Raw genomic sequence first — 282,614 nt, 5'->3', positions numbered from 1 at the left:
CGCCATCGAACGAGCCGACGCGCCGATAGGTACCAAGCCACTCCACACCTCGTGTCAAGCAGCTATGTGGCCCCTATCAAGGAGTTCTGCGCCTCATATCAAGCAGCTTTGCGCCTCGTATTAAGTTGTCTCATGCCGCGTATCAAGTCGCTTCACGCCGCGTATCAAGTCGCTACATGCCCCGTATCAACCTCCATACCTCGTTCCAAGCCGCTCCATCGCGCCAAAGCCTTGAATATTTCACAACTCTCCAAATCAACAAGCCATCGCACAACGACCATCATCACGACGAGACGTCTGTACCTTCAACCATCTTCACACGTGACCGTGGATCCACGTGTACGCATAGAACCCTCAAAACTCTCGTTCAAAATCCACCACACCTAGAAAAACGTGCGCAACGACTATTCATCTAGGAACCTTCCGAGAGGTCTTCAAGTTCTTAAAAATCTTCTGTTCCTTCTGCAAGACGGAGCTAGAGACATAGAATTATACCCAACGAGCTCAAGCAAGCCATCGCTCATCAGAAGATTCTCAAGAAGTTTAGGGCCTAAAGTCATGAATTTGGCACATTTGGCCGTAGGGGCAAAATCGTCATTTATGGAAGAGACAGTGGGGACCCTAGGTCGATGGCTCACTATAAATACCAGAGGTCATTGTCAGAACTCTGGATCCGAAATCTTGGCAATTAGAGAGAAAAGAGCATTTATATTCGTATTAATTGTGCTTAGAACTTTGATTGCATTTTCTGTAAACCCTTCTCTTGAATTCTACGTTTATAAAATAATCAGTTCTGATTTATCTCCAACAAGATCCATATTATTTATATTGTGGATTTCATACATCAACATTTCCGATGTTTTTTTTGGTCTTTTTGTTAGATATTTTTTAATGTGTAAAGTTTTGTTTTAGCCAAAGAAACGAAAAAAATAGGTAGATTCTTTCAAAAAGAATTATCGTGTAACAGTGAGTTCCTAGCTTTCTCGATGTAAATATTTGATTATTTTATTCTTTCCAAATGGAATAGTTATAGTAATGGTAAAACAATGTTTCATATTTATCAACAATCCTACAATATTAATTAGAAAATATAAAACTAACCTTAAAATGTGTAAAAAATTACATTCAATTGTCGTTAGAAAATTTTCATTAAGCTTAATTAATTAATTAAATAAAGATAATTAATTAAAAAATAAAAACTGCTGACTGATCAAATATAAAAAAAAATCTAGATAAATAAAATAAAATATATTTTCTCTCTCTAATAAATTATGGACGGAAATTACCAAATATATTTTTAAAAAATATAAACCAATCAGACTTTCAAAAACTAAGATTTTATATCTAAAAACAAAATATAATTATTTTTAATAACTAAATTTTGAAGATTTTGTTAAGATTTCAAATTATGATTCTCCTATCATCTTTATTTTCTTTTATTTACAAAATTTTTGGAATTTTCATATAATATTTATGATTAATAAAATGCAGAATTTTTTCTAAATATGTTGTGATTTAATTTTTTTAAAACGAAGATATATTACTCAATCTATAAAATATGTGTGTTTTAATTTCCACATTGGCCGGTTGGTAAAACTAAATTTATATAGATGATAAATTGATAATTTTTTATTTGTTCACAATTATAATATTAAAATTACTACTTCATATTTCACAAAATAATAATGCAAATACAACAAACAAACAATTTAAAACTGTAATATTCATCAAAAATAAAATACTATAATATTCTAAAACAATTAGTATTCAAAAAGACTAATAGATCTACAGAAAAATTAAAAATAAATATTATCTCAAACAAAATAACTTTTAAAAAAATATAACAATAATTTTTATTATTATATTAGAATTTTTTTTTTAATGTTGACTTGTGCTTTAAGCACTGGATATCTCCTATTTCAGTTTTAAAGGAAACAGATGCATTTCCTAGTTGTGTATAAGAATTTGATACTAACTAGATTTTAACCCGCCGTACACCGTGGGACAATTTTTTAAAAAATAATAACATTTTATTTCTTTTTTATATATATTTAGTTTGTTTTTTTAATTAAATAATAATTTTGTTTGGATTGTCAATTATTAGAACAACAATAGGGGAAATAAATACATAAATATGTAATTTATAAGCTCTTGTCAGATTAAGTCATAATTTTATCAATGATTTAATTGTTTTACAAAGTTAAATTACCCTGATTTAATATGTCTAATATTTTTATATTAGTGGTATTGACCAAATAATTAAATGAAGATTTAACTCGTGTTTCAAAACCGAATTAATAATATTTTATATTTATACTAATGTTAATTCAAATCGTCATGTTAATAACATGTCCCGCTATATAACAACAAACCGTCATATTAGTGGTTTAACCCGTGTTTCAAAACCGTCATATTAGTGGTTTTGGTTGTGTGTTGTGTTTCGTTTGTGAAGTTGATATTTATACATGGAAAATGCTTGATGAGCAAGGAGTTTACGATCCGTAGCAATAAAAGAGAGATTTTAGTGTTTTCCTATTTGAGTTGATAACATTATCGCAGAATAATATTCAGTTTCTTAACACGGTATATACTATATTAAATGTTTTTCTTGATGCTAAAGTTAAATATACCCGATTATTGAGTTTCTAAAAGTTGGGTTCTCGTTTTTATGAACTTTATTAACGTTATAATAATTATTGCGATTGTAATCATTTGTTACTCAAACTCGGCTGTGTCATTTAAATTTAAGAGATCATACAGTCTCTAAAGATCTATTAAATAGGTTTGGAGATTTTTATGGGATTAAAAATTTAATGCGTAGAGTTGTGTTTGGAAACATCAGAAAGTATAGATGGTGTCAAGCTTATTATGGCAATAAGTATAAATAAATTTGTTCGATTAATATAATTCCATTAAATGAGTTTCCAGGAATTGTTATTTTAGGAAAATAGTTAGGGGTTAATGTTGTAAATTAAATAACCAAAATTTCAAGGGCATAACACAAAATGTACTTCAAAAATAATAATATAGATGTTAGAAATAAAAAATTTCGCGATTTTATAATTTAGTTATTGCTATTTTGATAAAATTGTAAGGATTAACTAAGCAAATATGGATAATTTTAAGAGTAAAGCCCAAAATATAATTCAAAAATGTATATATAGATTCGGTTGTGTCATTTAAATTGAAGATATCCTATAGTCTCTACAGTTCTATTAAAATAGATTTTGAAATTTTTATGAGATTAAAAATTGAATGCATAGAGTTGTTTTTGGAACAATGGACATGTATAGATTTTGTCAAGCTTTGTATGGCAATAAATGTATCAAATAATGTCAATTTTATTAGTTCCATTAAAAAAGTTTTCAGGAATTGTTATTTTAAGAAAATAGTTAGAGGTTAATATTGTAAATTAAATAACCAAAACTTCAAACTCATAACATAAAATGTACTTCAAAAATAATAATATAGATTAGTTCAAAATGTTTTTAAAACCGATATAGGTGTGCGCTTGTACAAATAATAGGCGGCTATAAATTTGTAAGGATTATCAATTTAAACATTAAAAACTAATCCATTCTGTTATCAAGCGGACTTAAACGATTTTTTTTTTTATACTCTATCGGTTGATCTGGTCAACTCTAGTCAAAACTAAAAACACACCGAAGTGTTTACGGAGTAAACTTCTCTACAATCTTAAAATTCAGAAAAAAAAAAAAAAAAAAAAAAAAAAAAAAAAAAAAAAAAAAAATCAACAACAATGTTTAGTCTACACGTCCCTCTTCTATTAGTGCTAGTAGCACTGTGCTACATATATATAATACTGCGTTGAAGTACTTTGTTAAGCCTCTCACGTTAACTAAAAGTAACTTTTTATAAAGATGAATACAAGTAAACTGTTTCTTTCGTATTCTTTGACTTGTTGTGAATGTCAAAAAAAAAAAAAATCAAACCAAAAAAATCAAAGGTGACACAAGTTGTGTCACACAACTAGTCGTGTTGTGAATGTCAACCATTCCTTTGATGTTTTTATTTTTAAGTTTTACTTTTCTGAGACTTTTTTCTTCTCACCAGTTGCTTCTCAATATTTCGGTGATTTTTTTTCAACTTCTTATGAAAGTCATAGAGTTCAACAAACAAATCTTTGTGGCCAAGCTGGTAGTTAGATAAACTCGTTATAATATGAATACACGTCAATTGTTTTGTTCATCTCTGAATTATATATAAACAGTAAAAGATTGAAAACAGGAAAGACTTCAATAAAATATGTCAAAACGCGATACACAAAATGACATAGTCAAACATTCTTGGTCAATAAATAAATGTCCTTCGCATAAACGCGCACATAACAATCGCATTTTATATATATACAAAAGATCACGAATCCAAACTACTTATTCTCAAAGAAAAAGATAACAAATATAATAGAGAGAGCCAAAGAAAGAATCTAGGGGAAAGAACTAAACAAAATTATACAAAAAATGGAGAAGAAGAATGTGTTTGTGCTATGTATGATTTTGGCATTAGTGGGATCGTCGTTGATGTTTGAAGGAGTTGATTGCTGCAGAGCTTTACCATCGAAGTCGTTGAGAAATATTAAAGGACATGAGCAATCCCCGGTGACCATGGAAGTGAATAACAACTGGGCAAGTCAACGTCCCTTGGTGAAGAGCTTTGTTTACCGGTTAGCGTCTGGGCCAAGCAGAAGAGGACCTGGTCACTGATAAACAACTACCGCTTTTGATCGATGGTGTTTTTGTTGTTGTAAGCTTGAAGTAGCTTGGAGACCAAGCAGAATATATTTAGGAGGATCTAAATATATATATCAAATTGTTAGTTTTACTTTCTTTAGGAGATATCTAAAATTAGTTTTCCAAAAGTGTTTTGGAAATAAAGTCTATATATAAGGAGGTCCTAATATGTAGCACAACTTATGAGATTAGAGAGATTAAGGTGTTTTAGTTTTGAAAAGTTTCTAAAGCAATAAACAAGAGTTATTTGTTTAAACTTTGTGTTTGATTCAATATTTGGTATCAAAGCTTTATTGAATCTTTGAAAAAAAACACAATTCGTTTGTCTTTGAACTAAGGCATCTTTTATCAAGAGAGATGGGAGATATCGTTGCCGTGACATCCGCACCTAAGGAGACCAGCACGTCAACCCTTCAATGTCCGATGCTTACCACCACTAATTATACGGTGTGGGCGATGAAGATGACCGTGATGTTAAGGGTGGACAAAGTATGGGAAACGGTTGAAACAGAGGAAGCTGATGTAGACAAGGTGGATCTTGCTAAGGCTCTTTTGTTCCAGTCTATTCCGGAGACACTAACCCTACAAGTCGGTACTCTAGCTACACCTAAAGAAGTCTAGGACGCAATCAAATCACGTTACGTTGGAGCTGAGAGGGTGAAAGAGGCGAGGCTACAAACTCTGATGTCGGAGTTTGAGAGGATGAGGATGAAAACTACTGATACAATCGACGATTTTGTGGGAAAATTGTCTGAACTTGTGTCAAAGTCAGGAGCCTTAGGCGTAAGTATAGAAGAACCTAAGTTGGTTAAAAAGTTTCTGAATAGCTTGCCAAGGAAGAAGTATATCCACATCATTGCAGCTTTGGAATAAGTCCTTGACCTTAACAAGACAAGCTTTGTGGATATAGTTGGTCGGCTTAAGACTTATGAAGAAAGAATTCGAGATGAGGAAGATCAAGAGGATGATCAAACCAAGCTTATGTATGCGAGTAATTACCAGGAGGGTTATGATCAAGGACGAAGCAGAGGTGCAAGAGGAGGACGTTTTACAGGTCGAAGTAGAGGACGAGGTCGTGGCAACTATCAGAACAGAGGCAAGTCCTTGATTGTCTGTTATCGATGCGACAAACATGGTCATTATGCCTTTAACTGCCCGTATAGGTTGCTTAAGCTTCAGGAGATTCAAGACACAACTGATTCAGAAAACCAAGACACTAAGGATTTGCTGATGCATGAGGTGGTTTTCCTCAATGAAAAGAAGGTTCATCCAAAGAAGTTTGAAACAAAAGTCGCTGGAGATGATGTGTGGTACCTCGACAACGGAGCCAGTAACCATATGACTAGGAACCAGAGCTACTTTACCAAACTCGATGAGACTGTTACAGATAAGGTCAGGTTTGGTGATGATTTGCGAGTCGACATTAAAGGGAGAGGATCAATTCTCTTTGTCACCAAGTCGGGTGACCAGAAGATTTTGGCTCAAGTTTATTGGATACCAGACCTCAAGAGCAATATTCTCAGTCTTGGACAAGCAACATAAACGGGGTGTGAAGTTAGAATGAAGGAAAATTATTTGACGCTACATGATCGTGATGGAAAACTTCTGGTAAAATCAATTAGATCGTAAAACAGGTTGTTCAAGGTTCGTATGGAAGCTGAGAGCAACTTACTGCAAGTTAGTGAAGAGGATCCTCCCACAAGGTGGCACGAGAGACTTGGTCATATCAATGTTAAGACAATGGAATCAATGGTTAGAAAGGAGCTCATCATCGGAATTCCAGATACGAATTTTGCTAAGAAGACTTGCTCATCATGCTTGCTTGGGAAGCAGACTAGGAAGACGTTTCCACAGGCAACACAGTTCCGAGCTGAACGACCACTTGACCTGATCCATGGAGATCTATGTGGTCCTATCTCGCCTGCAACAACAGCACAAAATAAGTATATTTTTGTGCTCATCGATGATCTCTTTCGTTATATGTGGTCTCTACTTTTAAAGGACAAGAGTGACGCCTTTGATGCTTTCCAAAGGTTCAAAGCTCTCGCTGAGCAAGAAAGTGGAACAACGATCAAGGTGTTCAGGACTGATAGGGGAGGTGGATTTGTGTCTTTCGAATTTATGAACTATTGTGCAGAACATGGAATTCAACGACATTTGACTGCTCCTTATTCACCAAAACAGAATGGGGTGGTGGAAAGAAGAAATAGAACCCTACTCGAGATGACAAGAAGCATTCTAAAACACATGGAGGTTCCAAATTACTTGTGGGGAGAGGCAGTGAAGCATTCTACCTATCTAATTAACAGAGTAGCTACGAGATCCTTGTATGACAAAACACCGTACGAGATGTTTAAGGGAAGAAAGCCAAACCTAGAGCACTTGCGTGTGTTCGGATGTATTGGCTATGCACGAGTGGATTCACAACATCTAAGGAAGTTAGATGATAGATCACGTGCATTGGTGCACCTTGGAACTGAACCAGGAAGCAAAACGTATCGTTTGTTCAATCCTTCAACGCGTAAGATTGCAGTAAGTTGAGATGTAACCTTTGATGAAGCTAAGAAGCGGAACTGGAGTGATACACATGAGACAATAGAAGTCTTTGGGTCCTTCACTGTAACGTTTGGAGATTTTGGTAACAATGGTTTAAGAGAAATTGAAGCAGATTGCGTACCAGCTAATAACTCTTGAGGATAGAGTCGAAGTAATAGTGGAGACTTCAGAACAAGAACCGGAAGCAGCTCCACCTATCTTAAGAAGATCAACTCGACCTAGTGTAAGACCGAGCTATTTGAATGATTATGTACTGTTTGCAGAAGAAGAAGCAGTACGACTCTTGTTAACCTTAGATGATGAACCAAGAAGCTATGAAGAAGCAAAAGAGCTAGATGTATGGAGAGAGGCTTGCAATGAGGAGTTGAGTTCAATTGAGAAAAACAAAACTTGGAACCTAGTAGAGTTACCAGCTGGTGTGAAACCAATTGGTTTAAAATGGGTGTTCAAAATTAAACGGAATTCAGATGGGAGCATCAACAAGTACAAGGCAAGATTAGTCGCCAAAGGATACGTACAGAAACATGGAATCGACTTCGATGAGGTTTTCGCTCTAGTAGCACGACTTGAGACAATTCGCTTCATCATCGCATTTGCTGCATCTAGAGGATGGGAAGTGCACCATCTAGATGTAAAGACTGCTTTTCTACATGGAGAACTTAGAGAGGAAGTTTTTGTTACCCAACCTGAAGTCTTTAAAAGGAAAGGAAGTGAAGGATTAGTGTTCAAGTTGAATAAAGCTCTTTATGGTCTGCGACAGGTTCCTCGAGCTTGGAATCATAAGCTCAATCAGATTCTTGTGGAATTGGAGTTTGTTCGTTGTGCTAAGGAGCCTGCTTTGTATCGAAAACAAGTAAAGGAGAATTTGTTGATTGTTGCGGTTTACGTTGATGATCTTCTTGTTACTGGAAGCAGCTTGAGCTTAATTCGTGAGTTTAAACATGGAATGTCATCTAGATTTGAGATGAGTGACCTTGGAAAGCTGACATATTACCTTGGCATTGAGGTTTTGCAAGAAAGTAGTGGAATTACATTGAAACAAGGGAGATATGCGGCTAGGATTCTTGAAGAAGCTGGTATGACAGAGTGTAATTCCGTACAAGTTCCAATGGATTCGGGTACGAAACTCTCTAAGTTGATGGCGGAACAATCTATTGATGAACAAGAGTTTAGAAGAAGCATCGGCTGTCTTAGATATCTAATTCATACCCGGCCTGATCTGTCGTTTGCTGTTGGAATCTTAAGTCGCTATATGCATTCTCCAAAGAAGAGTCATGGGGCTGCTTTAAAACATGTTTTGAGGTACTTACAAGGAACTACAGAGTATGGTCTCACATTTAATCGAGGAGATAACTCGTGCTTAGTCGGATATAGCGACAGTAGCTACAATGTCGATGAAGATGATGGCAAGAGTACTAGCGGACATATCTTTTATTTGAATGGCTGTCCTATTACTTGGTGTTCTCAGAAGCAGGAGACAGTGGCTTTGTCTTCTTGTGAAGCTGAATTCATGGCGGCTACTGAAGCAGCAAAGCAGGCTATTTGGTTGCAGGATTTACTCGCGGAAGTAACTGGTGAAGATCTTAAGAAGGTGACAGTTCGTATAGACAACAGGTCAGCTATTGCGATCACCAAGAATCCTGTTTTTCATGGTCGTAGTAAGCATATTCATAGGAAGTATCACTTCATTCGTGAATGTGTTGAGAATGAGAAGGTAGAGGTTGAACATGTTCCTGGTGTTGAGCAAAAGGCTGATATCTTGACAAAACCGCTTAGTAGAATCAAGATCAGCGAAATGAGAGGCTTCATTGGAGTTCAAGATGTGAGTGAGCATGGTGTCAAGCTTAAGGGGGAAAATGTTGTTGTTAGTTTGAAGTAGCTTGGAGACCAAGCAGGATATATTTAGGAGGATCTAAATATATATATCAAATTGTTAGTTTTACTTTCTTTAGGAGATATCTAAAGTTAGTTTTCCAAAAATGTTTTGGAAATAAAGTCTATATATAAGGAGGTGCTAATATGTAGCACAACTTATGAGATTAGAGAGATTAAGGTGTTTTAGTTTTAAGAAGTTTCTAAAGCAATAAACAAGAGTTATTTGTTTAAACTTTGTGTTTGATTCAATAGTTTTTTTGCGTTGTCTTAATTAGTTTTTTGTGTGTGTGTGTATAAAGGGAAAGCTTTTGTTTCAGCCACAAAAAAATGAGAAGAATATAATTATTCTTTCAAGTAGATTGTAACCCACGCATAACACAAAGTTCCTAGCTCCACCCAGTGTATGTAAATGTTTGGATTTTTTGCCTTGTATGTGCGAGTATCGGCTCACTAACTATAATCTTATTGCATGATCTGGAGAGGGCATTCAAAATTTCTTGTAGACCTTCTAAATTGGTTCTGTACATTAAAGACAAATGAGCTACCAACTGTTCTTGCAAGCCCACTGGGAGATTGTTCCTCTGAGCAAACGATATATGAGACAACATAAACAGAACTTACGAAGTTTCTGGTTCAACTGGTCATATGAACCACCAAGTTGGTCATATTACCAATTATGTATATAATTCTGCTAGCAATTATTGGCTTATATGCGTAATGTACAGCTATAGAAATAGTATATAATTTTATAATTTCTAATTTTACTGAAAAGATACATCTTAGAATTATCTTCTTACACTTTTTTAAAATTTAAAACATTATTTTTGTTTAAAAACATACTAGAATTGTCTTTTATAAATTTTAATTTTGTTAAAACAAATTTGTTATTATCTCATATCAATATAATTAATACATGTCACGATCACGTGAGTTACTAATTTTGCAAAACCAAACTTTATATAGTAAAATATAATATCAAATATTAGTTTAAAATTGTTGAATAATAGAAAACGAAATTTAATGTTTGTTCTTATTTAATTTCTCATTAATTTTTGTTGGAGAAACATTTTACTCTATCATTCTTTATTTTATGAAGTTGATAGAATAGTATAACCTCCACATTAACGGGATGTATTTAACTTGACATTTTTAGTGATTTGTGTAAAATTTACAAATCATATGTTATTCAATCATGAATTTTAAAAAGTATAATGAAATCCACTGTTATTGAAGTAATGATTTATTCAAAAAAGTTTATAGATTTAGATTTTATATATTGATTTTTAGTGATTCTGAAAGATTTGAGAAAAATTTTAAAGTTAAAAATACATAAATCCAAATCTAATGATTTTAGGTGAGATTTGAAAGAATTTTACTTTCATATCAACTTCCTTAAAATCTTCAAAATTATTTAAAATCTCTTGAAAACTCAAATTATTTGGAATATTAGATTGAATACACCCCGTAAGAAACTTTTGCTCTGAAATGATACGAAATGTTTTTGAAGAATCAAGAAAAAAAACATTCTTGCACATTTGTTATTTTAAACATGATATTACCAATCAAAGGCTAGCTGTGTTTTCAAAACAAAAGCAAAGTTGAAACATATTTAATTAAGAGCGTGCAGTGGTGAACACGTCCATCAGTCGTCACTCGTCAGCAGCTAAAATTTCACCGTTTTGATATTGTTCCCTTTTTGGCGAACCTAACGAACGTGAATCGGTTCTATATATTATGACTTCACACCGTGTTAATCCAAACCGACTACGAAGAAAATATAAAAGTAAAAAATTGACAGGTCACACTCAATATGAAAACCCATTTGGTCTCCTACTAACCAATAATATTTCGTCTTTTACAACGAAAAAATTGACAGGTCACACTCAATATGAAAACCCATTTGGTCTCCTACTAACCAATAATATTTCGTCTTTTACAACGTGTTTGCTAACTATTCTTTTCATGTGTTACTTATTATTTCTTAGGAAACAAATGTCTTTTTTCAACATTTTATGAAAGTCATATATAGAGACAGAGTTCAACAACATCTCTTGTGGAGAAGCAGGTGGTTGGAGAAACTCATTAGATATTCACTTGTAATATGAATACATATTCATATTAATTTGTTTTGTCTGGCTTATATAAATAGTAAACGATCAAAAACCTGAAGAGTAGGAGACCAAATGTAAAAACGCGATAATTAATGAAATAGTCGTTGATACTTGGTCAAGAATTGATGCTCCTTATTTAAAGTTTATGCACGCACACACAATCTCATATTTACACAAAAAAAATCACGAAGCATTCTTTGTGATCCAAAGAGAAAGAAAACCAAAAAAGAAAAAAAGTTTCAAAAATGGAGAAAAAGAATATGTTCATGCTGTGGTGTATGATCTTCTTATTGGTGGGTTCGTCGTTAATGTTTGAGAGAGTGGATTGCAGAGCCGTACGATCGGAGTCGTTTAGAGATATCAACGGCCATGATCAATCGACGGTGACCATCATGAAGGTGAAGAACAGCTCGTACAGTCGACGTCCTTTAATGAGGATCTTAGCGTCTGGACCGAGCGGGAGAGGAACTGGTCACTAATCCACAACTACCACATCTTACGACGTGTGTGTGTGTGTTTTTGTTTGTTGGATTATCTCAGTTTTTTTATTTTTCGGCCAAAAAAAGATAAAAGAAGAGTGGTTTTTTCCAAGGAGTTCCTACTTCCTAGCTTATATATTCATTGACTATTTATGTCAAAAAATAAAGATATATCCATGGAGTGTAAAAGCAAACCATATAATGTTTGATACAATTGGTCGTGTTGTGAATGTCAAGTTACTATCCCTTTGTTGCTAGTTAATAGTAATTTATTTCGTTTTTTTTTTAAATTGCTTTTTTTGTGAGACTTCGTTTCTTTTCATTTTCATTTTCATTTTCATTTTACCAATAAAATTTGAGAAATACTATTGAAAAAAGTACCAAATCTCATCACTATCATACAGTCACAGCATCACAATTGTTGATATCACGAGTCACGACCACTTGAATTTGATATAGTATTAACTTAGCTCTCTCTAGTGCGAGTCGTCTCCAGATTGTTTTCTTTTTATATCGGACTCTGAAGCATATAATAAACGAGGACTATCATATACATATAGTTTTTGACCTAAAAAAAAAAAAATCATATACATATAGCAAACTATCATATAATCGAAGAAAAACAGAAGATTACCAGGTATTACTACTACTAGTAGGGTTAAGTGTAATCATGTACCCTCCCCCAATTATGTATTTCTGAAGCATTTTATTGTGACTAGATTGTTTTTGCACTAAACTAATAAAAACACATGTTTAAATCGAACCTTCAAATTCAAAAACTAATATGGTTTCAAATTCCAAGTCTCCAAAACCAATAAAGAGTAAACGACAATGAGAGTCAGACAAATCAAAAAGGCTGATTTCTCTAATTCCAAGAACATAATAACTATTGAACTGCCCCCAATGCACACATAAACAACAACCGAATTCAAACTATCAAACTTCAAAACTATAAGATGATTTGATGATTTTGATGTCATAAAGGGCTTAGATGAACGAGTTCAAGCAAGCCACATATATAAATCTAATTAACGACGAATGCATGAACTAGTTAATAAACGATAAAGCAACCATAAACCATTCACTTAACTCGTTAATTACCATGATTAAGAAACCAAAAGCATCCAAATTGCGAAATCAACAAGTCATCACTACAAGAACTCTTGAGGTAATCTCATACGAACTCTAAGCAACAGAATAAAAAAGATAGTTAGAGAACACCAAACTCAAGCCTTGTCTTCATCAAGCTTCACCGAACCCAACTCTGCGGCTAATTCAGTTTCTTCTTCTTCTTCATCACCACCACCGGCCTTTGGTGCAGGGGTCTTCTTAGCTTTCATCGATTCAAGCATACGTTTACTAATCTCTTTAGAATAAACCTTAAGGATCTCGATCCCATCGTCATCACCTACCACGGCGGCGGAAGCGACGGCGTGAGCCTCGTCCTCGATTGATTTCGCCACGGAGGAGGCTTCTTCGGAGTCGAGAGTTCCGTATCTCTTGGATAGGATTGATTCGGTTGAGAGTGTTTCGGTCAGGCGTTTGACGACGGCGTCGCGAGTTTTCTGAGTCGGCGGCCAGATTCGGAGCGAGATGGTTCCCGGATTCGGATTCGGATTCTTCTCCGTCTCGTTGTTTGATTCTTTCTTCTCCGTTGTTGGTAATGTGGTGGAGTTTTCGGATTCTGGGATCTGCGGCGGGGATGTGGTGGTGGTGTCGGCTTCGGCCGCCATTTTTGAATTTGAAAAGCTTTTTTAGGGGTTTTTTGAATTTTTTCTGGGTGTGATTTGTTTGTTCTTGTGTGGCCTTGTGAGTTGATAGATGATTACTTTACTAATAAAGAGGGGTCTGGTACGATGTCGTTTAATGGATTGGGTGGTGCGTTGCGTTTCATTGATTTTTTTTTTTTTTTTTTTTTTTGGCTCAACATCAACTTATATTCACCAATGTCAAATTACACTTGGTTTATCCACCATTACATCATATGTTATCCAGGATGGCGCTAATGAGTATAACTTAGGATCATAATTCTGTAGAGAAAGAGATTCCCTTGCTACTCTATCAACCACTTTATTACAATCTCTAGGAGAAAAAACGATCTTGAAATCAGAAATGGTAAGGAGCTGCTCATGAATGTCCTGAAGAATTGGTGCAAGCGCTGGCCAGCATTCATCACTATGCACTAATTTGACTGCCCCCAATGAATCCGATTCAAAGATAATACGAGTATAGTTCAAACGTACCATTGATGCAATCGCCCTCCTTAATGCCTCCAATTCTACTTCCAAAACAGAGTGTGCTTTCCGGATAGCCTGCGCTCCTACCCACAAAACTTCACCATTATGGTCTCTAAGAACCCATCCTGTACCGCTGTGATTGGTCTCCCCCATCCAAGATCCGTCAGTGTTACATTTAACCCAACCGTACTGTGGGGGATCCCATTTATCAATGGCTCTGTTTCTCTCTGCAGTACGCTCCCCTTCATTTCCTTCCTGTTCTGTTCGTTGAGTCCATTCTTCCATATCCTCCAGAGCTTTCCTGACCGTATCCTGAGCAGTGTAATCCTTTCCCTGAAAAATGAGATTATTCCTTGCCTTCCAGATTCGCCACAGCATCCAGGGTATCACTTTGCTCAAACCTTCATATTAAGGCAGTATTGTCTGGAGATTTAGAACATGGTACATATTAGCATAGAATGAATCACTCCAATTGCCTCCGGGGGGAGCCGGAATAGGTGACAAAGCCCAGACTTGGCGGGCGTAGGTACAAGAGAACATCAAATGATTAATCGATTCTTCCAAGTTTGGGCACCTTGGACAAGCATTTTCTTTGGATAAATGACGATAATACATGTTCTTCGCCACTGAGATACTGTTAGTCATGCACTTCCAAAGAAAATGTTGGATCTTTGGGCTAGTTTCAGTTTTCCACACTTGTTGGATGAGAGGATTTAAGCTGGGTTGGTCCACCTCCTGTAATCGTTTTCTGGCATTAATAACCTGAGTGATGACCCAATACCCTGATTTCACCGAGTAGTGACCAGACCGTGCATAATCCCATGTATAACCGTCCCGTCTGTTCCTTCCCATCGGACGTAAATCCTCAATCCAATTCCGATCGTCATCAGTAAAGATCATATCCAGAAGGTCTCTCCGCCATTCTTTCCCATTGTCAAGGAGTAATTCGCTTACTTTGGTAAGTCTAGACACCGAGCTTCTTAGTGTAGATGGTATGTGATTGGTTCGTTGGATGCTCCTGGCAGGTTTCAGCTGAACCCAATGATCTTGCCATATGTTAGTTGAACCACCATCACCAATTACCATTCTCTCCCCTTCGTTTAAAAGCTCCTGTGCCTGGAATATGCTTCTCCACGCGAAAGATGGTCTGGAACCTAGTTTTGCTTGTAGAGGGTTGGTTTTATTGGAATATCTACTTTTATAGATTCTGGCCATCAACGTGTTTGGACAAGTTAACATCCTCCAAAGCTGCTTTCCGAGTAAAGCAATATTGAATGCTTCGATGTCTTTAAAACCCAACCCTCCGTCCTTCTTTGGTTTACTCAGTTGGTCCCAGGCTTTCCAATGCATACCCCTGGAATCTTGATTATTTCTCCACCAAAATTCAGCCATAACTGATGCCATTTGTTGACAAACCTTCTTTGGGAGCTTAAAGCATGCCATGGTGTATGTTGGCAACGCCATTGCCACCGCTTTCAGTAAGATTTCCTTTCCCCCAGGAGAAAGAAAGTTTGTTTGCCAACCTGAGATTTTTTGTTGAAGCCGCTCCTTTAAGTAATTCAGGATGGTGACTTTAGAACCACCAAAAGCTTTCGGGAGTCCTAGATAAAATCCTTCTCCTCCTTCTTCCGTGATCCCAGTTTTACTTTTGATTGCAGATCTTCTCTCCTGAGGAATATTCTTCCCAAAATAAATGCTTGATTTTTGATAGTTTATTCTCTGCCCAGAAGCTAGACTGTACTCATCAAGAATGCTTAATAGACTTTGAATCTCCTCCTCCTTCTCCCGACAATAGAATATACTGTCATCAGCAAAGAGAAGGTGAGAGACAGGAGGAGCTCCTCTTGCAACTGGAAGCCCTGTTATTGATCCTTCTTCTTCAGCTTTCTGTAACATTCTGACCAACATCTCCGTACATAGAACGAATAGGTACGGCGATAAAGGATCTCCTTGCCTCAATCCCCTTGTCGGGACAATCTCTCCATAGGGAGTACCATTGAGCAGAACTTGGTAGTTTACCGTGGTCACACAGCTCAATAGAAGACTAACCCATTGTTCAGAGAAGCCCAACAGCTTTAGTGAGTTCGCCAGGAAAGACCATTCAATTCTATCAAAAGCCTTGGATACATCTGTCTTGATCGCAATGAACTCTGAGGAGCATTTATTATTCGAATTGAGAGCATGAATGAGTTCATGTACCACCAAGATATTGTCTGAAATCAGTCTTCCTTGGATAAACGCTGCTTGAGTATCAGAGATAACATCCGGCAAAACTTTCTTAAGCCTATTCGCCAACACTTTTGCAATGATCTTATAGATCACATTGCTTAAACTGATTGGCCTGAATTCCGACAATTTCATCGACTTATGCTTCTTTGGGATCAGGCAGATGTGAGTTTTATTCATTTCTCTATCCATTTGCCTTGTTCTGAAAAATTCTCGGACCATCTCCAGCAAGTGATCTCCTAAGACATCCCAATGCTGCTGATAGAAGTGTCCTGTCATACCATCTGGCCCAGTGCTTTTGTTCGGATTAATGCTAAAGACCGCTCTTCGGACTTCTTCCCTTGTGACTGGTTTTAGAAGCTGCTCATTCTGCTCTGGGGATATCTGATTTCCTGCATTCACCCTCTCATCAATCTGGTGCCCTACATCCTCCGAGGCGAATAATAGTTGAAAATACTTTTCAGCAAGACGTCCTAAATCCCTGTCTGCAAACCATTCCTTTCCTTCGTCATCCACCAGACATTGGATTCGGTTTTGTGCTCGTCTATTTTTGGTTGCAGCGTGAAAGAATTTGGTGTTCCTATCCCCATTATTGCTCCTCATGTCGATACTCTTCATTCAACTCCTTTTTTAGTCTTGCAATCTCTTCTTTCCTGAAAGGGATTTGACGGGTAACTCTATCAATATGGAAGTGTAAGTCCTGAATCCTCCTTGCAGAGCTAGGGTGATTGTCTCTCTTCCATCTGGATATAACTTTTCTACATTGAGCAATTCTCGTCATCATTGAGTCATTATTTGAGTTTCCCACGCCTTTCCAGAAATCAGCAATCATCTCTTTAAAACCCTATCTAGCACACCATCTTTGATCATATTTGAATCCTGCCCAACTCTTCCACTGTTCACCCAAAAAACAGGTGATCAAAGGACTATGATCAGAACTTACTTTTTGCAGATATACCGCCTGTGCTTGAGGGAAAAGCTCCATCCAGAATTGGTTTGCAACTGTTCGATCCAGTCTGCATTGCACCAATTCATTGTTTCTATTGCCAAATCATGAGTATTGGTAGCCCATATGTTTGATTTCCCATAATCCACAAACTGAGAGCATCTGTCTGAACTCCTTACAGGAAGCGTCCTTTCTCATTGGGCCTCCAAGCTTCTCCGAAGGATTTATCAGCTCATTAAAGTCTCCTGTTAAAAGCCAGCATCCTCGTCTATTAATACCAATCCTCGAGAGCCTCTCCCAAAGCTCCCCTCTCTCACTTTGAACTGGTTCTTCATACACACAAGTTAGGTAGAATTCTTTTCCTTGCCAAGAGACCCAGACATCAATCATTCTCTTATCAGAGTGGATAATTTTCACAGACACTGAATTTTTCCACATCAAAGCAAGGCCTCCACTCTTACCAACGGGTTCTACCGTATGCAAATCAAAATAACCTAAATGATTCACTACATTCTCCAAGTAATCTCGCTTTTTCTTGGTCTCACAGAGGAATGTTACCTCGGGAAAATACCGACCTCGTATCTCCCTTAGGTGTCGAACTGTAGGGGTATTCCCCACCCCCTGACAGTTCCAGCTCAATATCCTCATATTGATCTCGAAGGGTTGGAATTAATCATCAACCCTTCTTTCTTGTTTGCTCTCCGTTTCCCATAATCAGGGATGTCGAGAGACTTTGCTGCTATAAAAGCAGAATGAGCTGCTACTGGAGCAGAGTGTTCCGATTGAGTAAAAGTCACTCCGTGTCTTGGACTAGAACTTGAGGTTTGGGAACCCAATCTTTCAAAGACTGTCGAAGCGCTCTTCCGGTTATCAGCAGGGGATCCTCCTTTCTTTCCATGATCCAGAGAGAGCAAGGGTAAGTCGTCTTGATTCCCCAGCCTTTCAAAAACAGAAGGAGACTGATCAGGAATGTCTAGGTCACCTAAGCGAGCCCTCTTTGTATTTTTGTCCCCACTATTACTTAATCGCCTTCTCTTTGAAGGCTGGGAAGGCGTGTATGCTGATTCTCCTGAGCTTTTTGAACCTTTTGGGTCATCCCCTTTTGTTGACCTTGGATCCTCAGCTCTAGTCACCATCTCCTTAGGTCGCCAACCTGAGCTACACGGGAGAAGGTTGTCTGATTGTCTTTCCTCGGCCACTGAAGTCGTTCTTGCAAGTCTTTCTTGTTTTTGGCCGACGGTTCAGAGTGTTCCGATTGAGACCCAAAAGATCTTTTTGCCTCGTTAGATTGTTCCTGATTTTCTACCACAACCCTCTTGCCTTTACTTTTGGATCTTCCAGGGTCCTTCCCTAAATCTTTTTTGGTGCTCCTTTTCTGGGATGCACATTTAGCGATTTCAAAGGGACAATTTGTCTGGTCATGAGTGAGTCTCATACATGAGAAACAGACCTTCAAAAGCTTTTCATATTCCAACTCCACCTTCACAATCTCCCCCGAAGAGAATTTCACATTCTTTACAAATTCCAGCGGATCCTCTGCCTTCAACCATGCTCTGGCCCGCACATATTCTAGCGAGGAGGAACTTTTTGCGTGTAGCTCCACCGCTTCAACCTGACCCCGAGGTTCGATAATGCTCTCCACTGCTTGTTTTTTCAGAAGGTGGATAGGGAGATTTCTAATACGAACCCAGAAGAGGATCCTATTAAGAAAATCTGGCCCTGGATTAGGTTTCCACTGGTCAAGTGATACTATCCAGCCATTCACAAACCATGGACCTCGAAACAATACATGGTGTAAATCTCCTTCGGATTCGAAGATAAATTGAACTCTATTATCTCCAACTCCTCTTCCTTTAACCCTATCTTCCATACCCCAGATGGGTGGCAGCGCTTTAACTAGACCTCCCACCTTATGAACCGAAGGGTTAAGACAACGCACTATAACACTCAGAGAGTTTTCTTCAATCAAATCTTCGTTCCCCAGATCCGGGACTTCCACCATTTCTCCTTCCCTTAATAGATTACGTTCTCTCAACTCATCCATGAGAGATAGTTCTTTCTTCTTCCTTAGTCTATTCATCTTAAAAGCACTTAGGACAGAAAGCTTCTCTTAAGAACAAATCTATCTCTCCGAAATATCCCTAAATCGACTCACTGCGAGAACTAACCAGAGAACTGAGGCCAAACTAGCCTAATGAGACAGCAAAATTGACAAGATTCAATTGCTGAAAGAGGTCGAGGGTTTTACTGACTAAAATCAGATTCGCCGCCACTAAGCTCTCGGGAGAAAACCCTAGACTCCATTCTTTTTTCTTTTCTTTTGCATCCCGTTGCGTTTCATTGATTTGTTTGTTGTAAACAAAAACTGTAAGCTATCGTTTTAGGCGTGATTTATATTTTAAAGATTTTTCCTTTTGTAATTTACATACTATTACATAAATTCTCCGGTATAAAAAGATGGAAAATGTTTATAATTTAAATTTTATATCCGGTATGGTTAGACTAAAAACAAAAATTCAATTAGATATAAATTTTTAAGTTCTGATGTTTGTTAAGTTATTTTTTTTTATTCTTTCATATTTAAATTTATTTTGATCTTATTCATAATGCGATTCTAAGGTAATGTCTAACAATTTTAACTGATATGGTATGTTAAACACATATTTTTATTATTTATAATACATTTTCGCTTTGAAAACTTAAAACCACAAGAAATACATAAATTAATCTACAATCTTATTAATTTTATGTGTTTATAAATTATGATGATTCAAGACAACTAAATATAAATGTTAAAGAAAAAGATAGAAAATCATAATTTTCAATCTTAATAAAATCTTTTAAATATCTATACTATTAAATTTTAGTTTTTTTAAGTGTTTGGTAAAATGGATAGAAGAAAAATTAATTGTAGAGGTTGTTTTTTTTTGATGGATAATTGTAGAGGTTGTTAGGATTACATATATATAAACTCATACTTACCTTTTATTTATCTTTCTAGTTTAGTTTTTAAATCAATAATATTAAGTACAATAAAAACTTCTCGTTCAAATGTATTTCAAAAATATTATACAATCAGCCGATAATTAGAAGACTAGGGATTGGACTCGCACATACATGCGGGATTAATTTTAAAAGAACTAAGTTTGCAATTAGGTTTGGATTATGCAGAGTTACATTTGTAATTATGAATGTTAAAAATGTTATTAACATTCATAATCCAACTTTGTACCAATTTATTTTCAGTTTGGTTTAGAAAAGAAGATGATTAGATTTAAGTACATTAAAAAATAGTAAGAGAAAGATAGTATATATGTTTATGTTGGTTTCGGGAACCTGTCCCATCCTTTATACGGTATGTTCTGGTTTTTTATCTTATAACCATAGTTTTAATAATATTTTATCAATTTGAGATTATATATTTTAGTCCAACAAATAAGGAAGTAGGTAAAAGATTCACATCCATATAACATTTTATTTGTAGATATAATTATCTGGTATAGCATTTATAACATAAACTTATATTGGTTTACCTTCATCAAATTTCTAAACGTTTGAAATAATAACCACTTCACCATAAATTTTGAATTCACATGCAATTTAATTTAACTATCGTAATTTTATAATCCCATCTTGATATATTTATTTCTTTTTTTTTCAATGAAAAATAGTTTATGTAATTTTTTTATTTTTTTTTAAATTACCCGTTCCCGTCTCATAATTGATCTTTCCAATACATTATATTTTTTAATTAATTATGTATTAGTAAAACTAAAAATATTTGGGGTTAATTTATGTGAACTAAACCTATGGTCTATGGATCAAAGCGCACTTTTGTGCAGGGTTTTTAATTTTTTCAATTTATTAAAATTTTTTATATTTTATTAAAAATAGTGAGAAGACCTATAATATATAAATTTTGACAGAACACATAAATTTGTCTAATTTAATTCAACCCAAAGTCTTAGGAGCCATAATTGTAGAAGTCCATTATAATAAGTATTGATAAAATAAAAAATGAAGTTAAAAATATTTAAAAATCAATATTATTATCAGTTTGGTAAAAATAAAAGAAAAATAAAAAAAATGATGAGTCAAAACAGTATATGTAATTCAATTTGACCATGTAGAAATAATAAAAAAAAAAACTTTTTCGAAGTTGTAAAGGTTGCATTCATAAAAATTACATATTCAAAATGAATGTTTGGACAGACTAACACAAAGAAACCCAAAGTAGGTTATATTAATGACAATTTTTAAATATGTAATAATACCAAGCAGTATATATTGTTTACATGTTCTGACCTGTTGCAAAATTACATATATCTCTATAAAAACGTATATGATTAACTACACCAATAAATGAGTAATATTTTTATTTGATCTACTTAGTACTTATGCAGTTTTTTCCCCTCAAATCTACTTATACATTTAATTAAAAATAATATTTAAATAGTATCGGATGTAGCTACGATTACATTTGTATTCTTTTGATTCTCTTGAATTTCCTGCAAGTGTATAAAAATAAAATATTAAAAAAAAACAGAAGAGAATAATATTATCTGTAATTGCATCTAGTAATCTACTTATAACATTAAAATATAACTTTGTAATTAATTATTTTAAATGAAACTTTCTGATTGTTTGGTGTTGATTTCGTTAAACATCAAATTGATCTTTGTGCAATATGATTAAATGATATATAAGAATCATACAAAATTTAATTTGTGTATGAAACTTTCAAACAAAAAACTTACCAAACATAAACCAACATCGAAAGTTTTTTAAAAGTATTTATCACAAATACATATATATATATATATATATAACGTTAGAATACTGAAAATAAGAAAAAGAAGTTAATTTTTCTTCCTACCCTAAAGAAATTAAAGTATAAAGAGAGCTTGTTACCCTACAAAAAAATCATTTATACACATAAAAATATCTTAACAAAATATTTGATATCACCATTCAATATCTTAATTGTTTGTCAAAATCTATTTATTGTTTGTTTCCAAATTCAAAAAGAATTATTTCTAGATATACATAATTCTGTAATTAATGATTAAATTACGCTAATATTATCAGATTTCTCCGTTTTTAGGTAATTCAAATTGATAAAGATATAGGAAAGTCTCGGAACAGCTTTCCATATTTTTTATTCTCATTAATCTTTTCATTTTATATATTAGAAAGATAACAAAATTGATGATAAATGTTTTAATATAATTATAGTGTTTTCGTTTTTGTATAACTATATATATATTAAAAAAATTTATATATTTTAAGAAAGATTTAATTAATTACAACTAATTAGCATCTCTCATCAATTTAATAAGTTATCATTTTAAATGAGATTTAATGTCATGTTTTAATTTGTAATCGTGTTTCACAAAAAAATTGTATAATTCTCTAACTATTTTTTTTTTTTGGCAACAATCTCTAACTTTAGTTATTAGAATATTTGTTAAAGATTGAGATCTATTATACTTAATCATTAATATAGTTTCCTAAAATATTTGAATTTATTATTTATACTGAATATAATTTTATAAAATATAATGTATCATTTATAGTTAATATAGTTTCCTAAATACTGGATTAATTTGAATCTAATTTAACACACGACTAACTGTTTTTAGAAAACTAGAAATGTTTAATATTTAATTTAGAAAACTATTTGGAAAACAATATATTAGAAATTATTTATTTATGGGTTATAACCATATCCAAAATTAGATCCAAAACTTAAGTATCCTTCGTTATAACCAATTATGAAAAGAGTTAATCATTTATTTCTTTATTAATTGTTGCCATTGTTTTAGGGAAGTTTAAGTTTTTTTTTTAATTATGTATCTAAGTTGGTCTATTTGGCATGGATATATGTCATGTTTTTTATTTTATTTTAATATCTAAGTGTGCTCCCATTTAATAGTATAGATTCGTCAACTATCGTAGAAAACAAAAGCAATTAATTTTGGTTTGAAAGACCAAATAGGTAAATACGACATCTGTATATCTTTTTGGGAAATATTACCGTCGTCTCTATACCAATATTATCGTCGTCTCTTTCTTCTACAGTATCTACATTTGGCTCGCAATATCGTTCTGGAACCGCTACAATGCTCCATCTTTGATCTTCAAGATCTTCTTCACGGTTACCTTCGTCTGCATACCTAACCTCATCACAGTTTTCATCACCAACAACCTCACAATCATCTCCACTCACTGCCTCACAATCATCTTCGATATCTTCAGCAATCTTCATTTTTCGTTTACGTTTAGGAACTGCCTTACTGTTTCAATCCTTGGTTGTCTCCTCTACGAATCGCTCAGCCGGACCATCCTTCGTAGTCTCCACTTCGATTTGATCCATCTCAGGACCATCCTTCTCAGTCTGCACTTCGATTCGTTCCGCCTCAAGTCCATCGTTCTCATTCTTCTCCTCTATGAATCGCTCAGCCTCAGGACAATCAGGACCATCCTTCTCGTTCTCCTCTTCGATTCGATCAGCCTCAGGTCCATCCTTCTCACTCATCTCTTCGATTCGATCCGCCACAGTATCAGACGGAATCTCAACCGTCTCGGCTTCAGATCTTGTTTGAATTGAGTCTTTCTCTGGAGTATTCATCGTCAATCGCAACGACCGCCGCGGCGGAACAAAAGTGTTCTTTCCTCCACGGGTCCTCACCATGAAGAGAACTCGAGAGAATTGGGAGAGAATTTGAGAGAATTGAGATTTTTTTTTTTAGGGTTAGGGATTATGATTTCGATTCGAGAATTGGATTCAATTTGGGAATTTTCTCGTTTATAAGTCGTCGTCGTTTTGGCTAAACGGTAGCCGTTAACGGTTTATTAACCCTGTCTATTAGCTTCTAGCGGAGATTTAACTGCGTGCCTAAAACGGAGAGGTCAAAGAATGACATCTCCAAAGTTGGGGATTATTTTGTCCCATTTTTGAAACTTTGGGATATCTATGGTATTTTTCCCATATCTTTTTAGTTTTTACAAAATCACTACCGGGCCGATTCAGAAAGCCCATTAATCTTTTGATTTTACATAGACAGTGACGAACGTTTAAAAATCATCTTCCTCGTTTACGATTTAGGTCTTCTTCATGTGACGGCCAAATTAGCATTTTCCCGGTGAAATTTTCTAAAGCTCAAAAACACACAACAAAACCATCGCGCCAAAAACAAACTCAGCTTAAAATTTTCGAAAAACTCGAAAATAATTACAGAGACCGCCAAAAATTTCAATCTTTATTCCAAAAAAATTCCAAAAAATGTCTCTTCGCTTATTCCCTTTTTCTCACCCATCTCTCTTCTTCCTTCTCATCCTCAACCAAATCTCATTGATCTCTCACCTGAATCCATGGCCGACGACGATAAGGAGAACTGCGTTAGAATGACAAGAGCAGCGACGAAACGAAAAGCAGCCATGGCGGCGGTGACCATAGACGGAGAACAAATCAGCAACAAGAAGAAGAGAGTCGTACTCGGAGAGCTTCCCAACTTATGCAACATCAAGAAGCCTCGTAGAAAAGCCGCTAAGGTTATTACAACGAAACAGAAGAAACCAGTTTCGATTCTGACACTCGCAAACTCAAACTCGGACATTGACACGAGATCTGATGATCCTCAGATGTGTGCTCCTTATGTTACTTCAATCTTTGAGTATCTTCGTCAATTAGAGGTAAATAAACAAAACTCATCTCTAAATTTTACAACTTTGGAAGAAAGAAAAAAAAAGCATTGAGTAGGTTTTGCTTTGATTCACAATTCAGGGGAAAGCAAAGTCAAGACCTTTGATTGATTACATTGAGAAGATTCAGAAAGATGTAACTTCGAGTATGAGAGGAGTTTTGGTTGATTGGTTAGTTGAAGTAGCTGAAGAATACAAACTTCTGTCGGAAACTCTTTACCTCGCTGTCTCTTACATTGATAGATTCTTGTCTCTCAAGACTGTTAATAGACAAAGGCTTCAGCTATTGGGAGTTGCTTCAATGCTTATTGCTTCGTAAGATTACTCTTTCTCTTGTCTGTTTTGTTTTGTTTTTGTTGGTTTGCTTATTTGTGTTTTGGGTTTTTGGATTTTGTAGAAAGTATGAAGAGATTACTCCTCCAAATGTGAATGACTTTTGTTACATCACGGACCATACTTACACGAAACAAGAGATTGTTAAGATGGAAGCTGATATACTTCTTGCTCTTGAGTTTGAATTAGGAAACCCAACAAGCAACACATTTCTAAGGTTGGGTTCTGATTATTTTTGTTTGTTTGTGTAGTTCATTGTCTAATTGGTCATGTATCTGAGGTTAGAATCTATTGCATAAGGCAGGTTTTGGTGTTCATTATCTCACTGTGTTTTTTGTTTTTGGTTATGTTTGTTTTGTGCAGACGGTTCACAAGGGTTGCACAAGAAGATTTCGAAGTAAGCTCTCTTTTTAAATTGTGTCGTTTGCAATGTATAGAGTATCAAATTGCTAAGACTCACTCCTTTTTTTTTTTTTTTTTTTTTTTAGATGTCACCTTTACAGATGGAGTTTCTTTGTAGCTATCTTTCAGAGTTAAGCATGTTAGACTATAACTCTCTGAAGTTTCTTCCATCTATTGTGGCTGCTTCAGCTGTTTTTCTCGCTAGGTTCATCATCCGTCCAAAGCAACATCCCTGGGTAAGGCATTTCTTGCAAAGCGGATCTCGTTCTAATTCTATGTACACTAGTTTTACATAAGAAACTAAAGCGCTGGTGTTTGGATGTAGCAGAATGTAATGTTAGAAGAATACACAAGATACAAAGCTGGTGATCTCAAAGAATGCGTGAGAATGATACATGACTTGTATCTGAGTAGAAAAGGTGGAGCTTTACAAGCTATAAGAGAGAAGTACAAGCAGCATAATATGATGATTTGAGTTGAATGTGAAAAACCAATGTTCTTTTGATTTACATGTTTTCTTTCTCTTTCTATTTTGTTCATCGCAGTTCAAGTGTGTGGCGACAATGCCTGTATCGCCAGAGCTGCCTCTTACGGTTTTTGAAGATGTCAACATTTAGTGAGAACTTTTGGTCATCGGCGAAGATTTGTTGGTCTCTTTTCTTTGTGGTTTTGGGGTTTGTACATATCCTAGGACTACTTTCTAGTTGTGATTAAGTATCTAAACTAATGTTTAAAGATTTTGGTTACATGGGTTCTATTTTTTACCATGATTTAGGAACGTTCCTCAAATTTTCAACCATTTAAAACTAATCTAGTTTATAATATCATTACTACTAATAAAAGGGACAATTTGAGCCATTTCCTTGTGTCCACCTCAGCAAACTTCAAATTCATCTTAGAGCATGGCACATCATCTAATTCTTTCTCAATGCAACAATTAACAGCTACAAATTAACAAGCGACATCTTGCAAAAAAAAGAAATCCGCTAAGCATATGAAACGTTAGCCTCAAAACCCATTGTCTCCCACATGGCCATGATCTCCGTTTCAAGCTTCTCTCATCTCCTATGGCTTTATGGTTTCTCAATTTAAATCCCACCAGATAAGTTACGACTTCACTAATCTCACTTTTAGTTATAACTTCTACGTACAATTTTTCTACGCTGGAAGTGGAAGACCACATGTACAAAGATATTGCCTTTCTTCTTCTTGATTCCTCTTCAGTTTATGGGCTTTTAAAATTCACGTCCTGTTTTCTCATGTTTATTGTTTTGTTGTCTCTCTAGCTCATGGAGAAACATTGGGTTGGAGGATAATCAACAATCTTAATTCATGTTTTCTAGATGCGTCAGAGAAGTTTTGGTTTTTGGATGATATGATGATGTTCAAACTCACACACTCAGACCATTGTTGATGATAGCTAGCTTTTTGACGCCGGATTCTCAAGCACACAAGACTACGTGGTAAGATCTTTTTAAAAAATTAGGTATCTTTCTTGCTATTGCATAAATCTAAGTCATACACCATAACTCTCACTGACTTCGTCTAATTGCATGATGATAAGTATAAAGATAAAAACAAAAAGTGTCGTCATATATTTTCTATAACGATATATAGAACTTTCTCAGCACTAAAAAGCACAAAGCCCTCAAGCCTTAACTGAAAGCAAGGTTCAAAGACTTAGTTTACCAATTCGGGGCAAACAATTTCAACGAGAGTTTATTGGTTCAATCAGCCACACTTGCTTAATTTAATCAGTTTAGGTGATTTTATCATAATCCTATTATTTGTCTACTTTTATTTTTTGAAACGGTTAACGGTTCATTTTTCTTCTAGAACTGTTCCACGTTAAAAGTTATCAATCAACTGGTAGTTGAGAGACGTCTCTACTCTAGATGCAAACAGAGGATGACAATAGCCATAACGTAATTAGCTTTGGTGTCATGGTTCCTTTCGTCTGAACTCTTAATATATATATATATATATATATATATGTGTGTGTGTGTTAAAAAAGCACACTTTATTTTTATTTTTGAAACTTAACACAAGCTAAAAACATAGCAGTTCCACAGTCTTTCTCGCAAAAAAAAAGTTTAGTTAGACCCTTTCCTAATATGCATGTAACATATGTTGCTTCAGGGGATAACATATGTTGTCAATGGGGTACATACTCAGAAATTAAAACGCACATGAATCTCCTTCTACTTCAAACCCCGGTAGTCGATACACAACCGAAAACTCTTGTCCTTCTTCTTAACGAACAACACCGGTGCTCCCCACGGTGAACAACTAGGACGGATAAAGCCTTTACTCAATAAATCCTCCAATTGCTTCTTTAGCTCCGCCATCTCTGCTGGAGCCATCCTGTAGGGCGCCTTAGACAACGGCGTTGTCCCCGGTTCCAACTCTATCGTGAAGGGATCAGACCGAGATAGTGGTAACCCCTGCAACGACTGGAACACATCCTCAAACTCTTCCACCACCCGAATACCACTGACAGAAGACTGCCCCACAGACTCCGGCATCGAGATTGTAACCAAATAGGCTTCACGCCCCTTCTCGATCATCCTCCCGACCTGCATAGACGAGATCACGAGACTCCCCGAAGTCGGTCTCACTCCCTCGAAAACCAAATTCCCTTCTGGGCGCTCAAAGACAACTCTGCCCCTATAACAGTCCAAATGCACCCTATGACGATGCAACCAATCCATACCCAAAATCACATCATACAACTCTACTGGACTGATGATCAAATCTGCCGGTCTCGACTCTCCTGCAATTCAGAATTTCCACATCTCTCGCACGACCGAAGACTCTTAGGAACTTCCCTCCTGCAACCCTGACAACACCCGTGCTCTCACCGGGATCTCCGCTGATACAAGTGCTCTCCGCGCACTCCGGCGTAATGAAGCAATGAGTTGCTCCAGAGTCAAACAAAACGTGGGACATAAACCCGCCCACCAACAAGGTCCTTATACAAACCTCATGTGTTGAGAACCTAACATTCAATCACAAGCAAAACAACAAGCATAAACTAAACTAATGAATTGACCAAGTTCGAATCTCAAAAGTTATACATGTGATCGCTCCCGCGCTAGTGCTACCGGTCTCGACAGTCGAGTACACCCGTGATGTCAGCTCGATCCAACCCACCGGCTGCACACCCTGTGGCACTCCTGGCTGATCCCCAGCCTGCACCGCTGCTACTGCCATCTGCTGCAACTTGGGATAACGAGGCTTGATATGCCCTGTCTCCCTGCAGTAGTAACACACCTGAGTATTTGTCCGCGGCTCCATCACTGTCCGCTGCTCCGTCACTGCCCGCTGCTCACCTCTCTGCGGACAGTTGGTCACCTTGTGGTTTCTGCTATCACACCCAAAGCATCTCGGAGCACTGTGCCTCGATCTCTGCATATCCTCAAACTTCTGCTTTTGCCCCTGCGCAGGCTTGCCGCCCTTGCTAGGAACAGAATACGGCTGGGACCGCTGTGGCTGCATTGAAGGACTGACCACAACCACCTGTGACCTCAAGTCGTCCTCTATCCCAGCTGCAACCTCCACCAGCTCCGCTCTCGTAGCATAGCTCCGCACTCTGCACCGAGTCCTCAGATCATCCCGCATAGCCAACATAAACCTCCGTACCTGAGCCGACTCTGGCTCCCAAGACCGACCTGCATACCCCACATCCAGCTCCCGCACTGTACGGTCACCCTGAGTCAACCCCAAGAACTGTGCCTCCATGCGGTCAAGAGCCTCCTGAGGAAAATACTTGGAGTTAAACTCCCTCAAAAAATCCTCCCAAGACATATCCCGCTGCACCCTATGTGCTATCACTGACCTCCACCACACACGTGCATCACCTAACAAGTAATGCACTGCCAAGTCCACCCTAAACTGGTCGGGACACCGAAGTGAACGGAAAAGATCCTCCATCCGCTCCCTCCGTACCTCTCTAGAAAGATCTCGCTCCCACTTGCTGCAGCTGCACCATCATCTGCACGTAATGAGCGTCCACTACCTCGGCCCCCGGCTGCAAACCCGCCACAGGCAGCACCGCTGGGACCTGCCCACCAACAGCTGGCGGTACTACTGGAACCTGCCAACCAACCACTGGCGGCACTACCGGAACCTGCTCACCAACCACTGGCGGCATTGCTTTTGGAAGCCGCGCCAAAACCTGAGTTAGCAAGCCCAACAAGACATCCTCCCTGCCTGGAGCACCCTGCTCTGCAGCCCTCACACCTGGGGCATCACCGTGACCGGCACCGGGCCCATTCGCCCCGCCGTTACCCAAACCAACCTGGTCTCCAGACATACTAAGATGAACCTGCGACTCCGCTATCTCCTCACTGGCCATACTCTGGGTCACACTCACATTGGCCTCGGGAACCTGACCTCGCCCCCGACCATGACCACGACCACGACCACGACCATGACCTCGACCACGCCCGCGACCAACATCATCCGCACCTCTAACCATCTGTATCACCAAGAACAGAAGGCTAAGCAACAATAAATCTAATTACACAATATCACAACTCAACGTGGAATCACGAAGTAGACTCGAAGGGGATTTTCTAGGACCTCATGCCAAACACAATTGACTAAATCACATAATCAACTCTAGCATGAAATCCCAAACATCAACAATAAAAGCACAGTGAACCCTAGTCCTAGAACCGTAAGGGCTCTGATACCAAAATGAAACAACCCTTCCCTTTTTTGTTTTTTGTTTTTTTTTAATTTACTAGTGGTCACATACCCACTAACAACCTAGCAACAATCAACAACAGCGGATAACCCAAACAATTCCAATAAACCAATAAAAATTCCAATATTAACAATCCAACGACAACAAAACAATACTCCAAAACTAACAAAGAAATAACCAAGTTTCAACATCCTCCAATGTTCTATCAGCTCAATTCTAGCAACCTAACAATGGCTAGACCACAATCAATCAAGCCTCTAGAACATCCTCCTCCTCATCGCCCTGATTCCACGATCACACTTTGCCTTTACCTGCACCACAAACACATATTGAGATACATGAGTATTATTAAAAATACACAGTGAGGCAATCCTCCCATCTACTGGGCTATACACACAAGCATTTGAGAATCTAATGTCAAGCAATCATCAACAGTAACAATCAAACTCGGAAACAAGCAATTGTCGACCAACAAAGGTTGGTGTCGACCGACACCATACCAGTGTCGATCGACACTAACAACCTGGTGTCGACCAACACCTGCTCGACACCTCCCGAAAACCCTAGTTGTGTCGACCGACACCTCCACATGGTGTCGATCGACACTCCCAAAGATTCTCGAGCCATCCTCGCACAAGTGTCGACCGACACACCGAAGGTGTCGATCGACATTGATGCCGAGCATCGTCTTCCTCAACGCTCTCTCGCAAATCCCCGCTTCCCAAAGACTCCCATTCATCTCAAACTCATCCATAAGCCATAAAAGGACGTAGAAACACCAAAACAACCACAAGCAAACAAGGAATCAATCAAACAACTCAAAATCACAAAGAAACATAGATTTCTCAAGCTTAGATAAGCCATGGTCATGCACTCACCTCTTTTGCAGGAGAATCTGACTCAAACACAGCTGTACCACACTCCTAGCAATCTTTTGATGCAATCCCAGCAATAGATCTCCCCAGAAACCACCACAATCTCTCCAAAACACAAGAACACTCATAAATCTCCTTTTCTCTCTCTCAAACACTTAAGCGGCGACAAAAGAGAACTTTTTTAATCCTTTTCGTCGACCCACCCTTAAATATGACGATTTAGGGATTTCATATTGAACCAAACCGAACCAAACAACAATTAAATCAAACCGGTCGAAACCGAAAAAGATGGTGTCGATCGACACACCCATGGTGTCGATCGACACTCAGACCAAAATTGCAGTTTCCGGTTCGCAGATGTTACACTCATGGACTAGAATTGGACATAGGGCCCATTAAGAGGTTGGCGGTCGGGACGTTACAAGTGGTATTAAAGCCGAAAGCAGACGAATATGGAGTCGAGTGGACTCATTATGCTATATATTGTGTATTATATGAAATATTTACAATTTTGCCTCCCACACAGAGACTCATGTATGTAGTAAGAACACATTATATACACACATATAAACTTTCCTCTTTCCCTTTCTTTGTTGGGTCTTTGTACTCACTTCGATTCTATTAGCCGTTAGCTTGATACATGACTTACACTAATAATGAATTTTGTAGTTGGTAAACCTGAAGTGTAATTATCATAAATACCAGTAAAATAGGTTTTCTTTCCAAAAATACCACACTTTATTTTTTTCCAAAAGTACCACTAAAATACATTATTTCCAAAATTACCACAAAATTGAATTAAAATTTTAATACTAAAATCTAATTACTATATCTTAAATACTAAACCTTACCTCATAAAATATATACCCTAACACTAAATTTTAGAGTCAAAATCTTCTTTGGCAAGGGTGAGTGCATGACCAGGACTTATCTAAGCTTGAGATTCTCTGACCTTTCTTGTTTATGCGTTATGTGGTTGATTCCTTGGCTTGTTAGAGTGTTTATGTGTCACGTGAGGCTTTGGGAAGCCTTTTTGTGGATTTGGATCGTGTTTTGATGATTTAGGAACAGAGATCCGGCGAGGAGCTTCGGGGAAGTAGATGCTCGGCATGTGCGTTGATCAATGCACTTTGTGTTTTGGTCGATGCAATGCGAGGACGGCGTGATTTGACCTAGGAGCATCGGTCGATGCCATTTGGAGGCATCGTTAGATGCAATTAGGGATTTCGTGCAATGTTGAGCATGCGTCAAGCAATGTTGTGCTGGTGTCTGTTGATGTAGGTGAACCTTGCATCGGTTGATGCAACCCAGTCGGTGTCGGCCGATGCATGGGTTGGTGTCGGTCGATGGAGTTATCATGGTTTGTTGTTTGGTTATTGATTGTTTTTTGATGGTTAGAGATATCTCAATTGTTTGTGTGTATAGCCTAGTAGATGAGAGGATTGCCTCACTGAGTGTTTATAAAATAATCACGCATCTCATATGTGTTGTGCTGCAGGTATAGGAAAAGTGTGATCGTAGAATCAAGGCGATGAAGAGGAGGATGTTATAGTGGCTCGTTGATATGTTTTCTGGCTTCTATTAGGTTGCTAGAGTTGAGTCACTGGAAAACTGCTAGGTTGCTGATTTTATGCTTTATGACTTATTGAATTATTACTGTTATTGGTTTATTAAATATTGGTTATTGGTTATAGATTATTGTATATGTTGGTTATTTTCCGCTGTTTGGTTTGGTTGTGGTTAGGTAGCTAGTGGGTATTTGACCCCTAGTTAATTAATTATTATTAACAAACGGGCCATGTCGTTTTAGGTTGGTATCAGAGCCCTTACGGTTCTAGGTTTGTGTTCACTAGGTTTCTGTCAATGATGTTGAGGATTTGCATCCTATGATTGATTATGTAAGTTAGTCAATTGTGTGTGACAAGAAATCCTAGAGAATCCTCTTCAAGCATACAGTGTGATTCCATGGTGTGTTTTGTTTTGTCTTCTGTTGAGATTGCTTGCTTAGCCTTTTGTTCATGGTAGTGCAGATGGTTAGGTGGTCGTCGATGTGGACGCGGACATAGCCGTGGTAGGGGTAGAGGCTCAACGGTTAGTGATGTCGTGGACCAGAGTATGGCAGTAATGGGCGTCGGTTAGTCGCAGGGCTTCCAGGAGGGGTCCATGAGTGTGGCCGGTGGGGGTACCGATAGGACCGTAGACGCTGAGAAAGTCAGTGTTGGTGGTGGAGGTGCAGCAGCCAGTGGCTGTGGATGTAGGAGCTCATTCTTGTTATGTCAGTATGTTGAGAGAGATGGTTAACATCGGTACTGACCGGTTTTTGGATACTACCGCTGCAAATGGGTGGAGGGCTAGAGTGGAACTTTACTTACAGTCTCTCAGGTGTCCTCAGGAGTTTTGGGCTGACATAGGGGTCCACAACCTGATTGGTGATGCTCACTTAAGGTGGACATCCGTAGCTTCCAGGAGGGTTAGAGGGAGATGACTTGAGCTGAATTCGTGGAGGAGTTCAACCGAAAGTATTTTCCTAGAGAGGCATTAGACCAGTTGGAGGTGCAGTTCTTACAGTTATCTCAGGGGACTCGATCAGTGTCGGAGCTAGGTGTGGAGTTCAGTCAACTTCTGATGTATGGGAGTTGGGCGATGGAGTCCGAGGAGGCTCAGATTAGGAGGTTTATTAGGGCCATGTGTGAGGTTTTGAGGGTCCATTGTGATGGCAGAGCTATGCTATGCGTACAGAGCTGGTTGAGACTGCGGCAGAGATTGAGGAGGACATCCAAGCACAGTCAGTGATGGTTAGACCATCAGGTCAGCCTAGGAAGGCTCAGCATCATGGAGGTTCTGGCAAAGGCGGCAATCCTGCGCAGGGAACCAAGAGGAAGTGGTAGGCTACATATAGGCCGAGTGGTGCAAGGTGCTACGGGTGTGGCAGCATGGAACGTAGGGTAGCTAACATTGTAGAAAACCTAGGCACATCAAGCCCAAATGACCCAAGTTACAGCAGATGGCAGTGGCAGCAGCGCAACATGTAGTGCAGCCGGGAGTGCAGCAGGTGGCATAGACTAAGTAGGCACCACGAGTGTAAACTACTATAGAGACAGGTGGAACCAGTGTCGGGGTGATCACATGTATAATTTTTGGTATCCAGACTTTCTGAATTTTAGTAGGTTCAGACCCCGATGTTTTGGCTATGATAAAGTGTTAGGTTCTTAGCACATGAGGTTTGTGTAGGGACTTTGTTGGTGAGCGGGTTTAGGTTCCTTGTTATGTTCGATTCTGGAGCTACCCATATCTTCATTACTCCAGAGTGCGCAGAGGGCGCTAATATCAGAGGAGATATCGGGGAGCGAGCGGGAGTTGCCAGAGTTGCGGAAGGCAAGTTTCTGAGAATCATTGGATGGACAAGAGGAGTTGATATTCAGATCGCAGGAGAATCGTGGCCAGCGGGTTTTCTTATCAGCCTAATAGAGTTGTATGATGATATCTTGGTGATGGATAGGTTGAATCTTCATATGGTTCATCTTGATTGTCATCTGTATATAGTGGAGTTTGAGCGTCCAGGAGGGAAGTTGGTTTTTGACGGAGTAATACCAACTTAGGGGAGTCTTATGATCTCGGCCATGCAGGCTAGGAAGATGATCGAGAAGGGATGAGATGCTTATCTGGATACTATATCGATGGTGGAGTTAGTGGGGCAGTCTACAATTAGTGGTATTCAGGTTGTTGAGGAGGTTGAGGATGTGTTTCAGTCGTTGCAGGGGTTACCACCTTCTCGGTCTGATCCTTCATGATTAAGCTGGAACCATGGACAACACCGTTATCCAAGGCTCCTTACATGATGGCTCCATTAGAGATGGTAGAGCTGAAGAAGCTGTTGGAGGATCTGTTGAACGAGGAATTCATTCATCCTAGTGTGTCACCGTGCAGAGCGCCGATGTTATTCGTTAAGAAGAAGGACGGAAGTTGTAACATCCATGAACCGCAATCACGGTTTAGGGAATGCATCGGTCGATGCACTATGTTTATCTGTCGATGAAAGGTTGATTTTTGCGGATGGTTTTAAGTTAAACGTTGCGTTTTGGGGTTAGGAAAACCTTGGAACTGTTTATATAAGCATAAACTCGAAGGTTTGGCTGAGTTTGCCGTTTTCTGGAGAATGAGAAAGAGAGGAGGAAGAGTTTGAGTGTTCTTGAGAATTCTTGGTGTTTTGGGGTTGTTCCTGTAGAGATCTGTAGTTGGGATCGTTGTAGGAGCTTCCTAGGAGCGTAGATCTTCCTGTTTAAGGTTCATAATCTTCTTGGCAAAAGTGAGTGAATGACCATGGCTTATCTAAGCTGGAGATTTCTTTGATCTGCTTGTTTCTAAGCGTGGCAAGAGGCTTTGGGAAGCTTTTTGTGGCATTGTTTATTGTTTCTTGGTGGTTTAGGGACAGAGATCTGGTGAGAAGCTTCGGGGAAAAACGGTGCTCGGCATGTGCGTCGGTCGATGCACTTTGTGCGTCGGTCGATGCAATGCGAGGACGGCGCGGATTGACCTAGGAGCATCGGTTGATACCATGTGGAGGCGTCGGTTGATGCAATTAGGGATTTCATGCAATGTCGAGCATGCGTCGGTCGATGCAGTGTGCGTGTCGGTTGATGCAAGTGAATCTTGCATCGCTCGATGCAATCTTGTGTCGGTCGATGAAACCCTAGTTGGTGTTAGTCGATGCATGGGTTGGCGTCGATCGATGCAGAGTCGTGGTTTGTTATTGTTTGGTTATTGATGGTTGTATGATGGTTAGAGATGTCTCTATTTCTTGTGTGTATAGCCTAGTAGATAGGAGGACTGCCTCACTGAGTGTTTATAAAATACTCATGCATCTCAATTTGTGTTTGTGGTGCAAGTAAAGGCAAAATGTAATCGTGTAATCAAGGCAATGAGGATGAGGATGTTCTAGTGACTCGATTGGTTGTTGTCTGGCTTCTGTAGATTGCTAGAGTTGAGACATTAAAATGTGGTTTAGGTTACTGGTTCTTTGATTCATGTTGTTGGATTATTGGTTAAATTGTTATGAATTAATATTGAATATTGGTATTGGATATTAATTGGTTTAATGGTATTGGTTTTTGTTGTCCGCTATTGTGTGTTTGTGGTTAGGAGGCTAGTGGGTATGGGACCACTAGTTTAGATTATTATTATTATTACTAGTATTATTATTTATTATAAAAAAAACAGGTCGGGTCGTTTCAAAATTTTCTGCTTGTGTATTGATTATCAAGGTTTGAACCGAGTCATTGTGAAGAACAAGTACCCTCTTCCCAGGGTCGGTGAGTTGTTGGATCAGCTGAGAGGTGCTACTTGGTTCTCCAAGATAGATGAGACAGATGTGAAGAAGACTGCATTCAGGACGAGGTATGGGCATTATGAGTTCGTGGTGATGCCGTTTAGGTTGACTAACGCGCCAACAGCATTTATGAGATTGATGAACAACGTGTTTCAGGAGTTTCTGGACGTGTCTGTCATCAATTTCATCGACGATATCCTGGTTTACTCCAAGAGTCTTGAGGAGCATGCAATGCATTTGAGAGCAGTTCTACCCCTACCACGACCACGTCCGCGTCCACGACTACGACCAGGAACAGAACCCTCTCTAGCCATATGCATTACCATGAACACAGAGCTAAGCAAGCAAATCCAAACCATACACAAAACATAACTTACCGTGGAATCACACTGTAGGCTCGAAGAAGATGTTCTAGGACTTCGTGCCACACACAATTGACTAACTCACACAATCAATCAAAGGCATGCAAACCCTAAACGCCAACAACAGAAACCTAGTGAAACCGAACCTAGAACCATAATAGCTCTGATACTAAACTGAAACGTCTTAACCCATTTTTTAAATATAATAATACTTTTCAACTAGTGGTGTCATACCCACTAGCCTCCTAACCACAATCAAACCAAACAACTGAAAATAACCAACAGATACCATTAAACCAATTACCAATAAATAATAAACCAAAAATTCAATAGCAGTAATAAACCAACCAACAGAATCATAAGATATCAGACCAGCAACCTAGCAATGTTCTAATGACTCAACTCTAACAACCTAACAGAAGTCAAACCACATCAACGAGCCACTAGAACATCCTCCTCTACATCGCCTGGATTCCACGATCGCACTTTACTTTTACCTGCACCACAACACATATGAGATGCATAAGTATTTTATAAACACTCAGTGAGGTAATACTCTCATCTACTGGGATATTGATAAAAGCAATTGAGATAACTCTAACCAACAAACAACAATCAACAAACAAACCAGGACAACTGCATCGACCGACACCAACCCATGCATCGACCAACACAAACTGGCGGTTACATCGACCGATGCAAGTCTGCATCAACCGAGGCAAGTCTCACCTGCATCGACCAACGCCAACACCGGATCGACCGATGCATGTTCTATTGCTTAGGGAACATTGCTTGGTTGAAGTTGTTTGAAACTCCATAATCCATCTCTTATTTCACTCCAAATCAATTACCTTGACCCATAGGTTCGCCTTTAGTTATTTTTGAGTGAATCGTTTATTTCTAGCTTTGTTGTTTGTTTGAACTTTTTACAATTTGTTTGATTTGCTTAGTAAAGTTTGTTACAAAAATCATCTCTTTGTTTAAGGTTAGATTAAGCAGCTTTGTGCATTATTAGTGTGTTAAGTTATTGCAAGCTTGTGGTTCGATAAAGTAATTGATTGAATTATACTAAATCATCATCTTTATTCAAAGTTTAAAACATTGTTTATCATTTGTAGAACAAATCAACAAAAAACAAAATCAAAAAGATAATGGTGGAAATCTTTCACAAATAAATACAGAGTTTTGGAGGGTTGTTGGTTCAATCAATTTTACCGGATTTCTCTATTTTACTGGTGTTTTAGGTATCTTATATTCTATAGATTCTGACGGTGAACCTAAAAACTGATATTCGATTTGCAATTGAACCGATTCAATCATCAATTCAGGTTTGGTTTATAAAGTAATGAAGTATGGTTAATTTTCAACTAATATTATATTATATTATATTTCATTTTTGTGAAAATATATTAGATTTTATATTTATTGTATTTGCTATTAAAGATTCTAAGTGTAGATTTAGATATATACAAAAGATTACGATAGATATACTGATGTAATTATCGTTAAAAAATGATTGAAATTGTGAGAAAAAGTACATCAAGACTTTGATTGCACCGAGTCACTTTGTTTTCCCGACTATTTAATGTGCATGGGAAATAAAAACTTAAGAAGAGGCAGAAGAAGTAATTGAAAGCGAAAGAGAAGGAGAGATTTCTCTAAAACATATTCAATCTCTCTTTCCGTTAGTTTGTCTTTTCAACTTTCTCATGTCTTTCTTCTCCCATTAATTGTCTCCACATCTCTAACAAAACTTCTCTCATTTGTTTTCTCATCTCTTTCTTCTTGCATTAATTATCTCTACATCTCTCTAAATTCACAAAAAAAAAAAAATTGTCTAATGTTTGCAACATCTCTTTCCACCTCTGTTTTCTTCCCCCATGTCATTCATTGTTGCCACCGCCAAAGTTATTAATTTGGTGGACCAATTAAACACACCAGGTTGTCCACTATTAATATTACGATGGACAAGTTATTTTACAAAGACAATATTTACTCGATAGATCAATTTTACACTTGTCTAAAATTTTCACTTATCCACTATTAATCATGTCATAACTACATGATTCACAAAACCCCCCGTAGATAACATATTTGAAAAATGGACAAGTACTTTAAACTAATATACAAGTTTGTACTCCTCAACTTGTCAAACCTTGTCCACATAACTAATATACAAGTTCAGATAAATTACATTAAATTTAATTGATAAAGAAAAAGTTAATGTCCATTCATGTTGCCAAAAAATCAAATATATATATATATATTAAATGGCATATTTGATTGACAAAAGAAAAAGAGAATTTAGTCAAGACTACCACATTGTGCTCAAAAAATTATATTTAAGCACAATTAATTAGAAATATTAAGGAATCAAAGATTTTTCTTTTGACTAGCAAACATTAAGTAGATATTATTTAACCATATATTTTATAATAGATATGGATAGTTTAAACATTTAAATATATAATATACAGATTCTTAAAATGAATCTTATAAATTTTGCAATTAACAAATTCATATTAAAAAAGAAATATGACAATAAAGAATTACTTCTAGACTGGTATTTTAATAATTTTGTATATCTTTGTTAACATTCTGAAATTTTTTGAGAATTTTTTACCTAAACGTATTTTTAATAAATATTGTCTAAAAGTAATTATTCCAAAGAGAACGGTTATAGGACATAATTTTTGGCAGTGTGAAATGGTCATGACGAGACAAGACGAGAAGGAACGGGATATGCCATGTAAAGAACTACTTTAAGATGAATTTTTTTGAGAATTATGATCTATATATATATATATATATATAAACTTTAAATCTATACTAAATAAAAGTAGAAGCTATAAGCTTCTTAAGCTATCCACATAGGATTTAAAACAACCAATAGGGGTTAGCCTTTTCACTAATTAACATTTTTACCTAAGTTGTCCACATATGATTTAAAAAAAACCCAATAGGTATTGATCATCTCACTTATTAACCTTTTGAAAATATAGTAGTTTTCTATATTATTAAGTTTTTTGAGAAAAGGGAAAAAGTTAATTCTATAAAAATAAAAGACATATGTTCAACGTCCCACATTGGGTAAAAAAATTTTAGAAATTGGTTCAGAACCATTATAAATAAGACTAATATGCTTCAAACTACGAATAAACAGGAAAGCTTGATTTATCAAGCGTCCAAATTTAAAAGTTTCATTATGTTTAATCTGATGTTTTATTTGAGCAAATAAACACTTAAAACGTTTCTAAATATTGTAATTTTTAAATTTTCAAAAAGTTTAAAATATTATAAATATATAAACTTTTAAAAGTTTTTAGCTTTTACAAAATTTTAAAAATGAGCAGGAATCTTGATTTATCATGCATCCACATTTAAAAGTTTTATTCGGTTTATTCAAGTTCTTTATTTTAGAGAATTTAAACAATTACAAAATTTCCAACAATTTATATTACATATACAATTGATTTTGGGTTCTTTATTTTAGTAGGAGGTATAAGTTTCAAAGGCGTCCACATAGGATTTTAAACAACTATTGGAAATTTGACACTTCATTATTTGATATTTTGAAAAATATAATATTTTTTATATTATTAAGATCTTTTAGAAAAAGTAAAATTTTAATTTATAGAAATAAGAAAAATATGTACATTATAAATAAGATTAATGTGCTTATAATTATAAATGAGCATGAAAGGTTGACTTATCAAGCATTCAAATTTGAAAGTTTTATTCAGTTTCATTGATGTTTTATTTGAGCAAATAAAAACTTAGTTTCAAACTATTATAATTAAAATATATATATATATATATATATATATCATAATTTTTAAATTTTTAAAATTTTATAATACTATAAATAATGAAATTTTTAAAAGGTTCAAATAATTTTCATTGTTTTCATACTCCATGAAAACAATGACAATTTGACATTAAAGATATTGAAAAAAATACGGAGAGTAAGAAAACAATGAATGTTTAAATTACTATAAATATTTAAACTAGAAAAAATGTATGTATCATTATTGGTTTGTGAAGTTTCAATACATGTGGATCTAAAACCGAATATATGGGTGAAAGTATCAATCAATAAATGAGTACATGTGGTGGCTATATTGGTCTTCATGAATTGCTAAAATCTTACTGATAACTCTCTAATTTACATGTTTTAGACACCATTTTTCATCTATGTTTTGCATTATATATACCCTAACCTTAACATTTTTAGGTCCTTAACCTTGGAAATTTGCATTTAGACCATTTAGGATGCTGCATTGTTGCATTTGTGCATTTTGGATGAAAACATGTGCTTTGGAGCCCAAAAAAGGGGAAGAATGAGGTAAAACCCAAACATGTACCCAAAGGAGTGGCCGTGCGAGAAGAATAGTCTGAACATCAACCCGATCAAAGAGGATCTGAGCGCAGGAAGAACAACCCGAAGCCCTACTCGAGGATCTACTCCACTCGAACCTCGTAGACAGCCTCGACCAGACCTTCAGGCAATACTGAGCAGCTAGGTCAAAGGAGTTTCCATATATAAACCCCCTGTCTTTTTCTCGACCTAGGACGCCGCAGACACTCAAAAACTAGAGAGCGAGAGCTTCTGAGATAGAGAGAGAGGGGGAGAGCGATTTACACATTTTCTTGCTTTGTTAGGATTCAATTTTATTTCTTTTGCTACTCTTTTCAGTTTCGATTATGTACTCTATCACTTTTATCTTATTTTCAATTCAATGCAACTTTCAATTGTTTGTGTGTTTTATGCTTTTCACCATGAAATCGGAGTAGTGAATCCAAGGTTTCTAAGGATGGGATAGGCTAGTATGTGTTCTTGATCGATTAGGATGTCTTAGCTTGAATGTTTATTTCATAAAAATTACTGTCTAGATTGATGTTCTTAATGCTATTTTCAGACCGAGAGGTTGAGATTAGATCTAAGGTGTTTTGCCATCGAGAGATGTTGTTGAAATGCTTGAATCAATCAATACAAGAGATTTACTCACTTAGCCTAAGAGATTAGATGTGTAAGGAGTTTATTGACAATAATGAATCGGATTTTAATGCCTTCTTAGTCATGTTTCTCCAATGAGAGTTGGGTAGGGGAGTGATTAAGGTTGATTGTTTCTATCACGAGCGTGTTTTAACAAGGTTTCGAGATTCATTGTCTAGGGAATATTTGCTTGATGCATGTAAGACACCCCAATTTGATCAGGAGCACTTATGAGTCGATTACCCCATCCTTAGGAGCTTTCGCATCTTGATTGTTTATGCAGGATCACTTCTACTGGCCGCATATGAAGAGAGATGTGGAAAGAATTTGCGGAAGGTGTGTCACTTGCAAGCAAGCCAAGTCTAAAGTACAACCCCATGGTTTGTATACTCCTTTACCCATTCCTACTGAACCTTGGACTGATCTATCAATGGATTTTGTGCTAGGACTGCCTATAACCAAGAGAGGTAGAGATTCTGTCTTTGTGGTTGTTGATAGATTTTCTAAGATGGCACACTTCATTCCATGTCACAAAATTGATGATGCTTTAAACGTTGCTGATTTGTTCTTTAGAGAAGTTGTTCGATTGCATGGCATGCCTAGAACTATTGTTTCTGATAGAGATTCTAAGTTCTTAAGCTATTTCTGAAAAACTTTGTGGTCTAAGTTAGGGACTAAATTTTTGTTTTCAACAACTTGTCATCCTCAAACTGATGGACAAACTGAAGTAGTGAATAGAACTTGGTCTACACTTTTGCGTGCTATCATTAAGAAGAACATCAAATCTTGGGAAGATTGTTTGCCTCATGTTGAGTTTGCACATAATCATTCGGTTCATTCTGCTACTAAGTATTCCCCTTTCCAAATTGTTAATGGTTTAACCCTTTAACACCTTTGGATCTAATTCCTTTACCTTTGAGTGAAAGAGTTAGTATGGATGGGAAAAAGAAATCTGAACTTGTCAAGCAGATTCATGAGAAAGCACGACTCAACGTTGAAGCAAGGACCAAGCAGTATGATAAGCAAGCAAACAAAGGAAAACGACAGCTGGTTTTCAAAGTGGGAGATCTAGTTTGGATACACTTGAGAAAGGAACGTTTCCCAGCTGAAAAAGAGTCTAAACTAATGCCAATGGTCGATGATCCATTCAAAGTGTTGACGAAAATCAGTGACAATGCTTACAAGCTTGATTTGTAAGGTAAGTACAAAGTGAGTTCTATTTTTAATTCTGATTTGGCTCCATTTGTTGCAGATGGTCCAGATTTGAGGACAAATCCTTTTGAAGAGGAGGGGCATGATATGATAATGGGAAGCAATGAGGATGATCAAGTGGAAGTTGAGCTTGTTCCTAAGGATATTATGCTTGTACCCGTTGGACCAATGACAAGGGCAAGGACCAAACAGCTTGTTGGAGCTGCTCAGTTGATATTTGAAGATATTTGGAGCAAAGAGAACATGGGAAATTGTATTGGGGATGATATCTATCAAGTCCAGCCCACTTTGAGTCTAATACAAGCCCAAGAAAGCCCAAAATAATCACTTTATTTTGTGGTCTAAGAAGAGTGACGAAAATAAGAGATACATGCACCAAAAGTCACTTTAGAGAAAGGAAACATGCACCAAGAGTTTGGTCTTCATTCAACTTAGTATCTTTAATGTTTTTAGTTTCAAGAATCAATACTTGGCTATATGACCAAGTTTTCTATCTCTTTATAAACACATGTAATCTCATTTGAGAAAAAATTTCAATCAAGAAGTCTTTTATCTTTTATTTGAGAGTGGTAAACTCCCTTTGTTCCTTTGGAACTTGTTCTTTCTCCTTGGTGGGTTACATCAAAGAATTTTCGGTATATCAAATGATTCCACATCACTTGTCGTTGCCATTCACTAGCTGAGGATTGAAGAGTCGTTACAAGAGAGTCTAGGGCACAAGGATTTTCGGGATTCGTCTAAAGCCTTGTCATCTGCCTTCGCGAAGCTTCTATCTAAAGTTCCACCGCCTTGCTTTGTTTGGTTTGTTTTAAGAGAGTTTGGGGCATAAGGATTTTCGAGTTTATCTCACGCCTTATCATCCAGCTTCGCGAGCCATCAGAGTTCTAGGATTATCAGTCTACCTACCTTAGAGCGTCGATTCCTTGGGAGAATCACATCAATGGCTGACCATGACAATTACGACATCCAAGTTCTTGGGGATCGATGTTTAAATCAAGCATCATTCTTGAGTGATCCTGAGATGTGATGTATTCATCTACATCATTAACCAGCGGCACTCGTAAATCCTCTTTTCCAAAAGAAAGATCTTGAAGTATAAAACCCTGCCTCGGGTCGTGCGTCCTCAATTCTTCAGCTAATTTCCAGTTTGCATAACCAGAACTAGATTGGTTTGGTTTCCTCACCATTTGAAACTTGAACTCTTTATGCCCGGTTTTTCCGATCACAGGATACGTCTCAGAAACTAGATAAAGACCATCGTAAATGTATACCTTACTAGTTTCATCATTGGGGTCGCCTCTGCCTCGGATGACTCTAACGTCATTTCCTATTCTTCTACTGGTATCTAGTGCAAGGTTTCCTCTGTCCATAGTTTGATCAAGAGGTAAACTGTTCTTATCCGCTCCACCATATCCAAAATAAATCAAGCATTCAAGATCTTCGGTTTCATCATCGTATTGTCCTGATGTAAGCACACTTGCTGCAAGAGGTTCTACTGTGCCATCATCAGTCGTCATATAATCAATGCCGCCAACCGTTTGTTTGTGAAGACCGACTAAGCACATTTCACCCCAGTAATAAAAAATATCACCTACTTGTACTCCAGAAACAAGACCAATCCTCCTTCTCATATTAGTTTGGACCCCCATAGTCCTACAATTAACTTTCGCTGTTGTAAGGATGTCTCTTTGGAGGTGTAGTTGGAAAAATCTCCGTCTTACCGCGTCCAACCGCTTCAAAACCAACTCAACTATCTTCTGGTTTCCGGTTTCCCTTTATGCTTTGGTTATCCCTGAATCAAGTTTCGGGGAGAGAGAACCTTTCTGTTTTTGGGATCTTCTGTTTTTGGCTTCTCCAACGGGGTCCTCAAGTTTTTGGAACCCTTTGGTCGACCACGTCCTTGTTTTTTTGGAGCAGTACTTGGACCATTACCATTGGAGTAGTTGTTGAAGTCATCAGATGGTCTAATGGTTCGTAGTGGTGTGACATCTAGAGGAAGAAGGCCGGAGTCCACTCACTATTAGTCCTCCGTAAAACTAAGATTTATGGGAACCTTCAAATAATAAACAACTATGTAGCACTCGATGATGCACTCAAGTTTTTTTTTTTTAATCACTCAAAGGTAAAATGTATTTGGAGACTCGATTCCGAGACTTGAAATTATTCTTATCAAACAACAAAAAAAAGAACGACTTGAGCTGATGTAAAAGGAGATGTTTAAAACTATTGTATGACGATATTCAAACCACATATTATAAGTCAATTGCATAATTCTATAGTGACGGCATCCCCTGGATTAAGAAGAACTCTTTAATCAAATTGGAGTCTTCACAAACAATGGGACAGAGAAAACATATATCGTGTAGAAATATCATACACATAAATATAAATATAATTTCATTATGACATCAACAAGAACAAAAAAAATAAAAATTAGAAAATTATCTTACTCTGATCTTTCCTCTCAACAAATTAATCAAATAAAATAAAACATAAAATAATCATAGCTTGAATATAAAATTAAAGTTATATATATATATATATATAATCTTCAACAAAAATTGTATATAAAACAGTTAAATAGTGACACTGCAAATCAAATCAGCATAATATACATTTACAATCAAAGAAATGAGATAGATGGTTTACAAAAACAAGTAGCAAAGAAGGGATAACAGGAAACAAACGGAAAGGAGAAAGTTAAGAATGAAAAATGGTTGAAGTAGCATACATAAATTTTTGTTTGGATATGTGAAATTGTGGTAGATAGAAAGGTAATCCTCTATTTATAATCATATAATGATATGGATTAATAACCGTCAGATGAATCTCCACCGTAGACATCAAGATTTAGTCATTAAAAAGTCCTAAATTTTTTTCTATTCAATGTATTCAAGATTATCCATTAATCTTTTGACTAATTTTTGAAAAACATAATTAACATAAATGTGAAATATTATTATTTTCTATTTTACATAATATTTTCTACATACGTATGGTTTATTCAACTATTTTAAGAAAAAAAAAAGTTGAATTGGTTGAATCAACATGCACCCATAAATATTGAATCATACATTTTTAAATGTTTGGTCATTTAAATTTGAATATGACTTCAGAAGAGATTTTCATTTGAATATGAAATATTATCTTATAAAAACCTTTAATTACTATTCAGACAAAAATTTTATTTCGAACACAAATTTTAAAAAATATATGTATATATATATATATATATCACATTATACTTAAACGTTATACTCTTTTAAAAATTCAAATCTGATAAAAATCATGAATTTATATTTAAACGTTATACTATTTTTCTTTCTCTTCTTCGTCAGATTCCTCACGTTCTTCCACTGAATAATTATTCAAAATATACTTTTTTAGACTACCACACAACTTGTTAACCAATCAAACTCCACTACCAAAATCATTGCCCCTTTTCTTGTTAAATTTGTGGAATTCATGAAAACCAACATAGTCACCAAATGCACTCAATTATTGATACTTTCACCGTATACTTACTCAGTTTTAGATTCGTACATATTGAAACTTCTCAAATCAAAATCTTTTATACTACAAAATTGTAAATTCTTAAACCAAAATCTTTAATACTACAAAATTATAAATTACTTGGAAAGAAAGTAATATGAACAAATGTATAGCTAAAATTGTGTGCTTGTCGTCGATTCTACTTTCTTAGACCCAGAAATACTGAAAGAATATCAAATCATCTATAAAGTCATACACAAAAACATGTATTAAGGCTCATAAGATATAAAAAGGGAGATAAATAAGATATTTTCAAGATATTTGAAGATTTAATATATAATATTTACTAATACTTAAACTTTTAAATTTTTAGTAGAGTTTAAATATTTATAATATTTTACACTTTAGATGTAGTTTAAATATTTATAACATTTTTATTTTTTAGAGTTAAATATTAATTATACTTCAACTTTTGATAATATTTTAAACTTTCTATGGAAGTATTTATAGAATTTTTAAAGCTTTCTAGGAGTGTAGATTTGTCGGTTTAGAGTCATAAACTTCTTTGGCAAAGGTGAGTGCAGGACCATGGCTTATCTAAGCTCGAGATTTCTCTATTTTCGTGTTTATGTGTTATATAGATGATTGGTTGGCTTGTTTGAGCGTTTTTGTGTTACTTGGGGCTTTGTGAGTCTTCTCTGTGGCTGTGAATCGTGTTTTGATGGTTTAGGAACGAAGATCTGGCAAAGAGCTTCGGGGAAGACGAAGCTCGACATGTGCGTCGATCGATGCACTTTGTGTGTCGGTTTAGGCAACGCGAGGACGACGCGATTTGACCTAAGAGCATCGGTTGATGCCATGTGGAGGTGTCGATCGATGCAATTAGGGATTTTGTGTAATCTCGAGCATGCAACGGTCGATACAATGTTGGTCTAGGTCAATGCGGGTGAGTATTGCATCGATCGATGCAATCCCTAGTTGGTGTCGGTCGATGCAGTTGTCCTGGTTTGTTTGTTGATAATTATTTTTTGGTTAGATTTACCTCAATTGCTTGTGTGTATAGCCCAATAGACGGGAGGATTGCCTCAGTGAGTGTTTATAATAATACTCACGCATCTCATATTTGTTGTGGTGAAGGTAAAGGTAAAGTGTGATCGTGGAATTCAGGCGATGAAGAGGAGGATGTTCTAGTGGCTCGTTGTTGTGTTGTCTGACTTATGTTAGGTTGCTAGAGTTGAGTAATTAGAATACTGCTAGGTTGATGGTTTGATGTTTTATGACTCTATTGGATTGAATCATTGATTGTTGGTCTATTATTTTATTGGTTATTAGTTTAATGGTATCTTTTGGTTATTTTCGCTATTTGGTGTGATTGTGGTTAGGTGGCTAGTGAGTTTGAGACCACTAGTTAAATAGTATTACATATTAAAAAAAAATGGATTTGGTCGTTTCTTCCTTTTATACAGCAGACACATAATAAAACATTTAATGTGGATAAAAGGAAAAAATCAAAGTGCAAAATGACAAATAGCTAAAAGATAAATTTTGTGGATAATAATTATTGTCTATCAAATTTAATAAAAAAAAATCAAATTTATGTTTGTCAATACAACTTGGGAGAGACTTGTCTCATATGTAAGAGTATTAAAGTTATCCATCGAAAATTTCAATGTTGTCGACCAAAAATTTCATTGTTGTGGATTTCTATATTGGTGGGCAAGATTTTTTTTTCTGCTAGAATTGTTTATATACATAGGATGTAAACTTGTCCACCACTAAAAAAACGGTCAATCGATTTCGGTGGGAGAAACATGTCTATGAATAAATAATAGATATTTGTCTATCAAAGTATAACACCTTGTCTACCGCGCGTTATATACATGAATAAGATAATAGACAATTTCAACACTCCAAAATTTAAGAAAATAATAAATAATTTTAACATAATTATTCCCAACAATTTATTTACTAGGGAGAACTCATATAACTTATTTAATTTGTAAGAGTATGAAAGTTGTCCACCGAAAATTTTAATGTTGTCTAGCAAAAACTTCAATATTGTGCATTTTCATATGCGTGGACTAAATTTATTTTTTTCTACAATTGTCTATATATATAGTGTAAACTTGTTTACCTTAATATTTAAAATTCCAGAGAAATTAACGAAGTTGTAATAAAAAACAAAGGTGAAGAAGTAGAGAAAGAAAAGAAAAGTGAAAAAAACAAAAAGTGTCAGAGAATTAAGAAAGAAAAAGACAAATGTGAGATGAGAGAGAAAGAGAATGAATAAAATAACAAATGTTTTTGGCTAAGGATATTATAGTCATTTTATTTAATACTTATGGTATTTTAGAAAAGAGTTTTGAGATGTGGTATTTTAGAAACTATAGTGATAAAGATGTGGTAGAATTGTTAGATTACTCAAAGTAAAATACATCAAATTGCAGCTCACAACTCTGAGGGCATTATCTTCTTCTTAAGTAGCCCTCGTGGTAGAGGAAAAAAATAGTTTTAACATGTGGTAAAATTGAAAAGTTTGTTAGCAAATGTAGTACTTTTGGCTAAATTCCATTTCTTTATTTGTGAAAATATATTAGATTTTATATTATTTTATTTGACATTAAAGATTCTAAATATAGATTTAGATATATACAAAAAATTAGGATGGATACTATGATGTAATTATCATTAAAAAAAAGTAATGATTGAAATGATGAGAGAATATACATCAAGACTTTGATGGTATGAATCCTTTAAAATTAAACAACAAGTTTGGAGGGTTATTGGTTTGATACTTTGATCCATTTTGCTGAATATCTCTATCTTTTCTCGGAATCGATGTTTTAAGTATTTTATCCTTTATAGATTTTGACGATGAACTTAAAGACTGATATCCAATTTAAAATCGAACCGATTCACTCATCTATCCTGGTTTGGTCTATAAAATATATTTTTAATCCTTTTTATTGTTAACAAAAATTATAAAAATATAGAAATAATTAAAATTACTAAGAATAAATTAAAAATAATTAGGTGGAATTAAACATCATAATTTAAAATTAAGATATTTTAAAAAAACCTAAACTCGTAACCCAAAAAATCTTATCTTATTTTCTCTCTTCCAAGCTCTACCACCTCCTTTCTTCCTCTTCTTTTGTGAATTTTCTTTATTTCTTATCATAGTTTTCTTCTTTTTTAATATTTGATTATTTTAATTTTCTCGTCATTTCTATTCCAAGTTCAAAACATTGTTTAACATTCATGAAACGAATCAACCAAAAAAATCCAGGAAATATAATTGTGTAAATCTTTCACAAATAAATATAGAGTTTCAGAGGGTTAGTGGTTTGATCAATTTTACCAAATTTTTCTATGTTTATTGGTGTTTAGGTATCATATCTTCCATAAATTATGAAAATGAACCTAAAAACTGATATCCGATTTCCAGTTCAATCATCTACTCAGGTTTGGTTTACAAAAGACGGTTTTCAAGTAATATTAGATTTTATTTTCTTTAATTTTTTATGTGAAAATAGTAGATTATATATATATATATTATGATAAAATATTTTAGGTGTAGGTTTAGGTATATTTATGAAAGATATGATAGATTCTATTATGTAATTTTTGTAAAAATAAAATATATAGTTTAATGATTGAAATTGTGAAATTTACATGGGACACATAAATTAAAAATAATTGAGTGGAATTAAATATTTTCATAAAAAATTAAGATATTTTAAAGGAAACCCTAGACTCTTAATCCCAACAATATTCTCATTTCTCTCTTTTACAAGCGCCACCACCTTTCTTTTTCCTCTTTTCTTTCGTTTTTTTTTGTGGTTTTCTTTTATTTCTCATCATTATATTTTTTCTTCTATAATATTGATTATTTTAATCTTCAGATTAATCTGGTTTTCTTACATACATAGGTGAAAACGCTGATGTGGGCAATAAAGCGTATAATTGTGGCAAACAAGCTATAAGTTTTATTTACAAACTACTCTGATTTGATGAAAACTGTGTCTTTTTCTGCTGAGTGGCCAAGTTTTTCAACATAACTCAAAGAGATGCAGAGAGATAAGGGAGAATTCTTTACCTTTTCTTTACTTTTATTACTTTGTAAAGCTAATATCAAAGTAGATAATTTGACACGTAAAATACGTATTGAACCGCTGTTGAATTTATATAAAAACAATGTTTTTTAAAATTGACTCGTTTGAGCTAATTTTATAAAGCTGTTGACAAAAAAGTGATTATTTTATTCTTCTCCTCATCTCTATTTTGAGTTCAAAACATTGTTTAAGCATTCATAAAAAAATCATCAAAAAGAAAAAAATTGGAAAAATAATGGTTTGAAACTTTTACAAATAAACACCACGTTTGGAGTGTTGTTAGTTAGATCCATTTTGCAGAATTTCTTTGTTTCTACTGAAGTTTTAGGTATTTTCTCTTCTATAAATTTTGACGATAAATTTAAAGACTAATACCCGATTTACAATTCAACCGGTTCACTCTACTTTCCCGGTTTGGTTTATAAAATGTTGTTTTTAATATCTTTTATAATCAACAAAAATTATAAAAATATAGGAACAGTTATAATTGCTAAGCATAATTTTAAAATAATTAGGTGGAACTAAATATTTTAATAAAAAATAAGATTTTTTAAAGAAACCCCTAGACTCGTAATTCTAAAAAACTTATTTTTCTTCCGTCCGCCACCTCCCTTGTATGATTTTTCTTTATTTCTCATCATTTATTTTTTCTTCTTTAATATTTGATAATTTTATTCTTCTCGTCGTCTTTATTCCAAGTTCAAAACATTGTTTATCATTCATCGAATAAATCAGCAAAAAAAAATCAAAAAAGATAATGGTCTAAATTTTTCACAAATAAATGTATAGTTATTGAGGGTTGGTGGTTCGATCAATTTCACCGAATTTCTCTATTGTTACTGTTGTTTTAGATATCTTTTATTCTACATATTCTAACGGTGAACCTAAAACTGATATTCGATTTGCAATTGAATCGATTCAATCATCAAATCAGGTTTGGTTTACACAGTATGGTTAATTTTCAAGTAATAATATATTATATTATATGATATTTTATTTTTGTGAAAATATATTAGATTTTATATTTATTTATTTGATTTTAAAGATTCTAAGTGTAGATTTAGATAGATACAAAAGATTACAATAGATATTCTGATGTAATTATCCTACAAATAAAAAAAATGATTGAAATTGTGAGAAAAAAATATATCAAGACTTTGACCTGGAATATATTTTTCCTTGACTATTTAATGTGCATGGGAAAGAAGAATTTAAGAAGACGGAGAACAAGCAACTGAAAGCTAAAGGTGAAAGAGAGATTTCTCAAAAAACGTATTCAATCTCTCTTTTCCTTAAGTTTTTCTTTTCTTTTTTACTTTTTTTCTTCTCTGCAATTAAGTTTACCGTAATCACGTCTTCCTCCATTAATCCCTAAATCCTCTTAAGTATCTCACCTTCCTTTTTTTCCCTTCGTATTAATTTTTTTTTACAGATAAAAAAAGTACTATTTCTTAGTTTTATTCCTAATATATATATATATATATATATATATATATATATTTTCTCTTTTCTCTCTCTCTTTTTTTTTTTTTTAATTTGCATAGATTTTTTCAGCTTCCTTGGAGAGTCATAGGTCATCATGGACAAGAAGTTTCGTGTCAACACTAACGGCGAACGCGACATCTGGTCAACGGCGGAGGAGACTCCGGAAACGGCAACGTTTAGGCGAGGTGGGTCTCAGTCACAACCACCACAGATGCAGCAGCAGCCGTCGTCTCAGTTTCATCAACAGGAGAGTTCTCACCAGAGGGTTTCTAATGGTTTCTTGAATGATCTGCAAACCCTAGAATCCTCTTTTGGTGGCCTCTCTTTCTCTGATTCAACTGTTCGTCAGAACGGTCAACCGATGCCCCCTAATCGGTACAATCAGGTGATCAACGGCGGCGGTAGTGGCGTTGTTGGTGGTGGTGGTAATGGGTATCTGAGTGCTGGTTACTACCAGCGTGAAGGGATGCAGAGGTTTAATCAGATGCAGCAGAGACTGTCTGTTGAGAACGATTGTTCTAATCGATCGTCGTATGATACTTATGGGTTGCTTAACAATGGTATCATGAATGGAGTTTCTTATTCTTCAAGAAACCATGTCTCAGATCAGAACCCTTGGGATTACAGTAATGGTTTTGGGACTGGAATGAACAATTCTTGGATGGGTTATGGTTATAAACATGATCAGGCGTTGGCTATGGCGAACTGGAGGGAGCCGCCATCGATACTTTCGATGGCTAAAGATAAAGATTTGAGAGACCATCTGCTGATGCTTCTCTTGGGTCCTCAGGAGAGCGTTGATGTGATCTACAACGCTCTCTTTCCTCATCTCTTTGACTTGATGGTGGATTCTCATGCTAATGATGTCGTTAGGAGGCTTATGGACAAATGCAGCCCCGAACAGCTCATTCAGATTCTTGATATGGTTACTCAGTCCCAGTCTCAGTTTGTTAACCTATGCTTTGATCCACTCGGGTACACACTTCTGAATCTTTTTTTTGACCTTTGATATATGATTAATGCATTGTTTAGGGTGAACCTTTGTTTTTGTGATTGCTATAGTTTGTAACTAGTAATGTCTTTGTTTTGGAGATATCAGAAGCAAGGCAATGAAATGGCTGGTGATTAATACAAGACTTCGTTGTGGGGAGGATCAAATTTTGCGCTTCCTGGGAGCTATAACCACGGTTGCACTTCCGTTGACAAGGAGCAGCAATGCTAAAGAAGTGATTCTGGAATGCTTTTGCCAGTTTACTTTCCTGCAGTGTAGGGTAAGCATCTCATTCGCAGTACGTAGTCTGCTTCAGTCTTGGAAGTATATTATGTTAGAGATGGTTGGTCCTTTGGTATGTGAATGTGAATGGATACTTCAAAATTTAAGTTGGTTAGTTATGAACCTTCTGTGGATAAACTTGAAATCTATTCATCTGATGAATCTTTGTTTCTGGTTGATCATAGAGTTGTTTAGTACTTTTGCTTACTAAGATGAGCCCTTCTTTATCAAGCTTCAAGTCACTTTCTTATACCATATAGTTGAAGAGAATCCACTGTAGCAGCTCAAGTAGATTAGTCGATTTGCTTGTTGTCGGTTAAATTTTGCAATGTCTGTTTTATTCAGGTTCAAGATTTGTTATAGAAGTCATGACTGAAACGTATCCTAGAATCTGCAGTATTGTCTAACCTTAGTAACTTTATTTCTTGTGGTACAAGTAAAATGAGCCATGGTAGACCCTGGATCATATTTTCCTATGCTAAGTATTCTTGAGGAAATTGACACTTTTTCTTCTCCATCTGTGTTTTGTCTTTTATCCTTCGCAGCATCTTGTTGAAGTTGTAGCTGGACATTGTTACCAGATAGCGATTGATCAACACGGCTGCTGCCTGATTCAGCAATGTTTTAGCAATAAACGTCCGATGCCTTTTCAAATAAGGCAGCGTTTTATTAACGAGATAATCACTCATGCGTTGAAACTCTGCTTGAACTGCTACGGGTAAGCATTAGATGATGAATGATACACAAATCTTCGTTAGTGTTTATTACTCACAAGTATGTTTTCCTTTCAGAAACTACGTGGTACAGTATGTCGTGGAGCTGGAAAACCAACAGGTGACAGAAGCGCTCGTGGTACAGCTGTTAGGGAGCTATGCATACCTCGCCCGTAACAAATATGGAAGTCATGCTGTCCAGAAGTTGCTGCAGCTAAAGAGTATCAACACTAGGTTGATCGTAAATGACTTGGTTCAAGAGATTGATACACTTCTTCTCGACCCGTTTGGGAACTATGTCATTCAAACCGCATGGTTTGTCTCTAAGGTAAAGGCCGCGTGTGCTTATACGTTTGTCTAAAACATTGGTCTCTGCTTAGAGGGTTGGCGAAGATAATGAGGAATCTTGTTTGGTGTGTTTGCAGGATGATGTGCGCCAAATGTTGAGGTGGCATATTGAGCGTAATATTCGGTTGATGAGGTGTAACAAGTTTGGGAACAAGATTCTGGAGAGGCTCAATATCTAGAGGAGAGAGGAGGAGCCCCATTGGTAGAAAAGAGAAACAATGTTGTTTGGTGTTTGTTAGTTGGCTTTGGTGTTGTTAGCTTTCTCTGTTTTGATTGATTCAGATTTTGTGTTGTTGCTGGTTACTAGTATTTGATTAGCCGTTGTTGATGTTTTCTAGGTGAGAGTGTTCTCTGTGGGTGTTTTCTTTTACTTTAACGTTTTGTTAAATCATAGGATAATTGTTAGACACAGCACCAAAAAACACACACCATGTCTTGTCTGTTTGAGATTTATGTGTGTTTTGTGTTGTGTTCTGAACTTTTTCTCTATGTAAAACTCTGAACTATTCTTTATTTTAGAGTCGTGATGTTTGTTGTCTTTTTTCTTCTTCTTTTCCATTATTGCTTACTTTGGTCAAAGCTCTTTGACTATCTCTGTTTCTGCTTGGTCCTAATTAGAGTGATACGTACTTTATATGTTCTGATGAAATTTTTAATTTCTATTCCAATGATTGAGCATTTTTTCTTTTTTGGAATATAAAACTTGGTTCAAATTGGAGTCATCCGTGGGCTTTTTATTAACATCATAATAAATATTGTGGGTTTTTTTCGTAAAATACAATGAGGCTGCTTTTGCTCTTTTATTATTTAGTGCTATAAATGTCAACTCTATAAAGAAAAAAAGTGATTATTGAGCTTTTACAAAAAACCGGACTGGTCGGCTGAACCGGTTGAACCATGAATCGGATACCAGTTTGCTTTGGTTGGCCAAAAAAACCCATGAAAAAACAAAACCTTAAAAGCGAATCACATTATTGTGGACCTTGTTGGTATATTGTAATTTACAGTCCAACCTTCATGTCCTGTGAACCTCTAACGTAAATGTGACAGCAGTGTGGTGGTCAATGTGAGTGTGGAGTGAAGAGGATGGTTTATCCATTTGGAATCCTCAAAATGAACGACATCAGTGCGGAAGTTAAGGAGAAGGGCACTTAGAATTGAGGCCCATTTGGAGAGGAGAACCCTTAACCCTTTACCTGCTTGTTCGCGTTTGGGCTCTCTCCCATATCATGACATGACTGACAACAATGAGGTTTCACAAAGGTTGCATATAAAAGTTCATTGATATGATTAAGGCGTCCTGTCCTGTGATAAACCAACACAAATTTGGTTTTGTATTGTAGTAAGTAAGATTTGTTGTAGTCATTAACTCGCTCTAAAGCAGGTAAAGGAGTTGTGATCGTTGACTTTAACAGACTTACTAAATCGCCACGTGTCAGTACGTTATTCGTTTTCAGAGTCACAAAACTAGAAAATAATAAAGAAGAGAAACCATTTCATTCTCTCGCTCTCTTCTCTTTTTTCATTTTGTCTCGACGACGGAGCCACGGTGGAGTTGACTCCGCTTAAACCCCCTCCGTCGCCACCGGCGTTCTTCAATTTAAATCCCAATCCACTGATCTCCTCAATCCACCACTCATGGATCGACCTTCGCTCCTCCTCATCCCCCTTCTCTTCATCACCACCGTCATCTCTATATTCGTCTTCGATCTGACCACCGCCGATGAGCTCGATTTAACAGCCGAATCGCCTATGATTTTCCCGCTTAGCTACTCCTCTTTGCCTCCGCGAGTGGAGGATATTCGCCGCCGTCGTCTCCATCAATCTCAGCTCCCTAACGCGCACATGAAACTCTACGATGACCTCCTCTCTAACGGGTTCGTCTTTTTCTCGATTTTTTGTTACCAATTTAGTCCTATAGTGTAAAAATCTAGGTTTATGACTCATCCTTTGTACAGCTACTACACTACACGATTATGGATTGGAACACCACCACAAGAGTTTGCTTTGATTGTAGATACTGGTAGTACTGTTACTTACGTTCCTTGCTCCACTTGTAAACAGTGTGGGAAGCATCAGGTGAAATTAAGTTTCCTAAAATCTTGTGGTTTGTGTGATTAGGCTTGGTTTGTAGTTTTCATTTGCCCTGAGGGATTTTGTTTTATAACTGTTTACAGGATCCGAAGTTTCAACCTGAGTTATCTAGTAGTTACCAGGCTTTGAAATGTAATCCTGACTGTAATTGTGATGATGAAGGGAAATTATGTGTTTACGAAAGACGGTATGCTGAGATGAGTTCGAGTAGTGGGGTTTTAAGTGAGGATTTGATATCTTTTGGTAACGAGAGTCAGCTTTCTCCGCAACGTGCTGTTTTTGGATGTGAGAATGTGGAAACTGGCGATCTTTTTAGCCAACGTGCTGATGGTATAATGGGGTTAGGTCGTGGTAAGCTTAGTGTTGTAGATCAGCTTGTTGATAAGGGTGTTATCGAGGATACTTTTTCGTTGTGTTATGGAGGCATGGAAGTTGGGGGTGGTGCTATGGTACTTGGTAAAATATATCCTCCAGCTGGGATGGTGTTTTCTCATTCGGATCCTTTCCGCAGGTAGAGTAACTTCATAATATTTGCAGTTCGTTTGTATTTTGAGAGTAGATTTCGAGCTTCTCACAACATCACTGTAGTTTCGGGTGTTTGCAGTCCGTATTATAACATTGACCTGAAACAAATGCATGTTGCTGGCAAGTCTCTAAAGCTAAACCCAAAGGTCTTTAATGGAAAGCATGGAACCGTTTTGGATAGTGGAACAACATATGCTTATTTCCCCAAGGAAGCGTTTATAGCCATTAAGGCTGCGGTAAGATATTTTAAGTCGTATAAATGTTTGCTCATCATCTCTCTGCTCTTTCCTCTTTACGAGTCTCTGTTCTGTATGTCTCCTACACAACATATGCTTGTTTTGGTCTCTGAAGCATTGGTTAAGAGATTCCTGTTTATGTTATTTTGTATCAGAGTATACTAGCACATGCATCACAATTACAATCTGTCAGACATTAAGAACTTAATGAGTTGCTGGAGCTATGTAAAATATTCCTGTCATGCCTAATGGATGACCTTCAACAAAAGATTGTGCTATTTGAGCTTATAGTGTAATTTGTATGAGACAAATGCTGATGTTTCCTCCTTATTGTAATCGCATGTGATTATGTGGTATTGCAGGTCATTAAGGAAATTCCATCTCTGAAACGGATCCATGGTCCAGACCCAAATTATGATGATGTTTGTTTCTCTGGCGCTGGAAGGTTTGTTAAACAACAGTATCACAGAATTTCAAATTTTATATCTTGTCTAAGGATACTATCTTTGGATACCAATCAGGGATGTGGCTGAGATACACAATTTTTTCCCTGAGATCGCTATGGAATTTGGAAATGGTCAGAACCTGATTCTTTCTCCTGAGAACTACTTATTCAGGGTAATAATTGGTAAAGTAAATTTGGCTAATCTTTTTCATATAATTACTTGTTTGATCCTTCAGCCAAGTATTAACAGTTTCCATTTGTCTTCTTGACGTGCTTATAGCACACTAAAGTTAGAGGCGCATACTGCCTTGGCATATTTCCTGATAGAGACTCAACAACACTCCTAGGAGGTACTGCATGCAGAATCGATTTACATATCTTGCATGCACTCCCATTTTCCATGAAAGCATTTTATCATGTAGGCTTTAGTGCCAAGGCAGACCATGTGTTTTCCTGTCTTTTCAAGTCAACTTCAGTTTCTGTGTTGATCTTGCTTTCATTTGACGCATATAAAGTTGGTACATCTGACATTGTGATCAGGAATTGTTGTCCGCAATACGCTTGTCACTTATGATCGTGAGAATGATAAGCTCGGGTTTCTGAAGACCAACTGTTCTGATCTATGGAGAAGGCTTGCGGCACCAGATTCCCCTGCGCCTACTTCACCAGTTTCCCAAAATAAAACTTCTAGTATTTCTCCAAGTCCCGCTACAAGCGAGTCTTCTACCACTGATCTTCCAGGTAGTTTAGCCTTGTATGTCTCTATGTTACTCGTCGCTGTCGTAGTCGCAGTCGTTGGTCGCTAGCCACTGCAAACGAGTAGGACCTATATCTGTCATTGTATGTATTGAGAAAATTATTCAGAAGTTTGCTGAATCGAAACATTTCTTGGACACGCCATTTTTTCTAAATTCTTTTGGAAGACTATCCACCTTGAAAGTCTGGTTTTCTGGTGATGAATAATTGCAATTACTCCTAAAATAAGTTAGTCGTTATAAACCAGAGCCTCATCAACATCATCCATATCACTGTCATTTAATTTTCTGTTTTGGCGTTAACTTGTTTGGCTATATCTTATGAACATGTAGGTGTTTTCCGAGTTGGAGTTATCACCTTCGAAGTGTCAATTAGCGTGAATAATTCTTCACAGAAGCCTGAGTTCTCAGAGATGGCTGATTTCATTGCCCATGAGTTAGACATTAAAAGTTCACAGGCATGGTTCTAAACATTCGTTTGACTAGTTTCTCTTTGTCTGAGGTGCTTTCGTTGTGATTAAATCGTCCCAATGGCTATTCTTTCTTTTTGTTAGGTTCACTTGCTGAATATCTCGTCCAGGGGAAATGAGTATCGCCTGAAATGGGGAATCTTTCCCGCACAATCATCTGAGTACATTTCCAATACTACGGCATTGGTAGTTTTCTTTTTCCTTACAAACGATGATGGTTTAAGTATCTTCATACGCAGATAAAAAGATGTGAGTTGTACTTTGTACGTGATTGCAGAACATAATGCTGCTTCTGAAGGAAAACCGATTACGCCTACCTGGACAATTTGGAAGCTACAAGTTGCTAGAATGGAAGGCTGAGCAAAAGCAGAAACAGTAAGTTTCATTGCTCTCATATCTGTCGTCACACTGGTTTAGTGGGTTTGATCTGTCTTATGGGTTTGTAGTGATGCTTTTGTCAGGAGCTGGTGGGAGACACACGTACTAGGGGTGGTTGCGGGGGTGGTGATATCATTGTTGGTTACTTCGGTGATGATCAAACTTGTATTGGTGTGGAGACGTAGAAAGCAAGAGGAAGCTACTTATGAGCCTGTAAGTGCTGCTGTTAAAGAACAAGAACTTCAGCCTCTCTCCTCTGATACATCTAATGCTTGAGCCTCCCCATCACTTATAGAGTTTCTATATCTCTCTCTTTCTTTATATATATTTTATATACGTTTGATAGAAAGATATTAAACACAGGAAACAAGATTCCTAATTAAAGACACTTTGATTTTAAGTAAATTGATGTAGTTATTACGTTATTTTTGATGTATAAGTTAAAGAAAGAAAATAGAGAAAAATGGTTGGAATGCTTTTTCGCTTCTTGCTTATTCTGATTTCGAGAGGTGTTTTGGTATTTGAAAGGTTTAGGACGTAAGGGTTTGTTTTGTGTGAGACAAAAGCTACTCAAGCTCATACTTCATCACTTAGGGTGTATTGATCTCACTATTTTGAGTTTTGATACGTTTCTGAATGATTTTATGATTTTGTGTAAAATTATCTGCAATCTCATTCAAGGCCTATAAAACTCTGATTATTTTTTCAAGGGTTTTGCCAAGTGATGATACACTCATTTTATCAAGAAGAGGAGCCGCTCTTATCTTCCTGAGAACAGAAGATCAGTTTGCCTTCTTTAGAAGGTTTTCGCATGTATCATTCACAATCCAGCCTAGGTTTTCTCTGTTACGACAATGGAAGAAATGCTACATTATGCAATCCGGTTTTAGGAAAGTGTATCGCCCTGCCAGAGTTTCCAGAGATTCCACTTGGTTGGACATGTAGTGATTGATTAATGAATGAATTCCTTTTGTGACAAAAACAAAAAAACTATGGTACATTTCTCTTTCGATATTTTTTTTATTATCTTACCAAATTGTTGAATGATTTTTTTATTTACGTCTCAAGTTGAGACTCTCAACCTCTATCTAAAGCCTTGTTTTCCAAAAGTCTTTCAAAAACTCGTGTAGAAATATGTAGGTGATGGTGTCAACCAACATTAGCCTCAAAAACGACTTTCAACTTCATCTCTTTGGTAAGAACTTTTATTTTGTTCCAAATTGTTCAAATACTTTCAAATAAGACTTATATCATAGGCCAAAACTTCTAAAAACCATGATATATCAGATATCATATTAAAAATATGGCTTAACTTATCCCAAAAGATAACTCAAAAATTTAAAAGCTACCACATTTTTTATATATTAACCAAAGATCTTTATTCCAACCAATGGGAGACATTAGACTCTTATAAGAACTCTTATAAAATTAGCAGACAAGGTGTTTCTGTTATGTGTTATGTTTTATCAATTTACAACTGGATTTTATATACAATGATACTAGTAGAAACTAGTGTACGTACTACAAAGTTACAAATTAAACCGTTCAATTTTTTTGAATTGTTTAATGGAAAACATTTGCATTTCGCTTTCTTATGCGGCCGCTAGATGTCATCACACTACTAGGCCACTTTAGTTCACTTTTGTATTAATAAACAAAAACCCACTTTGATCGTCATATCCACCTGGATCACATACAAAACCCTATTTTCCCTTTTTGTTTTTAACCTTCTTTAATCAGCAAGAACAGCCAAAAGATCAACAAAATCTCAGATCTTTCATGGACCACTTCCGTTGCAGTAGTACAAACAAGATGGCCAGGACCCACGTTGTTGTCGGTTCCAGACCGTGTTGCTTCATCTGTGCCATGGAGGAAAAAGACCCTTGTGTAAGAAAAGCATGGTTAGAGTTATCTCTGAGAGATTTGCACATGACAAGAGACGACACAGAGCTCGCTCTCACACTTAGTTTTATTTGGAGATACGCCATGGCCGACCCTGAGAACCCTGAGTTCCCGTCTCTTGGGGTCTTCGAGTGCATGACAAGGTTAATGAAGAAAGGTCTTGAGGATGTAGAATGGGTAATGACTGGCCAAAATGTGTATGTTCCTTACTATGCTGTTCATATCATTGGATCTTACACCATGAAGAAGCCTGAGTTTGCTGTAAAAGCTGTGGAGTCTGGAGTTATAGCTCCATTGCTTGAGCTTATGACTGGAAAGATGAGTTGGGTCGAGCAAAGAGTCGTTGTTAGGGCGTTAGGTCACTTGGCGAGCTACGAGAGGACGTTTGAGGCAGTGGCAGCTTACGAGAATGAAGTGGTGAGATTAGCCATGGAGATTGCAACGACATGTGTTGATGTTGTGTATGAAGAGTTTGTGAGTGTTCAAGCAAAAGAAGGAAGAGTGAGGTATCACTGTGACTTGCTTACTAGAGGACTTGGAGGGTTAGAGATGGAAGACCAAAAAGCTGAGGAATGGGCAAGTCAGCTCCAATGCTGGTCACTTCATTTACTCAATTGCTTTGCTTACAAGCAAAGGTCTATTTCTCTTATTTGCAACAAAAAATTTCTCAAGGAGCTTAGCCAAATGTGGGGTGGATTGGTTAACCACACGTCTCGTGCAGGCATCGGACTGATCCGGATTCTTTGTTATAGTAAACAAGGGCGAGCGCATGTCTCAGGATCAAGAGAAATGATATTGAGTCTATGCAACCTCTCTCGGTCTTCTGATGATTGGCAATACATGGGTATAGATTGTCTTTTGCTGCTTCTCAAAGACCAAGAAACAAGGTACAAAGTCATTGAGATGTCATTGTTTTATATAGTAGACCTAGTTGAGGTTAAAGCTCTTAACGTCAGACCAAACCTAGGAGATAGAATAACTAAGGTTCTTTTAATGCATTACAACACAAAGAAAGGTTGTCTCTACACTCAGAAAGTTCAAAAAGCCTTGAAAGAACTATGGAGGAACAAAGTAGAGAGGAGAAAGAGGGAGAAAAAGATGATGAGTGAGAATCAAGAATTGCTGGCAGAGACAAGTGTTGTTGTGAATTTGATTAAACAGCAAGCAAACCAATTGCTTTGTGTAGGAAACTTAGAGGGAGCTATTAGATGCTACAACGAAGCGATAGGCATATGCCCTTTGAAACTTAGGAGAAAGAGAATGAATCTATATAGCGACAGAGCAGATTGTTACTTACTCCTTGGAGATGTAGATGCGGCCATAAGTGATTGCACAAGAGCTCTTTGCTTGGCGGAACCAGTGAATTCGCATGGTAAAAGTCTTTGGACAAGATCAAGAGCTTATGACATCAAAGGGCTTTCAAGAGAAAGCTTGATGGACTGTATCATGTTTGTCAATGGCCGCTGCTTTCGTGGTAAAATCCCTTACTACGCTGCTCAAATGATCAGCAAACAGATGGAGGCTACGTGGCTGTTCGAAAAGGCTAGAGCAGCAAAGCTTAGCAGGTTGATGCTCAAGGAGAAAAATCACTTAACCGGTATATTGTCTTATACATATATGTATTAAAATAGGATTTTGGATGTCTTGATAACACTGTATTGTTTTTTTTCCCCTCTTAAGGCTTGTCGATGATCGCAGAAGAACCCGAGAAGAAGAAGAAGGAAGGAATGGTGATGGAAAGGAAGAAACCTGATCACTTACATTGAGCAATCTATTTAGCATCTCATTTGCTCCTCATTAGTTGTTTTCCTTTACATTTTAAATTAGACTGACTAGTACTTTTGTGATGGATTAGTATCTTTCTTTTTATTTCGAAACAATGTGAACTTGTTAACAAAAAAAAAATGAAAAACAAACACAAGAGCTGATTACAAAAAAAAAGCTTATGGCTAAGAAGTTGCAATGACCCAAGTTTTTTGGAAATGCTGGTTTTGAATGCCGCTTTTGAAATTTAAGCGTTACGGTGCTTGTATCGGATTGTCAAAAAGAGTTACGGTGTGCTACCTAGTTGACTGAAAATTAATTTGTAACTAGAAAATCTTATTCTTGTTTTTTTTTTTTTTTTTGTAGTTTATAAAATGATTTTATTTACTACTCATCCACATATTTACTAAAAATAAACCCTAGCTAGTAAAGACAATTTGCTCAAGTTCACCAAAATCACAACTATAATTAAGCCTATATAGTTTTTGGGGGTAACTTTTGGTTATTGTGTCATGTGATCACTTTTCCTAGTTGAGTTTTCTTCTACTTTGTCCTTACAATTTGAAATGAATTAAACTTCTATAGATAAGATCGAATCCTTAAACATTATGAACAAAAAACTAAAGTTACGATGATACACTAACACTAAAAACATATTTGAAAATTCGTATATATTTATGGGTTCTTCTTAGTAGTTACAACGTTGTTTTCTTGGCATTGGATAGAGTGGAAATGAGTATTTTTTTATGTGAAGAAGTAAATGGTGGAAAGGTGCGAGTCACATAGAAGGTGGGGAGGACCACAAAACCACAATAAGGTCCGCGTGATCTTTTTAACTCATTCTTTTACTTAAATATATGGTTTAGTGTCGAGTGTAGACAATAATTTCACGACTTTGCGTACATCATTTGGACTAGTTAAGCACTGTACTTTTTATAATTTATTTACCAGAAATGTCAATCAGAATAATAATGAAGTTGTGGAAAATCCTAAAACATTATACCCGGTTCCTGGCCTGGATCAGAATTATTTTTCATATAGATACCTTTTTCATTGCTTATAGACTTATAGTGAGAGGTGTCCAACACAATTCAAATCAAAGATGGGCAGTACAAAGATGAAGGGTCAATAACAATAAGTCGAGTAAATATTGAGAGGTATCTTGGGGAGGATTATTCGGTTTGGGCTTCACGGATTCACTATTAGACGGACTTTGACGGTCCCCAGTATACCTCCAATAGTAACCTACAAAAGAATATAATGCACAACCAGTGTAATGCCCATGTAAGATAGCAGACATGAACACGTACACACACATGTAACACTTAAATGTGCTCCAACCTTATCCTTATGTGCGAGGTATCCCTCTCTTTGGTTCAACTATACCAAGATCTCCTGATTGGGACCTAGTCTGCCCCAACCAGCCTAAGCAGTCCCAACGACGGGTCTAGTGAGAAGCTCTAAAACTTGATTTGGGCGTTTTATAGAAAAAATATCCAATCGATGATTGACATAAATTTTTTGGAACAGGCATTTAATAGGAGTAGGTTTGTATGATTTAATAGGAGCGGGTTTGTATTTCAATGAATTTGGAACATTTGAAGTCTCTAGCAGTAGATGCAAGTATTGAGTTTTGAATCTTTAGGGGTTGTATTATGAATTGACGTTTGAGGTTGAAATGGCCACACAACAGACACAATGGTATAAATCACTTGGGCCTTGACGATTAAATTATCATCAGAAGCTTATATAAATAATAATGATTCTGCTTTTCTATTGAATTAATCGATACATTAAAGTGGATTTGGACATCTGCGGCTCTCTCTCCAAAACAGCAACCACATCCTTCACAGTGATTGTCCGTACCACTTTTGGTTGAGGAGACGAACCTTGGTTTTTCCCTACTCTTCGACCACCTGAAAACATGAATCCAGAGCTTATTATCACAAACAAAACCACGAAGAACTCAATAGACAAAAGCCACATCACAACTAGACTCTTAGCATTTCTAACACTAGGAGCAATTCATGTATTCGAGGAGGGTTTTTGAGCTTTGTTCATTCCTGATTCTTTACTCTTACGTAAAAAGCGGTTATATAATGGACTTACCATTTCCAGAAAACCGTCGTCCACCATCTTGCCTGTCCTTAGAGTTATTTCCTCCACCTGAAGTAGCTTTCTGATTCCCATCTTTACCACCTTCAGACACAGATTTCTGACGAGCTTCAGCCATTAATTGCCATTTTAAAAATGTATCATCTCCTCCGACAGCAGCACGAGCAGCCACATTTGCAGCTGTCGTTCTCATTTTGTCATCATCCTCCTTGTTTACCTTCACATATCGAAACCACTAGTCTAAGAACAATGCAAAGATAATTTTGACGTGACTCTACAACTGCTACTAATTTCTCCATACCTTCACACCCTTTGAACGGTTATCGTCTTTCTCCTTCTCACTGTCAACTCCACCATCACCTTCTTCACTCTGCAGCAAGAAGAACAAATTTTGTCATGTCTGTGTGCTGTAGTAAATATAAGAACATAGGTAATGAGCTCAAAACCGACCTCACTCGGTTTCTTAAGCTTTTCAGCTTCAGCCTGTTTCTTCTCCCATTCTTCCTTCACCTTCTGGTTCATTTCATTAATTTGTAGGCGAATATCTGATGTGATAAAAGTCCGGTGTCTAGATTTCTCAGCATCAACCCGCTGAAGAAGAATTTTTACCTTGAGAAAGAATAGATACAAAAATGTTGAAGCAGGTCGTAAGAGAAAATTAGACTGACCTGCTTTGACAACCGAATTATATGGGATAATAATCCTCGCATCCTTTCCTCCACACACTGGGAGCACAAATACATGAGAAAAGGGTAAAAAAAAGAAAAAGAAGCTCAAGTACTGTAAGCAAATAATGCATAAGTTGAATTCTCACCAAAGACAAGCACCGTTCGACATCATTGCTTATCTGCTTTATACCCGCTTTCGCCACTGCCAGATATAAGAAACATTTGTAAGCTTCTTCTCCAAGTGATTCAATAACTAGAAATTAAAATAGAAGATATGGTAAGTATCCAAACTAATTTCCGCCAGTTTTCTCTGCAGCGGAGTTTTATGCAAGATTAATCTTTCTTCTTCTTCGTGCACAACTCTCCGAGATGCTTCGGAAACACGAGCATCCTCCTTGGCCCCAGAGAATAATTGTTCTTCCTCTTCCTAAACCAAATGCAGACAAAAAAAAAATGATTAATTCAGTAATCTACTTCCAGATTCAAATTTATAACTGAATCTACCAGGAAACGCACCCTGAGATTAACACCACTGACTGCAGTAACATCATTGAGCTGTTCAATACTTTGATCCATAGAATTCCCTGCTACTTTTTGCTTCTTACTGCAAGTAGATCCATGCAAAACAATTATGATTTTATTTTACTTGGGGACTCAAAAAGAAAAATGCTTTAAGCTTTAAAAATCCATACAACCGAAATCTCTTATTAAAATTTGGCTAACGGATAAAGAGTGACTCAAGAAAATCGTTCCCCATGTCTAAGCCTGAGCAGATCAATTACCTTGGTGGTGGAGGTGAAGAACCTAATGTCTCAAGAGGTTTTTTCTGACCAACAGAAGGCTTTTTGGGTGGCATCCTAGCATTAATTCCTCCTTGAGAGGTTCCTAATGGGCCACGAGAATTCATCTGATGGATACACAAACAATGTCAATAAGAGATTGTCCAACCGAAATACCGAGGTTGTTACAAATAACTAGGAAAATATGCAGGGGATGTTGACGCGCCATGGTTGCCACAGGAGCTCAAAAACAAGACAGTTGAGACTAAATTTTACAATGAGAAAATTACATATTAATAGATCTCTTACTGTTGTGCTAGCGTCTAGTTGAGTTGTCATGGAAGGAGAAACAGAGCTTGCAGGCGCCATGTTGTTAGGTGTGGATAAACCCATTCTAGAGGAATCCTTCTCTAAGTCCTCATTCGAAGTCACTGAGGCTGCATTATTCTTTTCAAAACTTTGATCAACTGATTCCTGCTTAACATGGGACACTAATGATCCTTGACCAGGTGCAGAATTTAGAGGTAATGATGAGCTGTTCTGGAAGTGTGATGTAACGCCACCTTGAACCCTATTTGGATCATTTACAGAACTTGGCCTCTCAAATTTGGGCATAGTCATCATGTTTGTGGTAGATTGGGGCGGTCCTCCAAGACCAGTTGATCCCATAGTCGGGTTATGTGCCCCATGTCTCATATGGGAATCATGAAGGTGCGGTCTCAACGCGGAACCAGAAGCATTGGTGTTTGGACCGGGGTATGTGTGAAAACTACCAGAGGTAGTATACATAGGAAAAGAACTTGGTGGATGCTGCATCTGGTGCTGCGGATGTTTGGTAAGTCCCTGCACCGTAGCTGAACTGCCTAAGGTGCCTGACGTTGAGGAAGGTAGTTGGTTAAGGTGGACTGCACGAGGATCAGACTGAGATTTTTGATTATTGATTTCTGCGATGGAATAGATTAGATCAGGTATGATACTGGCTCCAGCATGAAAATAATACATCTATCTAAGGAGAGTATAGAATATTATAAAAGTGAACGAAAAAAAAAAAAAAAAGCATCAGTAAATCATTTATACCAGTAGAAGGAGCTTGAATCCCAATTTTTCCTTGGTTATAGTTCATCTGAAAACAATTAGCACAGATTATAAGTAAAGAAGAATCTAGACCCACTTAATCACACCCATGATAAATTGCTCAGAAGCACAGATGCTTTAACGATTGACAATTTTGTTTGATGGAATTATGATCCCAGTTCAAAAAGCAAAACCTTTATTAAAATAGTGGAAAACAGAACAAAGTAAAAAACTCCCAAAGAGAAATGACTTTGGTTCTCTCGGATACACCAATAAACCCCAAATCCCTCCAAAGTCTTGGAAGAAGTTCATAAACGCGCGTCAACCTTATAAATATAGAAAAAGATAACTCCCAAACAAAAAAGGGAAAGAAAAGAAATAGAAATCCTATTGTTATCAGGAAATAACAAAAAATGGAAATCTTACTTAAAGTTGGAGTAAAACTTTTGTATCATATTACTGTTTGATATGGGAATAAGATAAAAATCATCTCATTTGGTATACTTAACGTCTTAAACTAGTCCCACTTTGCAGACGTTGACCACAAACTCTGGAAGTACATATTTAGCACCCTTTTAACATGTCCACTAAAAAAAATATCAGACATAGTGTGACCAAAATGTGGGACAAAGTCAGTAAAAATCATATATTTAATCATTCCAGGGATAAGTCTGATAACCTTAGAAGAATTATAATCGCTAAGATAGTGTTTAATAAAAAAAAAAGTAAATCTCGACTTTTTGGTTGTGAACAAAATAGAGGAAGATTTAAGGTTTTGCCTAATTCATGAAGCCACTGCAAGGTAGAGGAAAGAAGTGAAAGCGAGAAAAGATGCAGACAGTGCAAATACGACCTTCTGGTTAAGGATTTTGGAAAAGAGGCAACAGAGAGATACAAAAACGTTTCAAACATTGACGTATGAAAAAACCTAACAGCTGGAAACTGGAAAATCAACCAAACAAAGTTCCCATCAACTGGAATCTGGTAAAGAAAAAATCAGATCACAGAAATACGGTATCGTGAAGGATAATTAGATGGTGTGCCATAAAACCAATATCAGATTATCGTGAAGGATGCCAGCCTAGAAGTATATATTCTAAAAACCAGTTGAATGAAAGATCACCAGATGTAGCTCATGTCAGACTCAGACCATTCAAGCTAATAAAAAAAAAACAATAGTCTTTGGATCCAGCTAAATTTAAAGGACAAAAGTAAAAAATTTAGAGCCTCAAAAGCAGACTTAAATAGACAATTCGAACATGATTTCGTTCACAAGCTAATACTCTAAGTCGGTTTTCTGGTTTTATTTACTCATGACACAAAATATGGAAAATGGTAATACCTGCTGCAGTTTACTAACTGCCAACCTGAGCATCTGATCGCCTACAATATCCTTCATATGTCTTGTGAACCCCTCTTTGGGGATTTCATTTTTCTGCAAAAAGAAAGTATCAGAAGGAAAGCAATGACATTGCAATAGCTTTGGAACAGAATGTCAAATGATTCCACTAATAGACATACCTTAAGTCTAGCATATAAGGTACGGAGCTGCAGTGCTCTATCTTTATCGAGTTGGGCCATTAAGGTAGGAAGCAAAGCAGCAAATGGTACTTGCTTAGGGTTGCGGTTCATAGGGTTAGCAGACGGTTCCACTCCCCGAGCCTGTTGACTACTCATCTTTTGCAGTTTCACATACTGAGATTCACTCTCTTGAATATTATGTGATCTATCTGGTTCATTACCAGTAGGATTCTTTTCAGAAATCGGCAACCCAATTGCTTGGGGTACCTGCGATGGATTCTCCCACAGTTGACCTGCTCGATGAAGGTTTTGAGGCGGGTTGTGTTGTAAATGAGATTCATTGGCTCGTTTCAAATCATGTTGATGTTGATTTTCTAAAGTCGATCCTTGTTGCTCCTTCATCTGAGTACTTTCAAGGCTGTGCTGGGTCTGGACATTGATATTAGCATCTCCAATACCATTTTTCCATGGCGCAAACTGCTGGCTGGGAGGATGGTTGTTTCCTATAGAAATAATTCAAACAACTGGTTGATGAAACTAGAATCACAAGTTAAACTGGAGGAAAAATCAGATAATACCCAAAAAGGAAACCAGGACCATCACCCTACTCTCTATCCTAGATAATAAGTCCCATCACATTGATCATTTTCAATGACTCAACAAGCATATATACAGGCTCTTGCCGATAACAAAATATATGCCGCTATTAGCTACAACAGCACTTAAAAACTAGTCTTTCATGACCTTGATAATTGCTTTAATGTAGGATTGTAACTTTCTCACATGTCAGTAGATAAGAGAAGTTTACAATATAGCCTAACATAGACATCTTCTTTAGTTATCCATGTTCCAAGAGTAATAATAATGTAACAGAAACTACACTGTATATCGAAACAAGCACAACTTTGCTAACAAGCCAAAACTTCCCCATATACCTAATAGCTTCACAGAGACAAGTCATATTCTCATTACATTGGATCTAGCATCCACTCTAAGAGAAACCCACAACATAAAAATCCTATCTTTACTTTGACCAATAGTGCACCTAAATCAGTCCATACCCTCAGAAACTATACAAAAACGTTCAGCAAGTCGTATGCAATAAGTTTCAAACTATAGCTCTCATCACAAAGCAGGCGCACGCTACAATTACAATCTCAGACGTAGAATCTAACTAGCCCTATCTAAAAAACTCGAATTTTGTAGAGAGTTATACCAGGATTCGTCCCGAGTGGCATTGAAGTTGTCATAGAACCTTCAATATCTCGATTCAGAGCAGCTTGGAACGCATCTACGTCAGCTCCTGAATGCATCGATTCATCCTAACCAACACAATTCGACCGGAATCAAAAATCATCAACGACGCTTTCAAGCCACCGAGCAAGGGCATCACACAAAATTGGATTTTGAAAAAAAAACAAAATGAAATATAGAAACCTAACCTCGTCTTCTTCAAGGAGCTTGAAAATTGAAGGATCCATTGAAAAAAAAAAAAAAAAAAAGCTTACGCTGTGGAAGAAAAGGCAAAGAGACCTCTCGGCGGAGATGAATTAAAAGGAAACATGTGTTATAAAATCTCGATTGGTAAATTTCAGATTGAGTCCTTGCATAAAGATTAAATAACATATGAGTCCTAAACTAAACCTCATGTCGTTTCATTTGTTATGCAAAAGCACAGTCGTTTAATGCATGAGTCAAAATGGTGTCGTTTTCTCTGTTGCTAACTGCGAACTATCTGAAGGGACTTTTACTGGTTTGTTTAAGAACTGTATGTCGTTAAATATATGAAACTAAAACGCTGTCGTTTGATTTGTTACGGTACCAGGCGGATATGTAAAACGCTTCGTTTTTGGTTTTACAGCACTTGTATGTAGTTCTAATGAATCAGCAAAACGCGCCGTTTGATCTGTTGTAGCCTCTAGCCCTGGGCATTCGGGTACTCGGGTCAAGCTTAGATAGGAACCGTTCGGATTTGGATTTTCAGGTAGAGAAGTTTAGGAACCATTCGGGTAAATATAAAATTCGGTTCAGTTTCTGTTTGGATCTTTTCGAGTTCGGGTCAGATCGAATATGGATTTTCAGAACCGCTAAAAACCCAATTATTTTCAGATACATAAAAATCCGGAATTTTACCCGAATACCCGAAAATTTTTGGATAAATTCTCAGGTTTTTGGATAAAATACCTGAATTTTGGGGTAAAAATTTGATATTTCAGATATAATTTTAGGTATTCTAGATAAAAATCGGGTATTCAAGTCCTAAATTATTAATATCTATTTTTAATTGAATATTTTTGGATTCGGAGTCGGTTTGAGTTCGAATTCGGGTTTTTGGGTAGAGAAATTTAAAACCCAATAAGATAAATTCAAGATTCTGGGTTCGGATTCGGTTCGGATTTTCGGTTCAGGTTTTTTTTTGCCCATTGCTAGTAGCCTCCCGTGGGAGAGAGTTATTACATCAAACATCATGTCGTTTATTGGTTTTCTCTAAGCACTGTACGTCGGTTTATGTTATGTTGGAAACGCTGTCGTATTGTCCTGGTACGGAGGAGAGAGATACATCAATCAAAACAGTGTCAAGCTGCCGCCATTAACGAAACATCGGAGAGAGAGAAAATGAACATCGTTGGATTGAGCAAACGTTTCTTCTCCGATCGTCGTTCCCTTCACGGAATCAACAATGCTCTCGTCGGAACTATCTTCTCCGGTCGGAAACCAATTCTTGGATTCTCCGGCCGATCGTTTCACGAGCTGCGCAAGGCTGGGAGTTTCGTAGTCCCTCGCGTTTTCTCCGTTTCGCGAAATCTATCGACGAACGCTTCGTCTCCTTCCAAACAGCCTGCGTTTCTGCGATGGTATTTGAGAAAGCTCGAATCACACCCTTTCGTGACTAAGAGCGTCACTACTTCCCTTATTTATATGGCTGCGGATCTCACTTCTCAGGTTTGGCTCTCTCCCTTGTTCAATCTCTTTTTGGAGTCTTTGTGGTGTGGAATTAGGTTTTGAATCATTGCAGTTTTGGAATTCTCAGGGGATTTTGTATTTTCATTTAGGAAGAAAACACCAATCTTGCATTGTTTCATCATACCCTAGAGAATTCCAAATTGATGTGTATGTTCTTACTTTTGTGTGTGTAAAAGTACCTCTGAAACTAGATTAGAGTCTTAGTAGTCAGAAAAAATGTTATAGTTTAGTATAGAATAGCTAAGATTTTAGTGTTTGGTTTAGTGGTGTTGTTTTCTAATTTGTTTTACTTATCTTTGTTCCATTCTGTGTTCTCAACGACTGTTTCCTTTGGTATCTAAAGGCTGTATTTACAGTGTTTATTGAGACACTGGAAAAAATTATCTGTATTGGTAGTTCGGGTAACCAACTATGCCAATAGACTGATGTTTATATTGAAGTCGTTTTTTTCGTTTTTTACTGAATACTGGATGAGTTTGGTATTGGTGTGCTCAGAAAATTTTAGGTGTGTGTCTTGGGGTGCTTATAAACTCTCTTTATTAGTCATTCTATGATGATCATGTTGTTGTTAGCTTCCGCGGAAACTAGAGACTCTTTTTGTTGGTTTATTATTTGTGCTGACTCTATAAATTCTTCAACAGATGATCACAATGCCGCCTGCTGGTTCATTTGACCTGATAAGAACAGCTAGAATGGCTAGCTTTGGGTTGATATTTCTCGGGCCGTCACAGCATCTGTGGTTCAGTTATCTTTCTAAAATATTGCCAAAGCGCGACGTGTTGACTACCTTTAAGAAAATTATGATGGGGCAGGTTCTTTTCGGACCTTGTAGCAACACGGTCTTCTATTCTTATAATGCCATTTTACAAGGTATATATTATAATTAAGCTTATCGATTGAGTCTCTGTTTTAAATAGATTTAGTTTCTTACAATTCTACCTATAAATTATCATACTCATCATGTGTTTGGGTACCTGCATGTTGCTTGTCCAAATTAAGGTGAAAATTCTGACGAAATTTTGGCAAGATTGAAGCGAGATCTTCTGCCAACATTGAGAAATGGACTTATTTATTGGCCGGCCTGTGATTTTGTTACATTCAAGTATGTGCCAGTTCATCTACAGGTAAACCAAATATCTCTCTTACTACTTTTCCCATTGTTTGGTGTGATTTAAAAGTTTTTCCAACTTCAACATGTAATCTCTTGGTTGCAGCCACTGATGAATAGCTCGTGCGCTTATATATGGACGATTTATTTGACATATATGGCAAACCAGACGAAAGCTGACAGCTGAATAATGGACACTGTTATTGGTCACACGCAATTCGCAATCTCTTTTTTCCATTGAACCGTCAAGTAAACATCAGATATTAGTACTAGTAGGTTTGTTTTTTGTGTTTACATTTCAGCAACAGTATCTCATAGATATGGACCTAAAAATGTATTGATTTTGAATTTTTTTATCCAAGCATATATTTTTAAGGAAGTCCCAAAGTTCCATCACAAATATTGCCAACATGTGTTTTGCCATCTTCATTTTCTCTCCATCCAACACTAAGACCCTCTGTAGTCTCATCTATAGAGCGAGGTTCTGCATACCTTTCTGAAGTCCGAACAAGAACATCCCGACTATGCTCGGTGAACTCAGGAACCTCTGAACCTTTGGTGTTGGTGCATTTGGTGCAAACTTGAGGGGGGGGGGGGGGGGGGGGGGGGGGGGCTCTTACGCTTTCGACAACACTAACCTGATTAAAACCCTTAGTCATTCAAATTGTCTAGGTTTTAATCAGGTTTGTATGTCACAGGAATTGGGGCAAGGGAAATTACCTTGCACGCTAATTATGTTGTAGTTGACTATTAAGTATTACCTTGACCAAATGTCTTATCAGCAAAGTGTTTCAAATGAATAGGACGGTTTTAGAGGTTATTGGTCAACGAAATATGTATCTTACCATGGAACTAAACTTCATGATTAATCCAACTAGGACTGGATTCGGGTAAGACCAACCAGTTGTCTTTGGCCGAATTAAGACTAGTAAGTGATAAGGTTGGAACTCGAACAAATGAGCAAAGATAAATCATGTTGCTACCCATAAATCGAACCACTTCACCCACATTCATAAATAAACACAACGAACAATTTTTCAAGAAATTCAAACATTCTCGAAAATATCATAATTCGCTATGATTTAGGCCCCCAAAAAAAAAACTAGTACACCAATTCACTCTATTTTTATTTATTACATTCTTGTAACACTTACAAATTTCCAATATTTTTCTATTTTTAAAAAATCATGAATATATTTATATTTAGACAATTATTTGCCAAAATAAAACTAGGGTAGGTAGAACTAGTATGAGGCTAACCACATAATTCACATTGTCAAAACCAAACTTAGGCACGTTTTAGGTCATTTTGCATCTTTCAATCATAAAATAAAAACTTCATAGTAGACAAAATAAAACATCATTTTTCTTCCTAAATTAAAACTATATAATTGTCCTTATATTTTTTGTCCTACTCTCTTCTCTTATTTCCTTTATATTTAAAAAAAAAAAAAAAAAAAAAAACAATTGGCACGAGATATTTGCCGTCAGAAAAAAAAACACACGATATTTGTTTTTTTCCGCCATTTTCTTCTCCACAGAAAATGAATTTTTAAAAAGCCCAAATTGAAATCTAAAAGCCATCAAGAAATCAACACGTGGGAACAATTAAAGAGCTTACCGACAGTTTTTAATAGTTTCGCTCGTATTCAACGGCACTCGGACAAAAAGGTAGAACGACACTGAATCTTTTCATACGTGGCCCAAATCTAATTGGTGTGACGTCATCATGCCGAAAGGCAAAGGACCGCAGCTAGTAAGTAATATTCCTTTATTCTCCTTCTTGGAAACTTTTTTTTTTTTTTTTTAATTCGACAAAATAAACTAAAACGAACCGATCCAAATTAAACCGGAATTCATCATAGACACCATTAATCCAAATTTTATTTTTATTTCGAATTATCAAAACTGAATTCGAATAAACCTAATTGATTTTCTGCAACAAAGTTTATAGAAAAATGTTTGCTCCAAAAAAAAAAAGTGTATAGAATAATATGTTAAAAGAAAGTACATAGCAAATATTTCATTAGATTATTTTATTTCCAATATGATCAATCATTTATCTAAAACGGGAACAAATCTAAACAATTTACAAGTGTATTGATCAATTCAATATTTTAAATGGTTGAATTTTAGTAAGTTTTTATATGATATCATAGTTTTAGATATGTTGTTATGATTTATTGTAAAACATTCCCAATTACCACTTAAAAGATAAGCCATACACTTTTTTTAAATGATCTTTTGTGGATAACTACAGATCCTAAATTATATTTTCAAAATACTAGTTCAATAATAATAAATTTATTAGATTCTTTTAATAAATCATTTTAAATGTTTGACTGAAGATATCTTGTAATAGGGTAAAATAAAATAAAAAATCGAACTGGAATTATTAGAATCTAATGATTTGAACCAAATTGATTCGATACTAGTACTAATATCCGTATTAATCCAAATGCTCATGCCTGTTTTTTCTATCTTTAATTCGAATGTGCATGCCTATTTTTCCATTGATGAAAGGACCTAACAGTCTTTTCCGTATTTTATTTTATATTTATAAAATATTTGTTAACAATAAAACATAGAATATAATATACGGCTGATATTTCTTTCCTTATAAAAAAACATTTTTATAATAAATAAAATAGTATTTCCTCTCTATGAGTCTATTTAGTTCAAGTTATTGCTTGAAACGTCAGTTTTTTGGGGGTTGAGTTTTCTTCTCTCCCTTTCTACCTTCTCCCTCCTTCTCTGTTCTCTTCCCTTCTCTCTTCACTTTGCTCAAATGGCCGGCCTTAGATGGAGAGAGTGGTGGAACACGATGGCCTTCCCCACCCGACGCATCTGGAATCGTTTCACCGTTCGCGTTGGCTTCCGACACAGTGGTAAGCTCCGATCCCTCCACCGTCCCTTTCACCAGCCCCTTAAAACGTTTTCTCTGTTTCATGGCTTTGAGGGAAACCAACAAAAAAATACATAGTTAGTTTAGGTTTTTATCAATTTCTTTTGTGATTCTTGATCATATAATAGTAACTAGTTTAGATTCTATCAATTTATTTTGTGATTCTTGATGATCATATAATAGTTTAGATTTTATCATCTTCTTTTGTGATTCTTGATCAAATAATAGTAATTAGTTTAGATTCTATCAATTTATTTTGTGATTCTTGATCATATAATAGTTAGTTTAGATTTTATCATCTTCTTTTGTGATTCTTGATCATATATATAATAGTTATTTAGATTTTATCATTTTCTTTTTGTGAATCTTGATCATGTAAAGAAACTGTCGGTGGAAATTTTTAGCTATAGGATCCAAAAAGACTCTTGAGCTTTCAATATGCTTAAGGTCTTTGATTGAGGGTTTTATTGCTTTATCCGTGATGGGCTTGTGGTAAAATCCTTACTAAGTAGGATATATTCACCTTCCGGATTAGTAGGACGTCTCTATAAATCGGTGTTATATCTTAAAAAAAAAAGAAAAAACTAAATGATGGTCTTGTGTGTTGTAGGACTCCTGAGGCTACAACATGACGTGAGTTCTTGTGAGTACGAAGACATACACATAATGTGGAATCTGTTACACAAGAATGAAGATCTTAATCGCGGCGTACAGATCAAACCACAACAACAACAACAACAGAGGAAGAAACCTTGCTGGAATCTTCTTGGTTCATATCTTTGCCAAAGATTCTGATCGGTTTTATTATATATATAACCCAAGATGTTCCAAACCATCCTTGTATTTGAGAGAGCCTTGACGGGTCCCTTGCAGTGTGATGAGGTTCGCAAAATTTTAATAAACTCGAGGTTGCAGAGTTTTTAGCTGTTATATATTCCGTGGCATGCCTCTCATGTGTACTTATGAGTATTACCATCACGTGAGTGTTTGTAGATATAAAAATACACAAATGATTCACAAAGTTTGATACTACTAAGTTCATCTATTCTGGTTTCTCTGTTTTTGCCCAACTACATTAGAAAAAAACAATTAATAACCTATGTTGAGACATACACATGGCTCTAAATATTTCTTTGATCATTTAAATGGCTTACTTGCACTTCCATAATATACTGAGAAAACAAGTGTTTTCTCTAGCTTTTAGATTTACTACTCGTTATAATTCATCGAAATACAAAACTCTTGGATCCTTTAATGAGAAAAGATTTTGAAATAATGTTTTTTTATCTTCAATCGGAATGCGAAAAAAAATACGAGAAAGTTTTAGAACACTCTTTCTCCTTTGTCCAAAAAAAAAAAGAACACTCTTTCTCCATACACCCCTAAGAAAGAAAAAGATCAGTTTTTGATTTACTGATCAACTTTGGTAACTATGAATTATTCCAAAATATATAGCTAAATTACAAAATATATAACTAAAAGCTCCCAAGTTACATACACAAATGGATTTTCTAAAAGAAGAACACACTCTCTTATGAATAAATGGTAAATATATTTATTTTCAAAATCAAATGCTTTTTGAAGGGGGAAAAGAATGATAGTGGTATCATTAAATTGTTGTTCTCTTCGGAAAGAAAAAGAAAATCCTTATTCAATCAAACTAGACTTCCAATTTAGTGGTCATTATTAAAATATTTAGATTTCAACCAATGAATCCATGTAGAAAGATGAAATGTCAGAGTCAATTGGTTAAATACTGATGTCCAAACAAGTGTGTGTTTGTTGCATCCTTGTATATATATATATGTGTCGGCTGCTTCTGGGCTTATTTAAAGGCCGGTCTTCAAAAGAGTACTCAACAAGTATTGTGTGATGATGTGATAGCTTTTTTCTCTTTTTTTGGTTGGACATTTCACCTAACGACTCTTTGATTTTATTAAATGTAATGTAACTAACGCATTTTGATATTTATAGATCTCTTATTATGCCTTACTTTTTTCCCCAATGTCAAACTTACATATTTTTTTTTCGTGTGAATCTTTTTGTCCTTTTTACTTGCCTCAATTTTTTTTAATTATTAATTTCTTGGCTAAAGGTCAATATTGTTCGTAACTCCACTGCATATCTCTAATAATATTGATATATTTTCAGAATTTGATGATTGATTGTTACATCAGAATATATATCCATATTATAGAAGGAAGAACGTACGACGTACCAATTGGTTGAGTGTCTATCTAAATTTTGTAGTTTAGATGTTAGTAGGGAATGTCAGTATTATGCAACTAATACGTATTAGAGAGAAAGAAGAGAAGGAGAATCTTAGGCCGATCAAGAAGACAAGGCCGAGCTTCATGGTGTTTAAGTAAGTGTAACACTCAATTAGGCTGCTGTATCTTCAAGCTTAACCTCCGATATTTCTACACTTATGCTTGAAGGAAAACATTAGACCGGATGAAAGAAGTAACAAATGAGAAAAATGATGCAAAAAAGAGCTCAAGAGTACGAAGGCTTTATCTATGCTTCAAGTATCATAAAAGGCTGAACTGGTGTCCAATAAAGGTCTGAAGAAGAATGAATGATCTAGAAGGTCCATCAAAGTCCATGAAAAAATGAGAGGGAAATATGTTGTATATATATAAGTCAAATAAAGGCAAGTGGATAACAATAGTCACATGTGAGCTTAAGAGCATTTTCATTGGTCATTTTTTTGTGAGTGTCAAAAGAATAAAAAATATTAATAAAAAAAAAGGTTGAAGAGAGAGAGAAACACATCTGTCCAGACTTTCAGAGATACTCTCAGACCCCTCTCTCACTATATGTTAAAAGTTGATTGGTTGAATTTTTCAAAACAAACAAAAATTAAATGAAATAGTATTTATTAGATTTAAAATATGTTTGGAGAACCCATTTTCAGAGGTTTACCGATGGTGATGCTCTAAGAGGTCACATGAGACCCAAAGATCAGTTTAGGAGCTGTATGTATTTATATTGGGCGTCCACCAACATTCAAAGATCACATGTTGATGTTAGAGAAAAAAGGAACAAGTGGGAGAGTCATATGTTGGCTTAAGATGCTATTTTGGAGCTGTCGCCATCAACACTTGGGACCAGCTCACATCTCTCTTCATATCGCTATCTATACATGCTATTGTGTATATTTGTATGTATATATGACCGTTGGAGCTAGGGTAAAGAGACCACATATGGTTCTCATTCATTTATGTATAAATATGTAACTCATATGCTTATTAAAAATTCAGCTCTCCAATTGGGGATTTTTTCCCCTTACTAAAATCGTTTCTTATACACTCAAATGGGTAGATTCTAGTCTTTATAATCTCATGGAGAGACCAAGCTTTGGCGATGCTTGGTCTCTACCTTTGTTTCATTATATTCTCTACACCATTCTCTAAACTATTCTAAAGCATATTTGGGTTATCTTTGGTGTGAGAGAGTTGTTGTCTCTCATACTTATTCTTGAGTATACACAACTTATATTGGCGTGTATAACTCCTTATTTACCTTAAGAACACTCTCATTAAGTTGTATCTTAAAGGCTTTACACATGAACACACAAATTCCGCTTTAAGTGTTCTTGTGAGTTTATATTGGAGTAGAGTGTATCTTGCAGCTCACTCTCTCCAAATTTTAACAATACGAACATTATTACGATAATGCAAGAGTAAATTTTTGCTACTTTCTTGTTGTTAGATTGATTAAGTAAAGAGATCCTAAAACTAAATTAAGACTAATGCTTGGCAAGGCATAAATACATTGGTTTTCAGATTTGTCGACAGAATTATCAGGAAAAGTGTAAGGATTAGATTATATCAAATTAGGGTTCGCCTTAACTTGCTCTCTCAAACACGACTATTGAGGCACCGCTACCACCAAATCTCTCCAATGCCAGTGGAGTTCCTGCTCGCCGACATCGGGAAAACTCGACCTCTACTTCCTTTCGAAGCTTTCTCTCCCCCTTTTTAACGAATATTTTTTTTTCCTCCTTTTTGGCCCTTGTTGAATCTTTCCCAACTCTTATCAAAGAACCATGACTGCAGATAAGGTGTTTTATTCATCGTATTCAGAAGGGGGTGGAGCCCAGCAAACTCCATTATCTATTACATTGGGTAAGCCTCTCTAATGGCAGATCCAGAGTCCTCTTGCTCTTTACGCTTCGATCCGGAATGCGTGTCGTCTCCTCCAGTGATGCGACTAGTCTCCGTTATTTGACTCCCACCTCAAATTCAGGTCACCTCCTGAGCTTGGCAGAACCGATCTTGCTTCTACCAGAGACGATGAAGCCTCCTCACTCTCTCCGGTTAGTTGCTGCAAGATTCACCTTCTCGGGAAATTCACAGCAGCCTTTAGATCTCTATGGATGAGCTTTAGATCTCATTTTGGCCTGATAGCATCTCAAGTGTTCCTGCCCAATCCTCCAAAGCCCATGTCATCTTTATTTATTCTGTTTTTATTTGTAAGACATTGCCTAGGCTCATTTGTTGATCTCGTTGTTTGTAAAATGCATCTGAGACCCTCTGTAACTCCCGCGAACCAAAACTCTGCGTTTTGGGGGTAGGTGTCGATCGACACTCATGTGGAGTCGGTCGACACCACTTATTCTGGTTCGATCAGATCGATTTAATTATCGATTTGAACCGATTTGGTTTAGGGAAAACCATTGAACCGAACTATTTAGGTGTTTTGTCGCAGTAGAGGGTTTTGGCAAGTTGTGTTTGTCGCCGTATTCTTGTTTTTGAAAGAAAAGAGAGAAAAACCTTGTTCTTGAGATTATGGTGATTTTTGAGAAGATTGTTGGCTGTTCTTGGGAGATTTGAGGCTAAGGGGGAGATAGAAGGTTGCTAGGAGGGTTGGATTCATTGCTATTGGTCTGAATCTTCATGTAAAGAGGTGAGTGCATGACCATGGCTAATCTAAGCCCTTGATTTCCTTGTTCTTGCTTGTTAGTTGTTGTTTTTGTGTGTTTTCTTGCTGGGGATTGGATTATACAGGTTCCTAATGATGTTTCCGGCATGGGTTTTGAGGATTGAATGATTTGGAGGAGATTGGGAAGCCTGATTCGACTCTCGGCTTCGTGCGGATCGTAGTTGCAGGTGGAGTGTCGATCGACACCACTTGGTGTCGTTCAACATCAGCAAAAATGGGCATCGGTCGACACTAGGCTGGTGTCGGTCGACACCTCCCTTCCAGTGTGACGATGTTTGTTTTCCTGGTTTGTGTGTTTTGTTTGTTGATTGTTTGGAACATTGGAATCATTGTTGCTTGTGTGTATAGCCCAGTAGATGGGAGGATTGCCTCACTGAGTATTTATCAAATACTCATGCATCTCAATTTGTGTTTGTGGTGCAGGTAAAGGCAAAGTGTGATCGTGGAATCAAGGCAATTAAGAGAAAGATGTTCTAGGGACTCGATTGGATGTTGTCTGGCATTGCTAGGTTGCTAGAGTTGGGTCATTAGAAACATTGTTAGGATTGCCAGTTTGGTGTTTCTTGTTGTTTGACATTGAAATGGTTAGGATTGGTTATTGGTTATTTGATTATGGATTATTATTGGTTATTTAATTGGTATTGGTATTCCGCTGTTATTTTTGATTGTGGTTAGGTGGCTAGTGGGTATGGAACCACTAGTCGTAGTTAATTATTATCATTATTATTATTTATTATTAAAAAAAAACAGGTCAGGTCGTTTCAGTTTGGTATCAGAGCCCTTACGGTTCTAGGTTTGAGTTCACTAGGTTTCTATTGTGTTGTCCAGGATTGCATGTTTTGATTGATTATGTGAGTTAGTCAATTGTGTGTGGCATGGAGTCCTAGAACATCTTCTTCGAGCCTACAGTGTGATTCCACGGTGAGTTTTTGTGTTTTTGTGTTATGTTAAGATTGCTTGTTAGCCTTGTTCTTGGAAGTGCAATGGTTAAAGGTGTTTGAGTTGTTGGTCGTGGACATGGGCGTTGTCGTTGTCGTGGTCGGGCGGGTTGCCAAGGCCAGCGAGTGTGTGGTCCAGAGTTCCACGAGGAGGTACATCGTAGGATCGCAAGGGTATCAGGAGGTCCCAGAGGGGGGTTAGCCGGTGAGCGTGCTTGGGGTGCTGGGAACCCAGGTGTGGGGTTGCAGCTAGTGGAGTCCAGGGTCGAGATGATCACTTTGCAGATCTGTTGGCGTGCTGTGGGAGCGGTTACCGAGAAGGTTACCAGTGCAGGCTCCAGTGTACCGCATGAGGCGAGGTGCAACCGAGGGCTGCGAATGTTGAGGACTATCCATCTTTTGTTAGGAGGATGGAGCAGTTGTAGATGACCGGTACGAGATTCTTCTCGAGAGGTATCGAGCCTAGAGGGGCAGATATGTGTTCATATGCAGTTGGATCAGATACTTCTCTGTTTGATGGGTAATCTAGGTTGATATGAGAAGTTGAGTGGGAAGGTGTAACATTGCAATGTTATACTCGGACCACAGGAGGAACTTTTGGTTGGGATATGTTTGTAGTCGTTAAGGATTGTTGCTCCTGAGGGGATGGTGAGGGGAATACCGATAGCTCGAGGGGCTGGGGCTCCGAGAGTGGCAAAGGGGATTATGTTCCCCTAAGGGGATGAGTAGTTCCCCTGATACCGAGATCTTGCGGATTGTGTTCCAAGATTGAGACGATATAACTCGAAGACGCTGGTCTGAGAGTGAGATCGGTATGGCTTAAAGGTTGCAACCTAAGGGTGGAGGAGTTGGGAGCAAGAAATTCCTAGGACGTGAGTATAAACATAAGGATTTATTGTAGACCTTGAGAGATTGACAGTGGTTTAATCTCGGGTTTTAGATGTGTTGACCAATGGGCCAGGGTTTTATTGACCGGACCAATTATGAATGTGTGGCTGTTGCGCCAGGATTATGAGGCCGGTGGTGCTGGAGTCCCGGGAAGGGGAATTGCAGCAGGTTTGAGCTGGGAAAGGCATGTTTGCCAGATACATAAGTTCACGAGAAGCCTTCAAGGCAGGATAGTCTAATCGTTGCGACGATTTGGATTACGTTCATTGGAGATGGACAAGGTTGGTAGATTCAAGGTTTTGGTAAGCTTGCCGAGGGAAATAAGGCAAGTGGTTTGAGTTGGCGGCTTGCAAAACATTTGATGCGGTGAATCAGAATGTGCGAATGTATGGTACTTGTTTGTTTTATTACGCTCGTATTGATGATTTGTTGTGGAGAATTGCTAAGCGAAAAGCTAACTTTCTAATAAGCTATCTTGTGGAAGTTTCCCTAAAAGGCAAGTTACTAGAGGTTCTTGGATGGAAAAGAGGTGTGGATATCCGGGTGGTGGTGAATTGATGTCAGCATACTGGATTATTAGTCTAGTAGAGCTGAGGAAGAAAATTGGGGATTCTTACATCTTATTACTTCACCGTGGGGAGCATCAGTGTTGTTCGTCAAGTAAAAGGACGTGGTATGGGTATGAGTTCGTGGCGATGCCGTTTGGGTTGACTAACGCACCAGCTGCGTTTATGAGATTGATGAACAACGTGTTTCAGGAGTTTCTGGACGTGTCTGTTATCATTTTCATCGATGACATCCTGGTTTATTCTAAGAGTCCTGAAGAGCATGCAGTGCATTTGAAGGCAGTTCTGGAGAAGCTGCGGGAGCAGAAGTTGTTTGCTAAGTTGAGCAAGTGTAGTTTCTGGCAGCGTGAGATGGGTTTTCTGGGTCACATTGTATCTGCAGATGGAGTTTCCGTAGATCCGAAGAAGATTCAGGCTATCAGGGATTGGCCTAGACCGCAGAACGCCACGGAGATCAGGAGTTTTCTCGGGTTTGCAGGGTATTACAGGAGATTTGTGCAGGGGTTTGCGAGCAGAGCACGTCCTATGACTAAGTTGACGGGGAAGGATGTTTCTTTTGTCTGGTCAAAGGAGTGTGAGGAGGGCTTTGCAAGCCTGAAGGAGATGTTGACTACTGCTCCGATGTTGGCCTTGCCTGAGCAGGGAGAACCCTATGTGGTTTATACAGATGCATCTAGAGTAGGTTTGGGATTTGTGTTGATGCAGCATGGGAAGGTGATTGCCTATGCTTCGCGGCAGTTGCGTAAGCATGAGGAAAACTATCCTACTCATGACTTCGAGATGGGTGTTGTAGTTTTTGCCCTGAAGATTTGGAGATCTTATATTTATGGTGCAAAAGTACAGGTGTTTACAGATCATAAGAGCCTGAAGTATATATTCATTCAGCCCGAGCTGAATTTGAGGCAGAGGCGGTGGATGGAGCTGGTGGCGGATTATGATTTGGAGATAGCCTACCACCCTGGTAAGGCTAACTTAGTTGCAGATGCTTTGAGTCGGAAGCGGGCGGCTTCGGCTCAGGAGCAGGATATGGATTCTCTGGTAGGAGAGATCAGTGCGTTGAGCTTGTGTGCGGTTTCTCAGGAGCCGTTGGGTTTGGTTGCACCTGATAGGGCAGATCTGTTGAGCAGAGTGCGGTTGGCTCAGGAGTCGGATTTAGGGCTGGTGAATGCCTCAAAGGATGTTGACTCAGAGTATCAGGTTTCGGCTAATGGTACTATTCTGGTGCATGGGCGGATCTGTGTGCCCAAGGATGAGGAGTTGAGGCAGGAGATTCTGAGAGAGGCTCATGCGAGCATGTTCTCTATTCATCCAGGAGCGACTAAGATGTACCGTGATCTCAAGAGGTACTATCACTGGGTCGAGATGAAGAAGGACGTGGCTAGTTGGGTTGCGAGGTGCGATGTGTGTCAGCTAGTGAAGGCTGAGCATCAGGTACCAAGTGGATTACTGAAGAGTCTTCCCATTCCAGAGTGGAAGTGGGATATGATTACTATGGACTTCGTGGTGGGTTTGCCAGTGTCCAGGACGTTTGATGCTATTTGGGTCATTGTGGACCGGTTGACTAAGTCGGCACATTTTCTGGCCATTAAGAAGACTGATGGAGTAACAGTCTTGGCTAAGAAGTATGTGAAGGAGATAGTCATGTTGTATTGGGTGCCAGCGAGTATTGTGTCTGATAGGAATTCCAAGTTCACTTTGGTGTTCTGGAGGGCATTTCATGCAGAGATGGGCACTAAGGTGCATATGATTACAACTTATCATCCCCAGACAGATGGACAGTCAGAGAGGACGATCCAGACGTTGGAGGATTTGCTGAGGATGTGTTTGTTGGATTGGGGTGGCCATTGGGCAGATCACTTGAGCTTGGTAGAGTTTGCTTATAATAACAGTTACCAGGCGAGTATTAGCATGGCTACTTATGAGGCTTTGTATGGGAGGCCATGTCGTACACCGTAATGCTGGACTTAGGAGGGGGAGAGGATCATGTACGGGGCAGATTTTGTTCAGGAGACCTCAAAGAAGATTCGGGTTCTCAAGCTAAACATGAAGGAAGCTCAGAATCGACAGAGGAGTTATGCCTATAGGAGGAGGAGAGATCTTGAGTTTCAGGTTGGAGATAGAGTGTACCTCAAGATGGCCATGTTGCAGGGTCCAACCAGGTCATTGATTGAGACTAAGTTGAGTCTGAGGTATATGGGTCCGTTCAGAGTGATTGAGCGAGTTGGACCAGTGGCATATAGGCTGGAGTTACCTGAGGTTATGCGTGCATTCCATAAGGTTTTCCATGTGTCTATGTTGCGGAAGTGTCTCCGTGAGGATGACTAGTTGTTGGCTAAGATCCCTGAGGATCTTCAGCCCAACATGACTTTGGAGGCGAGACCAGTGAGGGTTCTCGAGAGGAGGATCAACGAACTTCGGAAGAAGAAGATTCCTTTGATGAGCGTCCTGTGGGACTGTGATGGTGTGGAGGAGCAGACTTGGGAGCCTGAGGCGAGGATGAAGGCAAGGTTTAAGAAGTGGTATGAGAAGCAAGCCACGACTTGAGCTTGCCTAGCCTGGTCCCATATGTAGTCTGTGGCTGGAGCGGGAATGGAGTATTCCAGCCCATCTCTCTTGTTACTCGGTCGCTTGGGGTGGTTGGTTGTGTGACTCAGTAACAAGATGAGATGGTGTTTGGGGTACAAAATTTCCGCAAGGCAGTATTTGGAGGGAAGTTCCTTGAATTAGAAGTTGCTATAAGTGGAAAGTTTCCAAAAGTGGTAAGTGCTAAAAATGGAAAGTTTTATGTGAGTTAGTATTTGTCCATTTTTTGTGGCAGAGAGCCTGGGGGAGGGCTTGTGTGGCCTTTGTGGCGGGCTGTTTAGCCGTTGTGTGGCCTTTGTGGCGGGCTGTTTAGCCATTGTGTGACCTTCGTGGCGGGCTGTTTAGCCATTGTGTGGCCTTCGTGGCGGGCTGTTTAGCCAGAGTGCCTGTTGAGGTGGTTTTTCGGGACAGATGGTCTTCGTGACGGTCCTTCGGGACGAGTGGCCTTGGTGGCGGTCATGTTGAGGACATTTGTTTGGCCTTTGTGGCGGTCTTGTTTAGGACATTTGTATGGCCTTTGTGGCGGTCATGTTTAGGACATTTTTTTGGACTTTGTGGCGGTCATGTTTAGGACATTTGTTAGGCCTTCGTGGCGGCCCGTGGGACAGTGAGATGATCCTTGTGTGGTCATGGGGTATTCTAGTGAGGGGATATGTGGTTGGTAGGACATTGTGTTGTCTTACGCGAGCCACAGAAAGGAAACCTGGATAGGGATAAGACTCAGACGTGTTCAGAATTGTTTGCTCGACTCTTGGGGAACTTAGGTTCTCCTAGTACCGTCATATTCTAAGACTTTGTGGCTTCGGAGTATGGCTGGTATATCGACTTCGGATGACGATCCGAGGGCGCGCTGTAGGGTGGCAACCCGAGAGACGAGTATTGGACTCCCTTACATACATTATGGCATGCGGGTTTAGGCCCGATGAGGAGCCAATATTATGGCATGCAGACTTCAGTCTGATGAGGAGCCAATAAAAACTCAAGGTTTGGGCCTATGAGTAAAAAAAGGTGAGTCCAAAATTCGAGAGCAAATAACGCCTGGAGCGTGAGTCTATCACCTAGAGGTGACCTTTCGTATATCAGTCGGAGGAGTGTGGGCTGTGGAGTCGGTAGCACATGAGTCCTTGATTGGGAGTTGTTCGAGATTCGAGGACGAATCTATTTTGGTGGGGGAGAATTGTAACGCCCGCGAACCAAAACTCTGCGTTTTGGGGGTGGGTGTCGGTCGACACCACTTATTCTGGTTCGATCAGATCGATTAAATTATCGATTTGAACCGGTTTGGTTTAGGTAAAACCATTGAACCAAGCTATTTAGGTGTTTTGTCGCAGTAGAGGGTTTTGGCAAGTTGTGTTTGTCGTCGTTCTCTTGTTTTTGAGAGAAAAGAGAGAAAAACCTTGTTCTTGAGATTTTGGTGATTTTTGAGAAGATTGTTGGCTGTTCTTGGGAGATTTGAGGCTAAGGGGGAGATAAAAGCTTGCTAGGAGGGTTGGATTTGTTGCTATTGGTCTGAATCTTCGTGCAAAGAGGTGAGTGCATGACCATGGCTAATCTAAGCCCTTGATTTCCTTGTTCTTGCTTGTTTGTTGTTGTTTTTGTGTGTTTTTTTGCTGGAGATTGGATTATACAGGTTCCTAATGATGTTTCCGGCATGGGTTTTGAGTATTGGATGATTTGGAGGAGATTGGGAAGCCAGATTCGACTCTCGGCTTCGTGCGGATCGCAGTTGTAGGTGGAGTGTCGATCGACACCAGCAAAAATGGGCATCGATCGACACTGTGGGGTAGTGTCGGTCGACACCAATGCCAGTGTTGGTCGACACTAGGCTGTGTCGGTCGACACTAGGCTGTGTCGGTCGACACCTCCCTTCCAGTGTGACGATGTTCGCTTTCCTGGTTTGTGTGTTTTGTTTGTTGATTGTTTGGAACATTGGAGTCATTGTTGCTTGTGTGTATAGCCCAGTAGATGGGAGGATTGCCTCACTGAGTATTTATCAAATACTCATGCATCTCAATTTGTGTTTGTGGTGCAGGTAAAGGCAAAGTGTGATCGTGGAATCAAGGCAATGAAGAGGAAGATGTTCTAGGGACTCGATTGGATGTTGTCTGGCATTGCTAGGTTACTAGAGTTGGGTCATTAGAAACATTGTTAGGATTGCCGGTTTGGTTTTTCTTGTTGTTTGACATTGAAATGGTTAGGATTGGTTATTGGTTATTGGTTATTTGATTATGGATTATTATTGGTTATTTAATTGGTATTGGTATTCCGCTGTTATTTTTGATTGTGGTTAGGTGGCTAGTGGGTATGGGACCACTAGTCGTAGTTAATTATTATTATTATTATTATTATTAAAAAAAACGGGTCAGGTCACTTCACCCTCATTACCTAGAATGTTTTGGATCCACATAGGTTATGCTAGAACCCTGGTTAATGCTCAAATTGTGACATTGTTTGCGGTATCCCACAACTGGAAGAACCATATCTATCATTGATAAACCGACTACATGCTTTGTGCGGATTTCTAAATATCTTTGGCAAAAGGCACCATATGAGAGAGAACTCACCTGCATTGTTACGGTTTGCCATACTTGGGTGGCTTGTTTTATGTCATACTCCCCTGGTATGGTCTGATTATATTGTAAAGTTTTGCAGCTTTATGGTCTATTGCCCTGGACTCCAATGCTCTCATCCGACGAAGCAAAGCAATCATCCTTCAGCATCCGCCAACAAAATCCTATCCATGTCACTAACAATCCAAAAGCTCAAGCCTGCTCCTTATATCCTATTGGCAATCCGACTACATGCTTTGTGTGAATTTTTTAATCTCTTTAGTAAAGAACGCCAAACAAGAGAGAACCCACCTTCATTGTTATACCTTACTATATCTCTTTAGCAATCTCTGGCTTTTGTTCCCTTTGTATGGTCTGAGTATAATAGTCTGCACCTCTTTGGTTTTGTATGACATTTGAGAAATTTTAAAGCTCTATGATCCTAAAAAAAAAACTGGAAAAAATTAATATGAAGAGAAAAATATAGAGGAGAAGAGATGAAAGGAAAATGATGAGAGAGTACACATGGCATAATATGTGCTGCTGACATGGCATTTTGAAGGAGAAAGTTAGGCAACTTTCATAGTATGGATTATATTTGATTATTTTATTTGTATGTTGTAATCAAACACTATTTACTATTATAAATAATTTATTTTGCGAGTTTAAAATTTTAATCATGTTGAACACAAAAAATCTATTTTTTCTAAAACTATTACAAAATTTAATTAATTAATTTCATATCATTAATTCAACATTTTAAATTATCTAGGGTAATATATCATGTCATCGTTATCTTATTTTTAAAAATATCCATCACCAGATCTTCTTTCTTCACTCATTTCATATATAGTCTTTTCACATCAACATATGGCGATTAAATTAATTTCTAACTTTAATGTATTATATTCTTTATTACTTTAGTGATTTTGGCTACTAGCAAATTACCCTTTAAAATAATATACATTTTTTAACGAAGCCATGGAAGATGGATTGATGACGGAAGCGGGTTCAAGATATGTGGGTTTTGCCGTTCCTCGAGAAAAAGTGGAAGCCATGGAAAATGGTTAACGTAGATAAGATGTGAGATTGACTAACTCTTTTCTTGCTCACAGTCACTGGAACACCCTTACTCAACCAGATCGAAGGAAATTGTGATTATCCAAGCCAAATCTTGGCAGTAGCAGCAACGACAACAACTAACTAGCTAACCATGGTTTTGGATTGTTTAGTTAATCTATCATCTTAAATTAATTAATTAGTTCATAGTAAATCCTTTGAACAATATATTTATTATGTTTCTTTCTTTGTCAACCATTTGAGCACAACATACTGGTCCATCAGCCAAATCCCTATATTCGTAAGGAGCGGGAATTTGATCGGTGTGATATTATCTTGTGCATTAAAGACTTACCATTGACCACTACACTAAAGTCACTTCACGATTTATTTATGTTTTTTTTTTCAAATAATATTTTTATTAATTTATTTATTTTTATATTTAATTAATTATTTTATATGAATTTAAAAATACTGATATTTAATATTAATATATGTATTAGTAATTTGTAAGTGATGAAAGTGTTTATATTAAAATCACTTACATAACCTGATTTTGAACAAGTAACATCATGTTTTGTAATGGACACAAGATAAACATGATGCCAATATTATGTATAATTGCATCACTTTTTAATAAAAATATTTAAATTATTTGCATCAACACATTTTACATTAATTAAATATGATTAATTTTTTTTCATCATTTATAAGTAATACAAAAACTCAAAATAACCTTAGTGAAGTGATCTTAGTGCAGTGCCCAATGGTAAGTCCTTAATGCATCAGGCACCATCACACCAGGGATCGAGTTCCGCTCTCTACGAATGTAGAGATTTGGCTAATGGGCCAGCCTGTTCTGGCCCAATGGTTGACAAAAAAAAGTAATATAAAAACTCAAAATAAGTCATACAAAATGATATTTTTTCTTAGTGTTTCATTCACTTTTAGTTGAACTCTTTGATAATAAAAGATATAACAAATTTAAATATCTAATAAGTATTAAATATTATTATTGATATATTTCAACTTAATCAATTTAAAATATTATTAATATTATAACTTATAAAACATTTAAATTATCATGGGACATGTTTGGATTAAAATCTATACTAGTATTTTTGCTGCAGTTTTTGCTCAAAAATAGGTTTTGGAAAGTTTTTAAATTTAATGCATTGACTTTAATATTAGTTACCAAAATTTTCTAAATTAATTATAGGTAAAATTTTTAAAAATAAGGAAATCTTTCTACCTCATTCAAACATAAATATATGATTCATTTTAATTTATATTTGAATTATTTTATAATACATTTAGTTAATAAAAATTATGATTTTTCTGCATATGATGTAATACAAATTTTTTAAAACAGACATATATTACTCAATTTACGGGTACAATATCCCACATCGCCTAAAAAAGTTGGATAATGGTTCAGGGTCATACTATAAAAGAGACTAAAATGATTCATAATACAAAATGCTTGATTTATCAGGTATTTAAACTTAATTTTTTTTTTGGTTTATTCCGGTTCATTATTTTTGAAAATTTAAATATTATAAATATTTCTATTTTTTAGAAAGTTAAACTTTATAAAATGTTAAAAATATTTATACATTTATGAAGTTTCAAATTTATAAAGTTTAAATATTGTAAATAGTTCAACTTTAAAAAAAGTTAGAAGACCTTTAAATTATTAATCATATATTTAAACTTTTACAAAACTTCAAATTTGAGAAATACTCAAACGATTTAAGAATCTAAGTATTATAATATTTAAACTTTATAAGAAGGGCCAATCTTATATAATGTAAATGGTTACAATCTTAATAAATAACATATAAACTCAATATAATATTATAATACAAAACAATAAATATTAAAAATTAAGACGATATAGTGCAAGTTAAAATATCTCGGGACGGAGTTATATAGCGGGACGGATTTGTCGATATTTATATAAATTTTAAACATCATTTTTGGTCATTATTTTGTTAACTATACCAGTATAAGAGAATAGACATATCTAATTAAATTGATTAAATAAATATTATGTAAAAATAAATTATATTGCGTTATTATATGGTTTAAATTTTAAACTATAAAAACATAATATTAAAAATTATTATATAATTATAACATATTTAACCAACAAATAAAATTTATAATTTAAATATTTTAGTTAAAATAATTTACCGCGGGTTCTAATCTAGTTAATATAATATATTCTTTACTCGCACTTAGCTACGGTTTATTTCCTCATTTGTTTAGTTCCTCATTTATATGTTAAAACAGATTTGTTTAACTAAAAGTGTATGAAATACAAATTATATTGTAGTACCACATATTATTTTTTTTGTAATTAGTATAAAGAAAAACATGAAAGGATTGATGAAAACCCCCACAACCGGACTGTCTTAAAGTGGAATCCATAAGAAGCAGAAGCCTAGGCAAAATAACAAAGACATAATCATAAGTTGTAGAATCTCCAAAAACAAAAAAAAATAAATAAAAAACCTAAACTCACATTTAAGTTTGACTAGGATAAGAATAAGACATCTCTGGTGTAACAATAAAATTCTTAAAATGGTGTTTCTTCAATAAGAAAATTTGGAGGTAACAAAAAAACATGCACTTATGTTCTCGAACAGATAAAATTCTACAGTTGATGATTACTAATTTTAATATATATATATACCAAAATGTTTTTAATATAAAATGCATTATACGTTGCATTTACATTTTTATAAATAATACATAGTTTAATTATGTTAATAAAATTGTATATGTTATCTCTCCGCTTTATCATTCATTAGAATTAAATATTTGTTTTTCTATTTTACATTTATAATTGGAAGATGAATGATTTTCAAAATAATTATCAAACCTAATTAATCAGTCAAGAAAAACTATAAATGCTAAAAACATGTGTTCAAAATCTAAGAAGATTAGAATGGTAAAATTTAATACTGAATTTACAATTCAAACCATAATACTAAATTATACTAACTAGTCAACAAAATTAAATAATCCGCCAAATAAGTTATTCATAGTCATAAATAACGCGCCAAATTTGAAATTAACCAAATAATAAAATATGTTGACTTTGAATTGAAAATTTTCATTTCATTACCTTTTTTTATTACTTAAAATTGTATAAAAGGATATGTAGACAAATGGTGTAAACACACACTTAAAGTTTCAATATGTCTTCTAATCCAAATATGTTCAATATATACGGTGATGATATCGTAAACCATCGTGCAATGTCTTCCATCAAAATGAATCAAAACTCCAACATGGTTCAATCGATGTTCACAACATCTAATTATCATCATATGAACCATGCAAATTTGTTTGCTTCTACTCCTTCTTTTTCTTCTTATCAAAATTCACATCTATCTTCATCTTCTTTTCTATTTAATATGATGAGGAGAAACTCTGATTCTGCTTCTAGTGTTGAATATTTTCCTATCAATACACTTAATAGTACCAAATATGAAATTGAACGTGTCAATAGTGTCATGGATTCTAACCCCAATATTTGGATTCCTGTTTCTCTTCCTCCAGATTTTCTTGGTAATCAGGGCAAAGTTTTGAATCCAACACCTCTTAATATCGTTTATCCGGACCATGATCATGATGTTCCTCATCATTATGCTGATCCTCCTCATCATCATCCTGCTCCTCTTCATCATAATGTTGCCTTTCCTCATCAGCGCAAAGATTTGAATCCAACACCTCTTCGTGTTGTTTATCCCGGTCAAGATTATGCTTCTCCTTGTCATTCTGCTGATCCTTCTCATCATTATGATGCTCCTCCTCATCATGCTGATTTTCTTCCTCAACAACGTAAAGCTTTGAATGTGACACCTATTAGTGTCATTTATCCATACGATTATGTTGCCCCTCCTCATCATTCTGCTGCTCCTCCTAATCGTCCTACTACTCATCCTCATCATTCTGGTGCTCCTCCTAATCATCCTACTACTCATCCTCATCATTCTGCTGCTCCTTCTCATAATTCTGATATGTTTGCCTCTTCATCAAAGCAAAATCATGTTCCTCAAGATCGTCGATCTTTGAAGAAAATTCTCAAACCAACCAATAATTTTGATTCTGAAGAAGATAAGAAAAGTGGTGATGGTGAGTATGATGGTCGTACACATAGTATACCACGTGAAAAAAATGGTCCATATACATGTCCCAAGTGCAATGAGGTGTTTGATACTTCTCAAAAATTTGCTTCACATATGTCTCTACACTATAAGAGTGAGACAAATAAAGAAAGAGCTCGGAGACTTCGTGCAAGAAACAAAAGCAAATATCGGAAGTTCATGGCGACTCTCAGATGATGAAATTGGTAGTAGTGGAATAAGTAACGAATAATGTTTCCAATATATTTTGCTCTTAAAAGAAAAGCTTATTTATAATTTTATTTCCATTGTATCTTTTTCAACTTATTTTATTTTCAGCGAAGAAATGCAAATCTTATTTATTTATAGAATGTCATCTTATTTGTTATTGCTAGATCTAGGTATTTTGTAATCTTAGATTGCTCTTTAATTTTTTAAGTTTGGTTATTCCTTTATAAAGTAATTTCTTAAATTTCAATAAATCATATGCATTCACAATTACGGTGGTTAAGCCCTATTACACTTTTAAGTTAAATTACATAAGTTCTTTATTCATTTGAAATAGCAAACGTAATTTTTTTGATGGTATAAATACTTCTATTGTTCAACCACCTCTGCGACCGATCCCACAAGAGTTTGACTCCACTAAGTCGCGTTACCCCGCATAGTAGAGATTGACTATAATTCAGGTCTTGTCGATTCAATGATGACAAAAAAATGCTTCTAATGTTTTTTTTATTTCTTTCTTGATATAGTTTCATATTTACAGTAATTATAATATATAATGATTTTTTTTACCTTTACAATTTTTGACAATAATTCTCCAGATGTAACCAATGTTTGATTAAGATTACATTTTCTTGTTGTGATAAAAATAGAAAATAAAGATTTAAATCATAATCCCCACTTCAAATTTTAATTTTTGAATTGTACAAAAGATATATAGTTTATATTTTTCTCTAATACAACATAATGAAAGTACAAAATTAAAAAGAAACAAAAAAATATTTTTAAATATATATATATATATATATATATATATATGAATTTTATAAAAAATAATGGATCAGCTGATAATTGAGTATATTAAAAGAAAATGAAATTAACATATAATGATTTGTAGCAAAAATACTAGTTTCTTAGGAATACAAGTTGTACTAGTTATAAAACTTTAACAATTATACTTCTTTACTGCCAGTTATACCAGTTCTAATAGTTATACCACTTTTCTTAGTTATACCAGTTATATCACTTGTAATAGTTATATTCAGTTTTTTTGTTCTACTATAGTTGAAAATTGATTCTTAAACCGAAAACAATTACCTACTTACTACTCACTATGAATAAACCACTAACACCCATTGTGTAGAAATGTTTTGACTGTAACATTTTAATATAGAAATGTTAATTTGATAAATATTACAATAAATGGTAACTGTTGGGTCAAAATTAGCATATATATTTGCAGTAATATATTATAGGAGATATGGTCAAAGATCCTTTTTTTTTGTAACCATATCTATAGAAACATTTTTAAGTACATTTAAAAGTAACCTCTGATTAAATTTATAGTTATAAAAAATGTCATTACTTAGTAGAGAAAATAAGTTAGCACACATAGGGTATTATGGACTGTATATCAATACTTATCTATACATCCAAAAAAACCCTTTACAATTAATTTTCTATAAAGGTTTTGAGAAAATTAATTTAAAATGATTATAATGCACAATTCTTATCGTTTTAAGTTAAAAAGATTTTAAACGGTTTTATAGAGATTTCAAAATTTTCTTAAAATTTTTAATTAAAACGAAAATAAAACATAAGTATATTGTTTGATAAGGTTATATAGGATTTTAATAGGTGTTAAGAAAATATAAAAAGGTTTTAAATTTTTGTAAGATGTTTTTTAAGTATATATATGATTGACACACTTTTTACTATCTTACATGATTTTAAAAGGTTTTAATTGTAAAAAAATGAAATGAGTTGTAAAAACATGAAACAACCTGAAACAGTCTTAAGCATACACTTTATGATTCCTCGTTTTATTCCTCTATGAATCTAACAAACAAGTTGTGGAAATCTGTAACATCCGCGAACCGAAATCCCGGTTTGGGATGTGCATCGACCGATGTAAGGATGGTGTCGGTCGATGCAAGGTCAATTTTGTGCGGTTCGAGTTTAAGTCAAACACAGCGTTTTGGGTTAGGAAACCCTGAAGTCGTGTTTAAAAGGGAGTTATGTTGTCATTAAGCATGTTTAGCCGTTTTTGAGAGAAAAGAAGAGAGCAGAGAAGTTCTCAGAGTTCTTAAGCTTTTGGGTGAGTTTTTGGGAGATTCGTAGCTGTTCCTGTAGAGATCTGTAGCTGGGATCGTGGTAGGAGCTTTCTAGGAGCGTAGATCTTCCTGTTTGTGGTTAAGAATCTTCTTGGCAAAGGTGAGTACATGACCATGACTTATCTATGCTGGAGATTCCTTTGATCTGCTTGTTTTGTGTGTTTTATTGGCTAGTTAGAATGTTGTTGCGTCGTAAGAGACTTTGGGAAGCTTTTTGTGGCACTGGTTTTGTGTTCTTGGTGATTAGGGACGGAGATCCGGCGAGACGCTTTGGGGAAGAATTATGCTCAGCATGTGCATCGGTCGATGTATCGGTCGATGCAATGCAAGGATGACACGTTTGACCTAGGAGCATCGGTCGATGCCATGTGGAGGCGTCGGTCAATGCAATTAGGGAATTCGTGCAATGTCGAGCATGCGTCGGTCGATGCAGTGTGAGTGTCGGTCGATGCAAGTGAACCTTGTGTCGGTTGATGCAAGCTTGTGTCAATCGATGCGTACCCTGTTGGTGTCGGTCGATGCGGATGTCTAGTTTGTTGTTGGTTATTGATTGTTGTTTGATGGTTAGAGTTATCTCTATTGCTTGTGTGTATAGCCCAGTAGATGGGAGGATTGCCTCATTGAGTGTTTAGAAAATACTCATGCATCTCAATTTGTTTTTGTGGTGCAGGTAAAGGCAAAGTGTGATCGTGGAATCAAGGAAATGAAGAGGAAGATGTTCTAGTGGCTCGATTGGTTGTTGTCTGGATTCTGTTAGGTTACTAGAGTTGGGTCAATAGAACATTGTTAGGTTGCTGGTTCTTTGTTCCATGTTGTTTGGATTATTGGTTTAATTGTTATGGTTTAATATTGGTTATTGAATGTTGGTTATTTAATGATTTATTGGTATTGAATATTTTTCACTGTTTGGTTTGATTGTGGTTAGGTGGCTATTGGGTATGTGTCAATAGAACATTGCTAGGTTGCTAGTTATTTGTTCCATGTTGTATGGGCTATTGGTTTAATTGTTATGGTTAAATACTGTTTATGGAATGTTGGTTATTTAATGGTTTATTGGTATAGACAAGCCAAAATTTTACTAAAAATTGGAACGATTACAAGATGAACGAGCATGTAAAACAATCTAAGAATTGGTCGAGTTGCTTAGATGATCTTGCCATTAACTTTGCTTTATAAAGAATTGTGGATCCCTTTATTACGTCAACCCTTCGGTATTTATATAGAGTATCATATTGATTCGGCTGGTGGAATCCCAAAAATGCCCTTCGCCGATATGGCTTAGTTTGTGGGCTTTTTTTGATGGGCTCATCCATTGATTTGGGTCAGACCCCTTTTTTTGGGAAGAGATGAAACTTAACCCTAACAAGTCTCCAATTTCGTCTTCTCATATTCTTCTTATAGAACTGATCTTGAATGCTAAAGTGCTCATCCACCATGATTTCCTTCTCCTTTGTTATTATCTTAACGACCATCCAACACGTTCACGAAAAAACACATCCAATCAATTTATTTGTTATTATCTTTGCCTTTGTAATTCCCATGTAATGTTACAATTTACAAATAAAAAATAGGACCAAATTGATTTACTGAAGTGTCGAATACTATGTGAATTATTTTTTACTTCTTGAAAGTACGAGAACACTCAAGTTGTCATCAAGACAAGCAAGAGTCATGAATTAATCAACTGATGTACATAGGAGCGTCATTTAGAATTTAAGAATCTACATATGCCTTGTAATGATATATTCACTTGGTAGCAACAACGTAGAGTTAGGGCAACAAATCCTCCAGAATTCAAAATATTCATAATAAGCTTAATAAATCAAACTTACAATTTAAAATTTCAATTGTCTAATACATACTCACGAGTATCCCAACTTCTCTCCTTAGGCCATCATTAATGGGAGAACACCAAGGGTGTTCTAAGCCCAAAAAAATTATAAAAATAATGAATAGTGGCTTTGAACACTTTTTTTAGTTCTTAATGTAGAACTGATTTAAGCCCAGTTCTTATTTGACGTGGCTTCATGTGATTGGACGAGATTTTTTGGAAAAAAAGAAAATATTTCATTTATATAAGTAAGCAATTTAAATGTTAATTTATAAGTTTTTATAATTGTAATATGTTTAAGAATATTATATTAACTTATAAGTATATAATTGCTTTTATATAAGTATGCAATTTTAATGTTAATTTATAAGTTTTTATAATTGTAATATGTTTAAGAATATTATATTAATTTATAAGTATACAATTGCTTTTATATAAGTAAGCAATTTAAATGTTATTTTATAAGTTTTTATAATTTGTAAAATGTTTAAGAATATTATATTAATTTATAAGTATACAATTGTATTTATATAAGTAAGCAATTTAAATGTTAATTTATAAGTTTTTATAATTGTAATATGTTTAATAATATTATATTAATTTATAAGTATACAATTGCTTTTATATAAGTAAGCAATTTAAATGTTATTTTATAAGTTTTTATAATTTGTAAAATGCTTAAGAATATTATATTAATTTATAAGTATACAATTGCTTTTATATAAGTAAGCAATTTAAATGTTATTTTATTAAGTTTTTATAATTTGTAAAATGTTTATGAATATTATATTAATTTATAAGTATAAAATTGCTTTTATATAAGTAAGCAATTTAAATGTTATTTTATAAGTTTTTATAATTTGTAAAATGTTTATGAATATTATATTAATTTATAAGTATACAATGGCTTTTATATAAGTAAGCAATTTAAATGTTATTTTATAAGTTTTTATAATTTGTAAAATGTTTATGAATATTATTTCACTATATCTTTATTCTAAGAACACCATAATTAGTTCTCCCATTTTTTTACCTATGATCTTAACAACTGATCTAACATTATTTTCACTATATATTTAATCTAAGAACACAAAAAAAAGTTCTCCCATTAATGATGCCCTTATAACTTTCATAGAAAACTATATTGAATTTGTAATGCATTACTCCAAAGAAAACTCTTTCAGACATTCTAGAAGACCCAAAACAAACTTAAGCTATGAAAAGGTTTGAAAATAGTTTTTAGAAAAAAATATTCAGTTGTTATAGAAAAATAGGTTTATTCCTGATATATTATACATTTTTAAAAGATTACTCAGATATTTAGTGTTTTGGGTGTAATTACAATTAACACCCTATGTTTATTTTTTTTAATTCCAAAATATTAAAAAAGTACACATCAGCAAACGATTCCACGTCATTCTTGACAATAAACGTCTGATTTATACTTCAAGGCTGAGTTTTAATATTTAAAGGAAAACGAAAGGTCTCGTAGATTCATATGACGGCTGAGTTATAATGCTTGGTGGCTGACTTATAACAAGAAATAAACTGAAAGTAAACGCCTGATTTATATTTACTTCACGACTAAGTTATAATACATAAGGGAAACCGAAATGTTTCATAGATTCATATGACAGCTGAGTTAAAATGTTTCGTGGCTGACTTATAACAATAAATAAAAGTAAACAGCTGAATTTTATTACTTGAGGGCTGAGTTATAATACTTAAGAGAAAACGAAATGTCTCTTAGATTCATATGATGGCTGAGTTATAATGTTTGGTGGTTGACTTATAACAAGCAATAAACTTAAAGTAAACTTGTCGTGCGTTGTTTCCGCATCTATCTGCACAACTCTACACCCTGTATCATCGGTGTTAAATACATATTTGTGTTTCTTTACCCAACTACCAGAAACAACAATTAACGGAATTGGATCCATTAAAGAAAATGAAGAAGAATAAGGAAAATTAATAAGAATGAGTGTAATTAAGAAGTGAAAACAAGGGGAAAAACAAGGCGAAGAAGAAGGTAAAAACATGTAAATCCTTCACTTTTGAAGGGACGACGTTTCGTATTTCCGGAGAAGATGATGACATGGAATGATGACATGGATGATGCGTCCGAAGTGGCAAGTCAGCCACCAAACGAACATGTAAATCATCCTAATTAAATCAGCCATCAAACAGAATTATAATTAAAAAGCAAAAAAATGGCTGTCAAATTCAGCCGCTTAATGTCATAACTAAACTGAAATTTTTTAATTCAACCGTATCGTTTAATAAGTGAGCCGTAACTGAATGATATTCTAGTAATTAATCTTTTGCTACTAAGTCAGCCGTAAAATGACCGAGTTTTCCGATAAGTCAGCTCATGCCGGCTGAGTTATAATACTTAACCATAACTCAGTCATAACCATATCTCATAAGTCATCTATTGTTCATAACTCAGCCAGATTCAGAAAGTTAATTTAGCTGTGTCATAGTGATAACTCAGCCAAAATTTTGACAATTCAACCACTAGATTAAAACTCTGTTATAAGAGCGGTTGTGTTATGCTTATAACTCAGTCAGATTTTATTAAGCCAGCAATAACTCTTGAGTGAGTTATGCTCTAAGTTAGCCGTCCGCTCATAACTTAGATATTTTCCCATAAATCAGTCGCAATATACTGTAATTCAGCCGACATTACCTCTATAACTCATTACGGCTCAGTTATTTAATATACTTCAGCGAAGATATGTTCCAACAAATGAGAGCCCTTCCGATGTGATACCTAAATTAAAGGCAAACTTGACTTGGTACTAATTACCATTTGACTCATGTTTCATAATACAAACATCATCTAACTAATGGTACTGCATAAAAAGTTGAAACTACTATATATATATATATACAAAAAAAAAAAAATTAACTACTAAGAATGGTAGGGACTGCGCGAACCCAAACCCCCTCTGCCACAAATAATGACATAGGCTCTTCCTCATGGGCAATGGAGGTCACTAGCCTAGGCCACTCGTCTTCTTGATCACGAGTTGACCCCGTCCAGGTAAGTAATCTGCTCGTACACACCGCCTCTATATTTATACCCTTGCTTCCATAGTCATCTCTTTGGGTCTGAGCGATGTGGGACCTTTTTATAGATTTGGATTTGCGCATTTGATAAAATTAAGAAAGTAAAGAGACGACGACAGTTATGAGTTATGGTCTCACGTAATTATCTCCTCGTCCCCACTCTCTATTCTCTCGCCGGAGATTTATACTTTACAGTGCTAAACTGACTCACATTTCAATTAAATTCAAACCCTAGTTTCGCCGGAAATCTCTCAAAACCCGATGGAGAAACCATCCACTATATAAATCTCTCCTCACTGCTCACACATTTCGCAATGTTGATTTCTCAATGTCGGAGATGACAGCTGCAATTTCGGCTTCGTTCAACGCCGGTAAACAGAACAAACCGCCGTCGTTTCCGTCAGAAACACCGCATCGCCGTCCTAAATCACGAGATGTACCGTCGCGTTACCTTAACGGCGCTTCCTCTTTTTCGTCGTCATCGGTTTTCCACCAATCGTCGTCACCGTCCTCCGCGGCGAAGAGATGTCAATCGCCGATTGTTACTCGGCCGGTGACTCCGTCTGTTGCTATAAATCGGCCGATATCAACACCACGTCGTGACTCTTCGGATCGACGAGGTAGTGGTAGTGGTGGTGGTGGAGAGGTTTCTTCAGCGCAGAGAATGTTGTTGACTTCTGGGAGAAGCTTGTTTGCGTCGTTTCAGGCGGATTCGTTCACAGGGAGTGAGTTTAGATCAAAGCTAAACTCATCGCCGGGGAGAGGAACTGTAGAGAAGAAGAAGAAGACGACGATTCCGACGGCAGCAACATCTAGGAGTTGTGGAGCTCAGCAAGAGAAGACAAAGTTCAATGAGCAGTGGCCTAGGTCTCTGCAACCGAGTTGTTTGAGTAGAAGTGTAGACTTCACTGATACTAGGAAGAAACTGAACGGATCTGGTAATGGTGTGGCTAGAGCTCTTCAGAATTCCATGGTGAATAATAACAGACCGCGGATAACGAGAGATTCATTGAGTGTTGAATTAGAGACTGAGAGTGTTTCTTCTGGAAGCTCTAATGGAAGAGGGAAGTTGTTACCAGCTCGTGGCAATGTGGTTAAGGGGAGAGTTCCGCAATTGGCTAGTAATCTGTCGCAGCATCGGTTAGAGCCTGGCTCACAGGTTGCTAAATCTAATGGACTGAGGAAGGTATCGGTGGATGGTCATGTGTTGTCCCCAAAAGGAAGCCAATTGTTTCCAAAGAGTGAGCAGATTCGACCTGCTTCACCTAGCAAGTTTGGTATGACTGCAGCTTCCTCGAGAGGAACCAGCATTGCTAGAGGAATAAGCCCTTCGAGAGGCGTGGTTCCTCCAAGAGGGATTAGTCCTTCAGGCAGGATGAGCCCACTAAGAGTGAGAAGCTCCCTGACTAAAAACATGCCTTTGGTTCTGAATTTTCCTGTGGATGTTAAAGAGAAGACCAGAGATAATGGGGTTGCTGATGCTCACTTGTTAAAGCTATTACACAATAGGTTGCTGCAGTGGCGATTTGCTAATGCACGAGCAAATGCTGTTATCTCTTCACAAAAGTTGATAGCGGAGGTTAGTAAATCCTTTTCGTCCTGAATGCTTTAGAACCTTTATTATTAGCACAATAAGTGTTTCCAATCCATTTCGGATTTTAACATTCGGTCACTTTGAATGTGGCAATAGCTAATGGTTTTAGAAAATCAGTTAGTTTCAATGAAAACAAAATCGTAGGCACGTCTCTCTTGTGTTAAAAAAGTTAAATCTGTTATGTTGTACAGGCTTGTCTATTCCAACTATGTCCAAGTGGCTAAGTTTTAAGTGGTTAGTTTTCAGTTGGTTTTCAGTTAGAGGCCACAAACTCTGATGAAGCCTTGTTTTCATTGCAGAAAAGATTGTACAATGCATGGATAAGTATCTCTATGCTGTATGATTCTGTCAGAGCGAAAAGAATTGAATTGCAGCACCTGAAGCAGAACTTGAAACTGATATCTATTCTCAATAAGCAGGTAAGTTAATCCACTTTTTTTTTATATATCTTGAACCGCCTTAGCCCCCTGTGCTCTTTAAGTAACACTTTTATATGAGTGATTTTCCCTTTTGGATTCCTTTGTATGTTCTGCCTCTTATAGCTTTGTGACCTTCTCCAAATTGGATCTTACTTAGCAAGAAAGTTAATTTTTTTTTCATGCAAATATATAGATGGGACATCTAGAAGAGTGGTTGGTTATGGAACGGGATTATATGGGTTCTTTGGTAGGAGCTGCTGAAGCGTTGAAAGGCAGCACGCTTTGTCTACCTGTTGATTGCGGGGCAATGGTTTGACACTTACTCACACGTATTGCCTATAGTACTGTATTGAGAAAACATGTGTTATGCTTGCTGATGATGATACCATATGCAGGTAAACGTACAAAGTGTTAAGGATGCCATTTGCTCAGCAGTTGATGTTATGCAAGCAATGGCATCTTCCATATGCTTGTTGCTGCCAAAGGTGACCCAATCTTTTCCCTCGTCGTGTTTAGTTTTTTTTACTGCCGTACTCAATAGTGTGTAGCTGCAATTTTTAACACCTAATTGTTAAGACAAATAGAGAGTAAGCAATGTACTGAGTTGACAGAGCACATCCCTTCTTGTTTAATTGCGCCCATCTCCTCTTGCAGTCAAGTGAATAGTCCACTATCTTCGCTTACGCATTATTCTCTGATTATGATTAGTGTCTTAATATCTGGTCTAAAGTACTTTGTTCCATAATTTTTATCAGCACTACGTGATTGTGAGAAGAGGACTTGCGTCGATAAGTTATTCAAATTTATATACTAAAAAGTGAATCCCATTTTCTCAGGTTGGGAAGATAAGCAGCTTGGCAGCAGAACTTGGCAGTGTAAGTGTCAAGGAGGAAAGGATGCTCGACGTGTGCCGGGACCTCCTAAACACAATCTCAGCTCTGCAGGTACGATATCTATATTTGATCCATTCTGTAACTAGAGATTTGGGGATTTATCTTTAAACTATGCAGGTTACGGAATGCAGTTTGAAGACACAGATTACACAGCTACGATAGTAAAAGTGACAAAAGTTAACAGAATGTTAGTTCGAAAGCCACTCAATATGGTCAATTTTTGGAGTTATGAGAATGTAAGGAGATCATCTGATTCAAATAGAGGGGCCAATTCAGTTTGATAGTTTAACTTTAACAACAAGAAGTCTGGTTGTAAATATACAAGTCGTGGTTTAAATCAAATTTAATTTGCTGTTGCTACTTCTGTTCTGCAGATATTAATGTTTAGTGTGTCCTTTTAGAAACAGAGGAACTGAAACATATATAGCTAATCATCCAAACAATTCAGGTTAGATCATGAACATCTTTTAGACTACTTTTGTAGGTAACTCAACAAAATTGTTTTATATATATGTAGAAATATCAACATAATTTATGGGAATTTGTCTGAGTTTATAAATAATATTTTATCAGTTGTAACTTGTAGAAAACGTAAACATCAAAAAAAAATTGAATATTTTGTTTGCAAAATTGGATTCTTTGAAATTGAAAATTTGGTATTTACAGTTTATAGTAAACTTCACCAAACTTCACTTCAGGCAAGGCTTCTTCGCCGCCATCGGACTCATCACTTCGTCGTCCGGCGAAATTTCCCGTACCTGCCTAATATTAAGGTCAAACCCACGGTGGCTATTACTGCTGACGTGGCTAGTAGATCCCACACCTTCCGAATTCGAAACGCCTCCGTTTCCATTCCCTTCGTAATGGCACCGCTTGTGGCCGCCAAGAGCTTGACCGGTGGCGAAAGATTTCAAACAGATCGAACAAACGTGAGATTTGACGGCGGCGGAAACTGCCATCGACTTATCTTTGTCTCCACCTCCGTTTAAACTCCGGTGGCTCGCCTTGTGACCGCCGAGAGCTTGGTAAGACGAAAACGTCTTGTCACATACGCCACACTTATAACCAGGCTTCTTGGCGGCCGTTACAGCATCAAGATCGCCGCGGTCGCTAGCAAGAAGCATGAGACAGAAAGCTAGATACTCTTCTTCAGTGAGACCGTGGTCGTGATGACCAGATCTAGAACGTTTTGATCGTTTCTTGCCTCTGGTCCATTGCTCAAAACCATGGAATCTTGTTGCCTCTTCGACCAGTCTTGGTGAATTCAGAGCTTCAAGGGCCATTGTTACAAGAATTGTTAAAAAGCTAAGTAAAAGAGCAGAGAAAGATATATAGAATAAGGTGAAGTGTGGAGAAGAATCTTGAGAGGAGAGGAAGTTGCGTGAGAAGAAGAGTGAGAGTGGGTGGCCAAATTGGGCCGATTAAATTATTTTAGTTGAAACGAGATATGTGCGGAGCAAGTTGTTGTAAGTTGTAAGTTGTAACCAAAGTATGTTAATAAAATATGATTTTGAAATTTGGTGAGAGTGGAATATATATTTATTTTGGCACGTTTGTGTGGGGAGTAGTGATAAAGAGGCACACAAGTCGGGCTATGTACTCTTCTTCTGATTAGTTGAGAGTTGACATTTGAATCCAACTACATGATAATGAGATAATGATTGCTTCTTTTAAAACTTATAAAGACCATGTCTCTAAACCTAGACCGTATTTTATAATTACATCTACCTTTTCATTTAATGTTTTAAGACACTTTGCATATACTGTATACATTGTGATTTATCAAGGTTTGTATCATGTTTAAAGTATTTGTTAATCGCACTGATCTTTCATTTTAAGTGGGTGAGCGCCTAATGCGAAAAATCAGAAGTTATACGGGTTTTATTCATGAACTAATTTCTTTTTATTTTTATGTCATTTTTGGTTTATAATGTTATTCACTGATCTTTCGTTTTATACCAAAAAATGTTTAAAGAATTTTTCCCCTCAAATATATCAAATCAAGATTGGTCACTACTCAATACATAAATGTTCTCAAAGCCACGGTAGCTGAGTTACATAATAACATTGTTGAAGAAAGCGCTAGGCGGTATCTGGGCGGTGACCCAACGCCTAGCGTCTAAAACGCTTAGTCAGGGCCTATACGGCTTTTAGGCGGTTTAGACGTTTACAACATAAAACATTATATATATATAATTATATTAAAATATATGTTGTAAAAATAAAAAATTTATAAATTATAAACAACGGTAAGAAAAATACATTTATTTAAGTTATATTAACAACATATAAATGTTTATAATTACGTATATAGATATAAAACATAATAATTTAATTATATGTAATTTAAAAATCAAAAATAAATATTAAAATAAAATGTATGTAATTTTAAGCGGGTTAGGCGGTCATCTAGGCGTCTGCTGAGCGCCTAGCGTCTAGACGGCGCCTAGACCGCTTTCTTGAACACTGCATAATAAAAATAAATAAATTTATCAATACAACCAAACTTTGCCACATTATTATGAGCTACACCATTATATTCTTTTCTTGTAAAAGAAAACGAATAAAAGTAAATTTTGAAACCCAAAAGTGAATGTCGTGAATTGAGTTTGTAAGAAAACCATTTTCCGAATAGTCATTGACGAGATTAATAAGTATTTCACAATAGCTCCTAAAGTTTTTCTTCTCTCAAAATATTTACTCAATTTTTTATTTCAGCTTGCGCTTTTAAAACAGTTTTAGAAACACTTTCTTCTAATCCATTAAACACAAAATTATTTAGGGCCTTCCAAATATGCAAAAGAAGCCAGAAGAGTAACAAGGTCTGAGTATTCGTGTAATCATGATGAAGTGAAAGGGAAATGATATTGGAGAGGGGTTATTGTCAAAATAGGCATTTATTGGGTCAAAACTTTTAAAATAGGCTTTTTGTCGATACTCTCAATTTTAGGCATTTTTTTTTGTCGATACTCTCAATTTTAGGCTATTGAAGCGTTTTAAGGACAATCAAGCGGCCATCATCGTTAGCGCCGTTCATTAATCCGACCCGTTTTTTTTAAATAGCATAATACATGTTGATCTCATACTCACTAACAACCTTTCCCAAACAATACAATCAACGGATAACAACCAACATAATAATTAATGTCAATAAACGAATAAACCAATGTCAACAATCTAGCAATGCCAATAACATAAACCCAGACAAATAACCAGCAATCTAAACATCCATTCTAGACAACATCGTTCCATTCTAGCAACCTAACAACATCATAGAACAAAAAACAATCCTTTAGAACATTCTCCTCTTCATCGCCTTGATTCCACGATCACATTTTGTATTTACCTGCACCGCAACACAAAAGAGATGAATAAATATTTTCAGAAATACTAAGTGAGGTAATCCTCCTATCTACTGGACTATAAACACAAACAATAAGATCTCCAGATGCCACAATCAACAAACAATAAACAAAAGAGACAATACACAAATGAAAACAAACATTAGTTGCCTGCTAAGGAAGGTGTTGACCGATGGACACTGGTCACCTTGTGTCCAACAAGACCAAACTGGTGTCGACCGACACCTGTTCGACATCCCCCAAAATCCTAGCAATGTCGACCGACCCCTCCACATGGTGTCAACCGACAGTTACCAAAGCCCTCGTGCCTTCTTCGCCTTTGTGTCAATCGACACCGATGCCGAGCATCGATCTTCAGCTCCGAATTCTGCCTCTCACCGCACCAAGATCAGCCAAGGCTCCTCCAGATGTCTCACCAAGCAGTATAAAGCACAAAATCACACATACAGGTAAGGAATCAATCCAGAGCTCACAGAAAACTCATAGTCATGCACTCACCTTAGATTAGGAAGATTCTGACCAACAATGGCGAAAAACACTCCAACACAAGCTTCTCCCACGTCCTCAGCCTTAGATCTCCAACCATAAGGACATAACTCACAAGAACACAGACAAAAGCTTGGGAAAACCTTCACGAACTCTCAGGAAATATTGGAAATCATTTCGTTCTTTTTTCACAAAAGGGAGGCGACAATAGGTTCACTAAACCTAAAAACGTCGATTTCACACTTTAAATATGATCCCAAAACAAACCAACTCAAATCGAGAATCTTAAAATCGAACCAAACACCCGTAAGTTGATGGTGTCGAGCGACACATTTGCTGGTGTCGGTCAACACCCAAACCAATTTTCAATATTTGATTCGCGGATATTACAATTTAAATATATATAATAAACCCATGAAAGTATTTTATATATATATAAATAAATATTTAATTGTAAAAAAATTAATATTTGTTCCTTATCATTCCTTTACAATTGGTATGAAGATGAATAACGCAGGTCCCATAAGTCAGAAAATTAGAAAACTCTGTTTTGTGAATGGTAACAAAAATTGAGTAACAAAGAAGAATAAGACATTTTCCTCACTCATTTCCTGAAAAGTGGTAACTAATTGGAGCCTTTATGTTATAATGCGAAATTAAAGTTTTAGTTTTTCTGATATTATTTTGATTTTATGGTTTTCTTTTTTCAATGTTGGGTTGATTGGTGCATGTTTTCTTTTTACGTTTAGGTTTTTAGAATCCCTAAATAACTTTACCGAGGTCAAAATTTTATATAAACTATTAATTTTTTTTTTGGGTTTGAAAATTGAAATAGGAACCAAACAAAATATATCCATTTTTAATAGTATTATTGTGTTAATATTAAAGTGCATATTGCCAATATAATAGTTTCTTCTTGATAAATAATTTACAAAAAAAAACATAATTATTTATGTATATAGTATAAACCAACATGGAAAGTAGAGTAAATTACATGAAAATAAATCATGAACAAGATGAAAAATAATTTTAAAATTATAATAATAAAATTTGAAAATAGAGAAGAAAAAAATCATTTGTTGACGAAAAAGCCACTTATAAAAAATAAGAAACATGAAAAAATAACTATGTACACAACTTTAGGAAGCTAGAAAGAAACAAATATTATAGACATGTACGATGGGTGGGCAAAAAACCGTAATCCAAAAAAACAAACCGAAATAAATGGTTTGGTTTGGTTATGGTCTCGTCTAAAAATCCATTTGATTGTCATATTTATTAACCAAATGGTTTATGTCTGGTTTGGTTAAAAACCGTAAAACTGAATGGTCTTTTTGGTTTTGATGAATATGTTAAATATCTATATATAATTATTATATATGTGCCACTTTATATTGTATTTAATAATATTCTTACGAATTTTTTTATTGGATTTATATTTATTTGAATGAATTTCTTTGGATTTTACTTACAAGCTTTGAGTTTCTGAAACTATATTTAGATTCTATTATTTTAAATTATGTATAACTTATTTGTTGATATATTTCTGTTATAATATTTTATGTAACAAATTAAATTTTTATGTAAAATATGAAATAACCTATAAAAAAACCATAACCAAACCGAAACCAAACTGAATGAGATATTTATGGTTTTTATATGGTTTCACTTTTAATAAAACTAGTAAACCGTAAAACTGTAAAAACCGAACTATAACCAAACCGATATACATATGGTTTCTATATGGTTTTAAATTTATGAAACAAAAAAAACCGTAAACCAAAAAACCGAAACGAAACCAAACCGAAAAATCGAACACCCACCCTTTTTGCCTTTACTACAAAAGAAATTAAAGGGGACAAAAAAAACAATGTTGTTAAAATATGGACTTGAACACATGATAAGAGGGTCATTTCTGCTTATCAATTAGCTTACAAATCTAGTTTTTCATATCTAACCCCTTTTCTAACCTGACTTCGAGTAAGAAACTTGGCCAAGAGGAAGTTTTGTTAATTTCTCTATTTTCTCACGTTACGAGATCCAAAACAAAATTAGTGGCACACATTATGTTAAATGCAATGATATGAAGCTGATATGAAGCTGATATGAAGCTGGCACACATTAGATCCAAAACCCATACATTTTAGAATGCTTAACAATTTTAAGTCAAGATTAATATCTTCAATTGCAATGATATGAAGCTGGTGGGGTCAAGAACATGAAATGAGATTTTACAACCGAGAGTTAAACTACCACAACTAGGATAGGCTCAATTAAACAGGTTGGGCTCAATAATAAACAAAAATTAAGGGTGCTAAATTAATAAATTATAACGGGACCTTCTCCGTTTCTTGGTGATCAACAATAATACGATGATGGCAAATCATTTCGTTGTGATTAAGCTATTTTGTTTGAATGATTCCGCTGACTATGCGTGGAAATCTATACTATCAAAGCAAAGGTACTCACTAGATTCAAATTGGACTATGACTTTGCTTTGGTACGTTTTTTTATTAAAAATGGTTAGAGAATCGCCTAATTTAATTAGATTAGCCTATAGTTTTAGTTTATCTAAATGACGTTTATACCCTTTGCTCGACACCTTATTTACCACCGGGTTGGGACGTGGATCCTGTTTAATCCAACAATAGAAGATATAAAACGCGCGGATCTGTTTGTACTACGGGTTGATAATATTCGGATCCTGTATTTTGTTTGATTTATGATTAGTTATTCACACAACCAAACAAAGTTATTCTTATCACGCAAACACTCGGACTTCAATCAAACCATATATTTTAATATATTAGTAAACTATATATTATCAACATTGATCTTAACTGATAATCTTTCGGTATAATCTTTTTAAATATAATATTTTTAAATAAATATTTCCCTTTTCAGTTATAATAATTTGAAAGGAATATTCATCTTACCAAATCTTACTAAATTGTTTGATTTCCGATATGATAATTATTCTGTAATCTTTAACGATAAACTTTAAGGAATATTCATCTTTCGGTTATAACGAATAAGGTAAGTAAATATATTTGCGTATATTGGATATATCAAAACTTAACTTCTAAATGATAACCTAAATGTACCTAATTTGACTATAAATATATTGAGAGTTACTGACTGAAATATTATACTAAAAGAAGACATTTTAAAATCGTTAGTCAAAATGATGGCTCTCTCCCTTTCATACAGTCTCTTGAAAGATCTGAAACTATACAAAAATACTTGGCGTATTCAAGTTAAAATTCTCCATAGTTGGAGAATGAATACCGCTAAACTTGGTGAATCAATCGAGTTGATTATGGCTGCCGAAACAGTTTGTTTATTAAATATAAAATTAAGTTCTATTCCAGAAAACGGTGTTTTTTTCTTTTGTTTATATAGGGTGACAAATCGGAGCTTCTGTGAGAAAGGATCATATCCAGAAGTTTGAAGCTGATTTGGAGCCTGGAACTTGGAAAATTATAACAACTTTTGGTTTGAATCTCTGTACAGGCTACTTTCGTCCTTCTCTTATAAAGTATAAGATCAGTACCAAATATGGTACCAATATTGTTCCTTCTGAAAATGTATCTGATGATCACTACCTATCATTCATATCGTTTGATAGTATACTTACTGGAAATCTAAACAAAAATCTGTTGCTAGGTAATTTAGTAAATTAATATAGATTTTTACTACTTTATAAGGATTAATTTATTGACCGTTTAACACGTTTGTATTATTAAATTTATAGACGTTATTGTTCAAGTAGTTAGTTCTGGAGGGATTGAAGAAATCACAAGCCGTAACAACATTACCAGGAAGAAAATCGAGTTTGAGATAAGAGACATTGAGTAATATTATAGATCTATTGAAATAATTTTATATGTCATCGTCTATACGTTAAACTATATTTTATATCATCTATACATTTTATATTCTTAACATAGGGATAATCGATTATCATGTACTCTATGGGAAACCTACGCTGAAGCTTTAGATCGTGATGGTATGGTCATGTGTACATACCATCAATGAGTCAAGTGATGGTATGGTCATGTGTTTCCTACGCTTTGTTAAACAAAACAGCTTCAAAGGTAACAACAATGAAAATATTTTGATATGTCATATATTTTGTATTTATATTTACACTGACAATATAAATATTTTCATTACAGCTGTGCCTAATATATCATATTTATATTTTATTTCAGATAAACGATACATTGAAAATGTTTTCAATTCTTCTATCTTGATGATCAATCCTCAGCTACCAGAGATAGAGGCTTTTAAGAACATGTATATTTAAAGAGAGTTGAAATTATTATAATATTTTGTTCCATTGTTATTTACTATTTCTCTATATTTTCAGTCTTCCTGGAGATTGCTTGGCTTTATCAATCACCAATTATGGCGGAAAGAGAGTTTATAACTCTTCTGCCAGTAAGAGAGGTCTTGATTTTCCATTGCAAATGATCGATGATGTACTTGCTGAAACACAGGTAATTTACATTTATTTCATAGTGAAACAATATATAAAAATATTACTAAATTATTAACCAACATGATAGATGCTTAAGGGTGTCATATGATTTTCATAGGTAGGGAAATGTAGAATTGCATGTACTATATCAGAAATCGATACAGATTGGGGTTGGTTCTATATTAGCTGTCGAAAGTGTAATCAGAAGGTTGATAAAGAGGATTTGACAATTAAATTGGAAGGGGTAAAAAAAACAAACAAACCAAGGTGGAGGTGTGAAACCTGTAACGAGTGGGCCACGTTGATTGAACCTAAGTAAGTCTTCTAATTAAGCTAGATTATGATCTACTTTGAAATATGAATATTTGTTTTGATATATTCAATGATTTTTCCCTCTTTAGGTATAAATTACATGTCCACGTGTGGGATAAAAGTGGTGAAACCAAATGTTTTCTGTTTGATAGTTGGGCATCAAAAATTGTTGGTGTTTCCGCAGCTGAAATACTAAATGGTTCAATTGAAGAGGTAGTTTTATATATTACAGATACATGTTTTAACCAAATACGGAATCGAACAATAAATATTAAATATGCAGATTATGGATCCTACTCTAATACCTGATCCAATTAAGGCTGTCTGTTGCAAGACATTTCAATTTCTCATATGTATTACTGGGGACAATATTTCTGGTGCTAATGATACTTACAAGGTTGCTAATGTTTGGGAAGGCAATAACTTCATGGAAATTGCTGATGAAGAATCGGAAAATACTATAGAAAGAATTAGTCTCACCCCTTCTGAACAGGTTTTTATTTGAAATTATATGTATAATACTATATATATTAGAGAACTAAAGCATAATTCTAATGTATATACTATTTATGTACGTGCATCACTAATGATTACTAATGGCACTGAGCCATATGAAACTGATCATTCTTCCATTTCAACTCCTTTGCCAAAGCGCAAAACAGAATCGATCCACCATACCATTGATCAATCATCTACAAGTAAGAAACAATGTTCCAATCTCTCTACTGATTTCACCGAAGATAACGGAGATTATCCTACCAAGGATTTGAATGAAGTCACTAGCTGTGAAGATGTTCATAACAGAAAAGCATAGTCCGACTCCATTTTCTTTGCTTTCCAAATATTTTCACATTTTTCATGTTGAACAATAACAAGCATTTTTTAAATTCATATTTTGGTATTTCATTTTGATATTTCGATTAATATTACCTATAAGATTGTTTTATTATCAATAAATCACTATGGTATTTTTCAATAATGTTGTTGATTTTTTCTCATCTGATTTTTGTACTGTTAAGATTATTGGGTTTAGTTTATTTCCATTACTTTTTGATATTGTTGTAAATTATTAATTTACTAATATATAAATCTTTAAATTATTAAATTCAGGAACTCTTTCAACAGAGACAATGATGATGACTTAGACTTCTAAGAACCATATCTTTCAAGGGAGTATATGATGAAGAAATCTACTTTCAAGTAGCAGCAGTTTCATCATGCATCTACCAGTTAAGAGAAATTTTATACTGAGTCAAATTTTTATTTTTCATATATTCCATCATTTAACGGTTTTATGCTTCCTCAAAACGTAATCTTTCCTTATGGTTCTCTTTTCATTTAAATATAGGTTTCAGTTTCGAATTTATAATTTAATTATTATTTTAAATTAAACCAATGCATGGAGGTATACAAGTCAATAATAAAACATTTACATACTTCCAAAGTCTTTCCTTTGATTATGTAAATTTTCAACATTCCATTAAGAAAAGACATAAATTTTGGAAGTAACTTCACATCACTATGCATTGGTTTTTCTTTTCTATATATATCCATCAAACAACATTTACTATAACCTTTCTATACAACTATTATAGAACTATTGTAACTTCTCACCTTTCATCTTCTTTCTTCTATCCAACTTATTACCATAAAAAAACATGGTTGCATACATAGAGGATTTCAATCCGACAACAGATAGGTTAAGTGTTGCTGTTAAAATACTCAGGTTGTGGACACCCCATATAATTTTAAGACAGCCTATTTACAAATGTTTGATCTTGGTTGATGAGAAGGTAAAACCCATTTATATTTTCCAAAACTTGTATGTATATGTTTTTAAAATGCATGTTATCCATCATCTTCTTAACATTTTAATTTCAATTGTGTTTCTTTTTATATTTAGGGAAAAAAATTGAAGCTAGAATCCGAGGTCGGCTTTACTTTGATAAGTTCAGAGACGAGTTGCAAGAAGGACAATGGTTTTATCTTTACAATTTCGAAGTTATTGAAAATCATCAAACTTTCAGGAACTGTAACAATCCTTTCCAAATATTAATCACAATCCAAACGGGCATCACCCCAATACCTCCCAGATGTCCAGAAAACTTTCTTCATCTAACAGTTGCACTATCACTTGAAAATGCTATAGAGGATGAGAGAAACTACTGTGCTGGTAAATTTTCTCAAATCTTACTGTTTAATCCTTTTTTATAAAACAATAGTTTGATGAAATTCCTTCTCCTAAGTACCTTATTAATTTTTCCCTCTTTTAAAATAATTTTAGATTTTTGTGGAACGGTGGTTAGAGTCGCACCACATCGTAATATTTATTTTCTAGATTATGAAAATGGATACAATGGTCTGAAACAGGTTGCTCCCTTTACTGTAATTGACATCAAGTGAGTACATTGTTTTAAAACAACTATTTAAAATTACTATCTCAATTTTGAATTTTTTGCCAATATTTGTATTGCATAAATATATTTATTGACTTTGTTATTTTCCCCTGTAAAGTGGCAAAGAGATTGAATTTATTGCCGTATGTAGTACATGTTTGGAATTTGTTCATAAATGGGAACAAAATGTTGCAAGTCCTTCCAATGAAAGTGAACCAGTAATGTGTCTGATTATGTTTTGGAGAATCTCTGTCTTTGAAGGTATTAAGAAATCGTAAGAATTGGTTTTAGAGAACCCAAGAGTTCAATATATATTTTTTAACTTACCTTTTTTTTTGGGTTAGGTGTTCATTGTCTAATGTCTCAATTAAGATGTTCTCATCTTATATTTGGTAAAGAAGCAAGATCGTTCACTACAGATCCGACACTGTAAGTTCATAAAATTTATATACTATGACATATTTTTAATATGGAATTCATTTCTATAAGACATTTACACTATTTGTTTTCTTTATCTTTCGCAGTCTTTGTTTTCATGATACATCAGATGATGAAGATTATAACAGGTCAGAAGAAAGAAAGTGATTCAAATGAATAGATGTAACGACCAGATTTGCTACCTTAAAATTTATTACGTAGTAATCTTTAATTTCCTTCTTATTAGAATAAGTTGTTCAATTAGTTGTTGTAATTTTGAACCTTTAATTGCGGTAATATTTTGTCACTAAATCTTCTGTTTAGCTACATTTCTGTTTAATTATCTTTATTACCAATTTCAATAAATTTTTGTAAGATACTTTCGACAGAAACGGATTATGAATGACAGATGCATGCCATTTTAAAGTGAACAACATTCACTAAAACCAATGCCATGCCATTTATAAAACAGTAAGATTTGGATTCCCGTTCTATACCAAATCTTATAAGGTTAACATATTAATCTGGAATTTATCTATAGATTCTCATTCTAAGATATGTCCATTAGGTATTCAACAGCTTTAAACACTTCTATATAAAGTTAACATATAAATTTATATATATATATTATATTTACTGGAAAGCTTTTGTAAATATTCTCCAATATATATGAGTATATTTACTGTTACGTAATATAGGAACTTAATATATATATTTTCTGAATATATATCTTCTCCATAATATATAGATTTTCCATCTACTGTCCAAAAGAGGCTGATAATTTGATTTCTATCATAATCAGATCAAATCAAAATCTATCTTCTGAAATCTGCATATCTATACAATATTTATAAAATATTTTAAAATATAGTGGAAACAAATAAAAAATAGTGGAAGCATCGTGACGTTAAACATATGTACCTGAAGGGACTCTTCCAATTCAATGCACTTCAAAAAAGCTATAACAATCTTTACAATTTCCTATCACCAAAAAAACATACTTCCAATCTCTCCAAAAACAAAAAAAAAATTCATTCGAGAAAATGATAATCACAAGAATTGCTGATCTCCGTCCGGGAAGGTCCGATTGGAGGATCATCGCTAAGGTTTTGAGTACTTGGAAGACTAATGATTTTTTCGAAAAAAGGGTGATGCTCTTGGCCAATAAAGAGGTAATCTCAACTTTCTATATTCGCTATACCGATTTTATAGCCAAATACTCTGTTTACTTAATTAAAAGAGACTCTAATACAATTTCCATTTTGGACATGCAAGGGTCAAACGATTGAAGCAACTATAATCTATGATCCGCGATTGAAGAAAGTTCCAAGATATATCAACGGCGGTGAATGGTATTGGATTGATAAATTTAAGGTCATCAATCCAACACTCAGAGAGAGAAACACAACACATCCTTACCAGATCAAAATTATCGAGGAAACTAAGATGATCATAAAAGCAGATGAGGGGGAGGGTGACTTCTATCGCTTCAAAAACTTTGAAGACATAAAAAATGGCAGATCGTTGGACGGTTCATATTTTTGTTAGTCCATTCACTTTGACAATTTTCTAATTCTTTTTTATGATCATATATACATATATTAATTTTTACATATATTTATTTGTATTATTGCATCATAGATGTATGTGGCTGTATAATTGATGTGAAGCATAAACCTAACGATGGGAGTGAAAATGGTTATGATGAAGTAGTCTTTACTCTCCTTAATGGCAGGTACTAAATTTTGCCAAAACTTCTTAGTATGTGTTGTTTGATTTACAAGTGTTCTTTTTGATTTTTACTCCATCAATTAGAATTAGTATATTTAGATACTAATAAGATAATAACCTTAGTTTTTTTTTTTTTTAAATAGGAATGACAATCAAGTGTTGTGCAAAAAGGTTGTATGCTGAGTATTTTATGTATTATTAGAGATTAAAAGGATGCCATCTTACATACAAAACCGAGCCAGTGTTTTGTATTTTACGTTTTTGGAATCTTGGTGTTATTGAAGGTATGTTTCGGTCTCAGACTTTATTGTATTAAAATTATATTAAATTCTCTTATCAAATTTAATAGAACTTTTTGTTTGGTAGGGAAACCATGCATTGTCAATTGCAATGACTCATCAAGGACCTCCATAAAACCAAACATTGCTGGTTTGGAAAATCACAAAACCAAGGAAGTTTAAACGCAAATATTTATAATTTCTTCTTAATACCAATATAACTTACATTCTTCATATATCCAGCTCTGAATTTGCAGCGTGGTATTACATAAGGAACCGGATGAGACATCAAGATGAAGCCACAAGAACAATTGCATAAGGAGATCAAGGATAAAGTCATTATTTAAAATGTCTTCTTATTCATCTATCCTTTTATGTATTAAAACCTATGTGTTGTTGAACTATGACTCTTATTTGGTTTGTTTGTACTTGGTAATTCACATCTATTTAGATAATTATGTTTGGTTTGTTTTTAAAACGAAACCATTGAAAGTGGAAAAACCATTAAGTGTATAAGGAAATGCATATATCCATTAAACTTATACTTACCACAATTGAGTATAAAATTTATCTAATATATAAACTCTCATGATTTTAGATATGAAAGGTGAATTCTATCTAAGAAACTAAATTAGGAATAAATATCTTTTTAATTACTATTTTAATTAAACGCAATCACAACAACTAACAAAATTATTCTTCTTCATCTCATTTTTTGTAGACAGGGTTTTTAGACCTTCTACTATCCAGAATTTTTCTAAACATACTGATAAATCATTGAATATGAAACGGAGGAAAGATGAATCTGAGAACAAAACTCCACATTTTTCAAACAAAGAGAAGAAATCTCGGATAACTCCATCTTCTGAAAACGAAAATCCAACACAGCCATTCGTTGGATCAAATAATACAGATCCTATGAAATTTGTACTTCGTCGAGTGTTGAAGGATATAACAAATAGCACTGATAGTAATAAAAATGTTAGCAAATCTACAGAGCAGTCAAAAAGGAGGTCAACATGTGAAAAAATGGAATAATCACTGCACTACCACCATCCACTTCAAGGAAAGTCCTCCATGGTATGTAGCTCTTTAGTATATATTATAGATAATCATATAACTCAATCAATTCATAGCATTTCTTATTTTGGTCAGGCTATTGATGCACCTCCTACAAATATTGGATCTAATACTAACGTCCCTATGAAATCTGTATTTCGTCGAGTGTTGAATGATATAACAGATATCAGTAATAGTAATACAAGTGTTATCAAATCTATAGAGCGGTCATAAAGGAGGTCAACATGTGAAAATATTAGCAGAATCAATACATTAACACCATCGACTTCAAGAAAAATCCTACATGGTATGTACCTCTTTAGTATAGATTATAGATAATTATTTAACTCCATCAATTCATAGTATTTTTTTATGTTGGTAAGGTCCTGAATATGCACCTCCTACAAATATAAATTTTGCAGATTGTGATACACCTAATGTATGCATTTCTCCAATCCGGCGTTTGTCTTCTCTTACAAAAAATTCAAGTATCATTCCATATTCAAAAGGTTATATTTTTACGTATATTTATATTATATTTATTATATATTGCATACATTATAATTTAGTTCTAATACTTTTTTTCTCAAAATATATATACAGGAAATGAATCAAATATGTCAGAAATCATTGACACTCCAAGTAGACATTCTGTAAATACTAATCAACCAGGCAATATGAATAAAGGAGATAACTTGAATGTCTTTACTCAAAAAACATCTCAATCGGTGCTAACAAGTATCATAGATCCAAGTGACGACAAGAGTAAAAAACAACAAACTAGATTCGGGATACAATTTATTTTCAATTATGTAGTTTATTTAGTAATATAGTCTATTAAAAATCTTGAAAAAGTGTTTATTTTACTAACCTCCTATTTTTCAAACCAGGCAAATTAGGTGTTTCTTTATCTTATCCTTTTGTGGATAACAATAGTATCAGTAAATTCAAAGATTTGGATAACATATCTGACCAAGAAGACAACTCAGAAATTGGTGATTTTGTTAGTGGTATAGTTCTTATTTTGTCTACTAATTAATAAACAATACTTATTCTACTAATTATATATATCTAATAATGTTGTTTGTCAGATGATTCAGAAGCTGAATATGAACAACAAGTCTTTGACTGTAGTAGTAGAGAAGATGAACCTGATGACCCATCTGATGCTAATGATTCTGACTCTTGATTCAGAAACGATTACAAAAACTATTGAACAAAAAAAACAAAGAAACTAAAGGTCGTTATGAGTTTCTAACCCTTTCTGATGAGGATTTCAAAAGGTTTTTGGTCAACCTATATCAACTGTAAAGCACAATTTAAGTTGCACGGAGAAACAAAAGACCACGAACCCAAAAGACGGTATTGTCAACAAAATTATTTTTTTTCAATATCGGATATTCAGTTTCGATCATATTTAATTAACAGAATTTTTACCAAATTCAGCTTATGATGATGACATGATCCTATCCACACATGTAAAGATTGTGGTGCTATTTTCTGGTATGGTGAAAAATTAAATAGGAGGAAGAATACAAAAACACCAATATACAGTGGATGTTGCATGCATGGACAAATTCAACTACTATCGTTGACAGAATCTTCACCTTTATTGTTGTGGTTATTAACATCTGATGATGACTTAGCCAAACATTTCCGAGAAAATATCAAAGCTTATAACATGATATTCTCATTTACCTCTATAGAAGGTAAAGTCGATCGTTCAGTAAAAAAAGGTCGAGGACCTTCTATGTTTGCACTGCAACATGAAAATTATCATCTAAGGAGTTCTTTGAAACCCAAACCTGGCGACTATCCAAAGTTTCAACAGTTGTATATTGTTGATACAGAAAATGAAGTTCCAAACCGAATGAATATAATGAGGTAATTATAAATCCAATATTTTTTTGGTCAAATTATTTTACAATTTATTCCATTTACACTATTTGATCTTTTCTTATCCTTCTTTTGTTCTCAGTAAAGGTAAAGATGATGAGAATCCATCCGTAAAGAAAAAGTTCAGAGAGGAAATTGTTGAAAAACTACAGAAGATGTTATATGAAATAAATCCTTACGTACAACATTTTCGTTATGCAAGAGATATGTTTGCTTTGGAAAAGGAAAAAACAAATTTCCATATGTGAATCGTGTCTACACGTGAGAAAGATGGCACCAAATATAACTTGTCTACTGCTTCTGAAGTTGCAGCATTGATACCTGGAGATTTTAATGACGAAATGAATAAGCGTGATATAGTTATTGAAATGCAATCTGGTAAGTTGAAAAAATTCATGAGTGTGATATCTCTTATCTTGCTTTGTAATATCCTCTTTTATTTTCACTGGGAGAAGATGGATACACATTGGGTTTTAAAAAGACAATTAATAAAGGATCAAAGAAGAAGATGAGAAAGTATATCATCGCGTATAGGCTACCCGAAAGGAAAGATGAGAAACATATACTATTCTGGTGTAAGTGTTTATTTCAGCAGTTCTTGGTTGATACATATACTATGATTAAGTCTAATCGTCTCTGGTATCTAAAAAAAAAACAGAAGAAATTAAGGAGTTCAAACATAGAGTAGGTCCAACAAGCAGCGGATGATGCAGAAAATAATCTAACATATCATGGTAACAGAGTTGTTATTCCACTTTCTTTCACCAATGGACCAAGTTATATGAGGCAAAATTATTTGGATGCTATGTGTACATGTAAACAACAAAGAAATAGTGATATATGGGTGACTCTAGGGTTTTAGCTACCGGTGAACCGGATGCGACTATGGTTGATGTGGGTGACCGAGGTCAACCACCGGGTGATCCTCCAGATGGTGTTGGTCGGTGGGTACATAAGGTGAAAGGTAGTAACGTAGGGGGAATGTTGAAACCGGAGAGTGTGCTGGAATACTCATTTGTTTCGGAGAGGTTACGATTGGACTTTCCTGATGGTGAGGATGGAGAGCCAGTGGTGACAATTGCGGCGGAGGTCTTGGAGGCGATGAATGGGTTATGGAAAAGGTGTATGATTGTAAAAGTTTTGGGTCGGAATGTTGCTCTTCCGGTGTTGACTCGTAAGCTTACGGAGTTATGGAGACCGAGCGGGGAGATGTATGTGATGGATCTTCCTCGTCAGTTTTTCATGATACGATTTGAGTTGGAGGATGAGTATATGGCGGCACTGACAGGGGGTACGTGGAGGGCTTTTGGTAGTTACCTGATGGTAAGAGACTGGGCGCTGGAATTTGATCCCTTGCGGGATGAGATTGTGACAACTCCGGTATGGGTTAGGTTCTCTAATCTACCTTTTAAATTTTATCATGAAGCTATTCTGATGGGGATAGCTGGGGGATTGGGTATACCACTTCGCGTTGATGGAACGACGCTTACTCTGGAGAGAGCTCGGTGTGCTAGGGTTTGGAAGTGAATATGTGGAACCCGTTAAAAGGGACTATAATGGTCAATGGGGAGCGGTACTTTGTATCCTTTGAAGGGTTAGGGGAAACTTGTTCAGCTTGTGGTTTGTACGGGCATATGGTCCATGCATAACTTCAGAAGGGGGTTGAGCACCAGGTAAAGCAAGTGGTTGATGGTGGAGTCAGTAGGGACACACCAATTGCTCAAGAAGGGACGAATGCAAGCAATGTATCAGATGATGGATTTACGGAGGTTAGGAGGTCTGGTCGGACTACTGGGTCACCGCCGAGCAGGGTCAATTTTACGGCGGGTGGGTCGCAAGTCGATCATGGCCGGAATCTTCGTGAGATTCAAGGACATAAGGAAACTAGAGATATTGCGATATCAAATTGGTTTGGTCGGCTAGAATCAGAGATTCTTACAACAAATTTAAGGGAAGTTACGATATCCTCGGCTGAGGATAAAGAAAATGCAATATCCTCCAATGTGCTTAGCGGAGATGTGAGGCCGAAGCATGGGAAGGGTTTGATTTTGGAAGGTGACGTGGTGGAGGGGAAAAGAAGGTTTAACGAGGGACCGAATTATAGGCCAGTGGGGGGTATAGGCCCACGAGAGGGCTGGTTTATGGCCTGACAAGAAAGGAGATTGAGCTAGCGGAGTCGGTAAAACGCATGAGAGTAGATTCGGAGGTCGTGGGAAGATCAGGAGGGTGTTTTGTAACGGAGAGTGAAGGGACGGTGGATCTTGTCTCAGTTCCCCGGCTTCCTGACAGCGGGTTCGAGAATACCCAGAATGGCTTGGCGACAAGCGAACCTATTAGGGATATTGCTGTGCAGCTTCGTTCGCCGGAGGAAGAGGCGTCAGCGATGGTGGCGTGATGGGACGCCCCGGTGATTCTTATTATTTATTATCCTTCTATGATGAATTGCTTATTCTGGAATTGTCGGGGGGCGAATAAACCCAACTTTCGGAGGTCAGTTCGATATCTATTGAAGAAATTCAAAACGGATATTCTAGCCTTGTTTGAGACACATGCGAGTGGGGACACAGCTGGTCGAATTTGTCAAGGACTTGGGTTTGATAACTCATTCCGAGTTGATACGGTGGGGCCGAGTGGAGGCTTATGGCTGTTATGGAGGTCGGAAGTAGGAGAGGTGACTATAGTTGCATCTTCGGATCATTTTATTCACGCCTTGGTTGATGATGGGGTTGAGATTAATGTCATTGCTGTGTATGCAGCTCCGACTGTCTCATGGCGAAGTGGATTATGGGGTTGCTTGAAAGATGTTATAGCAGATGTGCAAGGACCGCTTATCATCGGGGGAGATTTCAATACCATCTTGTGTGTTGATGAACGAACTGGGGGGAGTAGACGTCTGTCCCCTGACTCACTGGCGTTTGGAGAGTGGTTCAATGAGCTGTCATTGGTGGATATGGGATTCAAGGGAAACCGGTTCACGTGGAGTAGGGGTCGGGTTGAGAGTACGTATGTGGCTAAATTGTTAGACCGAATATTGTGTTGTGCTCACGCACGTCTGAAGTGGCAAGAGGCGATGGTAACTCATTTACCGGTTTTAGCGTCTGATCATGCGCCCCTCTACTTGCAGTTAGCACCTAAAATGGATTACGAACCAGGTTGGCGACCATTCCGCTTTCAGGCTGCCTGGCATAAACACATGAGTTTTAAAGAGTTGGTCTTGACATCCTAGAATGGTGCGTTTCGGACCCCGGAAGCATTGCTTGAACTGCAGAGGAAGTTAAAGAAGCGGAACAAGGAGGTATTTGGTGATGTTCAACTGAAAAAAGACAAGCTTGTGGCAGAAATTTAAGTAGTGCAAGATTTGTTAGACTTGCAGCAGACAAATGCTCTTTTACAACAGGAGGATGATATGTTTAAAGAATTAGAGATGGTAATGGAGCAGGAGGAATTGATTTGCTTTCAGAAGTCAAGAGAGAAGTGGATTGCTCTGGGGGACAGGAACACAACATATTTTCATACCTCTACTGTTATTAGAAGGCGGAGAAACATAATTGAGATGTTGAAAAATAATGAGGGGGTCTGGATCACAGATAAAAAGGAGTTAGAAGCTTTAGCTGTCGCTTACTATAAGAGATTGTACTCTATGGAGGATGTTGAATCCATAGCTCCAAAATTACCGCAGCTTGGGTTCACGTGTTTACCGAGGGAAGAGCTTACTCAGTTGAATCAAGTTGTGCTATCATTGGAAATAGATAAGTCTGTTAGAAGCATGGGGAGCTTCAAAGCTTCTGGTTTAGACGGATACCAGCCAATTTTCTATCAGTAATGTTGGGAGACCGTTGGGGAGTCAGTGAACCGGTTTGCACTTGAATTTTTTGAGACGGGTTGTTTGTTGGTTGGTACGAATGATGCACTGCTTATTCTGATAGCTAAAGTAGCTCAACCGGAGAGGATTATGCAGTTTTGTCCCATTAGTCTGTGTAATGTCTTATTTAAGATAATCACAAAAACTATGGGTGTGCAACTTAAGGCGGTGATGCAACAGTTGATTGGGCCTGCTCAAGCTAGTTTCATTCCCGCGAGGTTGAGTACGGACAACATCATTGTTGTTCAAGAGGTTGTGCACTCAATGAGACGAAATAAAGGGAAGAAAGGTTGGATGTTACTCAATCTTGACTTAGAGAAGGCGTATGATCGTGTTTGTTGGGACTTCCTTGAGGACACTCTATATGCAGCAAAACTCCCAGTGGCTTGGATCAGGTATATAATGCAGTGTGTCACTAGCCATCAATGACTCTGTTGTGGAATGGAGAAAAAACAGAGCAGTTCAAACCTTCACGGGGACTACGACAAGGGGATCCTTTGTCCCCGTATCTTTTTGTACTTTGCCTAGAGAGATTGTGCCATATGATTGTGTTGTTTGTTGCTTCTAAAGATTGGAAGACGATTCAATTATCTCGGGGTGGTCCGGCTTTGTCTCACATATGTTTTGCTGACGACCTCATTCTTTTTGCGGAGGCGTCTCTGGCTCAGGTTCGCGTGACAAGGAAGATATTGGAGAGGTTTTGTTCTACCTTCGGACAGAAGGTTGACCTGGAGAAATCCAAATTTTTTTTTTCAGAGAATGTTCATCGTGATCTGGTGCAACGCATTAGAGAGGAGAGTGGGATAAAAGCCACTAAGGAGCTTGGGAAGTATTTAGGCATGCCAATACTTAATAAACGTATCAATAAAGATGCGTTCAGTGATGTTATGGAGAGGGTATCGTCCCGTTTAGCAGGTTGGAAGAGTCGCTTCCTTAGCTTGGCTGGGAGGATTACCCTCACAAAGGCAGTACTATCATCTATTCCCGTTCATTCCATGAGCATGATCCTGTTGCCAGCAAGTACTCTCAAAAAATTAGATAGCCTTTCAAGATATTTTTTGTGGGGGAGCACAATTGAGAAACAGTGAATTCATTTGCTGTCTTGGGATCGAGTTTGTCTCCCTAAATCGGAAGGAGGGTTGGGGATTAGGCAGTCAAAAAATATGAACAAAGCTCTACTTGCGAAGATAGGGTGGAGAATACTTCATGACATGAGAGGTTTATGGGCACAAGTGTTGCGAAGCAAATATCGGATTGGTGATATCCATGACCCGTCTTGGTTGGTGGTAAAGAGTCATTGGTCCTCTACTTGGAGGAGTGTGGGAGTCGGGTTACATGAGGGTGTGATTCCTGGGTTGATTTGGGGTATTGGGGATGGTCGAATGATTAAGTTTTGGAAGGATAAATGGTTGCTAGGGACTCCCCTATGTGATTTGGTTTCACATGGCCTACCGGATGGGTATGGCTCTATTACCGTACGAGATGTTTGGGTGAATGGGGCAGGATGGAACTGGGCTTATGTGGGACAGTTTGTGTCTGAGAATATAAGGTTGCGCTTGGCAGGGGTGGTATTAGATGATGTCACAGGCGCCAAAGATAGAATGTCATGGGAAGCCAGTGCGAATGGTCACTTTACAGTCAAATCCACATATTGGATCCTTACTCGCAATGAGGCACCCTGACAGAACATGGAGAAGTTTTTCACTCGTATATGAAAGTGGTGGCTCCTGAGAGAGTTTGAGTGTTTTTTGGTTGGTCGCACATCAGGTAGTCCTGACTAATGTTGAGAGGTGTCGGCGCCATATGAGCGAGACAGGGCTATGCTCGGTTTGTCATGGTAGTGAAGAGTCTTTGTTACATGTTCTTCATGACTGTCCGGTTATGATGGGGGTTTGGTCTAGACTGGTACCTCCGGGGAGGCTTCAGAGGTTTGGTTCTCAATCAATTCTCGAATGGATATATGAAAACTTAAGCCAGAATGAAGAGACCGATGTCTGCGCATGGTCAACAATGTTTGCTTTGAGTGTTTGGTGGGGATGGAAGTGGCGTTGTGCTACGGTTTTTAACACACAAGACGGTTGTCGGGACAGAGTGATGTTTTTGACAGAGATGGGACATGAGGTTGCTCGAGCACATGCAGCTCTGCTGGGAAATCTGAATCTAGCTGGTAGGGCAGAACAAATGATTAAGTGGACACCACCTGGGGAGGGTTAGGTAAAGCTGAACATGGATGGGGCGTCTCGTGGGAACCCGGGGTTAGCTGCGGTGGGCGGGATTGTACGGGATCATGATGGCAACTGGTGTGTTGGATTCTCGTTGAACATCGGTATATGTTCAGCACCGTTAGCAAGGTTATGTGGGTGTATTATGGGCTGTATGTGGCTTGGGAAAGACGGTATAGGTGGGTGGAACTGGAGATAGACTCCGAGATAGTGATGGGTTTTTTAACGGCAGGGATCAATGATTCACATCCTCTTTCCTTCCTAGTACGTTTGTGCTATGGCTTGATGTCGCGTGACTGGATAGTCTGCATTTCTCACGTGTATAGGGAAGCAAACCGTTTGGCGGATGGTTTGGCTAACTATGCTTTCACATTGCTTCCGGGTTTTCACTTGTTTGAGTCCAGAGTTGATGTGGTTACTTTTGTGCTTTTCAATGATGCTCGCGGGACTGCGTTCCCACGCTGTTGCGAGTGTAGGTTGTTGTTTCATTTTGTTTTTTTTGTTTAATAAATTCAGGGGTGTAACCCCTTCTTCCGACCAAATACAAATGTGTACATGTAAACATTTTGGATTCTCAGACCTTTTTATAACCTTCACTTGCAACGCGAAGTGGCCAGAAATCACGAGATTCGTCAACAAGAGGAATTTAAAAGTTGATGATCGGCCTGACATCATTTGCAGGATTTTTAAGATGAAACTAGAGAAATTTCAGGTAAATCACTTTGACTAATATCTTACATTTTAAACTTATATTTATATGTGTAATTGAATTTGCTTAAATTAATTGACATAATCTATTTTGCAGCTATTTATCAGATTGAGTTTCAGAAAAGAGGTCTTCCTCATGCTCATATTATTGTTTGGATAGAAAAAAAACATAAGTTCCCAACAGCCGATCATATCGACAAGATAATTTGTGCTGAAATTCCAGATAAAGAGAAAGATCCAGAACTCTACGAAGTTGTCAAAGAATGATTCATGGTCCATGTGGAAGTGCGAATATTAACTGTTCGTGTATGGTGGGAGGAAAATGTTCAAAGTTTTATCCTAAGGAGTTTGTTGATAAAACAAACGTAGCCAGAGATGGATATCCAATTTACAAAGATGGCGATAACCCAACTACAGTATTAAATCACCCAAGTATTGATCACACAATGTTTACCGCTTGGTTTGAGTTGTGTCTAAGGGATGAGGAAGCAAGAAGCTTATATATGAACAGATTCCAAATAAATACATCTATGATAAAAAGGAGAAAGAGTTTCGTTAGAGAGGTATAAAGGGTTATGCTATTGGGTGAATCAATTATGTGGCACCATCTTCGAATTCTCATCAACAGTAAAAAAAAAGGTCCTACCAGTTTCAATGACATAAAAACTGTCAAAGGAGTTGTTCATAAAACCTATAAAGAGGCATGATTTGCTCTAGGTTTGCTAGATGATGGCAAAGAGTATATTGAAGGCATAAAGGAAGCTAATTTTTTGTGTTCACCAAAGTTTTGTCGTAGACTTTTTATGATAATGCTTATATCTGAGAGTTTAACTTCTCCTAAAACTGTAAGGGAAGAAACATAGAAAATCCTATCAGAAGACATTGAGAGAAAATAAAAACAGAGGAGACAACGTCCATGTATATTTTTACTTATATAGCTTAATGTAATTTTACTATATAACAGCCATAAATATATGATAGCTTAATTTAATTTCTCTAACCATATTACTAATTTTGTTTTTGGTAGACTTTTGTTTGTCAGACCATGAAAACCAGAAATTGCTACTAAGAGAGTTACAGAAACTATTGAAAAGAAATGGATGTTCACTGAAAAAATACAACCTTATGCCACAAATATCTCTTGAAGATGCAACATTGCCTAATCAGTTTATAATGGATGAACTCAATTACAACCGTGAGGATCTAACAAAGAAACATGTTGGTTGGAAAAAGATGCTAATAGAAGAACATAAGAAGATCTATGATGAGATAATGGAAGTTTTATCAATGACAAAGGTGGTGTCTTTTTTTATATGGATTTGGAGGAACAGGGAAAACATTTTTGTGGAAAGTATTGTCTGCAGCAATAAGATCAAACTGTTATATTGTTCTCAATTCAGCATCTAGCGGTATTGCCTCTCTACTGCTGGAAGGAGGAAGAACAGCTCACTCTAGGTTTTCTCTTCCTTTAAATCCAAATGAAACTTCTACTTGCAAAATGTCACGGAGCTCAGAACTTGGTGCATTGGTTGGAGGAAAAGTTGTCCTTTTTGGAGGTGATTTCAGACAAATATTGTTGGCGCAGGAAGGGAAGCGATTGTCATTGCATCATTAAACTCTTCATACTTATGGAATCAGTTCAAAGTTTTAAGACTGACAAAGAACATGAGGTTGCTTCAAGACATTGGTAAAAAAGAGGCCAGCGAGATAGAAGAGTTTTCAAAATGGATATTGGCAGTTGGAGAAGGAAAAATTAATGAGCCTAATGATGGTGTTTGTGAAATAGATATCCCACAAGAGTTACTTATTCCAGAGGGATCCTCTCTGTTAGAGTCAATCATTGAAGCTGTTTACGGGAAAAAATTTTCCACCCAAAAGGATCCTAAATGTTTCCAAGAACGAGCTATTCTTTGCCCTACCAATGAAGATGTCAATTCTATCAATGATGTCATGTTATCAAGTCTAAACGGTTAGTTCATCTTTAATCGTCCTTTATTTGTTCGAAGTAATCCTTTAGACATAATTCATCGTATTAATTTATTTTGGTATTGTTTTTTGCTTATATTTTTAGCTGAAGAAAGAATTTATCTAATTTCTGATTCAATTGACCCTCAAGATAAACTTGCCCTGAAAAATAAGGTTTACTCACCCGATTTCCTAAAAACAATTAAGGTTTCAGGTATACCTTATCATCGGCTTTGTTTGAAAATAGGTTGTCCAATTATGTTGATGAGAAATATTGATCTGCATGGTTGTTTGATGAATGGTACAAGACTGCAGATCACCCAAATGGCGGACCATGTTTTACAAGCTCGGATTTTAACTGGTACGCGAGTTAGAAAGATAGTTCTCATACCTAGGATGTTGATATCACCATCAGATGCTAGGTTGCCTTTTAAAATGCGTCGAAGACAGTTCCCAGTGTCAGTTGCTTTTGCAATGACTATCAATAAGAGTCAAGAGCAGTCTCTTGAAAATGTTGGAATATACTTGCCTAGACCCATTTTCTCACATGGTCAGTTATATGTAGCAATGTCAAGGGTTAAATCAAGGTCAGGATTGAAGATGTTAATAACATATAGTGAGGGAAAACCTCAAACGAAGACAACCAATGTTGTTTTTAAAGAAGATTTCCAAAATCTTCATTAGGAAATGGAATGGTAACTACTCCTAATTTTTGGGTTTATGATAATTTCGATTAACTTATAGCTATACTATATTATTAACTCTATATTTGTTCAATTTGACAAACAAGTTAAATACAACAAATGGTTCAAGGGGTTAAGAAAGAAGCATGATACCTCCCTGAGTTTATTACTTTTGTCTAATATTACTATTATTTAGTTTTTATTCTTTTCTTATTGTTTACTTTGGATATTAAAGATTCATAAATACAAATTATTATTATTTCTTTGAATTAATCTTAAAACACAAACCAACAAAACTATACTCCAATATTTCTGTGTGTGTAATCTCTTACGAACCTACTATTCGATATTGTGGAAGATATATCCTTTTACATAGATACAATTCAATATTGTGGTGTGTCTGTTTCCGTAAAAAGCTATATTCTGCAAAGTACTTACTCAATCAAGATTTCCAATCTACTGTATAACCACAAATCTATAAGTAAACACTATATAAACTTTGAAAATAAGTTGAAATACCAAAGTAAGACTACAAAAATGAAAATTACAAAAACAAATTACCTCACAATAAATATAATCATGTGTTGTAACACGGGTTATCCCCTAGTTTTTTATTAACCACAAAAAGTACTACTTAGTATATTGAATTATATCCTTGAAGATTGCTATTGAGATTAAATCATCTCAATATGTTGCAACTTTCTCATTCACTTAACTGTTTAATATAAAGTATATTTGTAATTTGTACATATTCTCCTAGGTTTACATTTAAGGTTATTGAGTCCTTGCTAGGATCTAACCGCCACTTGGCAAGCCCAAATGCCCAATGAAGTGTAATTATTTGTAGGGGTGGTGGAACTACCAAAAGTTTAATTCACGCTACCAAAACAGGTTTAGCAGCAGGGTTGGTGGCATGAGCAACGATGACTTACATACGCAAAATCTTGGAAAACATATGGGTCATGCATGTCCTTTTCACACGTATAATAATTTGTGGTTATCTCTAAACCTTTGGTTTTTCCTTTCACTAGCGGAAGGGGTACGTACCTTTGGGGTGATGTTGCAAGAGGAAAACCGTTGGAAAGATATTATCCATGCATGGTTATTTTGACAACATGTCATGGAACTGAGTCATCAATAGAATAACAACAGCTAGTATATATTTTTTTAATGTTTAAAAAGAAAAGAAAACTTTATAATCTAGTAAATGGAGGTTAAAAGAAAAACGTCTAACCACCTATGAACAGCTAATCCGTAAGATTGAATGCATTGTACCTTGATTGAACTTATACACAACAAAACATTTCCGAGCTGTGTTTATTTGTTTATATAATGGGCAATGACTTTTGACATATTAGATTTTATTTGTTTGTGTATGTAAGGGTGATCTTAAGACACGCAAACGAGTGTGAATCTCATCTTGTCGGAATCTCAAATAATATTGTGCCGTCCTTTGGTCTTTTCAGTATCTCTATGTTTATTATCTTATTATTGTAGGAATTTGAATCAAGCTGATTACAGTTACACAACGTCAACATTAGCATTAACCCATTAAACTTGCTCTAAGCACGAGTAACTTCGTTGTTTAAACTAGAAAGTAGCTCTTCTATATTGTATACCATCCTCTTTACGAATTCAATTAAATTAGTTTTAAGTAATTCGTGTATAGCTAAATCTTGATTTGGACACACACGAACCCCCAACGTTTGTAAGATTCATCCATGTATTGCGGAAAAGAAACTTACATTTGGATTAATGGACTATTTTTTCCCCAAAAGGTAGAAAACTAAAAAAACAAGTTCATTGTCACAAGACGCTTTTTGTACAATATCGTGGGGCGCCCCATATATTCTTTCTTTTTTTTTTTGGTAAAACCATATATTCTTTCTTTATTCTCTTTTTGATCTTTCACATAAAAATGTTTGACATTCATTGAGAAACATGAATCTTTCTATATATATAAAATTTATAATGTACTCGATCGTCATGCAATGGAGTGGCATTTTTCATTGACTCTGTCTAAACTTGGCTTTTATCGACCCCACAAGTTGACTAATTGTAGTCGATCATGGTACGTTATGAACCTTAAGACTTGTTCAAGACACAGTGACTAAGATTTTGTAACCAACCATAATATATTTATTATATTTCTTACAAAAGTTTATTTTCCTCAAGCCTCTGATATGAGCTGGTACGCTGCTATATATAAATGTATAGACGCACGCCTAAGAAAAGAAAAGATAAAAACTGAGCACTGAAATTTGCACTCAAAAAAAAAAAAAAAAAGCATGGCTATGGAGAATGGAGCTTTGGTTGATGGTGAATTTGAGTCTCTTTTAGGGATATTCAACTTTGATCAATGTTCATCTGACGATACAATTTTTTACAATGCTCCTAGTGAGATTGATGCTTTCTCTTCCGATGAGTTCTTCCCATTTGGTACGAGTCTGCAAAGGAACTATCCGGCTGTTCTTGATGGTTCCAGTTACCAAATGAACCTCTATGTCGACTCAAGACAAGTAAGCTTTAATTGAAAACGTTGTTTTTTCGATTTTTTTTTTTTTTTTGGTCAAATCCTAAGCCACTACCTGTACCTCCCGGTATCAATGAGCTAACGATAATGGTTACCACAAAGCAGGAGCTGATGAAACCGATGAAGAAGCAAAAGTTAAGCTCGGAAAATAATTTGGTCACCGAGCCTAACACTGCTTGGAGAGATGGTCAGAGCCTAAGCAGTTTCAATAGTTCAGATGATGAGAAATCTTTAGGTTTAACAGCTAATACATCAAAAAGCCTTACACGCAAAGCAAAACCCAACAAACGGATAGCATCCGATCCTCAGAGCCTATATGCTCGGGTAATTCAAGAAACTAAACAAATCATTGCTGATTTGAGTTGTTAGGTTTTGTGGAATAATAATGTTGATGTATGTTGCAGAAACGAAGAGAAAGAATAAACGATAGGCTAAAGACATTGCAAAGCCTAGTTCCTAATGGTCGATATAAGCACAATGCTTGAAGACGCCGTCTATTACGTGAAGTTCTTGCAGCTGCAAATCAAGGTAACACAACTCTTTGTCTTGCTTGAGTCTTGGTCGTTTCTTGTACTTCAAGAAACCATGTAACACTCTTTCCTTAACTCTGTTTATAATATTTCTCCTAACCAAGCACTTTTGTTTCTTGCCGTTTTTGCAATGTAGCTGTTGAGTTCGGATGATCTATGGATGTATGCACCTCTTGCTCACAATGGCCTGAATATGGGACTACATCATAGTCTTTTGTCTCGGCGTATGTAAGACAATATCACTGGAATAACATAACTTACTTGCTGTTTTTTTTTTTTTTTTTTTGCTCTGTGTTCATGATTATCGTTATTTTTGTTCGAGCTGTTCAATTTTTCTGTCTGTTCCGTTCTATGAAATTGATGACACTCTTCTTGTAATTATTATATATGCTCAAGTCAATTTGGAGTAATTGATAGCATTTTAAATTTAATTTTTGGTTTTTATATGTACCTGAATGGGGGGGGGGGGGCATATATGTGTATCAAATGCAACAAAATTATGGGGATGTCTAAGCAATACTCACACAGCTAATTTAAACCGGATTAATAAAACAGAGAAAGATTCAAAAAGAAAAAAGATTTTTTTTATTTGATCAAGAACCGCTAAAAGATTACAAGAGAGATCTAACTAGTTTTATTCGCAAGTTAGGGGTTTTCTAAAGTAAACTTGAGCCTAAGGTTCTTATGGGATTCGATCTTATCTCTCGGTATCTTCTTTTCTAGGTTGGTTTCCAGACCAATAGATGTCGAGCTAGGCCCAAAATGTCAAATAGTTTATTTTTGGTTTAAATCGGGTTAACCGGGTGATACTAAACCACTCTGGACTACAATACAACCAAATTTTCAATGTACTCTATGGTTTACAAACAGAAATTTTAGCGTTCGCTGAAAAATCAAACTGATACAATACCCAAACAAGGCCTAACGAAGACGCAAGCACCGGTAACGGTCCAAACATCCAAAGCAACAACGGTACAGAAACGCACATAACTCTGTTCCCAACCATAGCCATTAAAAACCCTCTCTCCAGCACCAATCTTGTATACTCCCTAAACGACGTTGTCCCCGTGATATCAAAACCGCAGTCGCAGTCTCCTTCAGTCTTCTTAGCAATCGCGTTGATTAGGAAAATCGCATCCATAAAATAACTCAGAGCAATTGAGCTAAAGAAGAAGCTCGCCGCAAGAAGCAACGAGGCAGAGGCATATTTTAGGACGAAGATTTTAGCGTTTTGTGAGCCGAAGAAGATGTCATCGGCCGCGGTGATGAGATGACTCGCTTTAAACGCGTTGTTAGTTACCGCGGCTAGAGAAAGGAAGATAAGTATGGCGATGGAAGCGGTGAGAATTGTCACCATTTTTTTGTTCCTCAAGCTTTGTACAGCCAACATTCCAGTCTTATCATCACCCTGCGTTTTCATTATGATCAACAACAAAAAAAAACTACAAAGACATTAGGGATTTAATTGTTTTACTCGTAAAAGCAGAATTTTGTCTTTGCGTTTACAACTTTACATGTGACTTTTTTGTAAAACGTAAAAGCTAATGTTTTTGTAAAAAATGTAAACAGAAACGCTTAATTATTCTGTTTGCGTTGAACATTTTTTTTTTTCTTTTTAAACTAAAACCTATTGTTCAACGTAAAACTAATGAGTAGTATGTTTACCCTTGCATATTTATACTCTAATAGTTATTAATAATGACAAAGACATAAGGGGTTTGATTGTTTCATATGAAAAAGAAACAAGTGAATTATTTTCTGATTTTTCACTGAAGATATGTGTTACATGTAAACACTAAAGCCATTTATTCCGTTTGCGTTTTACAACTAATTTTATTTTTTTGGTAAAGAAATTAATGTGCTTACATTTGCAATATATACATACTTCAATCATCTTTTGAAAACTTTAGGAAGAAACGAAAAAAACAAGATAAAAGTTTGTAAAAAAAAAATCATAGTTGCCTAAATATTTTGGTTTAGTTCAAATTTGAAAAGAAAATAATTTTTTTTATGATAACATATAAGCGCAAAACAAAGTCTACATAGAACAAACATCTAAAAAAAAAAAAAAAAGAAGAACCTCTTTGATGTCACGGAACCAAGCTTTGCGTTTGGAGGAATCAATGCCAAGGGAAGTACGAGAAGGGTTGTGCTTGAAGGTGCTCCACAGAAAGACATGGTATCCCACTGCTATCAACAAACTTAATGGCACAACTATGCTGTCTGTGTCGATCTTCATTCTCATTCCTCTCCTTTTTTTGTTTTTTCAGTTTTGGACTAATTACACTGATTCTAATTTGCATTAGCAAAGGAATATACCAATATATAAAGATAAAAAGTTAGTGGACAAATGGGATTCATAGTCAGATATCAAAACGAAAATAGTGGACATCTCTCCATTGTCTTGCCGGTGTTATTTTGGACGTATACGCAACTAATTCTTGGTCGGACTATTAAACAAAAGTTAAATATTTCATGGGATAAAGTAGGACATATTAACATCTGACAATGCACACTCACTTTACCCACTAGCTAATAGAGTTTGGTATCATGTAACAACACACATTCAATAAAATGTCTAAATATGTACAAATGTATTTCTATTTTATTTTTATGTACAAGTGCGTTTACTTACATATAAAACATTTAAGCTTGACTTAAGAGATTTTCTTATAGACTTGCTCGCACTATCGAGCAACTATCTTATTGAAGAGGAATATAAATTAAATATTAAGATTAAGATTGACATGTGTAAGTTTTGCCTTGAGCACTCGACTTTTGGTTGGTTGGCCCCAAAGGATCTCTAGCTCATATTTGAGGAATTGCTGCCAAAGACTGAATCAGAGCCGGTCCGAATAAGAAGCCTAGTGAAACAATGGCTTTGGCGTCCAAAATTAAACAACCCCATTTAGAAGTTAAATTTTATATATATTGTATATAGCTTATATAGAAAATGTTAAATGATAAGAAGGGAAACAATATGGCCAAAATATTGAAAGTAAAACAAGGCCAATATTTTGAAACTACATTAAAAAAATTATGTAATTAGTTACAAAAACAAAAATATGTTCGACGAAATGTTGAACTTAAATCTTAGATCCCATAATTTATTTTATTATTTTGAGCTTCAGACACCTTAGGAAAACCATCATCTTCTTGTGGTGTGTTGTATTTATATTATGTTCTGAATTGCATTGAGATTAATCATAAATAAAGAAAAATTCCTTTTCATATCCTTCATCTTGTACTGTTATTTTCCCGCATTGTTTATCCTTAGTTTTGTCATATTTTTTTTGCGTGTCTTTCATTAGATTAAAATGATAAGAAATTGATACGGCCAAACTGTAAAATGTATATTTCACCAACAATGATTTACATTTTATCAAAAGAAAAAAAAAACAAAGAGTCTAAATAATTAGGTGATAGGATGGATACTGGGAGAATTTTCGCCTCGACGACAATTGTGACAACGTCGACAAATTCCTACAATAGAAAAGACAAAGAGAACGAAAATCATCATAACAGGAACCATTCATGGCTTGAACCATGGAGGATCTTTTGGGAAGATCAACGCAGCTTCTTCTTCTTTAAGTTGGTATCGTTTCAAAGATTTAATGTGTATTATATTATTGTTTAAAAACAACCACCAAAATTTTTTTCTCATCTCCTGAGTTTCCTTCTCTTAGGAGATGAGAAGAATGAGAACAATGTGAAAATTTGTTATTCTCAAAAAAATTGTGTATGATATCTTGTGTTTTGTTTAAACATTTATTTTTAGTGTTTTTGCTATATTTTATCTAGATGTTTTGGAGCATTTGCTATTTTTAGTGAAAAACAAAATCTATTTTCTATTATTAAGTTTCAAATTAAATTCTTAATTATTTAAAAAATATTTAAGATTTTTCATTTGTCACGAGATTTTCCCAAAAAATTGTGTAACGGTCGACAAACTCTAAGATCAAAGTCTCAATCTTCGTCCCACTGGCCATTTTTGGTCATCAGGGATGATGGAATCCCTTCTTCAAAGCCACATCTTTGGTCAGAGACAAAATCTTCGAACTCAACTGAGTTGGTAACTCCAAACGTACTTTCCTACATGAGTCATGTATGCCTCTCCGATAACATGTTTTAGTCGCCTGTTGGAATGACCCGCAGAAACAACACGACATTCATTATATTGATTTTTTATAAATTTTTTAGTCTATTTGAAAATGGAAAAAATGTCGTTTTAACTATGAACTTGCACAAAAACGCCATTTAAACCATCAACTTTGCCTCCGGCCATTTAAAACATACAGTTGCAGTTGACTCTCTGTTTAAACATGAAACATCATTGACCAGGCTAAAAACCCCAGGTCGTAATTTCGGGTGACAGAGCAATTAACACCCGTTAGCTTCTCTGTTACGCTGTCGTTAACAGATCCGTTAAGGATAAAAACGACTCTGATTCAGAATCCTAAATTTTCATCTTCGTCTTCTCTTCACAATTACAGCCCCAATTCTTCTTTTTTCATCTTCACCTCTACACTAACGAATCGAGTATGAGTTGCAATTCAGGACAATCGAGTGGTGAGAACAGAGGACGTTGGTGCCATGGTTTTCCTTGAAAATGTCATTGCGGCTTAGACATCGCCATCAACACATCAAGCTCGAAACAGAACTCATGAAGACCTTATTTCCGTTTCCAACCAGAGGAGATGTAAGTGATTTAAATATGATTCTGTGTGTGTTTTTATAATTATGTGATAATCAAAAATATTTCGTAAAAGCAGGACCATTTGTTTAAATGGGTCGAAGATGGTGTTTATGAGGAGGTTGTTGAGGCTTTACCTAAACTGACCAACATTGAGAGCGAGTTAAGCAGTGCCAAATCTGAGGTTGCCGTCGAGATTGATGAGTTAAAGGCTCGGATTAAAGTGTTGATGGATGATGCAATGTAGAGCAAAAGAGAAATTAAGAATTGGAAATTGATTAGCAAATTGTGCTTGGTGTGTCTTTGTAACAATGCATCTTGGTTACAAGTGTGTTTGATGTTGTTGATATGTATATATTTTACACTCTTTCATCATGCATTTGTTATTCATTTTGTTCTCTTAACTCATTGTTTTGCATTGTTTTTATTGCATTTGTCTTGCATACATCTTGCATATTGGAGTTATTTCAGGTGTTTAGGAGATGTCCAGACTGTTGAAACTGAATGGAGGTTGAGACATGCGGCTCGACCAAGCATGCTCGGAATGGACGTCATGTGACTCGACCGACATTCAACTTTGACGCGCTCCCAGGAAGAAGCACCAGTATCCCACTCGATCCATCATGCCTGGAATGGATGTCATCAACACTCCCGGAACCGTCTCTCGAGCCATTCTCACAACACTCCCGGAACCGTCGATCGAGCCACCCCGTTCGAGCCGTTCCACTCGAGTGGGATTTAGCTTTCGACGTCTTCATCAAAGTTATAGAGAATTGAGTCTTCTTTCCAATGCCGTTTGTTTCAAGCCAATAGGAGGTGTGGTTCAGGAGTAATCATCGTTTTAGTGGATGCGTATTCACCCAGCTCGAGCCGCTGCCCGTCGACTCGACCCTCCAGCTCGAACCGCTGCCCGTCGACTCGACCCTCCAACTCGAGCCGCTGCCCGTCGACTCGACCCTCCACCACTCGAGCCACCCGCTCGAGCCAACACCATCACCCACTCGAGCCACCACTTGTTCGCACATGTCAGGAAGATTTTCCGTCTCACACGCTTCAGGAGATTCCCGAACCGACGCTCTATCTTGTCGTTTTAAGTTTTAGGGATTCACATGTTTTTACTACATATACATTTTGTTAAGTCTTCGTTTGGGGACATCTCATCTTTTATTCTCGTTTTGTTCTTAAGGTTCTACCTAGCCACCTAAAACGTTTTAAGACTTTGTATCCAGATATCTTTTAATCCGTTTAGTTTTTGCATTTGATTTCTTCTACAAAGTTTTTCAACTCATTCTTGTCTATCTTATTATCTTTGTTTAATGTTTTCTGGATTTGTGTTTTTGGTGATGATTTCCGGATCTGAGTAGTGCTAGAGTTCTTAGGGATGGGATAGACTAGGTGGAGGATCTTAGGATGTAGAGTGTTTAAGCTTTGATTTTTATGATTCCCTTCTGGACTAGTGTTAGAAATGCTAGTTTCTCTCTGATCAATTGGAACTAGGTTCGAGACATTTCCACACCCAAAAGGTGTTTGATGAAATGTCTGACCAACTAGTGCCAAAGACTTATGTTCCTAGCCTAAGAGATTAGTTATCTAGGATGTTTGTTGACGTGAATGAACTTGTTTGTCATGCCTGCTCAACCATGTTTCTCTAGCGAGAGCTGGGTATGGAAGTATTTGAGTCTGAGTAGCTTTTGCAAAGAGAAAATATTAGCTAAGTTGTGATGTTCATTGTTTAGGGATAGATCGCTTGTGGCATGTTAAACACTCTGTAGACTAGGATACTCCACCGACATCAATTACTCCCATCCTTAGGACTTCTATCTTTTTTATTGATATTACATTCCTGAGACTGTTTCGTTTCTAGTTATGTGATTCATTTTCGTTTTGCATTCTTATCACTCTAGGATTGTTAGACATAAAAACACTCTTTTTGATTTGGCTTAACTTATGATTTCTTGATTGCATCTTGATTGCTAGCAACATCCCATTTAGATTGACACTTTAAGTACTATAACACATAAGGTTAATTGAACCTGCTAGGATAGACAGACAAAAAACCTAGTATCAATTTGGCGCCGTTGCCATTTGGAAATATCTTTGCTACATTTAAGATTTCAAGTTTTACAAGATTAATATCTGTTACACTTTTCATTCTGAGTACTGACTTGTTTTGGTTGTCTACTTGTTTGTTTTGCATCACTGGAACATGTTGATTGCAACCTTGCATGCACACCAGATCAAGAGGACATCAGAATCTCCTTCCTGCTATCGACGACATTAATCGATTACAAAGACCAAGACAAGCTCGTCATATCACTGATCATCCCGCACCAGTCACTATGGAACAACAGAATGGACCAAATCCGCGACCGCAAAACATTGGTGTTGGGGATGCACCGAACACTCATACTCAACGTGCTAGGATCGTCCCTCCCGCCGTGCAAAACAACAACTTCGAGATCAAAAGTGGTCTGATCTCCATGATCCAAGGAAACAAGTTTCACGGTTTGCCTAAGGAGGACCCACTCGACCACTTGGATGAATTCGACCGTCTGTGCAGTCTCACCAAGATCAATGGAGTGAGTGAGGATGGTTTCAAGTTGCGCCTCTTCCCATTCTCCCTAGGAGATAAGGCTCATCAATGGGAGAAAAACATTCCCAAGGGATCCATCACCACTTGGGATGACTGCAAGAAAGAATTCTTGGCGAAGTTCTTCTCCATTGCCAGAACTGAACGTCTTAGGAATGACATCTCTGGTTTTACTCAGAAGAGCTCAAAAACATTATGTGAAGCCTGGGAGCGTTTCAAGGGTTACCAGAGCCAGTGTCCTCACCATGGGTTCAGCAACGAGTCACTGCTGAGCATTCTATACCGTGGTGTACTCCCAAAAATACGCATGCTGCTTGACACTGCCTCTAATGGTAATTTCCTGAACAAAGAAGTTGATGAAGGATGGCAACTAGTTGAGAATCTCGCCGAGTCTGACGGCAACTACAATGAAGATTATGACCGCACAATTAGAGGTGACACTGGGTCTGAGGAGAAGTACAAGAGGGACCTTAAGAATGTCAATGACAAGCTTGACCGCCTCTTGCTAAGTCAGCAGCAGACCATCCATTTCGTAACTGAGGATGACCCTTTCCAAGTTCAAGATGGGGAGGGTGAGCAATCTGAGGAGATCAACTACGTCCAGAATCAAGGTGGTTACAACAAGGGTTACAACCCCTATAAGGCAAATTCCAATTTGTCTTACAGGAGTACCAACGTTGCAAATCCCCAGGATCAAGTGTACCCTCCTCAGCAGCAACAACAAGGTAACCAACAACCTTTTGTGCCTTATAATCCAGGATTCGTGCCTAAACAACAGCTCCATCAAGGTTACCAAGCTTCTTCAGGACCACCGTCAGGGTTTGCACCTCAACAAGTTCAGCCTACTCACGCTCCTGATCAAGAAATGAAGCACATGATGCAACTACTTCTTCAGGGTCAAGCTAGCGGTTCTCTGGAAACTGCCAAGAAGTTTGCTGAACTCAATCAGCTAATGGAGTGTTCATACAATGATCTGAATGTCAAGTTTGAAGCTCTTAACTCCAAGATGAAGTATATGGAAGGCAAGACTACTTCTAGTTCTACCCCAACACCTGGCCAACAACCTGGAAAAGCAGTTCAAAACCCCAAGGACTATGCTACTATCCATGCCATCACCACCCAAGCTGTAGATGTACGGCTCACTGAGGACAATGAGAGTTTAGATGGGGAGGATTTTGTTCAAGATGAAGTTCAGATAAAGGATCCCGTCGAGGTGCTTAAGGATCCAATTGAGTCAGCCAAGCAATCTGATCCTCAAGCTACTAACCAACCCGCTGCTCCCAAGGATAAACCTGTGAGATTCATTCCTCCACCATACAAGCCACCTCTACCATTTCCAGTCAGGTTTAAGAAGCAGCTTACTGAGAAGTATAAAGCTTTGTTAGAAAAACAAGTCAAGGAGATTGAACTTAGGATGCCTTTTCTTGATGCATTTGCACTTGTGCCCCAATATCAAAAGTTTTTAACTGATTTGGTAAAAGAAAGGACCAAAGAGAAGGAGGAGATAGATAAAGGAGCTCAAGCTAAGGCTCTGGAAGATGAGAGAGTAGTACATGTCATAGGTGGAGTTATTCATGAATGCAAGGTTGTTACTCAGAAGATGATTATCCCAAAGAAGCTAGAGGACCCTGGTTCTTTCACTTTGCCTTGTTCTCTAGGTCCATTGGCCTTCACAAAGTGCCTATGTGACCTTGGTGCTTCAGTCAGCCTCATGCCACTCTCTGTAGCTCAGAGGCTAGGATTCAACAAATACAAGTCATGCAACCTCTTCTTAATATTGGCTGATAGGACAAATAGACTTCATCATGGTCTACTAGAGAACCTGCCCATCAAAATTGGACAAGCTGAGATTCCTACTGACTTTGTGGTGCTGGAAATGGATGAAGAACCTAAAGATCCACTAATCCTGGGAAGACCTTTCTTAGCTACAGCTGGAGCAGTCATTTATGTCAAGAAGGGGATAATTGATCTTAATCTGGGCAAAAACTTCAAGATGAAGTTTGATATCAAGGATTCTAAGAAGAAACCAACTATTGATGGGCAGACCTTCGTGATTGAAGAGAAAGATCATAAAGCTGGGTTTGACATCTTTGAGAGTGTGAATGAGGCAGACACTGAGGTTTTGGTAACCAAAGAGAAAACTCAAAGTGTCACTCGACCATTCTCCAACTCGAGCGCAGTCGTCACCCTCCCTATGTGTCAAGACCTGCTTCCTAAACCTCACCAACCGCAAGAGTCAAGTCCTCCCGCGCTTGACAGTTTGTATGATCTCCAAAATACTAAGATTCTAAGGGATTCAGTGAAAGAGTTAATATCTATGGTGAAAGAGATGAGTAGGCAAATCAAGAAGCTCCAAGGTACAATGAGAAGTTCTCCTCCAAGGAAACTAAGGAAGAGGTTTGGGATAATGAAGAAGAGCAGTTCATTTGTTGTTGAACCTGGGCAGAATGTTAAAGAGTATCTGACTAGATATGACATTCTAGAGGGGTCTCTGGAGCCTCTCTATGACCCTCCCAAAGCATAAGAAGTATGCAAAGTCAAGCTCAGAGACTTTAAACAAGCTCACTTGGGAGGAAGTCCCAAAAGTATCACTGTAAATATTTTTTTTAGGATCCTTGTGTTTTTTATTTTCGTTTTTTTGTTTTCTGGTGTTCAGGAATCTGCAGAAGGGTGTATGGGCAACAAAAAAAAAGAAAAAGTGAAATTATAAGTCAAAAGAAGGCACTATGACTCAACCTGGAGAGTTCAACCACCATCGTGCATTCTCAACCATCGTCGACTCGACCAAAGTTCAACCGATGGCGTGGAACCAAACTCGATCCATCCACTCGATTGATTGTGTTGTTCCACTCGGTCCGTTGTGTTGATCCACTCGACCCCTGTTCTCTCCGTCTTCACCTGCGACTCGAGTCGACCATTACGTCTGACTCGAGTTGAGACTCACCGTTCCACTCAATCCGTTAAACCAAATCCCTGTGACTTGACTGACAGTGTTTCTTTGTCACTCGAGTCGACCATTGCCAACTCGACCCGTGAAGCTGTTCCCTCGAGTCACCATGTTGTCACTCAACCGACATCATTTGCTCTGTTCTCGTCTTGTCGTAATCATTGTCTTGGTATTCAAGTCTGTCGCCTCCGTAAACATCCACTTGACCGACGTCGTCAAACTTCACTTGATTCTATGTTCAGAACTCCGACTCGAACCAGTGTTCCACGACTGCTTCCGGAACAAACATTCTCGACGACTCAATCCACCTTACTTGAGTCACCACGTGACATGTACCACTCAACCATAGATCCTAGCGTGCGACTCGAGACTCGACAAATGTGTCACCCCTCAAGTCGACCTTCTTCCGCCTCACTCGAGCTGAGCTTCTCCAGCTCGCCAATTTTCATATGTCACAGGAGCGTTAACCTTCACCCACTCGTTCACGGCATGCGTCTCATGTGTCTAGGGAGAGGAGGAGATGAGGTTCGCAAGGTTCCAGGGATAGAGCCTCCTCAGGTCATCGGTCAGCGCATCGTTCAACAGCTCAAGGTGACCAAGATATTGAGCAGCAATTGAGCATCAAGGAGATTATCAGCCTATATAAGTTGTGATGTTAGGGTCAGACCATGGTGAGTCCCGAATCGATGACATGCAGTGCGACGTGCAGCAGAATATTTATTAGAACACATAAGCGGTTGAGCAGCAAGTCGACCAACCAGCTAAGGTCACCCTTGCGGATCCAGCACAAGGTGAGTAACAGAGTCAGTACCACACTGCTCTTTGGGCGAGCACCAACTCCTTCTTCTAATACTGAGGTACTCCTACCTTCCCTTCTATATACCATTTCATTCCTGCATTGTTTCTGTTGTGATTCTTAAATCTTCCTGCAATTTTTTCTTACACAGGAGACTGTGTAATTTAAGTTTGGGGAAGGGTTTGGATGATGTATTTGATGTTGTGTCTTGTGATTCTTATTTCAAATTTTTGCATCATATCATGTTTGAGTTTGCATCCATCTATTTGCATAGAAAAACCAAAAAAAAATGAAAAATTTTCGAAAAAAAAATCTCCATAAAAACAGAGTGTTCATGTAGTTTAAACTTGCACATTAGTATTGATTCTAGTATTATTCATATAGGGTTGTTGCATTTAGCATAGGGGTTAATGATGATTGTAACCTTGTAAGCATGTTGGATTCAATAGGATAGGATCAAGGCCCTTGTTATTAGTTCTTTGATGCATGTTGAGTGAACTTGAAAATGTAAGATTGAAGCATGTTTTGAATTGACATCACTCCCTATCTATATGAACCTAATCCTGCCTTGCAATTATCTTGTTATGCATTGAAGTTGAACTCATGGATACCATACACATACTTGGATTGTCTTTCACATTTTTACCACCCTTTTCAATCCAAGTAGCTGATTCCCATCTTTGGAACAGTTTCCCGCACCCTTAACCAACCATTCTTTCTAGCCAATTGTATTCTTGAGTGTCAGACCTTTTCCGAGTTGAGCTTGTTAGAAAGTGTTAGGTTCTAACCGACAAGAGTAGGATCCTGTGTAGTTCTAGTTCTCGTTATCCGGACTAGTAGGACTAGGTGAGAACTCAATTTTGGGCAGAAAAGTAAAGGGTAGAAAGTTTTAAGGAGGGGGATGTGTTTTCAAAGTTTACAAGTCTAGTAAAGGATTTGAGTTGAGCAAATTAAAAAGATTTATTGGTTCTGGGCATAAAATAAAAAGATTAGACAAAGAAAAGAAAGTGAAAATACTTAAGATGTTTAGAGTCTTTAGAAAAAAAAAAGAACCATAATGATAATAAAGATTTCCCAATCCGCTAGAATGAAAAGAAGTGAACTCCTCCTAAGACTAAGTGTAAAAAGTTTGAGATGATGTTTCTGATGAAGGGTAAAGATAGGACCAACTTCTAGGTTAAAATGTTAGGACTGAGTTTCCTTGGGGACCTTGGGTAGACAGGGCACTGCTCTTGTATGTATCAGTTGGTTTCAACCTTTAGCCTTCTTTTGAGCTCAACTCCTTTTCGTGAGAGAACCTTATTCTGTATTGACAAAACCACTTGAGAAGGAGACCACCTTTCGTCTTTGACCTTTCACCCTAGCCAAATGAGTTCAACGATATTGCATAGCTTGATTCACGGTTCTCTGTTAATAAATGTTAAAGGGAGTGATTGATAGGATTGCATGTGTAGATTAAATAAATAAAGTTCCTTCACCATGCATTATACAACTAAAAACAAGGACCTTGATTCTAACTATTTTATTCAACATGTTTTAGGTTCTCAGACCCCATTTTTAAACCTCTCTTCCATACTTTTTTCTTGTTATTTGCTTGAGGGCAAGCAAAGAATAAGTTTGGGGGAGTTGATATGTATATATTTCACACTCTTTCATCATGCATTTGTTATTCATTTTGTTCTCTTAACTCATTGTTTTGCATTGTTTTTAGTCTCTTTTGCACAATGATACATATCTAGGTAGTCTTTGCATTTGTCTTGCATACATCTTGCATATTGGAGTTATTTCAGGTGTTTAGGAGATGTCCAGACTGTTGGAACTGAATGGAGGTTGAGACATGCGGCTCGACCAAGCATGCCCGGAATGGACGTCATGTGACTCGACCGACATTCGACTTGGACGCGCTACCAGGAAGAAGCACCAGCATCCCACTCGATCCATCATGCCTGGAATGGATGTCATCAACACTCCCGGAACCGTCTCTCGAGCCATCCTCACAACACTCCAGGAACCGTCGATCGAGCCACCCCGTTCGATCCGTACCACTCTAGTGGGATTTAGCTTTCGACGTCTTCATCAAAGTTATAGAGAATTGAGTCATCTTTCCAATGCTGTTTGTTTCAAGCCAATCAAGGATGTGGTTCAATAGTTATCATCGTTTTAGTGGATGCGTATACACCCAGCTCGAGCCGCTGCCCGTTGACTCGATCCTCCAGCTCGAGCTGCTGCCCGTCGACTCGACCTTCCACCTCGAGCCACTGCCTGTCGACTCGACCCTCCACCACTCGAGCCACCCGCTCGAGCCAACACCATCACCCACTCGAGCCACCACTTGTTCGCACATGTCAGGAAGACGTTCCGTCTCACACGCTTCAGGAGATTCCCGAACCGACGCTCTATCTTGTCGTTTTAATTTTTAGGGATTCACATGTTTTTACTACATAGACATTTTGTTAAGTCTTGGTTTGGGGACATCTCATCTTTTATTCTCGTTTTGTTCTTAAGGTTCTACCTAGCCACCTAAAACGTTTTAAGACTTTGTATCCATATATCTTTTAATCCGTTTAGTTTTTGCATTTGATTTCTTCTACAAAGTTGTTCATCTCATTCTTGTCTACCTTATTATGCTTTGTTCAATGTTTTCTGGACTTGTGTTTTTGGTGATGATTTCGGATCTGAGTAGTGCTAAAGTTCTTGGGGATGGGATAGACTAGGTGGAGGATCTTAGGATGTAGAGTGTTTAAGCTTTGATTTTTATGATTCCCTTCTGGACTAGTGTTAGAAATGCTAGTTTCTCTCTGATCAATTGGAACTAGGTTCGAGAAATTTTTACACCCAAAAGGTGTTTGATTGCTAGCAACATCCCATTTGGATTGGCACCTTAAGTACTACAACACATACGGTTAATTGAACCTGATAGGATAGACATACAAAAAACCTAGTATCAGTTTTGTTTGTGTTTTTTGGTGTTGTATGTTATATGTGGCTTTGGTAATGATAAACTATGTCTTTGCTTCAGATAAGAGAGATTTAAAGTACCAAAAAGTGAGTTTAATAAAGAAAAACATCCAGACAACAAACCATGAAACAACAACAATCCATTCTTCACCAAAAAAAAAAACATAATGATGAGAAACCTAATCTAGGAGGAACACTCAAACCATGGTGCAATTCGACCTAGTCCTTGTCCTTGGGATCCTTGATTAGTTTGTGATCCAACTGTCGGGCCTTGTGATCATTGAGCTTGCCTTGGAGGTATTTAATAAGTTTGTGATCGGTGAGATTGTCTCGGAGGTCCAACATTAGTTTGTGACCCAACTGGTGGCACTTGTGATCCGTGAGCTTGCATTTGGGGTCCTTGACGAGATTGTGACCAAACTATTGGCACTTGTGATCTGTGAGCTTCTGGTTCCTAAATCATTTGATAACTTGAGTTATAACATATCCATACATGATTTATGTGAGGTTAACGAAAAGAAAAACACAACATACCTGAGTTTTCTTTGGTCAACCTCTTGGTCTCTTTGGTACATTAACTAAGATAGTTGCATTCTTACATGCTTTCTTGTTGTATCCTTGTTGCAAACAATTAGAGCATGTCATGATTCTTTTTTCTCGAGACATCTTTGAAGTAGATGAAGTTTCATTCCTTCCTTTCTTCCTTGCAAAGTTATTTGGTCTTCATGGGTTCCCTTTTCTCCATGGTGGTGGCAAGACAGGCAATCTATTCAATCTAGGCCACAATGGCATCCCCTGAACAGGCATAATACCATCCCGGTATGTTTCTCGCCACCTTATCTTTGTGTAGTAATCACTGACATAGTCCTCAACTTTCTCTTTCTTTCCTATTATCACACAAGCAACATGAATACAAGGGATTCCAACCATCCGCCACTTCCTGCAACCACAAATTCTCTTATTCATATCAACCCTGTAATTAACACCATTGGAAGATACCTCATGAATATTGTGTCCGGCAACAGACTCTGATACACCTTCAGAAGGTCCACCTTGAACTTTGTCTCTAACCTCAAACTCTGAGATGCTTTGCGGTGGAGCTCCATCTCCGACAACACTATTTGTTTCGATTCGCGGTGGAGCTGTATCTACATCGTTGCTGTCATACACAACTAGACTATGTGATTCGTCTTGTGATGGAGCTTCGATTCCGTCTCCGACAAACGAAATCACCCCCTTGTTTCTTACTTTTGGCATCGAATAATTAGGGTTTCAAAGATTTGGGGATTTTGGGAAATTAGGGATTACAGTGCGATTTGGAGATTTTTAAGCCTTCTGAGTCGTTGATAAAACGACGTCGTTTTAAGCTTAACGGATCTGTTAACGACAGCGTAACAGAGGAGCTAACGGGGGTTAACGGGTGTTAATTGCTCCGTCACCCGAAATTACGACCTGGGGTTTTTGGCCTGGTCAATGATGTTTCATGTTTAAACAGAGAGTCAACTGCAACTATATATTTTAAATGACCACATGCAAAGTTGATGGTTTAAATGGTGTTTTTGTGCAAATTCATGGTTAAAACGACATTTTTCCCATTTGAAAATCAATTGACTAAATGATTATCATATTTTTGCTTGAAATAGAACTACTTTTCTTTACTATATTTTACTATAAGTTTTTATTCTGGTCGATTAACTGACACATAACACAATTATGTTAATCTAACTTTGAAAAACCCACCGGTATATAGTAGTAAGATGTTTAAGAGAGTTGCAGAATATTTGTTGAGAAGTGTAGAATGCTTTTAGATTATTGATCTATATTGTTAGGTTTAGGTTGGATGTATTCCCTCGTTTGTAGCAACCAACCATTCTAACAATTTCTTTCTTTAAGCGCTTTTCTCTCCCTCTCTCTCTCTACTTGCCAAGGTTCTCGAGCTCTGATGAGGTTGAAATAGCAATTAGCAACCACAACAGGTTTTTAGGACCGATGAACTGGCTCACGAGGAATCAGTTTGTGACAATGGCACAATCCGATGCTTGAACCGTGGGACACTCCTTGTAACGTGTCAACCCCTAGTGTCCCAAGCAGTCTTAACCACTCTTTTCAATAGTGCAAATTTTATCCCTAGTGGAAAGACTACTCGAAAATTGCAACATCAACCGAAATATTAAACAACAAAAATATTATGGTTTCATTTTAAATATTACCAATCTTTTATTTCACAAAGAGATACCAACGAAACCATTGATAGAAGACAAAAAAATATGGAGATTTTTGAACACAAACACAATAACAAATATCAGATAACTAAACAGAAGCAGACAAGCTGGGAACAAAAGAGAACCAACGAAACCCACAGCTCCATTTCTCTGGCAGCGAAGGACACTTTGGAACCCAATGCCATGTCCTTCTCCCAACATGAAAAAACAGAATCTCAGGCCAATTGTAACAACAAACACAGATCATCTCTTTATGCCACAGACAGTACACATGCTCGTAGTTATGGTAACACACCGAAGTGAACTTCCTACAAACAATGTCCGGTAACGTTTCAGTTTCGATCCAACTCTCTGTCTCGTCTTTAAATTCCCAAATCTTGATACTCCTGCAAATCCCATTACTCCCAATACCTCCAACCATGTACAGTATCTTCTTCTCTGGATCACTCACCAATCTAGCAAACGTGATGTGATCCTCCGCCGGAAAAACACCGTGTCCGGTGGCTGTTGTTGTCCATTTCCCGTCGTTTAAATCGACGCTCACGATTAGAAATGGCTCGGATCTAGCGAAGTAGAGAGACCCATTGTAAAAGACTCCATCTTGATTGAACCCACGAGGTAAGACCTGATCAACGCCGCCGAACTTTCTCCAGGTGCGATCACCGGAATCGTAGAGGCAAACGGATCTTGAAGAAGCGGCGGAGGAAGATGGGCAAAGAGTGAAGATTTTGTAGCCGTCAGGGGAGGTAACAAGGGAGAGAAGCTCAAAGGGGAAAGAGTAGCTAGGGAACTTGATAGATCTTGAGGATCTGGTTAATGGATTGAAGATGGAGAGAGAAGAAACAGAGGAAATTGAACGTGAGAAACAGAGGAGGCCGTGGGAAGAAGAGAGGAGAGAAGAGGCGCAGGTTACTGAAAGGGAGCGAGGGAGTGGTAACGTGCACCAGGAGATGAGATTTGGGTTGAAGAGAGGGAAGGAGTTGAAAGATTGAGGATGACAGAGGAGGAGGAAAGAAGGGAGAGAGAAGGAAGAATGGTCGGAGAGAAATGTTGGAGAGAGGATGAGAGATCGGAGATGGCGTGAGATTGATCTTAGGGAGATGAGAGTTTTGAAAGGGAGAAAAGAGAGGATGTGGTCGAGGAGGTGATTTGGTAAGTTAGACCAGATGGTTGGATCCATGTCTCTTGGAGAAGATAGAGCTGTGGGAGATGATTCTGGTGACCAGTAGAGGAAATCGGAGGCGGTGGATGAGGTGGTTGTGGTGGTGGTGGTGGCGTGAGCTCTGAGTCGGAACATGGTGAGAGATTGTAGGAGGGACGTAACGTTGAAGTTTCAACCAGCTTTGAGTTGCTTTTCTTATTACTTCAAGAAGAGACAAAGGGAAGGGAAGAGATATGTAATGAAGACTCTACGTTTGCGCAGGGGCGGATACAGACAAATATTTAGTATGGGGCACTAATAAGATTAATAGTTAAATTAGAGGGTATATAAATAAGTATTATACTATTTATTCAAGGAAAATAAAAAAATAGAGTGGGACACGTGCCACACCCACGGTCAACGTGCGTCCGCCACTTGCGTTTGCGTCTACACAGTTCACATTTGGGATGTGGGACAAAAGAACAAGTGAACCGGACCAAACTGATGATGCTCTTTTAATTTTTAATACATTAAAAAACATATAAACAAAAATGAAACAATATTATTCTTTCTTTAGGTCAAACACCGGATTAAAACTAAATACAACAGTAATATATTTTCTCTATATTTTGTTGAAACGAAAAAATTTATTAATCAAAACTAGCTCGAAACCAAGAATATTAGTGTTGAATTAAACCGGTTAAATAAATACAGTTATTTTATTTTTGTCACGCTGCAATTATTTTTAAGTTTTTAATAGTACTTATTTTATAAGTAAATACTTTAAGTTAAAATGAATTTTTTATATATTGTATGTTTTTTTGAAAACTAAACAGAAGAGGATTCTATAATGGAAAAAAATAAAATATTGAACCAAATTTCCAATTTAGTGATTTTGTTTTTGCATTTTTTAAAAATCTAAGCCAAACTGCAAAGTAGCCGTCAGGGGAGGTAACCACCAAAAACTTTTTATTATCAATATGTTTAACATTTGGTGTCAAAAAAAATATAAATATACTAGATAACAATCCGCACATAGTGCGACTAAATCAGTTCAAATAAAACTATTATTTGAGATTTGATATTTGTTTGTGTAAAATAAAATATGTAAATTAATTATTTTTTTTGTTTTATTCAAATTTACGTTTATTTTATATAAAAATATGTTTTACCCGTGAAATATTTGTAAGTAAATAATAATTTTAACGCGGTGAAAAAATTTGTATGAAATTTAATTTAATAAAACATGAATAATTATTAAATTTTTAAAAGAAATTAATTTTTTGTTTTTTAAAGAAGTATAATATAGTTTCAAATTAAATGACTACAAATAGTTTAATTTATTTAGATGTAATTAGGATTAATTAATAGGGTTTATTTGCTAAAATGTGCTTCGAACTCTCTGGCGACGACACATCAGCATTTTTTCAAGAGTGCTTCTTTATTAATTTATAGGAGATATGTTTAACATAAATATTCTTTAGTTTTAGTTTTATTTTATTCACAATCTTATTATATAAAGTTTGGTTCTCAAAGTTAGTAACTCATCAGATCGTAACACGTGTTAGTTTTAACGATCAAAGATCAAAGTTAAAAACTCACCAGATCGTGACATGTGTCCGTGTTAACAATTAAATATCCATGTTAGTAACTCATCATATTGTGACACGTGTCAATTTTTAACGAACATAAATCACATATCAAAGTTAGTAACTCATTAGATTGTGACAAGTGTCAATTTTAACGTTCAGAAATCACAGTTTTCAACTTTGGTAAAATGATGCATAAGATAATTGTAATATTATTATATTAAAAAAACTCTGTTAATCCTTAAAGGAAAAGGATTGTAAATACACCTCTGTATATAAGCAAATAGATGATTACATATTTTTCACCAAACAAAATAATTTCAACTAGCTTTGTTTTTCTTGGTAAATTTTTTTCCTTTATTTCTTATTAACCTTTTGTTTGACACATCATCGTTCTTGAACAAGTCTCGAAGGCAATTTTTTGTTGTCTAATCGAAGCAACTATATAAAAAGATTCCTAGATATTATTAAGTGTTTTCGTCGTCATTTCTTTGAATTTTGATTTGTTTCTCAATTTCATATTGCATACTACGCAATCTTTGACTTTAAAGTGTTAACAATTTTTCTTATGCATAATAACTAAGGTTTTTAGGATTAACAAATTTCTCACGGTGTTATTATTATTTCTATTAATTTGCAGGACAAATGCAAGATAACAACAGAAATTATATAACACTAGATCAACTAAAGAGAAAGAGTTTTTATCGTCGAACGATAGTATGTCTTACAAAAAAGTGGGAACCATTTAAAAAAAAAAACAATGAACTCCTTGGAATAAATTTTCTCATAAAATAGAATAGGGATTAAGGAAAATATACAGAAAATTATTATTTCTAAAAAATGTAAATACTCACTTCTGTATAAACATAGATCGTCTTCTATTATTCAACTAACAAAATAATTTATTCAAAAATATTGCTTTCAACTTTGTTTCTATAAGTCAAACTTTTTTAATGGGAAGACAAATTTTCCTTATTTTTTTAAACCAAAATATACTCCTGCTTTCTATTTTTTCAGTTTGGAATAGGTAAGAGTAATATGTTGACCCAAAAAAAATGGAAGATTAATATATGCATCTTTTTTTCTTATACTATATTTTCAAATTTATTGTAGTAGTTGTTTTATTTAATTTATATTTTCATATTTGAATTATTTGAGATTCATATATTATCGTGCTTATAATCTACAATTATTTCATTAGTTATGTAAAATTAATTTTTTTCTAATTTCTCAACCTTGGTTGGTTGGTCATAAACCTTTTTTTTTGACAAACATAATTGTTATCATTCGTTCAATTTCAAAAGGAGATAAAGAAGAGAAAGTTATCAACCTAATGGTTGTATAAAATAGGCTAATCAAACACAAACCTACAACAAACATAGATAGATTGGTAAAACATAAATCGTTGTTTATAGATCCATAAGAGCTTGGAGATAAAGGCTACATCATGGTGTGTCAAAGAAATATCTATGAAATATATTGGAAAATTTAACATTAGTTACTATCAAAAAGTTTTGTGACGTTGGATAAGGGTCTTTAGTTTCATTGGTTGCTAGAGCAAGCCACTTTGAGATAGCTAAAAGATGTGAACATGTTCTATCCACACATAAGGAGGGCATAGCCAAAGTTCTCTCTATGGTGGAAGAGGTTCGACGCAAGGTTATCTTCCCAAGGGAGTAAGGTGGGGGAAGTTGGATGCAAGGTTATCTCCCAAGGGAGGAAGGCGGAGCGAAGGTTTTCTCCATCTCTATGGTAGAGGAGGTTGGACGCAACGTTCTCTCCATATGGGAAGAGAGCAGAACCGAGGTTCTTTCCATAGTCACTCATATACTATTGTGATATAATTTATTTTTTATTCAAAATATTTTTTGAGCCAACAATTTTAGTGATTAAAAAAATTATGCAAAAGTGAAAGTAAAGAGACATATAATAGTTGACTTACTTTGGTCGTATAGACATATTTTAGGTGGTAGTAAATAATGTATTTGTAGCATACTGTATATCTAGTTGTAAAAAAAAAACACTTTTAATAGTAACATCCATAAAAAATTTGTATATGGATATAAATCAATGTATTACAGTAAAAAAAAATATAAATAATATATAATAAATTTTAATATATTTTTATTAAATTTAATTTTATTTCCAAAACTTTAAAGCCCGCCCGATTGAGTTATCTTGTACTTTATATAAACCAAAATGTGATTCAATCAAACCAGACAAAAGTTTAAGACATGCATTATTTAAAACCGAATAAACCAAACTGAAAACTCCAACGACGGTGTCACATTCAAACTAAGCCTCGACAATAGATTTGACTTCTTCTTCTTCTTCCCATAAATTATACAATTACACATAAATGCACGTTTATTGATGATAGTCCGAACGTCGTTGGACGACCAACATCTAATTACATTATTGATAAATGGAACAGTTGATTATGAAGATTAATCTTAGGGTATGAATGGTGACTGCGGTCAGGGCGGCCAAATCCGTCAGCGGTTTAGTCCGCCCCAAAAATAGGGCGGACAGCAGACCACTGCGGACCAAGTCTATTTGTATGTAAAAGCGGTCCGCAGTTGGTCCGCAGCGGTCTTGTTTCTGCTTTATTTAGATCGCACCACTGCGGACTGCGTTTGATGAATGGTAAATAAAAAGCGGTTCAGTCCGCAAACAGATTTGTCCGCCCTGACCGCTGCAACCATTCACACCCTTAGTCTTAGGACCACTTTTTGACTTTAGAATTTAATATGTTTTCTGTCTTTTACAAAAAGTGTTTATCTCAATGCCAAGTAGGGCCAGTTTCATAAGATCCGCTCGTCTATTCTCATTTCATGCCAAGTGTGAACAATATGTTATCTGGAGAGGCTGCAGAGTAATTAGCAATGGTATGTTCTATTATAAACAACTAGGTTTTGAACTCACGCGTACATTTGATATATTTTGATAAAAATTATATATAATTAATTACGGTAATAAAATATTATCTCGTAAAAAAAATTCAAATTAGTACTAAGGAAAAAAAATAAATTTCAGATACACAATTTTTTAAAATATAAAAATCAGTTGTGTTATAAAATCAAATCTGATAAAAAAATTATACATTTAACTTGATGTCCAGGCGAGGCAAATCAAACTGATGACCTCACATATCCTATACCATTTTCTTTGAACACCAAAAAAACGAAACAATTTTATAATCATGAATTTAACTCGTTTTCATATTTAATTATCGCTATCACCTATGTTTTCATGTTTTTTATTCAATATTTTCGTATTTTTCATGTTCTTTCTTGTCATTTTCATTGTCAAATTTTGTGTTAATTGTCATCGTAACTTTTACCGTTTGGTTATTCGTTATACTCTTTTTCTTTTTCTTCCTCGTCAACTTCTTCACATTCTTCCACAGAGAAACCTTTTTTTAGACTACCACACAATTTGTTAATTCATCAAACTCCAAGAACAAAATCATTTCTTTTCTCATAAAATTTTTGAAATTCATTATTATACTCCAAGAACAAAATAAATATTTCTAATATTTTAAACTTTTAAAAGGTTTCAAAATATAAAATTTGAACCTTTTAAAAATTTTCAATATTTATAATATTTTAAGCTTTTAAAATTTAAAACTTATAATATTTAAAAACTTTTTAAAAGCTAAGAACTTTTAAAAGTTTCAATATTTATAATATTAAAACTTTTAAATTTTTTAAATATTATAATATTTTTTTGAAAATGTTATAATATTTTTTAAATATTATAATAATTTTTTTTGAAATTTTTTAAATATTATAATATTAAATAAAAAACCAGATCAAACCAAATAAAACTTTTAAACTTGGACGCCTGATAAATCAAGTTTTCATGCTCATTCGTTGTTGCAAGCATATTAATCTTATTTATACTGGTTCTGAACCATTGTCTAAAAACTTTCTAGCCGATGTGGGATATTGTGCTTAGTTCTTTGATTTCCATAAATTTAAAATTTTCCCTTTCTAAAAAATTCTGTAAATTTAAAAAAATGTTAATGAATGACATGTCAAATCATGATAGGTTGTTTAAAAATAATTCTTAATATAGAAAATTCTGGAAACTGTATAATGTTAATTAGTGATATGTCAAATTTCTATTGGTTGTTTAAAATCCTATGTGGACGGCCTTAGGAGCTTATAGCTTCTACTTTTTATTAGTATAGATTTCAAATATCATCTCTAGTTAATTTTGTAAGATTTTTGTTTTAAGATAGTAGTGATTCAAATTAAAATCGGATTGAAGATACATAATTAAAAAAAACTATTGTAATTATATCTGACTTAAATCGTCCGACTAGTTCGAAAACATGAGGCAGCTCGATAACATAAATTTTAATATATATAGTAAAACTTCTATAAATTAATAAAATTTCTCGATCCCAATATTATTAATTTATAGTGATATTAATTTATCTATAAATTAATATTTATCATTCTATAGATAGATATATTTCCAATTATTTAAATTCTTAAAAATTATGAATTGAGCAATTTTAGCAAGAATAGACTTTAGAATGTTACACAAATTTTATAGTTTTAAAATTGAATTTATAATATTTATAAAATATTACTGACAATAAATTAGAAATACTATAAACAAATTCACTTATACACATGACATACATAAATTCAAATTTATGAATAATTAGATCAATTGTCATAGTTTAAGAGCCTATAAAACTATCAAAATGAAAATAATGCATATCTAGAAATTGAAAACTTTTAAAAATTTTAGCTATTTTTATGACATGTTATAGAGTGTTTTATATCATTATAGTGTGAAAATACAACATAAAAATTGTTTTAAAAATATAAGCTCTAGGAGAAAATTAAAAATTTAAATCATACATTTTTACATCAGCATATATATATATATATATATCCTAGGTAGAGGACCCGCACCTCGCGCGGGATCATGTTTATAGAAATCATATATATTTTTTATCTTTGTTATTTAATTTATTTGATGTATACTCGTATTGTTATTTTTTTTATGAGTATTCAATTTTTAATATCTACTAGGATAGTACCCGCACTACGCCGCAAGTTATTTTTTATTTTGTTTTTATTTTCATTATTTTGAAGATAATTTTTATATGTTGTTTGCAATAATAAAAAAAAAAATCAAAGCATGTGTTGATTGATTGTCATTTTTGATTTTGTATTTAATTACCTTAAAAACATGATTTGTCAACATTAAAAAAAATATTTAAATAATAAAAAAATCTAGGATCGTAAAAGGCCAAAACCATACAATATAAATCTCATAATGAAATTCTCTGAAACATAATCCGCCTCAAACTCAAACCAAAAAATATATCAATATCCACCTCTGTCGCATATTCGAAATCACATCATAGTTTTGCTTATGTAGCATTAAAACTACGAGTAAATAAAAATGAGGAAAAATGTTTCAGCTATCGGTTTCTAGTTTCAATCTCTTCATCAAATAAACCTTCATTATTCTTGCTCCATCGTGAAGCATTTCAAACAAAGATATGTACTTTACTCTAGTGGTCTTTTAGTCTGCAGTTTAGTATTTGTAAAACTCTAACATCTCTTCTTCCAAAAGATGAGTCTTGCCTACAATCACAAGTTAACCTCTGACTCTTTATCTTCCATCACAGTTTTTTCAGTCTCAGCACTGTCTCCATTTGTCTAAACCTCTGACTCTTTATCTCCCGTCACAGCCTTTTCATCATCTTTTTTTTATCTCAGTATCTATCTTCGTTTTCTTTGGTTCAGACATATCCTCATCTTTCGTAACTTCTTGTGTTTCGTTATCTCGAGAATTCTCCTCCTCCTATGCCACTTAAATGTTGAAACTCATTTCTCCTTTCCCATCTCAGACCCAATATTCAAGAACACTCATACAAACCTTCAGTTCCATCCAACCTCGTTTGTCAAACCAAACATTAAAATGTTACTATTTACTCCATACAAATGTCTCAAAACACACCAGTGGAAAACACAACTAACCGTTAAAATCACAATTTCACCGTTGAATCTGTAGCCAGTACTACCATGAAGCTCTCCACCAAATCTCAGCTCGATCGGATAAGTTTTGGACTACCAAACACTGTTAAAAGGACACAACCTCGAATCTGATTTCTAGGGTTTCTGGTTTGGGCAGTTCCAGTAATTTCTTGCATAGGAAAAAACCCACATAACTTCGTGAATACAACTCCAATTGGACTTCCGTCAATGGCTACAAGCTCATGGCTTGATGGTGATCACGCAGGAGTATTTTTCTTTCTAATTCGTTGTCACATCCAGCGCCGAAGAGCCTCCAAAGGCACCTCTCCAAACTGCTTTATTATCTTATTCCTCTTTCTCATTTCATCTTTTCTCCAGCTCCGATCTACTCCAACTTTGCTCTTCCACCACCACCGTGGCATGCCACAGTCACAGTAATGACTACCAGATCCACCACCTCTGCAACGTCTCCTTCTACGTTGATTGTCATCCGGTTCGCCGCTTCCCAACTCCATCTCTCAGCACCATCTTTTCTTCTTCCTTTTTCTCTATTTTTTACGATCTCTCTTGTTCTCCCATACTCTCTCTCATTGCTACCTCTCTTCTCCTCTCTCCTTCTTGCGGTGATGTTAGGTTCAACACCAACTCTCTCTCTCTCTCCCTCTCTCTCCCTCCTTGTTGAACGAAGTCGGCGGTACAAGTGTTTTTAACACACGATCACACAAACCTTTTTGTTACACCGACGAAAATAACGTTGAATCCGCAGTGCTGGTGATCCCATGGCTCTCTTTCTAAAGATTGGATCAGAACCGACGATGAAAGCTAATTAGAAAGAAGAAGAAATTGAATCATGAAAGAGAACAAATATGCACCTAGACAAAAAAAAGCTGATATGTATTAATGTTTTAATTTGATAGGTTAGTGTATGGTTATTATTGGAATAGAATGATGAGCTGTATTAATTAAAATATTTTCATTGGTTACCTGCTTTAATTGATGTGTCATCTCCAGTACGCCTGGGCACTAATACCCGTTACCCGTATTCGACCCGTTACTCGGCTCGTACCCGTCCCAAAAAAAGGGTATCCGCAGCTTTAGGGTCGAGTAAAGGGTATTATAATTAATTACCCGTGAGTAAGGGATGAGTATAGGGTATTAGTTTAGTTTTGAATACTCGTCCCGTTACTCGTTCCTTTACCCGTTTTGTTACCCGACCCGTTAATACCCTTTAATATTTTGTATTATTATTATTTATTATTAATTTATAAATAGATTATAGAGTTAAAGTTAAAGCCTAAGTTCAACTTAGACTAGCTGATATGATATATACGACACCCAATTGAATTATATATTACTTTTATTTTAAAGTTTGCAATTTTATAATTTTTGGAACTATATGTTGGATATATTTATGAATTTTTCCTTTTTTTGGATATCGGAATATAAAATTATTATTGCGATTATTGACAATTTTTTTACCGAGTACTCGTTTTTCCGGGTAAAAGTAAATGGTCGGGTAATTAAAGGATCAACTATTTTTTACCAGGTACCTGTTTTTTCGGGTACTCGTTATTTAAGGGTCTAGTACGAGTAATTTTTTTCTGTTACCCGTTAGCATCGGGTCGGGTAAAGGGTATAAGAAAATGCAAGGGTACCCGTCCCATGCCCAACACTAATCTCCAGAAATGCTTCACAATGCTGATGTGTCATGGTCTGGAGAGAAACATTCAAGTTTTATTGTATGATGGGTTTGTATTTATAATTGGATATTTTAGAATGGAGTTTATCACATAAATGAAAACTAAATCCAGTTAGGATAGATTTGGTATAAGTAACTTATTGGGTTTTCAATTGTTTTCCCAAGGCCCAATTGTTAATATTCAAACCATATTTTTTTAACTTTTTTTTAGAGTGAGAGGAGACGACAAACTCAGGATAGGATTATAGATTTGATTTTTTTAACTTTTTTTTACAGTGATATGAGTTGTAAATAAGTTAATGTTTTGAGGGTTATTTGATAAAAATTGTCATGAGCTATGTAATGCTGACACGTCAGTTTTTTTCAAATGTGCTTCTCTATTAATATATATATATATATATATATATATATATATATATATATATATATATATATATGGGATAAGATGCTAATCTAAAATAGACAATGAAGATAAACCTTTTAAAAACATAAAATAAAAAACAATATAAGATATACACATCATACAAACTCTAAAATTAAAATTTAGAATTAAGCTTTTACAATGATATTTAAATTGACTTTTTAGACCGATACAACAAAAATAACAAAAAAACACACAAATAAAAATTGAGATATAGTGGAAAAGGATGAGAGAATTAAATAATGAGTATTTATAGGAAGAGAAATGATGAAAATTACATTTAAAAAAATGAGAGTTACAATTCTAGTTTATTATTTGTTTTAATACAATTGAGTGGAGAAATATAGTTAATGTATAATTTATATGATTTTAGTTTTATATTAGCATATGACTTAAATGTCAAGATTAAATATTTTTTTAATTTGTAGTTTAATATAAATATAGTATTTTTTAGTTAAAATTATTGCCAAGTGGACTAATAAAAAGAGAGTGAAACCTTACTTTTATGTATATGATATAGGTAATATAGATTTATGATAGAAAATGGACAATAATACCAAACAAGTTTTACATTGTCATGTATTACATTTATTTTAATTAGAAAACTTATGAGTTTATGGGGCGTAATTTTTATAATCAGAAAGACAAAACTATATGTATATTATGAGTTTGGTGACATTTTCACATTTTTAGGTGGTGCTGGTGGATGTTTTCCGTGTGTTGGAGGTAGAAATGGATGTGTCACACCTGGATATTGGTTTGCTGACATCTTCACGTACTTATGTGGTGGTGGTGGATGTTTTCCGTGTGTTGGAGGTAAAAATGGATGTGTCACACCTGGATATTGATTTGCTGACATCTTCACGTTCTTATGTGGTGGTGGTGGATGTTTTCCATGTGATGGAGGATAAAATGGATGTGTCACACCTGGATATTGGTTTGCTGACATCTTCACGTTCTTATGTGGTGGTGTGGATGTTTTCCGTGTGATGGAGGGTAAAATGGATGTGTCACACCTGGATATTGGTTTGTTAACATCTTCACATTCTTATGTGGTGGTGGTGGATGTTTTCCGTGTGATGGAGGATAAAATGGATGTGTCACACCTGGATATTGGTTCGTTGATATCTTCACGTTCTTATGTGGTGGTGGTGGGTGTGTTGGAGGTAAAAATGGATGTGTCACACCGGGATATTGGTTCACTGATATTTTTGCACTTCTGTCTGGTAAAGAATGAAATGGTTCAGTTGATGAAGTTGGGTATCTAGCCTGGACAAGGCCAAATGCAAGAAGAAGCAGAGTAACCACCATTTTTATTGGAGAGAAGTTGATAATCATTTTCACATTTTTGTTTTTGATTAAAAATGTTTACCCAACCTTTCTTATATATTGTTGTGACATAGATAAGATGAAGCAACATAATTATTTGGTTGACTATAATTATATGCTGACCAAAATCATAAGGTAATGTATTAATTAGTTTACTTAAATTGTATGTTCTATATATATATCAATATAGCTATATTAGTTGAATATATATTATGACTAGAATTTGTACCCGTGCACGAGAGAGATTTTAATTTAAAATATTTTTTTATCAATAGAAATTGTTGAGCTCAAATATAATCATTCCAACTTTTGAGTATAAATATATAACTTACTTTACTCAGAGATAATATTTCTTTGTTATATCTATTTGCGACTTTACGTGGGATTTTAGTTAATTTTTTTATCGATAAAAATCATTGAATATGAATATATTTTGAAGATTAAAAGATAAATCTATATAAATGTCGTACTTCTTTTACTAATCTATATATAACATATATTGTCTAGTGTCGCAATAATATTGTCGACAATCTTCTGAGTTTTTATTTTTAAAAGAATTCATTCCATATTCATATCCCATGAAAACCTAATTTTAAAAATTCTAACGTCAATATCAATCGTTGACCTAATTATAGAGACCATTTAAACATATCGATATCCTACATTAAATGTGAATATACAAAGTTTCATGAACATTTTTACTGTTATGTCGCTACAATGAGGTTATCCAAATGCATCATCTGCCATAATAGAATTTCAAACTAAGTCAAGAATGCTTAAATGATGAAACATTTAATCTATTCACTAATCCAAGCTACATATTTTTCTAAAATCTCATATGTTATTTGCAGATGTTAATTTTGTGATGCAATCCCAACTTCTTCTTCTCAAAAAAAACATAGTGTACTTTTAATATGTTGTTTTTGCCAATGTTTTGGGTTAAAAGCATTTGATATTATATATATATATATATATATATATATATATTTGTTATATGTTTTATATCATGTTATAAAATTGTTGCTCCAGTTGATAATATACCTTATGAGTTATTTTAGGAATCTAAATAATTTCTCTATTTTAAGATATATTATTAGAGTAATCGATTATGTTTTGCTAAAAATTAGGCTTGGAGATGGAGATAATTTAGGAACATTATATTGAAGTCAAGATTTCTGGATGGATAAGAGGATATTTAACCGATTTACATACCTTATTTTGTTTATTTCGATTTTTTTTCAATTTTTAATTTTTTTTAATGACAATGGCATTGGTTATAAATACCTTTAAACTTCAAGACTTCTTTGACAAAACTGCTGTAAAAATGTTAATATATATTACATAACTTGTTTTTTTACTCCATCATACATTAAAATCTTACTTACATTCTAAAACTTATTCTAAATTTTGGAATATAATCATTTTTGGTTATAATTTTGATAATAACATTATTACTAAAAAAAATTTATAGTATTATTTTTACTATTTTAAAATTTTTATTATTTATTAAAACATTATATTATTTTTTATACTTTTTTAAATTTAATTAATTTTAGTTAATTCGTTTATTTATTTATTTTACTATTATTAATTATAATTAATAAATATGCAATGAATGAATATTAAAATAATATTTTTTATGCCAAAAACAAAAAATAATTTAGATGGATTCTGATGTGGAAGAAGGAGAAGTGAGCAAAGTTAACTTTATATATATATATAGATGTGTAATTTACATGATTATTAATTTATGATATTATTGGGATCATATTATACATGGTGATTTCAAAAAAAACTATTATTTTATTATCTTATCGAATTTTATTATTTTTTACACTGTCCTGAGTCGGGACCAGCTAAATTTATGAATTTATAGTGTTTATTAATTTATAGAGTATTAATTTATAAAGGTTTTACTTTAACTGGGTTGATATTGAAAATTTGATTTAGAGAGAGAAAGTTTACGCTTTGATCTAGATCTAAATACCACCAAACCACAAGCATATTATTTGTCGTTTATTTTTGATTGTTTGTTTTAGTAGAGTTATAATGCATTATTGTTCTTAACTTTTAGTTTATTAATTATTTCTATCAAATAAAATAATGTTTTAATAGAAATAAAAAAAATAATAGGTAATATTAGTAAATACCACAGTTTTCACAAAAACTACACAACGTTAGAGATATTGGGTAACTACCGTATGACGAAGATTACATTAGTGCCCTCACCAAATACGCGGGTAAATTCCAAAGCCGACAATAGGTTGGACTACGTAGGGAATAATAGCATGAGTACGCAATGATGGATTTGTAATAGTAAAAAAAACACATGTTGTTAGGCTAAATTGCCTTGCCGGTTTCAAACTATTGCGTGTTTTTGTCATAAAACGCATGATACGATAATAACGACACTAATTACTTGTGCTATGAACATGTCGATGGAATGATTTTCTCACTAAGTAAATTGTTCCCTACCATTGCATCTACTACTTACCATGTTTAGTTCTGTTATTTTCTGAAATACAGTGTGCTATGAACAGTTCGATGGATTGTTCCCCAAGCTATTTCAGAAAGAAAAAAACTAAACTAAACATGGTAAATAGTAGATGCAATGGTTGGGAACACTTTACTTTGTGAGTGAATCCCTGTAGAGACGGATAAAAATTATTAAAAAATCTAGAATTAGGAATCGGAAGGCGAGACCAATAAAGGAATAGTCGTGCATTCTGGGTAATTTGGGCCTACGAATATGATGGGCACCCATAAAACTGTAAACCATGGGTTTCAGTTCAAAGGTAAGGCCAAACAGACCATTATCATATCCGTGTTAGGTAGGTAAACATGTCCACACATATTTTGTTACGATATGAGAGTGTAGATACCTAACAACTAGCCTATAATTAACACACACAAAAAAAAACAGCCCAAACAAGTCAAAATTGTGGCTCAGAAAATATAACTCCATACCAGAGTATTCTCATGAGCGAAACCACCACCGTAAGCAGAACAGAGAAACTCACCGTGAATGAATTACAAGAACAGAGAAACTCACCGTGAATGAATCAAGATTCACTCTTTAGTCTTTGCAAACCTTTGTAAACGAGAGAGGATAAGAGAACATAGAAAGGTACAATACTATTATCTCAGAGGTTGAGATAATAGAGATAGAGAGAGTCCATAATTTGTTTTTATTGTAAAATTGTAATTTGCTTTTTTTCAAAACCAATCCTTCAAAAATTTATTCTAGAAGGTGGGATTTTTTAAATAGGATTTCCCTAACAAAAATGTACCCAAAATTTCTCACAATCACTATTACGTTTTTCTTAAAAAAATATATAATTTGGATTTGAATAACAGTGGATTTTGTTATGATTTTTGCAAATTGTTGACTGAATAACAGTGGATTGTGAGTGATTTTGAATGATTTTTAACAAATTTCATATTCAATAACAGTGGATTCGAGATGTTATTTTAAAATCACTAGTTTAATAACATAAGATTTAAAAAAAAAATCATAAATCCTCCAAAATTCTGTTTTGAATACACCCTCTAAATCTAGTTTTCTTACCAATGTTAGTTAAACAAGCTCCCCTTTCATTATCCATATCAAATTCCAAATGAATATTGTTGTTCAACTTCCACAAGGGGTATTAATAAGAAATTATCGGAAAAAAAAAAGAGAATCTCGAGCTTATTAAAATAATTTACAATTATTTATATTTCTTTTTCTTTCAGTTGCACTTTAATTTGAAATCATGTTAGATTCGTTTGACACTATGTACAACGGTTCTAAAATTACAACACCCACTTTTTTTATTTTTAATACTCCACATCATCTTCTATCTCTTCCACATCATAATTCAACACATCATCACTTTTAATCTCTACAATAGTTTTGTTTAATAAAATTACAACATCTTACCTCACCAATTTTTTATTTTCATATTTTTCAACTTATTTATATATTTTTTTGTGATCACATATTATTAATCATAGTTAATATCAAATGAAATTAAAATAATTAAAAATTAAACAAATTTATATAATAATTGAGATTTTTTTTATTTTATAATAAAATATAGAAATTGTCTGCAAATAATAATTCTAAGAGCAAAAATATAGTTTTATTTCAAACAAGAGTTTATGAAGGCTGATAGAAAAAAAATATAGTAGAAAAGATAGGGTTTTTTGTGTGTGTCCAAATTGAATAAAACAAGTCTCTATATATAGATTGAAAAGATAAATTGGTATTAAAAATTAAATAAATTTTTGGATTCTATAAGATAATTGATCTCAAATAATTGGATTAGGTAAAAAATATCTGAAATCTCACCATCCAATAGAAACAAAACACATTTTTTTATCTAAATATTATCCTATAATTAAAAAAAAAAAAAAAAAAATCATTCTGAACATATCACGTGGCGAACAAACCAGTTACTTTTGCACTTAGGTGGAGTTAGAATGTTTTCAACTGAGTTGTCTCCATCTTATCTCTTTTCTTTTTTTCAACATCCCATCCCATTGCTTCAACAGTTGAATTATTTATTCAATAGCTTAAAACTATACCATTGTAAGTATCTTAGAAGAAGATAAATAGTTCAAAGTTATTTTGGTCTTTAGTTTGATCTCTTATGGTATCCGCGAAAACAATAAAAGCAATGTGGTACATTCCATAAGTTTTATTACAGTATATAGTATTATTGTTAGAAAACTTGTATTTCACCTTCAAGTTTATCAATAAATCATTTAGACGAAAAACATAAAAATTAACGAGGGTATAAAACCAAGAAAAAGATGAGGGTATAAAAACCAAAACAAAGATGAGGGTTTAAAAGCTCAGAAAACAAAAGATAAAGGGTTGGATTTGTATTTTTGTATTCATTTGTTTGACCAAAAAAAAAGAAAAGAAATTTGTATGTTTATTATGGTGCACAAAAAAAGAATGGTACGAGAGAAGTGAGATGACGAGGTTGCTGCTATCTAGGACGTTCCAGTCCGTGAAGCTCCGCGACACCAACCCCAAAGCTTCCGAATTCAAAATTTTGAAAAATCCACAAACCCAAGTCTCGATTTCACCATCTTCTTCGCAGAAATCGCAAGAGAATTTAAAAATCCCCGATCCCAAATCCTGGTCCGTTTATCTCATTCTCTCCACAAACGAACCCATCAAAACATATGTTGGCATCACCACAGATTTTGCTCGCCGGTTCGCCATCTTTCTCTTCTCCCTTCACACTCTTTTGAATTTGAGATGACTTTATTTTGGTATATCACCATTTTATTATGTTCTGTTTTCGAAAGGCTTGAGCTTTAGATTCATACATGTCAAGGAATTTAAAAAGCAATGTGCTTGTTAATTACCCATTTAGCTTTTGATTCATAGAGTTCACGGAATCTAAAAAGCTAAGTGCTTGTTAATTACTTATTAAGGTTCTTATTCGAAAGGCTTGAGCTTTTGATTCATAGATTTCAAGGAAACTGAAAAGCTAAGTGCTTGTTGATTAGTTATCAAGGTTCTGTTTCTAAAGGCGCGAGCTTTAGATTCATAGTTTTCAAGGAATCTATAAAGCAAAGTGCTTGTTGATTACCCATTTGGGTTCTGCTTGGAAAAAAATGAGCTTTGGATTCATATGTTTCAAGCAATATGAAATCAAAGTGGTTTTTGTTGGTTGCAGGTTAAAGCAGCACAATGGTGAAATCAGAGGTGGTGCAAAAGCTTCAAGTGCTGGAAGACCATGGCTTTGTGCTTGTATCATCACTGGATTCACTTGTTTAAGTCAAGGTACCATCTTTATTCATCTCTCTATGAATTGAACATTGCCTTGTGAATGCATTTATGTATGGTTATGGTCTTATGGATGATGAGAGTTTTCCTTGTTTAATACTTTTAGCTGCATCGTTTGAATCGAAATGGAAGATCTTCTCGAGAAAGTTACCACGGAGAAAAAAAGATGAGGAGATGAGTCAGAGTGATGCTTTGCTTCTACACCGGAGGAGAGCATTGGATAAAGTCGAGGAATCACTTGAATGCAGTCATCTTGAAACCGACTGGAAAATTTAACCAGGTAAACCAACCAACAACTAACTTAATTAATCAGCGGAATCACCGATGTTCTGTGCAGCCCCTGAATTTACTTATGTAATGAATATTTATGATAGGACTTGATGACAGTAGGGAAAAGAGTGTAACTAGCATTTGGATTTTACTTGTTTCATTGTTTGTAAACTGCATTGCACGAACCCATGAACGTTGATTTTTACAGCTTTTGTAAAGGATGAAAAAACCAAATTCAAAGCAACTGTAATCAAGATTGGTTGATTCATTTTTTCTTTGACTTTCAGTTTATATAGAAAAACAAAGTAGAGACAAACATCTTTAAGAAATAAGATTGAGAACTGAATATTGGTTGTTAGAAATTGTGGTAATGAAAGTAGTCAGCGTTCGACACCCAACATAAATAGTGTTTCAGATCCAAAGGAACTAGTTTTCATTTACCTTTTTGTTGTCCTGACGCTTTGGCTGGCTTATAAGGGAAGTTCTAACTTCTATAGTGACCTTTCCCCTTCCATCATTTTGTTGTAGTTTGTAATTTGACTGAATGGATATATCAAGTATCATCCTTGTAGTCTGCACCACGTTTACATCTTTGAGGGATTGGTAATGTGTTTGGGGTTCGGGTTTTGTGACTTAGGACACCACCTATGCGGCCCAACATGCCTATAAAGTATAAACTAACTTTTCAATCTGCCATAATGCCCGAGAGATTTTGCCACATAAAATATTCTTTTCAATCTGTCGAAGTTTTGATCCAATTTAATACCTTTTGTTTCAAATCACAACAAAAAGTGTAATCAAAATTATTTATTCAACACAATTTTAAAATCCGTTATAAACTAGTTCCTGTGAAATATAAAAATATCCCAGGGTATATGAGAGCATTAATATGCTCCTTGTATAATAAGAAGAAAAAAAAAGAAAAAAAAAAGAAGACAATGGTGCAACCCACGTCCGTCTTACGCCGGTGGTTTTGTTTATTACCCCCTCCAAAACATGAACTCCATTATAACCCATATCAAAACCCTCCTTTAATAACTCACAATCAACAAATCACTTTTTTCCACACAAAACAAAAAAGAAATGGTGTTGGGTCTTCGAACAAAGAGTCGTAAAGACAATGGAGTGTTCGTTGAGTATCTTGTCTCAATCAAGGAGCTAAAACCATGGCCAACAAGCCAAGTCCCTGCACAATGCGTCCTTCTCAAATGGGAAAACGGCGAAAACAACTCAGGCTCTTTCATCGCGGTCGTGGGCAAAGACACGATCATGTTCAACGAGTCCTTTAGGCTAAAATTAACGTTAGAACCCAAAGTTGGAGCCGACAACAAGTTCCACAAGAATCTTCTTGAACTTCAAGTCTACGACGCGAAAAAGAAAGACAAGGGCGTCAAGAACAAACTTCTTGGCACGGCCTCGGTCAACCTCGCTGATTTCGGCGTGTTGACCAACTCGGTTCCCGTGGGAGCACCGTTTACTTTCAAGAAAAGCTCAAGGAATGATGCTAGCTCCGAGATTTACCTAACTGTTGAGCCGGCTGGAGAGGAGGATTACGATGAAGGAAATCGGAGTAGCTGTTCGTCGCAGCCGAAGATGAGCTTCTCGAGAAGATCCGGAGAAGGTAGTGAGTTTAGTTTGGCGTCGTTGACGGACGACGATGACGATGCTTCGTCAGTGTCTTCTTCAACACGGCGAGTTTCTTTCTCAGCTATGTGTGATGCTAATTCCACGGTACGCATTTTCATATTAGTGGCGTTAACGTAACACATTTGATTTGATTTTATCTATTTACAATTACTCTTTGATTATTCGAATTTGATCTGAGGTACACACGTTTATGTTTTTGGCTTGTGGTTTAAAAAGATATTATGATACAATGTAAGAAAACTACAAAATTGAGTTTCATAATTGTATATTCTTAAGAAGTAAGACTTACATATTTTAACACGTTGAATCAAAAACAGAACACAGAGGCGGTGGTGAACGGAGATGAGAAGAAAGGCTGGAAACATGTAACGCTAAAGCACAGCAACAATGAAGCAGTACTCGTCTCCGAGATTGAGAATCTACTGAGAGAAGAAGAGAGAAAGAGACAGAGCAATCAAGTGGTCGTTGAGATTGATCAAAAACAAAAGGGTGATACAAATGCCTTTCAGCTCAAGAAACAGTTCTCTGAGATCAAATCTGGTCCTTTAACGTTGCCTCCGGATGCAGCGCGAAAACAGATGAAACTTCGAACAAACACTCTTGCCTTAGGAAGAAAGACTCTAGGAATGGAAGGTATCCCAAGACTCAAGCAGCTTAAGTCTATTCAGTTGCATTTTGACGGAGCCAAAGATGAAAGTCACAAAAAGGCGAGTGGAGTGAGCAACAAGGTAAGTTTAACTTCGCAGGAGCCTAGAACAGAGACGCTTGAAGATGAGCTGAAGGAATCTGCAGCTCTTGAAGCAGCTGTTTACTCTGTGGTCGCTGAGCACAGTAGCTCCATGAGTAAGGTTCATGCTCCAGCTCGTCGTCTTGCTAGGTTTTATCTTCATGCTTGCAGAGGAACAGATCACTCTAAGAGAGCCAGTGCGGCTAGAGCCGCGGTTTCTGGAATGATATTGGTTTCTAAAGCATGTGGAAATGATGTTCCAAGGTATTATTAAACCATATCAACATATATAGTTATGGTGGGCAATGCATTTGGTTTTGTTCAGTACGGCTCTGCTAATGTTGTTTGTTTCTATAAATATATCCACAGGTTAACATTTTGGCTATCAAACTCGATTGTGCTTAGAGCAATGTTAAGCCGTGGTATGGAGAAAATGAAGATTGTCCCTGAAAAATCCAGTTCAGATGAATGGGAAGATTTTCGAGCATTTCTAGCGGCTTTGGAGAAGTTCGAGTCTTGGATATTTTCCAGAGTTGTCAAGTCAGTTTGGTGGCAGGTAATCAAAAGTACATATTTACAAATGTGGTTGTAAAAGATTTTTAATCTAACCCGTTCATGCGAAATAAATCTCATTTCAGAGTATGACACCGCATATGCAATCTGCAGCGGTTAAAGGATCTATCTCGAGGAAAGTTTCGGGAAAAAGACGTTTAGGTCATAGGAACCAGGGACTCTATGCTATAGAGCTATGGAAGAATGCCTTTAGAGCTGCCTGTGAAAGACTTTGTCCACTAAGAGGTTCAAGACAAGAGTGTGGTTGTCTACCTATGCTTGCTAAACTGGTAAGAGATAGTTAACTTTTCCTGAAAGACTCTTATCAAAGCCGTAATCACAACTCCATGGTGATATATCTTGTTATACCTACTCAAGATTCTTTTTCATTCAGGTGATGGAACAGTTAATTAGTAGACTTGATGTAGCAATGTTCAATGCGATACTCCGTGAGTCAGCGGCTGAAATGCCAACAGATCCTGTCTCTGATCCAATCAGTGACATAAATGTTCTTCCAATTCCAGCAGGAAAAGCAAGTTTTGGAGCAGGCGCACAGCTAAAAAACGCGGTACTTAAGCTCGCATGAACAGAGTGTTGTCAACCAGCAATAACATTTCTTTTGGTATGTTAATAGTAGTATTATTGCCTTTGTAGATTGGAACTTGGTCCAGATGGCTTGAGGATCAATTTGAACCAAGGGAGGACAAATCTGGTAGAAACAAAGATGACGATAGCAATAATAAAGAGAAGCCAGAAAGTGAAAATTTCAGACTGTTCCATTTACTCAACTCGTTAGGCGATTTAATGATGCTTCCATTCAAAATGCTTGCAGACAAATCCACTAGAAAAGAGGTAATTTGGCCTTAATTAACTCATTCTTCTTGTTCCAAAAACTTTTCTTTACTTCCTCTTTGTTCCTGTCTGAAGGTTTGTCCAACACTTGGTCCACCAATTATAAAGAGAGTTCTTCGAAACTTTGTCCCAGATGAGTTTAACCCGCACAGAATCCCGAGAAGACTATTCGATGTTCTAAACTCCGAGGTTAGTATTAGTAAACCGTCTTCACATTTTGGCCGTAATAATCAGTGTCTGTGTGTTCTTGACCCTTTTGTCTTCAACTCAGGTTTCAACAGAAGAAGACAATGGATGCATCATAATCTTCCCTTGCGCTGCATCCCCCACGGTCTACTTAATGCCGTCTGTAGATTCCATAAAACGCTTCATAGGAGAGTTGAACAATCCGTCTTTATCTGAATCCGGATCATCGGTATTCAAGAAACAATACACAAGTGAGGATGAGCTCGATGACTTGGATACATCTATTAACTCTATACTGTCTGCTCCTGGAACAACCAATTCGTCAGAGTGGATGCCGAAAGGATATGGACGCAGAAAGACTGTAAGATATCAGCTCCTTAGAGAAATATGGAAGGAAGATGGATTACAATGACTCTTCTCCTTTTTATCTCTCCCTATGTTTGATGAAAACATTTTCCTACGTTTCTTGGTTATATGTATGAATGATACTTATGGCCACAGAGAAACAAATCGGTTTATAAAATTTATTTAAACTTGCTTATATTTGCAAGAAACTAGTTCAATATCCTAAAGTTCAATGTCTCACGAATAAAAAGCAAAGGAGAAGTAGCTAAAATGAAAAGATTAAACAAAGTAGATGTCCAAGAAACTAATAAAAAATCTGAGTTATCAAAATACTCTCTAGCATTCAAATTTAGCAAGAACTCAGGTTTCGGGTTGAAATGAAGATGCTCCTCAAGTCTCAATCTTTGGCTTCTTGAAAAGTCGGCTTTGAGGTACACTTGTGGAAGCTGATTCCATGGCTAGAAGACTAGTGGTCAAGGCAGAGAATGTCACTAATGAAGCTTCTAATAACCTAATGGCCTGCAGCATGCATCAGAATGTCAAGTGGCAATGATATATGTCGAAACCAAAGAAGAGTATCATCAAGCATTTACCTCTTCTTTTCTAATGATGATATCTTGAACCTCTACAGAGTCTAATAGGACCTGTTTTTCTTTTAGAAATCCAATGGTTGAGGTTGAATTCGAAGGTGTGATGATCAAATCATCAGTTACCATAAATTTTGTCCCTCTCTTCATAAATCCACCACTAGGTGTTGTTGACTCATCAGTAGTGTTACTATCACCTTCACATTTTGGATCCATCGAAATCACGGGCACGAGTTTTTCCCACTCATAAACAACTGGCTTATCAGAGTTTTCAGACAGACTATACTCTCTAAAATGATCCACAGAAAAGGAAACATAACTGTAGTAAGTTGGTGGCTTATGTGTAGTGACAACATCGAGCAGCTGCTTCTGACACTTGTAGTAATGAGGAAGTACACATTTAGCTTCTCTTCCTGAATCAACAACACTCAACTCCTTAAAGCTTCTGCACAAGTTACCAATGCATCCAAGAATGGTTCCATTGCTGGCTACTCCCCATACAGATTCGAGAGGTATAGCAAGAAAGGTGAAGAGAAGATCAACAAAGTCTTCGCCACATTCAACAAACAGAATGTTCCCTTCCTTCTTCCTAACATATGCATTTAGTGTAATCATTTGATCTGCTTTTGATTCCCCTCTATCTTCATGGATGGCAGCAATCAGCATTTTATGAATCCTCTTCATACCATATGAGCTTTTCTTATTCAGAAATGTATCGGTCAGTGGCGTATCCGATGTGAATAAACACTCCAGCAAAGTAGCTACCTATGAAAATTCAGAGGAACTAGGATAAGAACATGAAGGTAAAAAAGTCTAGTTGAATAAAAGGATTACCTCTTGGAAATTGAAGTCGTGAATCCTCTCAACCAACTTATCGCAATATGCATAGCCAATATCTTTAAGAGCAGTAAGTGTTAACTCAACAGAGGTAACTTCCACTTTCAAATCATCAGTGATTATGAGTGAAGCATGATCAACACCATTTCCTACACTAGCTCCACTTCCATCTCCTTGAAACTGTAACACTTCATCCATCAAATTCCCACAGCTACATCTCGAGCAAAAGATAGGTTCCCCTGAGAGTTGATGAATATAAGAAGCTCCTTGCATCTTTATGCTCTATTTCTCGTCATCTACATGATTAATGATCAATAGAGGATGATCAGTGCTTGTATACACATGAAGTTTGAACCGATTTTAGACATAGAACAGGGAGTAAAAATGAACGTCAGAGGAATTATCGAAAAATGCGACCATGGATAATGATCTTGAGATATATCAGATTGTTCTGTTAAAAGTTTCTGGCTTTACCCATCAGACTGGTTCACTTCTATTCTGGTAAGCTCATCAGAATGAAAGACTAGAGAAAGTTGATATTCAAGAACATCCAACATAAACGATATTCAAGAGCATACAACATAAGACTAAACGATACAACATAACACTGAACATGTCTGTTTCATAACACTGAACATACAACATAAGACTAAACGATAGAGAACGAAATCCAAGAAACTACGGAAAGAACATTCTGTTTCAGAAGAGCAAGAACCACTCAAGTAGTATATTCATATTAGAGTAGTTAGAAGAACAATACACAACCCAAATCTTTCTCGCTTTCCCTCTACACACACCAGAGCTATAGCAATGCAGAGATGTTAACTATCACAGGACAAGAATCAGATTTTTTTTTTTTTTTTTTTTTTTTTTTTTTTTAAATTCCAATTCAGATTTTAACTATCACATTCTCACACTACCAATTTAACAAAGATAAGACTGATTTGAGCCAAAGAGTAAAGTTTTCAATTCAAAATCTTACAAAAATGATAAAATTTCTAGGCTGAATCAGCAACCTTGGCCTTCCCTTTACTGAAAAAAATCATCAATACGGCGAGTCCCAACAGGCGGCGGCGGAGGAGCTTTCTTGTCGGAAGCAGTTTTGGTATGTCGTCCAGGCTGAGACGGTAAGGGAAGCGAATCGAGTAAGAAATCGGAAGTAGGTTGGTGTCGTTTCACGGCGGTTCTCAAATGATCGAGACTAACAGTCTTACGCTTCTTCTCCACCGCTACGACAGCTGATTTCTCGGCGAGGAAGTGGAGGAAGAGCTCGGTTGAGTAGGTGATTAGGTGAAGAGCTTCTGAGTTGATTTTGTTGATGTCTTGGTCGAGTTTCATTATCTTTTTCACTCTTCCTATTGGAAACTCCGGTCGGATTGGTGATTCTTGGTCTTCCGCCATAGATTTTGATTTTTGGTTTTGTGGTGAGATGAGATCTCTCGTAAAGTTGAGTATTTTACATTTTTAGGGTTTCTCTATGGTTTTACGCGCTCTGTCACCGCGGGAAAGTGAAAATGTGAGAGCTTAAGAGAAAGGTGCACGGTTTTGATTGATAACCGGGACTCTTTGGTTCTTCGGTTCCATTTAGTTTTGGTTAATTTTTTGATTTTGAAAATATTGTCAAACTAACCGCAATAAAATTCGACTCTCAGTTAATTTCAGTTTAGAATTTAAATCCGAATTTAATTTCCGGATAATTTTAGGTTATAGGTTAAATTTGGATAATTTTATTGATTGAGAAACTAGCTTTTTTTTTTTTTAGCCTTACAAAAATGGCTTAAACAAGTCAATACGAAGGAAAATTATTTACGTAGGTAACTAAATGCGGAACTGAGCGTACACATCGCACTAGACTGGTTTAAATTTGGTAAAACTGATATAATTATGGTATAACTTAGGTATTAAAAATAAATATTATTTTGGTTTACCGAGAATCAAACCAAACCGCAATTCTCGATTAACCGAAGTAAAATTCAAATTGCAGTTTGGTTTGATTCTCGGTAAACCAAAATAATATTTATTTTTAATATCTAAGTTATACCATAATTATATCGGTTCTGGCAATAACAAAAACTCAAAAACGATATTAGAAATTGTTTTCGAAAGAATTCCTCTTTAACATTTTTCATATCATTTCTTTTGTGGCTAAATTTTACCATTTTCCTCAGGTCACATTATTACTTTTCTAGTTCATTAAGTTGAAATTGTTTAACCGATATTTTCCCTTAGTCACTCGCCATCAGCTGGACTCTGGAGGTAAGTCAATGTGCAAATAACAATGTATGACAAACAATCCTAATTCTACAAAAGTAAATAGTGGTTATTCTAACAATAATGCTCCGAAGCTACAAGTTTGTACAATCTCCAAGCTAACAAAACGGAACACCATCCCTCCAATGGAGCACACCTATGCCAGATTAATACCATTTTCAAAAGCTGAAGGGATTTAAGGAGTGGCATATCTTACTCAAATCACCCTCAAATAACAAATGAACCTTAGAGATAAGTGTGGTTAAGGATTTGATATTATACTTCTATGTGGCTGTAGGAAGCCTAATCCTGAAAGACACCATCTACTGCAATCGTAGCTCTTTAGTTAACGCTCTCTCATTTCATTGCCTGTTTGTGTTATAGATGACTTTATACAAAAACTATATCGTCTTCGCTTTTCCGAATCATCAAATTGTAAAACGGACTAACTGAAGCTGTAATGTCTTTTTGAATCAGTTTGCAGCCGTAACAACAACCATACTTAATCCGTTTTCTCTTTTTATCTTTGCAGCTTTTTAGAAACAGAACCAATGTCCAATTTTAAAATCAGAACCAAAACAAACCAGACTGGCCACAAGAACCATCACATGATCCACATCACCCTCTTACAACTTTTTGAGGTTCTTGTACAATGTATTCTCTTACCATTTTGCAACAAATTGTGCCATCCATAATTAAAAATATCTCATGGCAAAAGATTGAGTAACTAGAGATGAACCCAACACATCAAACAAAGTCCATTTTACTGAATACTGAATCATCCATAACAATACCCTAAAAACTATTACACAAAAAAGAAGCTAGCTATATGAATCTTTGGATCAAACCCCATCGTCTTAGTTCTAGAGATTTAATTTAAGCCACCATTGATGACAATTTAAATATGAACAGTACAAACCCAACACAAAGAAAAAGAAGCAATCATAAAAGCTATGAATCTGTTCTCATCTATGTGTATATATATAATCAACTTACAAGACAGAGGAGTAATCGAGAGTTCAAGAGAGAAGAATCGTTTACAAAGTATACAAATTTTTGTTTGACAATCAATAAGGACGGTTCGGTGGTGGCTGAACCGTAAGCTGAGCCGGTAAAGGTCTACCTGTTCCAGAACCACCACAATTGCTACAAGCCGCACGACCCGAACCAGAACACCTACGACATCCAACGTCACCATCAGACCATCGAGAACAGAAACAAGCGACTCGTCCTGTACCGTTACAAGTCGGGCAACGAGGGAACTGACCACCACCAGCCATAGGCTTTTGGTCCATGACCGATTTGATAAAGACCGCACCGGCTAACACGCTGATACCTGTGGCTAACTGGGTTATGACGATCGGACTCATTGTGGAGTTTCAAGAGAGAGAGAGAGAGAGAGAGAGGGGTTTGGTTGCCAATTTTGGGGATAACGCAAAAGCAAGAACCGTGAAGAAATTGAAGAAGAAGAGAGAGAGATGTCAAAGTAAAGATTTTTTATTTTGTGTGTTCGTTCAGACAAAAGTGTGGTCTTCCCTTATTTTAATTTGATACGGTTCGGTTTATTTTCTGAAAGTAAATACAATTTTGAGGATAAGGGAATGGTTGAGAGAGTACACACGTGGGCTAGTGAGGGTTAAGTTGTTGTGTGAGGAGATGAATGAGCCAGCCGTGGGGTGGGATAGTCCAGTTTTGGATTTGGGTTTTTTCATTGGGCCGACGAGGGTAAATATCTTGTACAACAAAAATCTCGGTTCGATTTGGTTCAAATGATTATAAGGAAATGACTTTTTAGTTTGCAATGAGAATTGAAACTCATCATATTACATTAATCTTAAAGGAATGCAAATTTTATATATATATATATATATATATATTTTTTTTTTTGTGTCAGGTTCTTTCTAGTGCAACTAACATTGTACCACACCTTGCAAGGGATACAATACAATTGCAATTAGGTACCTTCATTTTTGTTTTGGTTAATTTTGTTTCTTTCACGTTTTTGTTGTGGGCGCTGCACTCTTCTCCACAAACAAGCCACGCGTAGAATGCAGCCTTACATGTGGCCTATACATGATGGAAGAAGAAGCAATTCTCTTAACCACACGTCTTTATCCTTACTACCATTATTGGGTTTTCACATTGGGAATTTGGTATGGACTATTCATGAACGTTCTCAGCAATTGCCGCATTAAATTAATTTTTGTTCTAGATTAAAGTTAAATTAAGCTTCTGTTAATAATGTGATTAAACTAATTACGACAGATGTGCTGTCGTCTTTTCTTTAGCCAAGACATACGGCGTACCTTTTTTTTATTATCCCTTTCAAATAATCTCATCGTTATATCCAAAAAGATTAGGTGACCAAAACTTTCGTTAATTGATAGGTACTGTTGATGTGTTACTGTGTGTGTTATTCAAGTTACATATAGTTTGAAACTTACTGAATGTAATACTGCCAAGCCCATGTGTTTCATGTCCATTGTCTCATCTCCTCACGCCTATCTGCATCTCTCATCTCTTCACAGGCGTCTTCTTCATCTTCCCTACTGTCTCTTTCTTCTCTCTGTGTGTATTTCCTCTCCTTTTCTCTTACCTCTTCCCGGCCATGCTGTCTTCTACCATCCATCAACTTCATCTCTGTGGCGTCTTTTGCCTTCCGGCCCTTCCCCATTACCATGAGGACTTCTCCTATGAATCTTCTCCCTCTCATCCCTCTCATGACTAATATGCTCTCTCTTGGGCATTTCAGGTACATCACTCTCAAATACCATATCATATAGCCTTCACCTCCTCCGTGCTGTCTGTTTTGATCTTTTACGAATGTACTTTGAAAGACTGATTACCACCCACACAGTCCTTAACAACATGATCCGTCGAGCCGCATTTAAAACATCCATTCCCTAATTTATGTTTGCCAAGTATCCTACAGGAATGAAGAAAAAAAAATTACCTTTACCCTTTTGGGAGTCTTTCTGCGGGAACTGTGACCAAAGTTGTTGGAATACAGTCCCATATCTCAAGTTTGATAAAAACTATTGGGTTAGAGCCAATTTACTAATTGCCAATTGGTTTTTAGTTACAAGCCCAAGATGAACTCAAATTTAACATGGTATCAGAGTCCAAGGTTTAAGTTCTGGTGGACCTAGAAAAGTAGATACGGACATGCCTCTTGTTAATCCGAGTAATGGGGGCCCAAGAAGTGGTTTATTATCGGTTCAAGTGGGATCGATTTGAGATGGAGTTATCATCTCGACGAGGCGTGTTAAAATCCCATATGTGGTCCTTGGTTTGAAGGGGAGATTGTTGGAATACAATCCAAGTCCCACATCTGAAGTTTGATAAAAACTATCATTAATATATAAAGAGTTAGTGCCAATCTACTAATTGTCAGTTGGTTTTTAGTTAGAAACCCAAGATAAACCCAAATTTAACATTTCGACACACTCTGACTGAAATCCACATGTATTCGTTTATCATCGATCAAAGCACTGTCCATCTGAAAATCAACAAGTTGGTTGTTCATCTGAAAAGCATTGTCCAGTTGACGTTTACCTTAAAATACGCCTGTTTGCATGCCTCCTTGTTTTCAAACTCTAGAAACAGAGACAAAACTGTCTGTTAGCACAAAAATTATATAGAAGATCAAGATTTTCGGAATATAACTCACCTATAAAAGAATACCACACACTGTCACCTGTCTTATGAATGTTTTAAATAAAGATGAATCTCATCGCCAAAAAAAAAAGAGCCTGCTCACCATAAAGAAATCTGTAAATCCAACATAGCAAGCACAAGATGGTTAAGAAAAGTCCAAAACATTCACTGGAGAAAACACAAACAAGGAGGGTGGGAAAGCAACACAGAAGGCAAAACTGATTAAATGATTCTCAAAAGGCAAAACTGAATGATCAAAATATACAACGTCCACAGATATATATGAAAAAGGTAAAGAGCCATCTTACTTACTTGTAGATTGAATCCCCACCAGCACCTGTGCCAGTTGGAACACCCGTCTGTGCTGTGAAATCCTTTTGCACAGTGTGAAATAGGCACCCCCATTGTAGTATTTGATCCTAAAACCAAATAAAGAAAGTTAAAACCCATGGGAGACATAGTGAGTACCATAAGTAGATATGCAAAAGAGACACTTACTTGCAAAGGTCAATTACTATATCCCACCCAAGGCTCGTCATAATAAGAACTGACATGTTTACTTCTTGCAGATACTAAATACCATTTCAATTTTTATATTTACATTTTTTCTCAGTAACATTTTAATACATATCAAATTACGTTTTAAAAATATTCAAATTGCATTTTAATCAATTTCATTTTACCTTCATATACTTTCTCAGATGCTACCGTTTATCTAAATATTGTGGTAAACGATCAATACCTAGGAGTAGGACTAACAGAGGCTGCAAAAGTTTCATCTTCCCTTCATATGTAAACTACTGTAAGTTATGATCAAGTAATTGAACCAAAAAAAAAAAATCTTTTAACACTTGTAAAATCTGTGGAACTACGAAACTAAAAACGCTAACCTAACCTCTAATAATAATACTTGTAGTTGTAAGAGGACTACGAACGATAATACATCTAATTCTAGGCTATGATCTCAGCAAGTAAAATTTTGCTATAATCCTTATATCCTAAGTAATTAACATGTTATATAGTAGTTGCTACACCATCAAGATTGAAACAATTGTCAAAGCTCCTAACCATGCAAAATATTTAAAGAAAACAGAAAAATAGAGGATTTGGTGTCTTGCAAGTTTCACAGCTCCAATCTGAAATTAACACTGGCTTGCCTGATCCTTAACATAAAATATCTTATTAGGAATTTAAGGCATACACATTTTAGTTATAGAACTGGTTCAAGCTGAAGTAGTTCTCATTAAACTGGCCTATCCCATTTCTATGCTGAGTGGTTGGGCCATCAACTGCTGGTGGATCCGGCTGCCAATAGCTGGACACTGAATTGAGTTGAGTCACAGACCGGTGAGCCACGGATTGGAGGTTGCTTGTAGGATGGTGATCAAGGGAAAAACGTCTCGGTTGGTCCCATGATGTTGTTGAATTTGACAGAAGAGAGAGAGCACCATCAAGATCTTGAGAAGCACCCATGTGTGAAGAAGAGATTGTGACCTTTTCTGAAAACCAACATAACACAAAAGAATCATCAAGATTACAAATACAAAGATGAACCATGTATTTGAAACTCTCAAGAGATCACAAACCTTTACTGAATAACTCAGCTCTTGCGGTTTTGGTTTTGCGGTCTAACAATCCAAATCCACAGTGCTCGGTGAACAGCTTATTGGAAGTTTCGGTCTTTGTAGGTTGCTGCATTAACCCTCTTGATGGTACGGGCTTCGAACTTGGCCATAGAAAATTTTCCTCACTTCTTGGATGGATAAGTGCAAATCTGTTCCATACAAAATCCACCTGTGCTTTCCCATCTGCATACACATAATGACAAAACCATCTCCAACTCGTCAAAAAGAAAATAACTAATGCTATAACTGAACTATAGCCAATTTAAGAGTTCATACAAGGAGAAGCTAATAAGTGATTGTTGTATATACCATATGTCCTCCCAGGATTTGGCTTGCGACGTCTTGCATTGTGATCTGAGAGACGCCGGCGACAGCTACGTTTCTTCTCATCAAACTCAGAGAGACAGTGGAACCTTTATACACCAAAAAACCATAAACGCTTAAACGCTTTGCTACTGATTAAACCACTTCTTCTCTAGAGATATACTAGCTTTTACCTGCTACATTGTTGGCAGAACCGACGCTCAACGCCACTCACGACGACTTTAGGGAACTTCGAATGGTTTTCACAAATCCGGTGTTTACGGTGATAGTCTTTAGCTGATGAGAGATCAATATTACAACCTTCAACTTGACAGTGAGGGGTTTGTAACCTCTGAGAAATGGGTTTTGCTTTCTTCACCGGAGAAACAGAAGATGACGCGAGGCTCACTGGAAGTCCTAAACCTTTCGCATTTTCCACTTCCCAAAAGTCTTCAAAGTATGTTCGCTTACCAAGCTTTAAACCGAGAACCGGATCACCAGAGCCAAAGGATAGTTCAAGACTTGGAGAAGTATTGATTCCCTTGGCAAACTCTTTACTGCTGCCTAATTCTCCTGGAAGACTTTCACCAGCTTCTGATGTAAAATTGTATGTTCTCACTTCAGCTGATGAAGAGCTAATGGAAGTTGACTTTGAGCTTTTGGAGAAAGCATGAGCTATATCTGAACCTGAACTACCACCATAAGCTACTGCAGCAAAGCTTGAAGAATACAGAGAGGTGCAATCAAACCCATCAAGTTCCCACTCCATTGGTATAATCTTTCTAGGAGTTTCAGCTGATGAAGCACCAAAAGATATTAAGTTTTCCCATTCCCATTGCAACGATGGCTTTGCATTACACTCCATCAGACACTGACCACCAAAATCTGAAATAATCCAAAAAGTTTATAAGAAACTAACCAGAAAATGCAGGAAAAATATAACAGAGAACCAAAATGAATTCTTTTTAGAGCCTACTTACATATGAAAGAGAATATGAAAATTCTAGAACAGAATATTAGAGTCTATTTCTTCACTCTGCTAGAAACTAAAAGGTGATATATAACTCAAGTCCAACCTTAAACCAAAACAAGAAGAAAAAATGAAACCAACAAAACATATTTCTTAAGTTTAGAGCTAAAACTGTGATAAGTCTTGCAGAGCAAATCATTTTGGCCTGAATAAATAAGCAAGGTTACAGATTGAGATGTCTCAGTGAAAGTCTCATGGGTTCTCTATCACAAAACCTTCTGGTTATTCATACCAAATCTCTATACTCTTTCATCCTTTTCTTGAGAAATAAATGAGAGATTTGCTTTCTGATTAATAACCATATGATTTTAAGGAGAATCAATCACCACACACACACAAAAAAAAAAAAAAAATCTCGAACAAGCTTCTAAGTCTTCCACTATTTTATACTATAGAACCATACTTATCTAAAAGCAAATCAAAACAAACTTGAAACGTAGGAGAACTTCCTCATTTATCTTCTCTGTTTATTTACAGAGATAAAAGGACACAGAATCAACATATCAGACACCATAAAACATACCTCAAAAGACTTATGGAATCCCAAGAAGAAGCAGAGAAATGTTCTGTTATTTTCTTTTTTAAGTTTAGAGTACCACCAACACAATTATCATCCACATTTATAACAACAGCAAACAAAACAAGATAGCATCATTTTATCATCACAACCTTACTTTGCTCACCAATAATTCACATTCATTGGATTGTGGGGGCAAAAACCCTTCAAGATGTAGGACCCTTCTTTCACCATTTCATTATCAAAAGCTGTTTACAGATGGGGAATTTAACTACTCAGCTGTCAAAATCATCCCTTTAATATATATATATATATATTACATTCCGTAACATTTTTGGTATACTATATAAAACAAACTTACCAAAAGGTATCTACTTTTTCACCAACACATCTAACAAAATCAGTAATTTACAAAAATCTAAGAGATCATGAACCAAACCCAGTAAAGTTTTTTTTTTCTTTTTTTTTGGCTATATAACCTTTTTTACACAATTTATTTTGGGAATGAGATCCATAGGACTAATGGGAAAGAGCAACATTTGTTTTTAACCTTGTAGAGAGAAAAAAAAGTTGGTGTTTTCGTAAACCAAAAAAAGGGATATTAGGGTTTTAGATTTCATCAATAGATATCACTTTTTTACTTCCATGAATGATTGTGATGCTATTTTGTAGGTAGTGAAAATAAAAATGGAAATAGAGATAGGGGAGAAAAATAATAAAGTAGCAAAATCTCAGCCGCAAATGATACAATGGATGTCTCACCATTTTTGGTAATATTATCATTTCTTTCACAACTTTTTTTTTTCATCTTCTCAAGCTAAGTAAATACCAAAAATATCTACTTTAGGGTCTATAAGATTTGCAAGAAACCAAAAGCATAATGTAAATTATACAAAAATAAAAGATTGGTACCTGACAATTAGAGAAGGATCTCGTCGTCAATAGAGTAAAGCTTTCATTTGTTGCCTTACAATGAGAGAGAGAGAAGAACTAGAGAGACAGAGAAAATGAGAGAGAGAGAGAGAGAGAGGGAGCATGTGGTGTGAGCAAAGCTAAGTACCAAGTTGGAAGATGTGGAGGGGTCAAACTACTTTCATCAGCTTAAACTTTTTTTTTGGACGATTCATTTCACTATCGAGGAAAAAAAGCAAAGTATTTATTATGTATAAGAAAACTTTATAGTGTAACACAATAACCAAAGAAATAGAAAAATAAGCAAAATGTCATATGGAGGGTTAAAAAAATTGATGTGTGATTTTCACAGATCAAAGAGCGTCAAAATCAAGACAGCCCATGCTTATTGTTGTTATATTAATATTTGTTTTTTTTTTTTTTGGATTCAAATGACACTGACACTCTTTAGTTCAGGAGTTAAAGTTTTTTTTTATTGATTTACATCATAAGTTGTGTTATTTTTAAACTATTTTATCACAGAAAATAAAAGTTGGTTGGAGTTATCATTGTGCTGGAGGACAACCGTTCAGCAGGTATGGCTCAATTATATTATAAGAAAATTAGATCCAATGGGAAATATAAACTTTGTTTATTAAGAGTGTGGTCATATGTTTTATTTGGTCCATGATCTTCTATATATTATATAATATACACAACTATGACATTCCTTTACATATTTTTTCTTCAATTTGTTTTCCTCTTAATTTCTTAAAAATGTTATTTTCCTTTAATTTCTTAAAAATTTGATACATTTTTGAGAATCTACTATTATAAACGATATTTGCTTGTCAATTTTTTTTTCATGATTTCCATTTTGGGAAGAAAATAAAAATCTCCTTATTCTACAAAATGCAAAATAGGTTGTATATCATTTTTGGCTTGACCGGGAAATTTCAAAAACAAATGATCCAGTCATATATATATATATATATATATATATATATATATAAATATTGATTAAATAATGTTATATATTTATCTCTTTGGTCACATGGGTATGACCCATTGCTTACGGCCTATTTGAAAACCTGGGGACTTTACCGATGGATATTCTCTCCTCAGAGATTAGTCTCAGACCTTTTCACAGATTTGAAGATTTACTCTGAGTTACAAAAAAAAAAAATAATAATGTTATATGTATTTTGTTTTTTTGGTAAGGATGTTATATGTATTTTCATTTGAGCATCATAGAAATGAATTGAAAAACAACTACATATTTAACATCCCAAGATATTTATAACCATTATCATGTTTCTTTTATTCCCAAATGGTCAATTCGATATCACCAACGGAAATTTAGCTCACAAACCCACTTGATTAGTTGAAGAGAACCATATGACCACATTTTTTTTGAATAAAATATTAAGTTAGATTCAAAAAGAAAATAGCGTGTTTACATCTTGTGTTTCGTTTTTGCTAAAAAGTTTCTAAATCCAAAGCTAAAATTACGTTTACATCTTTGTGTTTCGTTTTTGCTAAAAAGTTTCTAAATCTAAAGCTAAAATGTTACAAAGCTAAGAGCATCTCTAATTATCTTCTATTTTTTTTTCTATAATAGAGATCCTCTATAATAGAGGTGAATTTTACTCCAATCTATCTCTATTTTCATCTTTAAAATAGAGATTGCTATTTTTTCTCTATTTATAGAGGAACTCTATTTTTTCCTACAAAAGGTTCCTATATAAATAGAGAAACTCTATTTTAGAGGTGAGAATAGAGGTGAGTTGGAGTAAAACTCACCTCTATTATAAGAATCTCTATTATAGAAGAAAAAAATAGGAAAAACCATTAGAGATGATCTAAGTCGGAAATGTAGAGGTAAAAAAATACAAATTTTGAAACTACATCAATAGAACTAAAAAACTAATTTAGATCAGTGTTGAAAGCAAACGATGAGACAATATCTGAAGAGAAACAACTGTTAATAAAAAATTATATCCTAAGCACTATAATTAAACAAAGGAACTAAAGGCATTTTATGTGGTAAGTGATTACTGGTTGTGTTGGAGCAACAACTAATCTTCGGAAATGAAGGTGAATAGTGATGCAGAGTGTGTGCTTTGTGGATGCTTAAAAGAGATAATTAATCATGTTCTGTTCGAATGCCTACTGGCGAAGCAGGTTTGGGTTTTATCCCAGTTTTTGACGGTGCTGGGGTTTTTCCTTTGGATTCCCGTCTATGCAAACATGGATTTTTTATTTTAGAGATTTCAGTAAGTTCCTAACCCGGAAACATATCTCTGGATTTCATGGTTTATCTAGAAGGCTTAGAATGATACAATATTTAGCAACTTAGATTCAAACCCACTTGCGATTCTGCGTTTGGCGGAGGATGAATCCAAGGCTTGGTTTTTAGCATAGACGAAAGATATGTGATGTGGACATAGAACCAAACGACAAAGATATACCTGAACCGGACGACCTTGCTCCGGAGATACCTACGGTAGTTGATGGACCTATGACACGATCTCGCACTAGAAAGCTTAGGGAGACGTTTAATGAAGCCATCGAAACACTGCTTAGCACCATCAACGGCCCAACAGCCGTAACCAACAACAAGAGCGTCAAAAATCATCAAGGAAGTGATGATTTTATAACTGAACAGCTAGACAATCATGGCAGCCAACAACACGGAGAGGGAGACAAGCGAGCAGATGATTCCGACAACGAGGATGAGCAAGAATCTCACGAAGACTTGCTACCAACTAAGGAACACACGCCAAACAAGAAAAACAAAGAAAAAGAAGCGAGCAAACACACGACTCCAACGTGGCCTCTTATCCCCTTGAACAAGGTAAGTTCGGTTTTCATTTTTTCCATTTTCTCTTAATTTGTTGCACGAACTCGCCACGACATTTGTCTTTGTTGTTGTGTCTAGAGTCCTAGAGAGTCGAGATCAAAACCTCTGACTTGTGGAGAGGATCTCACTTGTGCGAACACATGAGTTTCCTTTCTTGTCTTTTTCTTTTATTTTCTGTATCTTAATTCTTTAGAACTTCAGATTAAATCTCGACCCTTGAAGGTCAAGGCTGAACGACTACTAATAAGGTCTTATACGGAGCCCTTGTAGTCACAATTTCTTCTCTTACGCCGTTTGCAAGAACTTCTTGAGTGGTTTCCCCTTGAACCCTTGTGTGAGTTACAGATCCGTGACAAAGAGCCCCATAATCTCTGTGACTTGTGTTCTTCGAATCATTCATTTTCCATCGACCGGTTAATCGACGGAGAGCGAAGGCCAATTCGTTTCACCTCCACCTTTCCACTTACACCTCGTCCGAGCCATGTATTATCTGGTATTAGAGCCGAAAGGTTCTAACCCCCAGGTTGTATCCATCTAAATCTTACTTTCATGATCAGTTTTTCTGTTTTTTTTTTTTTTTTTTTAAATTTTTAAAAAAGGTTCTTCTTTCTCTCGTTATATAGATTGTTTGTGTGATTACTATTTTTCTTAATTTTTTTTTTCTTTTTAAACAACATCTTAATTCATTTTAATAACAAACCTCGTTAGCTTGGTTACTAGTATTATAAAAAAAATTAGTTTAAGAGTGATGTTAACTTCAGTGTATGACTAATAGTTGTGTTTGATATTTGTCATCTCTTTGTTTGATATTTCAGTGCTTAATCCTGTGACCTTAGCAGCCATTCAGGCCACTCTCCAAACCTTTGGAGACCGCATGGCTTGACTTGAGCAATCATGGGTTGTGAATGCTGTTTGGAACCCTCCTCCTCTGCCTCGGACACAACACGAGGAAGGACAAGAACCCGTAGACCAACAAGTTGAACAGTTTCCTTCGAATTCTCCAGGAGCTAACGGTCCTCGATGGAGGGATCCTATTCATAGAGGAAGAGAGAGGGAAGATATGAAACCACAACATCCGGTCATTCCAAAACTGGCGGCCCCTACCTTTGCTTATTTGGACTCAGAGAAGAGGATGGAGAATATCTTCTAATGTTACAACTACAATGATCAAAAGAAGGTGATGTTTGCTGTTGCACAATTCACCCACAACGCCTTGTCCTGGTGGGACAGAGACGTGGCTGAGCGTAGGCGGCATCACTATGACCCTATAAACACTTGGAATGAAATGAAGTTCAGTTTGGAAAATAAGTATGTGGTTCCCTACTTCAATAGAGACTTACAAAAGCGTCTTCGAAAGTTGGTACAAGTTTCCAAGATGGTAGAAGAGTATTAAGAGGAGTTTGAACAACTCATGAACCGCTTGGAGGCCAAGGAGTCCGAAGAAACCCTCATGGCTCAATTCATTGAAGGTTTGCAAGATAGCGTTACCCACAAGGTGGAGAGACAACCGTACCATGACCTACAAGACTTGGTGCACTTGGCCATACAAGCGGAGCAACATATTAAGTGTAAGATGGCCAAGTGCACCACGTCTTGTAGGTCATGGTACGGTTGTCTTTCCACCTTGTGGGTAATGCAATCTTGCAAACCTTCCCTACCAACCACCTAAAAAATAATTTGTGGGTTCCAACTACGTCCAAGCCACAAGACAAACGAAGGCAATAAAAGTGGAGTCGCGGTTTAAAAATAATACGGTGGAATCCTCCAAGTCCCCCGCTAAATCTGAGCTCAGTAAGGTAACTCAACCCATTTGTTCCTGTGATATTGTCTATTTTAAGTGCTATGACATAGGCCACATGGCGAGGGAGTGTCCAAATCAACGAGTCATGATCATCACTTCTAGTAGATACAAGTCCCAAGACAAACAGGAGGAAGAATCACATGATTCCGATGGCAGCATCGAGTATCCCGATGTTGGATAGTTGTTGATTACTTAGCGAGTGCTCAGGTGATCAACCCGGAAGAAACAACCCAACGAGAGAACATCTTACACACACACTGTACTGTGAACAACAAGGTATGTAGTCTCATTATAGATGGTGTTTCTTGCACTAACGTGGCCAGCAAGCTATTGGTTGATAAGCTAGGATTAGTCACCACCAAGCACCAAAGACCTTACCGCCTACGGTGGCTTAACGACTCAACTGAGCTCAAGATTGTGTAGCAAGTTACTGTACCTTTTTGTAACACCGTGCCCTGAAAAATAATGAAATAATGGAGTTTATATCAGAAATTGGTTTGAATCAGTTTAGTATCGATTTAGATAAATTCTGGTTTAATTTAATTAAACTAAGGAACCCTAGATTTCTCTATAACTCACGCCTCTATAATTTCTTTTGGTGGTTGTGGTCGTTCCTGTAGAGAGAAAAAAGAGATCTTGTTTGTGGAAGAGAGGTGTGAGGAAGGGGAGGTTCGATTTTGGTGTGTTAGGCAAAGGCGCAGAATCGTTAGGGTTTGGGACGAAATGGTTTCGACATATCAAATCATCGTCAAAGGTAACAGAATTTGGTAGAGTTATTCCCAAGCCTTTCATCGTCATTCTCCTTTTTATATAAGTGGATTTGGATTTAAACTCGATGAGTTATTGACAGTTTTGTGACACACGTTTTCTCAGACTCGAGTTGGGACCATCGGGGATTGTAACTGAGATCGTGGTATTTTCTAGTTTCTGATCGGTACGATATTTTTGGGAAGCTTCGTGACGTCTAGCGGTAGCTTGTCACCGTAGGGATTTGATAGTTAACTGTTGGTTTTTATTTTAGGGTTTCGACTTTGAGACTGTTCTTTTCTAATGTTTCTTTCCAGTTTGCTTCAAGATTGTTTTTGGCCGTGTGGCTTGTGGTAGGGCGTGGCTGGACTATTGCAGATGCAAGGAGAGTCTTTCCTGGTTGTATTTGTTGTTAGAATCAGTTTGATAAGGTAATTGCGTGACCATGAGCTTATATGAACGATTGTGTTGTATGACTTGTTTTGTGTGATGATATGTAGGAAGGGAGCCTTGAGGAGGGCTAGGAGAAGGAGAAGGGAGATCCATCATCTATACGTGTGTGGGGAAGGATGTGATTACTTGGTGGTGGATTAGGAGAGTCAAAGAGGCTTTCTTATGGCTATTATCCAGATAAGTCGTGTTGTTTGATGTTTAATCGATTAGGAAATAGATGGCTGTGAAAGATTAGGGTTTGCAACGAGAAAGACCTTGAGAGGCTCGTATAATGATTTCTAGATTGATATTGTTCGACACCAACACCTATAGATGGACTCCGCGGACTGGTTCGAGATCGCTACTTAGGAACAACGTTTGGAGGATGAAACAGAGTCCGATTTGACTGAATTGGTGAGGAGCTTTGTGGTGCTACATGCCCCATATCCAACGATGGGTTTTTGAAACGAACAGTTGGATTGTTTTTTAGTTAAGTGTTTGTATCCAAGATCAAGTTCTATGTGATGTATTGCCCATGCAAACCGGACATCTACTACTTGGTAGACCGTGGCAGTACGACCGAGAGACCATGCACGATGGTTGTACCAACTATTATTCTTTCACCAACAACAAACGTAAGGTCAAGGTTTGAAACGCCCCCGAACCGTCCTACAGCCGGACAAACCGCCGACCGGCCCGGAGAAGCCACGAAGAGGACATCCACCTACGATCCGACCGAGGTTCCACCAACGAAGTAAGTCCCTCAGCTAATTCACCGGCCAATGCCTTCCTGCTACGTACGTCCCTTAGGCTTTTCAACCCTTGTAACTTACGCGGCGTTGTGCTGGCCCGGACTAGGCCATGTACCATTCCACTTGTCCGAATATATGAAAAATACTTCATATTATTACTTAAGTTAAATGTTTCAATTTCAAACGAAATACTTAAGTAAAACAGTTGGATCCGTTTCGAAGAAAACAAGTTAAAAAGGCATAGGATTTTGCAAAACAGCATAAAAAACATCCTATCCGGTTTCTTAGTTGCCCCAACTCTACCCAATTAGTCTTTCCGACAAGACAAAAACATATTGGGAAAGGAATGAGTAATCTAAGATTACTCAGTGAGTTGGGTAACCCTCTAACATGCATTCTTCCCACCGAACTACTCCACACAACAATCAAATAATACGTAATGCGGAAGCGTTAAACAAGCAGCAGTCAACACACAAGAATACACTAGACACAATCAAGCAGACTTAACTCATCTAGACTTTTATTCAACCTTGGCATCCACGTCACATCACCTGCATTAACCAATGGGTAGAGAATGCTAGTAGTGCGTCAAGATAAATTGACCACCCTAGACTTTCACATCCTAGGCCACTTTGCCACACTCTAGTCATCCATGCCTCAATTTCAACAACCATACCACAACCTAGGGCCCTTCGATCATCTGTCACGTCCCCTCCCATTCACTCTGCATTGAAACCACAAAGGTAACCAACCGGTTTTTCACTTAGCCGCATCGTCATGCAGCAGTTCGGGCTAGTAGCTAGCTAGGCACCGAATTGTCCCTTCTGTGAGATCCCTCTGGATTAGCTCACTGGACTTCCACAATACACGTTGGGAACAGAAGATCGACCACTAGCTCCAAACCAAAACATTTAATTCGCGGACTAGCTAGGACAAGTACTTAACTCTAAGTTTCACGACACAAAGAATTAAGTACCGCTACACGCCCAAAGAATTCAAGCAAGATAATCACGAAAAGCAATGCAACGAAAATCAAGCAAGAACAACACACAATAATCTTAAGAAGCAAGAATGAAATCAAGCAACTTAAGACTCCTAAACATGCATGCAAACCCTCTTTATGCACCAAAATAATGCCACTTAAACCACAAGTTCAACTTCTCATCAAAAATACTTGGGTTATTTTTCACAATTTTTATTCATGTATGAAAGACCCTTAACTCGATTTTTATGCAAGAAAAATGCATTAAAATTCTAACAATATTTCTTCTCATCATGTAAACATTTTTCTCCACAATATTTGAATATGCATTTGACTCTTTTCACCCTGGTAATTCTCGCATGACTTCTTTAAAAATAACCCTCCAATAGACTGATCTTTCATCAAGTCCTTTCAGGTTAAAATTTCCTAATCTATGCATGCTTATCAACTTAATCATGCATGTCATCCCCATGTCCGAATTTTTATGCAAAAGAATTCTTGTAAATATTTTTCACCAAATCAGTTGATCTCATATCCTCTGATTTATGCATGCAATAGGTCTTCCACTCATGCAGTAACAAACCGAGATCACCAAAACTTAATGCACTTCTTTTCCCCCAAGAATGCATGCAAGTCAACTTACCCTTTAACTTGTCTACATGCAATCTAACAAGAACTACATGCAACAAGAACATGCAACAAACAAGGAATGATGCAAGAGCTAGAGAGCTAATGCAGCATCCATAAACAAACAACCGCAACTCACTGTTTTTAGCAGAAACTTGGTTGAATTGATCTCCACCACACCGCGGATCTGACAGCACCTCCTCCTCCTTCCTTGGCCTTTGGCTTCAAAAAAATCACTCTCGTCTTCCTTCTTGATCGAACAATCACTCAATCTTCTCTCAAGAAATCAAACAGATATTTGAGAGAGTTTCAGTACTTTGAGAGGTTTTGGGTCGAAAATGAGAGCTTGGGGTGCTATTTATAAGCCTCCCACTTTGAGTTCCTCCCCAAACCAAGTGGCATGAGAGTGGCGACAAGTGTTTAGTTTCCTGCATGCGTCTGACACGTGGCCCAATCTGAGCTACATGCGGCGCATCCATCACACTCGCTCACAGAAGTGTGTTAATCACTTGACACGTTGCATTTTAACTGTGGCCAACTCTTCCGCTTCCCATCGTCTTTCCCGCATCCCTTATGCGTCTCGAGTTCACCCGACATACTCGTCTGTGGTACACGGTACCATGTATGTGGTTTGGTCCATCTGTACACTACATACGGTGTTCTCGTCCGTAGCGAATGATCCTTTTACCATTCAGTTTGTACGTTCCACCCGTGCTTGGTACGTACCGTGACCTACCCCATCAATGGCCCCGTGGTACTTTGGTTGATCATTTGGTGCACGGCCATCCCTTTCCCATGGTCCGTTCTCTCGACTATCCTCACTTCTAACCCGACCATTTCTCTCCTTAGTATTCCTTTAGAATTTCTATCGATGTCCTTCCATCGACCATCGTCCATCACCTTCATTGACCCAACGGTTCACGTCCATTCTTTGGCCATCAGCCATTCCGCGTCTTAGTGGTCTTTCTCCACAAGTCTCTTGGTTGTTGTCCAAGGTTTTTCTTTCTCTATCTTTATGGGTTCTTTCCGAGTCCTTTCATCGAGTTTTTCTTGTCCGGCTCGTACCCCTTGGTGCGGGTCACTACAACGTTGCTTCCACTTACTTCATCTGAGGTCCATGATGTACATCTTAAGATCAACAAGGACGTCCAGATAAGTAAAACCAATCTCCGTCTAGTAAAGTTTTAAATTCCAAACACATTGTGCTACTAGTTGTCTTTAAAGAGAGCTTGTTCTTAGGGTTAGAGTGTTTAGAACTACCAGCGGAGGTGACAATGTTACTCAAACAGTTCAAGGATGTGTTTCCGGAGGAAATTCCACCCGGAATGCCACCCGTCTGAGGGATAGAACATCAAATTGACCTTTTCCCCGGATCCACATTACCAAACCGACCAGCGTACAAGATGAACCCCACCAAGGCTAAGGAATTAGAAATGCAAGTGCAAGATTTAATGTCCAAAGGATATATCCGCAAGAGTCTAAGCCCTTCAACCATCCCTGTACTGTTGGTGCCAAAGAAAGATGGCACTTTCATGCGACTCATGAACCATGTTCTAAGGACTTATATCTGTAAGTTTGTGGTTGTCTATTTCAGTGATATCCTTATTTACAACAAGAATTTATCTGACCACTTATTACACCTTGAACAAGTTTTCAAGTGTCTCCAAAAGGAAGGACTCTGCGCGAACCTCAAGAAGTGCGTCTTTTGTAATGAACAACTTTTTTTTCTAGGATTTGTTATAAGTTTTCATGATATACAAGTTGATAAAGAAAAGATTAAGGCTATAGAAGAGTGGCCTACGCCAACGACAATCAACCATGTTAGAAATTTTCACGGTTTGGCCATTTTTATCGGCAGTTTGTAAAGGATTTTAGCACCATTGCTGCACTACTTACGACCGTAATCAAGAAGCATATAGCCTTTTCATGAGGAGATGCCTAGGACAAAGCTTTTTGGAAGCTTAAGAACTGCCTCACCCAAGCCCCTACTTTGGCGTTACCTAACTTTGACAAAACTTTTGAGGTTGAATGTGATTTTTCAGGTTTAGGAATTGGAGTCGTGCTCACGTAAGGAGGATGCCCAATAGCCTACTTTAGTGAGAAGCTGAGCGGAGCTACCCTCAACTACCCGATATACGACAAAGAACTATACGCGCTAGTACAATCGCTATAGGTTTACACCTTATCCTGACGCCATACTCTCATTGCCACCATGGACGCCAAAGTGTTAGGTTTCGAGCATGTGAAGACAGCCAATTGGGAGGACCCCGACTTTGGCAAAGTATTTAAAGAGTGCGAAAAAGCGGCTTTTGGATCTTACTACAAGCATGACGGCTATTTGTTCCGTGATAAAAGAATGTTTATCCCTCAAGGATCCATGAGAGAGCTTATCACACAGGAAGCTCATAGCGGAGGACTTATGGAAAATTTTGGTGTAGACAAAACTATGGCCATCCTCATGGATCATTTATTTTGTCCTCACATGAGAAGAGACGTCGAGAGGTTTTGCGCCAAATGCATCAATTGTCTTCGAGCAAAATCCAGGTCACACCCCTATGATTTGTACATGCCTTTACATATACTTAACACTTCTTGGGAGGATATTTCGATGGATTTTGTTTTAGGTTTACCCAAGATTAAGTACAAGGACTCCATCTTCGTAGTGGTGGACCGCTTCTCAAAAATGACTCATTTTATTCCTTGCGATAAGACGAATGATGCCACACAAATCACTGATCTATTTTTTAAGGAGGTGGTACGCTTACATGGTGTCCCCCAAACCATTGTATCTGATAGGGGAACGAAGTTCATGAGCCATTTTTGAAAAAAAATATGGCGGAAATTAGGAACTAAGCTTCTTTTCTCCACCAATTACCACCCTCAAACTGACGGTCAAATTAAGATTGTAAACCGTGCTCTGTCTAAGTTACCAAGAGTCACTTAGGAGTTGACTTGAATCTTACCATATATCGAATTTGCTTATAACCGTGCTACTCATTCCGCTTTTTAAGTTTTGTCCCTTTGAGGTTGTTTACAGGTTTAAACCACTCACCCCGCTAAACTTAATGCCTTTACTGCCAGGATTGCGTTTCGATCAAAACGGGGCATGCAAAGCTGAACTGGTGAAGCAGTTACACCAAGTCGTAAAGAAAAACGTAGAGAAGAAAACTGAAAATACAATGAAAGGGTGGATAAAAATTGGAAGGAGGTCATCTTTAAGCCCGAAGAGTGGGTATGGCTACACATGAGAACGAAGCGATTTCCAGTCAAGCGGAGTTCCAAACTTGCACCTCGTAGAGACAACCATTTAAAGTATTGGAGCGGATCAACAATAACGCCTACCGGCTCGATCTACAAGGTGAGTTCCACATTTCTAAGAATTTTAATGTCATTGTTTTATCACCTTTTGATGCAGGACACACTGTTATGAGGCTAGAACCTTCTCAAGAGGGAGGGGATGATGTGTACATTGAACCAAACGACGAAGTCATCCCCGAACCGGATGACCTTGCTTTAGAGATATGTATGGTAGTTAACGGACCTATGACATGATCTCACACTAGAAAGCTTATGGAGACGTTCAATGAAGCCGTCGAGTCACTGCTTAGCACCATCAATTGTCCAACAACCGTAACCAACAACTTGAGCATAAAAAATCATCAACGAAGTGATGATTTTCAAACTGAACAACTAGACAATCATGGCAGCCAAAAACACAACTGGGGAGACGAGCGAGCTGTTGATTCCAATGACAACGAGGATGAGCAAGAATCTCACAAAGATTTGCTACCAACTAAGGAAGACACGCCAAACAAGAAACATGAAGAAAAAGGAGTGATCGAACACACGACTCCAACGTGGCCTTTGATCCCCATGAACAAGGTAAGTTCGGTTTTGGTTGTTTTTCTCTTAATTTGTTTTGCCGGAAATCGCCACAATATTTGTCTTTGTTTTTGAGTATAGAGTCCTAGAGAGTTGAGATCAAAACCTCCGACTTGTCGAGAGGGTCTCACTTATGCGAACATGTTTCCTTTCTTGTCTTTTTCATTTTTTTTTGTATTTTAATTCTTTAGAACTTGAGATTAAATCTCGATCCTTGAATGTCAAAGATGAAAGACTATTAATAAGGTCCCATACGCAGCCTTCTAGTCACGATTTTTTTCCCTAGTTCAATAACATTACATTGTTTTCTCTTGCGCCGTTTGAGAGAAAAGAACCCTAGCACGAGTAGTTCTTGAGAGGTTTCCTCTTGAACCTTTGGGTTAGTTACGGATCCGTGACAGAGAGCCCCATTCTCTTTGTGACTTGTGTTCTTCGAATCATTCATTTCCCATTGACCGGTTAATCGAAGGAGAGCGAAGGCCAATTTGATTCACCTCCACCTTTCCACTTACACCTCGTCCGAGCCGTGTATTAATATGGGTGAACCCACGAATGGTGTCCCAAGGGCAATCCATGGACGAGGAGGTGGTGTTGTGATCGATGGCATAACAAGAGTTATTTATGTTTTGTAGATGGTTCTTGGAAAGCAACTGATCAATATGCAGGTAGAGGATGACATTGTTCTCCACCAATGGCGGAGGTTCCCACTATGGGGGCAGCCAACCTCCGAAGAAGTCTCACACTTCTTCATGCAGAGATTGAAGCCCTAGTCTGGGCGATGAGGTGTATGATTGGGGCAGATAATCAGAATGTCGTTTTCCTTACTGACAACTCTGACTTGATGAAGATGGTGTATTCGCCTTCCAAGTGGCCAACGTTCACGCCTTATTTAGAGGAAATGCAACTGATAAGGATGAGTTCACATTTTTTTCATTGGTCTTAATTCCTCGTTTCCAAAATGGTAAAACGGACAATTTGGCGCGACGTGTTCGTTCTGAATCGCACTTAATTACCTAGTAAACAATGTTCTTTCGCGTTGGTTCGTTTTGACCTAATCTTGTGTTGTTGTTGGAAAAAAAAAGAACTAAAGACTCTCATCAAGCTTTCCTATATAATATGTGAATACAAAAAACACCAATAAAACTGAAACATGATACACCTCACACCAATATCAAAACAATAGCAAACCCACAAGAAAGAAAGCAAGAACTCACCAATACCAGAAATACAAATACAATTACTATCAATCTTCACTAGTAAGACGAAGAGAACAAGATACACTACGATTAAGGAAAAAACCTTTAAATCAACTAGAGATGAGCCAGATAAAATCAACAAAGGAATATTAAACTCAACTGAAAAAAGCTAAAAAATATCCAATTTATTTTTTATTTAGAAGTTTAATACCTGATCTTTTGTGGTCGGAAGAAAATACTTCATTTAATTAGTGTTGGTCTAAAAATACTTCATTTTTAAAGTTGTTGGTAAATTGGTATCCGTGACTTAACATTAACGGACATTAAATAATTAATTGACGGTGTTAATTTATAAATACACGTGTGAAGTAAATATATGTAACTTGTTAACAATTCGTAACGTTTAGTTTCTCATGGTGTAGTGGTTACAAAAAAATTACTTTCTCAAAGAAACTTGGGTTCGAATATACGCTTTTGTGCGTTATTATTTTTCCAACTTTTTTAACTAATGGCAAACTCGTAAATATATCTTTTTCTTCATTAGCAGCGGCGGTGGTGGCTATGGCGGGACGGGTTGAGAAGGAGGAGGAGGAGTGACGTCGGCAGGGTCGAGTTTCGGGTAAGGAGTGAGAAGGCGTGGCGGTGGCGGGAGCGAAGACCATGCGATTGGAGCTCATGTTTTGGGTTTGTCTATTCTTACACTCGCAGGTTGGTTATGTCTCATATGACGGAGAAGAAAGACGCAAGAACCTCATATCTATTCGGTGGTTCAACTTTAATCGACGGTTGCACACCACCGCCGGCCACCACTACTACCGTATGAAGAATGAAGAAGATGATGTATTTACGAGTTTGCCATTTATTACAAAAAAATAGGTAAAAAAACTCAATAGTAGATTCGAACCCAGGTTTCTTTGGGAAATTGTTTTTTTTGTAACCACTACACAATGAGAAACTAATTATTACGATTTGTTAAGTTTTATATATCTACTTAACATGTGTATTTATAAATTAACAACGTTAACTAATTCTTTAACGCCGTTAACCGATGTTAAGTCAGGGCTACGAATTTACCAACAATTTAAAAAATAAAGTATTTTTAAACTAACACTAATTAAATGAATATTTTTTCTTCTGACCAAAAAAGACCAGATATTATTAAACTTTCAAAAAAAAAAAAAATGGGGTATTTTTTAGCTTTTTTTCACTTAAACTCAACACCAAGATACTGATTTGAAAAGGATGATTCCAGTCAAAGTACATTTATGCCCTTTGTGATTCAAATGCTTCATTTCAAGCCTTGGTATAAGCTCTATCTCTTCACCTTATCAAGTTAATTTCAAAAATTGTAGCTATGGAGTCATACAAAACCCTAGAAATCGTACGCAAGAACACTGATTCCTCTGTATTTCAGCTCATCCTCAACAGACCATCACACCTCAACGCCTTATCCCTCGATTTCTTCGTCGAGTTCCCGAAAGCTCTCTCATCTCTCGACCAAAACCCAGATGTCTCCGTCATCATCATTTCCGGCGCCGGGAAACACTTCTGCTCCGGCATCGACCTCAGTTCCCTGTCTTCAATCAAGGCCCAATCCTCAAACGATAGAGGACGCTCGAGCGAGCTCCTACGCCGTAAAATCAAGTCGATGCAAGCTGCGATCACGGCCGTCGAGCTCTGCCGGAAACCTGTGATCGCCGCTGTACACGGCGCGTGTATCGGAGGTGGCGTTGACCTCGTTGCGGCTTGTGATATTAGGTATTGCTCTGAGGATGCTTTTTTCTCGATTAAGGAGGTTGATTTAGCGATTGTCGCGGATCTTGGCACGCTTCAGAGGTTACCGCGTATCGTTGGGTATGCGAACGCCATGGAATTGGCGTTAACGGCTCGGAGATTCTCAGGTGGTGAAGCGAAGGAGCTTGGTTTGGTTTCTCGGGTTTTTGGATCTAAATCGGATCTTGATAATGGCGTCACCATAATCGCTGAAGGTAATTAATCTAATTACCTCCGGATTTATGCTTAAATCTGCTGAATCATTGTTCGATTTGTTTCAAATTTGATTCTGAGATGGTTTAGTGAATGAGAATCATGTTCTTGAATCATATTTTCTTGCAATCTATACAGTTTTGGTTCAATTTGTTGCTTAAATCTGCTAATTCAATGCTCAATTGTGTTGGAATTTGATTCTGAGATGATTTAGGGAATAAGAATTAAGTTTTTGAATCTAGTGTTCTTGCAATTTACTCATTGTTTGATCCACTGAGTTGCTTGAATCTGCTGATTCTATGTTTGATTTGTTTTCAAGTTCGATTCTGAGATGATTGGTATTGAAGTTATGAGAATTTGTGTTTATCGATGTTTTCAGGAATAGCAGCCAAGTCTCCACTAGCTGTGACAGGGACAAAGGCAGTGTTATTAAGAAGCAGAGAGGTGAGTGTAGAACAAGGTCTAGACTATGTAGCAACTTGGAACTCGGCTATGCTTATATCAGACGATCTCAATGAAGCTGTTTCTGCTCAGATGAAGAAAAGAAAACCTCGGTTTGCTAAACTGTGATCCTACAGTCTCTGTTGCTTCTTGTCTTTCAAAGATAGTATTATCGTTCTTCTGGTAACAAAGTAATAAGTTCATTCGTCAAAGAAGTGTAGCTATTGATAGTTTCCTTAGTTATCAAATAAATCTATAGATAAATGGTCTTATTCACATGAGAATTTGATTGATACTCTACTTAGTGCACATAAGTCCGATTGGTAAATGCTATACTTCTACTATGGGTTTGTTGTTGTAACAGAATTGGTCAACATGTTTATTAGTTTCTGTGTCTTCTCTGCATTCTTTTTTACATGATATCAAGAAATTTAAAGGTCTTGATCAATTGAAACAGAACGAAGAATCTTTTCAGACTCAGATCACATGGAAGGTACAGTAATCTCACTTGACTCCCTTGTTCACGATTTAACCACTTTTCTACCTTCTGATCTAAAGAGGTAACGATTGAGTTGAGAGGGTATATTAGCCCATTTGATGATGTTGTGAAGCGAAAATTTTCATAAAATATTTTATTCCGGTTATCTTATAGTAGTTCGGTTCAGATTCGAGATTTGTGGCTTCGGTTTGCTTAACCCTAATAGAAAAAGCTCACACAAATTTAACTCGGTCTCTTTCTTTCGATCAGATGAGAGAAATGGGTAAAAAAATTGCTTCGTTTCACTCAAACAACATGAATAATATAATTACTATGAAATTCAAAAATGGCTGAAGTAGAAGACGCGAGCTAACCCTAAAGTTTTAATCTGTCTTCAACTCTGCGCAGTTTTTTTTTTTTCTTTAATTTAATTTTCTCAAACCAACGCTTATGCTTCCCGGATTCAATCTCCGATGATGGCAGCTGTAACGACCAATCGCAAAAACACCAATTTGCAGGCTGTGAAGAAACGCAAACGCCGATCCTCGGACAAGCCAGTTTCGCCTTCTAGTGCAATCTCGAGAAATTCAGTGGCGAGAAAAGTCTCCATCGGACGAGAATATCACACCCGTTGCAGAGGATCCCTTAGATTCAAGTTATTAGTTCGTGCTTCAGTTCCTAAAAGGAAACCAAAACCTAGAGATTGTTGTGGCAATAATGAAGAGAATAATCGCGAAACAAGCAATTTATTTGGTCGCAATAAAGCCGCATTGAGATTTGATCGAGATGATTGCAAAATTTTGGTTGAAAAAGAGTCGTCTACTTGGGGTGTTAGGAATTGTAAAAATGGATACAACAACTTGAAAGCATCATTGCTCCGCTCCATTGAGGTAATATTTATGTATACTGTTTCTTTCTTGCTTCCAATGTTATTGCTTATGGTGGTTTGAGTTATGAGCTTGTTGTACACCATGACGAGTTTTGTAGATGGCTCATTGTTTAGGAGCTTGAACTCATGTGTGTGTTTTATTGATTTGTTGGTTTGTTAGGAGCCTTTTATACCGCTCAAAGAGGAGGAGTTAGCTGAAGTCAAAAGTGCCTTCTCTGGGAGAAATAGGTACTTTTTTTTTTTTTGAGAAGCTTTAGCATGTCATGTGATTGACTTGTTTCAGGAATTTTAACTAGTTGTGTTGTTGTTGTTTTAGAATGAAGGTTTTGGTTTCGCATAGAAACTCCAATATTGATATCTGTGGAGAAACTTTACAATGTCTAATGCCGACTAGATGGCTTAACGACGAGGTACTTCTTTGGTATGATCGTTAACCGCTCTAAATCCACATCTTTTTTTGTTTTTTTTTTTATTTGTATTTTGTGTTTTGAACTCCTCATGTTGCTTTTTTTTTTTCTTCTGTTTTTGCATTGTTGTATGCTGTCTGTTTTATAGGTTGTCAATCTCTATCTTGAATTGCTGAAAGAGAGAGAAGCTAGGGATCCCCAAAAGTTCTTCAAGTGTCATTTTTTCAATACCTTTTTCTACATTAAGGTTTGCTTTCTCTTTTAGTCCTCATGCTTCAGGTCTATGTTTTCTCGTGTCCGATCATTCATTGTGCCAGGACTTGCTTCGATAGATATGTTCAGTGCTAAATTTCAGATTTTTCTCCAATTTCAATATATTTTATTTTGCTGCAACTATCAAATTCTTTTACCTCTGCAACTATCAAATTCTTTTACCTCAGGCTTGTGTCCTATGAATGCTTGTGTCGATTGTAAATGTTTATGAATGTTCACAGGCTTATGTATTTTCTCTCTAATTACATTTGTTCAGCTAGTAAGCGGGTCCTGTTACAATTACCAAGCTGTCAGGAGATGGACTACCCAGAGAAAGCTGGGATATGATCTTGTTGATTGTGACATAGTGTGTTTTTTCTCAGAACCTAAAATTTTTGGTTACCTTTTGTAAACTTCACAAATATAATAATCTGATTTTGTTTGATGATAAACCTGTGCAGATATTTGTTCCAATCCACGGATGTCTACATTGGACTCTGGCGGTAATTAACAAAAGGGAATGCAAGTTCCAATATCTTGATTCATTAAATGGAGTTAATCCTACAGTTTTGAATGATTTGGTATAGTTTTTTGATTACAAAATTCTGCTAATTTGCATTTTGAGATGCAACTTTATGATTATGGAACATGTATTTGTTTTAGGCAAAGTACTTGGTGGATGAAGTAAAGGACAAGAGTGGACAAAATATTGACGTTAGTTCATGGGACATTGAATATGTTAAAGACCTTCCCCGGCAACAGAATGGGTACGTAACTCCCTTTTTGGTATGTTTTTGATCATGTGGACGGGAATTTATCTTCACTATTAGCAAACCCTCCTTTGGTATGTGAGTCAGAGGTAGATGCGGTTTATATCGTGATATGAGTTGTTTTCAGATAAACAATAATACATGTTCTATAAAGGACAATCTTACAAAAGCGTTCACAATAAAAGAAACCAAATGTGTCTCATAGTTTGCTACCTAGATAACTTCTGTGATACCATCTTCTTCAATTTGTACTATGATACTCAGTTACAAGCTTCTTTGGGTCCTTGTTATTTATGATCAACCGCAACTAAATGCAACCGCTCTGTTATATGTCACTTTATGTTATTTAGGCTGACACTCCTCTTTTGAAATTTCCTAGGTACGACTGTGGGATGTTTATGCTTAAATACATAGATTTTTACAGTAGAGGACTGAGGCTACAATTTAGCCAGGTAATAAAGGACATCAGTGTCTGCATTTGTTTCTGAATCCATATCAATGCTACATTTGAAATCGAGAGAAATATTCAGTCAACAAATCTTATCTGGGTCAAATTAGTAGCACGATTGATTAGCATTCCTTTTAGAGCAGATGAGACATGAGAAACATGTGTAGACTGATAGAAAAAATGCTTTGTCTTACCTCTATCTTTTGCAGAAGGACATGCCATACTTCAGGTTAAGAACAGCAAAGGAGATACTGAGACTGCGAGCCCAATAATTAGCCCAATTTTGGTGACACCAGCTTACTACTATTTTACAAGGCCAATAATGTTAATAATTCTCTTCGTAAAATCGATTTTGCTTTGTCGGTGGGTGTTGCTAGATATATCATGGCCATGGCTGCTTCTTGGAAGACTTGATTCATTTTTTTTTTTTTTGGCAAACAGAATTGAAGTTTATAGCTTATTACAATGAATACTTTTAAAAGCCAACAATGTTATCTTAGAAGCCTCAGATCAATATATAATTTTCTTTCACTGTGTATGACTCGCTGAAAATCTCATGGTCTCAAATAATTACCTTTTTTTTTGGAGTTCTTATTGCTTATATGAATTGGGTTTTTCTTTTTCTTTTTCCCTAAATTTGTTTTGATGGGTCACAGAGGATTTGAAATGGACATGCTTCAAACTCCTGACGAGAAAATGAAATTTATCAAGAGAATTCTCTTCTTTCTTTTAACGTTGCTACAGATTTCCCCATTAACTTCATTGAGTTTATGTCCAGGTCTGTCCTTTTTACCCGTAGAATCTGATAATTTTTGTTTCTATTGGAAAAGAACACGTGGTGGCAAAACTGTCAAGAAGAGCATGTTTTTTTTTGTTCGTTTTCCTAGCTCAACATTAACTTTGCATTAACCTAAAAAACATTACAACTTCTCTTGAAATCACAAGGTCTTGCACCCAAATTAGCACCATCGAAAGAAACTTAGGTTCAGTCATATCAGTCGTAATCGAAAGAAACTCTGCTATTCTATCGGCCACTTCCTTTCCCTCGAGGAATAAACAAATAAATCAATGGTTGTCCAGTGGTTCAAGTATTTGCTCTTGTTACGAGATTAAGGGTCAGAATAGTAACATCGAATTTGATTATGCGGGATAAACGATTTGATAGTACGGTACAATTTAATTGTGAAATGTGCATGAGAAATATATTTGATTGTGCGGGATAAACGATTTAATAGTTTTTCACCAATCAAATATTAGTTTGTACCGCTTATTCGAAAAAACGCTTTGGAGTAGATAGTTAAACAAATAACTGTTGTCCATGAGTAAAATCTGACCTTGAAAAACGCAAACAGTATTTTTTGTTTCTTTCGTAAAAAGCGCAAATTAACAAAAAGAATTGTGATTGATGTATAAAGTAATTTTTGGAAAAACATTCTTTAAATTCGGTACTATTAGTGTCTCCATTCAAGGCCTAAGGTTTAGTCCTACCACGGTCTCACCGCCTTAATTAGCAAGACCGTTATTTGTGTTTTTTGTGTTTTTTTTTTCATAAAGCTAAAATAAATAGTGGATATTAAGTGTTGTATAAAATTTCTTATCGTCAAGTTAACTTTTCAGTTTTTCAATCAAATTGTTTTGTAAGCGTGAAAAAAAAGTGTACGCATTTTAAACAGTAAACACCAATGAAGGTAAAGAGAAACTCAATTTTGCATTTTATGTTTTTTTTTTAAGTAAATATTTTCTTATAATGTAAATGCAAATTTATGAGTTTCAACATGCATGGCACCCTAAATAAAGAATGTAACTATTTTGTAGGTAACAAGAGATGGATGTCCTGTAATTTTTCATGATATCTTCATGTTCACGCAAGAACATGATTTATTAAATTTCATGCACAATAAATATTATTGCTGATTAATAAGTCTAAGTTCTCATAACCACACAAAAATGTCTTTTTAGGGAGTGATTACTGGGAATAGAGTAACAGAAATGCAGGGTCGGTCCTTGAATTTTGGTGGCCTAAAGCATATAATTTTTTTTTCACATTTATATTTTTTTTCACTATAATGCTAAAATATAATTAAAAACATGAAAAAATGTAATAACAATCTAAAATATAATTTTTTTAACTTTTATTATAGCAAATACTCGGTAGACATCATTGCTAATCAAAAGTAATTGGTAATAATGTATTATAATAAAATAAAGATTAAGAACAAAAAGTAATTTCGATGTTTTTTTATAAAATTTTAGTTTTGTTTGAATATTATAATATATTGTAGTTAAGTTAATTCAATTTTTTGTAGATTTTTATGTTAAAAACGGAAGTTAAACCAAAAAGTAATAAATAATAAGTAAAAGAAAAAGAAAAAAAAACTGTAAACGAATCAGCAAAGTTGAAGGCTTGAACCCATGACTTATCACATAATTTCATGACACAAACCCAACAAACCTGCCTAATTTTTCAAATATGTGTCACTAAAATTTTTCTATGATGTGGCCTAAAGCAGCTGCTTTGCCTGCTTTAAGGGTGGGCCGGTACTGCAGAAATGACTTTAGATGAATTTCTCTCATATGGACCACAAAAAGATGGTAAAAATGTGAAGCCTATGTTCAGCCAGACAAAAAATGGTAGAATTTACGAATGGAGAGTCGAAAAGGATGGTACTTTGTGTACCCTTGAAGATGCATTTTTAAAAGTTAATCAGTCAGTAGGATTCAATATTGAGCTCAAATTCGATGATAATACAGTGTATGGACAAGAAGAGTTACGTCTAACTCTTGACAACATCTTGAAGGTAAAAGACATATTGTTCACATATATCTGTTCTTATGGCGATCAATAATCTCAATCTTTTAAATGAACAGGTTCTAAATGACCATGCGAAGAACCGACCCATTATCTTCTCGAGCTTTCATCCTGATGCGGCTCGACTCATTAGGAATTTGGAGAGGAGTTATCCAGTAAAATTGCTACTTTGGTTCCCATTTTCAGTTATAACGAAGTTTGTGTACTTAGGAATGTCTATTTATGTTCTTAGGTATTCTTCTTAACAAATGGAGGATGTGAAATCTATAAGGACGTGAGAAGAAACTCATTAGATGAGGCCATCAAGCTTTGCAAAGACAGTGGTTTGCAAGGGATTGTGTCTGACGTTAAGGCCATATTAAGAACTCCAAACGCAATCACAAGAGTCAGAGTGTAACGCCCCGACCACCACCTTTTAGTGGGCCCCATGTCCAATCCCAGTCCATGGGTCCACCTTCTTTAATGGGCCTCTCGTTCTCTCACTAGGCCGGTGAGCCAATCTATATTTGACGGTTAGTTTACTACGTCCTGGAGGCTTTAAAGACTTGTTACCGTCCCTACAAATCACCACATGATCTTTCCCTGTGTTTTGTCATCACTCGCACAGTTCCAACAGTCAATTCCCGGAAGGTCACCTATCCTAAGAATACTCCAGCATAAGCACGCTTAACTGTTGAGTTCTCTCAAAACCCTTGACCGAAAAGATAAGTACACTTTGGTGACATAAGTGGCCAAATCAATTCTTTTAAACCTCTCTATGTCCCTGAAACCGAGGTGTCACACAGAAATTTAAGACTTTCGCTTCTATCTTATGGCCAGATCAAGTAAAATCCTCTCATGAGTTTCATATCGTTATGTTATCTTTTCTCGCCCGCCCCCTCTATTTTGTTTCCTTTGAAACAACCGACATTTTATTATTTTGAGCAATGTTGTTGAGGGGATTTACTAGCAATATCTTATGGGCGTGGAGGGTGTCATTGTTGATATGGTTAAGGACATCTCTGAAGCCATCACCAATATTAAAGTTAGGAATGAGATCAATTTCTTAACTAAGTTTGTTCCAAAACTGTTTCAACAATAAAAATTTCACTTAATTATTTCTGCGTACTTGTAAAAAATTGATTACTTACTTAGGCCGTTACTATATGGTGCATAATTATTTGTATATATTACTAATCAACTGCACATGATAATCTAATCTCCCGAATTTGTGAGAAAGGAATTGATATGAAGTAGTAACGACTTAACGAAAAAATTGAAACTAGAATTCCATCAACAATTTTTCTAATTTTGTCAAAATTTCTGTTCATTATAACTATTTATTAATACTTCCACTTTCCGAAAAAAAAATGATATAACATTTGGTTGATTAAAATAATATGTAGTATAAAATTAATAAGAAGAGATAATTTTGACCAAAAATTTTACCTTTGCTTTATTTTATATATAAGTATTTGGAAAAAAATCTTACAATCCAACACCAATTTCTTGTCTGGAGCAATGACAAATAAATCTTCAACATTCACCAATAATCCGTTTTCTTCTCAAACAATGATGTACACATTCTTGACAGAAACCAATTAAGCTTTTAGAAGCTGCAACTCCAAGATGTTCATCTGGTGGAAGTTCATCTATTTTAAAATTAATTTGAGGGCTTGTTGCTGAATTGAAAGAATGAGTTTTCTCTTCTAAATAAGATTTTGCCTTGATATTTGGCGCACCTATATTATTTACAAAATATATATTATTTTATAAAAATTAATATTTTAAGAGAATTAAAAAAAATCTACATAGTATCATCACTGACAAAGGTTAAACTTACATGATAAAACAAGAAACAGAAGAGTTAAAACACTGACAATTGTCTTCATTCTATTTTAGAGAGTTCAATACTATTTCAATAAAAAAAAATTTGAATTTCTTTTGCCAATGGTTTAAGTTTTCGTTGTGGGTAATTCTTAGTGGATAATGGTATATTTATATACGATTTTACTTATGTTAAAAATGAGTTAATCAACGTTTTTTATAAATGAAGGTTAAAACGACTACTCAACTTAAAATGTTTGTTTTATTTAAATTTATTCATAAAAGTGATTTATTATAAATATTAATTATCTCCTTATTTATGATAGAAATAACTTATGGCTTACAACTTTACTCATTTTGTATCAAATATGATATAAATTCTGATAAAGATATCATCTTCTTTTATGTTCAAAAGAAAAGAAAATATCTTTATTGAACACTGTAACGCCCATGTCCCGAAAAAATAGAAGATTTGTGTGTATGTCGAGAATTGGAGTGAAACCGGTTTAATTTTAGTTGGTTTATTAAGTTGGTTGAGTTATTAATTAAATGAGGACTGCTTTAATTAATTCTTGGTTTAGCTAAATTCTGGTTGAATCAAATTAAACCAAAGAAAACCCTATTGTGCCCTTTAAAAATACTCTACGCCTCTTGTCTTATCTTCATGGTGGTGGATGGTTGTCGTGACGATAAAGATTAAAGGGGAGAGAGGTCGTAAGAGGAGTACAGGCCGAGGTGGTGTTGGCGTGAGAGGGAGAGGGGAGAAATAAAATCAAGAGATTTGTTCACAAAATTACCAAATCAAATCTCTTTGTAAAAAATAATTTCGCTCACCAAAGGTTTTTGTCAGGAAGATCAATTATATTCTCATATCAATCAATAATCCTAAGATCTAAATCCAGATAGACTAATCAATGATCTAGCATTAAGAACAACCTATGGTGAAGAACAAGAAGGATAATGAATCCAAACAATCAATCAATATAACATTCCATGAAATCCCTGATTAGAAACCCTAAACCTAACAAGCAGATATACTCAAACATAATCAATAAAACACAAATCATATTCTGAATAAATTGCATTAAGAAATTAAAAGAAGAAGTGTAACATCTGCAAACCAAGCTGTGAGTTTTGGGGATGGGTGTCGGTCGACACCAGCAACTTCTGGTTCGACTAGTTCGATTTAATTGTCGATTTGGGTCGGTTTAATTTAAGAAAAAACCTGAAACCGGGTAATTTAAGTGGAAGGTCGACGAAAAAGGGTTTTGGGAAGTTGATTTTGTCGCCGTTGATCTTGAGGATTAGCAACATTGGGGTTTTGGTAGGAGAGATTTGGGTTTGGATTGAATTGGTTGTAGCCCTTATTGTATCCTACCTGATTGTAGATGTAGTTTACATCCTCAATCTGAACATTCTCCCCATTTTATTGCTGAAGCGGCTCTTCTTCAGAAACAAAGCTGATGTTGTGCTGTTGGCTGAGGAGTATCTTGTCCAACTTGTCGTTAAGGGCCTTTATATCCTTTTTATACTTCCCATCGTCATCCCTTGACGATCTGATCATAATCTTCATTGTAGTGACCATCTGATTGAACCAAGTTCTCCACAAGGGCCCAACCATCATTAACATCCTTGTTGAGGAAGTTGCCATTGGTATTTGTATCCAACAACATCCTAATCTTTGGGACTACTACTCTGTAGAGGGTGCTGAGTAAGGACGCATTGCTGAATCCATGATGAGGGCACCAGCTAGCATAGCCATTGAAACGTTCCCAGGCTTTGCTAAACGTTTCGTTAGTCTCCTAAAAGTTCATCAAGCTTCCGGTGTCGAAGAGGATCCTCGTGACTTGGATTTCGCTGACTAGGAGTTCAATGACTAGCAGATCATTGTGTTGTAGATCCAGCCCTTACAAATCACTTTCGTCAAAAGATATTGTTCCGCATGCGGTAGTGTTCTTTGGTGGCCAGGATCTAGTCATTCCAGCTCGTTTCTTATAATCCTTGATTGAACGAACTATATCAATGCATGTTGTCAAACCTCCCATGATCATGTTGATCCTTCGTCGGGATGTCGCCTCTTCCTGCTGGTTGCTTGATTTTGACAATATTCTCGGCCCGTCGACCAGGATTTCCTGATCCATACCCAACTTGTTTGCTTCGATCCGACTCGACGGTTATCCCGCCATTCTTGTACTTGGCCATTAGTCGAGCCTGTAAATAGCGACATTCTTTGGTTGCGTGCGTGCTACTCTTGTGATACTCGCATTATGGGGCCGGGCTGCCCTCAAGTCCATCACTCCTAACGTACTTATTCCAAGGCTGCGTCTGCTGAGCTCCCCCATTGACGGCGAAGGTTTGGCGAGTGCAGTCATGGTTGCGACTGAAGTGTTGGCTTGGCTCGACGTACTCGTTTTTGAATACGGGGACTACAGGCTCCTTCCCTAATGCGCTTTTTGCTGCTGCGTGCTTCTTAGAAAAAACCACTTTTTCTTCCTTGGCCTCAATGTGCTTTGCAAGTGTCTCAACGTGCGAGAGAGACAATTCTTCTTTGAATCAGGAATCATACCATAGTGCATTCTTGAGTGGGACGGTTGTCGTTGTGTCTGGTATGGAGATGTTGTCAATGATGCCTTTATATCGTCCGATGAACAACCAAAGCGATTCCTTGGGATCCTAGGCTAGTGACCACATGTCAGGGTGTCAGTTCTTGCTCTCCATGAGAACGGAGAATAGGTCAAGCGTGTTAGTAAAGTCGTGGAGGCTATCGATCGAGCCATGCCTAAGAGATGTTCCACAAACACTTGGTAAGAGCTGGTGTCATACTCTTCGGGGCTAAACTAAAGAGGGCTGAACGCGACCTTGAAGATCATGAGAAATTCTCGTAGGTCGTCGGTTCCATCGTAGTATCCTAGCCTATGCTTCACCTCTTGTTGTACAGGTGTAGTTACTATCCTTTTGGAGAAGAGTGTCTGTGAGAGTAGCTTCAAGTACTAGGTCTAACCTTGGGGCCTTACTAATTGCTTTGTGGAACGTCCTTGCCATTTCGTGCATCTTGTGCTTGATCTATCTTATTTCCCTATCCTTTGCACCCTCGTCAAGTCCATTGATGCTGGCGGGTTGTTCGCTAGATGAACGTTGTCCCAACTCGCTAGCCCCAGCTGGGGTCTTGCTGTTACGCCAACCATACTTGGTGTTGGGATTCACCGTGCGGCATCTAGATGGTCAATCTCTTCTTCGGAAGTGGCTTGAGACGCGGTCAGTGCGTCCAAACAGTTCGAGGTGCCCTATTATCCCGCGGGATAATTCATCAATGCTAGAAACAGTCGGGCTTACAAACAACGCCAGCGGTACGAGATTGAGGGTTACTTCAGTTTCTGTTGGGATTTTAAGGTTCGTCGTAATGGCAACATCACCAAGGCTTTCTGTCTTTGCAGCTTTCCTAGAGGCAGCTAGGGTTGGAAGGAGAGTCAGTCCCGCTTGGTCTATTGTGGGGATTGTCATTCCCCATGACAACCCGTTTTGCACAGTTTACTTGCCATTGTTTGTGTGTCTAGTCATTATTCCATGCTGTTTGTAGGTTCGTTCTTTTCTTGCAGGGAAAACTTCAAGCTGGCTCCCCCAACCTGGCGCGCCAAATTGTTGATGTCCTGATTCTTTCACAATTTAAGAGTTTTTTTGGGGGAATTAATATCGAAGGATCTCTTTTATAAAAACAAGCCAAAGCTTAGTCAAAGACCAGTATACAGAGCAAGCTTAATGAGTTAAAAAGAAGATGGACCCGAACTCTAAATAATACTAGACGGCAGTTCGTCTGCTGAATCTATTCGACGAGTCAGGCGCTAACTTGTAGTTTGTTGTTCTCTTCTAATGGTTTCTTTTCCTCTTTTGGGTCCAATCCCTTTCCTGGAATATCGTACATCCGTATTTATAGGGTACAGGAAAAGGGCCATTTCATACCCGTACACCCCAAAAAGTGCGAATTCCTTATGTGTTGTAGTGAATGAATGATGTATGATGTTGTATTGAATGAATGATCATATTGATTTTTTTTTTAAAAACCCACAAAAGACATACAAAATGATGATAACATGTTATATTAAACCAAGTCAAAATGATGAAAGACATACAACATGTTGTCTTAAACCAAGTCTTAAGACAACCAAATACATATCATATTGTTTTAAGAAATCCATAACAAGGCATACAAAAACAAAAACAGACCATAAGTCCCATAACAAGCATACAAATTAGAAGTTAGTCTTGTGTTGCTTGTGTTGTTTATGTTGCTTGACTTCCTTCACTTGCTTGACTTCTTTGAGTTGCTTGACTTGATCCTTCTCCTGCATTTGATGGCTGCTTCTTCTTCCTTTGTGGTTTGTATCTCTCGAATTCAGCATTAGGACACTTTAATTTGTTGTGTCCAGGGTAATCACATAGAGTACAATGCATGATCCTGTTCTCTCTACTAAGCTTCTTCTTCTTTTTTTGTAGGAGACTCATGCCTTGCTTTCTTCCTCTTCAGCTTTGGTTTCTTACCTTTCCTGTTTTCAATATGTTCAACTAAAGCAGCAAGTGGCACCACAACATAACCAGATCTATGCCAGAACAACATACCATTAACTGGAGCAATTGAGTCACTATAAATACTAATGTAATCTTCACGATTAAGCTTCTTCTCAGTGATAACATGTAAAGCATGGCGACATGGAATTCCACTCATATCCCATCTTCTACAAACACATGTCCTCAGCCTAAGATCCACACTGTAGCCTACACCAGACTCACGAACATCAAATTTACCTTCTCCACCTGGGACAAACGTGCAGTACTTTATGTTCTTAGCTTCTTCTTCTAAGAACTCTTTTTGCCCTCTTAGTGATTCAACCTGTATACTCATTGGCCGTAGTCTTCCTCAAATCAATATGCACCATGGTTCTTCTCCTAATAGTATCCAACATCTCAACTTTTGGTATGTATCTTGCTTGATCTATAACATTGTTGAAAGACTGATATGTTGTTGTGAACATCAACACATTTGGCTTTAGGTGAACAGAAAGCTAAGCTGCGATTTTTTGGATTTCTCTGCATAATGGCATCATATAATCGGATATCATAGTTCATTGCATTTACCAAATTTGCTTCATATTCAGTCACCGTGTAGCTTTTTGCCACTTGCCAAAACAAAGTCTTCACTTCATTTTGATTACGAAAAACCTTCTTCAAGTTACCATAGATGTGCCTAGCACACATCCTATGTTCAATATGAGGCAACACCTTGTCCACTGCATTTAACAAGCCCTACAAATGAAAAGTAACAGATAGATCAGATTCAAATATCAAAAGACAATAAAGTGTAAATATATGAAACTAGAGCAATAACATATCTTTTGTCTATAAGAAATGAAATTAGAACAATAGCATAAAGTTGTTCCTACTTTTTTGAATCATGCCGAAATCATCTTACTATGGGCTTTTCTACTAGGGTTTTTATATTTTTGCTTTAATGGAGCTACATAAGATATTACGCCAAAGAAAATAATGACACTGGTCTCCAAGGTGTAGTAGTATTTAAAGGTCAACAAAAAAACCAAAACAACAAGTACATGGATAAAACCAGAAGTATAAATAATATATTGCGTGAAGCTCACCATAATTGCATAATTACCTTTTTAAGTTTATAAACAAGTAAAACACAACTTTAATTACAAAAAGTAATAACAATCTTACTCTCGTCTCTCTTTATAATCTAGTACTCTGATCTTTCTACGGATATAATTTTTTCTTGGTTACTTATATTTTTGTCCACCATAAATTAAAGACTTATTTATAACAATTTTAATATATAATATATCATAAAGCATAAATGCTTAAAAATTATAAGATCCGATTAAGTCAAGAATTTCATCACTAAATCCGATGTTAACATTGGGAGACCAGCATAAGGACGATGGAGAAAGAGGTGGGGAACAAGTTCGAGACGAAGAGTCCGAGGAGGAAGCTGCCAAAACACTGTCCCTGGCCGGGGTAGTTATTTTTGCCGGAGCCACCACATCTTCTAAAAGCCCTTGTTGCCGCCGACAGTGATCAACCGGTAAAAATAACTCATCTTCGAGATTTAACGGTGTGTATTCTTGGGCTCTATAGGCTGAATGATTTTGGTAGGCATGCTCAATTAAATGGGCTTTTTTACTTTCGTCTTGGGTTTGAGATGTTTTCTTAATTAGTTTATCTTGAGCATCATGTTTAAGTGTTTTCGCTTTTTTATTAGGCCTATGTGTCTTAACAGGTGGGAAGAAAGGGTATGCGTAGTGGAAGTGGAAACCTTCGTAGGTGATAATATATGTATTAGGCTCATCAATTGATCTTTCCACTTGCTTCTTTGCATTGCATATTGGGTTTATGCACTTGTAATAACTCCTAGACATATATCAAAAATATAATAAGATTAAGCTTGTGACTAAAAACTAAGTACAAGTTCGATATGTCCGTCTTGCCTTTCCATATGCATATACGAATTCAGAACATGCATGTATATAAAGTGTACCTTGGGTTAGGGCTATTTTTGATGGTTTTCTGGCCATACTTTCTCCATTTGTATTCATCATCACACATTCCATTAGTATAGTTCTTGACCTTTAAAGTGTACCTATCCGCTTTGCTCAAAGTACTTCTTTCCAATTGTTGAACACTATACATGAATATAAACAAGGGACTAATGAGTACATAATATTGAGGCAAACATATACGTGTTCTTGTAATAGTAAAGTTATCTATTGTTTACGTTGATATTGAGATTTCTTGGACTGGATGGGTCTGGGTTTCAACCACAGCCAGAGCGTTTGGCATATCTTGGATTCGTGGACCGGAGTTAACTGGTAATGAGACGAAGGTGTTGGTGATGGAATCTTCATTTGGCATGAGTCTGTGCTGTTGTTCTTGAGGCAGAAAGAAGAGAGGTGGGTCATTAACGAAAAGGTCTTCAACAGCGTTGTTGTCATACGTTCTTGTCCACTCAGAAAGTTCTTCTTCTGCCATATGAGTGACTATATATGGGAACAAGAAAACTTATACGAGCCGGTGGAGAGGGAGATAGAGAGAGATAGTTTCTTTGGTGTTTTCATTAGAAATAAATAGCGTGTGTTGAATTTATATTACTTTTTCTACGAGTTATTTGAGTAATATGTCATTATTTTTTCTTATAAATTATGTATATTTAGGTTAAGTGGTATGAAATTCTTAATTGGTTTTGTTCAACAGAATAGATGCATTAATTGTAAGCTATATTCATTCTCTCATTTCTGTGTTTATGTATACGCTAGATTAATTTCTGCGCAGTAAACACAATGTGTTTTAATAACCTGATTTTGCTGATTCTTATTATTAAAATCTTATATTATTTATTCATAAGGTGTTTGAGATTTTACTTTTATTCAGAAAATCTCGTAACATTTTATAATGTTAGGGAGAGACTTTCAAAGAAGGAGCTTTTACATATATTTTGTAGTCATTTATCTTTTTATCACGAGGTTGTTGTGTCGGAAAACACTATTAAAATAGTGGTTCCGTAGGAGCACGTCCAAAAGACCGAGAATAAACAAACATACGACACTATTATAATTGGTATTTGTTAATTTGAATATCCATCTTGTTATATAGGAATGAAAATTTTATTTTAATTTGGAGTTTTTTTTTTTTTTTTGTTTAAAAAAAACACGATGAAAATATATTTTCGAAACTGGTTAATTGTTATACCTCGTTTGACATGCATCTGGATGCACTGTGATCGGCCATCTATCATGATTTTAGATTAAAAGGAACATTCTCCGAACTTGTCTACATTTTTTTCCGCGATACATCGATAATACTAGCACTAACCACTATTGTTCATATTATCATATGATTTTTTCATCCTAAAATGATAAGGCAATAATGGATATTTTGTATGTATTGAGCATGCGACAGCCTACAACATTACCATTAAATTTAGGGTCATCTTATCTTAATTGTCTTTTGTCTTTAAATGGGGTTTGTAGTATGTCCACATGTTTCATGAATCAACCGTCGTGGATAACTTTGTAAGCTTATATCTTAGGCCCCATAACATTGATAATATCGAGTTTGTTTTGGTTGCTATGTGGCTTTGACTTTCTAACATAAAGACAAAAACATAATGTGACTAGCTAGTGGACAAAGGAGGTTTGGGTTGATTTAGTGGGTTTAGGTTTTGTTGTCTCACTAGGTCCTTAGGGCAACCCCAATAGGGATATATTTGTGGGCCTGTTAGGATTGTTTATTAATAGATTTTGTGTTTTGAGTAGATTAAGAACTTTGTGATTGTTAATTAAAAGTTTTCTTCCAATAGTAAGTTTTTATTTTGAGTCTCTTATTATTATTTTTAATTGAAAAATAGAAATTTAAGTTAGAATATGAAATTAATGCATTTAAGATTTATATTTATAAAATTATTGCATTTCATAAAATTTTAAACATAGTAAATATTAAAACATAATAAAAGAGAAATAAAATTCATAAAAAGAGAAAATGCTTAATGGTATTCTCCAAATTTTGCCCAAATATTCTCAACCAAATCATCTTGTAACTGTTTATGTTTATCTCGATCACAAACACCCAAACGAATGTTCATCATAGTGGAGCCACATGAAGGCCTAGTTGTTGGTATGCTGAAGTCCACTTCTGAAGTTCGGTTGGACTCCATGTGTGTGAATTCGGATTGATCAAACAGAGTGTATCCATCTCGTTTGTCTTCTACGATCATATTGTGCAGTAGGATACACGCTATCATTATATTTCCAATTTTATTCTTATCCCAAAGAAGAGCCGGATTTTTGACTATGGCAAATCGAGCCTGCAAAACTCCAAAAGCACGCTCGACATCTTTACATGCAACTTCTTGATGTATAGCAAAGAAACAGTCTTTTGGAGTTTGCGGTAGTGAAATAGATTGGATAAAAGTAGACCATTTTGGATAAATACCATCTGTGAGATAGTAAGCCATCTTGTACTGGTGTCCGTTGACACTGTATTTAACTTTTGGAGCTCGACCGTTTAAAATATCATCAAAATCGGGAGAACGATCAAGAATATTTATATCGTTTAATGTACCTGGAGGTCCGAAAAAAGCCTGTCAGATCCAGAGATCTTGTGATGCTACAGCTTCTAAAACGATTGTCGGCTTGCCAGAACCACATGTATATTGACCTTTCCATGCGGTTGGACAATTCTTCGACTTCCAATGCATACAATCAATGCTTCTTATCATCCCCGGAAATCCGCGGAACTCTCCAATATCGAGTAGAGTTGAAGATCTTCTGGTGTTGGTCTTCGTAAGTACTCATCTCCAAAACAATTTATGATGGCATCAACAAAATGATCCAAGCATGAGAACGATGTGGTTTCAGCAAGTCGGAGGTATTCGTCACAAGCATCAGCTGCCGTACCATATGCCATCATACGAATTGCTGCTGTACACTTTTGTAGTGTTGAAAGCCCCAACCTTCCTGTAGCATCTCTTTGTTGTTGAAAGAATGGAATTTCCGTTCCTAGTCTCTCAACGATACGCATGAACAAGGGCTTGTTCATTCGAAATCTGCGTCGAAACATTCTAGGAGGGTATGTTGGATCTTCACTGAAATAATCGTTCCACAAGTGGGCATGGCCAACTTCACGATTTCTTTCAATGAAAGTTCGCTTCTTCTTTGGTTTGGGTGGTTGTTGATGTTGAACAGGTGGAGTGAGAAGAGATTGCCAAACTTGATTGGAAATTTGGTCACAAACTTGATCTAAGGTTTCATCAATGGTGTCATCAAAATTATTGTGTGAAGAATATGCCATTGTTGATGAATGGTGAAAGAAAAGATAGAGAGTGTTTGATATTTGGTGAGTGTTTGATTTTTTTGGTGAATTGGTAGTGTTTGATAGATCACGAACACTCTTTGTTATATAGACTTATACAAGCAACAAGTTGTGGTGTGAAATCGAATTAAATTTGTGGAGAAGGAAGAAAAAAACAAAAAATGGACCTGTACAAACTTGTGGTGTATGACACAAAAAAACAAACAATTGGTACTATCTTATAATGAAAGATTCGACATCTTGTGGTGTACTATAGAGCTGTTTGATCACGGGAGACACTTGTGAGGTGCTGTTTCATCACGGGAAACGCTTGTGTGGTGGGTGAAGCTCACGGGATACGCTTGTGTCCTTTTGGTTGAACCTCACGTGAACCTCTAGTGTGGTCAAGATCAACAGTCACCATCCTTGTAACCAAGAATCCTGAAATAATGTACACAACACCAAACAATTAGTTCTTGTAACCAAAAAACACAAGTACAATTAATAAGGAACATTGACAACACTAAACAAGTAATTCCATCCGATTATATTTGGAGACAAACTAAAACAGAGTACATTAGTTAAACCAAACTAAAACAAAGTACATTACATAGTAGAACAAACAAAAACAAAGTACATTAAGTGAATCCAAATAAGGATTCAAGCCGATTACAACCACAACCAAACAAAAACCGAATACATTAAGTGAATCCAAATAAGGAACAAACTAAAACCGATTACAATAAAAGAACCACCAACCTAGTACATAAAACAACCACCAACCTAGTACATAAAACCAATTCAAACTGATGACAACATGTCATCAATTAGTTTGTCTTTTAAAGCTTTTTCCGATTCACTAAGTGAATCTTTGTTTGCAATAAGATTTTCAAGTATCACATGCTTGCTATGCTTCTCTTTCATAGCAAACTCCATCTCTTTCAAAGCAAAGTTCTTTTGCTTCATCTCATACATCCTCCCAACCTCTTGCATCTGAAACTCCAACAAAGCTTTAGGATCTCCCTCTACATCCGCTTGAGTGTTGATGTGTTTCTTACCCTTTCCTCTCAACAACTTCGCAGCCTTAATACCAGTAGGACGTTGCATAAGTCCATCCTCGAGATCAATGGGAGCTTTGGAGGCAGAACCATCCTCACATGTCCTTTTATCTCCATGATCTTTAGGAGATGTGGAAGCACACCACTTCTGGTCATATCGAAGCTCTAGCCATGCATGCTCCATGGTGAATTTGACCTTGTGATCATTGAAAAAAATCTGGTATGCTAGCTTCAGAACATCATCTTCATTCTGCCCACTAGATTTCTCCCTTGTAGCAGCCAACGAACTTGCACATAGTGTCGTTGATCTTATCCCACCGCTGCTTACAATGACTTGACAACCTATTTGGTCGACCAACATCATTCGGACATTTGCCTACATAATCTGCTATCCTTCCCCAAAAGGCTCCACGTCTCTGCTGGTTTGATGTTATCGGGTCCTTGCTTGTGTTTAACCAAGCAGAGACAAGCATCACATCATCTGCTGGTAACCAAGCATGCCTTGCTCGTCGGTTACCAACAGGTGATGGAGCTGCAGGTGGGACGTCAGAACATTGACTCTCATTAGGAGAGTCAATGTGGTTGCTGGAATCATATTGACTTTGTAGGAGATCGTAGAAGCTAGCAGAGAAACGATATGGATTCAAGGAGTCCTCTGAAACCATAGCTGCTGCTTCGTGTGTGTGTTAGAAGGAGAAGGAACGATTGTTGAGGTTTCGTTTTTTGTGTTTGGTGTTTATGTTTTGTGTTTCACTTATCAATTACCCCTTTTATTTACAATCTGATTTTAGTAGTTTACTTTTTAAACTAGTGTGTTAAAGTTTTCAATTTAAGTCTACCCGTTCCCACAACAACCAACAAACCCTAAACCATCACACAATAAGTCTGATGTCGACTACCGTAGACCCTAATCAAGTACTAATGGTATTTATCACAACCAACAAACTACAAGCATCCATCATGACTGACTCGACACTTAACTACACTCAAACCAAATAAATAAATAATACTAATAATTAAAAAAAAAGAGAAAAGATCATATGAATACTAAATCATATCTTAGATTAAGATCTTGAAAACAGAACTAAAACAAAAACAAAATAAAAACAAATAAAACCGGTAATAAACAGAGTTCCAAATTCTAACCTTGTGTTATGCTTGGTGATGATCTTTAGTGTCGCTTGAGAACACTAAAAGATGATCAATGAAACTAAAACTGATTATTAAAAGCATCATCGAAAACCTTAAATAACAAAAAGACAAGTAAACATCAATGTGTCATCAAGAATGAAGTGTTATAGGAATAGAGTTAAAAGAGAAATTAACTGCGAGAGTAAAGTGATTACCCTGGCAATAGCCTAGCGGGAGCAAGAGATGCAGCCAATGTTTGGTATACTCTATAAATGTTTGGCATCTAGTTAAGATGCAGCAAAGCAGAGACATTAGATTGGCATGTGATGAACGAGCTACAACCAAACCGAAAACTAAGCCAAGACACAGTTTTCACATCAGAAATCGACAACAAACCAAACTCTACTCTGCTACAAATCACACTACCACGTAGATAAGAGATATAGGGCAAGAGACCAGTTAGTAACCTGATGTTTCTCTCTTCAAACCCTCCCACACATTAATCCTTGTACCTCGACTGCCTGCATCAAAGAGACAAAGATATTTAATTTCACTTATATAGAAAGACAGAAAAAATGGGTTAAGAGAAAGAACACTACCTGAAGATGTAGGGCAGAGAAGAAAACGATCCATCAGAACCATCACCGACCAGAAAGCATCCTCCAAGAGATAAGAATCAAATGAACCAAAGTAAAAATTCAGAAACAAACAAATGATAACATCCAACCCTAATCCCAAATTTAAGAAGAAAATCGATTAAACCTAATCCCTCCTAACTATTCGCGAATTCAACCTACTAAACAGAGAATTCAACTTACCCTTGCTTCCAATTGCTGCAATCTCATCGAATAAACCCTAATCCCTCCTCCGATTCGCCTCCGAGATTATATCCCTTCCGCTTCCCCTTTCTTCTCCACAATCGCCCCTGATTCCATAGCTGTAGCATATCCAAATCCTTCCTTTTATCAAGAATGGACTTCGATCGAGAGATAATCACCGAGAGAGATAATCACCGAGAGAGAGATCGAGAGAGAAAATGTTTCTCTTGATAAATGTTTTTTTTTGGGTCGAAAAAATGGTTTTTTTAGTTCTTCTATTTTTTTTTCCACCCAACAAACACTTGACACGTACGAGCTCTTAAAACATAATCGAGTATGTTATATTAGAGGCTCTCTTAACTTTTTTTGTTATTTCTGATTTTTTTTCCTTCTTCCTTAAAACCTGCCTTAGAACCCCCATTGGGGATAACCTTAGTCACGCTGTGCGTTATATATATGGGAATTTTGCACCCACACCCACTTTCTCTAAAACTATTTAACACTACATTTATTTTCTACTACTCATATACTTTTCTCAAGTTTAATTATCTATTACCCCTCACTCCTTCTAACTCCTTCTATCTAACTCCTTCTATCCAACTAGAACTCCTTGTCTCCTTCTATCCAACTAGAACTCCTTCTAACTCCTTTTATCTAAAGTTTATTTTAGTTTTACCCAACATTTTTAAACAGTAAGGTAAAACTAAAATTAAAAATTAAAAAAATTCATCTTCTTTTCATCTTCCACCACTAAAATTTTAAATTTAAAAAATTTCATCTTCAAATTACCACTTACACTCTCTAACTAAACTACCCTTCTCTTTTTTACTTTTTCTTTTTTTTTTCCTTCTCATTTCTCTCTCTATTTTCTCTTTCTCTTTTAATATTTTTATTCTTCACCATTTATTTTTCATTTTTATTACTATATTTTAAGTTTAGTAATTAGTTGTTGACAAACAAAAAAAGTTAAGTAACTTGTAAATCAATATTTTTTGCAACTTTCAATATATTTTCTTTCCACAAAAATAAAATAAACATAATTTATGAGTCTAATCTAAATCAAATACAATTGAATTGGTGTTGATAATCAAATCAACAATTTCTAAGTCCAAACTAAATTAATTAGAAATTAATGAATTTATTAACTAAATTTTCAATATGAAATAGACAGTTTGTACACATACTTTAAGCTTAAATTAGATGCATAATGGATTAACAAAATTATGCATTTATAAAAGAGTTATCTATTTGGAGAAGTTTTAAAGAACTTTGATTTGTTACCAGTACCCATAGATTCTATTGGGTATCCACATGACCATGTTGTCGTTGTATCCTAAACCCTAAATCTCTAAAACCCGCAAATTCGGTTGGTATCCATATGACTATGAATATATGGATTTGATGTGTTGCTAGTACCATATTTACGGTCATGTGTTATGGATTTGATAACAAACTTTGATATGTTACTAATACCCACATTTATGGTCATATCTTATTATTACCCACAAATTCTATTGGTATCCACATGATCATGAATATATGGATTTGATGTTGTCGTTGTATCATAAACCTAGATCTCTAGAATCCACAAATTCTATTGGTATTCACAATTTCTATGGGTATCCACATTACTACGAATGTATGGATTTGATATTGTCATTGTATCATAAACCATAAATCTCTACAACCCAAAAATTCTATTGGTATCCACATGACCACGAATATATGGATTTGATATTTTTGTTGAATCTTAAACCCTAAATCTCTAGAATCCACAAATTCTGTGGATATCCACATGACCACGAATAAATGAATTTGATATTATCATTGTATCAAAAACCATAATTCTCTAGAACCCAAAATTTCTATTGTTATCCACATGTCCAAGAACATATGGATTTGATTGTTGTATCTTAAACCCTAAATCTCTAGAACCCACAAATTCTATTGGTATCCACATAACCATGTATATATGAATTTGATGTTGTTGTTGTATCATAAACCCTAAATCCACATAAGTCATTAATCCTAAACTCTAAACCCTAAAACATCATCATGTTTAGGGTTTACTTTAAAGCCCATCCACCCTCTACACCACTAAAATTTGGTTAGATATCTCCCTAGCTCGTAACCATAACATCACATAAACATTGAATCCATATAAGTCCAAAAACCTAAATCCTATACCCTAAACCTTAAATCCTAAACCCTAAAACCTACACCTTAAACCCTAAATCATAAACATGAACTAAAAATATAGACACATCTTCCACATAAGCTCTAATTTCTAAACCCTAAAATTTTAACCTTAATCCCTAAATCATACACCTTCAACCTTAGACCATACAACCTGAACTCAAAACATAGACACTGAATCTATATAACCTCTAAAGTCTAAATCCTAAACTATGGTGATGTTTGAACATGCAACAAACTTGTCAATAATTTCATCATTTACCTTCAATAATTACATTATTTTTTTGTAATTTAGTTATTCATAACTAATTTACCAAACCACAAACTTTTTTTAATTAATTAGGTTTTCATATGTTTTTTAAATGTTCAAACATAAGTAAGTATCCACAAACTATACCATAATTTACTATCCACTTATCAATGAACAATTATTCATCTAAAAATGGATAATATATTATTTATTTACTTAAAATATAGCAAATTGCATCTTAAAATATAGAAAAAATGTAATCATAATCTATTATACAAAAAATATAATTTATTGATAATAACTAAACAAATGATAAGAAAGAAAGAAAGATAAGAGAGAAAAAAAGAAAAAGAGGAGGGGGAGGAGACCATCGACTAACATTTTTTTTCTTCTATTTAGTTGTTTTTAGTTACATATTTTTTACCCATAAAATTTTAGCCATCAGATCTTGAACCAAATTACGATCTAACGGTCACAAATATGTGCTATTCTACTTCCTAGTTACACGTGAGCCACAATTGTTCAATAGATTTGAAGGGCAGTTTTGCCATAAATAGATGATACCTAAGCCAAAAAACTTTGAGAAATTATAGAAAGAATAGATTGTAGTGAAAGTGAAAGAAGATGGAGGTAAAGTAGGTGTGAGTGCAAATCTCCTTATATATATATATATATATATTACATACAGATTAAATTTTTAATAAAACATTGGAATAAGATTTATTTTCTATTTGATTTTGGTGCAATGCATAAATAAATAATTTGATGTTCAATTTTGTAATCGTAAAATTTAAATAAAATCGTAATAAAAATAATTTTAGATGTAAAGTGGTCCACGAAACCTTATTTTTATTTATATACAGTATTCATTCATTGAGGAATTGGTTTTGGATCTTATCCACGCTCGAAATGGACTTTTCTTTCCTCAACTCATTAACAAAGTCAAACGTTTAGTGCTTTATTAGTTAATGTTAACGTATATAATGTATATACACGTAACACGTATAATGAAGCCTAGGCTCATCTTAAAAAAAATTCATTCTATACGATCGCATGATTTAGTTTTGTGTGTTTTGATAGCCATGAATTTTCTCTAACAAAAGTAATGAGATCTCATGACATAAAAAGATTATTGAACTTACTAACACGTAATATGTAACAAATTAACAAAACCAAATAACGTTTTCGAAATGTTATTTTAGCATTATTCCCACGAGTCTTTGGCCTATGATTTAAGAGATGATCTTATTGGTCATATATGGAACATTACGAAATAATTTAGTTAACTAGTTTGTAATTTGTGGTTTAATGTAATTTTAGATACAAATGTAATGTTTTATAAATTAATATTGTGTGTAACATTTCAATGTATGTTTTAGAGTTATTTATAAAAGTTTTATGATTTCAAAGTAACTATGAATAATATAAAGACTATAATATAAAATACTTATTTTAAAAACTTCATATATGAAGTATACTCTTGGAGAAAAGAATCCGCATACTTTTTTTTGAAATTTGCATACTTTATATATAAAGTATCTCTTGGAGATACCTAAAGAGGGAGTCTTGATTTCTTTGTCTTGATATTGGTTACTGTGAAACGTTATTTTTTACTACTTCAACGTAAATCAAACTATATGTTTTTGATTCATTCAAGAACAATTTTAGGATATAAAGAAAAATTTAGCTAGATAAATTACTATTTCGACGACTAAAGTAAGTAAATACTAAAAACTCAAACTCAGATAATAAATAACTCATGATTAGAAAAAAAAAACTCATTAAACAAAATAAATACTTAAAAATGTTCGAAAAATTAACAAAATAATTATATTAATGTTGTTTGATAAAAATATCATATCTAGAGAACATGTTATATTCACGTTATCTTCTTATTACAAAGGTAATTCTAAAAAAAACAAAATGGTGATGAATATAAAATTTCCATATATAAGATTTGTTTGGTAACGTATAGAAAGCTGTATAGAAAAGTTGTAAATTAGAACAAAAATTTGTTATACAATAATACAAAGCTGTACAAAAAACGGTACATCAAAGGTGTACAAAAAAGTTGAGAGTAGAGGTTTTAGTAAAGTTTTTCGTAAAACTTTAGTGATTAGTAAACTTTAAAGCTGTAGATTTTGTTTTTAATACAATATAAAATTAGTTATCTCATACTTACTAACATCCTAATCCCAATGAAACTCAACAGCAGAATTACAATAACATTAACCAGAAATACTCCAATAACTCATACACCAACCATCAATCCACCATAAAACTGTAATAAACCATCCAACAAAACCATTAAACACATAATCAGTAACCTAGAAACATTATAATGACTCAACTCTAGCAACCTAACAGAAGCCGAAAATATATCAACGAGCCACTAGAACATCCTCCTCTTCATTACCTTGATTCCACGATCACATTTTGCATTTACCTGCATCACAAACAACAATTGAGACACATGAGTATTATCACAAATACTTATTGAGGCAATCCTCCTATCTATTGGACTATATACACACAAGCAAAAGAATCCAATGTTCAACAACCAACAAACAACACAGTCAAACCAGGAAAAACAAGTATCAGCCACCTGCTGAAGGGTTGGTGTCGAGTGACACCCTCTTGGTGTCGACCGACAATAGCCACCTGGTGTTGACTGACACCCTCATGGTGTCAACCGAGACCCCACCTTGGCTAAAAAACCGTAGCATTGTCGACCGGCACCTCCACCTGGTGTCGATCGACACCTACCAAAGTCCTCGCGCGGTCAACTTTTGGTGTCGATCGACACCCACTTGGTGCCGATCGACACCGACCCCGCAGACATGTTCTTCTCGACGTTGTGAGTCTGATATCCGCCTTCCGCCACCTCCATTGCGACCCACACTCTCTTAGGAGTCACAATAGGCCATAGAAACCAAAAATCAACCACAAACAAGCAAGGAATCAACCAAATCACACATAGAACAAAGTAATAGAGAAATCTCATGCCTAGATCAGTCATGGTCATGCACTCACCTCTAAAACATGAGAATTCCGACCAACCAATGATGAATCCAACACCCAGTAACCTTCTAACAAGCCTCTTGCCCAAGATTTTCACTCCCACGAACAGATCACACAAGAAAACATGTAGAAAAGCTTTAAGAAACAGATTTGAGGATCTCTTTGTAGTTTTTAGGAAACGTTCTTTCTTTGGAGGTGATCACAGGTCGATTAAAACCCAAGGTGCACTCAACCACGATCTAGTGGTGTCGTCTTAGCACTTCAGGGTCGAATCCACAGAGACCAGGCGATGCACTATGAAAATATATAGACCAAATATAGCTAGGGCAATGAGAAAGATTGTTTTTCAAGTAACCGATTAAAAACAGAAAATAAATAAGAGTTTTGAAAGCAAGGAAAGATATTGGGCGTAGGGAATTAGTTGGGGAAGACTATCACGAAATTAGATGATAGATTGGGAGAGCACTAAACACCTTTCTTGAGCTCAAATCTCTAATGTAAAACTAACCTACTGTCGCAGCATTAGTTATCTATGCTAAGAATTGAATAAACCATAAACCGTCGTTTGAATCTAGCAACCCTAGCAAGCAATAAGTTCAAGTTTGATTTTGTTCACAAGGTGCCTTTTAACTTCAACTTTCGTTGGCTAAGGATCACCTTGCTCACCTATGTTCTTTTCAAGCAATTCAACAACACTTTTGATGCCTAGATGAATTAAACCTAAGATCTTAATCTAGGTGATAAGTCTAGCTTAAGCTTAGGAACAACAATAGATGAAGAACAATAAGATCAATCCCAAATCTAACAACCTAAGTTTAGAGAGTCATAAACCCCCTTCTAAAACCCGAAACCCAACAGTAAAACTACTCAGACATTGAAATCAAAGAACAACAAATCAAAGATGAAGAAAACATGTTTAAATTGCAAAGAGAAAATAAAAGGGTTCAGAATTCTTCTCCAAAGGGATACAAAGGATTATAGATCTTCTCCCAAGCTTACAAGTCTCAAAAGCGGTGTAGAATAATAGTTTTATTTCTAGAGGTCGTGCCTCATCCTTAAATACTAGAATAAAACCCTAAAAGTAGGTTTAAAACGAAAAAGGAAAAGTTGCTTCGGGTTCGGGACTGGCAGATCCAAATGTGGATTGGCCGATCCAGGATGCTTTGTTTCTGTGTTTGCTTCATCTGCTTGCTAGTCCGAACAGTCTACACCAAAATGGCTCCAAATGCTTGTTTTATCCCCTAAACACTCAGTTTCCTTCAAAAGCAACCTAGAACCTGTACAAACAAATAAAAGACTAAAAAGACTCTAAAAGCACACTTTGACTCAATAAAAGACTCAAAACAAACCTAAAAACTATGGTTAAAACCTATAAAATACAGACACATCAATTCCCCCGGACTTGAATCTTTGCTTGTCCTCAAGCAAGAACAGACAAAAACTCAGGAATAGAGAAAAGGTTTGAAAGTGGAAACTAAAATATTCTTGGGAGCCTCTTCTTTGCACTCTTTATCAAATCAAATTAAGCCCTACTATTTGTACTCTACCCATGATTAGGATCAACACTCCCTACTCTAAACTCCACAACCTTTGAGGAACCTTCAACATCCCCATTGTTGCCTCTCTAAATCATATTAGTGAAAAGTGCGTGGTCTCACCGAGGGAATATCGATCACCGAACTTATGACTCCTTCAACCATTTCATGCCCAAGACTTCCTACATATGCTTCCTTTCCTCTCTCTTTTCTCACTTCCAAAGGATTGATTTCTCCCTAATTTCCTAGGGTTTCATTGTATTTTTTTTATCGATCCTTTGCTCTTTTCTTTGGACAATTTTCCATGAATTCCGAAAGATGCACGGGTTTACGCACAACCCTCGGTTCACTTCTTTATTACCTATATCCTCTTCTTTTTTTCTTTTCTCTCTTTTTCTGTTTTTTTATTTATGAGTATTGAAGGGAAGAGAGAGGGGAAGCATACTTTGTGAGGAGATGCATGTCTTGTATTGCTTAAGGGAGGAGTCTTGTTCGATGTATACCAAGTCCCAAGGCAAGAAGTTAAATCCGGTTAAGTCCTTTCAAAGCCAGAGACAACGCAGGATCAACTTCTAGTTCACGTCAGTGAGGGTCTTTTGGGGCGTGTTGATTATGGTCATGTTCTTTCCAAGCTTCATTCTCAAATCAAAAGTACTAAAGCAATCATAAGAGTGTTATTTCAAGGCAAAGACTCCTAGAAATGATCATAGTTTCCCAATTTTTTTTTTAGATTAAAAAGACTCAAAGAAAAGAAAAATCCAAAGAAAACAACCAAAGAAAACGACATCAGTGACTTGGAGACATCTCTCCCCCGGACTTATTTCACACCGTCTCGGTGTGAAAGAAAAACCAAGGAAAAAGCATCTCCGACAAAGAAAATAAGAAAACTTGAAAAAGAAAAAGAAAGGAAAAGAAAAAAAAACCGGTGATTTCGCAGCTGGTGTCGGAGTGGTGTTGGCAAGGGTGAGGATCGATTGGTCTCGAAATGGGATCGACTGATCTATAAGGAGGATCGATCGATCCGAAGCTCCTAGAACAAAAACAATATTTCGCATCTTCTGCGTTTGGAACATGTTCCTGAAAATACTTAACACCAGACGTGATTTCACAGTAATAGATCCTAAAAACAAAACCAAAATCCTAAGACAAATAAAAAAAATAAAGGGTAAGCCAGCACAAACCCCATAGGTTGCCTCCCATAAGCGCTTGTTTAAGGTCTATAGCTTGACCGTGGTTTCAGGTGTCAAGTGATGGGAGGATGAGAACTTGTGTCAAAACAAGCTCTCCCATTCGTCAGCTTGAGCTCCATAATCTTTTTCATCATATCATCCATTGCTTCTTGGCCCTTCTCTTTAAACTCCGGAGTGAGGATGGCTGTAACCTTAGAAAAAGGCCGAGACTTTCCTTTACACTTCACCTTATACTCAATGGTGTCTCTAACATATTTCTGGGGTACCAAGATTATGTGAAGATCTCGTATTACTCTCTCTATCTTCGACTTTTCTCTCTTCTTAACCTTCTTAGACCTCTTCTCAGAAGAATGAGTGTCTCCATACATGACTTTGTTGACCTCATTCTTATCACCATCCTCTCCCATTATCATGACATCCACCTTCTTCTCATCTTCTACAGTTAGACAATGTTTTGTAGCTTCATTTGTAGTGATTGCGTTGTAGAAGACTTTATCATCAATGTTAGAGAAAGTGATCCTCTTATTAGGAAAGTCAACAACTGCTCCCACTGTTGCTAGGAAGGGTCTCCCAAGAATAAAAGGCATAACAGAACCCTCGCTCATTTCCACAACATGAAAATCTGTAGCAACCAAGCAACTCCCAACTTGAACATCTAAATTACTAATGAAGCCTTGTGGAGTTGTGGAGACAGCATTTGCAAACTTAAGAGAGACCTTAGAAGCCTTCATATCATCAATCCCCAACCTCTCTGCGACAGCTTTAGACATTACGTTCACACTAGATCCAGTGTCACAAAGGGAATCCTCAAAGTTCACTCCTAAGATGGAGCATGGAACAACAACTTTTCCTGGATCTTCTAACTTTGGTAGTCTTTTCAAAACTGGAGCATGAATGTTCTTCTTCTCTAGAGCCAAAAACGCCTTAACCTCCACGAAATCCTTTTCTTCAACCACAACATCATTGTAAACCTTCTTAAACAAAGAGATATGGTTTACTGCCTCTGTAAAGGGAATGTTAGTGGTGAACACACTCATAACTTCTTTGTACCGAGCATACTTCTTTTCATCCAGAGGTTTCTTTGCATGTCTTCTTGGAAAAGGAATTTGTGGCCTATAGGGCTTTGGTTCCACAAGGAGTGATTCCTTGGTATTCATATTAGGAGCAGATGAGTCGTAATTCCCCATTCTTGCAACATGGAGTGGTCGGTCAACAAAAGGAGTGAAATTTTCTAAGATAGACTCTGCAACAACGACGGGATCGGTCGATCTATATGGGTGATCGGTCGATCCAACTCCTCTTGGGATCAGACTCGAATTACCAGAATAAATAGGACTGGTCGATCTACGCTCATGACTGATCAATCTTGGCTCTGCAGAAGCCAAACATGAGTTGATCACAGCACAACTCAGCTCATCTTCAATCCCATCATAGAGTGTTATAGCATTGCATGACTCTTTGTTCTTAGAGCTAGAAGAAATAGCAGAGACTCTCTTATCAATGGAATCAACACATGAACTCAACCTCTCAAATTTCCTATTCAAATCATTGTACATGCTATCAATCTTGACATTAATCTCAGCAGAACTTTTCTTATGGCCGTCCAGCAGTGCTTGCATCATCAATTCGAGTTTGTTATCTTGTGAAGCTGCAGATGGAGCGTGGTATCCTTGGACATTTGAGCTATTAAATCCAGCACCCTTGTTCTGAAATCCTTGCGGGAAGTTACCTTGTTGACTATGTGGAGGATACACTTGATCTTGAGGATTCTCGACATTGGTGCTTCTGTAAGAGAGATTAGGATGATTTCTATAATTCTGGTTAAACCCATGATTCTGATAGTTACCTTGTCCTCTTACATAGTTTAGCTCCTCTGTTCCCTCAAAACCTGAATTTACTCCAACTTTCTGACAAGCACCTGTTTGCCCGTCGCACATGTTGACAGCTTTTTGATCTCTCTTCAAAAGAAGGTCTACCTTAGCAGTGAGATTCTTAATAACATCTGTATTCACGGAGCTAACAACACGCACATAACGATCATACTCATGACTATGATTGCTGTTACTCGCTCCAAGGTTTTCGATCAAGAGGTTTGCTTCAACAGCAGTGTTAGTAGAAAAATCTCCTCTACTGGCAGTATCGAGTGCCATCTGATACTTCTGGTCAGTTCCTCCATAGCAGATGTTCATAAGATTCTCTTGTGAAAAACAATGATGAGGACAGTCCCTCATATACTCCTTAAATCTCTCCCACGCTTCACAAAAAGACTCTATACCACCTTGTGAGAAGGTAGTAATCTTGCTCCTTAACATAGCTGATCGTGACTTAGTGTAGAAGTGGTTTAAAAACGCTGCTCTACATTGCTCCCAAGTGGTAAGTGATCCTCGGTCCAAGAGATTTAGCCATCTCAAAGCTTTATCTCTTAAAGAGAATTGGAACAAAGTCAACATGAGGTAATCATATGGAACTCCATTAGACCTTGTCGTACTAGCCAATCTCTCAAAAGCTTCAATATGGTCCAGAGGGCTCTCTGAGGCTAATCCATTAAACACACGATTCTGGACCAAATTGATTAGGCTATGCTTGATCTCATAATCTTGTCTCGTAGGAGCTGGTGGTCGGATCGCAGATCGATTCAGAAACAACCTGTTGTGAGCTTCTTCATCTCTCAAGGTAGCTCGCCTAGCTGGCGGATTGGGTTAGCGAACCTCTTCATTGTCTTTGGCCATCTTATCGGAATCGGCTCTTGCTTTTCGGTTCTCTCGTTCAAGTCGTGCTAGCTCCTCGTTTCCTAGTATATGCAAAGCAGCTTTTTTATGGCTCCTTGTATGCATACACCTAAAACAGAGGAATAAGAACGCAAGAACTAGTTAATAAATTAAAATTAAATAAACCTTAGACTAAACGTGAATCTAAAATCCCAAAGGCAACGTTTTGATCCCCGACAACGGCGCCAAATTGATCACAGGTCAATTAAAATCCAAAGTGTACTAAACCACGATCTAGTGGTGTCGTCGTAGGACTTCAGGGTCGAATCCACAGAGACCAGGCGATGCACTATGAAAATATATAGACCAAATATAGCTAAGGCAATGAGAAAGATTGTTTTTCAAGTAACCGATTAAAAACAGAAAATAAATAAGAGTTTTGAAAGCAAGGAAAGATATTGGGCGTAGGGAATCAGCTGGGGAAGACTATCACGAAATTAGATAATAGATTGGGAGAGCACTAAACACCGTTCTTGAACTCAAATCTCGAATGTAAAACTAACCTACTGTCGCAACATTAGTTATCTATGCTAAGAATTGAATAAACCCTAAAACGTCGTTTAAATCTAGCAACCCTAGCAAGCAATAAGTTCAAGTTTGATTTTGTTCACAAGGTGCCTTAACTTCAACTTTCGTTGGCTAAGGATCACCTTGCTCACCTATGTTCTTTTCAAGCAATTCAACAACACTTTTGATGCCTAGATGAATTAAACCTAAGATCTTAATCTAGGTGATCAGTCTAGCTTAAGCATTAGGAATAACAATAGATGAAGAACAATAAGATCAATCCCAAATCTAACAACCTAAGTTTAGAGAGTCATAAACCCCCTTCTAAAACCCGAAACCCAACAGTAAAACTACTCAGACATTGAAATAAAAAAACAGCAAATCAAAGATGAAGAAAACATGTTTGAATTGCAAAGAGAAAATAAAAGGGTTCTGAATTCTTCTCTAAAGGGATACAAATGATTAGAGATCTTCTCCCAAGCTTACAAGTCTCAAAAGCGGCGTAGAATAATAGTTTTCTTTCTAGAGGTCGTGCCTCATCCTTAAATATTAGAATAAAACCCTAAAAGTCGGTTTAAAATGAAAAAGGAAAAGTTGCTTCGGGTTCGGGACTGGCCGATATCCAAATGTGGATTGGCCGATCCAAGATGCTTTTTTCTGTGTTTGCTTCATCTGCTTGCTAGTCCGAACAGTCTTCACCAAAATGGCTCCAGATGCTTGTTTCCATCTCCAAAACACTCAGTTTCCTTCAAAAGCAACCTAGAACCTGTACAAACAAATAAAAGACTAAAAAGACTCTAAAAGCAAACTTTAACTCTATAAAAGACTCGAAACAAACCTAAAAACTATGGTTAAAACCTATAAAATACAGACACATCAGGAGGCGAAAATAAGTTCAAAGTCCACCCAAACGTCTACCTCCCTTCTTAAATACGAACCCTAAGTTCCACGAACCAAACCGATTGATATGCTCAAATTTAAACCCTAGAGCTACTCTCTCAAATTAAGAGATCACTATACTACTTAGGGGTCGAATTCCATAAGGACTATAGACTACACAATAAATTATAAAGTTTTATGATTACGCTAAACAAATTAATTTGTATTAAAATTAAAACAATGCAAAGTACTAAAATGAAAGTGTAGTAAATTTTGGAGATCAAAAAGCTAGGTCTAGGGAATTTCTCAGAAAATTACAGAATATTAAATCAATGAATTAATTAGGATTCAAGCCATTAAAAATCAGATCTAGAACTCTAAACTCTCTTGTAAAATAAATCAGTTCTCACTGCAAATATTATCTAAATTTAAAACCAGAAAATTCAAATCTCTTTGTAAAATTCTAGGTTAAAAATCAGCTTTAAAAACAAGTTTATATTGTTCAAAAAATTACTAAATCAAATCTCTTTGCAAGAAGTAATTTTGCTGATCAAAAGTTTTATCAGGAAAATCAATTATATTCTAATATCAATTTATTTTCCTAGGTTATTAATTCTAGGTGATTAATCAAGAATTAATATGAAGAACAACCTATGATGAAAATCTAGAAAGATAATAAATCATAAATAAACAGATCTAACAATCCATAAAAACCCTGAAATCCTGAACCTAACAAGCAAACTAATCAGACATGTTTGATGAAGAACAAAACGTCTTTTCTGAATAATAAGCAATAGATATTAAAAGTAAAATAGGAAGTTTAGAAATCTTCTCTCTACAAAAGAATTCAGATTCGTCTCTCCCAAAAGCTCTCAATATCTCTCTCAAAAATCTGCTAGAATAAAACTTAAAGGTTTCTAAAACCTAAATAAATTATATATATGTCCTAAAACACGTCAGGGACTTGTGTTGGAATTATGGAAAACTTCGGGTAATTTTGTAAAACTTCCAAATTGAAGGCTCTTTGTCGATTTGCACCGGTGTCGACCGACACTCCTTGTGAACCGACGCTCTTGGCGAATGGTGTATTTGGCCGAAACTCCTTGTTAGTTGCAGTTAGTTGTGTTGATGTGTTGTTGGATCAATCCTTGGATGTTAATTCTATTAAGAAACACTCAAACACAAGTTAAAAGCAACATGATAGATAGATAGTTCATAATTTCATACAAAATCCAAACAAAAACTGACTCAATGCAAGAATAAAAATGACTCAATCCTAAAAAGTGATAAAGATAAAGGAAACCATGATCAGAGGCTAAGCATCGTCAAAATTTTGACACACATGAAGGGATGGTGACCTGCGCCTAGTGGGACGGGTGCAACCACACCGAGACAACCCAACAATCGCGTTCCAGATGGCATGCATAGTAGAAGGCTGTGGAGGCTTTGGAATCTTAAGCCCCGCGGTCCCAGAAGAAAAACCAATCTCAAAACCCCCAACAGGGTTAGCAACAGGTGCAAAAGCAGGTGCGGTAGCGGCAGCGGACCGTGAAGCTAGATGATGACGTGTAGGAGGAGATGCAACAAAGTCATCAGCAGTAGGAGTAAAACGTAACTGTTCCACATCACCACCAATGGTGGTAAGGTCAGGTCGTGGTAGGCGAATCAGGTGCTCTCCAGTGTCATCAAAAAACCTCCACAGCAAACCCGGTTTCAGCCAAGTTGCACTCTTCAAATACTTCTAATCTATGAGACTCCTCTCAGTCATAACACTGTAACCGTCGGTTGGAATGTTCTTGAACCGAAGAATGGTGGTAATGAGGCTCTATACTCAGTCTTAGTGCCTCTACCCAGGAATGACTTGGTCTGAAGAGAGAACAAGTGATGAGCAAAAACAGCTCCAAAGTTCGGCACTGAAGGGTCACGACGCTCAGTCAACTCAAGAATCAAACCACCTACTCCAAGGCCTAACAAATAGAACTTTTCTGCTCTCATCTTTCCTGGTTCCATCTTACATAGGATAATGTGTCCAAATGCTCAAAGAATATACCTGAGTGCTGGATGGCGGACATCTGACTGAAGAGAGTATTTGAAGTCATACTCTCCATTCCCTATGTAGTACCAAAGAGTAGAAATATCCGCATACTGCTTAGGCAAAGTAGTGCCAGGAAAGAAACGCGGCCAACCAAACACATCACAAAGCTGAGAAAATCTCATACTATAGGGTCACGCCAGAGCTCGCGGTGGCGGGCGGCGGTCAGACTGAGAAGAGGAGGAGGCGCCACCGTTGACGTTTCTTTGCTTTTTCTTTGGTACCATCTACTCAAACTACGAAACTGACACTGGATCTGGAAAGAGGGAAGAAAATCGATTGGTTTAGGGCTTGGAATCACTCAAAACGGATCGAAATCGAGAGAGTTGTGATGATTTGAAGTGTGTTCGTCGGGTTTGAGGGTTTGAGAAACGAAGGAGACGACTCGGGGCTTTAATCGTGAATCCCTCGGTTTTAACGGTGTCGACCAACACAACTAAAGAGTTTCGGTCGACACTACTCCAACTGAGCCGGCCCAATTTCTATCGCAGGCCAAATAATTTTTTACACCCCATAATTTAAAACCCTTTAGCCGTCTTCCCTTTTGCGACCCAATAGGGATGTCGACTGATGCCCAGGTGGCGTCGGTCGATGCTATGCTCTGATCAATGGTGTCCGAAACTTTTTCATTCATTTTTTTTTGTTTTTTTTTCTGAAACAATTCAAACTCAAAACCAAAAGTTAATAAGTTAGTAAAAATCGAAATAAGAAAATTGAAAATAATTAGTTCCTACCAGTAGGTTGCCTCCCACCAAACACTTGTTTTAAGTCATTAGCTTGACTTGGCAATGGATTAGGTTGAGGGTGCATCATCCAAACGCACAATGTGTCCATCGGCTTTCGCCCAATAATATGTCACCCTTTGACCATTAACAGTGAATTTCTCCCCTTTCGAATTTAACAGCACAATAGCTCCATATGGTCTAACTTCTTGGAAAGTAAAAGGACTGGACCAACAGGAACGCAGTTTAACTGGAAACAGCTTCAATCGAGAATTATAAATGAATACCTGGTTATTAGGCTCAAAATGTCTGGAGATTATCTTCTTATCATGATAAGTCCTGGTTCTCTCTTTGTACAAGTTTGATTCTCAAATGCATGAAATCGCAATTCATCCAACTGTACCAACCTTCTCTTTGAAGGTGTCTTAGCATCAAAATTCATCAACTTAACAGCCCAGGCTGCCTTGTGCAGATGGAAAGGAGTAGTACCAAGTGGAGTTTTATAAGCAACCCTATAGGCCCAAAGTGCATCATCTAACTTCATAGCCCAATCCTTCCTTGTAACACCCACTGTTTTCTCAAGAATCTCCTTAATCTACCTATTAGAAACCTCAACTTGCCCACTAGTCTGAGGGTGATATGGAGTAGCTACTCTATGTTAAACCCCATACTTTTTCAACAGCTTTTCAAACACTTTGTTAACAAAGTGCTTACCTCCATCACTGATGACAATCCTAGGCACTCCAAAGCGAGGAAAGATTATGGTCTTAAACAGCTTAAGAACCATAGCATAATCATTCTTCAGAATTGCAATTGCTTCAACCCACTTGGAAACATTATCAACAGACACCAGGATGTAGTTTTGTTTGTAAGAGGAGGGAAACGGTCCCATAAAGTCAATGCCCCAACAATCAAATACTTCAACCTCAAGGATGAAGTTTTGTGGCATCTCATGCCTCTTACTAATCTGACCTCTTCGCTGACAAGCATCACATCGAGAGAAAAACTCATGAGCATTTTTAAACATTTTGGCCACCAAAACCATGCTTGGAGAATCTTGGATACTGTCTTGAAGGTAGCAAAATGTCCAGCATAATCGGATCCATCACTACAATGCTTGAAGGAAACAGAACATTATGAACCTCAGTCTCTGCTAGACATCTTCTCTAAACTCCATCACTACAATGCTTATATAAATAAGGCTCATCCCAATGGTATCTTCTAAGCTCTCTCAAGAAACTCTTCTTATGATAACATGTGAACTTGTCTGGTTCTACTTCTGCATCAAGATAGTTGGCTATATCAGCATACCAGGATTTGTTGGAGCTAACCACAACATCTAAATCTCTATCACTTGGCCAATTAGTCTCGGTAAAAGACAGGTGCCAACCAACACATATAGGGGTGTCGGTCGATACTCCTCCAGTCGAAACAATGTTCACTGTGTTATCAGTCCGAAACCCAGTTTCAAGAAAGTACACATGCTCATCTAGTAAAGAATCTTGGATAGGAACATCATTATCAATCCTTATCCTGGACAAGTGATCAGCAACACCAATCTATACTCCTTTCTTATCCCTCACTTCAATTTCAAACTCTTGTAGAAGAAGAATCCATCTCAAAAGTCTAGGCTTAGAATCCTTCTTCTGCATCAAATATTTTAATGCAGCATGATCATTATGAACAATGACCTTTGAACCAACTAGATAAGACCGAAACTTCTCAAAAGCAGACATCACTGCTAAAAACTCCTTCTTTGTTGTTGCAAAATTTCTTTGTGCATCATCAAGTGTCCTGCTTGCATAATAGATTGTATGAAGTTTCTTATCTTTTCTTTGTCCCAGCACTGCTCCTACTGCAAAATCACTAGCATCACACATTACCTTAAATGGTAGATCCCAATCTGGTGGCTGAACAAAAAGAGCACTCACAATCTCTTGCTTAATCCTCTCAAAGGCTATGCGACATTCATCAGTGAATTCAAACTTGACATCTTTACACAACAAAGAAGAAAGTGGTCTAGCTATATTGTTGAAATTCTTAATTAAATGCCTATAGAACCATGCATATCCAAGAAAACTCCTCACTGCCTTCACATTCTCTGTCAATTAAAGACATGTCATCACCTCAATCTTAGGGCAGTCAACCTCTATTCCAGCCTCTGAAACCCTGTGACCAAGTATTATACCGTCTCTAACCATAAAATTGCATTTCTCCTAATTAAGCACTAAATGTTTCTCTTCACATCTTGCTAGTACCTTACAGAGGTTATCCAAACAGCTCTTGAATGAAGATCCATAAACTGAAAAATCATCCATGATACCTCCATATAATCTTCAATCATATCAGTGAAGATAGACATCATGCATCTTTGAAATGTTGCAGGAGCATTACAGAGTCCAAAGGGCATTCTTCGGTAAGAAATGGTACCATAGGGATAAATGAAGGTGGTCTTCTCTTGATCATCAGGACGAATCGGAATTTGGAAGAACTCTAAATAACCATCCAAAAAGCAGTAGTATGGATGATTGGCTAACCTCTCAAGCATCTGATCAATGAAAGGAAGCGGAAAGTGATCTTTCCGGGTTGCAGCATTCAGCTTCCTGTAGTCTATGCATATCTGATGGCCAGTAATTGTCCTAGTCGGGATTAGCTCATTCTTATCATTCTTCACCACTGTGACTCCGCCCTTCTTAGGAACAACATGTACCAGAAATCGGATAGATGATCCCAACATTCAGCAATATCATGATCTCTTTCTTGAAAACATCTTGAAAATTTGGATTCAGCCTCCTCTGATGCTCAACAGATGTCTTAGCTCCCTCCTCAAAATGAATCCTATGCATACACAAGTCTGGAGAAATTCATGCAATATCATCAAGAGAATAGCCAAGAGCCTTGCGAAACTTGCGAAACTTGCGCATCTTGCTTAGCAATAAAGTGAGCTCTGCATTGTTTAAGGAAGCATGAACAATAACGGGATAAGAAGAATTTTCACCTAAGAATGCATACCTTAAACCTGCAGAAAGTGGCTTGAGATCAAGCTTTAGAGCTTTTTCAAGGCTCCAATCTGAAAATTTCTCAGCTTGTGAAGAAGTACTAACCAATTGCTCTTGTGCGACCAACTTCTTCACTTGTTCATTAGCATAACGTAGCATGACATACCCAACAACAATGTCATCTAGATGCTCAACCTCTTCAGCAGAAGCAACCAATGCTCTTTCTAGTGGATCTTCAGAATACAACTCCTTGAATATCTCTTCAGCAAGATTAGACAAGGTGTCCACATAGAACGTCTGACCATCAATGGTTGGCCTCTTGACCAACTTGTCCATATCAAAACGCATCTGTAGATCACCAACATTAAGACCAACTTGCCCTTTCTTGATATCAGTTATAGCTCCAGAAGTGGCTAAGAATGATCTCCCTAGGATAAGAGGGTCCTTAGTTTCTTCTTCATACTTCAGTACCACAAAATCAGTAGGTATCAAGCATTCACCAATCTTAATTGGAACATCTTCAAGAACATTATCATGAATACGAACTGACCGATCCACAAGGATTAGAGTGATCTTAATAGGCTTGAACACTGTCATTCCCAGGCTGAGTGCTACTGATCTTGGCATCAAGTTGACACTAGAACCAAGATCACATAGAGATCTAGCAAATCTGTCAGTGAAGATAGTATAATGAAGGACAAATCTACCTGGATGAGGAAGTTTTTATGGGATCTTGTTCTGGATTATAGCACTGACTTGAGCTGATATCATCATGACTCCCTCCTCAGCATTCAAATCCTTGGTTACCATTCTCTTGACATATCTCCTAAGCATTGGAGAAGTCCTAACATCATCAATCAAAGGTAGCTCAATAATAAGCTTATCCATCATGGCCTTGCATTTAGCATCATCTAGCTCTTGTTTGGACTTCCTTGGATTCTTGGGGAATGGAACCTTAGGTTTGTAGACTCTTTCAGCAACTGGAGTAGAAGACTTGGTGATTTCAGCTTCGGTTCGTGAAGGGTGTCGACTGACACCCGAGTGGTGTCAATCGACACCATCAAATGGTGTTTTGTTCAAAGCTTGGGTGATATGGGTGTCGACCGATGCCCTTCATTGTTGGTCGATGATGGCTCAGCCGATACATTTTCATCTTCATCTTCATCGATCAACTCCTACAATTCATCTGATTGAATCTTCTTAGGCACTGAATGTAGCTGTTTACCGCTTCTCAAAGTCACTGCATTACAAGAGTGTTTAGGATTTGATTCAGTCCTCATAGGGAGAAATCTTTCTTGCCTTTTCACAGACCGAGCATTATGCGCAACCTGATTCTCCAGCTTGTTGACATGTATGTTCAAAGCTTCAAATTTGCCATTAAGCTTAGTGTAGACATTATCAAGCTTTCCATTGAAAGAAACTGTCAATTGCTCCTGACCCTGGAAAATCTGCAGTAGCATAGCTTCCATTCTACTACTCTCAGCTGACGTAAGAGGAAGGGACTGATACGAAGAGTTTCCATAAGTCCTCGTGAAGTTGCTCCCTTGTTGCTGCTTCTGATAGTGAGGCTTAGGAGTGTATCCTGAAGAGTTACCCTGGAAGTTACTACACTGACTGTTCCCACTGTAAGGCTTGTCCCCTTGCTGATTTCCAAACCGCTTATCCAGATTCCCATATACAAAGTTGACATCCTCTTCTTCCTGGCTTCCTTGTTCAGGTTCTGGCTCATATGTCTCAACTTCAGCAGCAAAGTGAACTGATTTCTTACCCACAAGAAGATTGTGCATTGAATCCACCTTACCATTAACAGAAGCTAGCTGGTTTGCATCATGTCAAACTATCTTAGTGTTGTTGCTGGAGGCTAGCTGGTTTGCTCTTTCTTTCAGCATCGTCTCTCTTAGTGCTGTTGTTGGAAGCCAAACTCTCAATCAAACTTTTAGCCTCTTCTGGAAATCTTGTTTTGAAATTCCCATGACTTGCAGCATCCAAAGCTAACTGATACGACCAGTCACATCCTCTGAAGAAGATACTCAGCAGTTGTACCCTTGAGAAACCATGGTGTGGACAGTCCCTCTGATAAGCTTTGAATCTCACCCAAGTTGCCTTGAAAGCTTCATCTGCTCTTTGCTTGAAAAAGGATAGCTTGACTCTCAGCTCATCAAACATTTCATCATCATAGAAGTAATTGAGGAAAGCCACCTTGATGTCTTGCCAATTCTTCAATGATCCAGGCTGCAACTGCTTTAACCATTGAGATGCCTCGCCTGCAAGTGAGTATGGAAAGATCTTGCAGTATATGTAATCTTCAGTCACCCCATTGGCCTTGATAATAGTCACCAGATCCTCAAAGTGCTCAATGTGGTCTAGAGGCTTCTCATTGGGAAGGTTTGAGAAAGGTCTCTGTCCAACTAGTTGGAAGTATGCAGGCTTCAGCTCAAAGTCATTCCTCTGCAATGGAGGAGGAACAATAGCAGAGCGGTTCTCATACATCATATCAGCCCTATTGTAGTCTGCAATGGTCCTGATCAAGTCCTGATTTTTCTCCTATCTTCGAACTTGGTTGTTAACGTGGTTGGCAGCTCCACGTCCGTCTGCTAAAGCAGGGTGTCAATCGACACCCTCTTGGCGTCGGTCGACACCATCGACCTGCTCGTCAACGACAACAACTTTGGCAATCACATTGCCCTTTGCATCAATTTTTTGGGCTTGCTCATTGCGCAAGTGGCCCTCTTGATCCCTCAAAACACCAGCCTCATCAGGTCTCAGAAAGGTTGTGTTAACCATCTTCAAAGAATTGGCTGCCTTTCGGATTTCACGCTTAAGTTTTCCCAACTCTTGGTTTGAAAGCTTCACAGTAGGAAAAGTCTTATTGTTCCGAGCGTGAGGCCTTGGACGCATAAACCTGAAACACACAAGAGAAAAGAAACAAAAACTTATTAGTTGCAAATAAAAAGAAAAATTTAGACGAAATTAACAACGCAAATCTAATGGTAGATCAAAGAGTCCCCGACAACGGCGCTAAAATTTGATATGCTTAAATTTAAACCCTAAAGATACTCTCTCAAATTAAGAGATCACTGTAGTACTTAGGCGTCAAATTCAACAAGGACTCTAGACTACACAATAAATTATAAAGTTGTATGATTACGCTAAACAGATTAATTTGTATTAAAATTAAAACAATGCAAAGTACTAAAATTAAAGTGTTGTAAATTCAGGAGATAAAAAGCTAAGTCTAGGAAATTACAGAATATTAAATCAATGAATTAATTAGGATTCAAGCCATTAAAAATCAGATCTAGAACTCTAAACTCTTTTATAAAATAAATCAGTTCTCACTGCAAATATTATATAAATTTAAAACCATAAAATCCAAATCTCTTTGTAAAATTCTAGGTTAAAATCAGGTTTAAAAACAAGTTTAGATTGTTCACAAAATTACTAAATCAAATCTCTTTGCAAGAAGTAATTTTGCTCATCAAAAGTTTTATCAGGAAAATCAATTATATTCTCATATAAATTTATTATCCTAGGTTATTAATTCTAGGTGATCAGTCAAGAATTAATATGAAGAACAACCTATGATGAAAATCTAGAAAGATAATGAATCCTAAATAAACAGATCTAATAATCCTAACAAGCAAACTACTAAGACATGTTTGATGAAGAACAAAACATCTTTTATGAATACTAAGCAATAGATATTAAAATTAAAAGAGGAAGTTTAGAAATCTTCTCTCTACAAAAGAATTCAGATCCGTCTCTCCCAAAAGCTCTCAATATCTCTCTCAAAAAGCTGCTAGAATAAAATTTAAGGGTTTCTAAAACCTAAAAACACTATATATGTCCTAAAACAAGTTATGGACTTTTGTTGCAATTGTGGAAAACTTCGGGTAACTTTGTAAAACTTCCAAATTTAAGGCTCTGTGTCGGCTTGCACCGGTGTCGACCAAAACCGAGAGTGGTATCGATCGACACCATCCCTCTGAATCGATTCCAAATTGATTTCCTCCGGTTAAATACTCCAAAGTGATCCAAATTGATCCACTTCGCTCCATCCGTGCCAAAGTCCTAGAAAACCTGTAAATACTCAAAAACATCCTAGAAAATAAATCAAAAGACTCAAAAAGCACACATGATTTTCCTACCCCCCCCCCCCCGGAGGGAAAGGTCCTTTGAGGCTCCAATTCTTGACTGGAGTGGACACCAAAGGCCTCTGCCCCCCAAAAACCGTAAAAACCATAATATATCACCGATCAAACCGAGAGACCTGAAATTGAACCGAACATCTGGTCGCGAATGGTGTCAAGCAACACCACTCATGGTGTCGGCCATAGTGTTGGTCGACACCCCTACCGAAATTCCCTATTTTTGGTTCGTAGATTTTACAGTTTTGTACTACTTTGTAAAGTGGTTACCAATTGCTACCTATATTTTTTCCTTAGATGTGGCTATTATTTTAATTAGCAAAAAAATTACTTTTGACAGTCACTTACTGCTATTTATTTATTTAGTTACTCCATATGAGAGATTATAAATTTGGCTACTAAGTAAATAACATCATATGGGTGACCATGACTTCTTTCTCAAGTCTCCCTGCCGCATTGTGTCTTAGTGGCGTCATATCCTTGTGATGTTTGTGTGACATCGGCGCCAGTCTCCTATTCATCTTGTCTTTATGGGCTTTTTTTACGCTGCTTGTGGCAGTTTTATTTGCGTTGTTGGTGCTTCAAATCGATTCGTTTATTAAGTCTTCGGTGGTGCTTCAAATCGAGTTGTAGATGATGCGACCACCAATTAGTTATTATTAGGAACTGATGGTAGAATATATGTATCAAACCTAATCATTCAAAATTGTGAAGATAACCAAACATACCCTATCTTAGGCCATGTTAAGTTCTTGGATTGTATTTTTTTTCTAGACATTTTTATCTGATTAATAAAATTTTAACGATAGAAAAGGATAATATTAGCAAGTAAGGTTGGATTAAATAAGAAAAAAAAATGATTATGTGTCAGTTTTTTATAGTAAATAACTCCTTTTATGGTGGGGCAGGGGTAAAATACTAAACAGACATCTCCACTGATGTAGAATATAAAATAAATTTTTAGATTATATTTAACTAGATAAGGATCCGTCTGATGTGCGGGATTAAAATTTTGTAAATAAAATTAAATTTAACAAAAATATATTAAAATTTGTTGTATGTTATTATTTTTTTGGTTATAATACACTGATTTATATTTATTTTCAAATCTTTTATATATGTTACCATTAAAAGTGTATTTTTTACACCTAAATATATGTTACAAATATATTCTTTACCACCACCTAAAAAATGTCTATATGAACACATTAAGCCAACTATTATATATCTCTTTACTTTCACTTTTCTATAGTTTTTTTTAATTACAAAATTTGTTGGCTCAAAAAAAATTCAATTAAAAATATATATTACATAGTATACTAATCAATGATGTATCATCATAATAGTGTATGACCAACCATGGAGAGAACTTCGGCTCCGCCCTCCACCCTCCCTTATGGAGAGAACCTTGTGTCCAACCTCATCTACCACAGAGAGGACCTTGGCTCTGCCTTCCTCCCTTGGAGAGATAACTATGTGTCCAACCTCCTCTACCTTCTTCTCTTGGGGAAATAACCTTGCGACCAACCTCCTCCACCATAGAGAGAACCTCGGCTCTGCACTCCTCCTATGTGGAGAAAACATGTTGACGTTTTTTAGCTATCTCAAAATGGTTTGCTCCGACAACCAAAGAAACTAAAGACCATTTTCTATCATCATAAAATCGTTTGATAGTAACTAATGTTAAATTTCTCAATATAATCGTGCAAGCTTATTTGATATACCATGATGTAGCCTCTGTCTCTGTACCGCCCTGACAGCCACCTTCCTTAGTGGGGCCCATGTCCACTCCCGACCTGTGGGCTCATCCATATCAGATGGACAGTTTGTTACATCTGGTAGTATTTAAATACTTTACTGATCCTAGAAATCATCACATGATATTTTCTTGTGTTTTTTCCTCACTCGCACAGTTCCTACAATCATTTTCTAGAAGATCACCAATCCAGAAACTACTCCAACTCAAGCGCGCTTAACTCTGGAGTTTTCTAAGGACCCTTGACTGAAAAGATAAGTGCACTTTGGTGACATAGATGGCCAAATCAATTCTTTTAAACCTTTCCGCAAACCAGGGTGTCATAGTCTCCGAGCTCCTATGGATCTTCAAAAAACGATTTATGTATTTTAAATCTTTCGATCTATGTTTGTTGTAAGCTTGTATTTGATTAACCTATTTTATCCAACCATTAGGTTGATGAGCTTCAACTCGTTATCTCCCTTTTGAATTTGAATGAAAGGTAATAATTATGTTTGCACCAAAAAAAGGTTTTATGACCAACCAATCAAGGTTGAGAAATTAGAAGAAAATTAATTTGACAAAATTAAAGAAATAATAGAAAATTATATGCACCTAATATATGAATCCTAAGTAATTCAAGGATGAAAATATAAATTAAATAAAACAATATAAAAATACTATTAGAAATTTTAAAATACATTATTAGAAAAAGAAAACGCATATATTAATCTTTTTTGGTCAATATATTAATCTTACCTATTCTGAACTGAAAAAAAGAAAGTAGGAGAAAATTTTGGTATATAAAAAAGAGTAAAATTTACTTTCCCATTATAAAAAATTTACCAATAGAACAAAGTTGAAATACATGTTTTTGAATAAATTATTTTGTTAGATGAAAAATATGAGACGATCTATTTTTATATTAAAGTGAGTACTTACATAATTTAGAATTAATAGTTAACTGTATATTATTCGTAATCTATTTTTTATTGTTTTTGTAGAATTAATAACTTAAAATTAAAATAAGTAAATAATGTTATAATTTCAAATTTTATGAAACATATATATATATATATATATATAATCTTCTTATAATTGTTTTTTTTAAAAAAAAATTAATTTTTGTAATTTTGTAATTTTTTGATAACTATCTTTTTACATTATTAATATAAATATTTTATATTTTTGTAATTGTTTTCCTTGGTTTAATTCGATTAAACCAGAATTTAGCTAAACTAAGAATTAATTAAATCAGTCCTCATTTAATTAATATCTCGACCAACTTAATAAACCAACTAAAATTAAACGGGTTTCACTCCAATTCCCAGCACACACACAAATCTTTTATTTTTTCGGGACACGGGCATTACAGTGTTCAATAAAGATATTTTCTATTCTTTTGAACATATAAGAAGATGATATCTTTATTAGAATTTATATCATATTTGATACAAAATGAGTAAAGTTGTAAGCCATAAGTTATTTCTACCATAAATAAATAAGGAGATAATTAATATTTATAATAAATCACTTTTATGAATAAGTTTAAATGAAACTAACATTTTAAATTGAGTAGTCGTTTTAACCTTCATTATAACAAAAACGTTGATTAACTCATTTGTAACATAAGTAAAATTGCATATAAACATACTATTATCCACTAAGAATAAAACCAACAAGGTGATTAAGGAATAAAAAAAAATAACCCAAAAGAGAGACTCTCCACTTGCCAGCAACAGTCAGACTAGCTCCTACAACCAAACAAAACAACAAACCACCCTTGAAACCGAACTGCTAGAAAAACAGAAAACAAGCATCTCAAAGATGAAACCACATAACAAAAACAAAATTTTAACTTTCCAATACCTACGGTGAAAAGCACGGTCTAGACGTTCTGAAACTTCCCACAAAATCTCGTAACGATCAGAATTCAGAAGAACCAGAAATCAAGCCTCCAACATCTGTGTTCGTCCCAATTCGTGACTGAGAGACGTGTCCCACGAAACTGCCAATAACTCACAGAGTTTAAATCCAAATCCGCTTCTTTAAAAGTGAGATTCACGTTGAAAGACCTGAGTATTAATAAGGAAAGAGTATCATCATATCACCTATGATTACTCAAATCCCATATATTACTCTAATATACATTAATTATATTATTCTATGTAATCCCTTTAACTATGTCTTTTGATTATGGTTTGTGTTTATATATAAGTTGTATCATTCCATTTGATAATACACAACAATAATAATACAATAGTATTCTCTCTATTTACATGGTATTTCTAAGCTATGTGCTTCTTTTGTTTATTTTGATTTTTAAGCCAAGTGCTTCCATATTCAAGTTCATGATGAACTTCTGAATCTAAAGTATAGAGCTTCTCTTATTCAAGTTTACCATGTTAGAGCTCTGAATCTAAGCCAAGTGTTTATCTTTATAATTTTTATTTTCAAACCAAAAGTGCTTCTATCATTCAAGCTTATCATAAGCCTCTGAATCAAGACGAATTTCTTTTAAAATAAACAAAAAAGAGAAGTCTAACCATCGTTGATGTCGACCACCTTAACATCACACAACTTGTCACCGTATCGGGTGTTTAGCAAATCTTGCTCAACAACAACAACTCATCTTCTCAATTCATAAGCGGATCTCCTTCTCATCACTTGGACTTGTCAATCCCAAGCCGTTATTTTCGCTTCGCTTCATCACCCCTTGAGATTGAGGGGGCGTATTAAGGAAAGAGTATCATCATATCACCTATGATTACTCAAATCCCATATATTACTCTAATATACATTAATTATATTATTCTATGTAATCCCTTTAATTTTGTCCTTTGATTATGGTTTGTGCTTATTTATAAGTTGTATCATTCCATTAGATAATACACAACAATAATAATACAATAGTATTCTCTCTATTTACAATATAACTCTACCAAATTTGGTTACCTTTGACAACGATTTAATAGGTCGAAATTGTTTTTTTCCAAACCCTAACGATTCTGCTTCTTTTGCTTTAAATACCAAAACCAAGTTTGCTCTCCTTCTGGCAAGTGAATGAGCGATTCTTCTCCTTTTTTCTTTCAGCAGTTCACAACAACAAGAGCAAGGAGGTGTCCTCTTAATAACAAACAGGGTTTTTGGTTTAATTGAGATTATGTAAAATTCACTCTTTCGATTTATTCAAAACATCCCAAATTATAATCCCGGAACAAGGATCATGACCCAGAAATCCCATCAATCTTATGAACGTTGTTGGTGCGTTAGTCAATCCCAAAGACATCACCACAAACTCATAATGGTCATATCTCGTCCTGAAAGCCGTCTTCCTCACATCTTCCTCATCCATCGGAAGCTGATGGTAACCTGACGCCAGATCAATCTTGGAGAACCAAATATCACCTCTCAACTGATTCAACAACTCATCGATCCTGGAAAGAGGGTACTTGTTCTTCACAGTGACTCGGTTCAAACTGATATATTTGTGGTTTTAAACCATGATATAAAGAGTCTTTTAGAGTCTTTTGATATGTTTTTAGTTTCTTTGTGAGTCTTTAGGATTTTGGTTTGGACGGAGCAAATTGGACCAATTGGGAACGTTTTGAAGCAAATTGGTTAAGCAAGAGAATTTAGAATCGATCAAGGGTGTGAGTATCGACCGACATAACCTAGGTGTCGATCGACACATAGAAAAGGGTAAGAAAGAAATCGAATTTCACAAGATTTGAAGATTTACAAAGATGCCCCAAAGTTTTCCATATTTGCATCATTAGTCCGCGACGTGTTTTCAGGAATATATATACATAGGATTTTTAGGTCATTGTTTAGACCTAAGCTTTATATTTCCTTGTAACGCCCCGACCGCCACCTTTTAGTGGGCCCCATGTCCAATTCCAGTCTATAGGCCCACTTTTCTTAATGTGCGTTACGTCCTCTCACTAGGCCCGTGAGCCCAACCATATCCGACGGTCAGTATGCTATGTCCGAGAGATTTTAAAAACTTGTTACCGTCTGTACAAATCACCACATGATCTTTCCCTGTGTTTTGTTCTCACTCGCACAGTTCCGACAGTCACTTCCCGGAAGGTCACCCATCCTGAGACTACTCTAGCATAAGCACGCTTAACTCTGGATTTCACTCAGGACCCTTAACCAAAACGTTAAGTGTGCTTTGGTGACATAGGTGGCCAAATCAATTCTTTTAAACCTCTCTGCAAGTCTCTGAAACCGGGGTGTCACAATTCACCCCAACTAACAGATCGCAACGTCCTCGTTGCGCACCAAAAACGTCACCCCTGAGCAGTGTGAGCCCACTCGACTCCACACTCGTTTGGGTTCGGCTCTGATACCACTTGTAACGTCCTGACTGCCACCTTTTAGTGGGCCCCATGTCCATTCCCAGTCCATAGGCCCAATTTCCTTAATGGGCCTCACGTCCTCTCGCTAGGCCTATGAGCCCATCCATATCCGACGGTTAGTTTGCTATGTCCGAAAAGTTTTAAAAACTTGTTACCGTCCCTAGAAATCACCACATGATCTTTCTCTGGATTTTGTCCTCACTCACACAGTTTTGACAGTCATTTCCCGGAAGGTCACCCATCCTAAGACTCCAGCATAAGCACACTTAACTTTGGAGTTCTCTCAGGACCCATGAACGAAAAGATACGTGCACTTAGGTGACATATGTGGCCAAATCAATTCTTTTAAACCTCTCTGCAAGTCTCTAAAACTGTAATAACATGATTTTCACCCAAGGTATCAATTCCCTATGCAGTTGTAGTACAAAGGGTTATCAATCCAAATGGTTGTTATGCTAGCAAATATGATGCAATCAGAAACAAGCAAGTCAAGCCAAATAATAATGGGGGTTTTATCTATCAACCTAAGGTGAACAAAAATAAGAAAATAGAAAGAGCAAAAATCAAGAACAACTCGAAGTACCACACAATGCAGGTGATCGAGTACCAGATCGGGTTGGTGATCGGGTTGATATAAAAACAGTAAAAAATCAAGATGTGAAAGCTCCTAAGGATGGGGTAATTGGTTCATAAGTATTCCTAATCAACCTAGAATGTTTCACAAGCCTCAAGCAATCTATTCCCTAGACAATGAATCTCTAAACCTTGCAAAAACACTCTCGTGATAGAAACAATCAACCTTAGTCACTCCCCTACCCAACTCTCGTTGGAGAACCATGACTAATCAGGCATTAAAATCCGATTCATTATTGTCAATAAACTCCTTACACTTCTAATCTTTTAGGCTAAGTGAGTAAATCTCTAGCATTAGCTAATTTAGACATTTCATCGAACACCTCTCGGGCGGAAATGCCTAGAATCTAGTCTCAACCTCTCGGTCTGAAACTAGCACTAAGAACACTAATCCAGAAGGGAATTTTCATAAAAACAATCAAGCTAAAACATCCTAACCGATTAAGAATACATAGACTATCCCATCCCTAGAAACATTGATTCACTACTCAGATCTAATGGCAAAGAACACAAACTCAGAAATAAATAAAATTTGCATAATCATAAAGATGAGAAAGAGATAAATTTTTTATTAGCAAGAAGCAAAAGCAAAATGTAAATAGAATTCAAGTTGAAAGAATAACAAAAACTAGAAAATTTGCTCAAAGAAAAAGTGTAAAAACGGCTCTCGCCTCTTGTCTGTCGAAAATAGGGTTAAGAGAGGGTATTTTATAAGGAAACAGGTTGACCTAGCCACGTCAGCAGGTATCCGAACATGCTACACGAGGTGGAACTCGAGCTCCTCTTCGGGTGCATGATCAGGTGGTTCTATTCTTCGATCTGGATGTATATATGCTCACTAAAACAGAAATAACTCTTGAACCGCACATCTGATTGGCCTGAAATACCCGCCATTGGAAAAAGAACTCAATTTACTATAACTTTGATGAAGAACTCAGAAGCTGAATCCCAACGTAAACTCTTCATTCGAGTCGATATTTTAGGGTCTCGTCATGAACTCGACCAGGTACTATGTGGCAATGATCAGGTGGTATAGTAAGTCGAGTGTCTCCTTTTTCCTTCTTGATGCTTCAGATCTTTTTTTTTTGGTCAGGTCAAGGTTTGGACTGTTCTTCTCGCACGATCACTCCATTGGATACATCTTGGGCTTTAGTTCATTCTTGTCCTTTTTGGGCCCCAAAGCATCTGTTTTCATCCAAAATGCACAAGTGCAACAATGCAGCATCCTAAGTAGCCTAAATGCAAATTCCTACGGTTAAGAACCTAAAAATGCTAAAGTTAGGGTATATATAATGCAAAATATGAACAAAAGGGGTGTCTAAAACATTTAAATTAGAGAGTTATCAACCGGGGTGTCACAACTTTTGAGAGAGAGATGCTTAGAGATCCTTCAGAGAAGATTCAAAACTTCTATACTTCTTCTTTTAATTTCTTAATTGAATTTATCCAGAATATGATTTGTGTTTTATTGATTATATCTGAGTAGATATGCTTGTTAGGTTTAAGGTTTCTCATTAGAGATTTCATAGATTGTAATATTTATTGATTGTTTGGATTCATTATATTTCTTGTTCTTCACCATAGGTTGTTCTTAATGCTAGATCATTGATTATTCATCTGGATTTAGATCTTCGGATTATTGATTGATATGAGAATATAATTGATATTCCTGACAAAAACCTTTGGTAAGCAAAATTACTTTTTACAAAGAGATTTGATTTAGTAATTTTGTGAACAAATCTAAACTTGATTTTATTGATCCCCTTTTCCTCTCACGACAACCCTCCACCGCCGTGAAGATAAGGCAAGAAGCGTAGAGAATTTTTTAAAGGGAACGATTGAGTTTTCCTTGGTTTAATTTGATTAAACCAGAATTTAGTTAAACCAATAATCAATTAAACCAGTTCTCATTTAATTAATAACTCGACCAACTTAATAAACCAACTAAAATTAAACCGGTTTCACTCCAATTCCCGATATACACACAAATCTTCTATTTTTTTCGGGACACGGGCGTTACAGTATTCAATAAAGATATTTTCTTTTCTTTTGAACATAAAAGAAGATGATATATTTATTAGAATTTATATCATATTTGATACAATATGAATAAAGTTGTAAGCCATAAGTTATTTCTATCATAAATAAAGAGATAATTAATATTTATAATAAATCACTTTTATGAATAAGTTTAAATGAAACTAACATTTTAAATTGAGTAGTCGTTTTAACCTTCATTATAACAAAAACGTTGATTAGCTCATTTGTAACATAAGTAAAATAGTATATAAACATACTGTTATCCACTAAGAATTACCCACAACGAAAACTTAAACCATTGGCAAAAGAAATTCAAATTTTTTTTATTGAAATAGTATTGAACTCTCTAAAATAGAATGAAGACAATTGTCAGTGGTTTAACTCTTCTATTTCTTGTTTTATCATGTAAGTTTAACCTATGTTAGTGACGATACTATGTAGATTTTTTTTAATTCTCTTGAAATATTAATTTTATCAAATAATATCTATTTTGTAAATAATATAGGTTCACCAAATATCAAGGCAAAAGCTTATTTGGAAGAGAACATTCATTCTTCCAGTTCAGCAACAAACCCTCAAATTAATTTTAAAATAGATGAACTTCCACCAGATGAACATCTTGGAGTTTCGGCTGCTAAAAACATACTTGGTTTCTGTCAAGAATGTGTACATCATTGTCTGAGAAGAAAACGGATTATTGGTCAATGTCGAAGATTTGTTTGTCATTGCTCCAAAAAAGAAATTGATGTTGGATTATAAGATTTTTTTTTCCAAATAGTTATATATAAAATAAAGTAAAAGTAAAATTTTATTAATTAGATCTTTGAGATCAAATCGTGAATTGATTTTAGAAAAAATGAATTTTTATTATTTAAATTAAATAATAATATCAATATACAAATGCTAGTTTTGAAAATTTGGATCATTTATGCTAATTTTGGAACAAAAACTTAAAAATGTGTTATTTTAGGATATTTCTCTTATTTTAATCAATCAAATTAAATGTTATCTCATTTTTTTCGGAAAGTGGTAAGTATTAATAAATATATATAATGAACAGAAAATTTGACAAAATTAGAAAAAATTGTTGATGGAATTCTAGTTTCAATTTTTTCGTTAAATCGTTACTACTTCATATCAATTCCTTTCTGACAAATTCGGAAGACTAGATTTTCATGTGCAGTCGATTAGTAATATATACAAATAATTATACACCATATCGTAACGGACTAAAGTAAGTAATAAATTTTTTACAAGTACGCAGAAGTAATGATGTGAAATTTTTATTGTTGAAGCAGTTTTGGAACAAACTTAGTTAAAAAATTGATTTCGTACTTAGAATGTTTTACCTTTTTCTTCTCCTCTCCCAACATCTTTTGTCTATCGTCGTCTTCACAATATTCCTCATTCCTAACTTTAATATTGGCGATGGCTTCAGAGATGTCCTTAACCATATCAACAATGACACCCTCCACGCCCATAAGATATTGCAAGTAAATCACCTCAACAACATTGCTGAAAATAATAAAAGTTCGGTTGTTTCAAAGGAAAAAAGAAAAAAAGAGGAGGCGGGCGAGAAAGGATATATAACATAACGATATGAAACTCATGAGAGGATTTTACTTGAGCTGGCCATAAGATAGAAGAGAAAGTCTTGAATCTCTGACTCTTGTGATTGCGTTTGGAGTTCTTAATATGGCCTTAACCTCAGACACAATCCCTTGCAAACCGCTGTCTTTGCAAAGCTTGATGGCCTCGTCTAATGAGTTTCTTCTCACGTCCTTATAGATTTCACATCCTCCATTTGTTAAGAAGAATACCTAAGAACATAAATAGACATTCGTAAGTACACAAACTTCGTTATAACTGACAATGGGAACCAAAGTAGCAATTTTACTGGATAACTCCTCTGCAAATTCCTAATGAGTCGAGCCGCATCAGGATGAAAGCTCGAGAAGATAATGGGTCGGTTCTTCGCATGGTCATTTAGAACCTGTTCATTTAAAAAATTGAGATTGTTGATCGCCATAAGAACAGATATCTGTGAACAATATGTCTTTTACCTTCAAGATGTTGTCAAGAGTTAGACGTAACTCTTCTTGTCCATACACTGTATTATCATCGAATTTGAGCTCAATATTGAATCCTACTGACTGATTAACTTTTAAAAATGCATCTTCAAGGGTACACAAAGTATCATCCTTTTCGACTCTCCATTCAAAAATTCTACCATTTTTTGTCTGCCTGAACATAGGCTTCACATTTGTACCATCTTTTTGTGGTCCATATGAGAGAAATTCGTCTAAAGCCATTTCCGTTACTCTATTCCCAGTAATCACTCCCTAAAAAGACATTTTTGTGTGGTTATGAAAACTTAAACTTATTAATCAGCAATAATATTGTGGATGAAATTTAATAAATCATAACCTGTTCTTGCGTGAACATGAAGATATCATGAAAAATTACAGGACATCCATCTCTTGTTACCTACAAAATTGTTACATTCTTTATTTAGGTGCCATGCATGTCTCAAATCATAAATTTGCATTTACATTTTAAAAAAAAAGTTTACTTCAAAAAAAACACAAGAAACACAAAATGCAAAATTGATAGATGAGCCGGGCTGGATTGGTAGCTTTCTCGTACAATTCGTTAGATGATATTGGTATTTCCTTCATTTCAATGTTTTTTAGGTTAATGCAAAGTTAATGTTGAGCCTAGGAAAAGGAAATTTTTTTGAAAAAAAATCACCCTATTTGTAGACAGTATATGGCACTACCTTTGTTTAGGCCACACGCTAAAAAAAAAACATATGCTCTGTGTCGTGACAGTTTTGCCACCACGTGTTCTTTTCCGAAAGAAACAAAATATGATCAGATTCTACGGGTAAAAGGACAAACCTGGACATCAAACTCAATGAAGTCAATAGGGAAATCTGCAGCAACGTTAAAAGAAAGAAGAGAATTCTCTTTGATAAATTTCATCTTCTCGTCAGGAGATTGAAGCATGTTCATCCCAAATCCTCTGTGACCCATCAAAACGAATTTAGGGAAAACAAATGCCTCTTGTTTCTTATCATCATCTTCAATAACACCTTTAAAATCATCACACACAAAAAAAAGAAAACAATTCATCTAAGCAATAAGAACTCCAGAAAAAAAAGTAATTCATAAACCAATTTGATATTATTTACCTGATGAAAGTATGGCAGAAGAAGAAGAAGATATAGACAATGCCATAGTCTCAAGAGCCATGGTTTTAGTTTCTTGCGGAACAAAGATTTATATTAAAGATCTTTTGAGCAATGATGGTGAATCCAAGAAGCAGAGGGGATCTCCATAGCAGCACAAAAGAATATTCCATTCGATACAAAAGAAGAAGGCTCTAGATATCGAATGGAATACTCCATTCCCATAATCTTTAACCTTTTTTTTCCCTTGAAAAGAACTTTTCTTGTTGAATTTTTGTGTTCTTTGGTTTATTGGATATCTTCCTTTTTTGGTGTCTGTTTCTGGATGATTCTGTTTGTTTTATTTATAAGACAGGTTGAGTGGATTTAATTTAGACAAGTAGACAGATGGAGTGGGTTTAATTTAGACAAGTAGACAGATTGATACACTTGAATAAAAATAACTTTATTTGGGATTTTCAGAGTTAATCTTAGGTAAATTCTTCTTCTTTTTCTTTTTAGGTTTATTAAGGATACATTTTCAGATTTAACACTTTTTTTTGCTAACACTAATTTATCCAATAATTTGATTGCTCTTAAAATAATAATTGCAGTAATTAAATGTTTTTTTTTTTTACTTTTTAGAGAACTTACAATAATAATTTGATTGATCTTTGGAGGTAAAGAGATTCTTCCTCTCTTCTTTTTTTTCCCCCTTTTTTAGTCTATTTTAAAGTCAATAGTTGTGTTATATGGATTTTTTTCATAAAAATATTTCTAGCTCTTTTAAGAGAACTTGCAATAATAATTTGATTGCTCTTTGGGGGTTAGAGATATTCTTCTTCTTTTCCCTTTTTTTTTTGTATATTTTAAAGTCAATAGTGGTGTTATACGGATTTTTTTTCATAACCTTAATATTTCACTATATGTCAATTACATCCATCATGGTCGAAAAGGAAAATGCTAAAACAAACACACATTTCATTGCATTTGGAACCAAATGTTTGCATCGATGGTCGTTATGTTCCTTCGACATTGTTGCAGAAGAGGCTCCGAATATTGGATACATCATAAATACTCAAGTCGTGCACTACAAGATTGCATGTATAATGGAGAGGATCTCTGATTTTCTTGTCCTCAAGATACCACCTTCTTGTTCTTGAAAGGAGACAGCAATGAAAAATGGCGAGAAGCTACAAGAAATAACACAGAAGAAGAATGAAAAAAAGTGGGAAATATTTCTTTAGACTCAGAGCAGATTTATAACGAGAGATCTCACTTAGAATATTCATCAAAGTATAGGATCCGAAAGGTTGTTTACTTACATTTCTGTGAAGCTGCTGCTGTAGGTGTTTCATCTTGAGATATTAGATTCTTCAGTGTAGAAGCTAGATATCAAAATCAGAAAATTAACCCCTCTTGAGTTATATAAACAGGTTAACCCCTCTTGAGTTATATAAACAGGCTTTATACCGCGTTCTAGTTAAAGGTACAAAAGTCATGATTATCATATTCTCTATACCACACCATAAAACCATAAAATGCAACACTAATAGAACAGAACCAGAAGGTACTTGCTCCTACAGATCAATGTAAGTTTAACCTAGAGCAACTACTACTACAGTGCAAAAATTTGTAAATATACAAGAAAGCAAACCAAAGAGATTTTTTTCTTTGGGAGCAATTACTGAATAAGCTAATAGGGTGTAAGAAATTACCTTCACTTGTCGTGGCACCGGTTACAGCTGGTACGTAATCCTCGTTGCTATTGACAGCATTATTAGAGTCGGTTTGGTTTTCACTTGTAGACGAAGACTGACTCTTTTTTCCAAATTTTAACAGTTTTAAGAGCCCTTTGGACGCTGACTCCTTCGTTTGAAATTTCTCTGAGGCCTCACTTATCTTCTTCTCTGGTACAAGGACTTTGACAGTTTCTTGCTCTGACTCATTTGAATATAAGCTTGGAGGAGGTGCTTGGGAACAGTCTGAGTACACTGTACATGGATTTTCTAACGAAGAAACCCGAGCATGCGGAGCTTCGTATGGTTTCGCAATAATACTTTGACTTGTCAGAAACTTTGGTGTTTCTGTTACTAAGTCACTCAGAGTCTCCAATCTAACCTGAGAGCAAAATAATCATTCCAGTCATTAAAACCATTTAAACAGAAAAATAAAACTGATCCGGCTAGAATTGTGCTTACTAAGACTAGATCATTGCCACTCTCCTGCATTGTTTCAATGACATCCTTATCAATTCCTTCACGGATGGTAGAGTTTTCAGAAGACTTCTCGTATTTCACCTGATCAGTACTTATACTTCGAGCTGAACTTGGCAACACCATTACCACTGTCTTCTCAATCTCTGGAGTTTCATCAACATCATTACGGTTCAAGGGTTTGTTCTTGTTACCATTTTGGTCGATATTAGAAGCTGAAGATTTAATTTTCTCGACCCCTTTCACCAGAACATTAGTAGGACCTTTGGCTGGTTTAATCTTCAGTTCTGGAAGGGATGCAATTTTTGCTATATCATAGTTAACAATGGCAGATAGTTTCTTTATCTCAGGAGCATCAGATACTTTTTTTGATGCTACCGTGCGTCGTGGCCTCATTGAAGCACTTGGTACACTATTATTACCAATTTTGGGTTCTGATAACCGTCTTGTCCTTGAAACCGACTTATTCTGACTATCAAGACTCACTCTGGTTTCTCTCTTAGACAGAGGTAATGGTGAAATCGACCTGGTCAGCCTATTTCCTGTTGCTAAGATTTCTCTTTTAGATGGAGGTAACTGTGATATCGACCTTGTTAGCATATTTCCTGTTGACTTACTGACGGAAGTTTGTTTACTATTCTTGGGGAATTTCAGAGAGTCATCTGACCCTAATGAAGCAGTTCTTCTGGGAAGACGTTGAAGAGGTGATAATGAACCTGGTTCACAGTCACTAAACTTAGAGGCTCTAGGAGCGCCGGGAGAAAACTTGTTTAGCATTGGTTTTCTTGTTTGTTGTGCAGGCAACTTTGACTGACTTACTGTTGAGTTGCTTTTAGAAGCAATCCGCTTTTGCCTTTCTATTTTCAGAGCTTCAATGCGCTTCCTCTCTTCCTCTTCCTAAAACAAGAAGGGATGGTAATAACCGGTATGATATAAAGTTTCAATTACAAGTTGGTTTATATCCTTTGAGATTGTGCCACCTAGATGCTTAGTTAAAAAAGAAGTTATATCATCAAATTGGTTAAGCATAGATTTTACCTTCTCCTTTTTCATTTTCTGGAGGTCAGCTTTGAAACTTCTAAGCTTGTCAGCACGTGCTCTTGCTTCATCTAAAGGGCTCATCTTTGTGGGTCGTCCTTTCCGTATTGGCCCTGAAGCCTTCCTCTTATCTGCAGCATCTTTAGAAAGTCTTGATTTTGGATCCTTCACAGACTTCTTAGCACCTCCAGCTGCCTCGTTATTCTTCTTCAAAGTTTTGGATCCAAACTCTAGTGCAGGATCATACCCAGCTGATAACTTCTCTGCTTCCCGTTCTGGTATCAGGCTCAGATCATGAGGCTCATAATTGACCTGCTTTCTTTCATTTCCATCAGTTTGGTGGCACGGAGAGATCTCTGATCCGATGTCTATAGCATTTCTCTTATGTCTTCCAGCTTCATCTAGCGCTGCAGATCCCCGAGCAACAATATAAGAGTCATCATCCATGTTAAATGATGATCTCTTATCCAGACCATTCCCTGGATTATCAAATCCATTCAAGTTGAGAGGATCAGAAGAATTCTCAAAACCATTTTCTCTCTGGTGTACCATAAAGGAGTCACTAGATCCCCTGATTCTACGAGTCACACTACCATTCCTAATGTCAGATAAATCTCTTTCTTGATAATTTCCTGATTCACGTTCATCATATGCCAAAGGATCATACTTCCCTGTACCTTGCCTCTTCTTCCCCGCAATCTCCTTTTCCATCATATGGTCACTAGTACGTTCATCTCTATCGGCATCTTGCAATAAATAAGTCTGAAAGGCCTGCCAATCCCCAGTGTCAGCCTCTGTTCCTTCTGTTGCTCTCTCTTTACCATTGTAACATTCTCCTCTTGCCACTTCTTCATGATTGTCATCAGCATCAGATTCTGTTCCTGAATGATCTTGTTTCTTTGAATTAATATAATTTATATTCCGAATCACCACCTTCCCCGATTTCCTTCTTCTACCTGATTTTCCTTTTTCTCTTTCGTCATCCTCTGATTCGGAGTCCTCGCTACAAGAGGAATGATGTTTCCGCGCCTTTCTTTGGCCAGAACTACGTCTAGAATCATCGGTAGACGGATAGGGAGATGGATATGGACTAGTTCCTGGATAGCTCGGGTAATACGGCATGCCCTGCATCGTATATCCTTGAAATACAGGAAAGGTACCTGGTGGCGAGTGAACTGGCCAGTGTGCATACATCGGTTGTGGGTGCTGCCCTTGCACATATTCATGATTTCCATTTGGTTTATTATCTGTAGGAGACTTTGCATCTGGATACAAGAAGTATCATGAAATAAATATCAATTCTGCGAAAGCAATGCCAAATAATGCAAGAAAAGATATTCAACTCTCAGCTACTATGACTCATAAAGGATCATCTTACCGCTATTTTCAGGTGTCCCAGGCATATTAGCACCATTTGCGAATATAATCCCTGATTCGTTCATTGCAGAGATGTTTGGCTGTGTTGCTATTACTTCTGTTGCTTCAATTTCAACCCACTGGCCAGTTTCATGCTTTTTCTTCCACAAGTCGATGAATTTCAAACATGCATCCCTGTAACATTGTTGAAGTCATATATGGGAACTAAGTCTATGGTAATATTCTTTCAAATTTGAACATTTTAATGGCTACTATAATATAATCTACTCACATCAAACGAGTGGCTCCAAAAGTTTTGGCGAAAGATATTAGAGGGATCATATCATCAGCCTCAAAACCAGCTGCCACAGCACGTGCAAAGGCCATTCCTTGTTCTTTCTGCAACATTATCTTCCGCGTCTCCAGAACTTTCAGAACTTGAGCTCTGATAACAATTCCACATATTACCAATCAAATATTTATCTACTCTCTTTCTTACACACAATGAAAACAATTATCTCTCATGAAAAAGGGTGTATACCTAGAGTTTTCATCTGATGCAGTAGACCGAGTTGCTTGCGTCGGATGTGAATCAGGCTATTATATATGAAAGAAGATGATATAAGTTGTTTGTTCCAAAAGGAGAAAGAATGGAAGAAAACCCTCATAGAAACCATTTCACTTATATTAACCTCGTATAGAACAATAGCTTTCTCCTCGTTGAGCTGTAGCAAAGGCCTGTTACCTGATTCATATTTTCACATATTTATGAAATTGAAAAATCAAGAGCCACGAGGGATACAGTTTTGATTTTATGACTTGAGATAGTGTAATATGCTTAAATCTAAAGCTTTAGCGTACCTTCCATGCTATCTGCTTTTTTTCCTCTCTGATTACCTCCCACCTGTTCAAACAAAATTAATTAAACACTTCTAAGAATACACCAAACAAAGTATTCCAAAACCACAGTATACTTACAACAGTCAGTGCCGTATCACAGTTGTTCTGAATTTTAATAGCTTCCTCGATCTGTATGATCTCAGTTTCTAAAGTGTAAACGCGTTCTATGACTTCCGGAGTGCTCACAAATCGAACAAACCTAAACAAGAACAAAAGAAGAAAACACACTCATCTCAAAGTGCCCAAAATCCCAACACAAGAATATCCACAGAAAGACCACTAATTTAGATGATAGAGACCTTTCAATTGTTCCTTTAGTAAACCAAGCTGCATTGTCACTAGCTTCAGGCTTGAGAATAATCGAGTAGCCACCTTTTTCTAATTGATCTTTTGCAGTCTTTAAATGAGCAAGGAAAGGATCAAGCAACCCTGTAGCTATTTTCTCGGTCTTTCCATTAGCTGTTACCAACAGATCACACCTGAAACCAAATAAACATAACAATTCAGCTTATGTAAAACTCAAGAGAGAAATCAGTCTACCATTAGCTGTTACCAACCTAATTAATGCAAAGAAAAAGACTAAATTTTTGGTTGTAATTTTGGTAACAAACCTACAAAATTCAACGACTTTGATCTTCTTATTAATAAGTAAACCAAAAAATACTTTCAGATTTCCACATAGCAATTTCTCACAAAACTAATAAACATTTCTTAACACTTTGACGAGTTTTGATCTTATCAAGGAACACAAAAATGCAACCTTTCGACTTCTACACAACAACTCATTCACAAAAGCAAGACAAAACTCAACATTTTGACGACTTTTGATAATTATCAAAGAACCTAAAAATGTAATCTTTCGACATTTCATAAAACAATTTCACACAAAACTAACACAAAAGTTCAACAATTTAACGACTCCTGATCCTATCAAATCATCAACGAACCCAGAAAAAAAAAAATGCAATCTTTCGACTTCCATACAGCAATTTCAAAAGAAACTAACATTTTGGATCAATAAAAGAAATTAATTTACCGGGTTCGAGTGGGAGTGAGCTGAAAAGCAACTGAGTCAAGCCGCGTCGAAGATTTCATCGCTAAATTATCCAAAGATCTTTCAACTTTTTTGCTTCTTCAGATTAGTAAAATCATCCAAAGAGACATTAAATTGCAGAAATGAGAGAGAAAGAGAGAAGCTTTTGTCTCCTTTGTCTGTCTGTGCTTTGGATTCCAGCTGGAAGAGTGAGAGCGAATTTTCCGAGGCAGTGTGGGTACGAAAAGGTAATATTACGAAACATTTGAGGGCAAAATCGGGAATTTATATGTGATCGATCACTTGTGAGACCGTGTGAGTGAGTGAGTAGTAGTTGTATCGTATCAACTAGTGTTCATTACACGACACAGCATATAAATTATACTAATGTGTAATCAATCATCGGCTTGATAGTAACTAGTCCTGGCCATAATATCCGTACCGAGGAACCGTACCGGAACTGAATCGATAAAAGCGGTATTGGGTAGAATTTAGGTTAAGCAGAATTATCAAATGGGCTAAGAGGCCTTGGTAAAATGGACTTCGGTCCGAGTTCGGGTTGTAACTTAATTATATTGGGCCACCGTTTTAGATTTGTTTAACCTAAAGGCCTAATAAAGCCTTGACCCACTAAGACTTCCAAGGCAGTATGAACTTGTTCTAACTTGTCATAAATTAAATAAACAACAGTGTTATGTATCCTTAGATAGCACCATTCTAAGTTTTTCTGCCAACACTAGTAGACACGCTCAAATTTTTCAAAAATAGCATTTATGAATATTTAGATTATTATTGTTTTATATAATTATATTACAAAAATACCAAAATTAGTGACGTATTTGCAATTTCGTTCTTGGCCTCTTTTATTTTCTGTCTCCATAGTCTTCGTCCTCGTGATCCATTTTCTCTAGTAAGGTCTAACGATGGAGACAAACTCTTCAATCACCAATCCTCCATCAAATCTAAGAATTTTCGAAACCTCGATGTTGATGAATATGTCCAGTTACAGATCGAGATCGACAACAATGGTCGTTCTGAGGCCATCAATGTATCTGGATCTGACGATGCTCAACGGTGATGCTCCTGTCCAAGGCAACAAGCTTCATAGATCTTTGACTTCATACAACTGCGAGTAAAGTGAAGAAACGAAACAGAGACAGATGAGGAGGAGCATCTTCTGGTCAACAGAGCAGAGTAAGAAATCTTTCACGGTTGGTCAGAGTATAATTTTAGTTGTTAGTTTATTGGATTTGAACGGTCGTTGATTTTTGTTTGTTGTCTGTGTGACAGCTAATTACTTTTCAGCTAGCGAAACGGTGAAGACAAGGTCCCCATTGGTGATTTTCAGCAGAGGTGGTTTTGGTGGAATCTCAGCTGCTCGCACTCTTCAAGATGCTTCCTTTCAGGTATGTAATTTATACACAAACACTGCAATTGGAATCTCTAATGTTCTCTACTATTGTCATGAGAATTGTTTAATGACCTCTTTCAGAACAAAATTGCAGCTTTGATTAATGTTTTTTTTACATCATCTATTTCTCATAGTGTGGTTTTCTATATGTTAAGGTTATGGTGTTGAAGTCCCGTGACAGATTCGGTGGACATGTTCACACTGATTACTCATTTATTTTTCCTCTTAATCTTGGTGCATCATGGTAATGTGCTTTTTGACTTGTACTTCGTCGTCGAAGTTTGGTAGTAGTGTTGAAGAGGCAGAGTACAATAAGGGAAGATCTTCTGGTTAGGTAATTACCATTTTTGGGATTTCTGAATTTTTATGAACACCTTCCTAAATTATAAAGATGTATTCCTAAACATTATGAATTTCTTCCTAAATCTAAATAAAAATGAGTTTTTGATTTTTTAGTTTATTTTTTGTCTTAATGTATCACATACTCTTTTTTTAGTGAGAGGTGATTTTTTTTGTGCATTTTTTGATATTTTATCTAGATATAGGAGAGTAATAATTTGATTTTCTGTCTTCATAAATATTTTATGAAGGTTATCCTGAAGTTTAAGGTTTCCTTCGTAAACATTATCTAACAGTTCCAAAATTGAAAGAAATGTGTTTCTAACTCTCTTTTTTAATGTTTTGGCTGAATATGTAAAGATTACTCTATAAGTGAAGAGTAATGATATCATTTTTTGTACATATCTGATGTTTACCAATATCTAGAATTTTTATGAAGGTCATCCTAAAATTCAATTTTTGTATGAAAGTTATCATGAAGTTTAAGAAAGCTTGCCTGAATTTTGTGGAATCCTTCCAAAATTTTAAAGGAATGTTGGGTGATGGTTTTCTAAGTTTCAAAAACATGAGAAAGGATTCTACAAAAGTTGAGAAAGAAAACAACCATGAATAATGATTTTATGAAAATAAATTTGAATTTACAAAACAAGGAATATACATAAAAATTCAGTATTACTACAAAAAAAAATGAAAATCATATGGAGAAATGTGGTTGCATAATTGTAATTGCTTCATCATCTCATCTTTCAATTTTCTTTATTTGTTTTAGCCAAAACCTATTGAAACGATGTCTTTGTGGCGCTTTATTAGTAAGTGAATTATCTGAGCAATCTGATGCAAGAGCTGAACTATATTTTGTTCAAAAAATCAGAGATGTAAGTTACTAACATGTTGAAATACAATCAAGAATTAAGAAATTATGAAAAAATTTACTCAGTCCTGAAACTAGTAGCAAACTAAATACCAAAATACAACAAAGGAAAAAAAAAATAAGAAGCCAAAATTATTTAGTGTTCTCTTGATTATTCATCCTTGAAGGTCATCTTGAAGTTCAATAAAGCTTTCCTGAATTTCGTAAAATCCTTCCTGAATTTTCAAGGAGTGTTGGATGTTAGGTATTGGTGTTTCAAGTTGCAAGAACAGAAGAAGGAATTCTAAAAAACCAGAGAGATTAAACAAAAAGGAAAGACAGATTAAAGGTCGTTAAGAACACTTCAAACAAATCCAATACTCTAAACATAAGAGATACTACATATATAACAATAAGCTAGAGAATTATACTATTGTTTTCTAGCCTACTAAGATTAGACATTCCATGGAAGAAATAGAGCGTTAGAGCTATCCAGAAAACCCTTACATAATTCAATTTTGTCCATCAACAGAATGCTATAAATTAAACCAATACACACAAAATAACACAATCGTTTCTTAAAGAGTCACATTTGGTCCAAAAACAAGATGAAAGTAAGAACTATAAATCTTAGACCATAGATGAAAACGAAAAAGAGCAGAAGATACTAACAAATAATAGTATGTGCAAGACCACCCACACAAAAAAAGCCATGATCATGAATCAATCGCACATGTAATAACAATGTCATTGAGTCCATCTCCATGGATAAAGTTGATATATCTTCGTCCAGGGCGCTCACATCCTCTTCCATAAGAGGACAAAGGATCGGTCAAAGACCAATTCTCTGTATCCTAAAATAATCAAACATATATAGAAGAATTAGTTCATGAGAGAAGTGATTCAACACATAGAAGCTTCTTGAGATTCAGAGCACAAACACAAACAATAATCACCAATTTATTCATCTAAATAATCAATATACATAGTTTAAAGGCAATACTTCAAGTCTGAAACAAACTAATTTACATGAATCAAGAGATCACAGATTGAAGAATCGAACAATTTAACCAACAATCTCTAACACATATGTGAAGTACAATGAATAGATTTACTCACATATTGATAGGTACAGGCGTTGCGGAATCATGATGAATTGTGATATCCCAGTTTCAGGGACATGCGAAGAGGTTTAAAATAATTGATTTGGCCACCTATGTCACAAAAATGCAATTATCTTTTCAGTCAAGGGGCTTAAGAGCACTCTAGAGTTAAACGTGCTTGAGCTGGATTAGTTTTAGGATCGGTGACCTTCTGGTAAATGACCGTCGGAACTGTGCGAGTGAGGACAAAACACAAGAAAAGATCATGTGGTGTTTTGTAGGGAAAGTAACAAGTCTTTAAAGCCTCCCGGACGTAGCAAACCAACTGTCGGATATGGATGGGATCATGGGCCTAGTGAGAGGACGTGAGGCCCATTTAGTAAAGTGGGCCCATGGACTGAAGGTGGACATAGGGCCCACTAAGAGGTGTCGGTCAAGGATTTACAAGTGGTATCAAAGCCGAAACCTAACGAGTGTGGAGTCGAGTGAGCTCACACCGTCGGGGGTGACAGTCTTGGTGCACAACGAGGACATTGCGATCTGTTAGTGGGGGTGAATTATTACACCCGGTTTCAGAGATTTGCGAAGAGGTTTAAATTAATTGATTTGGCCACCTATATCACCAAAATGCACTTATCTTTTCGGTCAAGGGTCCTGAGAGAACTCCAGAGTTAAGCGTGCTTGAGCTGGAGTAGTCTCATGATGGGTGACCTTCTGGGAAGTGACTGTCGGAACTGTTCAAGTGAGGACAAAACAAAAGGAAAGATCATGTGGTGATTTGTAGGGATGGTAAAAAGTTTTTAAAACCTCTCAGACGTAGCAAACCGACCGTTGGATATGGATGGGTTTACGGGCCTAGTGTGAGGACGTGAAGCCCATTAAGGAAGGTGGGATTGATGAATAGCGGGTTTCAGGAGTTTTTGGATGTCTGTCACCATTTTCATCGACGATATCCTGGTTTATTCTAAGAGTTCTCAGGAGCATGCAGTACATTTGAGAGCAGTTATGTAGAAGCTGCAGGAGCATAGGTTGTTTGCTAAGTTGAACAAGTGTAGTTTCTGGCAGCGAGAGATGGGATTTTTGGGTCACATTGTGTCTGCAAGAGCAGTTTCTGTAGATCCGGAAAAGATTTACGCCATCATGGATTGGCCTAGACCGTATAATGCCACAAAGATCAAGATTTTTCTTAGGTTGGCAGGTTACTACAGGAGGTTTGTGCAGAGGTTTGCGAACAGAGCATGACCGATGACTAAGTTGACAAGGAAGGATGTTGCTTTTGTTTTGTCACTTGAGTGCGAGGAGGGTTTCGCAAGCCTGAAGGAGATGCTGACTACTACGCCAGTGTTTACATTGCCAGAGCAGGTAGAGCCCTATATGGTTTATATTGATGCATTCAAAGCTGGTTTGGGGCGTGTGCTGATGCATCATGGGAAGGTTATTACCTACACTTCGCGGCAGTTGTGTAAGCATAAGGACAATTATCCTACTCATGATTTCGAGATGGTTGCGGTAGTTTTTGCCTTGAAGATTTGGAGATCTTATCTCTATAGTACAAATGTGCAGGTGTTTAAAGATCATAAGAGCCTAAAGTATATATTCACTCAGTGTGAGCTGAATTTGAGGCAGAGGGGGTTTATGGAGCTGGTGACGGATTATGATCTGGAGATAGCCTACCACCTTGGTAAGGCTAACTTTGTTGCAGATGCTCTGAGTCTCAAGTGGGCGGCTTTTGCTGAGGAGCAGGACATGGAGACTTTTGGTAGGAGAGATTAGTGCATGGAGGTTATGTGCTATTTCTCAGGAGCTGTTGGGGTTTGGAGGCGGCTGATAGAGCAGATCTTCTGAGCAGAGTGTGGTTGGCTCAGGAGAAAGATGTGGGGCTGGTGAATGCCACTAGAGTTGCTGGTTTTGAGCATCAGATCTCTGCCAATGGTACAATACTTGTGCACGGTCGTATTTGTATGCCCAAGGATGAGGAGTTGAGGCACGAGATCCTGAGAAAAGTTCATGTGAGCATGATCTCTACTCATCCAGGAGTGACCAAGATGTAGCATGACCTCAAGCGGTACTATCACTAGGTCAGGATGAAGAAGGATGTAGCTAGTTGGGTCGCGAGGTGTGATGTTTGCTAGCTAGTGAATGCTGAGCATCAGGTTTCAGGCGGCTTGCTGAAGAGTCTTCCCATTCCATAGTGGAAGTGGGACATGATCACGATAGATTTCGTGGTATGATTGCCAGTGTCTCAGACCTTTGATGCGATTTGGGTCATGTGAACCGGTTGACTAAGTCGGCAAATTTTCTAGCCATTTTCTAGCCATTAAGTATGTGAAGGAGATAGTCAGGTTGCATGGGGTGTCAACGTATATTCTCTGATTAGGATTCCAAGTTCTCTTCGATGTTTTGGAGGGCATTTCAGGCAGAGATGGGCACTAAGGTGCATATGAGTACAACTTATCATCCCCAGACAAATAGGAAGTCAGAGAGGACGATCTTGATGCTGGAGGATTTTTTGAGGATGTGTGTGTTGGATTGGGGTGGCCATTGGGCGGATCACCTGAGCTTGGTAGAGTTTGCTTACAACAACAGCTACCAAGCAAGTATTGGGATGGCTCCTTATGAGGCGTTGTAAGAGAGGCAATGACTTACACCGTTATGATGGACTCAGAAGGGGGAGAGGAGCATGTACGGGGCGAGTTTTGTTCAGGAGACCTCGGAGAAGATTCGGGTTCTGAGCTGAACATGAAGGAAGCTCAGGTTCGGCAAAGGAGTTATACCGATAAGAGGAAGAGAGATCTTGAGTTTCAGATGGGAGATAGAGTGTACCTCAAGATGGCCATGTAGCGGGGTCCGAACAGGTCATTGACTGAGACTAAGTTGAGTCCGAGGTATATGGTTCCGTTTACGGTGATTGAGCAGGTGGGACCGGTGGCATATAGGCTGGAGTTGCATGAGGTTATGCTTACGTTCCACAAGGTCTTCCATGTGTTTATGTTGCAGAAGTGTCTTCGCGAGGATGATCAGTTGTTGGCTAAGATACCCGAGGATCTTCGGCCCAACATGACTTTGGAGGCGAGACCGGTGAGGGTTCTCGAGAGGAGAGTTAAGAAACTTAAGAAGAAGAAGTTTCCTTTGATAATAGTCTTTTGGAACTATGATGGTGTTGAGGAGCAGACTTGGGAGCCAGAAGCGAGGATGAAGGCAAGGTTTAAGAAGTGGTTCGAGAAGCAAGCCGCGACTCGAGCTTGTTTAGCCTGGTCCCAGCTGTAGTCCGTGGCTGGAGCGGGAATGGAGTTTTCCAGCCCATCTCTCTTGTTACTTGGTCGCTTAGGGGTGGTTGGTTGTGTGACTAAGTACCAAGATAAGGTGGTTTTCGGGATACGAGTTTCCACGAAGTTGGGTTAATAGAGGAAAGTTTCCTGAGGTGGAAGTTTCTTAAAGTTGAAAGTTTCCAGAAATGGAAGGTGCTAAAAATAAAAAAATTTATGGGAGTTAGAATTTGTCCATTTTTATTAGTTGTGACTCTTGGTGGGGCTTGTGTCGCCTTTGTGGCGGACTTTTGAGTCATTGTGGTCCATGTGTGGCGGTCTTGAGAGATTGTGTGGCCTTTGTGGAAGGCTGTTTAGCCAATTGTGCGGCCTTTGTGGCGGGCTGTTTAGTGAATTGTATGGCCTTTATGGCGGGCTGTTTAGCCATTGTTGCCTGTTTAGGCGGTCCCTTGGGATATATGGTCTTCGTGACGGTTTTTCGGGACGTGTAGCCTGTTTCAGCGATCCTTCGTGATGTGTGGTCTTCGTGACGGTCCTTCGGGATGAGTGGTCTTTGTGATGGTCCTTTGGGAAGAGTGGTCTTAGTGAAAGTCCTTCGGGACGAGTGATCTTCGGTCATGTTTAGGACATTTATTTGGCCTTTATGGCGGTCTATTTAGACATTCGACCTATGTGGCAGTCTTGTTTAGGACATTTGTTGGCCTTTTTGCGGCCCTTGTGGCGTTTTGATGATCCTTGTGTGTTCATGAGGTATTCCAGTGAGGGGATCTGTGGTTAGTAGGACATTGTGTTGTTTTACGCGAGCCACTAGAAGAAAACCTTATTAGGGATAAGGCTCAGATGTGTTCAGAAATTGTTTTATTCTAAGGACAGTTGGACTGTAATGGCTCTTGGGTGACTTTAGTTAACCTAGTACTGCCATATTCTGAGACATTGTGGCTTGAGGGTATGGTTGGTATATCAACTTCGGATGAAGATCTGGGGTGCGCTGTAGGATGGCAACCCGAGAGACAAATATTTTAGACTTGCTTTTATATTATGGCATGTGGGCTTAGGCTGAAGAGGAGCCAACATAACTCAAGGTCGAGACCTATGAGTAAACTTAAGTCCAAAAGACGAGAGCAGATAATGCCTGGAACGTGAGTCTATCGCCTAGAGGTGACTTTCATAGATCATTAGGAGGAGTAGGGACTGTGGAGACGGTTGCACGAGAGTCTTTGGCTACACATTTAGCGAGTTTGCTCCGCACTGGCTCTACATTGACAATTTTGTCATAGCCAATTTAGCAAATTTTTTCCGCATTGACTCAACATTGGCTCTAAAGTATGACAATGTTGTCATAGCCAATTAGTTGAATTGGTTCCACATTGACTCAACAATGATAATGTTGTCATAGCCAATTATTAAATTGGTTCCACATTGCCTCATAAATGACAATGTTTGTGACACCCCGGTTTGCGTAGAGGTTTAAAATAATTGGTTTGGTCCCCTATGTCACAAAATTGCACTTATCTTTCTCGTCAGGAGTCCCGAGAGAACTCCAAAGTTAACCGTGCTTGAGCTGGAGTAGTTTCAGGATGGTTGACTTTCTGGGAAGTGATTATCTGAACTGTGCGAGTGAGGACAAAACACAGGGAAAGATCATGTGGTGATTTGTAAGGCCGGTAAGAAGTCTTTAAAGCCTCCTGGACGTATCAAATCGACCGTCGGGTATGGTGAACCTATGGGCTGGGAGTGGAAGTGGGGCCCATTAAGCAAGGTGAGCTCATGGGCCGGAAAAGGACATGGAGCCCACTAAGGAAGATGACGGTCGGGGCATTACAAGTTGTATTAGAGCCAAACCTAGACGAGTGTGGAGTCGAGTAGGCTCACACCATAGGGAGTGACGGTCTTGGTGCACAACAAGGACGTTGTGATCTATTTGTGAGGGTGAATTGTAACACCCCGATTTATGGACACGTTTAAAAGGAATTGATTTAGCTAGCTTGTCACAAAAGTGCAATTATCTTTTCGGTCATGTGTCTCGAGAGAACTCTAGAGTTAAGCTTGCTTGAGCTGGAGTAGTTTCAAAATGGGTGACCTTTCAACAACTTATTGTCAGAACTATGCGAGTGAGGACAAAACACAAAGAAAGATCATGTAGTGATTTATAGGGACGGTAACAAGTTTTTAAATCCTCCCAAACGTAGCAAACCGGCCATCAGGTATGAGTGGACCCATGGGCCTGTAGTGGACGTGTAGCCCATTAAACAAAATGGGTCCATGAGCCAGGAATAGACATGGACCCACTAAACAAGATGACGATTGGGGCGTTACAATGTTAAATCACTGCCACATTTTAACATGTCTTTTATTCACTGGACAAATGGTTTCTAGTAATGTGAGTTGTGCACAAAAGGTTTCTAGTAATGTGAGTTGTATATGGAGATGTGACTATCATCTCGTCACGTGATCTCTTGTCAGAGTCGTTCCCCTTACACCAATTTTGATGTCATACTCGTGACATGGTCCATTGCAACCCAATTTTCATCTCATTTTCACGATGTGACTAATTGGCCCTCACGCTCATAACGAATTAAAGTTTTGTTTCAATGGTACAACTCATGTAACATGATACAATTTTCATCACGTGCTAATGAAACTAGTTATATTTCATTATGGAGCAACTAGATGATTATTGTATTGAGTGCACAATCTTTAAGAGAGCGTCTCGTTAGCAGAGTTATGCCTTAATCGCTTCAGTGAAAGATTATTGTTAGCAAGTATCTTTTTGTCAAGTTCATGTATCTGGTACCCAACCATCAGGTGGATACTAGATTTGTTATATTGCCATTGAAACTTCTCTCTAACAAGCAGTTGCAGCAAGTAATTCACTTTTAGGTGATTACTCAATTTTTATAGTGAGCCTATCGTTCACATGTTCCTGAATCAATGGCCTCATTACTATATACAATGAAGAAGTTCAGGATCGTGTCCTGCATTGTAAAACTTGTTTATCTTGTGTCGTGATAAGTTCCACATCGCATGGAGTGATTTTTGTCTGATGACATGTTTATAGCTCATGTTCATGACATGAATTCTAAATTTTTGTAGAGAGCATCTTGAAGATTTGTGCATCAAGTGTCTCACTATAAGATCTTTGTTACCATTGTTTCTTTGTCATGCTTTTCCATCTCGTACCCAACTAGCATGTGGATACTAGACCCAAGAAAATTTTAGTGACGAGTATCTCATTAATAGTTTTCTGCATTGAGTGCTTTGTCACAAATATTTGCAAGCGCATTAACTATCATGTTGAAAAATACTTTAATTTCTTGAAATGTAAGCGCTCATAAACTTTTTAAATATGTCGATTCATTAGGGTTTGCTTCCTCATGGGTAAGCATTTTCCTACTTGTTTCATCAAGAGCCCATGGCTAATAGGTTTGCGAAGTATGCTTGCATGATAGTTAATGAGTTACAATATTTTAGTTTCTACTATCTTTAAAGCTAAAAATTATTTATTTAATGAAAGCAAAACAAAAAACGAATAATAATTTCTATTTCTTTTAAAAAAGTCCTGATATCATCAAGCCGTAAAAATTGAGACGTCGTTGACGTCTTTGTCATGTTGACGAATTGCGCTCCTCACTTTCAGTTTCGTTTAAAGTTTGATGAGTGTCCTTAGTTGTCGTATTTTTTAAAGTAGTTTTCTTTAGATTCCTCCTACTTGCGAATTGTTCCACAAAAAGATTCGTCAATGACGCAAACAAATTTATTGAACCATTTGGCAAGTTGATAAACCATTGAAGTGTTGTTCCGTAAGGCTTTAGCCAAATCCTTTACACATGGTAGCTTATTGATATTCCCTTTGAATGGCTGTTGTGAACATCCTTTGGGGTCGGATGTTCCATCATACATCTTCCTGGTTGGGAACATGAATTTCCTTGGCATCTCAGTGAGCGAGATTTCATCAAAAAAGAGTGTCAGCATATAAGTGTATGTTACTCTTCTGGATTGGTTAAGCTACACCAGGTAGTCAGATGATCATCACTTCCATCTCTACAAAACGTTTATTTAAGATTGCTTTCAAGTGAGCGAATTGTCTATGCTCGAGTCCCGAGAAGCTTTTATTGTTCCCCGTCGTGGGTGTCTCGTTAAGATTCTACATTAGATTTACTTTTACGTCGTGAAATCTATAGCTTGCTTCAGTATACACTCTTCTAGTGCCAACGAAGCGTTCTCCTCCTGTAGCTTTGCGTTATCGGTTTCGATCTGTGCAAGTTTCTTCACAACATCATTCAGCTTAAGTCAAGGCTTCAAGCTGAGCCGCAACATTTGCATCGATGGTAGTCATATCACCTCCATTTCCCATCATTTCACATAGCTTACTCTAGTCCCTCTCTAGCACCAATCGTTTGGGCAAAAATAATTGATTCGTTTGGAGTATACTGAAAATGAGAAATAAATAGTTAAATGATATTTTTATTTATCAAAGTATCAATCGCAACGTACAAGAATCAAGCGCAACGAGTCAATTTAGAAGCCCTAGCTACGTTTAGAATTGAGACTGGGTTCTTGTCGTTTCCTAAAGTATCTTGTCTCTTCTCTCGATTATGTATCTTATTACGATGAGGTAGCTACCTTTTCATAGGGAAATCTTGCCAACCCTAATCCTCATGGGACTTGGATTTGAGTTGTAACGCCCCGACCACCACCTCTCAGTGGGCCCCATGTCTAATCCTATTCCATGGGCCCACTTTCTATAATGGGCATCACGTCTTATCACTAGGCCTATGAGCCCATCCATGTCCGACGACCGGTTTGCTACGTCTGGGAGACTTGAAAGACTTGTTACTGTCCCTACAAATCACCACATGATCTTTCCCTTTGTTTTGTCCCCACTCGTACAGTTCCGACAATCACTTCCCGGAACTTCACCCATACGTAAGATCGCCAAAACTCGATCTATAACTCAATCTTCACCAAACTCGACCTTACTTGATTCTGATTTTATATATCTCAACTTTAGTTAATATTATTATAATTTTATCACATTGACTGAATTTTTTTTTCTAGTTTTACATGTTCCTGGTCAATATAAGATTAAGTCAACTTACCATATAATTTTATTCCAAATACAATAATAAGTAATTTTTAAATCTTCAATAATCAATTTTTAATATATTTTTCACATTCGTATCCTTTTTTATATTTAATGTTATAATATAAAATCTTTTTAATTTAGGTTTAATTTTCTTAACATAAATATATAAATATATGCACCAATATAGATTACAAAATCAATTAACACGACGACTAAGAGAAACATATATAGTCAAACTTGGAAAGAAATTTTTTGGTTTTACCAGAAAATTTAATATTTATTAATTAAAATATTCATTATTTTATATTTAAGATATTTATTTAGTTTCAATATTTGCGCACTCCCATCTATATATACATGGTCTCCAGTTTTTTTTACTTCACATTATCATTCAATCTTTTTATTATCATATTTCTTTTCATCGTGCGAAAACAATGATGTTTGTGAAACCAGATCATAAACTTCAATGTCTCACGTGCGGAGAAATCTTTCTAACCCATCGAGAACTTTTCTCACATTATCAGTCATTTCACACCAATGGAATGGACGCTGGTGTTTCTCTTTCAAGGAGACAACATTCTGTATCCATTTTTCATCCCAATTCCAACATCAACCATAATTTTGGTCAACTCCCTACTTTTCAAAGCAATTACCATAATAATTTTTACAATCAATCAACGAGGTTCCAAAACGCGTTTTATCCCGCGGCTGCTGCAACTGAGACACCTAATTTCCAAATTGTGCCCATGACTAATAACAATGATACCAATTTTGTTGTTGGTTATTATGTGCAACCACAATTGGAATCACAATTTCTTCAGTTGCAATCTCAACCCTATCCTCAGCGTCATTGGCACCCGCAAACACAACCTCAGCCGCAACGGCAATTGCAGCCACATATCATGGAGGAAGATAATTCAAGAGAGAAAAATGTGCGCACTTTACCCCTCATGGAGCAGTTGGAGCGAGAGTGGCCGGAGACTATTGTCATAGAAGACGATGAGGATTTTGTGGATCTTGATTTAAAGCTTTAAAAAAAATCCAATACTCTTTTTTTTGTCCTTTTAAATGAATAAAAAGTTAATTAGAACACAATAGGGCATTAAGACGAGGATGTATTGTAGATCTTATCTTTGAATTGGTTTATCAAATATATGAAATGTTTTTCTTTTGAGTAATCATTATATTAATTTCAACATATGGTCTTTTCATGGGTTCAAGATACATTTAAGTTTATAATCAAATAATACCCTAAACTGGTATATGAAAATTTCGGAAAAGTCCCATCATAAAACAAAATATGTGTCTGGAAAGTCTAATAAAAATGTGATATGTGTATCTAGAGAGATCTGTAAGCCTAATAAAAATATGAAATGCTTATCGAATAAAATGTGTAAATAAGTCCATCAAGAATACTAAATGCATAATAGAAGAGATATCATTCCTAAATAAAAATTACTCTCCAAAATCCAAGAGATTTGAACAATTTTTTTTTTTTTTTTTGGTAAACATATAAACATTGCAATTATTGCAAATATAGACTTGACCTCCAAAAATACAATACAACCATCAAAGACAATTAAAAATTTGATATTAAAAAACAAATAAAAATAAAGATTTAAACACATGACTACAAAAACTTATCTACATATACACTACTAATATGGTTTTTGATTAAAACAACCCGGCCTGTTTTTCACATAGTAATTAACTAGTGATCTCATACTCACTATCAACCTAACCACAATCAATTCAACAACTGAAATAGCGAAATATTAAACCAGCAATTATCCAATAACCAATAACCCAAAAATCCAGAACAATCAATTCATAAACCAACAATTTCAATAAGCGATAAACCGACATCCTAACAATATTCTATTGATCCGACTCTAGCGACCTAATAGAAGCCATACATCAATCAATCGAGCCTTTATAACATTTTCCTCTTCATTGCCTTGATTCCACGATCACTCTTTTCCTTTACCTGCACCTCAACACAAAAGAGTTGCATAAATATTTTCAGAAATACTTAGTGAGACAATCCTCCCATCTATGGAGCTATACACACAAGCATTAAGATCTTGAAGAATCAAACAAAAATCACAAGCAAGTTATAATCAAACCAATCAAACAAAGGAACATGTAATCCATCTGCTGAGTACTGATGTCGACCGACACCCTCCTGGTATCGACTGATACTTAATCGACTTTTTTCAACCAACACAGACCTCCAATATCGACTGATTGTCAACCAACAAAAACCTCCAGTGTCGACTGACACATTCCTAGTGTCGACTGACACATTCCTAGTGTCGACCGATACTCTCATCGATCACTCGCAAAACATTGCGATTTGTGTCGACCGACACCCTCTTAGAACATCGATTCCAAACATTACGATGCCCTAGCATTGATTCCAGACATCGCCATTGACCGCAACTCGACTTTCAAAGCCACCACTCGCTCAGGAACAACAAAACAGCCGAACAAGGTAGAGGGAATCACGAAAAACACAACAAGCAAGGAATCAATCCACCAAATCATATAAAAACATAGAAAACTCAGAGATCGCATGCTCAGATAAGCCATGATCATGCACTCAGCTCTGAAACATGAAGATCTGATTCAAACACAACAAAACAAGGTACCACATCAAGCTTCATAAGCACTCACCACTCTAGACCACCACTCCCACGGCTAGAACCCTTGTTCAAAAATGCGGCCTTCGTAGCCGCTTATTTGGCGGATAGGGGTTCGGCGGACGAGAGCCGCCGCGATTTGAGTATAATCGGCCAAGAAATCAAGACCATCAATATAACTCACCTTTTATAGGTTTTTAAGTTGGAAATCATATGTTGAGTAGAAAATCTATGATAATTGAGTAAAACCCAAAAGAGAAACAAACAAACAACCTAAATCGTGAAAAAAATAGTGAGGCAGCAAAAAATTACGGTTTTCAGCCGCAGGTTAGAGGTAGAAGAAGAGAGCATTCTCGTAATTTCAAGATTCATTAAATCTAAAAACGAAAAATAACAAAAATAATTGTTTCATGACATGAACATGAGACCTGCAAGTGACTAACTAACTACCCGACCACTAGACTAGGTTATATTTTACAATTTCACTACGCTTATCAAAATATATAGCTAAAAGTACAAAAAGTAAATCTTCGATTCCTCCCTGATTTAAATCCGATTTTCCGATAAATTGCTAGAACTCACCAAAAATGATACATAAAGCTTGAGAAACCTCCAAGAACTCATAGAGCACTCTCTGAACTTTATCTCTTTTTCAAATCTTTGGAAAACAAAAAGTTGCTAAAACCCTAAGTGGCGTCGAGTTCTACTCCTTATAAATAAAGCCCTGGGTTTACTTCCACCAAAACTAAAAACCGGCGATTTAACACTAAATCGACACCCACCCCGAACCCTCCTTCTGGTTATACATTGTTATACTTACAAACACATAAGATTTTAACAAATAACCTAAAGAACAACAATTGTTCATGCTCGTTATCCTCTTCGTGACCACTGTTATTGCGACATGACGCCCATCACATCCAACGAGGAAATGATTTGGTCATGCGCACGAGATTATATTAAAAAATGGATCATCTGACCATCTTGTTTTGATTAGTAATCTCTTATTATATTTTACTGTTCTTGGTTGAAAATAATAAAGGTATATAACTTTATAATTATTGTTCAAAAATATACATTTAATATGATAAGATATGAAACTTTTTTGTTTTGATATATATTAAACTATTATATAACACAAATATATATATATATATATATATATATGTATAGTATATATATTAAAATGTATTTTATTTCATATGACCATCTTGTTTTGATTAGTAATCTCTTATTATATTTTACTGTTTTTGGTTGAAAATAATAAAGGTATATAACTTTATAATTATTGTTCAAAAATATCCCTATATAAGTAAAAGAGAAGTACAAAAGTGCTTCCGGATCGGATCAATTTTGTAAAAATAACCCAAAATTAAGGGAGTTGGATCCGGGTGAAAAATATCTGCTGCGTTTAGAGTGAATTATCGGATGATAATTTAAAACTAAAAATTAAATAAATTTTCCATAAGTGAACCACATTAGTTATGTGAATATTTTGTGTTTCTGTAATTTAGGAAACAATCAATCATTATCAATTAGTATTTCATTCGACAATAACTTTACCAAAATTTGCAAATTGAATCAATATTGATATAGCATATACCATAAATAATAAAATGATAATCTCTAAATCGTTTAATATAATATTCTACCAGAAATTTCCATTAAATATCTAACTAAAATATATAATTAGAATTAAAATATTGATATATAATATATTCCTATGTAAATTTTTTTAAAAATGAGATTATTATTTTATATAAGAATAAATATTTGATATAACAAATAAAAAGGCATATACATATATAGCAAAGTTTAACATTATTTTTTTATATAAGTTTAACATTATTTTAATATATAAAAATGAAAATTATACTATAAATTATTATTATTAAAATATTTATCAATAGATTTGTTAATTCCTAATATTTAAAATTTTTACTATCATTATTTGGATATGAATAGAAACCGAAAAAAATGAAAACAGTAGTAATATTATTAAATTTCCTGTAATATAATCGTATAACAATTATAAGGAAGTTACTATTTTTTATGAAAAAAAAATTTCATATTAATTGTCATAATTAATAACAGATTTATGGTGATTTGTCATATTAACTGCTCCTAATATATGTACATATTTTTAAAAATATATAATTATATTTAAAATAAATTGCTGGACACACTTCTTCTTCTTATAAATATAGAGATGTGTAAATACTTTCATGATGGAAACATATTCTCTTCTTCTCTCCCTCTCTCTTAGTCTCTTATCATACATTACAATATTATACTAATTTAAGTTCTAAAAATCTTGTGATATTCACATTACCTCTTCTTCATTTTTAATATGACAGTTGTTTATCTATATCATATTGTAAATTATCATATGGATTTTTTATAACATAATAGGATTTGCATAATTTCAAACAATTTGAATAGCTATTTTTTTAATAGAGAAAACTGATCTATGTGTGTTTACAATAACAAAATATGCAGTTCCATAAAATCACATGTTATCCATGCGGGTATGTATACAATTTCATCAATATTATTTATGATTTCAGGTACATTAATTATAATCATATATTTTATAATATAATATTATTCATTTAAAATATCATGATATTTTAAAGAATACCCAGATTGGTTTGCAAAACTCACATTCATATTATAGAGCGGATTTGTCCAAAAAAAAAAGCGAGTTAGTAATAATATTTTTACAGATGTAATTTTTACAAATTAATCCGTCAAAACATATATTATATATTGTATTTTTAATAAATAACATATTTTACAATATTTTAAATTTATTGCTACTTTTAGTACAAATTATGTTATATATAAATAAATATTCCTCCGCGCTGTAGCACAGATCCGCTTCTAGTACATTTAATAAAATATGAAACTTTTTTGTTTTGATATATATTAAACTATTATATAACATATATATATATGTATATGTATACTATATATATTGAAATTCAATGAATTGTTGACACGCGGTCGGACCAGTGACCCCGAAGATCTTCCAGTTTGCTGTCAGGGTCGGGTTTAAAAACATTAGCTAAGAGATTAAAGAGTTAAAACCATATACTTTATCACATAATTTGTAATCAAATGATGTTCGATTTATTCCTTAAATTAGGAAACCGAAAATTTTGCCAAATAAAAGCAAAGTATCCAGAACATGTCACAGTTTCCTCCACTCACTCACCACCGTAAAGCCTCTCACTTCCTCTTCCCATTCCCTATGGTGAGTAGCTCAAAGCTCTGGAGCGTGATATCACGAGCAGTCCTCGACGGCGCAGCTCGGGCAAAAGAAGAAGACGATGGTCTAGAGGTCGGGTCAGGAACAAGCTGAGTCCTTTGAGCTGTTGAGGAACGGCCATTGTTTGGAATGACTCTGCTCGAACGGTTCTCTGTGAAATCAGCTGAAGAAGTGGCTCGAACGCTCGAGACAACAGCTTTTCTTGAAGAACTTGCGTGTCTTGTTGAAGAGATTGGTCTTTCGACGACTCTCTCATAGTTTTGCTGGTTTTTAGTTAAGAACGAGTTTAAAGAGAGGAATTCAAATTTTCAATAGCTAATATAGAAGAAGATTTTGATGTTTTAAGATGACTCACCGGTGTTGTATCCTTTGATGATGCTAATACATTCTCTGAGGTTCTTGGTCTAGATCGATCAGTTTGAACCGCGCCACTTCCTGAGCCATTTCTTCTAGCATATGCCTCTAAGGCACCCGAAAATCTATCGCGACTGTCGTTCCCAGCTCCAGCTGTATATAGAGAGACACAAATACAACGATTCAACCTTATACATGGGTTTACTATGTCCAGTTTTGTTCAAACAGCAAAGTACGAGTAGGGAACGTGATCCGTTTCTGACAAAGTCAGTTAAAATCAACCGACGAACAGCTCTAAATGCCAACTTACGATATTCATATAAAATGACGAACATTTCTTCAGAAGATGAAAAAAAGAAAAAAAAAAAACAGAACCTAAATCTTCTCCTAGGTGGCCACAAAGCATAGCAAGTAACCAAAAAGGGAAACTGTTTGATCGAGTGAAATAGCAGAAACAACCACGAAAAGATACACACAAATTTAGGCAAGTGTTTACTAAAGATACGGGTTATACAGTTTAAGGCTTACCTGAAGGTCTATCTGGTCTTTCGACAGTTGGTACTGGAGGATTCAAAGCTGGTCTCAGACTTGACTGTTGGAACACAGAGACAAACGTGAGAATTTGATAATACTTTTCCAAAAGAACTCTTTACAACAAAATTCCGAAGGAAAAGAAAAAACAGATGTTACTTACTCTTGGTTTGGAGCTCGAGCTGGAGCCGGAACTGAACTGTGGATACTTCAAGATTGTCCAATCAAATACATAATCAAACTGATAACCTGTAAATATTCAACATTAATAACAATTTTGAGGGTTTTTTACGTGAAATTATTCGAGCATAAACTACAGCAAAATAAAGAAAATGGACTTTTCCCAACCTTCTCGAATGAAGAGATCCCTGAATAGCCTCTTTAGGTATGGATAATCAGGTTTGTCTTCAAACCGCAATGATCGTACATAGAGGAAGTATGATGTGAACTCAGGTGGAAAGGATTTACAGAGAACCTGTCAATGGACATTTCATTTTTAAATTGTATTTTGCTAGCTCCAAGACAGGTTTCCTGATATAGTTGAAAAATGGATTAAGAATTGGTACCTCTACAGGTGTAAGCCTTTTCTTTTCACTGATCTTGTCATACTTCTGCTTTTTGGTACCCGCACGAAGGCCTTGCCAAGGAAGACTAGCAAGAGAGACTGAGGGTAAGGGACAAATGGAAAAAAAATGGAAGTATATTCCAAAATAATGGGTGAAGTAAAAGCATGTATCTATCTATACCTTCCTCGAAGAAAATACATAAGCACGTAACCAAGAGATTCCAGATCGTCCCTCCTACTTTGCTCTGTGTAAGAGATCTCAATTTAGAATTTGGAATTTAATGGAAGTATAAAATGTCAAGTGTACACATACATGATAGGAAAAGGAAAGAAGAAAAAGCTTCTATGAATGAAAATAAATAGTAAGCAGTACTCACCAATTCCAAGATGAGTGTTAACACTTGCATATCTAGCTGTTCCAGTAAGATTCTTGTTTTCCCTAAGGAGTAACTCTTGATTAGAAATATGAGAGGCGTAAAGGGAACATAGTTCCAATATTTCTTTAACACTTACAGAAATTTAACTTGTGCACAACTCTTTCAACAAGGAAAAAAAAAAATATGTACCTGTAGGGAATGTGCCTATGAGTTTGAAGATCTCTGTACTTTTTCGCAAGTCCGTAGTCAATGATGTAGACCTACACAAGAACAAATAGAAAATACCAGAGAACCAATGCAAACATATGTCACTTGATGTAGTAGCAAAAGAGTATGTCATACCATAAAAATGTTGCATACCATAACAACTCACCTGGTTTGCTTTGCGTCCAAGACCCATCAAAAAGTTATCTGGCTTAATGTCACGATGAAGAAATCCCCGGACATGCATATACTCAACTCTATTTATCTGAAGTAAACAGAAACAAGCATAAACAAGTAAAGCAATGTAATAACTCAAAAGTATCAGAATTCTAAGAAGAGAATTCTCATACCATCTGATCTGCGAGCATTAGAACTGTCTTTAGATTGAACCTCCGACTGCAATAATTAAATAAATCCTCCATGCTCGGACCCAAAAGGTCAATCACCATGCAGTTGAATTCACCCTCAACCCCATACCATTTTAGGTGCGGAATCCCAGCTTCAAGGAAAAAAGTGTAAAGATTAACAAAAGAAGGATAACCAAAGGTATTAAAACCGAAGAAATGCGAAACTTACTTCCTCCTTGAAGAAGCATATAGAGCTTTGACTCATAATGAAGTTGAGGATGCCTAGCCCGTGCAGGCTCCTGCAAAAAAATTGATAAATAATGAGTTTATACACTGTGTCAAATATAACCAGAGTTTTCGAATCACAATGTTGTGAACTTACAAGCTTCACAGCCACTTCTTCACCAGTTTGCACATTCACCCCTGATAACAAAACAAGTCACTAAATCAAAACTTGGAAAGACCAAAAGGAAAACAACTAAACAAGAAAGAAACATCAATCAAAAAAATTACCTAGAAAAAGTTCACCAAATGATCCACTTCCAAGTTTACGTCCAAGCTTATACTTGCCACCAACAACACGATCCATCGTTCTCCAACAAGTCTCCTTCTTTCTTCGATCTCTTAAACACTAACCCCAAGAAAAGAAAAAAAACCAAAGTTGACCCCAGATCTCAATTCATGTTCCCTAGCTCCTCTATAAGCCTGATCGAATTCAAAGATCCCCAATTCAATTCCACTAAGAAACCCTTCAATTATCCCTCAATCAAATCACCAAAATCAACATCAAATCGCTGAATCGATTTCAACCTTAAAGTTTCTACCTTTACCAAAACTAAAAATTACCCATTGACCAACATCGTCATCTGACAACTTCTCTGACAAAAGCTTCAGATTAGGTCACAGAATATACAAAAAAAAATGAAACCGAAGACACTTATAAAAAAAAAAAAAGGCGAAAAGAACGAAGAGACCGACGAAATCAAAGTCAGACCAAACAACCAAAAAAAAAAAAAAAGATTAGGTCTTTGGATTCGATTATCGTCTGATCTATATAGACTACTACGAGACAGCTTGATTCAGTAACTTTTCCTAGGGAAGGGAAAGATAACGAATTAGAGACGAAACCAAACGTTAAAAGAAAACTGAGAAAGAAATCAGACGAGAACGGATTTTTTATTTTTTATTTTCCTTATCCCTAATTTTTACAACTTTTTTTGTTTTTTGTTTTCTTCTCTCCAAATTTGCTTTAATTAGAATTTAATTAAATTCAATAAACAAGTAACGTCACCATATAAAAAGCCATATGGTAATAGCATAAAATTAGTTGGGCTTTTAATATTCTGTTCTGTAGCATCTTTATAAGAAAAAAAAAGTTGCTCTGTACCATTTATATTTGATTAATTCGTTTTTTCTGTTTATTCTGGATTTCTCAATTTTTTTAATTTTTCTGAAATTATATTATATTTATTTTTAGTTTTAGACCTTTTCTTCACAGTGTCAAACATATAATGACATGCATTTTCTACAAAGACAGCTAGAAGAACATTGGTTTTAAAATATTCAGACACCACAGCACTTGAATGTATATTTAAAACAAGAAAAAGTAAACAATGAACATCGTC

At 36.2% G+C, this 282,614-nt stretch overlaps 32 protein-coding genes, 4 long non-coding RNA genes, 3 other non-coding genes and 9 pseudogenes across 63 annotated transcripts; 25 read left to right on the top strand and 23 right to left on the bottom strand.

Annotated features, from left to right (window-relative positions):
• Positions 1–4,416: 4,416 nt before the first annotated feature.
• On the top strand, positions 4,417–5,007 carry LOC109130592 (uncharacterized). Its single transcript, XM_019240294.2, has one exon. It carries the CDS (start codon positions 4,482–4,484, stop codon positions 4,722–4,724), a length of 243 nt encoding a protein of 80 aa, XP_019095839.1. The 5' UTR covers positions 4,417–4,481; the 3' UTR covers positions 4,725–5,007.
• A 6,468-nt stretch (positions 5,008–11,475) lies between these two features.
• LOC109130595 (uncharacterized) lies at positions 11,476–12,062 on the top strand. Its single transcript, XM_019240301.2, has one exon. It carries the CDS (start codon positions 11,539–11,541, stop codon positions 11,770–11,772), a length of 234 nt encoding a protein of 77 aa, XP_019095846.1. The 5' UTR covers positions 11,476–11,538; the 3' UTR covers positions 11,773–12,062.
• A 790-nt stretch (positions 12,063–12,852) lies between these two features.
• On the bottom strand, positions 12,853–13,652 carry LOC104760649 (WPP domain-containing protein 1). Its single transcript, XM_010483608.3, has one exon. The coding sequence runs from the start codon at positions 13,503–13,505 to the stop codon at positions 12,999–13,001; it is 507 nt and encodes a 168-aa protein (XP_010481910.1). The 5' UTR covers positions 13,506–13,652; the 3' UTR covers positions 12,853–12,998.
• Positions 13,653–24,384: 10,732 nt separating this feature from the next.
• Positions 24,385–26,366, top strand: LOC104760648 (putative cyclin-A3-1). Of its 4 annotated transcripts, none has more exons than XM_087499566.1 (7): positions 24,385–24,876; positions 24,968–25,200; positions 25,283–25,435; positions 25,582–25,615; positions 25,707–25,856; positions 25,946–26,067; positions 26,166–26,366. In XM_087499566.1, exons 1-7 carry the CDS (start codon positions 24,556–24,558, stop codon positions 26,332–26,334), a joined length of 1,182 nt encoding a protein of 393 aa, XP_087355692.1. In that variant the 5' UTR covers positions 24,385–24,555; the 3' UTR covers positions 26,335–26,366. The 4 variants fall into 4 exon arrangements, with proteins under 4 accessions (XP_087355692.1, XP_087355689.1, XP_087355690.1 ...); XM_087499563.1 differs by having other exon boundaries at positions 24,453–24,876; positions 25,949–26,067; XM_087499564.1 differs by having other exon boundaries at positions 24,453–24,876; positions 25,946–26,039.
• Positions 26,367–44,034: 17,668 nt separating this feature from the next.
• LOC104763166 (histone-lysine N-methyltransferase, H3 lysine-9 specific SUVH7 pseudogene) lies at positions 44,035–44,751 on the bottom strand (annotated as a pseudogene).
• A 7,472-nt stretch (positions 44,752–52,223) lies between these two features.
• On the top strand, positions 52,224–55,068 carry LOC104760646 (putative pumilio homolog 13). Its single transcript, XM_019240244.2, has 5 exons — positions 52,224–53,169; positions 53,294–53,465; positions 54,013–54,185; positions 54,259–54,508; positions 54,606–55,068. The coding sequence occupies exons 1-5, from the start codon at positions 52,289–52,291 to the stop codon at positions 54,705–54,707; spliced, it is 1,578 nt and encodes a 525-aa protein (XP_019095789.2). The 5' UTR covers positions 52,224–52,288; the 3' UTR covers positions 54,708–55,068.
• A 730-nt stretch (positions 55,069–55,798) lies between these two features.
• Positions 55,799–60,540, top strand: LOC104760645 (aspartic proteinase 39). 13 transcript variants are annotated; one of them, XM_087499558.1, is made up of 13 exons: positions 55,831–56,405; positions 56,487–56,607; positions 56,706–57,133; positions 57,227–57,383; positions 57,746–57,828; positions 57,905–58,001; positions 58,109–58,178; positions 58,369–58,569; positions 58,917–59,041; positions 59,138–59,239; positions 59,331–59,428; positions 59,515–59,644; positions 60,142–60,540. In XM_087499558.1, exons 1-13 carry the CDS (start codon positions 56,167–56,169, stop codon positions 60,154–60,156), a joined length of 1,866 nt encoding a protein of 621 aa, XP_087355684.1. In that variant the 5' UTR covers positions 55,831–56,166; the 3' UTR covers positions 60,157–60,540. The 13 variants fall into 13 exon arrangements, 8 of the variants coding, with proteins under 8 accessions (XP_010481906.1, XP_087355684.1, XP_010481907.1 ...); XM_010483605.3 differs by having other exon boundaries at positions 59,500–59,644; XM_087499562.1 differs by having other exon boundaries at positions 56,022–56,405; positions 57,211–57,383.
• Positions 60,541–60,859: 319 nt separating this feature from the next.
• Positions 60,860–62,758, bottom strand: LOC147921560 (uncharacterized). The gene is made up of 2 exons (XR_015588843.1): positions 62,631–62,758; positions 60,860–62,194 (listed from the first exon to the last, which is right to left on the bottom strand). It is a non-coding gene; the product is annotated as an uncharacterized LOC147921560 (long non-coding RNA).
• On the top strand, positions 61,211–63,343 carry LOC104760644 (uncharacterized). The gene is made up of 2 exons (XM_010483602.3): positions 61,211–62,930; positions 63,014–63,343. The coding sequence occupies exons 1-2, from the start codon at positions 61,211–61,213 to the stop codon at positions 63,097–63,099; spliced, it is 1,806 nt and encodes a 601-aa protein (XP_010481904.1). The 3' UTR covers positions 63,100–63,343.
• Positions 63,344–64,723: 1,380 nt separating this feature from the next.
• LOC104763164 (transcription initiation factor TFIID subunit 4b-like) lies at positions 64,724–70,991 on the bottom strand. The gene is made up of 15 exons (XM_087499200.1): positions 70,697–70,991; positions 70,471–70,576; positions 69,255–69,757; positions 69,076–69,168; positions 67,737–67,782; positions 66,969–67,603; positions 66,663–66,787; positions 66,397–66,484; positions 66,172–66,307; positions 66,027–66,082; positions 65,881–65,937; positions 65,663–65,803; positions 65,514–65,582; positions 65,207–65,429; positions 64,724–65,013 (listed from the first exon to the last, which is right to left on the bottom strand). The coding sequence occupies exons 1-15, from the start codon at positions 70,733–70,735 to the stop codon at positions 64,871–64,873; spliced, it is 2,460 nt and encodes an 819-aa protein (XP_087355326.1). The 5' UTR covers positions 70,736–70,991; the 3' UTR covers positions 64,724–64,870.
• Positions 70,992–71,851: 860 nt separating this feature from the next.
• Positions 71,852–73,705, top strand: LOC104760642 (uncharacterized). The gene is made up of 4 exons (XM_010483599.3): positions 71,852–72,197; positions 72,860–73,088; positions 73,218–73,342; positions 73,433–73,705. Exons 1-4 carry the CDS (start codon positions 71,871–71,873, stop codon positions 73,511–73,513), a joined length of 762 nt encoding a protein of 253 aa, XP_010481901.1. The 5' UTR covers positions 71,852–71,870; the 3' UTR covers positions 73,514–73,705.
• A 2,297-nt stretch (positions 73,706–76,002) lies between these two features.
• On the top strand, positions 76,003–77,276 carry LOC104760641 (uncharacterized). The gene is made up of 2 exons (XM_019240280.2): positions 76,003–76,214; positions 76,842–77,276. Exons 1-2 carry the CDS (start codon positions 76,115–76,117, stop codon positions 77,024–77,026), a joined length of 285 nt encoding a protein of 94 aa, XP_019095825.1. The 5' UTR covers positions 76,003–76,114; the 3' UTR covers positions 77,027–77,276.
• A 15,678-nt stretch (positions 77,277–92,954) lies between these two features.
• On the top strand, positions 92,955–94,268 carry LOC104763163 (uncharacterized). The gene has a single exon (XM_087500257.1). It carries the CDS (start codon positions 92,968–92,970, stop codon positions 94,114–94,116), a length of 1,149 nt encoding a protein of 382 aa, XP_087356383.1. The 5' UTR covers positions 92,955–92,967; the 3' UTR covers positions 94,117–94,268.
• Positions 94,269–100,990: 6,722 nt separating this feature from the next.
• LOC147921559 (U1 spliceosomal RNA) lies at positions 100,991–101,121 on the bottom strand (annotated as a pseudogene).
• A 142-nt stretch (positions 101,122–101,263) lies between these two features.
• On the top strand, positions 101,264–102,412 carry LOC147921558 (QWRF motif-containing protein 9 pseudogene; annotated as a pseudogene). Its single transcript, XR_015588267.1, has one exon. The product of XR_015588267.1 is annotated as a QWRF motif-containing protein 9 pseudogene (transcript).
• LOC104760639 (QWRF motif-containing protein 9-like) lies at positions 102,359–104,405 on the top strand. The gene is made up of 6 exons (XM_010483597.3): positions 102,359–102,718; positions 103,033–103,152; positions 103,346–103,462; positions 103,548–103,637; positions 103,989–104,096; positions 104,163–104,405. Exons 1-6 carry the CDS (start codon positions 102,419–102,421, stop codon positions 104,205–104,207), a joined length of 780 nt encoding a protein of 259 aa, XP_010481899.2. The 5' UTR covers positions 102,359–102,418; the 3' UTR covers positions 104,208–104,405.
• Positions 104,406–104,521: 116 nt separating this feature from the next.
• LOC104760638 (zinc finger protein AZF3-like) lies at positions 104,522–105,545 on the bottom strand. Its single transcript, XM_010483596.3, has one exon. It carries the CDS (start codon positions 105,326–105,328, stop codon positions 104,735–104,737), a length of 594 nt encoding a protein of 197 aa, XP_010481898.1. The 5' UTR covers positions 105,329–105,545; the 3' UTR covers positions 104,522–104,734.
• A 2,199-nt stretch (positions 105,546–107,744) lies between these two features.
• Positions 107,745–113,502, top strand: LOC147921557 (replication protein A 70 kDa DNA-binding subunit B-like). The gene is made up of 10 exons (XM_087497738.1): positions 107,745–107,856; positions 111,407–111,559; positions 111,648–111,747; positions 111,844–111,902; positions 112,108–112,192; positions 112,266–112,395; positions 112,495–112,691; positions 112,778–112,901; positions 112,972–113,181; positions 113,341–113,502. The coding sequence occupies exons 1-10, from the start codon at positions 107,745–107,747 to the stop codon at positions 113,500–113,502; spliced, it is 1,332 nt and encodes a 443-aa protein (XP_087353864.1).
• Positions 113,503–114,083: 581 nt separating this feature from the next.
• LOC147921556 (uncharacterized) lies at positions 114,084–115,669 on the top strand. The gene is made up of 7 exons (XM_087497737.1): positions 114,084–114,093; positions 114,592–114,720; positions 114,811–114,861; positions 114,973–115,087; positions 115,203–115,345; positions 115,429–115,513; positions 115,609–115,669. Exons 1-7 carry the CDS (start codon positions 114,084–114,086, stop codon positions 115,667–115,669), a joined length of 594 nt encoding a protein of 197 aa, XP_087353863.1.
• An 875-nt stretch (positions 115,670–116,544) lies between these two features.
• LOC147921555 (uncharacterized) lies at positions 116,545–117,829 on the top strand. Its single transcript, XM_087497736.1, has 4 exons — positions 116,545–116,673; positions 116,777–117,032; positions 117,143–117,236; positions 117,754–117,829. Exons 1-4 carry the CDS (start codon positions 116,545–116,547, stop codon positions 117,827–117,829), a joined length of 555 nt encoding a protein of 184 aa, XP_087353862.1.
• A 3,476-nt stretch (positions 117,830–121,305) lies between these two features.
• On the top strand, positions 121,306–122,860 carry LOC147921554 (uncharacterized). Its single transcript, XM_087497735.1, has 4 exons — positions 121,306–121,845; positions 121,910–122,038; positions 122,121–122,580; positions 122,664–122,860. Exons 1-4 carry the CDS (start codon positions 121,306–121,308, stop codon positions 122,858–122,860), a joined length of 1,326 nt encoding a protein of 441 aa, XP_087353861.1.
• Positions 122,861–132,155: 9,295 nt separating this feature from the next.
• On the top strand, positions 132,156–133,414 carry LOC104760637 (transcription factor bHLH139-like; annotated as a pseudogene). The gene is made up of 4 exons (XR_015588967.1): positions 132,156–132,424; positions 132,544–132,762; positions 132,843–132,966; positions 133,105–133,414. The product of XR_015588967.1 is annotated as a transcription factor bHLH139-like (transcript).
• A 306-nt stretch (positions 133,415–133,720) lies between these two features.
• On the bottom strand, positions 133,721–135,273 carry LOC104760636 (uncharacterized). Its single transcript, XM_010483595.2, has 2 exons — positions 135,049–135,273; positions 133,721–134,376 (listed from the first exon to the last, which is right to left on the bottom strand). Exons 1-2 carry the CDS (start codon positions 135,211–135,213, stop codon positions 133,822–133,824), a joined length of 720 nt encoding a protein of 239 aa, XP_010481897.1. The 5' UTR covers positions 135,214–135,273; the 3' UTR covers positions 133,721–133,821.
• A 1,023-nt stretch (positions 135,274–136,296) lies between these two features.
• LOC109130599 (uncharacterized) lies at positions 136,297–136,682 on the bottom strand (annotated as a pseudogene).
• Positions 136,683–140,396: 3,714 nt separating this feature from the next.
• On the bottom strand, positions 140,397–140,503 carry LOC147921553 (small nucleolar RNA R71). The gene has a single exon (XR_015589881.1). It is a non-coding gene; the product is annotated as a small nucleolar RNA R71 (small nucleolar RNA).
• An 8,641-nt stretch (positions 140,504–149,144) lies between these two features.
• LOC104760635 (F-box/kelch-repeat protein At5g43190) lies at positions 149,145–150,973 on the bottom strand. Its single transcript, XM_010483594.3, has one exon. The coding sequence runs from the start codon at positions 150,469–150,471 to the stop codon at positions 149,263–149,265; it is 1,209 nt and encodes a 402-aa protein (XP_010481896.2). The 5' UTR covers positions 150,472–150,973; the 3' UTR covers positions 149,145–149,262.
• A 9,576-nt stretch (positions 150,974–160,549) lies between these two features.
• LOC104760633 (uncharacterized) lies at positions 160,550–161,390 on the bottom strand. The gene is given in 2 exon segments (XM_010483593.3): positions 160,550–161,008; positions 161,011–161,390. Coding segments are annotated over 2 exon segments (675 nt in total). The 5' UTR covers positions 161,371–161,390; the 3' UTR covers positions 160,550–160,693.
• A 4,869-nt stretch (positions 161,391–166,259) lies between these two features.
• Positions 166,260–167,687, top strand: LOC104760632 (structure-specific endonuclease subunit slx1). Its single transcript, XM_010483591.3, has 4 exons — positions 166,260–166,570; positions 167,040–167,146; positions 167,256–167,429; positions 167,524–167,687. Exons 1-3 carry the CDS (start codon positions 166,326–166,328, stop codon positions 167,423–167,425), a joined length of 522 nt encoding a protein of 173 aa, XP_010481893.1. The 5' UTR covers positions 166,260–166,325; the 3' UTR covers positions 167,426–167,429; positions 167,524–167,687.
• Positions 167,688–168,298: 611 nt separating this feature from the next.
• LOC104760629 (uncharacterized) lies at positions 168,299–171,940 on the top strand. The gene is made up of 8 exons (XM_010483587.3): positions 168,299–169,150; positions 169,384–170,057; positions 170,163–170,349; positions 170,432–170,635; positions 170,740–170,913; positions 171,000–171,197; positions 171,273–171,386; positions 171,469–171,940. The coding sequence occupies exons 1-8, from the start codon at positions 168,503–168,505 to the stop codon at positions 171,793–171,795; spliced, it is 2,526 nt and encodes an 841-aa protein (XP_010481889.2). The 5' UTR covers positions 168,299–168,502; the 3' UTR covers positions 171,796–171,940.
• LOC104760630 (uncharacterized) lies at positions 171,884–174,662 on the bottom strand. Of its 2 annotated transcripts, none has more exons than XM_019239899.2 (4): positions 174,135–174,662; positions 173,150–173,448; positions 172,322–173,080; positions 171,884–172,247 (listed from the first exon to the last, which is right to left on the bottom strand). In XM_019239899.2, exons 2-4 carry the CDS (start codon positions 173,423–173,425, stop codon positions 172,119–172,121), a joined length of 1,164 nt encoding a protein of 387 aa, XP_019095444.1. In that variant the 5' UTR covers positions 173,426–173,448; positions 174,135–174,662; the 3' UTR covers positions 171,884–172,118. The 2 variants fall into 2 exon arrangements, with proteins under 2 accessions (XP_019095444.1, XP_087355547.1); XM_087499421.1 differs by having other exon boundaries at positions 174,169–174,652.
• LOC104760631 (NCT transcriptional regulatory complex subunit A-like) lies at positions 174,096–174,553 on the bottom strand (annotated as a pseudogene).
• A 1,689-nt stretch (positions 174,663–176,351) lies between the features above and the next one.
• On the bottom strand, positions 176,352–176,955 carry LOC104760628 (uncharacterized). The gene has a single exon (XM_010483586.3). The coding sequence runs from the start codon at positions 176,770–176,772 to the stop codon at positions 176,470–176,472; it is 303 nt and encodes a 100-aa protein (XP_010481888.1). The 5' UTR covers positions 176,773–176,955; the 3' UTR covers positions 176,352–176,469.
• A 3,183-nt stretch (positions 176,956–180,138) lies between these two features.
• LOC104760627 (squamosa promoter-binding-like protein 2) lies at positions 180,139–183,587 on the bottom strand. 6 transcript variants are annotated; one of them, XM_087499649.1, is made up of 6 exons: positions 183,447–183,586; positions 182,687–182,782; positions 181,182–181,872; positions 180,994–181,097; positions 180,646–180,867; positions 180,139–180,558 (listed from the first exon to the last, which is right to left on the bottom strand). In XM_087499649.1, the coding sequence occupies exons 3-6, from the start codon at positions 181,850–181,852 to the stop codon at positions 180,266–180,268; spliced, it is 1,290 nt and encodes a 429-aa protein (XP_087355775.1). In that variant the 5' UTR covers positions 181,853–181,872; positions 182,687–182,782; positions 183,447–183,586; the 3' UTR covers positions 180,139–180,265. The 6 variants fall into 6 exon arrangements, with proteins under 6 accessions (XP_087355775.1, XP_087355774.1, XP_087355772.1 ...); XM_087499648.1 differs by having other exon boundaries at positions 182,692–182,782; XM_087499646.1 differs by having other exon boundaries at positions 182,701–182,782.
• Positions 183,588–197,875: 14,288 nt separating this feature from the next.
• Positions 197,876–199,539, top strand: LOC104760625 (delta(3,5)-Delta(2,4)-dienoyl-CoA isomerase, peroxisomal). The gene is made up of 2 exons (XM_010483577.3): positions 197,876–198,695; positions 199,073–199,539. Exons 1-2 carry the CDS (start codon positions 198,062–198,064, stop codon positions 199,261–199,263), a joined length of 825 nt encoding a protein of 274 aa, XP_010481879.1. The 5' UTR covers positions 197,876–198,061; the 3' UTR covers positions 199,264–199,539.
• On the top strand, positions 199,452–202,909 carry LOC104760626 (putative ubiquitin-like-specific protease 1B; the record flags this gene model as incomplete). Its single annotated transcript, XM_010483578.3, has 11 exons — positions 199,452–199,457; positions 199,499–199,627; positions 200,131–200,502; positions 200,662–200,729; positions 200,818–200,911; positions 201,057–201,155; positions 201,438–201,527; positions 201,622–201,741; positions 201,824–201,927; positions 202,310–202,382; positions 202,588–202,909. Coding segments are annotated over 11 exons (1,218 nt in total), but the record flags the coding sequence as incomplete, so codon positions are not given.
• A 96-nt stretch (positions 202,910–203,005) lies between these two features.
• LOC104763159 (glycerophosphodiester phosphodiesterase GDPD3-like) lies at positions 203,006–206,253 on the top strand (annotated as a pseudogene).
• A 401-nt stretch (positions 206,254–206,654) lies between these two features.
• Positions 206,655–207,058, bottom strand: LOC104760624 (defensin-like protein 222; annotated as a pseudogene).
• Positions 207,059–208,721: 1,663 nt separating this feature from the next.
• On the top strand, positions 208,722–208,794 carry LOC147921552 (small nucleolar RNA R71; annotated as a pseudogene).
• Positions 208,795–211,073: 2,279 nt separating this feature from the next.
• Positions 211,074–214,121, bottom strand: LOC104760623 (putative WRKY transcription factor 49). Of its 2 annotated transcripts, XM_087498616.1 has the most exons (4): positions 213,775–214,112; positions 213,538–213,681; positions 213,316–213,410; positions 211,074–212,291 (listed from the first exon to the last, which is right to left on the bottom strand). In XM_087498616.1, exons 1-4 carry the CDS (start codon positions 214,026–214,028, stop codon positions 212,251–212,253), a joined length of 534 nt encoding a protein of 177 aa, XP_087354742.1. In that variant the 5' UTR covers positions 214,029–214,112; the 3' UTR covers positions 211,074–212,250. The 2 variants fall into 2 exon arrangements, with proteins under 2 accessions (XP_087354742.1, XP_010481875.1); XM_010483573.3 differs by lacking the exon at positions 211,074–212,291 and having other exon boundaries at positions 212,462–213,410; positions 213,775–214,121.
• A 3,067-nt stretch (positions 214,122–217,188) lies between these two features.
• Positions 217,189–219,696, bottom strand: LOC109130591 (uncharacterized). Its single transcript, XR_002036497.2, has 3 exons — positions 219,634–219,696; positions 219,502–219,555; positions 217,189–217,286 (listed from the first exon to the last, which is right to left on the bottom strand). It is a non-coding gene; the product is annotated as an uncharacterized LOC109130591 (long non-coding RNA).
• Positions 219,697–230,249: 10,553 nt separating this feature from the next.
• On the top strand, positions 230,250–230,356 carry LOC147921551 (small nucleolar RNA R71). Its single transcript, XR_015589909.1, has one exon. It is a non-coding gene; the product is annotated as a small nucleolar RNA R71 (small nucleolar RNA).
• A 4,727-nt stretch (positions 230,357–235,083) lies between these two features.
• Positions 235,084–237,749, bottom strand: LOC147921550 (uncharacterized). Its single transcript, XM_087497733.1, has 9 exons — positions 237,271–237,749; positions 237,129–237,181; positions 236,891–237,035; positions 236,609–236,806; positions 236,290–236,545; positions 236,078–236,128; positions 235,727–235,991; positions 235,420–235,582; positions 235,084–235,237 (listed from the first exon to the last, which is right to left on the bottom strand). Exons 1-9 carry the CDS (start codon positions 237,747–237,749, stop codon positions 235,084–235,086), a joined length of 1,764 nt encoding a protein of 587 aa, XP_087353859.1.
• A 2,312-nt stretch (positions 237,750–240,061) lies between these two features.
• On the top strand, positions 240,062–240,168 carry LOC147921549 (small nucleolar RNA R71). The gene has a single exon (XR_015589934.1). It is a non-coding gene; the product is annotated as a small nucleolar RNA R71 (small nucleolar RNA).
• Positions 240,169–251,206: 11,038 nt separating this feature from the next.
• Positions 251,207–251,765, top strand: LOC147921548 (uncharacterized). Its single transcript, XR_015589439.1, has 2 exons — positions 251,207–251,336; positions 251,437–251,765. It is a non-coding gene; the product is annotated as an uncharacterized LOC147921548 (long non-coding RNA).
• Positions 251,766–252,101: 336 nt separating this feature from the next.
• On the bottom strand, positions 252,102–254,469 carry LOC104760622 (glycerophosphodiester phosphodiesterase GDPD3-like). The gene is made up of 7 exons (XM_010483572.3): positions 254,125–254,469; positions 253,832–254,025; positions 253,359–253,418; positions 252,995–253,273; positions 252,829–252,924; positions 252,555–252,751; positions 252,102–252,446 (listed from the first exon to the last, which is right to left on the bottom strand). The coding sequence occupies exons 1-7, from the start codon at positions 254,183–254,185 to the stop codon at positions 252,215–252,217; spliced, it is 1,119 nt and encodes a 372-aa protein (XP_010481874.2). The 5' UTR covers positions 254,186–254,469; the 3' UTR covers positions 252,102–252,214.
• A 592-nt stretch (positions 254,470–255,061) lies between these two features.
• LOC104763157 (uncharacterized) lies at positions 255,062–260,989 on the bottom strand. The gene is made up of 13 exons (XM_087500211.1): positions 260,647–260,989; positions 259,910–260,089; positions 259,689–259,809; positions 259,572–259,614; positions 259,403–259,455; positions 259,252–259,307; positions 259,003–259,155; positions 258,733–258,905; positions 257,355–258,619; positions 256,302–257,213; positions 255,819–256,221; positions 255,426–255,488; positions 255,062–255,293 (listed from the first exon to the last, which is right to left on the bottom strand). Exons 1-13 carry the CDS (start codon positions 260,703–260,705, stop codon positions 255,238–255,240), a joined length of 3,537 nt encoding a protein of 1,178 aa, XP_087356337.1. The 5' UTR covers positions 260,706–260,989; the 3' UTR covers positions 255,062–255,237.
• A 13,280-nt stretch (positions 260,990–274,269) lies between these two features.
• LOC147921547 (uncharacterized) lies at positions 274,270–276,322 on the bottom strand. The gene is made up of 2 exons (XR_015589438.1): positions 275,375–276,322; positions 274,270–274,685 (listed from the first exon to the last, which is right to left on the bottom strand). It is a non-coding gene; the product is annotated as an uncharacterized LOC147921547 (long non-coding RNA).
• Positions 276,323–278,393: 2,071 nt separating this feature from the next.
• On the bottom strand, positions 278,394–282,352 carry LOC104760620 (casein kinase 1-like protein 8). Its single transcript, XM_010483571.3, has 14 exons — positions 281,503–282,352; positions 281,372–281,412; positions 281,219–281,288; positions 280,993–281,141; positions 280,812–280,907; positions 280,628–280,698; positions 280,439–280,500; positions 280,243–280,306; positions 280,063–280,147; positions 279,845–279,971; positions 279,660–279,745; positions 279,494–279,557; positions 278,967–279,118; positions 278,394–278,874 (listed from the first exon to the last, which is right to left on the bottom strand). Exons 1-14 carry the CDS (start codon positions 281,576–281,578, stop codon positions 278,572–278,574), a joined length of 1,446 nt encoding a protein of 481 aa, XP_010481873.1. The 5' UTR covers positions 281,579–282,352; the 3' UTR covers positions 278,394–278,571.
• Positions 282,353–282,614: the final 262 nt, after the last annotated feature.

The sequence above is a fragment of the Camelina sativa genome, chromosome 18 (assembly GCF_030686135.1).
Source record: "Camelina sativa cultivar CO46 ecotype springtype chromosome 18, ASM3068613v1".
Lineage (NCBI taxonomy): Eukaryota > Viridiplantae > Streptophyta > Magnoliopsida > Brassicales > Brassicaceae > Camelina > Camelina sativa.
The sequence above is the reverse complement of the archived record's forward strand: the minus strand, read 5'-3'. Positions and strand labels throughout refer to the sequence as shown.

Bases quoted from the DNA above. Each gene is read 5' to 3' on its own strand.
- LOC109130592 (XM_019240294.2), top strand. From the start codon at position 4,482: ATGGAGAAGAAGAATGTGTTTGTGCTATGTATGATTTTGGCATTAGTG.
- LOC109130595 (XM_019240301.2), top strand. From the start codon at position 11,539: ATGGAGAAAAAGAATATGTTCATGCTGTGGTGTATGATCTTCTTATTG.
- LOC104760649 (XM_010483608.3), bottom strand. From the start codon at position 13,505: ATGGCGGCCGAAGCCGACACCACCACCACATCCCCGCCGCAGATCCCA.
- LOC104760648 (XM_087499566.1), top strand. From the start codon at position 24,556: ATGGCCGACGACGATAAGGAGAACTGCGTTAGAATGACAAGAGCAGCG. The intron at 25,616-25,706 runs GTAAGCTCTCTT...TTTTTTTTTTAG, and splicing joins TTGCACAAGAAGATTTCGAA to ATGTCACCTTTACAGATGGA. The intron at 26,068-26,165 runs GTACAAGCAGCA...TGTTCATCGCAG, and splicing joins TTACAAGCTATAAGAGAGAA to TTCAAGTGTGTGGCGACAAT.
- LOC104760646 (XM_019240244.2), top strand. From the start codon at position 52,289: ATGGACAAGAAGTTTCGTGTCAACACTAACGGCGAACGCGACATCTGG. The intron at 53,466-54,012 runs GTAAGCATCTCA...TATCCTTCGCAG, and splicing joins TTACTTTCCTGCAGTGTAGG to CATCTTGTTGAAGTTGTAGC. The intron at 54,509-54,605 runs GTAAAGGCCGCG...GTGTGTTTGCAG, and splicing joins CCGCATGGTTTGTCTCTAAG to GATGATGTGCGCCAAATGTT.
- LOC104760645 (XM_010483603.3), top strand. From the start codon at position 56,167: ATGGATCGACCTTCGCTCCTCCTCATCCCCCTTCTCTTCATCACCACC. The intron at 57,134-57,226 runs GTAGAGTAACTT...GGGTGTTTGCAG, and splicing joins CATTCGGATCCTTTCCGCAG to TCCGTATTATAACATTGACC. The intron at 58,002-58,108 runs GTAATAATTGGT...ACGTGCTTATAG, and splicing joins CTGAGAACTACTTATTCAGG to CACACTAAAGTTAGAGGCGC.
- LOC104760644 (XM_010483602.3), top strand. From the start codon at position 61,211: ATGGACCACTTCCGTTGCAGTAGTACAAACAAGATGGCCAGGACCCAC. The intron at 62,931-63,013 runs GTATATTGTCTT...TCCCCTCTTAAG, and splicing joins GGAGAAAAATCACTTAACCG to GCTTGTCGATGATCGCAGAA.
- LOC104763164 (XM_087499200.1), bottom strand. From the start codon at position 70,735: ATGGATCCTTCAATTTTCAAGCTCCTTGAAGAAGACGAG. The intron at 66,485-66,662 runs GTAATTGATCTG...ATCTACTTGCAG, and splicing joins TCTTCACCTCCACCACCAAG to TAAGAAGCAAAAAGTAGCAG. The intron at 65,938-66,026 runs GTGAGAATTCAA...TTGTGCTCCCAG, and splicing joins TCGAACGGTGCTTGTCTTTG to TGTGTGGAGGAAAGGATGCG.
- LOC104760642 (XM_010483599.3), top strand. From the start codon at position 71,871: ATGAACATCGTTGGATTGAGCAAACGTTTCTTCTCCGATCGTCGTTCC. The intron at 73,089-73,217 runs GTATATATTATA...GTCCAAATTAAG, and splicing joins TTATAATGCCATTTTACAAG to GTGAAAATTCTGACGAAATT. The intron at 73,343-73,432 runs GTAAACCAAATA...TCTTGGTTGCAG, and splicing joins ATGTGCCAGTTCATCTACAG to CCACTGATGAATAGCTCGTG.
- LOC104760641 (XM_019240280.2), top strand. From the start codon at position 76,115: ATGGCCGGCCTTAGATGGAGAGAGTGGTGGAACACGATGGCCTTCCCC. The intron at 76,215-76,841 runs GTAAGCTCCGAT...TGTGTGTTGTAG, and splicing joins CGTTGGCTTCCGACACAGTG to GACTCCTGAGGCTACAACAT.
- LOC104763163 (XM_087500257.1), top strand. From the start codon at position 92,968: ATGTCTTCTAATCCAAATATGTTCAATATATACGGTGATGATATCGTA.
- LOC104760639 (XM_010483597.3), top strand. From the start codon at position 102,419: ATGACTGCAGCTTCCTCGAGAGGAACCAGCATTGCTAGAGGAATAAGC. The intron at 102,719-103,032 runs GTTAGTAAATCC...TTTTCATTGCAG, and splicing joins CACAAAAGTTGATAGCGGAG to AAAAGATTGTACAATGCATG. The intron at 104,097-104,162 runs GTACGATATCTA...TAAACTATGCAG, and splicing joins ACACAATCTCAGCTCTGCAG to GTTACGGAATGCAGTTTGAA.
- LOC104760638 (XM_010483596.3), bottom strand. From the start codon at position 105,328: ATGGCCCTTGAAGCTCTGAATTCACCAAGACTGGTCGAAGAGGCAACA.
- LOC147921557 (XM_087497738.1), top strand. From the start codon at position 107,745: ATGCCGAGCATCGATCTTCAGCTCCGAATTCTGCCTCTCACCGCACCA. The intron at 107,857-111,406 runs GTAAGGAATCAA...ATCTCTGTACAG, and splicing joins GCACAAAATCACACATACAG to GCTACTTTCGTCCTTCTCTT. The intron at 111,903-112,107 runs GTATGGTCATGT...ATTTTATTTCAG, and splicing joins TGAAGCTTTAGATCGTGATG to ATAAACGATACATTGAAAAT.
- LOC147921556 (XM_087497737.1), top strand. The intron at 114,721-114,810 runs GTAACAATCCTT...TTCATCTAACAG, and splicing joins TCATCAAACTTTCAGGAACT to TTGCACTATCACTTGAAAAT. The intron at 114,862-114,972 runs GTAAATTTTCTC...AAATAATTTTAG, and splicing joins TGAGAGAAACTACTGTGCTG to ATTTTTGTGGAACGGTGGTT.
- LOC147921555 (XM_087497736.1), top strand. From the start codon at position 116,545: ATGATAATCACAAGAATTGCTGATCTCCGTCCGGGAAGGTCCGATTGG. The intron at 116,674-116,776 runs GTAATCTCAACT...TGGACATGCAAG, and splicing joins TGCTCTTGGCCAATAAAGAG to GGTCAAACGATTGAAGCAAC. The intron at 117,033-117,142 runs GTTCATATTTTT...ATTGCATCATAG, and splicing joins AAATGGCAGATCGTTGGACG to ATGTATGTGGCTGTATAATT.
- LOC147921554 (XM_087497735.1), top strand. From the start codon at position 121,306: ATGGGTGACTCTAGGGTTTTAGCTACCGGTGAACCGGATGCGACTATG. The intron at 121,846-121,909 runs GTATGGGTTAGG...TGATGGGGATAG, and splicing joins ATGAGATTGTGACAACTCCG to CTGGGGGATTGGGTATACCA. The intron at 122,039-122,120 runs GTACTTTGTATC...GCATAACTTCAG, and splicing joins ATAATGGTCAATGGGGAGCG to AAGGGGGTTGAGCACCAGGT.
- LOC104760636 (XM_010483595.2), bottom strand. From the start codon at position 135,213: ATGAGAATGAAGATCGACACAGACAGCATAGTTGTGCCATTAAGTTTG. The intron at 134,377-135,048 runs GTTCTTCTTTTT...ATGAAAACGCAG, and splicing joins GGTTCCGTGACATCAAAGAG to GGTGATGATAAGACTGGAAT.
- LOC104760635 (XM_010483594.3), bottom strand. From the start codon at position 150,471: ATGTTCCGACTCAGAGCTCACGCCACCACCACCACCACAACCACCTCA.
- LOC104760632 (XM_010483591.3), top strand. From the start codon at position 166,326: ATGACGAGGTTGCTGCTATCTAGGACGTTCCAGTCCGTGAAGCTCCGC. The intron at 166,571-167,039 runs GTTCGCCATCTT...TGTTGGTTGCAG, and splicing joins ACCACAGATTTTGCTCGCCG to GTTAAAGCAGCACAATGGTG. The intron at 167,147-167,255 runs GTACCATCTTTA...TAATACTTTTAG, and splicing joins ATTCACTTGTTTAAGTCAAG to CTGCATCGTTTGAATCGAAA.
- LOC104760629 (XM_010483587.3), top strand. From the start codon at position 168,503: ATGGTGTTGGGTCTTCGAACAAAGAGTCGTAAAGACAATGGAGTGTTC. The intron at 170,058-170,162 runs GTATTATTAAAC...ATATATCCACAG, and splicing joins TGTGGAAATGATGTTCCAAG to GTTAACATTTTGGCTATCAA. The intron at 170,914-170,999 runs GTACTTAAGCTC...TTGCCTTTGTAG, and splicing joins GCGCACAGCTAAAAAACGCG to ATTGGAACTTGGTCCAGATG.
- LOC104760630 (XM_019239899.2), bottom strand. From the start codon at position 173,425: ATGCAAGGAGCTTCTTATATTCATCAACTCTCAGGGGAACCTATCTTT. The intron at 173,081-173,149 runs GTAATCCTTTTA...GAATTTTCATAG, and splicing joins ACGACTTCAATTTCCAAGAG to GTAGCTACTTTGCTGGAGTG. The intron at 172,248-172,321 runs GTAAATGCTTGA...TGCATGCTGCAG, and splicing joins TCATCATTAGAAAAGAAGAG to GCCATTAGGTTATTAGAAGC.
- LOC104760628 (XM_010483586.3), bottom strand. From the start codon at position 176,772: ATGAGTCCGATCGTCATAACCCAGTTAGCCACAGGTATCAGCGTGTTA.
- LOC104760627 (XM_087499647.1), bottom strand. From the start codon at position 181,852: ATGGAGTGTAATGCAAAGCCATCGTTGCAATGGGAATGGGAAAACTTA. The intron at 180,868-180,993 runs GTATATACAACA...ATGTGTATGCAG, and splicing joins AAATCCTGGGAGGACATATG to ATGGGAAAGCACAGGTGGAT. The intron at 180,559-180,645 runs GTTTGTGATCTC...GTTGGTTTTCAG, and splicing joins AGCTGAGTTATTCAGTAAAG to AAAAGGTCACAATCTCTTCT.
- LOC104760625 (XM_010483577.3), top strand. From the start codon at position 198,062: ATGGAGTCATACAAAACCCTAGAAATCGTACGCAAGAACACTGATTCC. The intron at 198,696-199,072 runs GTAATTAATCTA...CGATGTTTTCAG, and splicing joins CGTCACCATAATCGCTGAAG to GAATAGCAGCCAAGTCTCCA.
- LOC104760623 (XM_010483573.3), bottom strand. From the start codon at position 214,028: ATGGCAGAAGAAGAACTTTCTGAGTGGACAAGAACGTATGACAACAAC. The intron at 213,682-213,774 runs GTAAACAATAGA...ATTCATGTATAG, and splicing joins CAAGAAATCTCAATATCAAC to TGTTCAACAATTGGAAAGAA. The intron at 213,411-213,537 runs GTACACTTTATA...ATATATGTCTAG, and splicing joins AAAAATAGCCCTAACCCAAG to GAGTTATTACAAGTGCATAA.
- LOC147921550 (XM_087497733.1), bottom strand. From the start codon at position 237,749: ATGTTGGGATCATCTATCCGATTTCTGGTACATGTTGTTCCTAAGAAG. The intron at 236,807-236,890 runs GTGTGATGCTAG...TTATGCAAGCAG, and splicing joins GATCTACCATTTAAGGTAAT to GACACTTGATGATGCACAAA. The intron at 235,583-235,726 runs GTAAGCACTTTG...TTGAGAAAACAG, and splicing joins GATTGTCATCAGTGATGGAG to TGGGTGTTACAAGGAAGGAT.
- LOC104760622 (XM_010483572.3), bottom strand. From the start codon at position 254,185: ATGGCTCTTGAGACTATGGCATTGTCTATATCTTCTTCTTCTTCTGCC. The intron at 254,026-254,124 runs GTAAATAATATC...ATGATTTTAAAG, and splicing joins TTCTGCCATACTTTCATCAG to GTGTTATTGAAGATGATGAT. The intron at 252,752-252,828 runs GTAAAATTGCTA...TTATGTTCTTAG, and splicing joins ATTTGCAGAGGAGTTATCCA to GTATTCTTCTTAACAAATGG.
- LOC104763157 (XM_087500211.1), bottom strand. From the start codon at position 260,705: ATGAAATCTTCGACGCGGCTTGACTCAGTTGCTTTTCAGCTCACTCCC. The intron at 259,810-259,909 runs GTCTCTATCATC...GTTCTTGTTTAG, and splicing joins ACTAAAGGAACAATTGAAAG to GTTTGTTCGATTTGTGAGCA. The intron at 259,456-259,571 runs GTACGCTAAAGC...AATATGAATCAG, and splicing joins AAAAGCAGATAGCATGGAAG to GTAACAGGCCTTTGCTACAG.
- LOC104760620 (XM_010483571.3), bottom strand. From the start codon at position 281,578: ATGGATCGTGTTGTTGGTGGCAAGTATAAGCTTGGACGTAAACTTGGA. The intron at 280,699-280,811 runs GTGAGTTGTTAT...GTTCTTGTGTAG, and splicing joins TTGGACGCAAAGCAAACCAG to GTCTACATCATTGACTACGG. The intron at 278,875-278,966 runs GTGAGTCATCTT...ACTAAAAACCAG, and splicing joins CATCAAAGGATACAACACCG to CAAAACTATGAGAGAGTCGT.